Below are 288,358 nucleotides of genomic sequence, written 5' to 3' on the forward strand. Positions count from 1 at the left end.
AATGCTATTTCGAGAATGATGAGCGAGACTCGAAAGACAAATGCAACGAACACAGCGAGCGAGAGCGGCAGTTAGTTTTGTTCATCTCAAGTATAAACGTTTTCATCGCACTTGCAACATCATCAGATACATACAGTTTCTAATATATTAACCTCAGTTAGAAGTAGAGCAGATATATTAATCAATATTAAAGATGAATGCTAAAATTAGGTTAAAAGTAAAAATTAAAACATTAAAAAACATTTTGAGATATTACGAGCCTTCACTTATTTATACAATAAGCATTTTTTGTTGTGTATTTATGATTAATCAAGCAAAGTTGTTGTGTAAATTGTTAATTTGTGTGTGAGTGAAAACTCGTTTACATTTTTATTTACATGATAAAATTGTTTATATTCTATATAAGCTACTTTGTTCAAAAAGGCATATGACTCTGCTAAGAGGGTAGTATTTTATGATATTATTATTGAATATGGTATTCCCAAGAAACTAGTTCGATTAATTAAAATGTGTCTCAGTGAAACATACAGCAGAGTCCGTATAGGTCAGTTTCTATCTGATCCTTTTCCAATTCACTGCGGGCTAAAGCAGGGAGATGCACTATCACCTTTACTTTTTAACTTCGCTCTAGAATATGCCATTAGGAAAGTTCAGGGTAACACAGAGGGTTTGGAATTGAACGGGTTACATCAGCTTCTTGTCTATGCAGATGACGTGAATATGGTAGGAGAAAATACACAAACGATTAAGGAAAACACGGAAATTTTACTTGAAGCAAGGTAAAGCGACGGTTTGGAAGTAAATCCCGAAAAGACAAAGTATATGATTATGTCTCGTGACCAGAATATTGTACGAAATGGAAATATAAAAATTGGAGATTTATCCTTCGAAGAGGTGGAAAAATTCAAATATCTTGGAGCAACAGTAACAAATATAAATGACACTCGGGAGGAAATTAAACGCAGAAAAAATACGGGAAATGCGTGTTATTATTCGGTTGAGAAGCTCTTATCATCCAGTCTGCTGTCCAAAAATCTGAAAGTTAGAATTTATAAAACAGTTATATTACCGGGTCTTCTGTATGGTTGTGAAACTTGGACTCTCACTCTGAGAGAGGAACATAGGTTAAGGGTGTTTGAGAATAAGGTGCTTAGGAAAATATTTGGGGCTAAGCGGGATGAAGTTACAGGAGAATGGAGAAAGTTACACAACACAGAACTGCACGCATTGTATTCTTCACCTGACATAATTAGGAACTTAAAATCCAGACGTTTGAGATGGGCAGGGCATGTAGCACGTATGGGCGAATTCAGAAATGCATATAGAGTGTTAGTTGGGAGACCGGAGGGAAAAAGACCTTTAGGGAGGCCGAGACGTTGATGGGAGGATAATATTAAAATGGATTTGAGAGAGGTGGGGTATGATGATAGAGACTGGATTAATCTTGCACAGGATAGGGACCGATGGCGGGCTTATGTGAGGGCGGCAATGAACCTTCGGGTTCCTTAAAAGCCAGTAAGTAAGTAAGTATAAGCTACTTTGTGCATCATGCAAGCGGACACGTTTAATCATGTTCTAGAATACATGTTGCACATTTTGCCGTGAGATGGCAATATTCGCTTGCGATTCCGAAATTCTGTGCGGATGAATAGAGTAGGCTGAGTCCAGTGTTCTTTAGCACTTGGAAAATAGAAGAAAACAATAAACAAAGAAATAAAAGACAACAATTGCATGCGATTCTCCACAGGATTGCTTGACTTTTTGAACACCCTGTGCTTGCATTGTATTATATTGTATTTATTTACATTTCATGGTATTCATACATCGCTGCACCGCTGAAATATGGAACATGTCAAACGAAAAAAAAAAACTCTTAATAGTACTATTGTATTGTATTGTATTGTATTTATTAACATTCCATGGTATTCATACATTGCTTTACAGCTAGAATATGGAACAAGTCAAAAAACTTAATGCTGTTATAAAGTCTTAATTTATAGTCACACAGTCTTACTAATAAACCGTGTATATTTTTTATACGAGACTTATGCAGAGTTGAGACAGAAAACTTTACTAATAATCCGTGAATAGGCTATGGACGTATAAACAGGCTGTAACTATACAAAGGGAATTGCTTTGCAGTAGTTATATACACGAAACTCCTTGTTTAAGCGTTGTATATAGAGAAAAAATGGCCGCCCCTTTAACAGCTGTTCGTATCGACTGTCATTTTATGATGATGTTTACCTTGTAACCACAGAAGAACAAACCAAAGATCATAGAATTATTAGAATAATATTGCTGTATTTGACCAAAATGTAGTGTGGTAATCGATTAGAGTCAGTTGTACTATCGATATTTAACACGCCACACTAGAGCGCTCTACCGGATCCAGTAGAGAACCTCAGATATTCTATTACCTTTCGTAACGAAGTAATGACGAAACTATGACGTAGCTGTGTAACAGTTAAACTGTTATACACGACGTATGTAGTGATTATTAGTAAGGAATTTACACACGACTTATAAACGAGCTACTCATTGTATAAGTATAAGACAGTTAAACGTCTGTATATAGAGTTTTTATTAGTAAGACCGACAGTCTATATGAAATATATACAGATGAGATTTACAATATAGTCTGCTAGTACATCACAAAGTTTTAGTATCAATTTCATGAAGTGTTATTGAATGTCGTGAATTCACCTACAGAATAGAAGGCGTGAGAAATTAGGTACTTCTTTATTCATATTTTATATCGATAGGGAGGCTATTAAAAATTTTTACTGCCATATAACGCACTCCTTTTTGATAGCACGATAGACTTGCCGATGGAGTATGAAAGTCATTTTTGACGTGTATTTATGCTATGAACTGTTGAATTAGTTACAAAGTTTTCACGATTACATACGAGGAAGATTATTGATATATTGACAAGCCATGGGCATTATTTGTAGTTTTTTTAATAGTCCTACACGATTCCCTAGATTTGGCACCTACTATTATTCTAATTACTCTTTTTTTGTTATAGAAATATACTGTTACTATCTGTGGAATTTCCCCAGAATATTATTCCAAAACTCATTACCGAGTGGAAGTATGCAAAGTATATTGTTTTTAAGGTATTGATATTTACTATCTTTTGCATAGATCTAATAGCAAAATAAGCTGAATTTAGTTTGGGGGTAATTTCTTTAATATGATTTTTCCAATTTAACACACTATCGATTTTTAAGCCAAGAAATTTGGTTGTTGTTTCTAATAGGGATCTATTGTTAATTATTGCGCTAGAAATTTACGAGGTTGAATTTGCACAGGATTTAAATTGAATTATGTTTTTTTTATTTTATTGGGTTATTTTATGACGCTGTATCAACATCTAGGTTATTTAGAAGGTGATAATGCCAGTGAAATGAGTCCAGGGTCCAGCACCGAAAGTTACCCCGGAAAAAACCTCAACCAGGTAACTTGCCCCGACCGGGATTCGAACCCGGGTTGAATTATGTTAGTTTTGTTACAGTTTAATACCAATTTTTTGAAGAGAATTTCCTCTGTTGAAGATTGGAATGTGTTGGAGTTATTGGCTGTAATTACTATACTTGTGTCATCTGCAAATAATATGGGATGACCTACATCTTTTATTAGGGGGGCAAGATCATTTATAAACACTAGAAAAAGTACTATAAAATCTTAATTATAGTCACAGTCTAGTTGAAATATATACATCAGAATTTTACAATATGGTCTACTAGTACAACACAATTCGCTCAATTCATTTGCCCACTTTTATGATTTTTTTAGACCTCTATCATCATATTTTAAGCCTGTTTTCTTGCAAAACAACTCCAATTCTTGTCTAGAAGTTCGTGTTATTGTGTATGTCACTTGAAAACTCGGCCAGTCCGTAGACCGATGGATAAAAAGAAACTAGCCCAGTCCTTTCATAAAAAATATACTGAACACGTTTTGGTATCACACTCTTCAATTGTAATGAAATAAATTAAATTCTGGAGGAATCACTCCATCAATAAAACGTCTGCAATAATATCGAACTTCAAGCGAAACAATTCGCTTGGGCCTGATAATATTAATATTAAATTTATTAATACTTACAGCAGGTCCGGAGATCATCAAAGGATACGTAATTTAATTATAAATCTATTTAAAAAATGAAACGATATCCAATAACTGGAATAGGCCTATGGCTTTGATGTGTCCTATATTTAAAACAGCAGAGCAGTGTATATTAGAGAGTACCACATTCTCAACGGCGGCGGCCATATTTACTCCTTCCTCTGCACAGAAGCCTAAGCAGTAATGCTAGAACGATGGTGATTAAAGGCGATATCATACATGTTGTGCATCTACCTAGCATAAGATATTTGAAGTTCCCTTTATTAAGACAACTTTCTTGAAAATCAAGAACTGTTTTTATTACCCGTATTATACCAGTTTGGAATTGTTTCCAACGTCCGCTTTTGCCCACATTGATATTTTCAATTATAAATATTATATCATTATACTTACTTAAGGCTTTTAAGGAACCCGGAGGTTCATTGTCGCCCTCACATAAGCTCGCCATCGGTCCCTATCTTGAGCAAGATTAATCCAGTCTCTACCATCATATCCCACCTATCTCAAATCCATTTTAATATTATCCTCCCATCTACGTCTCGGCCTTCTCAAAAGGTCTTTTCCCTCCGGCTTCCCAACAACACTCTATATGCATTTCTGGATTCGCCCATACGTACTACATGCCCTGCCCATCTCAAACGTCTGGATTTAATGTTCCTAATTATGTCAAGTGAAGGATACAATGCGTGCAGTTCTGCGTTGTGTAACTTTATCCATTCTCCTGTAACTTCATCCCTCTTAGCCCCAAATATTTTCCTAATTATCTTATTCTCAAACACTCTTAACCTCTGTTCCTCTCTCAAAGTAAGAGTCCAAGTTTCACAACCATACAGAACAACCGGTAATATAACTTTTATAAATTCTAATTTTCAGATTTTTTTATAAACCAGATGACAAAATCTTCTCAACCGAATAATAACAGGCATTTCCCATATTTATTCTGCGTTTAATTTCCTCCCGAGTGTCATTTATATATGTTACTGTTCCTCCAAATATATTAATTAGGCTACTGTTCCTCCAAATATATTAATTTTTCTCTCTCTTTGAAGGATAAATTTCTAATTTTTATATTTCCATTTCATATAGTATTCTGGTCATGAGACATAATCAAATACTTGGTCTTTTCGGGATTTACTTCCAAACCTATCGCTTTACTTGCTTCAAGTAAAGTTCCCGTGTTTTCTCTAATAGTTTTTGTATTTTCTCCTAATATATGCATGTCACCCGCATAGACAATAAGCTGTAACCCGTTCAATTCCAAACCCTCTCTGTTATCCTGAACTTTCCTAATGGGATATTCTAGAGCAAAGTTAATAAGTAAAGGTAATAGTGCATCTCCTTGCTTTAGCCCGCAGTGAAAATATTGTCGTTGAGAAAATTAATCATTGAAGTATATTCCTCCTCTTGTTTGTGAGTTAATGCTAATTTTGTACAACGGCAATTGATTACACATTAACTGCACAACAACACGGCATTCTTCAAGATAACAGTGGAATATCACACTAGAAACCTGTGTTCCTATGCAAGTCTGAGTCTCCGCAGGAGTAAATATGGCCGCCGCGTCGGCATTTATCGGATCAAAAGAATGCGGTACTCTTCAATATACACTGCTCTGTAAAACAGGTAATAAAACTTATTGTAAAAATTAGCCAATAGAAGAATTTCAACACTGAATATATGAGGGGTTCACAACCAGAGTGGTCCAAGTTCGCTTGGAATAGTTTTGAGAAATCGAGTCTTAAAGTTCTTGGCTTATAATTAATTTCTGAAAAGTTAAATTAATTTTAAAGTAGACTTAATAATTAGGGTATTCCCTAACTTAAATTGTGGTATACTGTACATATAAAATGACTAGTTATTAACCCTGGTTCGTTCACTCTGGTTGTGAGTTTCTTTTAGTTGGTCAAACAAAAATTACAGTTTAAGGGGAGAGGATGGTATTTTTTGGTGAAAAAAAATCTTAAAAATACTGTGTGATATGTGTGGAATGCATAGCATAACATTTTGTGGGTATTTGTGCCCTTATCGGATGTTGAGTCGCCATTTTTAAACTTCCTACGTTATGGATTTTTAAATCACTCGCCCACTTTTATTGTTGTTTCCGGTAAATTAAATGTTCGAAAAATATTTTTTCTTTAAAATACCCTTTGATATGTGTGGAATGCATTGCATAAAATGTTTTGGGTATTTGTGTCCTTATCGGATGTTGAGACGTCATTTTTAAACTTCCCGCGCTATGGATTTTTAAATCACACGCCCGCTTTTATCGGTTTCCAGTAACTTCATTTTTTTTGCCACATTGCCAGACAAAAATGGATATAATTTCTGAACTATTATAGATACATGCATGAAATTTAGAACACACATTCTTTAGACTACTAGGAAACTTTTCTCTGTAACAGAATTTTGTTAATTGATTTCATTTTAAAAATACTTCCGTTTGTTTGCAAGAAAGGAAATCAGAAAATTGTTTATTTTACAAACGTAGGGACTAATATCAAAATTCTGTTACAGACAGTTTGTAGAACATGCTTTTGCAAATACACTGCAAAAACTGTTTGAATCTGTCTTTAAAAACGGTTTAGATATGTCGATTTTAGTACAATCCTGCATTGGGTATATTTTTTTTTCAAATTTGGGCCTCCAAATATTTTTTTTCTTCAAAATATTTATATTTGGTTGAGTTTCTACAGCTATGAGCTCTCTACATACAAAAAATTAATATTTTACACCAAATAGGAAAAAAATTTGAAAAAAATACCATCCTCTCCCCTTAACCAGTGTGTATTGAAATGTTCACTTTATTTTTGTAGTAGAGATCACAGTGAGACCATTATTTGTACCTAGAACATTATTTCATACAAATATACATATTTATATTATTTTACATTTTGCTCTATAACCATATCAGCATTATTGAACTCAATGTATATATCTTCTTCGTTGTTTACAATATCAGCTGACCTAATCTCAACTGAGAGATTCTTAAAGCTTTTTGGACGTCCTATATTTTGTAGCAAGGAGGCCATGACATACTGTAGTTTCTTCTTCAGCCATCGTTTCTAACTAACTCAGAAATTCAGTAGAATCATTTTCCATGTATATGTTACGCGTATATGTGATCAGATTACCATGTACTTTGAATTTTTAAATATTCTGTCATAAATTCTGAAGTTGATTAACCTGTGTTTATGTTGGCTGGCTTGTACTCATGTTAGAACGCCATTGGTGAATTATACACAAATAACATCAGAATGCGTAATATCGACTTTATATATCGTTATTAGCATACTTACCGATATTCATAGTCGTTTCCGTTCTCGGTTTATTGTGGATAAAAAATCTTCATGTTCATATCCTCCGCTTCCCGTTCTCATTCTGGTTCTCGTTCCCGGTTTATTGTGGACCAGCTTTAACTCTTTAAGTGGCTACAGGCTACTGACGGAACAGAATGGGGATAATCTGTGTCTGATTCAGGATATTTGGTCAATATCAGAGCGAAGTTGTAAAAGACGTTTGTTGTATTTGGAGATAAACTATGTGCTCGTTGTAGCAAGTTCCGATATCACAGGAAACGCCAGGAACGACATCAACCCATACAAAATTATCATGAGTAAAAGCCTCCTCAACTCCACTTCAGTATGCCCCGTGTCTTCGAGGCTGTTTAATATTCCAGCAACAACTGAACAGCGCTTGAACCGCGGACCGGAAATGGGCAAACGCGGCTTGCAGTGAGTATCCTGAATTTCCGTGGTGATAACATGATACAGCGTTATGTGAGATTATTATTGTTATTATTATTATTATTATTATTATTATTATTATTATTATTAAAGGTAAAGGTAAAGGTATCCCCGTAACATGCCATGAAGGCACTATTATTATTATTTCCAGTAACCGTTCCTTACCTCTTTATTTGCTTGTTCGCTTACTTCATTTTTGTTATAATTCTTGTTTAGTTCCTTGACACATTTTTACTATTTCCTTTGAATAGACCCATATTTATTTATTTATTCTTTTATCTATTTATTCATTCATTAATTTATTTATTCTTGTATCCCTGTATTAATTTATTTGCTTGTTTATTTATTCATTCATTATTCATTTATTTATTCATTTCATTCAATCATCTATCTATCTATCTATCTATCTATCTATCTATCTATCTATCTATCTATCTATCTATCTATCTGTCTGTCTGTCTGTCTGTCTGTCTGTCTGTCTGTCGGTCCGTCCGTCCGTCCACCTATCTATCTATCTATCTATCTATCTATCTATCTATCTATCTATCTATCTATCTATCTATCTGTCTGTCTGTCTGTCTGTCTGTCTGTCTGTCTGTCTGTCTGTCGGTCCGTCCGTCCGTCCACCTATCTATCTATCTATCTATCTATCTATCTATCTATCTATCTATCTATCTATCTATCTATCTATCTATCTATCTATCTATCTATCTATCTATCTATCTATCTGTCTGTCTGTCTGTCTGTCTGTCGGTCCGTCCGTCCGTCCGTCTACCTGCCTGCCTGCCTGTCTATCTATCTATCTATCTATCTATCTATCTATCTATCTATCTATCTATCTATCTATCTATCTATCTATCTATCTATCTATCTATTATTTATTTTATTGGGTTATTTTACGACGCTGTATCAACATCTAGGTTATTTAGCGTCTGAATGAAATGAATGAATATTTTATTGTATTAATGATCTGTGAAGGATTTGCAATCCTAAGTAACAATTTCTTCTGAATAAAAATTTAATTTTATTGTTCTGTTTTGAAGTAATACTACGCATGAAAATGATATATAGGCTGTGTTCGTAATTTCTATTACAAATTTCTAGGGGTTGTACAGGGGATTAAATGAATCCGGGGTCCAGCACCGAAAGTTACCCAGCATTTGCTCGTATTGGGTTGAGGGAAAACACCAGAAAAAACCTCAACCAGGTAACTTGCCCCGACCGGGATTCGAACCCGCCCACCTGGTTTCGCGGCCAGACGTGCTGACCGTTACTCCACAGGTGTGAACTCTATCTATCTATCTATCTATCTATCTATCTATCTATCTATCTATCTATCTATCTATCTATCTATCTATCTATCTATCTATCTATCTATCTATCTATCTATCTATCTATCTATCTATCTATCTATCTATCTATCTATCTATATATCTATCTATCTATCTATCTATCTATCTATCTATCTATCTATCTATCTATCTATCTATCTATCTATCTATTTCATTTTATTCTATTTTATTTCACGTAATTCTGTGACATGAAAACATCACCGACCTTGTCAGAAATGAGCTCGTGAATTTCGAATGCAATGGCAATTATAGAGCACTGTGGTAAATTCGGGGTTTCAGGTCAAAATTTAAAACGTCAGCCAGAAATTCAAAAGTCTACTTTACCTTCCTGCTCATTGAAGTTTAAAAATTCTGGCAGCAATAAATGAATGTCTAAAGGTGGGTTAAAATGATTATCGATATAATAATATAATGATTATAGAGGAGAGGTCAGATAATAATATCTACATTTATACAGGGATATCATTTTATTTTTACTTCAATTTTTATTGTACCTGAGTTTTTGAATGTACTTCACTCCTACCTCTTCTACTAGCGAACTTTCACCCAAGGTCGCATAATAAAGACTATACACTAGTGTGTATAGTACGTTCCAGAAATATGGTCGTATTTTCCAGTGAATAAAGTGCATTCATTATTGAATCATATCTTCGCAGGTACTGTATCCGTTTGGTTACGTCGCTTCCCTGTTTCCAACATCCGTTTCTACTGGCTCCTCTGTAAAGGCTAGTGGCTGGGCTGTCTTAGCTCTTTTGTTAAAAACATTTGCTGTCAGGAATTGGACGTCTACACAATATTATACAACTGTTTAAAATAATTTCAATAAAAGGACCTCGTTAAGTAATTGTCACGTGATTTCCCCCTTTCTACGACCCTGCGACATAACTACTTGGACGGACAGTAGACAGCATTCTGAGTAAATTTATCTGTGCGAATCGGGCTGAAGTGAAGTGATTACAATACGTAAGTAAGGTACTCTGTTATAGAGTAGGTACAGAATTATTATTTCAAGAGGCACAGGATTATGGTACCCCATGTCGACTGATGTTTTGCATTATTTCTTTTGGGGTTACTGTAAAACAGTCGTGTTTGTTAAACATCCGACAACAATAAAAGAATTAAAGAATTACATTCCAGAAACAATACATTGAATTTCAAAAGATATGCTTAAAAACGTTTCCGATAATATGCACACAAAAGGACTGAAGTCCGTACAGAAATGAACGGCCATCATTTCCAACAATTTGTTTAAATATCCAGATATTGATTATTTTTCAATTTAAATTCACTCTCCATATTGTATGCTAATGTGCTGTAGACAGTATATTATACATTGCATAATGAATAGACTTCTTTGAATTGCCACACGCAGCGTGCAATCAAGTTGCCGATGTATAGTAGTATAGAAGAGGTGAGCGACCGCCCGGTCTCGTAGTATAAGCAGTTCATGTTAAGAGTTGTGACCGGTCCAAATAGATAGAGTAGCTACAGCTAATGTATACCTATGTAAGAACTTGTTTTTGCATTACTGTGGTCGGAATAGTCAAAGCTTAACACTTGTTCAGTGCAGACAAGAATTCAATCAAACATGCTACAATGAGAGTGTTGCTGTTCCAAACAATTGCCCCTGGAATACCCTTACCCCCGCAGCTGGTCTTGATACGTTGAAAAACGTGATTGGATGCTGTTAATTATTATTCAGAATATTACGGTAAAATAATGGAGGTAATTGATGCATTAGATAGCACAGAGAGTTCCGCTGTTGCAGCTGTAAAATCATTGCCTTCTGAACAGCTATTGGAAGATATTCTGTTCATTGATTCTAATTTTAAAATCGTGTCCAAAAGCATCACCCTGTTAGAATCGTCTAAACTACAACTCTCAGAAACCCTTAATATAGTGTATAAAGTATCACAAACCGTTATCCAAAATAACAATTCACTAATTTCAGAAAAAGTGAAATGTAAATTGAGAAACATTATTGCAAAAAAATTCTGCCTATTCACAACTTCGTATTATAAATGATGTACCATCAGGTCACGACAAGATATCTGAAGTTGGTGTACTAAAATGTAGTGACTTTCCGTTCTTCAAATATGTACGTATTACATCGTGTGATGTTGAACGTACATTTTCCCAAAATAAAAACTGTTTAAGTGACCATCGGAGGAGGTTACGTTGCAGTCGCTCAAAATGTACGTAGCTCTTCATTGCAATGCACATATTCAAGGATGATGTGAGTATATTACATTAAATTTTAAGAGTTAATATATCTCACTACAAAATACTTGTGTATTTACATGTTTAGACATTTCCTACTTCAATCATCATTCATTATATTTCTTGAATGCAGGATACAGATTTTACTGTAACCGCAGTATACTGCTGAGTGTTTACATCAGAGGCATATTCTATTCGTTGCACATCCCCTTCTCATACAGTCTATACCGCGTGCGTAGTAAACCTTGCGATTCTCGTGGCAATTCCACGAAGTCTAATAATGAATATGTCCTCTTGGATAGTTCAGTTAGTGAGTAAAAACACTTATTATTAATACTGTACTTATTTTGAGTAAATAAAAACCTAACGAAAATTATCAAACTGAAAATCGTAATAGTTCCTAGTTTACGTAAATGGGTGCACTACTTTTATTCCCTCCTATACCTAGTAAAGTGATTTGTTTGTATTCTACTCTAGTATCGTCAAACTCCGGTTGTGGAAGGGGGTAACATAGTGTTTGTGATTCTCATCCGTTAATCCAAAGGTATAGCCAGGTTAATATTAGAAATGTTAGTAAAAACAAAATGATGACCCGGTATAAAAAAATACATAGCCTATTATATTATGAAAAGTGTATTACATTTGAAATGCAGAACTTGTTTAATAACGTGGCTTATCTGAATTATGCTTTATATTATGATTTACTTATACGTAACTATTGAGACGTAAAATAAGATTTTAATTCATAGCAAATAATACAGTTTCTTATATACATCATTTGCAATTCATAATAAAGAAATAAGTTAAAATCACAGGCGATCCATCCTTGTGTAGGAGCAAACCCGTGGTCCAAAAAACAAAGGCGTTTTCTCAGTGTATACTGGTTCCCTTGTGACATCCAACAATTCTCCATCATCATCATCATCATCATCATCATCATCATCAATCTCGAGTGTAATGGCCAGCGATGTCATCCCGTTCTATTATGTGCTTTGCTTCAATTTCGTTCCAGCAACAGCACGCGTTCGAACCTTACCTCCCTGCTACTCCTTTCTTACCTGCATTGTTATGCTAGGAGAGTACAAATACAATGTATCATTCGACCTCAGGCGAAAGTGTAAAGAGCATTGAAGTCATCCTCACTTACTTCAATTTTACTTTTTATTTTAAATAATAAAATAAAAATTTGTTTCAGAAATAATATCAATGTTGGGCAATACGTATAGTTGTAAACAGTTATTTATTTCATGAAACTTAACACATATAGTCTAAAGAGTCGATTGATAGACAATCATTTATGTTCCGTTTTAAGGATTACAACTGCTAACGTAATATTATCTGATATAGAGGCTATTATACAGGGTGTCCGGGAAAGACCTGACGAAAAATAATTAACTACCGGTATATCTCTGAAACTATTGCATATGTTGTCGTGATGTTTTCACACTTACAAAGAGAAACACGATAAGTTTTAATGTACCTCTATATGAGCACCATTTGTGACCAGGGCTATGTCCAGGCGATACTCAATCTCCTGCCACACATACGAAAGCATCTCCGGTGTGACTAGGCCTATTGCTTCGTAGATTCGACCACGTAACTCACGTCCTTCACAAGCCCCACAGAAAGAAATCCAGTGAGGTCATGTCCGGCGACCGTGATGGCCATGGTGTAGGTCCGTCTCTTCCCATTCAACGATCAGGAAACGTGTCATCGAGAAAAGCGCGCACATGGTTAGCATAGTGTGGGGGACTCTATCCTGTTGAAACGCGGTTTCTGGTGGTAGTTGTGGGACAGCGTAATTTCGCAGCATATCCAGGTATGTGTTACCTGTTACTGTGAGCTCTTGTCCGTTTGGAAACGACGTTGTACATGCTTGACTGACTTAAATTCAGCCAGTTATAAAACGCATTCTGCTTTTTTTTTTACTGTGGTAAACATTGTTCGGCAGCTACTAGGTAACAAAACTTTCTAACTGTAAAAACATTGAGGTAATAACTGTAACAGTTTCAGATATATAATTACTTCTTTTTCGTCAGGTCTTTGCCGGACACTCTGTACTAAAAATAAACGCCAAACATCTGCAGCTAACAAGGAAAGCGTAGTAAAAAGTAACCAACAACTTGCGAAGTTCATTTGGAAAACAAATGAACAAAGTTAATGCTTCTCTATACTCAGGAGCAGGAGATGAAGTGTAAGCCCCATTTATGGCACGTCGGAATTTATTTTCCCAGACATGATCTGAACGGCAGCTAAATCTTAACTGAAGAAATTGTATTTTGGACTGTACGTGTGGATGCTTCCATTTATCTACTCAGGCTTGGACTGTTCAGGCCAACCGGACAGGCTGCCTGAGCGTCTGTAGAGCCCTTGACACCCAAATGATCGCCAGATGAGAATGGCATTCTGTGCTCAACTTAGATAAATAATTGCTGATAACAACTGCATACTGCAGTCATGTCAATTGATGCCCAAAGGAGCAAGCGCGCTCTTTAGAGCTCAGGAGAGCCTGAGCGCTTTACAGCGGAAAGGAAAGAGACAGAAGAAAGAGGTAGTATATCCCGCTTGGTCGAGCTATATTCAGGGATGGCCAGCACTGATTCAATAGATAAAGGGAAGAGAACTTATTAAGACTGTATCCATGTTAATTTTTAGATTTGTCTGAGATGTATGAGTGCATTATAAGAATGTAAGTTTTAATTTTAATGTTCATTTTTCACAAGTTTGATTTTTTTATTCAAAAGAAATATTTTCTCAACTTTTCTTTATATAAAAGTGAAATTTTCAGATATAGGCCTATTTATTTAGTAGCCTTACAGAATGTTTTGGTAAATCTAATATACCGTAAATACGTATTACTGAAGACAGTGTATTGAAAATTTTGAAAATATTCGGATGAAAATTGTTTGTAAGGAAATTAATTAACAAAGCAACTACTGTTACAACATAAGCAAAAGATACATGCCTATGTGTTGTATAGCTTCAGCACATTTCGAGAAAATAATTTAATATTCTGATGATAGGCAGTTGCTCACCAATATCACCTTAAAAGCATAATGCGATGAGAGTTTTGTTATGGAATATCAGTTACACTGAAAACAATACAGCACCTAGGTAACTTTCTTTTGTACTGTAAAATTTTTTGATTAGTTTATTGATTACTTTTATAAGGCTAAAGGTACCATCAATACCAATTGCAACTTATTATGTCATACTCAATCTCTTTTTTTGGGATATCACTTTCTTTATGAATGATGTGTTTGATCCATTTAGTACAGTATAGTTGTACTACTATGGAATTTATGTGAATATTCCTTCTTAACTCTCTATTATGTTATTAACATTTAAAACACAACTGCAATATTAAGAAATTGGTATTAGTACTTTTGTTTTACAGACAATATAGATAATATCAAACAGAAAGCAGCCATATAAAAATAACGACATAAAATTTCACGTTCCGTTTGAAGTTTGTGCACCACTGTTTTCTTAATCCAACAGGCTGCTTATTCATATACACAACCCCTCCTCTTTCCATACTTAGCGCTTGATGCCCGCGCACGAAGTCAAGGTCAGAAAAATGCGCTTTCTTTGACATCACTGGCATACTGTCTAATCTGCGTATGTCGAACGAAACATATTTCCAAGTAACCGGAAATGTCAACAAGCAATACTTCCGGTATTGGTCAGACACCAACCATCAGTTGCTTCATTAAACTGCACTCCGCAGCCCTAAAGTCACAGTGTGATGCTGTGTAGCCAGATTTGCTATTATTGACTCAGACTTTTTCAATGTTTCCCAGGGCCATACCGTTACAATTAACGCAGAACGGTATGATCAACACTTACCTGATACCCGAATTGAGAATAATAAGACATCGTGACACTACATGTTTTCAGGAAGATGGGACCACAGCGCACACTGCAAAAATCAGCGTGAGAAGATTGCGACAGCTGTTCCCGCGTCAACTCATTTCGAGCTTTGGCGACGTCTAGTGGCCCTCCAGATCTCCAGACTTACCAGCTCCAGATTTTGTTCTTTGGATCTACCTGAAAGACAGGGTCTTTTCCACTCGCGATAAGCAATTAGGTAATTGCAGGCTCCCATCCGTGCTGAAATTTTAGCCATTCCTCGGGACATGCTAACACGTGTGATGGATAGTTTTCATAATCGACTACAAAATTATGAAGCGGAGGAAAAGGGGGCATTTGCCGGATGTCATTTTTAAGAAATATGGATCTGTTGGCATTAAAGGTAAATTGCATAATCTACATATTGTTTACAAATAAAACATATTTCTGAGTATGCAAACATTCTTTCATAATTCTTTATTCTTTTTGTACAATACATTTTGCTCCACTTCGTATTTTCATGTACTACAAATCTCATTAATTTTTATCCTGAAATGATAACAAAGGTAATATAATTTCAGTAAAAATAAATAAACACACATAACATAACAGAAATAAAAAAATAATTGACTGTAGAGAAAACAAACGCAAAATATTTAATAAAACAAATGAAATAACATTTTTATAATTTTATTTAATTAATTCCTCTGAACATATTTTTAATTAATTAAAACAATCTGCCATTTTATGAAGGCACTGTAGATTCGTGTCCTCTAAAACTCAACATTTAAATCATGCTTACAATTATATATAGTGTAACCTAAATGAAGATTTCTGTAAACAGTATTTTGAATATGTTATTGTACTTCAGTCATTAGCGAACAAAATTATATCGATTTTACTACCTCCCAAAATTTGTTACGCCGTTCACAGCAGTGGTGTTCCAATCTGTGATTATGTTTCTGTTGTATATATGTTAAATTTTTTTTTTTTTTTCATCATAATCATCGTCTTCTTCTACATCATAGGTCCGAAGGCCTATTCTGGCACAGAGAGAATCTCTTCATCTGGTTCTAGGACGACCAACATCTCTATGACCTTCTAGTTTATAATGAAGAATCTTTTTACTTATTCTATAATGAACCATTCGCAATATGTGATCAGACCAGATATTTTTATTTACAATAATATTTTAATTTAGGTTTAATATATTTAGTCTATTTCTGATTTTATTATCACTTGATCAAGCAAAGTGAGACCAGAAACTCTTCTTAAAAACTTCATTTCACTTGTTTCAATTTTCCTTCTGTCAGATCTATTTAGTGCCCAATTCTCTGAACCATACATTGGGACAGCCATCACTTTATAAAACCTGAGCTGTGTATCGATTCAAGTTTTGTTTCTCAGAGTTCTGTGTATTGTACCACACATATGTTCAAATTTATAAAGCTTATTTGTAAGATCATTCTTCCTGTCATATGATACATCACGCCCAAGATAATTAAAATGAGAAACTTGTTCTATTGGTTCATTATTTAGGTTTATAATTATATTTGATCTGATCGGTTGCTTACCTTCAAAGATCATTATTTCAGTTTTATTATTTTTTGTTAGGTTTATTTATACATCCGTGATCATATCGCATGTTTACGATCTTTGGGCATATCAGTAGTCCGTCTTTATTGTTGTATAATATACAGTTTGTGTAGGAAATCCGTATTCCTTTATTTATTTATTTATTTATTTATTTATTTATTTATTTATTTATTTATTTATTTATTTATTTATTTATTTTATTGCTAGCAAGTTTGAAATGAATACAAATTAATAAATACAATGAAAGATAACCAAGCCCACTCCAGAATAAGTAAGACTCGTGCTCAGGAGGGGATTTCAATACAGACAAAAATTTACTATTTTTGCTTCCTAAAGTTTTCTCGTATGATGCTAATTGTCTCTCCTGTATGAGGACGTTCATGTATCCATACACTCGTGAATATTCTCTCTTCAACATAAAACGAACTTGTGCTTGCCATTTCAACTCACAGAATGACGATCGAGTGAAACAATGCACCAACAACAATTACTAATGTTGTGAATATTAATAATTTATTTATTGGTCTGACCCAATATTTTGGGTTTGCCCTGCGATACAGAATAGCTCAAATCAAATTTAAAATGAAAAATTATATAAACAGGTTTCAAACAAAAGAGATTAAGACGTAAGAAAAAAAATAGAACCTAGTACAATTTAAATTGAGTGTACACCATAAAGATGCTGGCGAAATATCGCTACAGAAAATTTTATTATGGTGGTGACGATGGCATCTTGAAGATCTGTCTTCAGCTTGTATTTTCCTCCCACTTTACAAAGGTTTTCGGAATGGTGCCTCTCGCTCCGAAGAAGAGACCGGTAACTGTGATTTTTTCAATGTTGTATTTCGCTGATAGGTACTGAATCGTGGGCTAGTAGATTTTCTTTTTCTCTGCGTTCACTTAAGATGGTTGAGTGGCTGAGATTTCAAATCTGACAGTAGGATCAATTATTTCGGCTGTCTGTTTATACCTATTTAAATAGCTATGATATCGATCCTACGATTGCTCCCACCATCAGCAATACAATGAACTTCCTCGTGAACGTCTAGATTTCTGGATCGAAGTGCATCTGCGATCATAGAACGTATGGTGTTGTGACGTTTTATTCTGAGTACTTCTATCTGTGGGCAACTCCCAAGCACATGTGGTAAAGTTTCATACTCACTGCAGTGCCTACAGTGGGTTGTGCCTGTAGAGCGACCAGGGAGAGAACGTACTGGTGCCACCATCGCAATCATTTTTAGCATTTCTCTCCACTCAGAACTTGATAATCCTTCATGCTTGATGATCCACGTGTTGGCTGCAGGTACGTCTTCAAACAATACGCTATTATGATACGCTAATAAGAAACTAGTAAGGTATAAGAGTGTACGGACTTCTCGGACATTCTGTAGATGGCTTGTGTTCATGTAAATGATTTTAGATTTTGATTAATGTTTATGCATCTTGATTACACAACTTTTAACACTGTATCACTCCGGAATATGTTGTGTTAAATTCTAACGTACCTTGTTTACATGTTTCGACCTATTTATGGGTCATCCTCAGAACTGGTCGTTGTTGGTCTTGGCACCTCTTGTTTTGTTTCCTGTAAGGGTGTGTTCGTGTGGTATAATGTAGAGTCAAAGAGTGTGTGTTCTGAAATTGAGTTGTGCGTTGAGAATTTCGTTGGGGTGTGTTTTCGTGTGTCTGTATATTTCATATTGTTCTAGTGTGTTTAGTTTCTGGCTTTTTGGTTGGATGTGTAGTATTTCCATGTCTGTGTTGATGTCTCTGTGGGTGTGGTTAGCATTTGTGATGTGTTCTGCATATGTGGAGGTGTTTTGTAATTTTGGTATACACAAACAAATACAACCACACAGGCGTATACAAACTCAAATGTAACACCTGCAACAACTTCTATATAAGACAGACAGGCAGATCATTTCAAACACGTTACAAAGAACATATCACAGCCATAACAAAATTACAAAACACCTCCACATATGCAGAACACATCATAAATGCTAACCACACCCACAGAGACATCAACACAGACATGGAAATACTACACATCCAACCAAAAAGCCAGAAACTAAACACACTAGAACAATATGAAATATACAGACACACGAAAACACACCCCAATGAAATTCTCAGCACACAACTCAATTTCAGAACACACACACTCTTTGACTGTACATTATACCACACGAACACATCCTCACAGGAAACAAAAAAAGAGGCGCCAAGACCAACAACGATCAGTTCTGAGGATGGCCCATAAAAGGTCGAAACATGTAAACAAAGTACGTTAGAATTTAACACAAAAAAGTCTTATCATACATATTCCGTAATGTTTATGATATTGGTGATTGAGACGGTGATGAATCATGGTACGTAAATTTCCTATCCGACATTTGCCTTTGAAACTGAAGGAAACCATGAAAAACCCCAATCAGATTGGTCGGCCACGGAGTTTTGAACCTGGGATCTCCCGAATGCGAGCCTCAAACGTTGTACCGTCTGTGCCAACACGCTCGGTTTAATGGAATATTGCAGTCTATTATATTTACTTTTCTTCTATTTTGTGAAATTTTACCGAACTCTAAATACAATAGACAGTAAAGATGGATAGTTTGAATACCAGATGTGTTTGAATTTAATAATTTCATGAATGTCATATTTTTACTAGTCTACGACATTACAGTTATGAAATCCACTCATTAAAATTCCGTGAATTTTAATAACATGTAATGCTATTTAAAAAGATAATTAAGTAATTAAATTTGCATGGCTCTCGCAATACATACTATCGCTTAATTGAAATTAAATTGCGAGCAGTTTCCATGAAAATTAATCTTCCATATAATGAACAGAGCACATATTTGTTGCGCGCATTTTCCAATGTTTTGTTTTGAAAGCAAAGCCTCCTGAAATGCCTATGTTTACCTGTAAATTAAGATAAATTGAAATGATACAGTAGGATATGTAATAATGTCGGCTCATGCTGGCGTAGCTATTGTACTGTATTGTTATTGTAGCCACTGTACACTGTATCTCATTAGCCAAATGGATAGTGCTTCTACTTCCAAGCCGGGCGACCCACATTGATATCCTAGACGACCTAGACAGATGAAGTAGAATTTGTGGAGAAAAAGTATTATGTTGGGCAGTGATTAATAGATCACCGAACTTTTTGTACTAAAAAAACCTGAAAATATGCATGCAACTATGCAGTAAAAACTGTTGAATATGAGTTAAAAATTGAAATAGTCCTTATATAGTAAAAAATACTGCACATTTTAGAGGTTTAATAATACGATATAAATGGAAATAATTTTGTGCGAGATCGTGCGTATTTGCTTGGTTTCCGCACAAAACCAATCCGCGGAAAGTCTAAAATTCCACATTCAGTATTCCCAACCTAACACACATAACAATTTCCCTCTTCTTACCGCTTAAGTAACATATCGATTTTACTGCTTTAGGCTTTTAACATATTATTTTTAGAGACGTTCAATATAGTAATAATTATAAATTGGAAACTTACCACTGCAATTTCACCTAAATTGCACTGTTAATTATTGTTTTTAAATATTTGCAAAAATTAAGTAAACTCTACAACTCCACTAAAGTTACTGCATTCGTGATGCAAGTAACATTAAGGAAGCCGTGAAGAAATCAACAAGATTCCATAGACTGGGGGAAAAAAAGACAGACTATACCACGGCCTGCTGGAGTATAGTAAACACAGAAAACATTTTAAAGCAACAATGTTGAAGATAGATATTTTTGTTTTCCAAAGTTGCAGTCATTGAACAGAAACCAAGATGGAGATTTCATTGCAACTAATTAAAAATTCCTCTTTCAGGTATGTAATAAACGATCTTCGCACAAAATAATGTACAATACACGAGCAGTATGTTTTCTTTCAATTCTCGGAAATTAAAAAAGCTCAACTACGTTTCGCTTTTTCAAACTTTTCCTCGAACATAAAAACTTCAACATGTCGCTCTTGTAACGCATATTACTATAAAGTAATAAGTGTTAAAAAGCCATATTGCACAGACGATGATTTTGCCATCAGTAGAAAAACATTTGTCATCAGCAGGGACCGGAACTTTGGCAGAATGCCTTTTTAAATGTATTAAATCTATCTTCATTTTGAAAGTAAATCTGTACGAATTATACCTTTGTTATTGAAACGTCACAGTTTTATGTTGCCATGTTCTGCCTTTTTTAATATAAATGCCTAATTTACAAAATAAATGCTTTTTTGCCTTTATTTGATTATTTATCTATTCTTATGTATTAATTTATTATTAAAAATTGCCTCCAGGTATATTTTAATTTATTTCTATAACCGCTACAATGAAAGTGACTTCACCGAATGTATATTATTGTCTTTCAGTCAGTTCATATTCTCTTTGCAACAATGAGTGCTGCCGTGCAAAAATGTATAACAGTAAGCGTTTTAATTATCGCTTGTGTTTATTTGACAAGGCAACAATGGGTGCGGGTCTAACGTTATTTTTAACGGCTAATATTTTTTTTTCCAGTTTTCATTGCGACGTTGTTGTAGCTATAGTCCCGTCGCTCTAATTTCCTGCAGCCAATCGCGTTGCAGGTCGGATACATTTAAACGTGTGCGTCTTGTGATTCGCTTATGAAGACGTTATTCATTTCTTAAGGCTCGATAGATATTTAATATAATCGCCCGCCATTTTGGCTCTTTCGTTGGCGTTCGCAGAAAGAACACGAAGACGTTGTTTACCGCTCAATTATTTGCTGAATTACAGTGCATTTGATTTATTATCGTACGAACTACGACATGATAATATTTAACGGTGTGGCAAATAGATTCCTCGTATGGTAGCTCGGCAACGAAAGAACAAAAATGTGGAACGATACTACCTACCCAGACTTTATAGAGCCTTCACTTCCTAAGACGTAAGCGAAAAGGAGGAGTCACGCCAGGAATAACAGCGTCGCGACTATAGCTAAATATTTCATATCGCAACATATCAGTACAACCAAACACAAAATTGCACTTTCCAAGACTGGGAAGGAGATTTCTTTGCTTCCAACAATAATTGCATCATCGAGTCGAAAATCTCAATTTGCATTCGACTTACGTAAAGCTTTTCTTGCTGCCGGAATCCCTTTGTGGAAAGTGCAAGGTTGTGGGTCTAGTGCAAGGTTTTTGTAATTGCCTTTTATTGCGTATTTTAGCTATTTATAATGCCTTCTTGCCTGCCTATTTTAGCTATTTATGTTGCCTTTTTGCCTGCCTATTTTAATGATTAATAATGCCTAAACTTCCGGTCTCTGGTCATCAGAAACCTATTTCATCAGTAAATATTTTCTTTCGTCATGTCGGCGGTTGAACTTGTAAGCAGATCCATCGTGTACTGGTTCTTCGCTTGATTGTGTAATAAAACTTGTAGAAATGAAAATTTACACTTCACGAGCCTTCATTGTCGCAGGTGTTAAACACATTCAGTTTTGTTTCTATGAAATCAGAACGAACTAACAGCATTGACTACACACCAGTTCCATGGCCTCAACATTAGTTAACTTTATTGTCGCAGGTGTCTAAAATACATTCATTTTTGGTTTTACGAAATTAGAGTAAAAAAGGTGGTAAAAGTCATAGTATGTACAGATACGGAAATAAAATTTGGAGCTCCCTTCTTCAATACGTTTCGCTTACAACACACTGCGCATGTGTAGAGATGGCCGATATTTCACAAACCGATATTTTATCACAGATAAACCTGTGACTGATGACGCGAAATATCTGTGACAAAAAAATATCGCTATCGAAATCTGCTCCGTATTCAGTGCTCTATGACTGATATTTTCTCCTCTACGTCGTAGGTTTGCGCGTGCGCATGATACAGAGTGATTTATATAGAACTGACACATTTCTTTCTTTAATTATTCCGTTGGAAATTCATTCAATGACCCAATTTTAGCACCAAATTAAGCAGAATGTTCTGGAGTTTCGATTCCTTGTCACTAGATGCGCAGATGTTTATGTTTTATTCCTATTGTTGGCAGCTGTTTTCGACATTTTGTGTCAACGTGAAAATGCAGTACACATTAAATCAACGACTCTTCCTTGTGATGCAATACTGGATTACGAATTCAATTACAGCTACTCAAAGGGCATACCAGAGAGAATTTGATGTTCGCAATCCTCCCAAAAGAAACACAATACTGGGACTGGTAAACAAATTGGAAACAACTGGATCTCTGGTGAGTGAAAAGGGCAAGCATCGTTCATCTAGGCTTCCCACGGTTGTTGTTGACGTAAGAGCACGACTGGAACAGTCACCCAAAAAATCATTAAGACGTTTGTCTTTGAGTTTGTTGAGCAACTGGACGATGTAGAGCTGAGTCAAGGATATTTTCAGCAAGATGGCGCTACATGCTATACATCAAATGAATTCATGGAACTAATTGCAAGTTTCTTTGACGACCGAATAATTTCCAGGAACCTGTGGTCACCGAGATCTCCGGATTTGACAACGCCGGACTTATTTCTATGGGGTTACTTAAAAGACAGGGTTTACGCCACACGTCCCCAGACATTGGACGATCTGAAGCACAACATCACACAGGAGATTCAAGCTATTGACAACAGAGTCCTCCAATGAGTGGCCAGTAACATGGAACGACGTGTTGAGTTGTGCCTTATGCAGGATGGAGGACATTTTCAACATTTGCTATAGAGGTAAATAATCTCCCAAAATTCCTCTACATTGTAGGTATAATAAGTTGTCGCTAGCACAATTCGTTTTGAAACAATTAATGAAAGAAATGTGTCAGTCCTATATAAATCACTCTGTACAATAACAGAAATCTGGCGGTAGTTTCTCCATCTTATTATAAATGATGTAGTTATTACACGATTTAAATAATAACACCATTGGTTACCAGTACTTAATCTTGTGTAAAATCCTGTCTGAACAACTGTTTTATTTTGTAATTATTTTCCAATGTTTTTCCGAATACTTATGTTTCATTAATTTTTATTCTATATTGTAATGTTAATGCGCGATTTAAAATAATTTATCCATTATATTATATACAATAAAAAGGATCAATTTTTAAAACGATTAGGATAATCATATAACCTCAATTTCTCCATACCCAACTACATTTAAAAATGATCAACTGGTTCAATATCTATATTATAACCTCTTGGTACATGAGGTTAACTTTTGACATGTTACTGTTCAGTTAGGTAAGTATTTATTTGTTAATGGTACATGTACATAATTTCTTTGTTGGATTTTCCCATATAAATCACCGATGAGTGATTTGTATAGAGAAATCGAATTCATATTTCACTGCTCTTCAATATTTCCTGCTAATTTTTATCGGTGTGACAAAATATCGGTGTAATTCATGCATATTGTGCTTACGTATCGATATAAAATATCGGTGTGACAAAATCACCGATAAAAGTCACAGATATTTAATTGTCACAGTCACAGTTGTCACAGATACTTGAAAATATAGTTTAAGCTCATCTCTACGCATGTGCAGTAAACAAGAGCCCCTGTATTTATCCCACTTGTGGATAGTCGTGCGAAATTGTTGCCTACATACAGGTTGACTCCAATCAAGACTCGCTCCAAATTGTAATTCCGTATCTGTACGCAGAGCAGCAGCTAGCCTCATGTTAAGTGGAAAACGGCCCAAATTATACGCCATTGTCGTCGCAGCAATTTCATATCCACAGCAATAATTAAATAATTAATGGTTTTATTTTTGACATAATTTATATATTTCTTGGAAATTAGGCCTATTCTTATTTTTATTACAGAGAAAGTTTCAAATTAGATAATAAATCGGGCAAAACAGGGTGTTTCCGGGTTGGTGTTACAAACTTTCAGGGACGATGGTGAAGGGCACATGTATCAATTCGAGATAAGGAACCCTGGTCCGGAAATGACTGAGTCGAAAGTTATAAGCAAAAATATTTGTGTGGAAATGGAATTGTAATTTGGCACCACGTGGCCTCCTTCCCTTAACCTTTGGAACAGTCGGCTGTCTCCTACGTGGGTACTTGCCCGATACAATCTGTGAGCTTGTACACTGTTCCCATTGGCTCATCCGTATTCGAAAATCGGGTCTGCTTATTCCGCTCTCGTGTTCCTCCATTTCACTAGGACTGATCGACTGGATACTGCAACTTGTACACTGCTGTCTACAGACGTGCATATCAGGAACCGACCATGTCCGTTACACATTACGCTTTCTGCACTGCTTTAGTGTAGTTTCCTGTCCGCATTCCTCAGACAGCGCACTGAATGGAATACTGTAAGTAGACAACGTAAACAACGTCAGATGAATACAGTATGTGTAAGATGTACAGATAAATACACATAAATAAGGTGTACAGAGGAATAAAATTATTTCATTTCCACACAACTCTTTTTGCTTGTAACTTTCGACTCAGTCATTTCCGGACCATGGTTCCTTATCTCAAATTGATACATGTGCTCTTCCCCATCATCCCTGAACGTTTGTAACACTAGCCGGAAACATCCTGTATATGCATTTAAATATGCTTTTATATATATATATATATATATATGAATTTAAAGGGAAAACCCTCGAAATATGCATTTATGCAAAATGAAGTTGGCTTCATTCGAATGTAAAAACCATGATGGCGAAGATCCACTTTTACTTTTTAAATATGCCAAAATCAATAAAAACTTACAATTGCATGAAGTCCGTGGTCTAGTGATTAATAAGATTTTTTCGAAACTTTCTCCTTTTCTATAGTACTTCAGTTATTCCATATCAAGAGACAACAGTCGAAGATTTTTTTACAATGCCAGAATACTTTCTCTTTGTTCTTCGTACAATGAGGAAGTAAAATCAATATTCTTCTTCGCTGGCTGTCTTCATCATCTCCTTTCATGATCATCATATAATAGATCTACCTTTTCTTCTTTTCTGCATTTCTTTCTTTTTATCCAGAACGTAATAGCTATATGATACGGTTTTCGCGGAAATATAGGCTACGTTATGAACATTCTTGTTAAGATAGATTTCCTCGTAACTTTTTCACTTCATTAGAAAAACGACACAATCACTGGGGTACCTCAGGCGCTTGCCTGCCGATCCAGACTTGCTCTCGGGAGCGGGTTCGATTCCCGCTTGGGCTGATTATCTGATTGGGTTTTCTCCGAGGTTTTCCCCAACCTTAAGGCGAATGCCAGGTAATCTACGGCGAATCCTAGGCCTCATTCCGCCATATACCATCTCACTATCACTTATTCAATCAACGTTAAATAATCTAGTAAGTAGTCGTTAAATAACCAAGTAGAAAAGAGAAATGACGCCACTCTGATCTTTGAAATGTTCGCTGATTTCTCCACCCCAATCATCAAACAGGTTTCCGCCTCTCGACTTCTATGATGACCAAAGGCATGGTATTCTTTGTACAGGGACATCATTTTATTTTTACTTCAATTTTTATTGTACCTGAGTTTTTGAATGTACTTCACTCCCACCCCTTCTACGAATGAAGTTCAACCGTCTTCCACACAGATCCAAGTCATAGTAGCCTTACCGTCACAGTATGTTCCAAAAATATATTCGCGTTTTCCAATGACGAAAGAGCTTTCAATATTGCATCATTTTCGCAAAGGTACTGTCGTCCATTTGCCTACGTCGCATTCCGGTTTTCCCCACCAGCTTCTATTCGCCTCTCGGTAAAGGCTAGTGGCTGGGCTGTCTTAGCTCTTTTCTGAGAACATTAATTTCTGTTAGGAATTGGACATATACGTAATATTATACCCATACAACTGTTTAAAATAACTTAAATAAAAGGGCCTCGTTAAGTAATTAACTGTCACGTGATTTCCCCCCTTTCTACGATCCTGCGACATAATCACTTGGACGGACAGTAGATAGCATGTCTGAGTAATTTTATCTTTTCGGATCATGCAGAAGTGAAGATTGAATTTACAGTACGTAAGGTACTCTTTTATAGAATAGGTACAGAATTATTTCAACATGAGTTAGGCCTACTAGTACGAAGGACGAAACTAGTAATTGGAATTACATACATTAATCGAAATGAACCGCCACCATTTTGAAAAATGTGTTTAAATATCCATATTATGATTATTTTTCAATTTAACTTCATTCTCTATAGTGTACGCTAATGTGCTGTAGACACTCTAATATACACTGCATAATGAATACGTCCGTATGGACAGCTCAGTTCGTGAGTAAAAACACTCATTGTTAATGCTGTGCTGTAATCTGATTAAACAAAAACCTAATGAAAATTATCAAACTCAAAAGCTTGATATTTCATAGTTCACGTAAATGGATGAACTACTTTTCTTCCCTCCTATACCTAGTGAAGTGATTTGTTTGTATATTACCCCATCGAACTCCAGTCATGGAAGGGGTTAGCAACCGTTGATTCAAAGGTATAGGTAGGTTAATATCAGAAATGTTAGTAAAAATAAAATGATGTCCCTGTACTAATATCAAAGTTTGCCGACTGGCAAATTCATCAGTGCGCCTACCATACCGAAGAACTGATTTTTGACATGCCATATCTACAAGAACCACTCCAAAAGTAATGCACAACATTTATTCAAAAATTACATTTTTATCCTACAGCTTTGCTATTTTCACAGAATGTAGATGCATCCTTTAGGCACAAAATGTCACTTTTCCACATAATCCCCGTCCCTTTCAACTGCCTTACAACACCTTGGAATAAAGGCCTGTATATCTGCACTGTAAAAGTCTGGATCAACACGTCTGAGCCACTCTTTAGCAGCGTGTACAAGGGAGTCGTCGTCTTCAAACCTCGTTCCGGGAAGGGATTCCTTCAGTTTATAATATAATAATAATAATAATAATAATAATAATAATAATAATAATAATCATCATCATCATCATCATCACCATCATCAATATCATCATGTCCTTCACGTGTTAGACCCTAGTGGCTCCGTTACGGTCTCATGCCAGCATTTTCGTGGTCTTCCCAAACTTCTCCTTCCTCTTGGTACATAGGCAAGAATTTATCTTGGCCATCCATCCTTTCGACATGTTTCTTTCACTGAATACTTCAAAGAATAGTATTTGAATTACAAATACAAAATACTTTTAAAAAATTAACCAAAATCCTTTTCTATTTCAAATACTAAAAATACGTTTGTATTTCAAATACTCGATACAATATATAAAGAAGTAAGAATATTACTGAAACTCTAAAACATTATATTATATTATTATAAGTACTGTATTTTTATCTCGAAGTTTTATATAAACACTGTAACTGAACATTCTTTCTTTTCCCAGTCAGCAATGAAATTATGCTGCATCTGAATAATTACTGCTCCCTTAAAAAAACAGGTTCTCAAAAAGTTCATCAGATAAGGATCCCCTTTCTGATGAATGAATAAATCCTTCAAAACAGAACAGCCTTTCTACAGGCGCAGAGGAACACAAACTTGTATTATACTGTGACTTTAAAATTCAAAACAATAATGTAGTTTTATTCTTACAACAATAACTCTTCACTTTCTACAATTTAATTCTACTCCCGTCAACAATGGGCTTTCCACTCCACACAGTAACACAGTATTCGTCATTGCACTCCACAGACGACAATGACGATTTACTTGGATTATTGAGAACAACAATGAACTGTTAATTTTAATTAATGTTCACAAAGCACTATTTACAAATCAGAACTGTCAGTTCTCAGTTCACAGTTCGTTTGCCTTGACTAGTTCTTCTAGCTCAGTCACTCAAGTTCACAGTATCTCGAACCACAGACCTTCAGAGACAGTCCACTGAACCTCGAACTCAGGTCCCCCAACTGCGGTCCACTGCACTCAAACTCAAGTCTTCCAACTGCGTTGCTTCCGCCTAGACCCTCGGACAGTTGCGGACACACACTCGAGTCGAACTCCGGTCTGGCTTCACTGCTACACAAGACTGGCTGGTTTCCTGACCAAAAACTGAAAACTCCTCTCGAAGGCTGGTTTCCTTTTATTTACTAGGCAACACTTCGCGAGCCTTCGATTTCTGGTCGTTTCCGTCACTAGACGATTCGGTTTCGAGAATAATCTGTCACGCTGCTGCTCCCCCCTTCACCGCGCGCAGCAGTTTGCTTCCTTCCCCTCTCGGCAAGCACCAGATGCGCGCGCAACCTCCCCCCGCCGCGTCGCCCGTCTCCCGCACGATCGACACCCAGCTGTCACGATACTTTATAAAAGCTTGAATAATTTCGAGAGAAAAATTGTTCCGGGACCGGGTATCGAACCCGGGACCTTTGGTTAAACGTACCAACGCTCTCCCAACTGAGCTACCCGGGAACTCTACCCGACACCGATCCAATTTTCCTCTATATCCACAGACCTCAAATTGGGCTGACAACCGTCAAGCAACCAACATTGAGTGCACACTAACTCTGTGTAACTTAAATTGTGGTTTTCTGTTACGTACAGTGACGTGTATTACGCAAATCAAGCTTGTTTCACTGTTGGGTAATTCTCTAGAGAGCACAGGGTTGTCCCTTTGCCATTGAAGAATTGTGTGAACTCTACTCCGTTGTAGATAAGTTCTTTTCTTTTTGCTTTTCAAAGTCTGTTGTACTCGAGTTGAAAACATAAAAATTGTTTTCATCATTTTCATCGTCTGAACTGACCAAAGGTGTAGCAGAGAACTGCTCAGCTGATTTCACACACATATTCTGTATCCTCTTCTTATCATTTGGTGAGGCAGTGTCACGTAGCCATCTCATCTTACATGATGGATGGAAGCAAGCTGCCAAAATAGCTCAATTTGTTTCAGGGATCAGATCAAACATCTTTAAATTTTGATAAAAACGAACTTATTAGGATTGAAGTTACTTGGAATAGATGGCGTAGATTACTAGATAACAAAATATGTAATCTGTTTTTAAGGGAAATTAATGTGGACAAAAGTTGGCTGTAATAGCACGTCATCTCATTTCGCATTAAATCAAGGGCTACGACAATAGGTTTCAGAACTGCACAACTTTCTTCAAGGTACTGAAACTTAACATCTTTGAAGGTTGGCAATCCCTGTTTTTCACATATACTGTTTAATATATCATGTTTGAATTGCAATATTTGAGAGATTGAGTCATAAAGAGAATTCCATCGAGTTGGGCAAGGAAACTTTAATGAATATTTCAACATGTCTGATATAATTTCTGAGGCAGTGGCGGTTTCTCGGGGGAGGGAAGGGAGGAACGTCCTCCTCACATTTTTCTTCTTTTGAAATTAATGCCAAATGAAATATATACCTTGAAATTCGAGGAAGATTCGATAATTTTTAAGTTCACAGCTATAAGAAAACCTCGGTTGATCGAGTTTAAACGACGCGCAATCAAGTGCTGCTAGAAAACTGTGAGTAAGATGCGAGATTGTTTGTGTAGAGGAAAGCCAATCCATTCCTCCTTTACTGCAGTTAACACACATAGACAACAGCGCACTAGCGGTGAGAGACAGAAGCAGAGTTTTAAAGCAAGTAAATGAACGGTGAGGGAGGAGATCCTCCTCTGAATCAGCGCATGGGCGGGAAATAGAAACCGACTGGTCGTCCAGCAAGCTCGCTACTGCTGCCACCTAACGATGCTGCATTCAACCAGACTATAACACATCTAGGAGGAGGCACAATAAAAACAGTTTTAACACAAAGCTATGAAAGACACCATATAAACTTTTTTTTAATTACAAAACAAAATATAATATTATTCATTGCACTTTATATAAGGTACTATTCATGGTTTGAAACTTTCGAGGATATCTGAAAGTTGAAATTAGATTTATATAAAACAAAGAGGAAGTAGTTCTAAGTTAGTATTGCAGATCTTTTTGGCTCCTGAAATTCACTTCCATTCATTGTGTACTAGACAGGAAAACAGCCAAGTTGTCAGTTTTGTACAAATATATTTGAAATTGAAAGTACTCCAAACTACATTATTTTTAACATAAAAAAATTAATCGAGCACCTGCAGCTTTGAACAATAATGATAGTATGACTTTACAAGAACTGACATTCTTCAAAAGCATGTGATACTGAACTTGTAAAATGTACATGTGGCAATACAGACCACGTGGGTGGGTGCAGTGTTCTCGCTTTCCCTAACAGATTATTTCATATTCCCACTTCCGTAAAACGGTTCTGGTTATGTGTTAGTAGCTAGTCTCTACCAACACGTGTAATGCTGTAGTGTGCGCTAAAAATGCTGCGAGTTTGTGAATTTCCTTGTAATTGTTAATTTGCGCAATTATCCAATGAATGGAAGTGAAAACATATTTTGGACAATTTAGGAAACTCAGTTTACAAGAACAGATTATTGCTATACAAAAGGGAAGGCCAACCCTAACACTACCTGGTCTTACATGTATGCATGTAGGCTAATTTGTAGCATGTTTCTCTCAAGAATGTGTCATTTTTCGCTGTTAACTTCTTTCCTCCTCTTAAAAAATATGCAGGAGCCGCCACTGTTCTGAGGATTTGAGTCTCCTAGACGCATTTCATAATGCTGGACATTTCGCAAGTGTTGGGTGATGGATCCTTGATGCCGTTGGAGATTTCTTTACGGCATTAAGGAAATCAGTTGTGGCAAGAAAACTAAGTGTATGGCTAGCACATCTGAAATGGGTAGACAAATAAGACAGAAGTTCATTCTTCAAATCCAAATCCAAAACTTTAAGGACAAGAAGAAGAAGAAGAAGAAGAAGAAGAAGATGAAGAAGAAGAAGAAGAAGAAGAAGAAAGTATTTCGAGTATTTATTCATAATTGATTTGTCTTAGCCAGAAGTTTGTGTCCTGAATATTATTTAAATGATTCGTTTCTTTTGTCAGATTGTATAAGCCTACGTATTAAACATTCGCGAAGAACGTCGTGCGAAAATTGTTGAAGTTGAGTGTCATATATTTTTCATTTAAAATAAAATAATTATATTTCACATGCATCATTGCCGGAGAATAACTGACTTTTAGGGATTGAATAAGAAATAAGTCCGTCTGCTTGAGAGATGTTACTGCACACATCTGATAAACAGTGCTATGTTTTGAATAGACGTACGTAACAAGAATCTTCCCGCTGCAGATTATAAATTTGTTTTACAGCAGTTTCCGACAATTTGCAACCGTCATGAGCATGCGCACATCGACATTACTATGTGTAAACTTGAAGTGCGCATGCTCGTGACGGTTTCAAACCGTTAGAAACTGCTGCAGAAACAAAACCTAATAAAACATTGATAAGAAGCAGTGGCTTCCTCCACTGTACACGTACTGTTTACTTTTATAAGAACGCATGATAACCAATTAAAATCCTAAAATTACTGAAACATTTTAACAATAAATTTAACAAATTAACTACATATTTCTGACATACATAATTATACGCATAATTAATAGTATAAACTCTTTAAGTAAACAGTTAAAAATTAATAAACGGTTGAATAATTAAAAAGTCACATAATTGGAATGCGAAATACTAATTATTTAATAATATTATTAATTATATACATCGTGATTCAAAATGAAAGAGCAGATTTCAATTTTCTATTACAGACAAACTATCAAAAATAAAAACACATTGCGCATATCACTGGATAAAGGAAGGTTCAAAGTTTGGACACAGCTGCGCTCTTGTTTGTTTATAGCAACATGGCTGCTACACCACAGGAAAAATCATTTTGTGTGTTGAAATTCGCGAGATGTCTCAGGTAAAGTTAATCGTCATAATGTTCGAATTTGGGAGACAGAAAACCCTGGCATAGTCGTCTAACATGAAAGAGACTCACCGAAAATGAATGTGTTTTGTGCCATTTCTGTTAACAAAGTTTATGGACTTTTCTTTTTTGCGGACCAAACTGTGACAGAAATGTCATACCCTGACATGCTGCAAACCTGGTTGTTTCCTCAACTTCATAACGGTTACAGTGACTCCATTTTCATGCAAAATGGCGCCCCGCCTTACTTTCGCCTTGAGGTGCGACGTTATTTGAACAACACCATTCCACAACGTTGGATTGGATGAGGTGGACAACAAGATCTTGTTAATTGTTTTTGGCCTCCCAGGTCACCAGACCTTACTCCCTGTGATTTTTATCTGTGGGGGTGCATAAAAGACACAGTGTTTGTCCCACCTTTGGCAGCTACTCTTCAAGATCTGAGAAAAAGAGTTGTTGAAGTTGTCAATTCTTTAAACAGGGACCAGTTGATGCGTGTGTGGAATGAACTGGACTACCGTCTCGATGTTTCTCGCGCAACACATGATGCTCATGTTGAGTGTACAGTGCCTGTAGGATAAAACTTTGAACCTTCCTCTATCCAGTGACATACGCAATGTGTTTCTATCTTTGATAGTTTGTAATACAAAATTGAAATCTGCTCTTTCATTTTGAATCACGGTATATAATAATTATTATTAAAATAATAAATGATGAATTTAATCTAAATAGTTTACGAATACATTAAAATGTTTAATAATATATTGAGTAAATATTTATAACGAAGCAAAAGACTTAATTAATCTATAATATTGTAACTATAAACAAAAGAAACTGGTCTTAATATTTCTGAGATTTATAAACATGTAAGTAATGACGTAAGACGTCAGCCGCTGTTACAATAGCTCTTAATAATTAATGTATTTATAGGCACTGCTGTCCGATCATCAACGTTTAATATCGGTCAAGTACTAACGCAAAACACTTTGAAAAGACTCTACACGATAAGTACTCTCTATGTACTGTATCAATTATACAGTTTGAATGTGGGTCTACCCGTTTGTTGTGCATGCTAAGCAGTCTAATTCATATGCAGACTCCGGCATTATCTCCTAACCTTGATTTTCTGGTATAAGGACGAATAATTATTCAAGAGAGTTAAGTTGAAGTTCCTGTTATATTTTAACGAAACCACATTCAGGAAACGCAAACCAGTCATGTAACCTCACGCCACAACGTCAGACAATCAAGTCTGTGAAGATATCATTTTGTTGCAAAACCATTTGTATAGCTCTCTTACATTCACAAGATTTATAACAGACGCCAACATTTTTAAAATATTTTATTATACTACTAGAACCATGAAAATGCCTAGTACGAAAGAACACTAACATTTTATAGTCCATTGTTCCTTTTAATGGTGGTTTTTGTAACAGTAGTTAATACAGAACAGTAATGGCAGAGGTACATATAAAAATACTGCGTCATAAGGCACTTAGTAGGTTTATCCACAGATAGCCAAACAAGGACCTCGTTTAGCCGTTACCTAGCAACGAATATCCCATTCTATTATAGTCGATGATGGAACTCTGCGAGTTTCAGTTGTCAGGGGAGGTGGGGCGGAGAGGAGTGAAAGGGGAAACGAGGGGAGAGGATAGACCGAATCATTACGCCTGCGGCCTGCAGAGAGAGGAGAGAGACAGAAAGAGAAAGAGAGTGCTTTATTCCCAGGAACTCAAAAGTAATTTGAAACAGCGGTGGATAGAGGGGAGGGAATGAAGAGAAGTTATTTGCCAGGCCTCGGGGGGTGGGGTAGAGGGAGAGGGACAGAACAAAAGGCCCAGTCATGGAAACTCATATTTATTATCTGCATTTTAACGTGACTCTGATAATATACAGTTCTAGTAGGTCACAGGGAGAGGGGAGAGTCCTGTTCTCCCACTTCCGCGCATGCACTTCAAAAGATAAATGAGCACCCATGTGTAAACAAGATAATAATATCGTCGTTATTGTAGATAAATACTGCGTTTGTGCGCAATGACAGTTTAACATTAGCCTGACGAATGTGTTGTAAAAAAAAACACTATCGCGATGGCGATGTAGAGCTGTAGTAGGCCATGAAATCGATAGCAACGACATACTACACTACCAGAATGCCGCGGCGACGAAGATCTATAGTTAGAAAATAAATCCTGCGCTTTGCAACAGCTAGCTATAGCGCTGCGCTTTGCCCGGGCTAGGCACACGCTCTATCGACCGGAGTCCGCCTAGAACCCTAGATCAGGCCTGGGGGTAATTTGGCAACGTTCTCTTCTAACTACATTATACAATCGGTGAGATGGGGTTTGTACTTCTAGCTCTTGTCCTGGATATGACAACAATGGCCTAATTTGACTACTGTTAATCCTATTCGTCACATGCACGTATTCATGCATGCATATGTACATATATACGTGCATATACCGTATGTTTAATATGTACGGATATATATACATGAATATACGTAGAATATATTTAAATAAATACTGATACATACATACAATAGTAATATGCGTTACATGAGCGGTATGTTGATGTTTTCATGTTCGAGGAAAAGATTGAAAAAGCGAAACGTAGTTGAACTTTTTTAATTTCCGAGAACATGAAAACAAACATACCGCTCGTGTATCGTACATTATTTTGTGGGAAGATCGTTTATTACATACCTGAAAGAGGAATTTCTAATTAGTTGCAATGAAATCTCCATCTTGGTTTCTGTTCAATGACGGCAACTTTTAAAAGCTAAAATATCTATCTTCAACATTGTTGCTATAAAATGTTTTCTGTGTTTACTATATTCCAGCAGGCCGTGATACACGTCTGTCTTTTTCCCCCCCCCCCCCAGTCTATAAATGCGAACTTAAAACAAACGGTAAGGTTATGTAATGATTTATTTTTCATTTTAATATTTTAACAATATTATTTATATAACATATTGCAGTAATAACATCGGTATCTGGAATCTTGTTGATTTTTTTACGGCTTCCTTAATGTTACTTGCATTACAAATGCAGTAACTTTTGTGGTGTTGTAGAGTTTACTTAATTTTTGCAAATATTTAAAAACAATAATTAACAGTGCAATTTAGGTGAAATTGCAGTGGTAAGTTTCCAATTTATAATTATTACTATGTTAAACGTCTCTAAAAATAATATGTTAAAAGTCTAAAGCAGTAAAATGAATATGGCGCTTAAGCGGTAAGAAGAGGGAAATTTTTATGTGTGCTACGTTGGGAATACTGAATGTGGTATTTCACACTTACCGCGTATTGGTTTTGTGCGGAAAGCAAGCAAATACGCACGATCTCGCACAAACATACACGTACATACATTTAAATAAATGATACATACATACATACATACATACATACATACATACATGCATGCATGCATCTTACACTAAATAATATATATATTGATTATAGGCCATTATGTTGCAATATTCATTACTAGTTTATTACATTGCATTGCCTTATTCTCTACATTACAATAACTTATAGCCTACAACATACATATTTACAGGAAACCGATATTGGTGTGCTAAATATAAGCTTGAACAATTAAAACGGCAGATGAAAACCATTTTCAAACAGTAGAAATTAAATTAATATGGAAAATTATTGTTAGTTTAACGATTTCGGATCGGACACAAAAAAGACAAGCCAGACACACTCATATACATACAATAACAGGGTGTAACGTTAATTAAAATTTTAATTGTGAATAAAAATACTGTCCGTAATAATTAGCAATGTTGGCCGAGTGTCGCACTCAACTTATATTAAAAGAAGAAAGAGTCGTTACGTGTTTAATTAATAATACTGTATATAAAATACGGAAACTATACATTAGACATCTGAAGGGGATAACTTAATATCTTTCCAGCAGGGAATACCAGATTTTCCGGTGGGGACAATCGCTGGCATTCTCCCAGTCAATTTATATATATTATTAATCGGATTAATTGGAATGAATTAATTAAATTAAACAACTCCTAAAATAAATGTAGGCTAATATAACAACTCATATATAGAAAAAATATACATACGTACGTATACGAAACGTTTTAACTTTATTTTAAAAGGATAATAAATGCAAAAATAAAATTCTAATTTACGACGTGAAGAACTTTGTAAAAAAATAAAATTTCTTGTACATCATTGATATACATTATTCATATTCAGCAGTTCATTTAAGCGTGAAATACTGTATATTCTTAAATGTTAACTTAAGTTAGTAAGAAATGATAAGGTTTCCTGTTTTATTTTTTACTTGTAGTCAGATACCTCTCTCTCTGCATCTGTCCGGAAGTTACAAGTGGTAGATAAGCTTTGATTGAAATCAAATTCTGATCCGTTGTTCCTTTGTTCTTATCGTTACCAAACAACATCATTTAGGAAAGTACGCATGTTAAAAGAAGTCGTTACATTACTACCTACATTTTATAGCGAATGGGATTATACTTCGTCGATTCGTTATACAGTACAGTCATGATAAAATATTAATCTCTTTTGTGGTGAAGGATGTAATTCCAGTGAAAGCTTTTAAAAGTAGTACAATTGTGTTTTTTTCTCTCTTCTCCTCTTTCCCCTCTTCCGAAATCCTGTACTACAGGAATAGGGCGCGACGTCAGCAGTTGTTCTTCAGTCCGGCGCGTCCGACTATTGTGAGTCACGCCTGGGCTTGGAAATATACGCAGGGACTAATTCCCGTTCCCGTTTACTCGGCACGAACGGAGAAATGTCAGTTTCGCACGGAGAATAAAAATAACTTCTTGATAGAGTGACGTCATAATAGCTGTTTCAACAGAATTGACAGGTTTTGCTCCCCGGCCCCCACCACTCCGCTTTCAACTCATGATAAGCACTAGACAAACTCCCCTCATCAACCATTTGCCTCCCCTATTCTACCATTTGTATTAATGCCACTTCCAAAGCTTTGGGAGTGGCGGAGGGAATGCGGGGGGAGGAGGAGAGAGAGAGAGCCAACGGAACTGCTATTTGCCAAGCGTCAAGTATTCCTCTCCTCTCCGCCTCACTCCGCCATCACAGGGTTCGTGTTGGCTCGGTTCAGGGCTTGTTTTCGTTCTCTCGGCTTTGATCGTAGTTGAGAACCCTTTAGGTCTATTCCCAAGCTGTTTCATGCGGGAATTTCGACTTTAACGCTTTCCTTTCTCTCTCTGTCTGTGCACGGTTTGTATGTTCCGTCACGCACTAAGTCTACTCCGACCAACGCTAGACTAGTCCATTTCCCTCATAGCGGGTAAGGAAGGTTGCACATCTAAGCTAGTGAAAAGCACTGACCGCTGAAGTTGTGTTACTGAACACGAATTCAATATCTACCTGTAGTCCTTCCAGGCGTCTGCTGTTTTGTTGCTTAGGCGCAGCAGGATAGAGGCGCTGTATTAGACCTTGAACCGTTTGGATTTCGAAATAGTGGAATTTGTATTTCTTTTGTTCTGTGTTTGTGTTTGGCAGAGTTGAGCGATGGTCGTGACATCTATCGGTAAGTGTTAATGTTTATATTTATTAGCGTTTATCACCAATTAATAAAGTTCTAGTTTCAACTAATCAAATCACACTCGATGAAGGTCATTTGGAAAATATATGAGTTACAGCAGTCTCGAAATATGAAATGAATAGATGAGGTGAAGTTAATAGCTTCTGATTATGAACCAACAGCAAGTTGAGTAATGAGAACCCATTTGAGGTCGAGTGAAGGGTACCATTGCATTCGATCTATTCTAGATACCTGTCCCTAGAAGCGTTCGCAACTAGTTATAGCCGTCACGCCATGTTGGTTTAGTTTGATTGACAGGCAAAGAGGGAGATTATTTCAGTTATGAAGTGACTTCAGGCATTTGTTGACATTGGTGCGCATTTCTAGTTAATTGGTTGATTCGAATGTTTACGAATTAAAAAAGTGTCGAGTAGTTTGGTCCATAATAACTAAACGTGTCATTCCATGGAGTTTCTCTTCGTAATGCATGTAGGTAAGAACATTTAATCTGAAAGCAATATATTGTTATAACATTCCGTTTGTGAACTTCATATTTTTACACGGCAAATTGACGCATGGCATTTACGAAGTCTTATTGTGATTGTTGCCAGTTGGCGTGATGTTTTAAATTCTGAAGTAATTTGATTTTAAATGAAAGTCATAAATACTGGTATACGCAAACATTTAAAATTATGATAATGAATAAATAGAATATTTCTTTCCCATTGAAGTCTGCATAAATAGGCCTACTATAATTACTACACCTCGAAAAATGGTTTCTTGTTATTGAAATATTATCAGAAAATACGTAGGTTTTCGAAAATGTAGTGTGTAAAATGTAATTTAATGTTATAAGCGATGATGTTCGTTAATTTTAACAATTACCACTTATATATTATATTTATTTTAGTAACGTTTAAAACATAATTGAATACAAAATCACATAAAATAAATATTAAGGCTTCCCAATATTAATTTAGGCTATCTAGCTTACGCCCACACCTTTCGGTAAGATTTTTTTTTTTTTTGTGAAACTAGCGCTGAGATAGTTCCGATGATTTCGAAAGTGAAAATCGTTTAATTTAAAGGAGATTTTTTTTTTTTTGGAGATGCAGTTGATCTATATGGAAGGCATAACAAAAGCCGAAACTAATCAAACCTAACCTGTCACATTCTTGTATGCAAGGTGTAGAAGCGGAGTACGAAGTGAACTACCTCAGCGCTAGTTTAGCCTTTTTTTTTAAATTTGAATTATGCATACAGTTTAGGGGAAACAGCATACAGTTTCGGATTTTATAACAAAATAGTTTAACTTACATAAGCCACATTTGTGTAGAAATCTGTAGGTCTTTTGAATATATTATTTTATTGTACACGATAAAATGTAATCGGTTTATAATTAAATTAAATAAACAGCCATATGCAAATATTAGGAATATATTATTTTATTGTGGACTATAAAATGTATGCCTAAGTTAATCGGTTTTTAATTACCTTAAATTTCATAGTAGGCCTATTCTTCATTCACCTACATAATCAGCAATGACCAATTAAATTTCATAGTAGCTAAATTATAATATTTCATTCATCTAAGCTATATGTCAGCAGTGACTGTGAACTTTGTATATTGAACGTCACTAGGATCTATTAATACCTTTAAAATTTAAATTTTAAATTATCTAGGCTATACCGATAACATCGAAATCAGATGCAACATAACCTATTTTAACCTAACCTCAAGGTACCTACCTGTCACCAGCCCTTCATCTGTCATACCTATACTTATATAATTTATTGTCGACCATGATAAATGATTAATTATTACGTAAGTCAGAAGGGAGCATGGATGTGCCATTTAAGTTTTAAAAAAACTTTACAATGATACATTCGACTCTAGTCTGTACAGGAAATAAGTTAGCTTTGTGGCGCTTTGATATTTTGTAAAGATTACATTGCATTTTGAGTTCCAAGGCTAATTTTTTGTTTTAGAACATGATTTTGTTGTGCATCCTTTTAGCCGCATAAGCGCATAAAATGCCGGCATTGAAAATGTTAAATTAGGCCTAAATAAAGTAGCACAAAAATAAATATCAAGCTTCGTACGTATTTTGTTATTTAATGAACACAGCATTACAAAGGTTACATAATCTGATCTGATAGTTACAATCGTAGGTGAATCAATGGAGAAGACAAATGCATATTTATTGTCTTAGATATTTTATTTGCAGTTTTCCAGAATGAATTGAAAATGCACTTTGTTGTGGCACAGATACATTCTTAAAACAAGCTTGGTTAGATCAGTGGTTCCCAAACTGTGGTTCGCGACCTCCCAGTGGGAGTCGTGTAAAGAGCTGAGGGGGTCGCGAGATGATTTACAGAATGAAACAAAAATGCTTCGAACAAACCCATTTATGCCCATAACTTTTTCTTGTTGAATGTTTTCATAATTTTCGCACCGCCACATGAAACTGAAATGGAAGTTAATTATTGTGTTGCAGGCTCCTTTGATTCTTCTAGTATACACAGCAATGAAATAAAAGTTAATTTTGTAATTCATTCCTTTGCATTTTTGCAGAAAAATAGTTAATGCAGACTGTTGCGAAAACGCAACACTAGGTAGATCATACACTTTATTTTGTGTTTACAAACATAAGTTAAACAACATTTGACATAAAAATAAAATTTTAGTACTTAGTTGTACTACACTAAAATAAAAAGTAATTTTATTAATAGGGCAAATGTGCTTGTTTTTCAGAAAGTAGTTCTCAAATCTGGACTCTGTATATGACATACACATAGTAATATCACTTTCAAGTTCAATGAGATTTTTTGTCTTTGTTTTTGATTACAGTCATAGATGAGAAGCTTCTTTTGTATAAATAGCCCTATCAGATTGCAAATGTTACAAAACTTTAAGACCTTTTTTTTTTTTTTTTTTTTGCATTCTTTTGATCCAAACTGATTTACACTCTGCGAAAAAACCTAGCTTCAGCATTCCATTGTAGATATGATTATATAAATCAATTTTTCGTTAATTTTTTTTTCAGCCAGTTGAATGCAACCAACTAAAATGGATTTAGTATCCATTGGTGGCTGTAGTATTCTTTTGAATGTCTTCCGGAAAATACAAAAAAAAAAAAAAAAGGCTGTTGTTTAGAATTGAGCAAACTCAATTGCATGTTTGGAGAAAGAAACTCAGTAATTATTTGTCATATCATATGTAGCTGAATTTTCCAGGAATTCTTTAGTACACTAGAATGCATCACAAGTGATGGCGACCAGAAATCAAATTTATTTAAAAATAGCTACTTTGATTTTTTCCTTGGCTGTTCTTGGCCTTGCAAACTATTGTTCAACGTGTTTAAGTGTTTTAAAATATCAGCAAAGTACTAGGATACTAGAAATGATATACATTTGGTGTTATTGTTACACTACATTCTTCTATTTGAGGAACAAACTTTCAAAACCTGACATGTCCTTTTTCAGAAAATAGGCCTTCACTTCAGATGCCAAAAACTTACATGTCTGTAATGAACAAAATATTTCTGTGGTGAAATATTAAAGGCTATTATTATTATTATTATTATTATTATTATTATTATTATTATTATTATTAGGCCTAAGTGTTATTTATTTTTTTTTGTTAAGGAGATTCACATAAAATTTCACCATAGAAAACTCTTAGTTTATTACACAAACACATAGGCTATTTGTAGCATTTTATGAAAATGGACATGTCAGGTTTTGAAAGTTTGCTCCTAATTTTTTAGTCGTTCTTTGGGTGATACCCACTAATTTTGAGTAAAATAATATATAGCCTACATATATATTTTTTGGCTTTAAGCCTGCAGGAATTTATATTTATATGTTTCTCGAATGGTGTTAAGTACTTCATCAGCTTGGTAGTGGGGGTCACATACAGAAGTGTCGCCCAAAAGTGGATTGCGCCTTCAGAATGTTTGGGAACCACTGCTTTAGATCATTGGTGAGTAACTCGTGCTCAAGCACTCTTCGCTGCATAGGAGCAGTATGTGAGAACAGATTACGGTATCCCAATGCTTGCAGTGCCAAAATTGCTCTTTTTTGTTCATGAGCGCACACAGTGCTTTGTAAGAGCAGCTGAGTTGTCACCATTGCTTTAGATGGAATTTATTTACCATAGCTGGCCAATAGAACTTACATTGCCTTTTCTTAATTTTAAACCTTCTTTCAGAACATTTCATAATTCATCCTCCATTTTGCTTTATCAGTAATAAGAATAAATTAAAACACTCATTGTTGTCGACATGACCCCCTTTATGTCTTCTGTGAAAAAAGAGCAATTGAGGACCGTTTTTGCAAAACTTGCTAACTGCAATTGAGATTTTGGTGGATTCGTTAACATAAAGCAGGCCTCTACACGATGTTAAAGTTATCTTAGTAAAATTGAATTATTTCTCTTCATTATAGTGTGTCAAAGTGTGATGGTTGCACCTATAAGCTATTTGTCTTCATACAGTTTTTTGTTTCTCCTGTGAAATTTAGTTTTTTCAGTTAGCAAGTTTTGCAAAATTGGTCCTCAATTTTTCTGCTAGTCTTTAACTCAGCAAAGAATTAATAGTTTTAAATGATTTGTGGACCATTTTGTGGAGTAGTAGTTCCCAATTACTTCAGAGATGTGAATCCCCTTTTTATTTTTAAGGCAAGCTACGGACTGCACATCTTTAAATTTTGGTATCTGCATAGTAATAGTAGTAGTTGTGAGGTCAGTAGCAATATTAACAACAATTAAATTTATTTCATTCATTTATTTATTATCTTCCATAGATATTACATGAGCAATGAAGCTTTAAAATGTGAAACAAGTCAAAATTGTACAATATTACATTTACATTTTTACAATATTTTACAATTTTTATAGTTTTACAATGTAGTAATTTTCTACAATGATGAGGTGAGGTCCGAGGATTCGCCAAAAGATTACTCGGCATTTGCCTTTTGGTTGGGGAAAACCTCGGAAAAACCCAATCAGGTAATCAATATACAGTAAGTGTATTGTTCTCACCAAGCTTAGACGACCTCACTCACACCACTCTGTTGACTCGTGCCTTACCCAAAACATAATAAATCATATGGTGCATGCTTGTTAGTTATGCAGCATTGTCACATTATGATTCTGAATGAGCCCAGCCGCGGGCTGAGGCAAGTATACAATGTTTTTTTTTTTTTTTTAATAGAGAAATTAGTAGTTTTCTCTTGTGGTGAGATAAGCTGACCTTTTTACTCGGGCTGAAGCCGTCTATGTTTGGCAACGCTGTTATAAAGCAATTAAGTTAGTTATCCGACGCAGCCAACTGCATAACATAGACATCGAGAGCATGTTGATGTGACTTCTTTGACTTCTTTCTTTTGAGCTGGAATCGTCTAAGTTTGACGAGTACAATATCTATATCTAGATGTCATGGGAAAAATTACACCTCTTTTTGTTTTGGACAATTCTTTCCACGTCTGGTTCAATATTTGCTACTTTTGGCCTTAAATCAGGTTCAACATCGAGGTAATTTCTATGTTTGTTTTTCAAAAAACACAGTATTGAAAATGTTTGTTGACAAAGATATGTGTTACAAAATGAAACTAAATGTTTCAATGCCTTTTTACCTATTTTCTTATACTCAGAAAATACCTTCACCCCAAACTGATCAAGTGTACATTCTTTGAAAAATATTTCAAACGAGTCCTTATAAGTAACATCAACAAGTTTCATCTTGCTCCTCCTCAGACAAAGTATTTAATTGTACCACACCATACTCGAAAGAATTTCTTATCCATGAGTTTTCAGAATCTGATGGAGGGAAGTAATCTCTGAAGCTAGTCGCCAAATCATTCTGATGCTCAACAATGACATGTTGAACTTCTTGTGGCAATTCGCCACTGGACTTCAGAAATGACTTCTATGTTGGGAAGGTGCTGAGACTACCACTTTCAGCTTGGCTTGCCCACAGCCGTATTTCTATAATCACTGCCTCAATCATGTCTCCAACGTCAAAAATATTCATACCACTACCTTGAAGACTCATATTGAGTGTGTTCAAGGACGAAAAATATCTGCTAAGTAGGCTGTCATAGACAACCAAGAGAAGTTATTCAACTGATCACATGGAAATTTAATAACACTCAGAAATAGTCGTACTTCATCAGTTTTGCATACAGGAGTGCATTATTTTGCAGCAATTCTTTGCAAAATTGAGTGGGTTATAAATTGTGAGATGTATTTTTTATTTTATTGGGTTATTTTACGACGCTGTATCAACATCTAGGTTATTTAGCGTCTGAATGATATGAAGGTGATAATGCCGGTGAAATGACTCCGGGGTCCAGCACCGAAAGTTACCCAGCATTTGCTCTTATTGGGTTGAGGGATAACCCCGGAAAAAACCTCATCAGGCAACTTGCCCCGACCGGGATTCGAACCTGGGCCACCTGGTATCGCGGCCAGACGCGCTGACCATTACTCCACAGGTGTGGACTGTGAGATGTAAATAATGCCATGGACCCCCAGGGGTCTGCAGACCACCAGTTGGGAAACACTCTTGTAGAGGGCAGCACATACTGTGAAGTGGTACATTTTATGAAAAAATGGCAATTTGGTCAAACTTCTTCCATCCAGTTCCTCAAGTATACCTATACCTATCTAATCAACATATAGGCAGTGCTGTAGTTGGGCCAGAACAGACCAGAACTCGTTCCGGTTAAATTTTTAGTTGAACTTTACCCTTCTGATTAGAAATTAATATGACTTCACTGTTCCAGTATAAATAACCTTTTAATTCTAACTAAATATTTATTGGTAAAACAATTGAAGGGTACACGGGAAAAACGAACAATGTCACAATGCTGTTAAGGGTGATGTCATTATCTAATTCACTGTATTACTACAAACTTTGGTGTTATTTTTACCAAAAGTGGTAAAGGAGAATTAAAATCACGGATACAGTCATCATTTCCTTCATTTCAAGTAGACACACCAATAAATTTAGCAGTAATATACCGAAATAGATCAATATCTCAACCTTAATGGAAAGGTGACATTGTTCGTTTTTCCCATGTACCCTTTATGTTTTTCGTCGGATTCAATATTCGAGCAAATTTCAATTTATGGTAGGCTTGCGTTAAATTGAAACACAAAGATAGAGTGAGATGTCAGCAGTCCATCTTTTTTCTCTCTATGCAGTCCAGTGCTGTGCAGACGGACAGAGAATGCACTCTATTGTATAAAGGTGAAGTCAGTCTCAAGAAACTCCACCAAGCTAGTCAATTTCCAGTGTCACCAATTGAAATTTTTTTCTTGCTAAGCAATGAACAAATGAATTTACTTGTAAATGACCTGAATTTGGTTAACACAAAAATCTGGCCTCCTGAGACGACTTATATCACTGATTGATAAAAGTGTGTGCAGACTCTGCAGTATTTTTCGTTTGCTAGAAGAGCGACTATTCATAACTGCTTTCTGTGAATTTATTGACTAAAACTGAAACACATGAACTGAAAATTTTAAAACAATCGACACTTTGCTGATTTCAATATCAGTGTGCAAGAGATCATTCAGCAGAATGGATGAAATAATATCAGAAAAGAGAGATGCTCTTCTAGTCTCACGGGCAAGTGGGTTGATATTTATAAGCAGTGTTGGCCCTCCACTTCAAGCGTTCAATCCACACCCTTATGTACAATCGTGGTTGCGAGATGGCAGATGAAACAGCATGTAGGAAGCGACAGCCATGAAAGAAGTTACTTATGAGGCAATCTGGGGTCTTCTGAAATAGACTGTAAGGTGAGTTCCATTAAAATTTTTTTCACAACTACAGCACTGCATATAGCCCTACAGAAACAAATGATTTCATAGGTAAAGTAGGATGAACGAAACATATATAATAATAATAATAATAATGATTTATTTTAGCTGGCAGAGTTAAGGCCGTAAGGCCTTCTCTTCCACTCAACCAGCAAAAAGTGTATATACATATGCATGAATTTACAAAGAATCCAACAATTTGATTTAGATGAGAGTTACATGTATACAAAAGTTATTTACAAATTAAACAACAAAATACTATGAACTATTAATTAAACACTGAAATAAACTGTGTAGCAGAATTAAACTAAAATACATAGAATGTTAATATATTTCAAATAATATTAGATAATAGAATGGCATTGGTGAGAAAATAACTTGAAAATATTGAGAGTATTTATGATTATTTTATTTTTATAGTAGATTTTAGCTTGTTTTCTCTAGATCCTACACATACTAAGTTAGGTACCCACATGATTTGTAAAAGTTATTGAAGGCATTTCAAGTGATAGGTAACCACATGGTTTGTAAAAATTATTGAAGGCATTTCAAGTGAAAAATTAAGATTGTGTGATAATAGGAAATAGGCAAATAAAAAGTTAAAAGTAGGTCTAGTAAAGTACCGGTACCAATCTGAATTAGGATTTTCAGTAATGAAAGCTGTGCCATTTCTAGGATAAATATTTTGCATTTAGTCTTTCACCTTCTGCTAGATATTCTTAAATGGTAAATTGGTAGGAGATGTGTACAGTCTTGTATGGTGAGTAGCACAATGTGAAGGTGCCTTGTAAGATTACATTGTTGCTGCTAAATTGGGTCAATATAGAGTATCCACCAACCACTGAACAAATATTGCACACTTTTATCATTGCTGATGTGGCACTATAAACCAATTTTCAATACTTTTATCACAACCACAACACACTTCAATTCTCATTGTACTATATGAATGAATGAATGAATGTTAGCCATGATGTCCCAAGTTGGACACATGCCTTCTGTGATGGGGTTAGAACCCCCTCGACAAGGATGGCTCAAGTGTACTCGCTTGGTGAGCCAATCCAAGCGAGCTTGTCGTGTATACTACTTTGTGACATGGTTAATAACCCTGTTAGACTTTAACTAGTTTCAGCACTCTGTTCTTTGTTCATTTTTTTTTTTCACTACCCATATTATACTGACACCGGCACTTTGACAAATACTGATTGCTATTTACACTATTTAACTGACACTTTCTCAACACTGACCTTACTATTTACAAAACTTATCTTACACTTTCACTAATACTGACTTTACTATTTACAATATCTTAACACTGATTGTAATGTATATATACTGACAAAGTGTGGCTGCATTTATCAGGATATGTAAATTCCCAAAACAATCATTTTACTTCAGAAACACCACATTTAACACTCTTCATGGGCACCCATTACAAGAAGTCAAGGAAAATTCCAAATTTTTATTGAACATTTGCATTACAGTATTTCTGAAACTAATAATACTGTGGTTCATTTTAAAGCTCTGTTAGTGGGCTGTGATATATAACAATCTTCCGAAAATGGGGAGGGGAATTTGAATCCTTTTAAAAATTATGTTATTTTTAAATTTTTAAAATGTTATTTAATTATAACTTTTTAAAGGTATTATTAAAGAAACGGTATTTATGAATCGGACCGTAAAATTTCATCATGGGATTCCATTGGGATCATAATTAAACATAATTTTGCACGAGGTAAAAAAACTTCAAAAAGCATAGGAGGCAAATACTGATTATTTCCTCTAAAATATTTTACCTCCTTTTTTTTTATTCTATCATTTACTTACCTTTCCCTACCTTATTTTTATGAACTAAAGAGAATATTTATTTACATTTACGAGCTACCAGCATGGCTCAGGCAGTAACGCATTTGTCTGCTGATCCGGGGTTATGCTCAGGTGTGGGTTCAACTACCACTTGGGGTTTTTTCCGAGGTTTTCCCCAACTGTAAAGCGAATGTCAGGTAATCTGTGGCGAATCCTCGGCCTCATCTCGCCAAATACAATCCTGCTATCATCAATTCCATTGAGGCTAAATAACTTAGTAGTTGATACGATGTTATTAAATAACCAAGTAAAAAATTTGCTTTTACGGGCAGTAACCCTTGACTAGATTCTTACGGACTTCAAAAGTGCAAATTACCCACCACAATAACTTAATAAATTTATCATTAGTACTGGCAGTTTACTATCTTTAGTCTTAAAGATAAAACATATGAAAATCTTTGTGTCACTTTTATTCTGAGTGTAAATAATGTCCTATTGGAAGTGACGGATGAGAGCCAGATAACATTTCCTGAAAATCTGCCAGAACTTTTTTTTTCTGAATATTTATATAGGCATGTCTTTCTTTTACAGAAATGTCTTTTTTCCCCATCGTAATTCTGTTTTTTCATCATTGTTTAATAGATTTTTGCTAATGATGCAGTGTTACTATCAAGTGTTTTTCCAGGTTTAGGGTCAGGGGGTAACAAAATTCCTTCTTGTGCCACCAATGTTTAACTGTTTGTGCCATGTAATTAGTGACGTCAAATTCTTCTTGAATTTTTGTCACAGACCAATTCTTTGAGAGAATGGCTATTTTCTCACTTTCGGAATAAAGATTAAATTTATCTTTCAGTTGATGATGATATATGTATGTATGAATGTATTTATTAGCACTGCAGTTGGGTATACACTGAGTGCCAGGATATATAAAATATAATAATTACGGCAATAAATTACAATAATTGCAGCAATAAAATTACAATAATTACAGCAAAATAAAATTACAGTAATTACAGCAATAAAATAACATAGATAAAATAAATGTAAAATTAATTCTAACTATAAATAAATAAAAGCAATAAAGCTAGACTATACTATAAATAACGCCTATTAAAGGGTGTCCTACAAAAAAACCAGGAAATTTGTTTCAGCTCATTTAATATGACTGTTACACTTTGCTATATTCAATTCAAATGTTCAAAAAGGCTTCCCATGGGCTGTCACACAACGATGTAAATGGTGTAACCAACTTGCAATGGCATTCTGGATAGTTTCAAGCAGAATATTGTTCTAAGCTTCTGTCATTGTCTGTGATTCTTCTCCTCTGTACATGAACTTGGTGTAATAGTAGACCCCAAATGCTAAAATCCATACGTTAAGATCTGGATTTTTTGACAGCCAGTCGTTAGGTTCAATAAAGTCAGGAGACTTCAACAAACAAAATTTGATAATACAATCTCAAGGGGAAAAATGCAACTCTCTGCATCATAATCCACAGTTAATTCCCGATTTACCACGAAAATCGTCTGTAGCTGCATTTAGATTGGCAACAGGCCATGATTGTTTGGCCAAACACCTGCATAGAATTGGAATATATCAGTCCCCTAACTGCCCATTGTGCAACTCAAACCAAGAAATGGATTCGGAACACCTCAAAATCTGTGCTTCAGTGACTGACCATGATAATATCTTTGAAAAATATTGGAGTGCAAGAGGTCAAATGACTTTATTGTCAAACGCCTGGCATTAGAAAGCAACAACAACATAAAGTCAGGAGTATTGGCTATGAGCCATGCCACAATGTCCCTTGCTGTATGTGCCTTTGCTTTGTCCTGTTGCTATGTCCATTCATCTCGATCCATTACTGTTTACGTCATGGAATATTTGGGTGCACATTTCATCTCTATACACAACCTGGTTTACTGTTTTTTTCTTTCTTCTGTATCTTGGTAGATGTTCTTGCCCAGCAGCGTCTTCTTCAATAAACTGCAAGTCTGTTTTGCCATGCCAGGAGACCGCAGCGTAGCACATGAGTGATGGTTGTTGTTCATCAATTTCCACTAGCAGATCATCTCTGAATGTTTGTTTTAAGTTGAATAGCATGTTAAATGCGATCATTTTGCTGGTTCAAATGTGCATGAAGACTGAAACTCGCTTCATCCGAAAACCAAATTTGTTTCCACTTATCATGTCCTTCAGAACTTTGTATCAAAGACTCACATTTCTTTCTCATGCTACCTGATGTGCTTCAGTAAGAACATTGAATTTTGTTCTCCTATAGCACCTCAACCCCGATTCTTTAATAATGCGAAACTCTGAACCCTTTGATAAGTTTAGTTCTAGGCAAATTTCACGCTGACTGAAATATCTTCTTAGTGGTGTAACAGCAAGGTCCAACATAGCCTGTTTGATAGGTGTATGAATTTGTTTGGTCATGCCAAATCCATACTTACGAACTTTTGCAACAGGTGATATTTTATTTTTAAGTACAGCCACAAGATCGGAAAACTGTTTTTTACTTAACTGAACTAAAGAACTCTGGCAAAATGTCTTTACATTTCGTTAATCCCCACATTGGTTGTTCTTTCTTGAAGAGAGCAATCACCTCGTGTTGGAAATTTGTTAACTGACTCATCATGGAATGAAAAACAAGCGTACAAAATATGTTGCATACAAATAATTTCAAATTTCCTGTTTTTTTTTTTTTTTTTTTTTTTTTTGTGGTTATTCTATATAAGCAAAAGTAAACCTAAGTTACAAGTAAACCTACTTATATTAAACCCAACTAATGCTATCTTAAGTAATTAATATAATTAATCTTAATTAATTACATATCAACTTAAATTAATTACATGACACAACTTAAATAATTAACATTGCACTACATTACTATTAAATCTCAGCATAATTTTCTCAAACTTTCCTTAATTAAGTATTGATTTTGAAAGGACTACCCTGAAAGATGGCCGCAGGTAAGCTGTTCCAGTCTACTATTGTGAGGTTAACAAAGGACAATTTTGCCGCTTTTCCTCACATAACCCACATGTTACAAGGAGTGTATCAACATTTTAAGCCCCTAGATAGCAGCACAGTCACTTTTTGCCACCATTTGCAATGCTAAACAGGAAAGCTTTTCAGTATTTTTTGTTAGAAAGTATTTTATATATTTTTTTTTATTTTTGTAGGTTATTTTATGACTCTTTATCAACAGCTTTGGTTATTTAGCGTCTGAATGAGATGAAGGTGATAATGCCGGTGAAATGAGTCCGGGGTCCAACGCTGATAGTTACCCAGCATTTGCTCATATTGGATTGAGGGAAAACCCCGGAAAAAACCTCAACCAGGTAACTTGTCCCGACTGGGAATCGAACCCGGGCCACCTGGTTTCGTGGCTAGACGTGCTAACCGTTACTCCATAGGCGTGGTATTTGATATTAGGAAGAAGAATCAAAATTTGAAAAAACAAAGTTTTTTTGAAACATTTTTACATGCTTAAGGAAAACAGTAATATGTCAGTGAATTCCACCACACCAAACAAACTGACAGGCTGGCTGAGAAAGGTAATTAGCACTTTAAGCAAAAACCAGTATACCGAGTAAATAGGAAGAAGACTTCGAAAATTCAGGAAAGACACTAAAGAAAAATAAAGAAGTAAAAATAACCTACAAAAAATGAGAATATATCAGGGAAAAGTATCGGACACAAAATTTATTCAGGAAAAATAGGCCTATAGGTCTTCTACAAATTAAAAATGTGTCATATTGCTACTCAGAGATGATACTGATCATATTTATTTATCTATAATAGGGCAAAGCTCCAATTACATTAGACAGTACAAATACTTAGTTGCTTGTAACATAAAGAAGAGAGATAATTACATGTATAAATTCAAGACATAGCTGGATCATTCCACCGTCACTCACATTACAATGTAACAACTCTCACCACACATTCTTAATTATACAGTTCCTGATTTTAATTGTATATTTTCATTTGATAAAGTATTTCATTGCCCAGTAGAAAGGGTGAAAATAGGTGTACAGTTACTTGAGAAATCATAATTTATTAAAAATGAAAAAACAATGTTAAATGTAGTGTCACTCACATTACAGGACAAGGACAAGCATACAATATGCATACACAATAATGTCAAACATTGCTCTTCTAAAAACTGTCGCTTGAATGCATCCAATGATTGCTTATACTGCCCGCTCATAAGACTATTCTAACAATGGCTTTCACTGAAATGGTAGGTGACAACACCAAATATACTATATGCATCCGTATGCCAGCTCCAAACTATGAAAAAAAAAAGTTATTCTATGTATTTTGTGCCAGTGTGACATTGACGTGTGTTGCATGGTAGTAGAGATAAAGAAACTGGCAAAATTGGTAGGTTTTTTCTATTGGACATCACAATATAATAGTGATAAGAAGACACCAGAAGTTTAGGCATTATGAATCATTAAAATAGACAGGCAAAAAGGCATCATAAATAGCTAAAATAGGCAGGCAAAAAGGCATTATAAATAGCTAAAATACGCAATAAAAGGCAATTACAAAAACCTTGCACTAGACCCACAATTTTGCACTTTCCACAAAGGGATTTCGGCAGCAAGAAAAGCTTTACATAAGTCGAATGAAAATTGAGATTTTCGACTCGATGTTGCAAATTAGTGTTGGAAGCAAAGAAATCTTCTTCCCAGTAGCCTTGGAAAGTGCATTTTTGTGTTTGGTTGTACTGATATGTTGCGAAATGAAATATTTAGCTAGCTACAACAATGTCGCAATGAAAACTGATAGAAAAATAACCGTTAAAATAAAATTAGACCTGCACTCATTGTTGTCTTGTCAAATAAACACAAGCGATAATTAAAACGCTTACTGTTATACTTTTTTGCATGGCAGCACTCATTGTTGCAAAAAGAATATGAACTGACTGAAAGACAATAATATATCTTCAGTGAAGTCACTTTCATTGTAGTGGTTATAGAAATAAATTAAAATATACCTGTAGGCAATTTTTAATAATAAATTAATAAATAATATATAAATAATCAAATAAAGGCAAAAAAAAAGCATTCATTTTGTAAATTTGACATTTATATTAAAAAAGACAGAAAAGGCCAACATAAAACTGTGACGTTTCTATCACAAAAGTATAATTTGTACAGATTTACTTTCAAAATGAAGATAGATTTAACACATTTAAAAAGGCATTCTGCCAAAGTTCCGGTCTCTGGTGATAAGTAAGTGGGAATAAAATTCACGTAGAATATGTTTAAATTATGAAAAATCTACTGTATTTATGTCACTCACATTACTTGGTCAGAATTTATTTTGTAGAAAAATTATTAATTTTAAGTATAATGTATGCTAAGAAGACATTGAAATATATCATTAACACATTATAAAATGAAATGCAAAGAAAAAAACATACAATTTGTAGTATTTAAATATATATATATATATATATATATATATATATATATATATATATATATATAATGCCCGTCTTAGTATAAAGTTCCAAATTATATTATATAACTCAGAAAAGATTGACCTTAAAATGACCGAAATTCGCATGAAAACAAAACAGCAATTGATGATGATATATTGAAGCTAAGTTTCATAAGGAAAACAGTTTCCCACCAAAATATTCAGTGCAGGCAATAGCTACAATAAAATTTCCACCTTGTCTCATAATTTTTAAATTTTGATGAAATGTCCCACTCATGGAATCATCATCATCATCATCATCATCATCATCATCATGGATTAGATCATTACTGATCTGTTCCGCCTCCAAAGTATAGTTGATCACTCCATCCTTTTGGTTGGTCGTCCTCGACTTCTGAGACCTTGAGGCTTATAATTTAGGATCATCCATCTTAATATATAAAAGTGAATGTGAGCATGTATGTTTGTATGTTCTCTATACAAATCTACACGCTTTGACCGATATGTGTCAAAGTTTGTACATTTAACCTTCATAACCAGAAGAAAAACATAGGATACATTGAAATTGTGCAAATGGACGTTAAATTAATTTAACAAATAAAAACTAAAAATAAATACGATGAAACATTCATGTATAATATTAAAATGCAATTTTCTGCAGTTAATTGTTCTATTGAGATATAGAAGACTTTGGAAGATTTATGTCAATGTTGTTATGAAGACCTGCTGTAAGTTGTGTTATTTACTGCTTTTCATTGTGTTTTGTTGCTGTTATGGCTGCATTTGAAAGTTAAAATTGTTATTTATCAATGATATTAGTGTAATGAAGTGTTTTTTTTTAAATAACGTTTTCTAATTTTATTTCGTATTTTAAATATTATATCATATTAAGTAGATACCTTACATACACTCTATTAATTATAAAGTTTTACATAAATATGTAATTAATTAATCACTGTTCCATAACAGTTACACTGTACTTGTCATTGTACGTTTCCAGGGTGTCAGTCAAGTGCTCGTTGTCTCGTGGCTTCTTGAGCTGCTTCTTGCGCTGGTTCAGTTTCTTACGCTTGTGGAGTGTTTGTGATTGTGGACTAAATTTACATCTTTGTGTATTGCCATTGATTTCTATACAGTTTGTTTATCTGGTAACTAAGCTGCATACTGTTTAGTATATGCTTCTCCGAGTTCAGCATAATTATTTCTTATCTTCCTTGTTAGAATGTCGCTGAATCAATTTGTTTCAGTAATTTATAAATCAAATAGTAGTGAAAAAAGATCGGAGGCGAAATGTCCTCATTGTGGTGGCTTCTTTCAAAGCGAAAGGAGTATCAAAATTCATATCAGTCATTCACACCCTGATATACACCGAACTAAGATAGCAGGGAAGTGTGTACAAGGGTCATATTGAAAGTCATGAGCAACCCATTGTTATAAATCTTAATTTTGATTTATTTAGATAAACGAGGTGAATCATCTTAATCTACAGACTTTTCTGTCACTTTTCAACATAGTCTCCATTTCTTTACACACATTTTTCTCGCCGTTCTGTAAGTTTGAAAATTCCCTTGCTGTAGAAGTCCATTTCATCTTCCCAAAGATACTGACACACTGCTTTCTGGATATCCTTCAGCATCTCGTAGTGTTGGTCTTGCAGCTGCTCCTTTACAGAACCGAAAAGATGGTAGTCGGAGGGTGCCAAGTCGGGACTGTAGGGAGATTGCGGAAGAGTTTCCCACCCAAATGTTCTGATTTTCTCCACGGTGACATGATCAGTGTGAGGCCACGCGTTATCGTGTTGCAGAATGATCTTCTTTCCATAGCGTTTTTTGTGCAATGCATGACGGGGCTTCAAAACTGTGTGAATATAGCAGACAGAATTTATGGTCTGTCTAGGTTCAAGAAATTCAACCAATTCTACTTCCACTCTCGACTCCAACAAAAACCCAGTGTCCTTCCACAAAATCACCTCGATTGTATCTCCTCTTACCAAATTTTGATTCGAAAATTTCGATAATTTTACTAGTTTCTCCAGTTTTGTCGCTGTATAACGCAATGTATTCAACTGTTACTTCTTCAATAAATTGTTTCCAGCCAGTAACCATATGGCTAGACATAAGCCATTATGATTAGCATTAAGCTGTTGTGATTTATTTACAATATTTGTATAGCCTTGCAATAAATCGTAAATTAACAATTTCTAGCATTGTTAATTTGTTTAGCGTGAACCAGAATGTATGCCTTACAGCCACAAACCCTGTTCATTATTTTTTTATGAAACCATCTCCTTTATCACTGCATTTCTTTAAAGTCATTTGAGCATTACATTTTCCGCATATCAATTCAATCTGGATGAGGTAACTATCATGTGCTATCATACAGAAATGCTTTGAATAAATTTTGACATAATTAAATACATTAAAATGTTCTATTTATGATGCCATACTCATCATGCATAGATTTATATTTCATATCGACGGGCATTTTTTCTTTGATCAAATTCTGATATTTTACTGTTACTGTCGTTATTTCCAATTTGAAATACAAGTCAACAATATAAAACTGACTGTTAATTATTTAGCAGAAAATCCACAAACAATTAGGGAAAACACGGAAATTCTACTTGAAGCAAGCAAAGCAATAGGGTTGGAAGTAAATCCCGGAAAGACTAAGTATATGATTATGTCTCGTGACCAGAATATTGTACGAAATAGAACTATAAAAATTGGGGATTTATCCTTCAAAGAGGTGGAAAAATTCAAATATCTTGGAGCAACAGTAACAAATATAAATGACACTCGAGAGGAAATTAAACGCAGAATATATATGGGGAAATGCCTGTTATTATTCGGTTGAGAAGCTTTTGTCATCTAGTCTGCTGTCAAAAAATCTGAAAGTTAGAATTTATAAAACAGTTATATTACCGGTTGTTCTGTATGGTTGTGAAACTTGGACTCTCACTTTGAGAGAGAACAGAGATTATGGGTGTTTGAGAATAAGGTTCTTAGGAAAATATTTGGGGCTAAGAAGGATGAAGTTACAGGAAAATGGAGAAAGTTACACAACGCAGAGCTGCACGCATTGTATTCTTCACCTGAAATAATTAGGAACATTAAATCCAGACATTTGAGATGGGCAGGGGATGTCGCTCGTATGGGCGAATCCAGAAATGCATATAGTGTTAGTTGGGAGGCCGGCGGGAAAAAGACCTTTGGGGAGGCCGAGACATAGATGGGAAGATAATATTAAAATGGATTTGAGGGAGGTGGGATATGATGGTAGAGACTGGATTAATCTTGCTCAGGATAGGGACCAATGGCGGGCTTATGTGAGGGCGGCAATGAACCTCCGGGTTCCTTAAAAGCCAGTAAGTAAGTAATTATTTACAAGTTGACAACATATTTTATATCGATTGTAACAACAATACATATCGATAGTAACATTCATACTTTTCAGCCAAAAAGGAGGTTGGCCCCCTATAATGCATTATTATGTAATATAAACAGAAGTGTTGTAACAAAATAGTTTAATGTTCATTTGTTACATAAATTTAGCATGCTTAATCTAGGCTACTACTCATACACTGATTAACTTCAATGTCTGATGCAGTTTGTTATCTTTTAGGGTGGCCATGAACAATTCCCCTGCAACATCAGCTTCTGGTGAGTTCTGAAACAGTTTCTAAATTGTGTACTTTTGCTTATTGTGCTTTGTTGTGTGTTTGTGACTTGAGATTTGATTTAGGGGATGTATGCATTGCAGCCTAAGAACCTGTAGTATTGTAACTTTTTGTTCTCGACATACGTTTTGTTTCTTGTCCATTTCGAATCTACAACTATTCATTCCAGAAAAATCGTACTGCGACAATTTGTCCCAAACTATTTGTCACAACACTTTTTGGTACCATTACAAGATTTGTACCCCGACAAATCATTCCAAAGTATTTGTCCCAACATGCTTTTGTCCCGCGTTTGTGCCAAATAAGTCATAAGTATTTATTGATGCAATTTTAAGTGAAATAAAACATTGCATAATACTTTTAGAATAGATTTCTTGCTATGACATACCCCAGAGCTTGGATATATTGCTGAATTTTCCCATTCTCTTTGTACTCCCGGTAACGAGAAACAATTCTTTCGATTCGATCATCGACATGTTAATGTGATCTCTTCCTCTTATTCGGGGACCCACCTGTATCAAGACGAAGAATTTGTCTACTAATTTCTGCCTCTTCGTTTTGGAGTTTTTGCAGGAACTCGTTGAATGAAGGATCTGGCTTTCGAACTGTTTATTTAACCGGTGATGCTAGCCTTCAACTGGATTAGTTGTCCTGGGATAAGTGATAAAGATTATTGCTAGACAATTTCTTAATTATTTAACTTTTTTAATTATTAAAATTTCGAAATGGTACAATCTATTGTGGTATGTCGTAGATTCGGGATGAAATATTCTTGGGACAATTTGTCATGGAACGAATTATTATTTTTGGGACAAATTGTCGCAGTTCAAATTATATTCTTGGGACGAATTGTTGCGGTACGTATTTCCTGGTACAATTTGTCGGGCTTCCGTCCATTTCTCCATTCTTTATCTCCATAGCCTTCAAGCTCTTATTTGTACCCATTGCAATATGTTTTCATAATAGCTTACTGCATGTTTTATGTGATTTTTTGTGACTTATTTTGCTTTCACATCATCATTCTGTCTGCAGAAATTGTTCTGCTGTTGGGATTGGGACATTTTGTGCTGGTATATATTACCACTGGATTTAAAAAGCATTCAGTATCATGGATAATACATACTTTTTCTTATACATGTTGCATATTTCTCAAAAATACTGTTCTTTATTAAGTATCAATGATATTCCTACTTATATAGGATGAGAGTGTGGGCAATATAATGCATAAAAATAAATAAAAGAAACCTATTTTGCATTTTGTAATTTAGTGGATTGTTAATTAGAAAATTAGGCTGAAAATCTATGTAGTTTGGAAATAGTGCATCGCTAGTTCATCTATGAAAACACACGTGCACTCAGTCTGAACAGCACAGTCATTGTAGTAAGGTTGCCAGACTTCCTAATGGCAGAAAATAATTGCACACAATAATTTTTTTTTTTAAATTTGGAATAAAACCGTCCATTTTAGCCTATTTATAAAGTGCAAAGGGATGAATCATTCCTTATCAATTTCTGTAATGATAAGAGTAAAGATCAGAATTGTACAGATAGTATTTATCAAATAAAACAATGTTAAATTTAGGGGATAATTATTTTTTACTGTATTCATTTGGGACTAATATGGTATTAGAATTGTTTTTTTGTACTCTATCCAAGTAATAAGCTCTTAAAATCTGCAGTTATGTTACTTCAAGTCTGAATAATTCCATTTACAGTAAAACCTCTATTAAACGACCACTGCTGGTTCCATGAAAAATTGGTCTTTCAGAGGGGTGGTCTTTCAATAGGGGGAATTTTTATATCCAATATACTTTTTATTATTAACACTTAAGTACTTGCAAACTATTTTTGACATTACTACTCTTGTGCGGTCATACTGACCATCAAGCAGAAACACGAAATAAAATATAAAATTCATGGTCCTATGTAAACGTTCTAGCTCATATGGATCATTACTTGTCATAGTGTTCATGAGTAAGAGCCTTCATGTATAGCCTATACACGACAAAAATAACAGTAATACTTGTACACTGATTTGTGACATTAGTAGTCATGGGGGTCAACAGAACCCCCAGCCTGGAAAATTAGAAGTAATATGACAAATGATAACGATAGACTGGAAGTCATCATATGGTCATATCGCTGACACTGTTTTAGGAAGAACTGATAAGTTGAGCAGTATGTAGGCAACTGCGTAAAAATGGTTCAAAACAAGATATAACACTAGGGGTCAACATGACCCTGACACGACTATTTAAATGTTAAATATCCATTTATTTGTAACTCTATTGCAACTATGGATACTTGTGAGGTTTTTAATACATATTTACATATGGATTAAAAATAAAGAAAGAAATAATGATTACAAACTACTATTCATACACTGAAATCGTACAAAATGGCTGATAAAAACAATGGCTACAGTGCTCTCATTTTACGAAGAAACTTCGCATCATTCTGCTGCCAGCCTACCTCCTACTCTTCCAACCACATCATGGGAAGTCAGACTACAAAACATCCCAGTTGCTTCTGAGAATTGTACCAGAACGTGTGTGTGACTGTTGCTTGTGTATTAAATAATTGATTGGAAAATGAAGTATACAATTGCTGTGAAGTTTCCTCATAAAATTAGAGCACTGTATAAGATGACTAGTGATTATGTTTCATATCTATAGTATATGCAAACTGATATTACATAAAATATCAAAAGCTGCGATTAAAATCTATGTGGAAACGAGAGTTATATGAAATAATTATATAGGGTGTATCATAAGTAATGTCATTAATTCGAGAGGATTATTTTTTGAGATATGTCAAAAAAAAAAAAAGATTAAGCAATTTTGCTCGTTTTTGCTTTCTTTTGGAGATAAAAATTGTTTTATATGAAACATTTTATAGCTTGTTTTGGGAAAACCAATGATTTAATTCCTAATATACCCAATGAGTTTAAGAGAACATATATTATGATAATAAATGATTGAGGGAAAGCCAGTGATTTAATTCCTGATATACTCAATGAATTTAAGAGAATACTGTATTATGATAATAAATGATTGCTGGAAAGCCAATGATTTAATTCCTAATATGCTCAATGAATTTAAGAGAACACTGTATTATGATAATAAATGATTGCTGGAAAGCCAATGATTTAATTCTTAATATGCTCAATGAATTTAAGAGAATACTGTATTATGATAATAAATGATTGGTGGAAAGCCAATGATTTAATTCCTAATATGCTCAATGAATTTAAGAGAACACTGTATTATGATAATAAATGATTGCTGGAAAGCCAATGATTTAATTCCTAATATACTCAATGAATTTAAGAGAATACTGTATTATGATAATAAATGATTGCTGGAAAGCCAATGATTTAATTCCTAATATGCTCAATGAATTTAAGAGAACACTGTATTATGATAATAAATGATTGCTGGAAAGCCAATGATTTAATTCCTAATATACTCAATGAATTTAAGAGAATACTGTATTATGATAATAAATGATTGCTGGAAAGCCAATGATTTAATTCCTAATATGCTCAATGAATTTAAGAGAACACTGTCTTATGATAATAAATGATTGCTGGAAAGCCAATGATTTAATTCCTAATATGCTCAATGAATTTAAGAGAACACTGTATTATGATAATAAATTATTGCTGGAAAGCCAATGATTTAATTCCTAATATGCTCAATGAATTTAAGAGGACACTGTATTATGATAATAAATTATTGAAATAATTTTAGTTTTGTTCTTTTAAATTCTCAGAAATTTGATCCGAAAAAATGTAACTTTTAGTTCTGCAAAGGAATTTTACAATGTCACATTTGTTTGGATACAAAAGTTGATGAGATCATGCTGCGAGTGCTATAGTGTTCGAACAGTGATTAAGTTTATGATACTTTCGTGAAAACTTAAATAATTGAGAACAACAACAGTTTCGTAGGAAATATTCTTACATCATCAGTACTAGGGATAAGACCTCGATGCCTGAAGCATGTCTAATGCATTGGGAAAAGTCCTCGATGCCTTTTTGATACTTTTATTGTTGGACCATCAGATCTGTGCACCTTCAGTGCTGTGGTCGTTCTTGGTAAAGTTACCGTCTCTACCCACTCCATTCCACGAGCTTTCTTCCCACCACGTTAAACTGCAGGCCACAAACCTTGCCGAATAGGGGTGTTGCCAAACTTCCGTCAAACAGTCTTATGTCTCTTGAATATTGCTTATTAATAATGTGAGGTAAATTATTATTTATTCATAATTTAATTTAAGTAGGTCTAATGACGCTGATTGACTTCTACGATATTTGGAGATAATTATATGTTTACATTTGATATATTTTGTTGGTTAAATGAGAATTACGTGAATGGAATCTATTTCGTTTTTAAAGGGAAATGTTTTCGTCATAAATACTTTTCCTTCACCTCATTATCTTATTTTGTTAGATTTGTAACGTGATCCTGAAGTCCTAATAAAATGATAACATTGTAGGAATGAATGAACACATAGTCATGTACCCTCTTTCTCTCTCATTCGGGCTAGGGACCGGCTAAATTACTACATGGTACGAAATTATTTATATATTTACATACTATATAACATAACATAGTGATAATGTGCAGGAGTTCTAATTTATGCGTATGAAAAAAAAAATGTTATGTTTTATTTAACGATGCTCGCAACTGCAGAGGTTATATCAGCATCGCCGGATGTGCCGGAATTTTGTCCCGCAGGAGTTCTTTTACATGCCAGTAAATCTACTGACATGAGCCTGTCGCATTTAAGCACACTTAAATGCCATCGACCTGACCCGGGATCGCACCCGCAACCTTGGGCATAGAAGGCCAGCACTGTACCAACTCGCCAACCAGGTCGACGCATATGAAAATATTTACATATTTACAAAAGACCACAGTTCACATATCTTACTGGGGCACAGATTCGATGGTCCGACAATAATTTCTGCATTTCAAATAATATTCAATCCTAAACCCAAGAATTTCAGCACATAATGATCATGTTAAGATCTTCGCCAAAAGGCAAAAATCATTGTACCTGCACGCACAGTTGCCTCTATTAGTGACTAGAAAAAGAGATCTACCTTTTCTCTGTCCAGTATAATGCATGTGTCGCCTCTATCCGTTTCCTATTGTCAGTTGGTTTAATTAGTGAATACTAAATAACAAAAACTGATGATGTGAGAAAAGTACCGACCTTTCAACTTATAACTGTCAAAACAGCTTAAGTTATAAATAACTATATAAGCAATACCGTAAATACAAAAGAAGAATAAACCGTAGATTTGTAGAACTAGTTACAATACTTGTAATTTAAAATAATAGCAGTGATACGAGGGGGTGAAAACGATAGTGTGAGGAGAGAAAAGAGACATACTATCTAGCTGCTTACAATAACAGTTCTTGGGAGAAGAAGATAGGATGCTATTCTTAATGTTTTCAAAATAATTAGAATTCACTACAAAAGACATGCCATATACTTTCCCTAACCCTTCCCTCTCAGTGTCGAGATTTCTTTTACCAGGTTTTAGTGTTACTGTCAATATATGTAGTGTGTAGTTCGTTTGTGTCAACTATTCAACAGCGTGTAGTACATTGTGTATCATCTGGAAAATTTACAAAGATGTTTTTAACAACTAAGTATCAAGTACCGGGTATCGGTGTCAAGATTTTGGTATCGCTATCGCGTATTGAGTATTGACAAAAAGCGGAATCATCTCATCCCTAGTCAATACTGATGTGGCCACAATGTACATAGTTGCAAATGAAATAAAAAGCGGGTCTGTTTTAAACACTATAGCATTAATGGTGATATCCAGTACTACCAGGGAACTTAGGTGAAAGTGAAAATTCCTCTCCCAATCTCATGCTATGTGATTTGTATGTTTGGAATAATTTAAAATTAATAATAATAATAATAATAATAATAATAATTGTAATTGGAAATTCGTATTTCAATCTCATATTCTGTGATTTGTACCCTTAACAAAAATTTGAAGTACAAAGAAAGTTTGTGTGAAGTTGGAAATCTCTCCCCCAATTTCATGCTGTATGATTTGTGCCTTTGGATAAATTTAAAGTACAAACAGAGTTATATGAAATAGTATATCTTCAAAAAAGTTAGGTGAAATTGGAAATCTCTCTCCTAATCTCATGTTATGTGTTCGTACTTCTGGAATGATTTAAGATACCGAGAAAGTTAGGTGAAACTGAAGATCCTTCTCCCAGTCTCATGCTGGAAAAATTGAAATACGTGAGACATTAGGTGAAATTAGAAATCTCTCTCTCTTAGTCCTATTCTGTGTGATATGTATCTTTGGAGAAATTTAAAGTACAAATGAAGTTAGGTGAAATTGAGGACCGTTTTTGCAAAACTTGCTAGCTGCAAAATTTGCAAAATTGAGATTTTGATGGATTCTTTAACATAAGACAGGCCTCTACATGATGTTAAAGGCATCTTAGTAAGATTGGATTATTTCTCTTCATTGTAGTTGTGTCAAAGTGTAATCGTTTTTTCAAAACTTGCTTTCTGCTAAGTGAGAGTTAACAGCAAAATTTGCTTATTACAGTGTTTTGTCTCTCCTGTAAAATTTAGTTTTTTCAGTTAGCAAGTTTTGCAAAAACGGTCCTCAATTGGAGATCTCTCTTCTGTCATAAATACATTGGGAAAAATTTAAAGCACGAAATGTATGCGGGAAGATGTTGTACCCAGGGACAGTTTTTTAAATTTAAATTTTTTTATAAGCTTTTATAACTTAATATTACTAACAGCAGTATTTTTGAAGCGTAAAGTATCTTAGAAAAAAATAAGGTTTCAATCAAATAATTTTTTGTATAGTCCCCCCCCCCCCAAGTGCTACATACTGTCCCTAGGTACATAAAGGTGATGTGCCTTGGGATACAGGGTGATTTGCCTTGGGACATAGAATGACATACCTTGGGACATGGTTCAATATAATAGTAATGAAACTGATATTTTATTAAGTTTATAATTATACAAAATACAGATAATTTACTGTTTTCTAATTATTATTAATAATAGGTTTTGCCTAATGTAATAAAAATAATGATACTGTTGCTAAGTTTAAAGATTTAAAATAATTCTCAGAGTTTTCTTGACAGAAAACTATTAAGCTTTTCAATTAAATGAATTTCTTATTATTCAAGGATGTATCCTTCAAATGACATTTTGAAAACATATTCCTTAGTGCTTCTTAGGCTTGAACCTTTTCTTTGAGAAGCTGCAGAAGTTTGATCACAATATTCTCTGAAGAAAGGTTAAACATTTCTGATTGCTCATCATGTAAAAAAAAATAATAAATTGTCATATTTAGTAAAGTTCTTTAGATACTGAACTTCAAATTCTCTTTCACAAATCTTTTTACAAATTCTACCGACAAAAAATGTATAATTACCGGTACTCTCTGTTTCCTGCCACATGAATGAGAACAAACTTTTCTTCTCTTATTTCTTCTAAATTCGCTCGAGCAATCAATTCAGTGTAATTTATAGTTGAAATGACATCGTCATCATCATCATTAACACTAACACATTCTTCGGCTCATCTGCAGTCTCTTTTGAATTATCTTCTGGAAACAGAACTTATGGCTTCAACTTCTTCCATTTCTAAACGTTAGCCATCATATTTCTCTTCTTACTCAATTTTCTTTTTCTTTCTTCTATCTCTGTTTTCTCTGGCATATCTGTATCTGCCTTTCTCTTCTTAGGATTATGAGTTATTCTTTTCCTGGGAGGAGCATAATTTAGCTTTGTCGGGGTTTGTCTCATGATTATTTATTTGCTGCGTGGCTTTTCCACTGAAGCTGAAACCCCATAAAAGTCAGTAAATACTGTTTTTGATTACTCATCATAAGTGTGACTTATTTACTTGAAGACTTGTCCCCAAGTATACCGTCCCAAGGTACATCAGGAGCCAGTAAAATAAATCTCAGCAAGTTTTGAAAAGTGAAGCTAGGAAAACAAGCCAATAATCACATGGATTCATAGCTAGAATAACAGGGCTTAAAAATATAGACTTGTTTTTAATCGTGTATGTAAAGAATTAATTACAAATATTTCTTTAATTTAAAAATTACTTCCATTTTAGGTTCAAAAACAGATTTTTTTTTAAAATAAAATCTCTCCAGATTCCTTCAACAAAAAGTAAATCATTCACAGAACAGCTGAATGATGAAATCAGAGTGGTCAACTGTGAAAACAAAATTTCCACCACATAGCCTTGAAAATTAAATAAGTGTCCCCAGGTACTACTTATCCCTAGGTACAATAGCCTTGAAAATTAAATAAGTGTCCCCAGGTACTACTTGTTGTCCTTAGGTACAATAGCTTCGCCTAAGTGTAGTTCTCGTACTTAAAGGAGAGCTGAAATACAATATTAGTAGATACATTTTCTCATATCTCCACAGTAATTTTTTAGTGTAAATTCGAACATTTTCAAGGGATGTGGGTTATGCTTAGATGCAGATAGAGAACATTTCCGACACCTGCTAGGAAAAGGGTGAGTACTGTTATTAATGTATTAATAAATATCCAGCTTTTCCCTGCTTTCCTTCCAAGGGTTGTGGTGCATGTTTTGCGGTTGACAGTACATGGTTTACTTGAAAGTATTTGCGTAGTTTAAAAATTACACTGTAATTTACATATCTTATTGCGGAGTATATTATTCATCATTGCACTTGTGCTCTCTTCTTTCATTTATTTATACGAATGAATGCTGAAAAACTGGAAACTAACAAGGTTTGATCGTAAAAACAGTTATATTACTTATAAATCACAGGCAAGGTTGGCAGTACAAGATCTGCTTGAAAGTATTTGCATATAGTTTAAAAATTACGTTGTAATTTATAAAGTAGTGTGCACCTGTTTGAATGTGCAATTATGATATTTTGACTGCCTGAAATGCCATTCAAGAAATCAAGAGTCTGGCAACAATGGCGCTAGTATCATATTGAGTGAACAGCGCAATAATCGGCAGTATTGTCAGCTTTTCTCTGCATCATTCACGTCAAATGTTTCTGTCCACATTGTGCAAGAAGATGTACTCGATAGTAGTATTTAATATTCATTTATTTAACTTGGTAGAGATAAGAAGGAGAGCGAGAATTGTGAAGGCATATGCGAGATTTTTGGGTCATGGTGTGGCTGTTGTGCACAAAGTGTGGGTTCGCTGCTGCCCAGTAGGCCTACCTGTTTGCTTGCGTAGCTGGAAAGATGAAACCTCCCCTTATCACTCAGTATGTACAGTACCAGAAAGGGTCTAAGAGATCCGCACCAATGCTATTCAGAAGCCATGTGCAATTTAATGTACAATTTGTGATTGTCGGGCATCCTGTAATTGATGCACAGTCGTCAGATGATATGGCCTCAAATGTAGACTCTTTAACACATGATGGGATATCCTCTTGCTTACATGTGCCTGCTGCGTCAATTTACGTTTTAAGCAGTAAATGGGTGTTAAACTTCTTTCTTATGTGCCACTGACTACTACTACTACTACTACTACTACTACTACTATTACTACCACCATCACCGTCACCACCACCACCACGACTACTACTGCTACTACTACTACTACTACTGCCACCACCATCACCACTACCAGTACTACTACTACTACGACCACCACCACTTCCAGTACTACTACTACTACCATCACCACCACCACCACCACTACTACTACTACTATTACCACCACCACTACTAGTACTACTACTACGACCACCATCACTTCCACTACTACTACCACCACCACCACTATCACCACCACCACCACTACTACTACTACTACTACTACTACTACTACTACTACTACCACCACTACCAGTACTACTACTACTACTGCCACCACCACTATCAGTACTACTACTACTACTGCCACCACCACCACTACCAGTACTACTACTACTACGACCACCACCACCACTTCCAGTACTACTACTACTACTGCCACCACCACCACTACCAGTACTACTACTACTGCCACCACCACTACCAGTACTACTACTACTACTGCCACCACCATCACCACCAATTCCAGTACTACTACTACTGCCACCACCACCACCACAACTTCCAGTACTACTACTACTACTACTACGACCACCACCACTTCCAGTACTACTACTACTACCACCACCACCACCACCACTACTACTACTACTACTGCCACCACCACCACCACAACTTCCAGTACTACTACTACTACTACGACCACCACCACTTCCAGTACTACTACTACTACCACCACCACCACCACCACTACTACTACTACTACGACCACCACCATCACCACCACTTCCAGTACTACTACTACTGCCACCACCACCACCACTACCAGTACTACTACTACTACTACTGCCACCACCACCACCACCACCACCACTACCAGTACTACTACTACTACTGCCACCACCACCACCACCACTACCAATACTACTACTACTGCCACCACCACCACCACTTCCAGTACTACTACTACTACTGCCACCACCACCACCACTACCAGTACTACTACTACTACTACTACTACTGCCACCACCACTACCAGTACTACTACTACTACGACCACCACCATCACCACCACCACTTCCAGTACTACTACTACTACTACTACTACCACCATCACCACTACCAGTACTACTACTACTACCACCACTACCAGTACTACTACTACTACCACCACCACCACCACCACATCTATATAGTATACGGTACCTCTTTAGTTGTTTAGTCACCTGTCCAAAGACAGGTTTGTCTGAACTCACAAGTGATACCAACAAGGCACCACTTATGAGACAACAAAGCCAGGAGATAATGGTATAGGGTGGCCAGTTTCTTTCCTCCTCTATTGCATACATCACCGACTAGCTACACATTACACTAATCAGTCTTTAAATGTCTACAAACTATTGTTCTTTCTCTGATACGTATCGTCAAGTGAGGTGTACTGCCTGTTAATTAGGGTCCTTATAAAGTAGCTGTATAGGATAGGGCCTTGACTTTCTTCAAACCAAGTAAACATTACCTCCTTCCACTAGCTAAAAATTTATCTGAGCGTTCCCCCCTCCAGCTAAAACATCAGTGAATGGTGAGTACAGCCGATAGGAACTGAATATACGTCGTCACTACTGTTGGCTAGGAACACGTGACAAGTAGTTATTGTAAACAAAACGTACAGACCAAGGATGTCTATCCTGATACAGCTACTTTATCCGAACATATCAGCGAGAACCTCAATCAGAGGTATACTTGAAAGAGTGTAGGCCTTGAAAAATTTAAACTTATTCCTCTCTGTCTTCTATCTTTTTATTCTCTTTCATCTAAGTTCTGATTCATATCCAACTTTTGCTACATCTGTTGATCTGCATACATCTTCCTGGATTTCCACTGAGAATGTTTTTTTGGCACTGTTCTCCTCTCGCACGACATATTCCAGCCACCAGACTTGTGGTTTATTCTAGGTACATGAACAAATACATAAAATTTAGTTTCATTTACTTTTCATTTCCCAGTTCTGTGCCTAAAAATCAGTTTGGCTTTTTCCGTTCACAGATACCAATTAAACAAAATTTTACAGGATGGGGTCTAATGCAGTGATAAGATTGGATTGAAATCACACGACATTGAGTGGTAGAATGCTATACCTTATATATGGTTTATAAAATATGTGACTTTTTCGTTGTGATAAACCTAACTTATATTATTTTATCTGCTGCTTTTTTTTTTTATTAATAATGCTTGATGATCAGAGCTCAGCTTCTGCATGCCATTGCTTTAAATATGTCTGAGACCAAAGCATGTTGTGAATACAATTTAGAAGATGAAAGATTCTCGAAGTTGCTGTAGATCTTAGCATTTCGTATAATGAATGGTAAGTACATTTATTTACATCCTTTTTAATTGGCTATTTAATGATGCTAGCATCTACATGGTTATATAGTGTCGATGGAATTAATGATGGCAAAATGGTATTTGGCAAGGTGAGTCCGAGAATTCACTGTGGAATTACCTGATACTCGCTTTACATTTTGGAAAACCTTACCAAACTCAACTAAATAATCATTAGGTTCAAGCAGAATTCAAACTCTCACCTGGAGCATGATCCCCTCTCATTACCTGTAGAAGACGTCAGTGGCCCAGTTTAGACTTAAATGCGATGATGAAATCAACAGATGTTTTACATGTATGAAGATATTTCATTATTATACAGTTTCCAAATTAATGTGACAGTGGAATTTTGCAATTGGGGTTGGTCGGGGTAAATTGGTTATAGTGAGGTAATTTGGGTTTAAGTTACAATTTATTGATTAAAACTTTAACTAATCTTCGAACACATGCCAATTTAATATATATTGTCTACATCACAATTGCCTATCATCGAGTGTTAAAATTTGTGTTGATCACACTGATACAGCCAGGTAAAAAAAAAAAGAAGCTGTTTCTTGTTTTATCAGTCTGTGAAATGAGTGATCACATTCAAAGCAATATTGTTCGAAAACCAGCTGAGATATAGTAACCAAGTTCATGTATGTGTACATGTTTAGAACGTGTTTTTAATATATTTAGTAATGTTTCATTAATAGTTAGTAAATTACAATTTACAAACTTGGGGTAATTTGGGTATAAGCTACAATTTATTGAATAAAACTTTACCTAATCTTCAAACACATGTCAATTTAATATACAATATATTGTCTATTTCACAATTGCCTATCATGGAGTGTTAAAATTTTTTTCTCTTCCCCCCCACACTGATACTGCCTGGTAAAAAAAACCGTTTTTATTTATATACATATATGTACCAGTCTATGAAATAGCCCATAACATTCACAGCAATATTGTTGGGGAACCAGCTGTGATACAGTAACCAAATTCATCCATGCATACATTACATATATTTAGAATACGTTTTTTTTAATCATCATCATGTCCTTCACGTTTTAGACTCTAGTGAATCCATTTACGGTCTCATGCCAGCATTTTTATCATCTTCCCAAATACACTTTTAATAAATGTGGTAATGTATGATTAATAGTTTGTTAGTAAATTACAATTTACAAATGGGTAATCCCGATATAATTATAGATTAATTGGTAACTAACCTAGTTTTCATTCCATATCATGTCACATACACAAATTACGGATTGGTGAAAGACAAATATCCGAAGTGTTTTCTGTCCCTGATTTTGATGGGATTTTAGTTTTTAAATTTACAAAATAAGCCTTATTAAGAACTGTAGTATTGGGGAACCGGTAAATTGAGTATTAAACTTAGGGTTATTGTTGTAATCAGGAAAGTTAATGGTGTCAATATTCTCTTTAGTTTTGAGAATAGAGATTATACTGAAAGTTCCTATTCCAACTTTCTATACAAAATTGGTATGTTACTATTATGATACATATAATGTGCAGTCCAAGAATTCATTTTGAATCATTCTAAGGATTTCTTCTTTTTATATTATTTAATTTCATGTGTTCCTTCATTGTGTTAGAATTACTGTACCAAGAAAACTTTCGGATTTTCAAGAATGTTGATTTTATCATGTCCTCCAAACCCAAGTTCAGACATGCCACTACATTTTCATATAGCTAGTCAGTTATCAGAGAAATCACATAACGTTTATTTTCTATTCTTTGGTTGTTTTACTATGTATTCAGTCCACACCTGTGGAGTAACGGTCAGCGCGTCTGCCTGCGAAACCAGGTGGCCCGGCTTCGAATCCCGGTCGGGGCAAGTTACCTGGTTGAGGTTTTTTCCGGGGTTTTCCCTCAACCCAATACGAGCAAATGCTGGGTAACTTTAGGTGCTGAACCCCGGACTCATTTCACTGGCATTATCACCTTCATTTCATTCAGACGCTAAATAACCTAGATGTTGATACAGCGTCGTAAAATAACCCAATAAAATAAAATAAAACTATGTATTCATGATGGTATTCATCAGTGTTTAAATATTCATACTACGAAGGGCGGTGTTAAGATCCAACACATATATAATATTTAATATCTTCATTATTCTTATTTATTAGCTCATTAATATGTCTAAAATATTTCATTCTCACTACCCCATTAACCAGGGAGGTAGAAAATAGAGAGCACCAGTATTCCTAATTGTATAATCACACATCCAGTTATCATACATTTTCTTTATTTAATTTGCTATTGTAAGTAATGTTATGTTTCTCTTTTACTTTTTTTCTCGTTAGGTTTACGTCAGGAGTAGGCCAACCTTATTGTTTATTTCCGATTTTTCTTAACCTCTAGAAGCAGAAGTATTTTTCTGTAGTGCCCACATGTGGTAACATACTAGCGAAATATGGTTCTACTACTTGAACAGTTAAACTCACACTGGTATTGTTTCAGCGGCCTACTCATGATTACTGGTAATGCTATGTCACCCACAGCTCATGCTTGTGCACATGTTTTTTGTGAGCATTCGTGCTATCTCATTCTAGCTTCTCAGCAGGTATAGGACTGGTCACGGAAGTGAAGATAATTTTCCACGTTTGAGTAGACTGAATAAGAGCACGCACTTCGAAAGTAAAGACAAAAACTTTACTTTATTTAGTAAAATAATCAGTGTGCTATAGTCATATTACACGTAGCACATTAGAAGTAGTCACCACTGCTTTTCAACATAATTGTTATGTTTTTTTCGTAATGAAAACAGTTTAATTATTTAACAAGCACACTGTTTATGTTCACCTTAGTAGGAGGGGGATTTTTTTTTATTTTACTCTACTTAATTCATGTCAAGATAGTGTTAGGTTGTACTGGTATCTCTCTGTTTTTAGTGTATAATAATTTACTTACTTATTTAAGCTTTTATAAGTGTGTTCTCTTTTATTATCTTACTGCTAAGCAACATTTTCAGTGTCTGTAGCTGCACTAATGCCTTTTATAATGCAGCTTGCAAGATAGTCTCAAAAGAATCCTTTGGACAGTCACTCATTATTACCACTAAATTGTTATTACATTCAAAATAAAAATAGAATTCATTCATTCATTCGTCGACCTGGTTGGCGAGTTGGTGTACTTAAATGCGACAGGCTCATGTCAGTAGATTTACTGGCATGTAAAAGAACTCTTGCGGGACAAAATTCCGGCACATCCGGCGACGCTGATATAACCTCTGCAGTTGTGAGCGTCGTTAAATTTCATTTATTTATTTTTTATTTAGGGCCTATTTATTTATTTATTTATTTAATACTTTACACTTGAGCTACATTAGGCATTGCAGCCCGAAAGAGCAGAAGCTCGTGCTCGGGCGCAGTTCAGATCAGTTATACAAAATATATCACAAAATTAAGAGAGTTCATTGAGCACAATAACATTAATAAATGGTAAAATAATACAGCATGTAATAATAGGGTCTATATACAAATAGAAAATTCTAAAGTACATAAATATTAGAGTATCAATTTTTAACTCAGTTAGCTTAAACAATTAAATAATTAATCTGATTTGTTTCTTAAATCTATGTGTGTTAAGTGTACTTAGCCCAGGGTAAGCTCTAATTAATGCATTATATATTTTGGGTCCAAAATTTCTGCTGAAACATAACATTTATTCATTCATTCATTCATTCAGTGTTCTGCCCAAGGGCAGGTCTTTCACTGCAAACTCAGCATTCTCCAGTCTTTCCTATTTTCTGCCTTCCTCTTAGTCTTCACATATGATCCGAGTATCTTAATGTCGTCTATCATCTGATATCTTCTTCTGCTCCGAACTCTTCTCCCGTTCACCATTTCTTCCAGTGCATCCTTCAGTAGGCAGTTTCAGCATCATTCTTTCTTCACCCACTCTTTCTAACACAGTTTCATTTCTTATTCTGTCTATCCATTTCACACTTTCCACTCTTCTTCATATCAACATTTCAAATGCTTCTATTAGCTTCTCTTCACTTCATCGTCCATGTTTCTGCGTCATACAATGCCACACTCCACACATAGCACTTCACTAGTCTCTTCCTTGGTTGTTTTTCCAGAGGTCCGCAGAATATGCTCCTTTTTCTATTAAAAGCTTCCTTTGCCATTGCTATCCTCCTTTTGACTTGGCAGCAGCTCATGTTACTGCTTATGTTACACCCCAAGTATTTGAAGTTGTCCACTTGCTATACTGCCTCATTTAGAATTCGCAAGTTTATCTTCTTTACTTTTCTTCCTATGACCATGATCTTCGTCTTATTTGCATTGATCTTCATCTGATACTACTCACAGCTGTCATTTAGCTCCAGCAGCTTATACAGACCTAGTACATGATAAGCAACCCTCTGCTGTATAGTAAACCGAGAAACATTCATTCTAATTACCCTATCAATACAAAATAAATTTTTGCTCGTATTACCTGCCAGGTCCAGCAGCAACCTTTCGAACTGTCTGCAATAGAGACTTGGACATGTCTTGTGTTCGTCCTGTGTTATTGTTACCTTAGGTTTCGATCTTTTCACATACACAGCATGAGGCACGTAAAGGAAATTCACACGACAGCTTAGGAGTAACACCATTTAACAGTAAGAAAATATAATAGGTGCACTGAAAAAATAAAGATTTCCTATAGACAAGTAACCGAAAATGGAAATTACTTTTTAATTAATTGTTATGCCTTATTCTTGAAAATACTCGTAAATGATAATCACATTCACTTTGTTAAAGAAGTACAAGTCGTTCAAAATGTCCCTACCACTTAGTTATAAAAGGAAAAATACAAGGACTTTGTTGGTATTTAATGGCTAATGACTATAGCTTGAGACTCACATGTTACTTTACAAGGTCAGACAATTACCCTTAATGCGCACTGGTTATTGCATAAGTCGTAATTCTTTATTTTTCTTCAGTGTCTGTTAAGTGTGGATGTGATTCATGTTGTGCTACTGTCGCATATGTACCTTGTTTTTCTGGTTAGTTCTTCTCATAATATTAACTACTGAGAGAAGCTGAGGAACGAACATTTATTGTATAACATTTGTGGTGTAGGTGTTTGTGTCACACTTTCAGAAAGACATAATTATGGGCCCCTATTTTTCACGAGAACACAATAAATGCAGAGTAATACTGCTCTCACATTCTGTAGCCATTAATTGCTCAGTTTCATAAAAATGAACTTCTTAATGCTTTGTTCTAACAAGATAATACTATAGAGTATACTGCTACTCTTTGATGTTTCTTTTCCGAAAAGTCTTTGGCAATAAAAATATTCCGAGGACTCTCGGGCTACCTCAATCATCAAACTTCACTGCCTGTCAGTAATTTCTTGCCCACATTGAATTTTGATGCTGGATAACATTTTTGCAGTTGAATGTGTTATAAAATCAATGCTACTGTTCCTACTACTACTACTACTACTACTACTACTACTACTACTACTACCTCGTCCACACCTGTGGAGTAACGGTTAGCGCGTCTGGCCACGAAACCAGATGGCCCAGTTTCGATTCCCGGTTGGGGCGAGTTACCTGGTTGAGGTTTTTTTTCGGAGTTTTCCCTTAACCCAATATAAGCAAATGCTGGGTAACTTTCGGTGCTGGACCCTGGACTCATTTCACCGGCATTATCACCTTCATCTCATTCAGACGCTAAATAACCTAAGATGTTGATAAAGCGTCGTAAAATAACCTACTAAAAATCCACTACCACCACTACGACTACCACCATTATTTTTTTTAGCAGGTTATTTTACGACGCTTTATCAACATCTAGGTTATTTAGCGTCTGAATGAGATGAAGGTGATAATGCCGGTGAAATGAATCCGGGGTCCAACACCGAAAGTTACCCAGTATTTGCTCATATTGGGTTGAGGGAAAACCCCGGAAAAAACCTCAACCAGGCAACTTGACCCGAACGGGAATCGAACCCGGGCCACCTGGTTTCGCGGCTAGACGTGCTAACCGTTACTCCACAGGTGTGGACCCACCATTATTTCCACCACTACAAATACAGTCCTAAAACACTGGAAGAACTGAGAGAAGCAATATCTACTTTTACGGTGTCTGCAACATAGTAAATACTAATTATGGTTTTCGAAAACAAGTTTAGATGACATGTCTTCACTGTAGTATTAGTGTCAAACTACTGTAATAAGAAACGATCAAATGCTGAAAAACCCTTTATATGGTTCTTTTAAAATCAAGACCTTGCACAGCAGAAGGACTTTTTGATCATACTACAATTGAAAAGTAAAAGACTGAGTTTGAGTTTCAGTTTGAGCCAAAGTAGAGTGCAGATTTTAAGATTACATAACAGTTCAGAATTTTTAGTAATGTTATAGAAATATATTTGTTAAGGTTCAAGGCTGTCCATGTAATGGAACAATAGGGAAGGTTATGGTCCCCAAGTTACTTATGTCTTGTAAATAAAAATGCACTCATTCATACAGGTGGTGGCTGTGTTTGTGAAAAATTGGTGTGATATAAAGTGTTCTTCTCAAATCAGGAATTATATTGTTTGCTGGGAAATTGTGGGATTTTGCTGTCGGTTGTTGAGGACATTTTAACTGTCAATGTAAAAAAATCTTTGTTAAGGACTAAAGGTGAAGGGGAAAAAAATGTATATATAAACAAATTTAATTGCAGAGTTGTATGTATATAAGTATATATTTTATTCCAGATCATTTTCTTGAACATAGAGCATGGTATACAGGTTGATTACTTGATGTAATATCATACATTTTCCACATGGATCAATATATTGAAATTTTTAAAATCGATATTTAAATACTTGAGGTGGCATGTACTGCTTTTGAATTCTGAAACCTACATTAATAATAATAATAATAATAATAATAATAATAATAATAATAATAATAATAATAAAAATCGGGTGCAATTTTTTTAAATGAAATATAATTTTTCAAGGTAAAATTAAGAATATAAGGAAAGATTATTAATTTCACTATGCTGCCATCTAGTGACAGTAAAAGAAGTCACGTTATAACTCCCATTTGAATTGCGTCATATTTACAAGATAGACTTTTTTCAAGTTAAAATGGAAACAGAATTGTCATCACCCAGAAAAATACTGGCTGGTGTTCCTCAGGGCTCAGTCTTGGACTTCTGTACCGGTACTTTATAATATCTACACGTCTGATATACCTACTCATGGATTATTTCAAATTGCTTAATATGCAGGCGATATACTGGGTGTTCAGTTCAAAATGTGTCTTGGCTCGCTGTATGCCGTCATGTGGCTAGCTGATGAGCCTAGAGAATTCAATCTTCCTACACTTCCGCAGCTCAGGTGTATAATCTAAGAGGCAGAGAAGTTGGCTAGCAAGTACGGCGTTTATTCTGAAGAGTACCGATACGTACGGTAACGCCGGTAGTGGCAGGAATGTGAACTGTTTGGAAATACGTACTGTCGGGATATGGGGAGAGGGTTAAGACGATTACTTACGTATTTGTTGACATTAACTTCGACGGTCAACATGGACACGGAGCATTTGATTTGTGTTGTGGAATGTTACCGCACGCAACCGATGATAACAAATACCCTGCGTACGACTTGCCGGCGCAAAACACAGTTCGAAAGAGGTTATGGTAGCACACAGACTGTACAGACCGCCATCTGTTGCTACGACGTTCAAGTTATACCGTACACGTTCTCAAGTTCAGATTGAAGAACGCCTTAGATAATAGGCAACTTCTCTAACATATAAGTTGAAACTCGCTTCAGATCAGTGACCCAACAACAGTGACGTCATGACACACTTTGAAATGAACACCCAGTAGTAACTTATTTCAGACACTTAAGTATTCTAAATTCAACAGATACAGTCCAAAGTCATTTGGAGAAATTAACTCAATGGTTTATAAAGTGGGGGATTAAAATAAATGAAGAAAAATTAACGAGAGAAGGAAACCTTTAATACCACCTCCATTACAAATGAATAACAAAGATATACCATATGCAACAAACACAAAATATCTCGGAATAAAACTTGATAGAAGATTAACATGGTAGTGTCATATCAGTTATATAAAGCAGAGAATATTACAAAGAATACATCAATTGTATCCCCAACTTTCCTCTCTGGTTCTGAAACTGCAGAAGAAAACTCAGTAGTACAAATGTCTCATTCTTCCAGTAATGCTTTATGTAGCTCCGGCTTGGTGGTCTAAGCAAAGACGTATCTCCAAAGGCTACAAGTCTTTCAAAATGAAGTTGGCAAAATAATTTCTGGAGCAGATTACGACATTTGCATTGTTCGATTATATGAAGGTCTTGGTCTTGAGTATATCACACAAGAGATTCAACAGACAACCAGCACTTTGTACCTTCAAACTAGTAAAAACATCAATCCAATGATCTCAAATTTGGGACACTATGATCCTCGAAATTTCAAGTACAAAATGCATAAAAAGATTTTAATAACTCCGTGAATTAATAAAAGCATATGGTACCATTACCACTTCTTCAGATTACTAAAACTGTTTTTACTTTTGCTGTTGTACGAAGTAGAAAGTAAATGATTGTGATTCTAAAAAGTTTAGATTTTGATGTATTTTCATTTTATTTATTTATTTAATGCAGGGCTGTAGAGTTTATCTTTAGCTGTGATAATGGCAACATGCAATAGTGTGAGACAAGTAAACAAATGTACAAATAAATAAACAAACATTGAGAAGAGTACAAAAATAGTTCATCTCAGCAAGAATAATGGAATATATTTATATTTGGATGGCCATCATCTTCTCTCTTGCTTCCCAGTACTTCTCTACCAGTGTTGTTGAGGACAGATTGGGACAATCCATTAGATGGTCTGAGTCCATTACGATGTTCTGGTTGCAGAGTGGGCAGTTAGGATTCTGGAGTAAACCAATGCGGCATAGATGTTTACCCAAGCAATCATGCCCAGTTGCTAATCATAAAATACACGATTTTAGCGTCTCATGTCAAAAAAATTCGAAGTGCCATCTGTCTTTCCATCCATCAGTTTGTTCATAATTAATTATTATAATTAAATCTTGTGGTGTATTGGACGAATTTGTTCATATTTTGTATCTAAGAGTCCAATTTATCCAGGAATTATGCAAATTAAATATTTTGTACTGGAAAATTTATAAGCACAGGTATTTATTAAAAAAAAAAAACTAAAAAAAAACTGGATTTCCTTGATTTCGAAATAGTATGCTATGAACATTATTGTCAAAAGTGAAACTAGAATTTGAGTATCGTTGGCAATATGATTATAGAACTGAAGAATTCTTGCAAAACTCCTAGAAAGTGTGAGAAAGTATTATCTTCATGGCACCTATGTTCTAAAAACATGAATATGCATTAGTGATAATAAATTTGAAAGTATGTGGTTTGGAGAATTATGGCAAAATGTTAATGCAATCTTCCTCTGTGTTACGCATGTTTATGATGTGTAAACTTGCTTGCTCCTCAAGTGTTTAAATGTCTGTAAGAACATCATTATTTCACATTTAACCATACAGAAAATACATTGTGTCTGGCTTAAACCTAGAACAAAATAACATTTATTTACACGAAAACTAATGGAGATATTTATTTGCAGATTGTTTCTACATGGACAGCAACTCAAAAATTTTTAAACATGTTATTTTTTCTACATGGACAGCAAATGAAAAAAAAAATACACATAATTTTTTTGTACACATGTTATTTTTTCGTACATGGACAGCAAATCAAAATTGTTCTACACATGCTACCCCACCTCGATATGCGCACTGTAAGTGACACGACACATCCAGCCTGTACTCAATTTCCTGCCATATGTTTGACAGCATTACCGGTATTACATTTGCAATAGCTGCACGAATGTGGCAGCGTAAATCAGGAAGGCCATCTACTGGTGTTGATACACTTGAGTTTTCGCAAAACCCCACAGAAAAAAATCAAGTGGAGTAATGTCTGGTGATCTCGGTGGCCAAGCGATGGGTTCAGCTCGTCTCCCAATCCAATGCCTGGGTAATGCTTCATCCAGGATGTCCCGTACCACTAGTACATGATGGCATGTTGCGTCATTTTGCTGAAAAATTACACCATCGGAAAGTTGAGGCAGAGCATACTCCAACAACATGTCGGTATAGATGATATGCCTATGACCTTCTCCTTCATTAGTCCGCACCACACATTAAGGAGGGTTCCTCTTGCACGCAACTGTCTGTTCCATGCCATAATTGATGTGTAGGTTGGAACCTTATCAGTAGGGGGCCGATATTGATGACCTAAAATCTACTTAAAATGATCATTAAAATGCCCTTAAACGAATGGAAAAATTACACGAAATTAAAAGAAAATGACATTTAAATATTATTCACTGTACTCGCACCACAACTTCTTAAAAATTAGTCACCTTGTTTCAATGACTGCCCTGCAAATCTCGGAGAGAGGAGGCTACTTCCTGGAATTTGGCTAAGATAAAGGAAAAGAACATGCAACAAAATGAAGGTTTTAAGGGAAAACTATAGATTTTAATGAGGGTTTGCAATGTGTTTCAGTCAGGGGTGGTCCAGGTCAGTGCCTTCATTCTCCATCTCCTCCTCCTCCCGCGCTTCACTTTTGTTACCAGATCTTCCAGATGAGGAAGTGTGAATGACAAAACAAATTGTGGGCGCAGCATGCATTCTTGCAATCTTTTGTTAAAAATACCGTCCACTACAGTAGACATCCCTTCCGAACCATGTTGAGGACACAACGTCCTGTCCAGGACGTGGTGAAAGTTTCCCGCCTTTCAAACATAAATTCTAAAGACACCCTCGTACTGACAAAAGAACAGTAGCGGCCAAAGTCCTGACTTAAACGAAGCTGCTGTCAAGCATTTTATACCTATTACTTCCGTTGTGTGAAGTGAAGCCTCCAGTGGAATGAGGGATAGACTTTAGAATCTGTTCCAAACTATAAAACTCAAACTCCACTGTTATTCACTTATTCAGTAGGTAATTACTACTGACCTATTTGGTTAGAAAATGATTTAACAAACCTGTCAATAAAGAAGAAAGTAAAATGCATTCCAAATGGTCTAAAAGTTCTTCACCATATTAAAAATGACCAAAAAATTCGGGAAAAAATATAAAAATGACATTTATTTCAAAAACGTAAAAAAAAAATGCAAAAAAAAATACAATATAAGAAATTACTTTTTTACGTTGATATCAACATAGAAAGGATTTCTATATTAATAGGCATCGCCCTAATGTGAAAAATAAGATGACTTTTCATCAACATCCGCCCCCTACTTATCAGTAGGTCGCAGCTGGTATTTCCGTCGAAAACGACGCTGCACCTATGTCACAGACTTCAGTTCTGCAGGAGCAAGCACGCACAACACTTTATGCTGTGGAGTCCACATCTTAACTGACGCTATGGTTGCGCTTTCCAGAAATTACAGCACCTGCGCATTTCTCTTGCGGGTTCAACCACAAAACATAAAACATTTTGCGTCATTGTTGAAGTCCAAATCAACTGCACTGAAATTTCTTCATTCGTTTTCGTGTAATAAATATTTGTTTTATTCTAGGTTTAAGCCAGACACACTGTATGAGTATTAAATGCAATATTCTGTATGACATTATCTCAAGGTAATATGCGTGTATATAAGCCTTTTACATATGAAGGAAAAAAAAATTCAGCATGTTAATATATTCTGTATTTTCAGGTGATTTAACTGTTTGGATACAAATTTGGTGAGAGTGAGTATAGATTTCTTTTTCTGACCTGGGCTTAATGCTTGGAGTATGGGTTATAGTTGTAAGAATTTTTCGTACCACTGCTCTGTGTATTGGTTGGGTATTACTCTTAGCATCTTTTTATTTTTTCCCATCATTAGTGATTCCTAACCTTGAATGGTGCATGGCTCAGATTATGCTGTTATTCATGTTTTGAAAAATGCTTCGTATTACTTTAAAAAAGAAAAGTAACTACTGTTCATGTAGCACGAATAAATAAATAGGTAATGTCATTATTAAGCTGCGGATTTTTAGGCACTAAAAACAGTTGAAATAGGCAGGCAAAATAGGCATTCAAAATTCTAAAATAGGCATTTAAAAAGGCACTAACAATTTCTAATTCTTAATGGCTAACACGACCATAGCGAAGTATTGTACACTAATTTCTATAGTAGTGCCATTATGGCAGTGAATAACTGAATATTCCTCCAAATGTAATGAGAACTGATATCTGTTGTCTGTAAGAATGTTCTTAAATTGGGAGAAACTTCTCTCCACTTTACATGAAGTGATGGGGCAATACTTCAGAGATCCAATCTCACCTGGGGACCAAACCAATGGGAACGCAGTAATGTCAATGTCATTTGCAATCAGCAATAACACTTGCTCCCAACCAGGATTTCTTTTCACAATTTTCAAATACTTATTTCTCTCACATTGCTTGATATTTCTTTAAGAATAGTTTCTACTTTCTTCATAAGTTACACAGCACTGTGGAGTGGAATACTCCTCGTTTCCAGTTTCGTTATGTTAGCAGGCAGCTTTCCAAAGTTTGCTTTGATGAAAGCAAGATCAGATGTTAGCTTTGGGTTTTCCAGGATAATATTTGCTGCTGGATAAAAAAGAAACAAATTACAGATTAAAAAATTCGATAGAATAGTCAATAAATTCAAATATAATATATAATACGGATATTTAGGCAACTTTTAGGCATTTACTAGTGAAATAGGCAGTTATAGGCACTGTAGAATTCGCATATAATACTCACAATGCCTTAAAATGGATATGTAACCTAAAAGCTTGCGTCTTCAGGTTAAGGATTAAAATAGGCATATAGGCATAAATCCGCAGCTTAGTCATCTTTATTGGCACTGAATTTTGGTTCGTATGAAATAGCAATACTGAACATTTTATATCACTTTTTTTAAACACTGGTTTGTGATATGAACTCATTGTGATAATATGAGTGTTGAAATGTTTGAAACACTAGCAAATGAATGGAAATTGAACTCGTGACAAACATAATTACAGTATATTGCATTGAATTTTCACTTTCCACGCGCATAGGCTGACTGTTTTATTTCATTTTGTTCCTCTATTCTGCATGAATACTGCACGGTAGTTATGAAGACTGTTTGATCCACAGTGTTGTTGCCTTTATAAAGTTACGCAATCTCACGAATCAATTTGACTAAATTGGTTGCTCTGTGATTAAGTAACCACATCACTTACATAATGCGCTTAATTAAAAAAAAAACTTACTTCTAAGCTGCACTTTTAACTGTCTGCAACTGCACTATTGGCTCCCATAATGCAATCTGTAAGGTAGTTTCCAAAGAATTTCTTGGACAGTCATTTATCATTACCAATAAGAATTAAAATAGATATTTTATTTAAAAATACGTCCACTGCTGTCGCCCTCGGTAGCGTAGTTGGTATAGCGCTGGCCTTCAATGCTCAAGGTTGCGGGTTCGATCCCGGCCTAGGTCGATGGCATTTAAGTGTGTTAAATGCGACAGGCGGGTACAGTGCATCAGCTATTCATAGATTTCAAAAAGGCATATGACTCGGTTAAGAGAGAAGTTTTATATGATATTCTTATTGAATAGGTATGCAGCTGGATGTCTAGGAACACAACTGTACATTTGCTTTCAAGAACCGAAATGGGAATTTGAACCTAAAGTAAAACAACGTGTAGACAAAGATAAGCCATTTAATGTCATGTTCGATGCAAGTAGTTGCGATAAACTGACAAAAAATGTGAGAAGATGATTAAGAGATGTATTTCTCCTGGATGTTAAGAAATACACATTACTACTTCTGGATGCCTGGAGTAGTCAAATGACACTATATTTACTGATGAAGAAGTAAACAATATTTTACGTGCCTGTGCATAATATGAAGAGAACCAATCGAAGATCGCTGCGGCGTTGTAATACAGATGGCTTGTGCGAGAGAGTTATGTCTCGTTGAGAGAGAGACGGCGATCCTGGAGCCAGAGGGAGGGAGAAATCAGTTTTCCCGCTGTAGTTACTAATGTTTATGATTGATAGCATTTTTTGGAAACTGAGAGAAAATAGTAACGTCGAAGTGATCTGTTCAAAATAGACATTTACACCTTCAAAAGTTGGTAAGCAGCAAACTTTTTTGTTTTTCACGCTAGATGAGGAGTCAAAGTGAGAGAAATGTTGAAAAAAAAATTGAAATTACTTTTAAAAGCTATTGCTGCTCAAAATCTTTACTGGTTTCTGAGTTACGGCGAGTTAAACGACTGTTTTCGCTTCGTCGAAGAACTCAAGACTCAGCCTTTTGTCTGTTAAAAGAGGAAGAACGCTGGAATATTAAAAAACAAAAAAAAAAAAAACTCGTAAACCCTAAATATCAATACTGTGCGTGATCTGCGTAAACACAACCTTTTGTCTCTCTTTTATCACTACCACTTGCTTTACTGAACGACAAGGTGTAACAGAATTATTTTTTCACATGAAGGAGAAATGACTTGCTTTTTATGCAAATATAAATACAGAGGAAGAATGATAAGAGTGTCAGCTTGACCATGCGTGTTGTTTTTCTGTTTTATTTTATCTACGTGTGTTGAGTAATGCAGGCATTCTAGACAATAACGGTATTCGTTAAGATCAAACGTTTTTTTTTTTTTTTTTTTTTTATACAGAAGAGAGTGAAAAACCAGCCTATATAAAATGTTATTACTGTTCAGTGGCTCTTTGCCTCGATATTTCATTTCAATCCACACTATCATATTTAAGGCGAGTCACAAAGTTAATACATATTTTAAATTCAAATTGAATTTGTATTCCAGCAAGATTACCGTCATCATAGACGGAGCCATGGGGGGGGGGACAGTGCCCCCCCCCCAAACTTGTCTGAACTCTTTTTTTTTTTTCTATTAACGTTAGAAAATATTGAATTCAAAATATCTGTTTTGCTTTTGTTTATTATTGTTTATGTGCTTTATGAATTAATGTCTTCAGATCACGTGTCTGGACTATAATATTTATTTTAAATTTCTGAATGTATAAGAATTGCTATACCTCATTTGAGGAATGGAAACACTGTAATTTTTATTTTGTAACAGCCTGTACTCATGTGTTAGAAGTCTGCAGATGTTCAGGCCACCACTTAGAGATGTATAAATAACATATGCACAACAATGCAGGAAAAAGAAAAGTGATCCTGGTATAACGTGTAAACTAAAAGACGAGCCACTGCCTGCTGGATCGCATCCTATAGCTGCGTAAACTGCCTGCTCAATCCAAAATTATTTTGCCACTAAGGACAGGCAGTGCCCACCGCTATTAACATTATCAGTACATACAAAGTCACTATCTGCCACCTAGCGGCTACTCGCGCATAACCGTTGATTGGGCAGGCAGTGTAAGCAGCCAGCCATAGGATGTGATCCAGCAGGCAGTGGCTCGAATACACTAACCTCTAGCGCTTGAAAGTGGAACTAAACGCCGACGGAGCGCATGCGCACAGAAAAACAGAACAGGAAAATTCGCTCAGCGTCCATTCTATAAAATCTGTATTCGCTGGGGATACTTTCTTCAGAATCACTCATTATTTAGAATGAATTAGCCGATTTTTCTTGATTTCAGATAATCTATACCATTCTATTGTTATCGTAAACAAATTAATATCGTTCCATTAGTTTTTTTGTTTCTAGACCAACTTTATTATGAACAAGGTAATAATATCAATTAGGCCTTGGTTTACATTGAATCACAGGATATTACCATGATTATTATTGAATTATGCTGTTATTTATGAATCAAAGATCGTATCATGAACGCAGATAAGATAAGTATGCATTGTTAAATAGACGCGGATAAAATATTGTATGAAAGTAGTGGGATGAGCATAATTACCGCCCTCTGTAATTACAGCACTCAGTTTACACCTCTTGTCGTTCTTGCAAAACGCATTCGAGCGGTAATGATGCTCATATCCCACTAGTTGCATAAATAAGTATTAATATACTGGACATAAAACGAATTGGTCGTTCTACCGATGAACAACACCAATGGATGTGATTTCAAAGATGTTTCTCAGGCTCGAAAGATAAGTGCATGTGGCTCAAGAGAGAGAGTGGTATTAGTAGAGAATCTGTTCGTACAATCACAGTTTAGTATACACAGTTGCGAAGCTCAATACTTACTAAATATGCAAACATAGACAGTTGAAATATGCATCCATAGATAGCTGCTAGCCACCAGGATCGCTACTATCGCCTCATCACAGACTCTTTCCCTAGCAGACGATAAAATGTATTGTACTTTTGATATCGTGTTCTTTTGAAAAATTAACACCTTCCGTCCACTATTGAAATACGAAATACATAAGGTTTATATATTATTTTCATAAAGTAGGCCTATATATTATATTTTATAAACTCACCTTCCTGGATCTTTCGGAAGGATAACTCTGACCTCTTTTTCTTAGAATTTATAGTGCAACAAACGTCTCTTGTCCCATATTATTACTCAAATTATTGTATTTTAGCCATTTACAGTTTTACAACCGATAACGAACATTTCACAGTTTACAAAACTTTTCACAACAAAGCGAAATATGGCATAGTCAATGCTTTTTCAATCTAGACCAGACCGTAATATATGTTCGGGTTTTCTATTTCAGTGTATGGAGCTCAGTGAATTATTATATTATAACTTTATTGCGTATCATAGCTAAGTTTTATTTAGTGTAATGTGTCCATAAGTTCCCTTTACTTCTTCTTGCATAATATGTTGCAGAAATAATTACAAAACTGTGTTATTTTAATGAGAAGAGAATTTTACATGTTAACATAATCTTTTGCATCAACGTTTTAAGTTTAGAATGGAAGCTATTTTGAGGTTTAATAAAAAATAATTTATATTGTGATTTTAATACACCACATCTACCTTCCTTCATAAAAACAGAACATTTATCATACGACTCTTATGAAATTAGTCTACGTACGATTGTTACTTCGTCTCTTAGGTAGTAGATAAATACAGTAATTCAATACTCAATTGTAGTATTAAAATACAGACAAATTGAATGTGCGGAGTATCATACATGACATTATGCTTAATTATAATGTATAATTGCGAATTTATAAATATAAGATATTGTAAACATAACCTATAATATTTCCATATGAATGGCAGGGCACTGGAGACCACTAAAATTAGACAGAAAGGGGCAACTGGTACAGTAAACATAACCTATAATTTCAATATATCTAAATATTCGTGCGGTACAACTGAAAATTATTGAATCGTGCATAAATGAATGTGCAATAATTTCGCAATATTTAATCGAAATAAAGGCAGGTAGGTCTATTACACATACGAACAACGTAATTGTCACACCAAAAATAATATTACACCTTAACTCGCAAGGAATTATGTCTGAAGTGTCTCCTAATCATTGTATTACATTTTATTAATGCAATTACACTACATTTTAGAGAAATATATGTTACTTTTTATGCATTCCAATTAATTTATATGGTTGAAACGCCGCCTTCGTGATCGGGTTAACCGAGTCACATGGTCTGCCTTACGGCCTGTATTAGATCACGATGGCAGTGACACAGTCTATTGTTCCTAGTACACACAGCGCTCCAAGTGACTAGCAGCTATCGCGAGAAATGCAAAAAATCACCCCAAGCTTCGCGACTGTATATACTAGACTGTGGTACAATACTGAAATCAGCTCAGTTCCATCCCTACAAATTAAAGCATGTACACACAATTCAAGATTGTGAGCCATGGAAGAGAATTTATGGTGTTTACGTATTGACCAATTCTTTCTTCGGCATATTTTATTCAGTGACAAATGCCTGTTCTTCCCGGCTCACAAAGTCCATGATATTGGCCCAAAAAAGAATGGATGTGATATGGAACAGAGTGACTTTTTTTCCTGGATGCTTTCAGGGACAACCATTCGAAAATGAATTAACACACATGCATAATCATTGGATAGCTTGAGCACACACTCTCAATACACACTTTCGCACAAGAGAGGGAAGGAGATCTATGATTACACCATGATAGTCTAATCTACGATAACATAGCATCATATTACATAACTCTCTGTACTGCAGATCACAAAATATAATTAATTGTATGTATGATGTATGCGTTACCTTACAAATGGTTTACATGACAAATTGAAGTTATATTTCGCTTTACATTTGTTTATTTGAATATACATTTTCTTGAACCCTATTTTACCCGAAAGTACATTAGGGTTATAGTTATAGCCTGAGTTTGTATTATTATAATGAGAATTTCATTTGACGTGGGTAACCTAGTCTTGCTACTTAAAATTAACACATATCTACTACAATAATTTGAATTATTTACGGGTTCTTAAATTAATTACATATAAAATTACATTGACGTGGGTAACCCAGTCTTGCTACTTAAAATTAACACTTATATATACTACAATAATTTGAATTATTTACAAGTTCTTAAATATATTACATATAGACTTACATTGACGTGGTAACCCAGTCTTGCTATTTACAATTAACAATTATATATACTACAATAATTTGAATTATTTACAAGTTTTGTCATATATTATATTACAAAAATGTAAATGTCCGACCAAAATAAATCTTTTGTTTTCGAACACTGGACAATGAAACAGAAGGTGATCCACAGTTTGCTCTTCCTCACAGATACATAAATAGCCATTGTCCTTATGCAATTTAAATCCCATGACCCGATAAAAATTGTGTTAATATAAAATCCGGTATAATTTGGTTTCTATTTAAGCGGGTGTCGACGCTAAGAAAGAAGATTTCTCTCGTAACTGAACCCTTTGTACTGCACAGCCACTGATTGTTCCACCCATTTATTATGTGCTCATTTATTTTTCTTTTTGCATATGAATAAGGACATAGACTATAGCTCAAATTTAAGTTCGAAACTGCAGCACTCTTTGCCAGTTCATCAGCCCTTTCATTTCCTTCTGTTCCACTGTGTCCTCGCACCCATGAGAAACAAATGTGTTTGCCGCAATGTATTACATTTCTTCTAATTTCCACTGCCAGAGGATTTAAGTTAAACTTATTATCTATTGATTTGAGGGCTGTTTGTGAATCGCTGTAGTTGCAACAATTGTAATTATTGAGTTTAGTCCATATCAGTGCCTCAATAGCTAATAATTCAGCTTGCACAATGGAGCATCTAGGTGAAAGTTTGTTCCTCTGTGTGTACACTTCTTGGCCGTTGCAATATGCAACAAAAGCGCATCCAACCTGATCAGTAGCACCTTCTTTAGATATTTTTGATCCATCTGTAAAGATCTGTACATTGTGGTTGCTCATGCATCTGGTGTATTTGACGAAGTCGTGAAAATAAGCTGGATGTCCGGATGTTAAGAAATGGGCCGGTTTCTCAACCTCAATCTTTAAAAGTGTATCCTCATATGTGTGCTCCTTTCGAAGTAATGTAAGTTCTGCTTTAGCTGGTCCAGTCAAGTATAAGGGCTCAATACCTGCAATCACTAACGCTGCCTCCGTAGATATGATTCTATATGCTCTTATGATGCGCAAAACGAAACCCCGTTGGATTTGTATGAATTTATTCTGGGCCCAACGCATACTGAAGCATTTTCGAAAAGCTGAAGCGCAATATAGCACTAAAGGTTCCACTGCTCCTCTATATACTGGGTGTTCATTTCAAAGTGTGTCATGACGTCACTGTTGTGAGTCAGCGATTTGAAGCGAGTTTAAGTTTTTATGTCAGAGAAGTTGCCTATTAATCAAGGCATTCAATCTGAACTTGAGAACGTGTACAGTATAACTTGAATGTCGTAGCAACAGATGGCGGTCTGTAAAGTCTGTGTGCTACCATAACCTCTTTCGAACTGTGTTTTTCGCGGGCAAGTCGTACGCAGGGTATTTGTTATCATCGATTGCGTACGGCAACATTCCACAACACAAATCAAAATGCTCCGTGTCCATGTTGACCGTCCAAGTTAATGTCAACAAATATGTAAGTAATCGTCTTAACCCTCTCCCCATATCCCGACAGTAAGAAAAAAACTCACTTCAGTTCGTGTTTCCAAACAGTTCACATTCTTACCACTACTGGCGTTACCGTACGTATCGGTAAGTAATCTTCAGAATGAACGCCGTACTTGTTAGGCAACTTCTCTCGCATTTAGGTAATACGCCTCTGCGGAAGTGTAGGAAGATTGAATTCTCTAGGCTCATCGGCTAGCCACATGACGACATACAGCGAGCCATGACACACTTTGAACTGAACACTCAGTATAATTCTTAACACACTTGAGTTTAGTCCCCACGTTGGTCGTGATGCAAAGGCCAGCCTGTTAAGTATCGCTTTACATTAAATGTTACTAAATCTAAACTTTTTTTTTGGAGCAAATGCATTTCATTCAGGAGAACTGAAAGCAGTTTCAAAAGCGCTGTCAGGGCACGCTTGCTGGATCCATGAAGCAGGGTTGTCCCAGAATATATTGTAAGAAATTAGTAAGAAATCAAGGGAATAAAAGTCGTCCAGATAAATTTTAGAAGCAGTTTGTTTTTTATGAAACGTCGACAAAATAGAAATGTATAGGTCATAAAGTTATTGACTCATATGCTGATAACAAGCACGTAGTCAAAAACATTTTCAATTTTAACATAATGCTCGCTCGGGCGGTAGCGAGCTGATCTAGTGATATTTTAAGCTGCGCGCAGGCGCGGGTTCGAATTCCAGTTGAGCTGTTTATCTGGTGTACTTTACCCCCGTATTTTCCACCTTCCGTAAGGTGTATGTCAGGTTATCTGATGTCGAATTCTTGGACATTTGACTAAAATACCATTCTGTTATCACCAGTCCTATAGATGTAGATAACTGTGCAGTTGATAAAGCGTTACTAAATAACATTAAAACGATATATTATTATTAGTACCGTAGGCCTATTAGGGCCTACTATTGTTATTTTGAATTACAAAACATTTTTCGTAGGTAATTCATAAGTGAAAATTTTATGTTTTCACTTTCGGATACGGTATAGTAAATTATTTCATTCATGTTTGTGTCTAGAATAGTTAAAATTAACTACGAATGTACAGGGTGATTCAGGAGGATTTATCACCACTTACGGAGCTTATTTCTGAAGACATTTCAAGCAAAATTACATTACTCTTACATACTTATCACAACAATTGTTACAAATCACGCCACTCTTTGTAAACTCTTTAAAACTGTACTTTAGGATGCAAAATTGAACTGTAAAGAATCAAGTCTGTATAAGTGGTGTGATTTATAACAATGTGATAGTGATAAATGCATAAGAATAATGTAATTTTTTAGTTAAAAAGTGAAAGAAAAATCTGTATAAAGCAACTAAGGAATTCACATAGCTTTTTATGCAACACGTTGCGAAATGATAGCGTTTTAATCACGAAAAGTGAAGACTGTCCACCTCCCCTTGGCGAGTACTTAAAAAACTAGCTTCGCACGTGTTTCATACAAGATTTTTTTTAGACAGTCTCTCGAGAATCCCTAATATATCGATGTCTAGTTCAAAAGTGCGACAACTCAAAAAAACAAGTTTTGAGATATCTTCATTTGAAAGTTTCATATAAATCACTTAGAAAAGGTCAGAATTCTGGTTCATAACCACGACAATTAGAAATGAGTCAGTATTCAGGACGAGTATATCACAATCTTCCAGTTCATTATTAATGCATTTCGAAATGTACTAATAATGAATTAGTAAAGTCCATAGTTATAATTATTTCTAAAGCAGTTTATTTCGTTTTTATTCTTTTTGGTTGTAAATATGACTTATCTCAATACTGAATTGGAAAGAGCTCCGAAAGGGGCTTTCAGTAGTATAAATAACTAAAAAATGGCAAATTTTGAGTTGTCGCACTTTTGAACTGGACGATCGATACGTATATTTTAAAGAATAAAATTGTTGATTCATTCTCTTGCAATGGCGAACTTCTGATGTTAAAGACGAAAGAGTATTACATTCGTATGGAAGGAGATAGATTTCACTGCCTTCGGTTAAGTGGAGTTCTGCTTGTCATGCAATTTTGGAATATAATAATTATTACAACGAAAGTGATAAATATAATAGGAAAATAAGTGATTCGGAAGTGAATAATGTATCAAATCTCCAAATATTGTAATTTAAAATTTAAATAATTGCGTTGTGAATATTTATAATAAATAAATAGTTGGAATTTATGTTTTCAGTATTTCTAATTAGCGTGCTTAAAAGCACTTTTAGGCACGGAAATTTACTTTTAAGCACGCTAATTTATGGATGCGGAAATCAATTACTTTTCGATACTAAAATCAGAATCGAAAAGTCGTCATTATGAAACAACTGTCTGAAAATACATTTTTAACTTCAGAATGCTAGCCAATTAGTACATTATGCAACGAGCCTATAATGATAGTAATTAAGAAGCGAGTATGTATGTTTATGAAACGAGCGCAAGCGAGTTTCATAATTTTCATACGAGCTTCTTAATTATCATTATAGGCGAGTTTCATACGACTTTTTATGCTCGACCATATTTCTGACTTCAAATTATTTAGATGTATACATTTTATTTGTATCTGACAAGATCGGAAGTGACCTTGTTCTAAGTCGTGAATTGTGAGATGTGCGCAGACGCGAAAGTATTGATTTTTTTCCGAGGAACAATAATGTCATTGACCTTGTGTAATCCCGTTAAACTTGGTATAACCTTGATTATTGAATTCGACATTGAAAAACGAGATGACAAATTGAATTTATTTGAATATTATTTACAATTAACGCATAGTAACAGAACATAACCTTCTGCGACAGTATTGGATTTCCAGCCTCCGTGACTTTTCGCTAATTCTCTTTCGATTGCATATCCGAGAATAATCGATACTTGCGGTTTTATAACGGTACAAAGCTGACTTGTTATTGGCTGAACACCTGTAAGCTGAGTTGTCATTGGCTGAAAAAACCTGAACTTTAATGAGTAGGTGTACTTTAATGACATGCATTAAAGGACTGCTACCAGGTGTATAATTACTACATTTCGGCATGGTCGAGCATAAAAGAAATGATACTTCTGAATAGTTAACTCTCTATTTGTAATATACCTTTATCCTTAAATCTAAAGAAAAAGGTTATTTTACAAATAACTTCAAATTAAAAATATTGAGAATAGGACCCATGTTTACATGAATTTTTTTTTTGGCTAAAAATGTCTTCGGAAATAAGCTCCGTAAGTGGCGGTAACTTTTCCTGAATCACCCTGTAAATTTGAACAACATTCGCAACATGATAAAAGAACTGAAATGCTTTGAAACGCGTGAATTATTATCTTGATGAGTCTGTTTAACTATCTTACTGAGATTAGTACGTACTAATACTATTACTACTGATGATGATGATGATGATACGTTTTCACTTTCTCGTTAGTGAAAAGTTTTTGCAAGCTTCTAATTAACAAATATTTTTATTTAGACTATTTCGTTTATATGACGTCATTTCATTTTAGACCAATGAAGTGTAATGAAATTTGAATTTCAACCAATCACAGTCATACATCGCGATAATTTTTGCAGCTCGATTTATCACTATCAATTTATCGCATGGTCGTTCCTTTGTCTAGTCAGTGTCGCCAACTGCTTCCCCGTAAATCGATGAGCATGAATCCATTGTACTAAATAAACTGCGAAATTCTACTTCCACATATTCATTTTCTAATTCATGTACATCGTATCTAAGGAAAATGACACTCTTTCATAACATTGTTCATTTAATTAATGTAGCTATTAATCAAGCTGTTTGTAATTATATTATAAAATGTTTAAATTAAATTATTATTTCAGCAGATAATGAAAATATATTTGTTAGATAAGATAAGATAATAACTGCCTCCCATTGGAGGTAGCCCAGAAGGACTCAGTATACTCTCCTACATGAATTTTACAATATTAAATGTTTACATAAATTTTGTAGAAAGAAAATTAAAATAAACATATATGAATATAAAGTGAATAAAAAAAATTAAACAGTGAATATGATGACTCAGAATTTGTCAAGAGCGTTTCAAAACTGAAGTTATGATGTCAGCAGTAAGTGTCTGTGGTAGTTCAAAAGTCTTCCTGAAGCTTTCAAAGAACTTGGGAATCACACCACGAGCTCCAATAAGAAGACCAATCACCTCAGTGTCTTCAAGCTGGTATTTTGCTTTGAAGTAATCAACTGTTGGCAGATAAATGTTGATCTTTTCTTGATTGACATCCTCCGGCTGGCTACTCCCCGTTTCAATCCTTATGGTAGGATCAATTATATATCCTTTCTTGGTAGTCTGGGAATACGCTATGATGTCAATACGTCTAGAGGAGCCATTAGTAGCAAGGCAAAAAAACTTCCTCTTCTACTATCCAAGACTTTTTTCTTAAAGCAGTTGCAATTAAGGATCGAACATGATGGTGTCTGGCATTTCGGAGGAGTAAACCTCTGTTACACTGACCTTGGACATGGGCAAGGGTTTCAGTCTCCGGGCAGCCATGTCTGCACCGGGATCCGTCCAAAGAGCGACCAGGTACTCCTCTAACTGCTGCTAAATTGGCATTCATTTTGAGGCAGGTTACCCATTCAGATGTAGATAGTCCAGACTTATTAAAAATCCGGGCGTTGGCTTTAGGTACTTGGCTGTACAATTCTACACCTCTGCCTCTTCCAGGCATTACTTTCCATGATTCGAATTCTGCATTTCTTAATTCCTCTCCTAATTTCCTAGGCACAGATTTACGAAGTTCAACTGGACAAGGGAGACTTAGATGTTGACAGGAAGAATTAAGTTCAGACATCAAAGGTCGCATACTATTTACATAAGGATTTTCATTTAATATTAAAGTGATGCAGATGTTGCAGTGTTGCAAAAAGCGCAGTACATTAAACCTACATTTCGCTTTTCTCAATTGGAATTACTGAATAACATCTAATTTCTTTATTACAGTAATCGATATTCATCTATTTCAACTCCACAATGTCTGAATAAGTATTCATAAGTGTACAATTAATAACATTTTATGGGGAATTTGAGAGATATATTAACTTATTTACATTTTTATTTTATTCACGAAATAGTCCTAATAAATGAAAAATCACTATAAACAAATTCTGAAAATTAGCCTCACGGCATGATTAAATGTATATCCACACGCATCCTTGCGTTTTTATGTACGCGTGTGTCTGCTGTCTCCTCCACAATTTCATTCTATTTCCTGCCCTCGCACATGCGTGTCCTCTGTGGTGAGAGGATACAGACTTTGAGGGCTCTAAGCCTAGGATACCTGGTATGTAATCCATGAATGTGATTCGTTAAACCTTAAGAAGATATCAGTCGTTGTTTGGTATCAAATCCTGGCTATAGTGTGTCGCAAAAAGGGAACTGGGAGTGGAACTGATTAAGGTTTCAGGGCTCTTTAATTAACTCCTCCCCTTTGATGTAAAATAGGTGGGCACAATGGACTCTTCGCACTGCAGTACTCGGGACTGATCTAACCCGCTTCTGGTTCTGTTTTGTTCTATTCTGCATGCGTGACCTCAACTCTGCGAGTAATCTAGGATCTCGATCAATAACATTATTTCAATTTCATTAATGGTGTAGCGGACATAAAGCTGTATCGTTAATTTATATTAATGCGTCTATTTACATCTTTTTATTAGTAGGAGTACATTTAATCAGCATAAAGAACTCGATACATTTTTGTCCATACATCGTATCTGGTATAAAAATTGAATACTTAATTGACCTAATAATAATAATAATAATAATAATAATAATAATAATAATCTTTTCTGATACATGCATACGTAGTTTTTTAGTTGGTTATTTAACGACGCTGTATAAACTAGGTTATTTAGCGTTGATGGGATTGGTGATAGCGAGATGGCATTTTGGCGAGATGAGGCTTAGGATTCCCATTCGTCTTACGATTGGGGAAAACTTCCGAAAACCCCAAACAGATTATCAGCCCAAGCGAGAATCGAACCCGCGCCCGCTCGCAATTCCGGATCGGCAGACAAGTGCCTTAGCCGACTGAGCTACAATTATTGTGGCCGCATACGTAGCTGGCATTCCTATGTGATGTAACTACTTAAAAAAAAAAAGATGGATTCTGAAAGATTGCCACCGAATCCAACTGACAAAGTGATATTCGGAATTGTTACTGCATGCAACTGACAAAGTGATATTGGGAATTGTCACTGATGCAACTGACAAAGTGATATTGGGAATTGCCACTGGTGCAACTGACAAAGTGATATTGGGAATTGTCACTGATGCAACTGACATAGTGATACTGGGAATTGTCACTGATGCAACTGACAAAGTGATATTGGGAATTGTCACTGATGCAACTGACAAAGTGATATTGGGAATTGCCACCGGATGCAACTGACAAAGTGATATTGGGAATTGTCACTGATGCAACTGACAAAATGATATTGGGAATTGCCACCGGATGCAACTGACAAAGTGATATTAGGAATTGTCACTGATGCAACAGACAAAGTGATATTGGGAATTGTCACTGATGCAACTGACAAAGTGATATTGGGAATTGTCACTGATGCAACAGACAAAGTGATATTGGGAATTGTCACTGATGCAACTGACAAAGTGATATTGGGAATTGCCACTGGTGCAACTGACAAAGTGATATTGGGAATTGTCACTGATGCAACTGACAAAGTGATATTGGGAATTGTCACTGATGCAACTGACAAAGTGATATTGGGAATTGTCACTGATGCAACTGACAAAGTGATACTGGGAATTGTCACTGATGCAACTGACAAAGTGATATTGGGAATTGTCACTGATGCAACTGACAAAGTGATATTGGGAATTGTCACTGATGCAACTGACAAAGTGATATTCGGAATTGCCACTGCATGCAACTGACAAAGTGATATTGGGAATTGCCACTGATGCAAGTGACAAAGTGATATTCAGAATTGCCAGTACACGCAACTGACAAAGTGATGTTGGGAATTGTCACTGATGCAACAGACAAAGTGATATTGGGAATTGTCACTGATGCAACTGATAAAGTGATATTGGGAATTGTCACTGATGCAACAGACAAAGTGATATTGGGAATTGTCACTGATGCAACTGACAAAGTGATATTGGGAATTGCCACTGGTGCAACTGACAAAGTGATATTGGGAATTGTCACTGATGCAACTGACAAAGTGATATTGGGAATTGTCACTGATGCAACTGACAAAGTGATATTGGGAATTGTCACTGATGCAACTGATAAAGTGATACTGGGAATTGTTACTGATGCAACTGACAAAGTGATATTGGGAATTGTCACTGATGCAACTGACAAAGTGATATTGGGAATTGTCACTGATGCAACTGACAAAGTGATATTGGGAATTGTCACTGATGCAACTGACAAAGTGATATTGGGAATTGCCACCGGATGCAACTGACAAAGTGATATTCAGAATTGCCAGTACACGCAACTGACAAAGTGATGTTGGGAATTGCCACTGCATGCAACTGACAAAGTGATATTCAGAATTGCCACTATACGCAAGTGACAAAGTGATATTGGGAATTGCCACTGATGCAACTGACAAAGTGATATTGGGAATTGCCACCGGATGCAACTGACAAAGTGATATTCAGAATTGCCAGTACACGCAACTGACAAAGTGATGTTGGGAATTGCCACTGCATGCAACTGACAAAGTGATATTCAGAATTGCCACTATACGCAAGTGACAAAGTGATATTAGGAATTGCCACTGATGCAACTGACAAAGTGATATTCGGAATTGCCACTGCATGCAACTGACAAAGTGATATTGGGAGTTGCTACCGGATGCAACTGACAAAGTGATATTGGGAGTTGCTACCGGATGCAACTGACAAAGTGATATTGGGAGTTGCTACCGGATGCAACTGACAAAGTGATATTGGAAATTGCCACTGCATGCAACTGACAAAGTGATATGGGAATTGCCGCAACTGACAAAGTGATACTGGGATACGTAATATTTTAATTACACCCCTACCAATTTGTAAACTTTGCAGAATAAACACAAACACATTTCGGGGTGTAGACGATCCTTCCTTTTTATTGTCAAAGTATTTTGATGCTGCAAAAAATCTATTTCGAATTTTTCGCGAAAGTGCACGTTTTCAGAGTCCGTCCTGCCGCCGAAGAAGTTTTGGGCACATCACCTGTCCGTTCGTGTTCAGCGATTTGTCCTGAACGCTTGGGTGAGTTTTGTTAGACTTCAGTATCTACTAGTCAAATTTACCCGTGAACGATGCACATAAAAATAATATTTTTATTTGAAGCCAAAAACATAAATTGGGCGATGAACTCGAAATCGAAGCCAATCCTTTTTTTCTTTGCAAAAGATGAAGAGATACGGTACATGAAATGATGTTCCCAGTAAGTTCTCGGACCTTAACATTTCGAATTAATTACGTGTAGAATTATTTCTCCATTATGTTTCGAATTTTGTTAGGAGTTCCAATATCATTCCAGGCTTAGCCAGATAGTTACTACCCTCAGTAAAGAACGCCTTACTGTTCCTGGATTAACATCTCTCATCATAAATCAATTTGTCTGGAGTAATTATTGAATCAAAGCAAAGTGTAAACATTCATATCCCTTTTAAATTTCGATTTTCGTAAACAGAAATGATTATTGTATAGTCTAGACTACAGTATGTAGATTTGTAGAAAACTTATTACATGTACCTACGTAAACAGTACTACGGTATTAATAAATTGTCAGATTTCTTGCGTTTAGGATTATACACAGAATAAAAAATCATAGAATATAATTATTGTAACTTATTTTTATTTCTTTTATAAAATGTTCTACATTACAAAAGTTAGCTATCGACGTAGCGTGGGCTGTAAAGCGTTTGTCTGCTAATCCGGAGTTGCGCTCAGGCATGGGTTCGATTTACGCGTGAACTGATTACCTGGTTCTTTTTTTCCCGAGGTTTTTCCCAACCGTAAGGCAAATGCCAGATAATCTATGGCGAATTCTTGTCATCTCGCCAAATACCATCTCGTTATCACCAATACCATCGACACTAAATAATCCAGTAGTTGATACGGCGTCGTTAAATAACCAAGTAAAAAAATTACAAAACTTGGAAAAAAAGTAATTTTATGGCAATATTTCAGGGGTAAAAATATTGAGATAATACAAAATGTAACAAAACATTTCTTTTAATTGACAACCTATACTGATTTCTACATACTGTATTTGAAATATACATTAAAATTTTGTGCGAGATCGTGCGTATTTGCTTGCTTTCCGCACAAAACCAATACGCGGTAAGTGTGAAATACCACATTCAGTATTCCCAACGTAACACACATAACAATTTCCCTCTTCTTACCGCTTAAGAGACATATTCATTTTCCTGCTTTAGGCTTTTAACATATTATTTTTAGAGACGTTTAACATAGTAATAATTATAAATTGGAAACTTACCACTGCAATTTCACCTAAATTGCACTGTTCATTATTGTTTTTAAATATTTGCAAAAATTAAGTAAACTCTACTACTCCACTAAAGTTATTGCATTCGTGATGCAAGTAACATTAAGGAAGCCGTGAAAAAATCAACAAGATTCCAGATGCCGATGTTATTACTGCAATATGTTATATAAATAATTTTCTTAAAGTATTAAAATGAAAAATAAATCATTACATAACCTTACCGTTTGTTTTAAGTTCGCATTTATAGACTGGGGGGAAAAAAAAAGACAGACGTATATCACGGCCTGCTGGAGTGTAGTAAATACAGAAAACATTTTATAGGAACAATGTTGAAGATATATTTGTTGTCCAAAGTTGCCGTCATTGAACAGAAACCAAGATGGAAATTTCATTGCAACTAATTAGAAATTCCTCTTTCAGGTATGTAATAAACGATCTTCGCACAAAATAATGTACGATACACGAGCGGTATGTTTGTTTTCATGTTCTCGGAAATTAAAAAAGCTCAACTACGTTTCGCTTTTTCAGTCTTTTCCTCGAACATGAAAACATCCACATACCGCTCTTGTAACGCATATTACTATTATATATGAGAAACATAATCATTTTATTCTTAGCACTGAATATTCTTTTAAATGTTGATAAAATATTTTAACGTCCTTAAACACTGATAATATGAATAGAAAAATCTGTAAAATAAACCCACAATGAAAAATTTTAATTCCTGAGCTGAAAATAGTTTGTAGTGATTTTCCCACTGAATGAGAAAGAATAAAAAAGACTAATGATTTAGAGGTGCGATTTTATGGTGATTATTTTAACTCGATTTCGATGACTAAAATAGTTAACTTCGTGAATATTTCGTAAAAAGACGAGCAATTTCGAGCTTATTTCGCACCCTAAAGAAATTTAAAAAATAATTAAATAACATTTTATAATTATTATTGAAACAATCTCTTTGAAACTAGCAGAAAATTGTTTGCACCATTAATTAAATTCATAATTCAATTTCATTCAACTGTGGAGGGGAGTGGGGACGGCATTGCCATCTTGATCTCACGAAGGCAGTTGCTGCGAGAAAGAGAAATTTGCGCTGCTTCTTGGAAGTAGGCCCTGAAATTAGGCGTACATCGTTGCCGGATATCACACGCATGCATGTGCATGTATTGCTCAACGATCAGATATGTAGAAATGTTCATGTATATTTATAACGAAGAAAATTTTCATGTTTTATTTGGAAGAGTCGTTTTTCATGCAAATTCTCTATAATTTGTTTATATAAATATCGTGATTATGAAGTAATTTCGTGGATTTCTATCAATTTCGCGCAAACTCGCGGATATATTTAACTTAATTTTGGACTTTCAGTAAGGGATTTGCATTTTCTGTGCATAAAATTAAATTTTTAACTCATTTCGCGTATATCGTTAATACCAAAAAATCACACTCCTGCTACTGATGATTGGTCATGAGAACAAAAGTGGAATCAAGAGATAGGTATGCGGTTTGTTTAATGAAATACACCCGGTTAGAAACATAAATAACACAGGCTTGTGCAAGAATTAAATGAGGATAGTTTTCACAGAAGGAATGAGTTCCGTTAAACTGTTATTGTTAAGATAATATCAAAACTCAGATCTTATGAGTCACATCACGTTTTTAGATGAGACAATTTTCTGCTCAAATGGCAGCATCAATCTTAGTTGTCGATAGTGATGTGCTGGCAACCCTCATTGGATGGCACAGGCGCACAGCATGCTCAGAAAGTCAGTACTGGAGATATAGCGAGAAGCAATAGAATTGGTTAATGTTTCATTTAAGAGAATGAACTCTGATATGCCTAAGTATTTATAGCGTTTGCGTGATTATATTATCCCAAGTTGCTGATGGTGTAATGTCTGATGTCGGCAAGGTGGTAGGGCTATGGTGCTGATTGTCTGGACCGTAGCAACCTCTCTAGGTGGTGCAGGTTTTTCGAAGAAGGCCGCCGACGAAGCACGATCCGGTCGACCAGTGACCGCTGGAACACTACCCAATGTCAGAAGCATTGAGGCGGTAATCACCCACCCTACAGTCCAGACTTCGCACCGTCTTTCACCTCTTCGGACCAATGAAGAAATTCCTACGAGGCCAACGCTTCGGTTCAGATGAAGAAGTGAAATAAATTAGTCTTGTAAATGTGGCTATACGCCCAGGAAACTGAGTTTTATGATCGAGATGTGCTGAATCTGGTGTCACAATGGGAGAAATGTGTCGAGAAACTTGGTTCCTGTGTTAAAAAATAGGTAAAACCTGTAGCTTTCTTGCACATTATTTCGTTCTGCTTACCTATTAAATACGTTTCCACTAAAAATTGTTTTGTTGTTTCGATCCTCCTATGTATTACCACGTAGGGAATGTTCAATGAAGCTGTGCGGAGATCTTTTCCCCCCCTCACTGTATAAATTCGTTTCGACCATCATCCATCTTCCGTCCTTACAACGTGTCTAAGCCGTCTCGTGCCTTTCTACCTACGTCGTTCAATCACAGTGTCTTCTGCATCCATTTATCTTGTAATATCCTCGTTTCTCACTCTTCCCATTGTGCACACTTTTGTAGTTCTTACACAATTCCTAGTAATCTGTCCTTGTTCTATTCCATCTTTAGGCCCGTAACACACTTGCAGAGTTTTCGCCAGCGAGAAATGTGTTGCGAGAAAATTAAAAAATTGATAACATGGATTCAAATGGACGTCCACACACTGGAAGAGATTCTCGTTCGAGGCAAAAACCTCGCGCGAGTCTCGCTGGAATCGGTAGCTCAGCGAATTTTCTTGACACATTTATCAAAGGTGTTTGACATTTATACTCTTTATGACGATTGAATGTAGAAAAAGATGTCACAGGTGGCGATGAATTGTATTGTTTTTATTTGAAAATGAGGAAAGGTGGCTGATAATTGCAGTCAGAAACTTATCGAACTTGTACGATGTCACCCGTAGGCCTATTTATATGATACACGGGTTGAAAACTATAAAAACACGAAACCTAAAGAAGAAATCTGGAGACAAATACCTATCAGATTATCTGAAAATAAGTAGGGCTATATTTTATTTTGATGAGATTTAATAGTATTAATTAAACATTTGAAATGATGTATCTATATGTTAACAGTTTACATAATTTTAATCAGAACATAGCAAAGAATCCTCTATCATATCATGAATGGCAAAAAACCGTGGTCCATTCAACCTGAAATAATGCCTAAACGTATCATGATTCAAATCGAAACCAGTATCCAAAACTCGCCCTGTGATTTTCAGACATTTCTGGCATTAGTTTTTGGCCTACGTTTTCTTTTTATTAACAAAATATGTTCATGTAACTCCATTTCCCTTATCATCTGAATACTCAGATTCAACATAGCATTCGTACGTAATTTGTAAAGTACGACAATATACTTTGTGGCGGTTGGTCGTCGTTGGGGTTGCCCTATCTGCGACGGTCGTCTGTCGTCGTCGTCTCGCCCACGACGTCTTTCCTTGCCCTCGGCTGCCAGCTCCGTCATATATGGAAAGTATCTCGAGGATGGCACGTCGATGTCAATAATTAACTATGTACACTGATTAATTTGGGCGCCAGCCTCCTCGAGATTACTCCGGTAGAGGTATGAGATTCCCAGGTCATCTGCAAAAACGGTCGGGACATGGGGTTTGGGAGACGTGCTCGTAGGTTGAAATGATGTAGGCGCACACCAGAAGTTGTTGGTAAGAACTATGAAAACGATTATTATTATTATTAAGTGTTCGTTTCAGATTAGCAGAAATGCGCGTCCAAGTGTATAATATCTCGCTCTCACTTCCCGCAAGTTGGTAGACTAATTTCTGAGTTCACGTAATTATATATTTTGTACTATAAAACACCAGTAATATAACGGAGAGTTGATAATTTGATGACAATTTATTCCGAATGTAATAAGAATGATGAGAAAAGAATTCAGACTTATAATAATGATGCAACACACGACTTCTTACTAAACCCACTGAAAAATTCTAAGTCCGTAAATTGTTATCCTTCAGAGTTAGGTACGCCGAGAATATGTGGAGTGCAACCTCTTCGTACGCGTACTATATGCCTTCTGTCTATCTGCATTCTGTGTATCTGCCCAATCTATCCTCTACTTTCAACCACCAAACATACAATTTCGCCCTCCTATCTATATATCACGTGTCTCTATCAAGAATCCTGATTGGCCATGATTACACTTACGTCACTTAAGACGCGTTCTTCAAAAATTGTTCGTTAACTAGAACATCCCCTTACTTCCGGCGTCCTGACAATTCTCTGACATATACCAGATCATCTCTTTTGGAACCTGGCTTGGCGTCATCTTACTGACCACCCGCAGGCAAAGTCCATACTTTCCCTCATCAGTCAACTCCACGCCTGGACACATGTTTCCTGTCCGCCTAGCTTGGCTTCGGTCTTCCTGCCCACCTGTTACTTCCGTCTCAGATTCTGGAACTTCTTACACGTCCCACACTTACTATCCATATAAGAATATTAACACGAAATACTAATCTAATGACAACCTCCTTATCCTATACGAGGAACCGTCTCAACTTACAGGTTATATATTTAAGTACGACAATATACGTAAATACATAACCTATAATATTTCCCCCAACGAGTCATTACTATAATCAGAAAAATGCTCTGCATGAAGGCTGTGCATAGATGATCATAGCGAGGTGTGATCTGTGATAGCGATAACTCGCCAAGTGTGTGGAGGAGGCTCTTCGCTTCTTTCTCGCAACACATTTCTCGCTAGCGAAAACTCTTCCAGTGTGTTACGGGCCTTAATATCCATACACCGCATCCATAACGCAGAAGTGATTCTATCATGTTATGTGCTACCAGACAACATTAAGGCAGAGTATTTTTGTCTTATTCTTTGCATTTCGTCGGTGCTCTATGCCTCCTTTTCTACTACACTCCCCAAGTTATAGTCACTTGAGTTGACATCCAAATTAATTACAAATCTGTTTAAAACTTTGTCCATCAGAATCACCTTTCTCCCAATGAAATTGTTCCACAGTTTTGTACATGTTCACACTCATTTTCACAGATGTCCGCGGCAACCTTTGACACAGCTTTCTCAAATAAAGGTTTAAGTTTGGTAGAATTAAACGTTATGTCTAGCAACGTCTTTATTTTCCCTCTTAGTTCAGTTGCATTGAAGTCGCAATGATAAGGTGGTAGTTGTCCACACCTGTGGAGTGACGGCTAGCGCGTCTGGCCGCGAAACCAGGTGGTCCGGGTTCGAATCCCGGTTGGAGCAAGTTACCTGGTTGAGGTTTTTTCCGGAGTTTTTCCTCAACCCAATATGAGCAAATGCTGGGTAACTATCGGTGCTGGACCTTGGACTCATTTCACCGGCATTATCACCTTCACTTCTTTCAGACGCTAAATAACCTGAGATGTGATACAGCGTCGTAAAATAACCTACTAAAAAAGTGTTAGTTGCACTATGTCAGGCCTGCACAAACAGCGCTCAACGAGCGCGCGCGCTCCTACGGAGCGGGAGAGCGGTGTTTACCGCTCGCCGAAACGGAGAGGAAGATACGTCAGAATGACATAGACTTGTTATAGGTAGAGGAGAGGGAAACGATCACTCAGCTATCTAGTGGAGTGCAGTGCGTATTCTCAGTAACTGTTTCACTTACTGCTACAGTACAGTATGGAGGAATCTAAAAGACGGAACATAACATTTAACGATTTATAGCTCGAACTTATTGATCTTCAATGTGACCTAAGGGCTAAAAATCGTTTGAATAATACTACTAGCCTGGTTGAGTTTTACAAGACTAAACATTAGCAATAATATCCACGACTACACAGGCTGGCTGTGAAAATGATTGCTATGTTTGGCTCAACATTTATATTTGTGAGCAACTGTTTTCTATAATCAACTTTAATAAAGGCAGACATCGAACATCTGTAACTGATGTTTCATTACGATCAGTAGGCTACTGTTCCTTTCAGCTGCCAACAGCATAAAACCTCGCTTTGATGTACTGATAAATAAAAATATAACAAAATGATATTGTACATATAAGTTGCTATAGAATTTCTATTATTTCTGTAAAATAAATATTTCTTTATTAATTAATAATAGTCCAAGATAGTTTTGCAAACACTGAACGGGAATTCATTTCATAAGCACTCGTAATAGAACTTCCTTTTGTGTTTATTTTGTACGAGATCCACCCCTTCTTCCAGTCCACCCTTATACAGAGCGCAGCTATAGTCCCGACGCTGTTATTTCCGGCGTGGCTCCGCCTCTTTACTTACGTCTTAGAAAGTGAAGGCTCTATAAAGTGTAGGTAGGTGGTATCGTTCGCCATTTTTGTTCTTACGTTGCCGAGCTACCATACGAGGAATCTATTTGCCACACCGTTAAACATTATCATGTCGTAGCTCCTATGATAATAAATCAAACGCAATATAATTCAGCAAATAATTAAGCGGCAAATAACGTCTTCGTGTGCTTTCTGCGAACGCCAAAGAAAGAGCTAAAATGGCGGGCGATTATATCAAGTATTTATCGAGCCTTAAGAAATGAATCAGCGAATCACAAGACACACACGTTTAAATGTAGCCGACCTGCAACGCGATTGGCTGCCGGAATTTAGAGCGACGGGGCTTTAATATCTGCATTCCGCTCATGAGCTGTGAGATGGCTCGGAGAGCGCAAACCTTGTGCAGGCCTGCACTATATGTAATTTCGCTAATGTGTCTATTTCATAGGTCTTAATATGATAATTATATGTTTTGCCATTTTTAGTAGGTTATTAGATTGTAAACATTGTGAAACAGGCCCCAGGTCCACTGGCACAGTAGTTGCCGCGAATGATCCGCTGGCGTGCCGCGAGAAAATTAAAATAATAACGGTTGTCGTAGTAAATTGGAAAAATCGAAGTGGAAAGAGTAGCAAAACAACTTTCTGTGAACGCGGCACAAGTCAACATTCAGTAAACACATTCCCTCTAAAACCCTCAGAATTTCCCCCATGATTGGGAACCACTGTTTTAGATAACGTGCCGCGGTATTTTATATTATACCTTTAGTTGAAAAAGGTGGGAAAACTCTGCTCATAGACTATCGAGGACGACGAAAGAGGAAGAAATAATGGTGCGATATCCCATAGTCTCCCTTGGTGGTCTAGCGTATGCAACCATGAATACGAGATTCGCGGGTTAAAATCCAGCCAAGACCGACGGATTTTAAAGAGCGATAAAATTCTTACTAGGCTATGGATTTCTGCAGGAGGGAAGTAAAACTGGAAGGTCTGTGTCGTAGATTTGCGGCACTTAAGGAGACACTCCACTAAAAAGACAACTTTTCTTCCTAATAATTTTTTGTTAATCTAAGTTTGAAACCATGTTTACTATGTAAAGGACTAACAAAATCCAAATTTTGAACTCCCAAATGATTTTGGCTTTTGGTTTTTTCTATTCTTTTTTTAGAAATATTTTCAAACCCAAATTTTTAGTAGAAGATCTCAATTTTTAATCTTCTTTTTTTCTTTGGTTACATTCATAACACATAGGGAAACATTTCCATGCATCTATTTTACCAAATATCTGTTTTATTCACTTTCATTTTTTTAATTTAAAAATGTTATTTTTCCTATATACACGAAAAAGAATATTAATGAAATAAGCTAGCAGCATTCCTCACAAAATAAATGCATAGAAACATGCAGCTACCTCTTAAATACTTGCAGTAAAAATTTAATCCAGATTGATTAATATTTGGCATAAAAAAGTTGGTGTTGAATCAAGAAAAATTAACTTACGGAAAAATGGATTTGAAAGTAAAATGAATATTTATGTAAATTAAAATTATCTTCCACTACATTTATCTAGTAACTTCAGGGAACCAACTTTAGAACGAAAAGTTACTAGATTTGTAATCAGAAATTTGTAAAAAGAAATCCTTCGATGAAAAAATAATTGTGCAGCTCATGCTACGTTCCCTTACAGCCCTAATTAAAAAAATTAAACATATTTGTAACCAGAATTGAACTAAGGGCCGATTTCACCAAGCTTATTTAACTTTAATTAGCACTTAAAATCTTTTTAATTCACACTTAAAGGGACAATGCATTTCACCAATACAAATTGGTCTTTAAGCTCTCATTAAACTTCATTTAAATTAATTGGTCAATATTTGGTCATTTTAAATAAGTAATCCTGCATTAACGACAGTGATTGTCGTCATGGCGATGAGAATGATGGACTTCATATTCGGAAATGATGATTTCTTACCAAGACGTCAACAGAAAACCACAATTTAAGTCACACAGAGTTAGTATGCACTCAGTGTTGGTTGCTTGACGGTTGTCAGCCCACTTTGAGGTGTATGGATATAGAGGGAAAAATTGGATCGGTGTCTGGTAAAGTTCCCGGGTAGCTCAATTGGGAGAGCGTTGGTACGTTTAACCAAAGGTCCCGGGTTCGATAGCCGACCCCGGAACAATTTTTCCCTCGAAATTATTCAGATTATTATTTTAATACAAAGGACGAAAAAGATTAGCAAATGCAGTTTAGGCTAAGTAAAACACTGTATATTTTGAATAGTACAGAAGGTGATTTAGAATTTTCAGTGGATAATTAAATACTTCATAATATTATTTAAACAATACATTTATTGAAGAAACGTTTAATCAATCTTCAGTTGCCTAAAATACGGCAACTAAAGTAATATAAGTAACAAATGTATCATGTAAGCCTGATATTACATTTAAAGGCACTGTAATAGCACAAATCCATGAAGTACAGTATTTACATTTTGCTTGTTTAATGATATTTCCGTGTATCTACTTTCATATTATCCTGTATTGTTTTCAGTATTGCTGAAGACATTGGGATGAGATTTTTTTGCATTGAAATCTATTTCTATTTATTTCCAATCTTTCTTCTTTTCTTCTAAATTCTGACCATCCTTTTTTGTTTTCGATAATTTTAATAGGTTTTGAGGTTATCTCTGTTTATGACGACATTTTATTGTATGTATTTATTTACACTGCGAGTGGGCAAGCACCCGGTGGCAATGGTATATACAATATAAACAATACACAAAAAAAAAGATAAGCAATACACAATAAATTTACAATACACAATACAATTTTATACACAATACAATAAGAATACACAATATAATTTAACACAATAATAATAAAACATAAATAAAATACCTAATTTTACATTACAACCTACATAATTATGTATAGGCCCTACATAAGTTTCAATAGTCTTTCACTTTATTCTCATCTCACTCACTGTAGTGGCACTATGACGCATTTCACTGACACTTTAGGACACATTTCACTGACACACTATAACACATTTCACTGACACTATAGAACACATTTCATTGACGCTATAAATTATCACCGATCGGAACTATTCACTGCACTGTAAAACCATAACTTCACTGACTCACCTCGCTTCACTGATACAACAGTTCAAATAAGTCAAATAATTACATCCTTATGCATACTGTACTTATAAACAGAACTACATTTAAACTAAACATTTCTAGTCTAAGGCCCTCTTACACGCTATTTTTAAATAATTTACAATTCAAACCAAGGAAGTAACTCGTCAGGCTAAATACTTAAATACATGTCACCTTAAAAAAATTAAATGTTAAATGTCACCTTAATTTTAATTTGCACTTGATACACAACTTTTTAAATTATTCTTGAAACTCCTTAAGGAAGGACAGCCCTCAAAGACCGCTGCAGGTAGGTCATTCCAATCATTTATAGTTCTATTTAAAAATGAGAATTTAATTACATCCGTTTTCTGTTTCCTACATTTGATTTTAAAATCATGATCGTTCCTACCATAGTACGTTGGCTTTTCTAACCGAGCTGTACAATGATGTTATTCTAGTATTGTAGTATTGTAAGTTAGTATTGTAATATAACAAATGAACTCACTATACAGGTCGCTGCACATGGCCTTCGAAATTACAATTTGACTATAATTCCGAAAGCAGTGATGACTTAATTCGGAATTAAATTAGTGGATTTTATTTTAATTGCGTATTAGTTTGGTGAAATGCAAACGAATTAAATATGATTTAACTTCCGTACCGTATTTAAATTAAATCACAATTAGTTAATTGTGGATTAGTAACATGTTGGCGAAATCGGTCCTTAATCCATTTGGGGTATGAAAATATACATTTTTTGGAAAATTGTCAAGATTTTCAGTGTAGTTTCCCCTTAAAAGAATTATTTTCGTGATAGAGGGTTGTAGACAAAATTTATTGACTTTCCCCCCCAAGTTGAATTTCTAAATAACCTCTGCACTGCTAAATGAAATACCACTGAGACTATAGTCCATCGCATAATTTTTAATCTCTTGAGATAACATGATTTATCATTATTCCACTATATTTTTATGCTAGTAAGGTTAAGAAATATCACAGTGCATGTTTTTATTGTAAACAGTGTAATTATTATCATTTCTGTTACATAACAGTGCTGACGCGAAATAAAGATGCAGTTTACAGCTATAATGTTACTACTACAAACAACACAACAGAAACTATGTGAGACAAGTCGCAGAAGGAAGATACAAACTGACACGAGATTTTAAAGCTAAATTTTATTGAGAAAGTGGCGTTTTCTTTTGCGATAATGGTTACTATGATTTTAGTACTTCATGTAACTTAAATTTGCTTTTATTAAAGGTTATTATTTTTAGTCCTACAGAATATACAGGGACATCATTTTATTTTTACTAACATTTTTAATATTAACCTGGCTATACCTTTCTATTAACGATTGAAACAGGAAACACCGTTTGCTATCCCTGCCACGACTGGAGTTCGATGATACTGGCGTAAAATACAAATCACTTTACTAGGTACAGGAGGGAAGAAAAGTAGTTCATCCATTTATGTAAACTAGGAAATATCGCAATTTTGAGTTTGATAATTTTCATTAGGTTTTTGTTTAATCAAAATACAGTACTGCATTAACACTTAGTGTTTTTACTCACGAATTGAGCTATCCATTCGGACGTATTAATTATGCAATGTATATTGTTCTGTCTACAGCACATTAGCGTACAATATAAAGAATGAAGTTAAATTGAAAAATAATCATAATATGGATATTTAAACACATTTTTGAAAATGGTGGCCGTTCATTTCGATACAGGCTTCAGTTCTTTTGTGCATATTATCACACTATAGACTATTGTACCTAATTCCAATTACCAGTTTCGTCCTTCGTACTAGTAACTCATGTTGAAATAATTCTGTACTTACTCTATAAAAGAGTACCTTACGTACTGTAAATTTAATCTTCTCTTCTGCCCGATCCGAAAAGATAAAATTACTCAGAAATGCTATCTACTGTCCGTTCCAGTGGTTTTGTCGCAGGGTCGTAGAAAAGGGGGGGGGATCACGTGGCAGTTAATTACTTAACGAGGCCCTTTTATTTAAGTTATTTTAAACACTTGTATAATATTACGTAGACGTCCAATTCCTAACAGAAATTAATGTTTTCAGAAAAGAGCTAAGATAGCCCAGCTACTAGACTTTACAAAGGGGCGAACAGAAGCAGGTGGGGGAAACCGGGATGCGACGTAGGCAAACAGACGACAGTACTTGTGCGAAAATATGATTCAATATTGAAAGCTCTTTCGTCACTGGAAAACGCGAACATATTTCTGGAACGTACTATACTCACTAACTCAGTACTGCTTACGCGCCCTCGGCTCTGTGTCGTGAACGGTTGGAAGTTTACTAGTAGAAGGGGTGAGAGTGAAGTACATTCAAAACTCAGGTACAATAAAAATTGAAGTAAAAATAAAATGATGTCCGTGTATATCTGTTATGGTAACAAGTAATATTTGAGGAGAAAAATTCGCTTCGGCGCCGGGGATCGAACCCGGGTCCTTGGTTTTACGTACCAAGCGCTCTCACCATTGAGCTACGCCGAAGTCCAATCCATAGCACCGGATCGAACTCCTCTCCTCCAGTTATTTCCCTTAGTGGCCTGACTCCAAGTTGGGCATATGTGTTGACATTATTAAAGTCAACTGCCATTATACTAGGAGCGTACCCAGTTGAGTGACTTAATGGCCGGGATTCCACAGTAAAGTGCACAGTAATCTGTACAGAAATAATGCACTAGTGCTTTGAAGAATTTACTAAAGGTCCTACAGAATATACAGGGACATCACTTTATTTTTACTTGCATTTTTATTGTACCTGCGTTTCTGAATGTACTTGACTCCCACCACTTTCACTAATGTTCTTGCTCCCGTCAGCCACACAAACTTACGGCCGCTGTTGCATTCGAAGTCTGCTAACAGTGAAGTAAACAGTACAGAGTATAGTGTGTTTCAGATATATGGTTTCTATAGAAGAAAGAGCCTATATTATTGAAGCTTATTTCCAGGGGCAGGTATTTATGGAGATTAATGTTATCATTTGTGTTTTTTAATATTGGTGTCAGCGGAGATTGATTTGTACTCTTGGCGGAGATGAATGGAAATTTTGGAAAATACAATTATTTTGAAATTGGAGTATTAACTCAGTATGAATATTACTTTCCAAATAATTAATATTAAAGGTTCGTTGGATTCTCGTAAAGGTGCTGTATGGCCAATAGACAATATTTGTTGGATTGAGACTGTATTTAACACACATTCATTAAACACGAAAAAAAAACTTGCAGCCTCAAATTAACACTTTCAAATTATTTAAATGTTGAATTCTCCGTCTTTTGAGTTCATTAATGTAATCAGAACACCTAGAATACCATGTAATGTAGCCTACTTGGTTATATAACAGATTCAAAAGAAGAAAAAAATCCTAAAAAAGAACTAAAAACATGAAATTCGGTATAAAACGACGCAATAATAATAATTCGCGAATGTGTTCATATTTCGCTATTAGAACTCTATTTCGCGATTTGTCGCGATTGTTTTATCCGCATATTATTAATCAGAATCACTTAATTCGTAAAGATTAGTAAAAATCTATTGTATATCTATTATGTCGTGATTTTCGCGATTTCCATAAACTCCTGGCCTTGCTTATTTCGCACAAGTAAGGTGTGTAGCATGACTGAATAACTTTATCTGTGTGGACTGTGCAGAAGTGAAGATTAGAGTTACCGAAAGTACGGTAATATGCTGAATAAAGTAGCCATTACATAATGAATACAACCACCTGAAGAGTTGAGTTTGTGAAAAAAAAAAAAAACTGTTACTACTCTACTGTATTGTGATAAAATATCGTAAAAGTAATCAACAAACTGAAAATCGTAATAACGTATTTCCCTGTAACATAAATGGATACACTACTTTTCTCTCCTCCTGTAGCTACTAAAATGATTTGTTTACATATTGCACTAGTAACACCAAACTCCTGTAATGGAAGGGGATAACAGTGTTTCCGAGTATAGACAGGATAACAGTGTTTCCGAGTATAGACAGGTTAATGTTAAAAATGTTGGTAAAAATAAAATGATGTCCCTGTATATATGTTATGGTAACAATTAATATTTGAGGAGAAAATTCGCTCCGGCGCCGGGGATCGAACCCTTAGGTTTTAGGTACCAAGCGCTCTCACCTTCGCGTCAATTGCTAGCTTCCATCAGCTGGCAGCGTGGTAGTCCATATTGGCAACATGACAGTAGTAGTTCCAAGCTCGGCCGTTTAACTGTCATGTCTCATCTTTAAAAAAAATAAATATAGTGTGACTGAAACCTGTCTTCAGACAGTTGACTAAACAACAAATGAAATAATTTCTATTATTCAAATCTGGTAATTTTTAAATGCCAGTCTAACAATGCTCAGACGTAATAGTTTAAAATTCAAATTTAAATAGAGGTTAACAGTCAACAATACGGAAAGAAACATTATAGTTGAAAGTGAGTGGGTTTGCAATTTTGCATACTGATATTTTCTTTAAAAAAATGTCAGCTGCTGGTTCTAAACATGACCCTATATGGATATGTTTTGAAGAAAAAACTAGTGTAAGAGCAAAATGCAAAACGTGTAAACTGGAGATTCGAGAGCTGAAAGTACACAACGGTAAATGTTCCACTGAAGATGAAAATACAACTGAAAATGAGAATGCAGTAGTGACATGCAGTGATAACAATTCATCAACATCTGTAGACAATATAAGTAAGTAAATATATTTTATTTAATAGACAGTAGCCTATTTGACAATAAGCATAGATGTCTATTATAAAATGCAGGGGGCAGGGATTTGAAATTACTCGAGTGTTTTTTTGTCGTAATTCATTGATTCTGGTTCACGTTAACACTTTGTTTAAAAAACTTAAAATTGTTTAACGACACATTAAAAGTGTTAAAATTTTAAAAAAAGGTACCTTAGACGGCCCGTTTCGACGCCGGTTCTGCGTCATCTTCAGTGTCCTACGAACTACTGATGTTCCTGTTGATCTTGCATACTGCTATTTGCATTCGTCAGTTGTAGGGGTGGGGGTATGTTGTTCCTGTGGTGGGGGTTGGTTGTTTGTGTGCTATGTATTTTTTTAATTGGGTTATTTTACGACGCTGTATCAACATCTAGGTTATTTAGCGTCTGAATGAAATGAAGGTGATAATGCCTGTGAAATGAGTCCGGGGTCCAGCACCGAAAGTTACCAGCATTTGCTCATATTGGGTTGAGGGAAAACCCCGGAAAAAACCTCAAACAGGTAACTTGCCTCGACCGGGATTCGAACCCGGGCCACCTGGTTTCGCGGCCAGACGCGCTGACCGTTACTCCACAGGTGTGGACTGTGCTATCATGATGTCGAATAATGGGGTCTATATGACTATAGGATATCGGTAGTGTGTTTATGAGAATATATGTTGGCTAGATTGGAGAATGGGGTGATGTCATGTGGTCGACGTATGTGAGAAGGTTAGTGGGTGAGTTGAGGTGATATCTCAGGTCGACGTATGTGAAAAGGTTAGTGGATTAGTTGAGGTGATATCTCAGTGAGTTTTATTTACTCGTCGTGTTGGTTTACGACGGCCATGTTGTGACGTCAGTTCGTTTGTCAAACTTGACGAAAATTAAGCGATATCCTATAATAAAAGAAATATACAATACAATAATATAGAAACAGATATGGAAATTCTACACATCACACCAAGAAGTCCACGGTTAAACATCTTAGAACAATACGAAATATACAAACATACAATAACACACCCGCAACACATACTTAATACACAATTACAGTTCAATACCCACACATTATTCGACATCATGATATGTAGCACACAAACACCAACCCCCACCACAGGAACAACACACCCCCACCCCTACAACTGACGAATGCAAATAGCAGTATGCAAGATCAACAGGAACATCAGTAGTTCGTAGGACACTGAAGATGACGTAGAACCGGCGTCGAAACGGGCCGTTTGTCTAAGGTCATAACCTTTTTTAAAAATTTTAACACCTTTAACGTGTCGTTAAACAATTCTAAGTTTTTTGTATGGGCCTATTTTGTTAAAGATATGTTCAGAATTAGTTCAGTGTTCCATTAAAAAGCTTTAACAATGGATAAGTCCGTTACAAAAACTTCTAAAAGAAAAAAAGAAGAACTGCATGAACAAATTGATAGATTTATATTTGCAGTTATCTCCCCTTTTAGCGTAGTAGAACATAAAGAATTAAAAAAAAACTGTGCGCACCTCACGATACTGCTATTAAATGGTTGGAAATTGTTTACAATAAAGAGCCAGAATTGAGTGCTATGCAATTAGAAGATGAGTTTGTATATGACAACTGATAGCTGGTCTGATATTGGAAATAGACAAATTATTTCTGTGGGTGGGAAGAAAAAGGTCTTAAGTCAATTTTTTTGTGAAAGCGAGATTTTTGTATATTCTGAAAGCAGAAATAATTCTCTATAATCTGGTAAAACGGCTAAAGTCAAATAAGACTCCTGACTGGATTTATAGAGTGTTACCAAATGTCCTAAGTACATTTTGAGTCGAGCAGACACAGAATAAAGGACTTAAGAATACTTTACTTTATTACTGACAAACATCGCATGTTTACTTTCCATGCTTCCCTGTTAAAAAGGTCTAACTTGTATTTTAGCTATTTTATCACCAGACATCGGATTCTAGGGCAAATGCCTATTTTGTTTCTTTAGGAGAAAAGTAAAAATAATTATTAATATTTGTGTTTCATGGAAATTGAAAGGTATTCAAAGAGTTTTATAGTGCCCTAAAATGGTTATTAGAGCCTAATTTGTTAATATTCGCCTAAAAATGCCTAACTCACTGTAAAGTTTCGCATTTTACTCCTACTTTTTATAATTTATACATGCATTCACTGCGAAATTTAAGGCATTTAAAAAGTGGAAAGTTTGCTTCACACCGGCCGTGAAACCATTGATAAAGGAAACAAAATGTTTTGAATCTCACGACACTCGCAATAGATTTCACCGAATTTAACATGTTTGGAGGCATAAATGCCGACAAAGAACCAACCTTAGTTTTGAAGCAGGCAACAATCACAACATGTGCTGCTACCGATTCAGAGATATACTATACTATAAAAATGACTGTTTTCGGTCTGAAACCGATTAGCTGTACTGCCCTTCAAAGTGTCATAAAATCACAATTTTTGGAGAAAGAGTGTTTTTGAAATATTTATGAAAAGTCGTAAAACTGCGAATTAGTAGGGTAAACCGTTACAAAATATTCAAAAGAATGGCCCTCCTAGTGTTAACATTACCAGGAAATGCAACAATAAGTGGAACTTTGTATTTTTGTCCCATTGAATCTCAATAACAACGGTTCATTTGAATGCTCGTTAACAGTTGCTCTTTCCCTCACCTTATTTGTGTTGAGAAGTTTTGAGCGGTAGGACGTTTTCCTGTGAAGTTTAACGCGATAATGCCGAAAAATATAAGTGCAAAATCTACATTGATCCGGCAATGGCTAACAGAATATTCAGAATTCACTTATGATGGAGAAATAATATTCTGCAAGATTTGTAGCAAACAGGTATGTAACAATAGTTGAAATATATAAATTCTATTAATTTTAATGAGTAGGCCTATAATATTTATACATTGACTGAGCTATCCTGAGGTATAATTCTTTTTAAGACCACTACACTTTAACCTTTTAAATTCCGATAGTTAAAGTATTTGCAGGTCATTAAAATTTTGATTGTTCGAACCCACTCACTTTGTGATAGAAATACGGCAATACAACAATTAGGATTTTATTTTAATTCAGTTTACTTTACATTTTTAGATTTCGTAAGAAAAGAAGTGCCACCTAAAGCAGCATGTGCAAGGAGCGGCTCATAAGGCTAAAGCTCAGCAGAAAAATCAACTGCAACAAACTTTACTAACACAGCCTACTTCACCCAATCTCAGCAGCAATTTCTATGCTGATTTAACCAGAGCGTTTGTTGCTGCTAACATTCCCTGGAATGCAATTGAAAATCCGGTTTTAAGACAGTTTTTACAAAAATACTGCAAACAAAATATCCCATCTGAGTCGAGCCTAAGAAAAAATTACTTAGACAGAATATACAATGAAACTTTAGCTTCCATTCGGGAGGATATAGGTGATTCTTACATATGGGTCTCTGTGGATGAAACCTCAGATCCTATGAATAGGTATATAGCAAATATGGTAGTAGGAAAACTTAGTCCTGATGGACCTTCGATTCCACACTTCGTATGTGTTAAGGAAATTTCGAAAGTGAATAGCCAAGCCATTGCTTATTTTGTAAATAAAGGCCTACAGTCTTTATACTCAGGTAATATAGACGATTCTAAAGTTCTGTTGTTTTGTACTGATGCTGCCTCATACATGGTTGCTGCAGCTCCACTTCTTAAAACATTTTATCCTAACCTCACGCATGTAACCTGTCTAGCACATGACCTTCACAGGGTTTCTGAAACAATCCGGAATGAATTTCCTCTTGTCAATTCGTTTATTTCTAACACAAAAAAAATGTTTTTGTAAAGCCCCATCCAGGATTTCAATATTCAGAGAGAACTTTCCAGATATCCCACTCTCACCTCAGCCGGTTGTTACACGATGGGGAACCTGGATTCAGTCAGTGGTGTATTATTCTAAGTATTTTAAAGAAGTGGTCACAGTTATTGATAAATTACCTGAAACTGATAGTGCAGCGTGTGTGAAAGCAGTGAAAGATTGTCTGAATGACTCACGAGTGAAAAACGATATTGCCTACATAACATCAAACTTTTCTTTCATACCTGCAAGCATTGAACAATTAGAACGTGAAAAACAATCTCTTTGTAGCCAAATAGCAATAGTAAAGGAAGCTCATGTGAACATACATTCTGCTTTGGGCGAAACTGGGAAAAAAGTTAAAAATAAGTGGGACAATGTATTAAATAAGAATGTTGGATTTTCATTGTTGGAAAAAGTATCAAGAGTGATATCGGGGGAAAGTGTAAATGTTCCAGTAAGTATTGAGGTTTCTATTGTACCTAATTTAAAATTTGCGCCTCTCACATCAGTTTCGGTTGAAAGAAGTTTTTCTGCTTTCAAAATGATTCTCAGTGACAAAAGGCAAAGGTTAACTGTGGAGAATTTAGAAAAAATTCTGGTGGTGTACTGTGCAGATAATTATAATAAAGTCTGAGCATGGAACTGAATTTCAATAACTTAAAATGAGTAATCTTGATATCAATAATCATTATTTCATTAGTTTCAGTATATTAAATTTGGGCAGCTCTGTTTATAAATATAATATAGTATTCTTTTTTAATGTTTAAACAAACTTTTTTGTGCGTATTTTAGTGTATAACTAAAAATTTCAGTGAAAGAAATAAGTATGATACCTTGATGTGCCTAAAATGCCTATTTTCATTAAAATAGAGCCTAATTTTACAAATTTTGAGCTTATTTTAGGCGCCTAAAACTGCAATTTTTAGTGCCTAAAAATCCGATGTCTATTTATCACACACTGATGTCTTTTCCTTTTAAAACTTTAAGCACCAGGTAAACAGTCCTATATTGTTTAAGACCTATTTTGAATTCCTAATAATTTACATTTTCCATTTATTTTGACATGAAAAAGTTCTTATGTTTAAGTAAATAGCCCCTTCTTCTCAGTTTGGGTTCTTGTCTTAAAAGGGCTTAAGTGGTGCTATTTTTGGAAATAATCAAGAAAATTGTTAAATGAACAACATTACCTATTTTAGAAGAAATATAAACAAATAATATCCAGAAAAAAATCTCTTAATTAAAAGAACTCTATTTGACACCAATTTCGGGATTCTTTTAGGCCTATTATAGGATATCGCTTAATTTTCGTCAAGTTTGACAAACGATGACGTCAAAACACTGACGTCACAACATGGCCGACGTAAACCAACACGACGAGTAAATAAAACTCACTGAGATATCACCTCAACTAACCCACTAACCTTCTCACATACGTCGACATCATGTCACTGAGATATCACCTCAACTAACCCACTAACCTTCTCACATACGTCGACCTCATGTCACTGAGATATCACCTCAACTAACCCACTAACCTTCTCACATACGTCTTCATGTCACTGAGATATCACCTCAACTAACCCACTAACCTTCTCACATACGTCGACCTCATGTCACTGAGATATCACCTCAACTAACCCACTAACCTTCTCACATATGTTGACCTCATGTCACTGAGATATCACCTCAACTAACCCACTAACCTCACATACGTCGACCTCATGTCACAGCGATATCACCTCAACTAACCCACTAACCTTCTCACATATGTTGACCTCATGTCACTGAGATATTACCTCAACTAACCCACTAACCTTCTCACATACGTCGACCACATAACATCACCCCATTCTCCAATCTAGCCAACATATATTCTCATAAACACACTACCGATATCCTATAGTCATATAGACCCCTAATTTCAATCTTTCTACTACTACCTTGAAAAGTATAAAAATTTTTACTTAAGACCTTTTTCCTCCCGGCCACAGATTTGTGTTTGTGTGACTAAACAAGATATAATTCTTCTTCATTGTTCTATATACACTTTTAACACTTTTTTTTTATTATTTTTTTTTTATCCAATGCCACCAGGTTGTCTTTTCGACATTTATGGTCTTCTCTCCTGGCCGTGGCTTAGTTGTAACCCACTTCTGAGGTTGGGTAGCCTGGAAGGCGGAGTTACATTACCCCGATGATGTGATAGGATGATTATGATAATGTGGTGCTAGGAGAGGTCTTAAATCTAAACTTAATCTAAATTCCAGACCATGGACGAACACGGGAATAATCCCCTTTAAGGAAAAATTCCTGTACTCTAACAGGGAATCGAACCCGGGACCTCATGGACTATAGCCAGAAGCTCTGACCACTAGACCATGAGGCTAACACTTATATAATCACTGATAAACTTTATTTAGGCCTATATCTTCTTTACTATGTTAATAGAGAAAATTACCTGGCTGACTAGTTTCGAAGTGATATTCTTCATTGTCTAAAGAAGCCTAGTCAGTCAGGTAATTTTCTCTATTAACATAGTAAAGAAGATATAAGTTAAAGTTAATTGGTGGAGATAAAAATTTTTTATGTGGACACTGTTGATGCTTATGGACATCCCTATACATTGTCTATTTTTTAGAACATTAAATGTGGATGCTACAGAGCCATTATTATCAGTGGTGCCAGAAAACAGTGGCCGGCCATGCTCTGCGTGGTTTTTGTGGAGCGTGTAACCATTTCTCCGGCGCTTCTCCTAAACTATAACAATACTAACAATAAATGTTCAATAATTTGAACTTACCATGCTCCCAGTCGTTGCTGAAAATGGCCCCCATTTGCTCCACACACAACTGACATCTGATGAACGAATGAACAACACTCTGAAGTTCCAATTCATTGATAGCTTCGATTTCTTCTCGTATATAGTCTTTCAATTCATCTATAGCATGAGGAATTTTCCTATAGACCCTATCTTTTAGTGTCCCCCATAAATAAAAATCACAGGATGTTAGATCTGGCCTTAGTGGAGTCCAGTTTCAATAATTTTGTTGCATTTCTTGCAGAGGACTAAAATATACCAGTATCCTGTTCTAAACACTTTAGAGATTTTCGAGGAGTATGTTTTAACTTTTTACCAATCTCATCTAATTTTTCTTCTGTAAGAACACTATGTTTTCTGCTTGATTTTCGATTCTTCATTGAGCCTGTTCCTTTAAATCTTTTAACGAGTCGTCTAATTGTTTTGACAGAAGGCACAGGTCTGTTTGGAAACTTTATTCGAAATTTTCGTCTTTTTTCGCAGACGACCCTCTGCCTTCTATGAACGTATTATACATATACACACGTTCACGCAATGAGAATTTGTTGCTGACATTACCTAAATACACAATAATCACCAATCTTTATACACTAACGTTGTACACTTGAAGAATTGAGAGTTTTATAACATCACATCTAAGCGCAGTGAATGTCACATGGCTACTGGAGGTTGATTGCACGAGAGAAACGGTTACATGCATGCCGGAAACCATGCAGGGCACAGTCGGCTGCTGTTTTCTGGGACCTTTGATAATAATGGCTCTGTATAAAAACTACAGAACAAAAATTCAAATTTGAAGTGAGTAGCTTTGTTACAAATAATACAGCTAATATGGATAAGATGAGAAATGAACTTCTTTGGGATGAAAAATATAAACCTGTTTACACACAACTGTTTTGCTCACTTCTTAAAACTGTTGGCAAAAGATTTGTTTCCCCCTAACCAATAAGCAACAGAACACATTGTGCAAGTGGTCATGTACTTTCGGAATCGCCATATATCAAAAGCATGGTATGATGCTGGGGTGGTAGTGCTGTTATTGTGCCTCGTGCGTTAAGGTGAAACACAGTATATGACAGTTTGGACTCTCATTTGAAAAAAAAATTGGTCGAAACTAGCTAAGGTTTGTGAAGATCATAGAGATAAGATTGGTGAAATAATAAATAATAGTCCCTGGCATCACAGCCCTTGAAGGGCTCAGACCAACCAGCTGGCTGCTGGCCTCACATTCACATGCCGAAGCAGAGGTGGATGATCATCCAACCAGATATCATGTGTTTAGCACGATGATCCCCCCAGCCATTATAGCTGGCTTTCGCAACTGGATTTCGCTACCTATAGTAGCTCCCCAAGGACATCACGATGATGGGTGGGCACCAGTCCCATACACTGGCCGAAATTTTATGAGAAAAATTGATAAGATTGATGGAATTATTAATCAAAAGTAATAAACGTGTCTTTGAAGAGTAATGCAGATTTATTCCAGATTTTGAAACCTATAGCTTGAAGATATTCAAAGTAACAGTTGCACAATTGCCAAATGTATGCTAATTTGAAAAACAGTAAATAGCTAGCAAAGAATATAGCAAATTATGTCTAACTGGAAGAAAAAAAAAAATAACTTGAATTAATACAAGATAATTTTGGCTTTCAAATGTTCAGGATGCTTTTAAAATTTCAAGTTAATCTGCCACCTTTTAAGGGACCACTATGTAATCCTAAGTTTGTGAGCAGCATAAAATGATTATGATTGGTTGAAGTCAATGGCAGTGAAATAGAACAGTCTGAAAAAAATATAATTTTTCAATGTATGATAGCTTATGCATCATCAGCAGGCGTAGAAAGAATTTTTCTACTTTTCGTGTAGTGCATTCACAACTTAGAAATAAATCTTTCAGATCGGTATTCCTGATGAAATAATTAAACACATAATATTATAGATGTAATGTAATCCACAGCACCGGATCGAATTCTCCTCCTTCGATGTCAGAGCGCTTGGTACGTAGAATCAAGGACCCGGGTTCGATCCCCAGCGCCGGAGCGAATTTTTCTCCTAAAATATTAAGTGTAAACACATAATGGTATATGTAATCCTGATATTAATTCGCACGAGTATTAATAAATCTAAATAGGCTATTTTAATCCTTTTCCATAGTATATCAATTTAATTTTGATCAGCAATATTATGTTTATGTTTAGGCACACATATATATATATATATATATATATATATATATATATATATATATATATATATAGTCTAATAACTTTATATTGTACTAAAATCATCAATATAAACTAAATTATTGATGTTGTCACTTCTCATGTATTTTCAGTTTTTCATACACACACATAATGAGGTTTTTAAGCAAAATTGTCAGTTTATTTGTAAGACAAATTGAGAAAAAATACTAGACTGAAGATTCCACTGCACAGACTGAATTTATTACCAATGAAAAGAAAATTAGGTAAAAAAAACTTTACTTAAATAAAAAATAGTCTGATTTATTTTATTTAAAAAAAATCGCTTTAATTTACCAACCTTGGTCTCAAGTAGTGAGGTACCTTACCCCTAGAAGTTGATTTTGAGAAAAAATAAAGAACAGTACGTATTAGAGAATCGTTCCTTGACTCATTGAAATAAAACAAAAGGAAGCGTAGAGCCTGGCTGAAGTCACCTTGAAGCAATTAGAAGTGGATGAAAAGAACATAAGATATAGTTGGTCTCAGTGCTACAATAATGCTTGCGTGGTGGTAGGACAAGTAGTGGTGTAGTCGAAGAGTTAAGGGAAAACAACTTGGCAATGTTTGTAAATTGTGACAGTCACTTGTTCAAACTCGAAGGCTGTACATTCAGCAAAACAGAACCCATTGATGGTGACGTTTTTTGGAACAATCAAAGCCCTGTACATTTTTCTTCACTGATTTAGCACAGTAGTGGGGAAAAACTGAAAATTGCTGTTTCTGTGGTTTTAACCCTTAGGAGCCGTGCATCCATTATAGTCATGAAGTGATATAATATGTTATATATAAAATACGTTCATATTCCTTAATTTTATATAACATTAAGGACACTGCACTTGATGAAAACAATAAAAAAACTTGTTTTTTGCAATGTTTCCCCCCCTAAAAAAAAAGGAACGAAATCATTTCAACTGCAGTTAACTGAAACCCTGTCAGCTTCCATGCGTACCAATACACCGATTGTTTTACATGAGCCCTCCCCATCCTTTACCACAGGCTCAACAGGCAGGATGCAAACCTGCGAACTTAGGCATGATATGCTGGCTGGACATATCTTTTGTGCCTTAAACTGCTCGGCTAACGAACCCAACACGAATTTACCCGATTATGCAGGTATACGAACCCTTGATTAAGAGTTAGATATTTGCATGCAATAGTGGTATAAGTCTTCCAGCTTCTAAGGGTTAAAGTCGAAGTCAAAACTTGGTGGAGTGCAAGGATAGAAGCTGTGGAGTCTTGTCAGCAAGTGCATTGAAAGGATATTTCCAGTTCCTTCAGGCCATGATAGATGATCTGAACAAGAACAATAAAACAAAAAGTGGCGCAGAATACTTATACTTAAGCTTGTTGAATTACAGTTTCCTAGCAGATTTCTAATTTCAATTGATAGGACACTAAAATGGATTTCCACAATGCCACTCTGGTCTCAGAGATCATTTTTACGCTAAGAGAAGCTTGGGTCAGGCAGATAAGGGATTCACTCTCTGCAAAAAAAAAAAAAAAATGGAATGTTGAGGTTGAGAGGTGTCAAGGACGAAAGAAGATGATGCCTGGTAAGAGCTCGAGAGATACCGGATTAAATCCTAGACTAGAAATGGAGAAAGTCATGAAGGAATCACTGAACCATCTTCATGGAAATTTACGTTAGAGGTTGACTCGGTTGCAAGATGGAATTCAAAGTTCAGGTTCCTTCTAGATCCAACACGGTGTTGTGGTGTTGACAGTAGTGTCTTAAAAAACAATTGCAGAAGTTAGGGCAAAAGCTACAGCTGTGATATTGATGGCAGTAGCTTTATGAAGACATTTTGAATTACAGAATATTCTTTTCAACTTGCACTACGAACATTTTAAGGCTTGAAGGACTTCTTACTGTTATCATGATATTTTTCCCAGTGTGTGCATTGCAACACAAATAATGTTAACAATTTCACTTTCCATTGCCAGCTGTGGTAGATAATTCAGCAAGTTAAAACTGATTCTTTTCTACTTAAGGGGACATTATACTGCAATTTCCAAGTTCCATATTTTTAAGGATTGACTAGTGAAATCAATAACTACCATACTTAGGAAGTTAGATTCACCAAATTTTGATCACTGGTATATCTGGTTAATAATGACAAATGTATAAAATTTTATCCCCCTATGATAAGTGGTTTGCATTTTATTAATATATTGAATTGCTTTATATAAAAAGTCCCTTGTGCCATAATTTACATTATTCTTAACTTATATGGATCCTTTATAGAAGGGATCAAAACTTATTGTAGAGTTTTGCTGTGAAATTAATAGTAAATTACTAGAATTTTTTATTATAAAAGAATAAAAAGTAAAAATATGAATGATAATCAAAAATTCCTAGTAATTTATCGATTCACTGTACAGAAAAACCCAATAGTAATGGTTGTTCCAATGTATATAAAGAATCATATAAATGAATATCGATTAAAAATAATATAAATTGTGGTGCAAGGAACTTCTTAAATAAAGCGATACAATATTTGATTAAGATGTTAATAAAATGCAAACATCTTATCATAGAGGGATGAAATTTTGTACATATGTTGTTATTAATCAGATAAACCAATGATAAAAGTTTTGTGAATTTAGCTTTAAAAACATGGAAGTTAGTAATTTCAATCTAGTGTCCCCTTAAGAGTATCTATGGGACAAGACAGACTGTGTGATCTTGTCCTATTAAATGTGGAGAGACGCGTGAAAAAAGCCAACATTCAGGACATAGACAAGTTTGCTGCAATGATGGCAAGAAAAACAATATTGTAATTTGTTTGTAAGCAGTAGAAAAAAATAAAATGTTTTGAATATGAAGTTCCTTTTTGTTTTTCTCCAGAGTCGAAATCGTGTTTAACAAAGAAGTAGAGAAAAAAATATGGAATTGGAATGATAGAGGAAAGAGAACTGGCACAACTGCTCTTGCCTTAGGCACTATTTACACTAGATATGCCTGTACGAGACAGGAAATTTTATACGAATGCAGGATATGTTAAATTCTGTGCAAATGAGAGAATTTTTACAGAACATTTTATTCAATCTACGAATTTTGTACAAAACCAGTATCATTGCTGTAGTTATGTTGTGAATGTGCGTTTGTAAGTTGTATGTTACGAAATTCTACATCATACAAGACTTGTTGAATTTTTAGCTTTGCCAATGCCTTCTTCTGAGGGCTGAACCTTCGCAGAGAAGCTGCCACACTTAAGCAGAATAATTCATCCTCGTCTTGACTGAATCTGCGCAATGACGAAGTATCAGAATGAAGATTTAGGTGTGGGGTATCTTCACTGGAGTCGTCCTGCCAACAATAAATTGTTTACTTTAGTTAAATATTAATTAATTATTTAAATTTTTTTCTCTAATCCTCACACTACATCATATCTTCAAATCAAACGTGTAATTCTATCAGTTTCATTTATAATCAAGGACTGTCATACTATACATCTTAGAAAAAAATATACAATTGGATTTCATTTCTCCTGTAAAATCGTTCTGCTGTTATGAGCTAATAACACACACACTCACTTGTTACAGAATATTCTGAAACAATTAAATATAAAACTGATTATTCATAATAGATTAATCAGGTTATCAGTTTCCCCCCCCCCCTCGTAGTTAAGGTAGACGCTCACTTACCGGAAAAAATTCGTTTGTTGCATTCGGATTTTTATTATAGTATTGCTCACTTGTTCTCATTGCCGAATGAATCATCAAATAGTGTTTTAATTTACTGTACTGCTAGAACGCATTATTTCATTGTAGTGTTCTGAACTGAATCAGGAAATAAAATGAATAGCTTGTACCTTAAATAAGCTATGAAGGACATACCAGGTTAATTTAGTATCCCTTATGTTCTTTCTCCTTATTACAGTGCTTAAATGCGACAGGCTCATGTCAGTAGATTTACTGGCATGTAAAAGAACTCCTGCGGGACAAAATTCCGGCACATCCGGCGACGCTGATATAACCTCTGCAGTTGCGAGCATCGTTAAATAAAACATAACATTTCTCCTTATTACATTTCTATAATCCTAATTTCATAAATTATAAAGCTCTTCATACTGTTGAACTTAATAAACTAAGCATCACGTCATCCATTTCATTATATCTTCAATATTACCGCGATTGGAGGCCTTGCAATCGATATATTTGCCATGACATTCTGTATTTCGATCTTGGACCGTATGGAAATCCATTTAGAATTCTCTGGCAAGAATTCTGATCAGACTCCAGTCATGCGAACAGAGGCGATATGGCCAAGTGAGCGATGCTCCATTTAAAATAATGCAAAGATTAAAAATCCGAATGCACCATATGGATCAATTCTGGTAAGTGGGCGCCTACCTTTATTTCTCAGAGTCTAACATTACATCTTTACTTCACTGTGTTGATTTTTTTATTGGTTATTTTACGACATTTTATCAACTGCTATGGTTATGTAGCTTCTGAATGAGATGAAGGTGATAATGCCAGCAAAATGAGTCCAGGGTCTAGTGCTGAAAGTTATCCAGCCTTCGCTCTTAATGGGGTTTTGTTACTCCACAGTGGTGGACTGTTGATTGTTTGTACCCATCCAGATCTAAGTCTTCCCCCCATAAGATTTTCATAGTTAACTTCAGATGATACTGTTCCCCAACATTCTTCCATCAGAAAAGTTCGAAAAAAAAAAAACAACATAAAAGCGAAGCTAAGCAAAATATAAGTGCAGAGAAAAACTTTTTCTCAAGCGAGTTTGGAGCTACGCTCGGACATTGGTCTTTCCAAGGTTTTCCCCAGCTGTAAGACAAATATCATGTACTTACATGGCGAGAACTAGGCATTATCAAGCTTGTGTGGGAGATATAACAAGTAAGAAATTAGGGTAAATACCTGGCAGCTTCCAGTTCATAATGGGTGTGCTTATACCAGCCTTGTGACTGGAGTAATAGCATTTCATTCATTTAGTGTTCTGCCCAAGGGCACTGCAAACTCAGCTTTCTCCAGTCTTTCCTATTTTCTGCCTTCCTTTTTGTTTCCTCATATGATCCATATATCTTAATGTCGTCTATTAATAGCAGTTATTAGTGTTAATTTTCAATATTTTTTTTTCTGTGTAGATAATACAATTACAGCGTTATTCTTTCACATAGCTTAAATAACTAGAGAAGTTTTGAGACAAGGAATGATGAATACTTGTAGCAATGTTTAACAATCCCATTCTTTTAGAAGTACTCTTTTCATAGATTGATAAATTCTCCTGAACCAGTTTTTGAAACACTCACGCTAGTCATTTTCTGACACTGAATTTAACTCATCAAAGGCCCAAAACTGATTTTTCAACATTGGAAATCAGTGATTTCAAGGTCGATTCTTTACAACAGGAACCAAATGGATATCACATACCGGTAGTTTAAGTTCAGGGCTATAGGCCGGATTTGTCTGTTTTACTGGTGTACCCTCAATAAATATTATTATTGCAGTTACAGTTTGAGCAGAAGTATTGTCAATATGCAACAAAATACCTTTTATGTAGTCCTTGGTTATGTGTTGAACACTCCAGAAAGGCAGACTTCAGTATACCACTTTTCAGTGACAGTATTTTCATTTTCAACCATAATAATGCCAATGTGATCACTTTTTGAGAAGAAAGTGGCCACTACATTTTCTCTAGCACATTTCTCTGACTCATAGTAGCTGTAAGTTTCGTCATCAGGCAAGACTCAGATCGATGATTGATGCTTACTTTCGTTGTGAAACTAGTAGATCCAAGTCTTATCACCTGTCACATTGTCAGGAACATGGCAGGACCACCATTATTGAAAAGTTGCACTCTAAAATGTCTGTGTCCTTCATTCAGGCTATGGAGCACGCATCTTAAGTTTTTCTCACTGAGAAATATTGGTGGAGGTTGCTCAAATGCCTGGCAAACTAATCTGTAGGCCCACCTAACTGTTTTTGTATATTATTGCTATTATTATTATTATTATTATTATTATTATTATTATTATTATTATTATTGAATCTTATAATTATTTCCGTCCTTGCAATGCTTTCCCCCACCATCACTAAAGGTTCTTGCTCTCTTTAAAATACACTAAACCAATGAAAATCTGCAACAAAGGAAAAAGAATATCACTTCTCCAAAAATCCATTGCAAATGCTCAAGCAAATACAATTTGTTTAATAGAGGGTGAACAGATTATGAGTTTCACACTTACGTGTAATCAGTCAGCCCATCCATGACAGGAAGTACGGGAATGCATCAGTCTGAGCTAAATAGCTGTTGAAACCGTACATGTACAGTGGTGTGCTAAGAAAGGTATGGCTAATATATAGGCCAAAGTATTCTATTCCAAATTGAGTGTTTATTTACGATTCATAATGTGCATACAGAATCGGCTCATGCTACTATCGGGAGATTATTGCAAGAAAATTTCCCTGATGATCGTATTCCAACTCATAAATTAGTTAACAAATTTCGGAAAATGCGGAGTGTCCGAGATAAGCAAATAAGACTATGCACAGAGGTCATTGAAGAAGTTCTCAATGGCATCGGGTATTGCCTAGAAAATTCCCCTAGATAATTTCATTAGTAGGTGCCAGAAATGTTTGCAATATAAAGCAAGTCAGTTCCAATATCTCCTTGGGTGAAACGGGTGAGGACACTTCTTTTCAAATGATTGTTATTTGTAATATTATTAGCCTGTGCCTCCAGTATTGAAGTTTTAATTCATGTTGCCATATGATGTATGACCATGAGTACCGGCTGCGCGGTCCAAGCTATAGGATACGCATTTGAAGGAGTTGTAGTAATCAATCAATCTTGTTAATGTATCCAGCTGTTTTCTGACAACATAAAGTCCACTATAGTCCACTGTAGTCTATTCAGTTCTTGTTTTTCACGAGAAATGAGGGGTATTTTGATCGGTGTTCATTATAGATGCCTGTTGCTAGTAGCCAGAGGTGGGGTGTAGTCAATATATACTGCAGGGCTGTGTCTTCTGCAACTGGTACTAATGATTTTAATTTACTTCTTTTGTGGTTTATGGATGGATAGTATAGAAGAATGTGTTCCAGATCTTCATCATGATTATTACACCACAGACAAGTAGGATTATCAGAAATGTGAAATCTGTGTAGGTACAATTGAGTGACAATGTGACCTGTTCTGGCTCTTGTTAAAAATGTTTGAACATGTCTGGGCAAGTTTTTGTACATTTCCAGGTCATTTGGTTTCTTTTGTACAGACTGTAAAATTTTTCCTTTGTTAGAAGAGAGCCAATTGTTGACCCATAGGTTTGTAAAATGAGACTTCACTGAAGCAAAAGCAATGGATAGAGATATCACTTGAAGAGGTCTTGGTTGCAAATATGTTGCCTGTTTTGCAATATTATAGACTTTCTCGTTTCCAGGTATACCACAATGACTAGGTATCCATTGAAATGTTATTTGCTTTTGGAGTTCTTTTAGTTTACTTAGTTGTTTCTGAATTGGAAGGAGTTGTAGTAAATACCAATAGCATTCACCTTCCTGTTCCATGGAAGAAAACATTCTTAAAGTTCATTCGATGTCCAAGAAAAATAGGTCAAAGTAAGATGTCTAGGGAAAGGATAACATTTTTCTTGTAGATTTTTCACTCGCATTAGTAGTGTCTCCAGAAAGAGCATTAGCCATTCATTCCCTATTCACCCTCTTGTCGAGACAGGGATGGAGAACTCGAAATCCAATTACTTAAATACATAAAACTCTATACAAGTGACACTAATAATTCTCTTACCTGATGCACAGTCTGATCCAATAAAGTTCTGAGTCTGGAAGTCGGGGGACAGTCCTCAGCATAATCATCATCCCTATCACTTGGATCTCTTTTGATTCGCACAGGTTCAGTGTCTGCAGCATTTCCAGAGGAATCTACCATTTCACTGTTAGCTGTGGAATGGATGGTGTGGGACGGTGATGCTTCCGGCGTTTCAAATGCCACACTCGCCCATTCTGGAGATGGCCGTGGTAGAAGAGGTGGCAAGTTACGTTGAATATACTCGGCTCTTACTTTGGCACTCATTTTTCTTGTGTAAACATCCCTGTAATTAACAAGATATGAAGCTGATGTAGAGAATGTTTATGTGGGAGACAAATTCTGCAGGTTTATATGTAGTCATTTGTGTCGAGAGTGTAGGGTAGGGTCATTTAATTTCAAGTACAGAGTTTCCGAGAATGAATGGTAGAGTTTTACGAGTTCACTGTGAAGCATGTATTATGTGTAATGGATTGAAGGTGCTTGTAATTAGCTCAGTAACTCAAACAGTTTCCAAATAATGTTAGTAAATTTCAATATGGTTACCATTACCAGTACACAGATGCTAAGCAAAATTCAATTTCAACCCACACTCTGACAAGACCACCTAGCGTAATGCTTGTGATTACTTATCTGATTCTTCACTTTAGATGATCAATATTCTCAATTCTTTCACTGTAGACCTCATCCTGTCCGACAGTTCTGTGTTCAGAGTCCTCAGAACTCTGTTCCAAGCTGTAGCCTACAGTTAGGTATTCCTAAATCAACAGTGCACAACGTTATGAGGAAGAGATTGAAATTACATCCCTATAAAATTAAACTCTTGCATGTAATAAAACCACAGGATAAGTTACTTAAGACTGAATTCGCTGCTACAAAGAATTGATGATGAACCAGAATTTCTAGAGAATTTCCTCTTCTCCAGTGAGGCCACGTTCCATGTAAATGATTATGTTAATGGCACAATTGTGTAATTTGGGGCTCGCAAAATCCACATGTGATACATGAACACATTAGAGATTCTCCTAAAGTCAACGTTTGGTGCAGTCTAATGCACAACAAGATTTTTTTTTTTTAAAAAGGTGGTATAGACCGATAAGCAATTAAATTAGGTGAATATAGGTTAATTTACTTGTTTTCAACCTACATAACATATGGAACATAATATTTTCCACATGAAGAGTCAATAGCATATTGTCATTTTGTTTTCACATTTCATTCTGTGCTCAATCTTTAACATTTATGATAAAATGCAATGCCACAGGGTGATATCTTGACATATGTACATGTATTCCTCAATAGCATAATTTTTCAAACAGAGTAATCATTTAGCATCAAGCATGTTCGTAACCTGCTAGTTTAATTTACGTATTATATGGAACACAATACTTCCACATGGACCAGCCCCATGGTCTAGTGGTCAGAGCTTCTGGCTATAGTTCATGAGGTCCCGGATTCGATTCCCGGTTAGAGCACAGGAATTTTTCCTTAAAGGGGATTATTCCTGTGTTCGTCCATGGTCTGGAATTTAGGTTAAGTTTAGATTTAAGACCTCTCCTGGCACCACATCATAATCATCCTATCACATCATCGGGGTAATGTAACTCCGCCTTCCAGGCGCCCCAACCTCAGAAGTGGGTTACAACTAAGCTACGGCCAGGAGAGAAGACCAGAAATGTTGAAAAGACAACCTGGTGGCATTGGATAAAAAAAAAATACTTCCACATGAATATTTAATAATGTATGTAATTATTGCACGTCATAATTCCATTTGTGCCTAATCTTAACATTAGGCCTATGATATTGTTCATGTAAACAGCTGAGTCAGTGCACGTCTAATTATAATGTAACATTTATCTGTTCGAATATTACTTCATTCCACTTAATTTTGTAATTCAGTATTCAGTGTGTATAACATGATACTTATGATGATCTGATGATGGCAAATAATTGCCGAAAACGTTAATCCAGTTCAATAAATGTGAACATAGTTAATAATTAAGACTCTACATTACTTGATAAGCAAGAAGACGGACCTATTTAACCTATAGTCACCTATTCTTTTTTGTTGAAACAAACATCAAGTCCATTGCATGAACATGCTACAGAATTTCCTATTTCCTCAAATATAGCAAATGGAAATGAAAATACAAATCATCTTTCAACAAGATGGAGCACCATCCCTTTTCACAAACCATGTCCAAGAAGAGTTAAATCATCGATTTCCAGACTGATGGATTGGCAGAAATGGACCCATCCCATGGCCTGCTAGAAGTCTGAATCTTGACCTCTACCTTTGGAACTATGTCAAGAACGAGATCTACAGTGAAAGACTTGAGAATCTTGATCACCTAAAATGAAGAATCGGACAAATAATCACAAGCATTATGCCAGATGTTCTTGTCAGAGTGTGGGCTGAAATTGAATTTCACTTAGACGTCTGTCGCACTGGTAATGGTAATCATATTAAAATTTACTAATGTTATTTAGAAACTGTCTGAGTTACTGAAAAAAATTACAAGCAACTTCAATCAATTACACATAATACGTGCTTCACAGTGAACTTGTAAAACCCCACCATTCATTCTCGGAAACCCTGTACTTTCGTTGGTGTGTATATGTGTTCGTATTCATATGCGTATCAGAGGTGGCTGACAAAAATTCTGCATGCAGACCATTTATAATTGAGGATCGTTTTTGCAAACTTTGCTAACTGCAAAATTTGCAAAATTGAGATTTTGATGGATTCGTTAACATAAGGCAGGCCTCTACAAGATGTTCAAAGCATCTTAGTAAAATTGGGTTATTTCTCTTCATTGTAGTGTGTCAAAGTGTGATTATTTTTTCAAAACTTGCTTTCTGCTATAAGTGAGAGATACAGGAAAACTTGCTTACTATAGTGTTTTGTGTCTCCTGTAAAATTTAGTTTTTTTCAGTTAGCAAGTTTTGCAAAAACGGGTCCTGAATTGATCTTTTATTCACACAACCTCCAGAAGGTACGCAGAAATGATCTAGGTAGGTCCATAACAGTCATTAGGTATCACTGACCATTGATGAATACCAGCTTTCGATTTGTAGGACCATCCCTTGGATGCTAGCGAGTATCACCACAAGGTGTTCATTATATTTATCACAGAGAACACTTTGGTATGCCACTAGGTTCCGCCCATTCAAGCAGGTAACCTCAATTCACATCACAAAAGCTTGTACACCTTGTACTGAAACCATATTCTTTGATGACATGATATGCAGAGTTCACTGAAATGGAAAATATGAGTGAAATGAAATTTTAATGGTGATGACAAAGAGAGAACCTCGGGAAAAAGTGTGGAGGTACATAACTGGCTCATTTTATATAAAAATTAAGCCATAAATAGGCTACGAAGTCATTTGTGTATATTATATCTATGGTATTCATAGCTTCAATCAATATTCCTATAAATTCCAAAATCGCAGACATTCAATCATCCATATACATACTGGCAAAACAAAATAAAAACCTGTAGCTCCAATGGATCCCTGTTCATTGTGGTAGTATGTTGTTTGGCAAAGAAAGGAACTAAAATATTGCAAGTACCCTTGAAAATGATATCGTATCAGTGCCAAATTGTTCATACAAACACAATTTCAAATCAAAATTCTAAAGACATATCAAGAAAACAGTAATAATAAAACTCGGTCAGTATTGCTTACTGAAAAAGAACATATACCTGATTCTCCTCAACATGGCACAGTAGCAAAATTCCGAATGCTAACTGGCCATGACTGTTTAGCAGCACACCTGTTTAAAATTGACATTTTTTGTTTACCAAAATGCATCCTGTGTAACTTAGAAGACTATTTGAGGGGTTTGGGGGAAAAACCAGGCAATTCCAATTTTTTTCATTTTTGAGTTATTTATGCACAGAGGACAAAAAAATACGCTCTATCGTTTGGTCGAAGAACCAGGTAGTTCCAAGAATTACATTCACAGTTATAATGCATTTTGGACCTGCTTCTTCTGTACATGCTTATTGTTTGGCAGTAAGTTTTTCTTCATTATCTCGAAAAGTATTGAATTGGAACTGTCTGGTTTTTCCCCCAAACCCCTCATTTAATGAATCGAGAACAATTACGAAAATGTCCAACTTTGGCATCATATCTTCTGGATTCGGATTCTTAAATTGTACTGGGAAGTTAGAAGGCGAATGGAGAATTTCCAAGTGCCTGGGCAATAGATACTACTGCTACTATATCTGCGATGTTAAATCAAAACATTGTAACTCCAAAAAGCCTATTTTGACAAGCATTTTTATTTTCATTTTTTCTATACAAATCATAATTTTCTAGGTTACATACAAATATGAATGAAAATAACATAAGATTAGATGGACATACTATGACTATACAAACGAAATAAAACTTTCATTTAAGAAATAGACAATTTTTGGAGTTATGTTCTGACCAAACACCACAGATATACGAATGGCTATCTTATAAGATTTGTTTCTATAGTAAACCCCTTAAAAAGAGTTTCTAACCATAACACATACTTTCTGTGATTGATGAAGTCCCACAAAAAGGACATGTCATCTAATAAAGGCCATGGATCTCTGGAGTAAGAAGCCTCCCCATCCAGTACTAGGCGCTTCTTTTCTCGTACAAACTTGTCACGTAGACTTCTCCATCTGTTTTTTGCGTCTAGAGCTGAAATGAAGATAGAATATCATATTACAGATTAGGCTATTATTATTTAGTCAACTGTCCGAAGACAGATTGGAACTCGTGACACTAATAAGGCATCACTCATGAGGCAACAAGCCAGGAGATAATGGGGTAGGGTGGCCAGTTCCTTTCCCCTCCATTGCATACATTGCTGACTATACTCAGCGCATTTCGAACTGGTGGGTCAAGGTCACGTACAAATGTATAAACCACGCATGAGTCACTGAACTGAAATGTGAACTGAAGCACTGGTAATCCCGGCTGTCCCAACTGACTTTAGGAGAATGATCCAGGATTGGGGGTAAGCACACGGGTCAAATGGAGTCCATTGCTTGACCTTGATCTGCCAGTTCGAAATACCTGGTAAGGTTTATCTTGTCTCAGTAGCAATAAAACCAAGTCCCTTCAAATGACGGTGGAGATTATAGGAGGGTTGTAAATTTTCAGGATTCCTTTCAAAACCCAGTTATTGTACAGGCTACCGGAACTTATTTTCTTGAAAGACAAGCCAAGACAAGACAAGACGGAACTACACAGTATGAAGAGAGATATTTTGTTATTTTATTTTGAGCTACAGAATGTAGCAACTAGTCCCTTCCGACACTGGATGGATGGGCGGCACCGCTCCACTCCCCCATCACCATAACAACACAGACGAAGTAAGACATATCTACTTTCTCTCTCTTTTCACAGTGAGACAAGATACATCACACAGACTCTAGTAACAATTACACTAATCAGACTTCAGGTATACACAAACAATTCGTTCTTTCACTGACACATATAGTCAAGTGAGATGTACTGCCTGATAATTAAATAGATGTACATATCAGTCAGAACATATCTTTCCTGTTTTACAAGTTACAGCTCTGAATAGCGTTATGCAATGATTAACACTGTTTGGCTTGAGGTTTGTAAAATTTTGAGGGGGAACAGAGAATCGGTAAAATGTTTGCAGCTGCATAATAGAACAGTAGTTAAATAAAAAAGTAATAATAATGAAATCTGTGAAGTCAGTAGACCTGTCAGTAACTCATGTAAATGCTGTAAGCAAGGCGAGATTGGAATACTGCAGTGGCTTATCTAGGATGGGACAAAGAGGACAAAGACCCTATAAATCAGTGGTCGTCAGCACTCGCTGAAATGGGTAGAGTGCATGGAGGGTAAGGAAATATGCTTCGTCGTGGACAAAGGATAGACAGATAGCATACCTGCCAGCAGTCACGAATGCACGCTAGGGCAGTGTCTTGTCCGCGGGTAAGAGACGCAAGCCCGAGAATGCAGTGTTCTGATGACCGCTGCTCTAAATGAGTGATAGCCCAAAACTTTTATGTATTGTATGTTCGTGCGCATTTCTTCTATTATTATTATTATTATCATCATCATCATCATCATCATCATCATTATCTAGGGTGAGGAAAGTGAGGCATTTGCACTGGGCGTTAATGCTAGGGGGCTGCAAAAAAGCTGAAAGAAATATTTTGTTTGTTGAAACACGGCCGACTTGATGCTCGCTTCGCTTATACAAAGAAGCGAAGGAAGCATCAAGTCCGCCGTGGTTGAAAATTAATTTTGAGAAAACTTAAGACAAATGAAAAGCGAAATAATAATGATAATAAAAGAAACTGCATATGTGCTTAGCTATGGTATATAAGTTTTGAGAAAACCGCCTGTAAGTTATAAAATAATGGATTACGTTCTTATCTTTTTAAGGTGAGTTTTTCATATGATTTGCAATATTTTTAAATATTTTAAAGAGACGTTTAATTATATTTGAGATTCCCAGAGTTCCCTAAAGTTCGTGGACATGTGTTGTTTCAAATACCCGAAATGTTTTGAGTAAAAAATTATATGTTTTTATTTTGTATGTAAGTTAATGAGAACTAAAGCTATTTAAGCACAAATATAGTACAAGTGGGAGTCTTGACCTTCCGCCAGCCTGTGGTCCTCCATGGCCTGTTATGGAATGACTTTACCTTTTTATCACAGTCTACTATATACAGTCACGAAGCTTGAGTTTTGAGGGTGCTAGAAACAATAGACTGTGACGGTACTATTTTGCATTGCCTGTAATGAGGCGATATTAGCGATCCTAGTGGTGAGCAACTATCTAATGTTTGCATATTTACTACGTATTGAGCTTCGCGACTGTATATACTAGACTGTGTTTTTACCTTAGTTTTAGAATGTTACTTTCGACTCGAACTGCGAAAATTTCAAGCCTTGAAGGGTTTCTCGATTTCATCGTGCAATATGGAGACGACGGTTTTCCCAATCTGCGCATTGCGACACAAATAATGTTAACAATTTCAGTTTCCATTGCCAGCTGTGAGAGATCATTCAGCAAGTTAAAATGATTCGTTCCTACGTAAGAGATCTGTGAGCCAAGACACTGTGCGATCTTGCCTTATTAAGTAGGAAGAGAAAGTGGGAGAATCCACATTTTAGACATGGCAGACAAATTTTCAGCATGAAGGCAAGAAAATAATATTTTTAATTTGCTTATACATCATGGGAAAAAATGAAATGTTTTGAACAGTGAAGGATTTTCCCCCCCCTCACCACAGTCGTATTCGTATTTTTTTCACGGTCAGACATGCTAACCATTGCTACACAGCGATGGACTAGAATTATATATATGAGAAATGTACGCAATTTTCATAAGTTGGTACGACGGTTGCGATTCCTTTATCTGGCAACCCTGGTTGAGTGGAGGTGTGGGACGCGATATAGTTGTCCGTATAAGTGAAGCAGATTGTTTTTAATTGTTGAGAGATAGAATTAATTGTTTGACCAGAATTTTAATTTTGTAAGAAGAAGATTGTGTTATGAAAGAGTTATTACAAAGTAGTTTTTCAACAAAAATGTTGAATGTAAGATGAAAATCATCCAAACAGGTAATCATTAGCAGTTTTGAGGAATGTGGAGACTGAAACAAACGCAAAATTGATGCATTTCTTGGTGAGTTACTAGCATTTGGCCCTTTGGATGTAAAAGTCGTAGTTGAACCTATTTCAAAGGAACAAACAGTTTGAATAACACAGGGAATTAATAGGTTTGCTCCAGCCAGTGAGCTCTATACAAACAGGAGGCACACCTCAAAGCTTCAAAGGCGTGACGCGAATGCTGAGCGCCTGAGCGCATTGCTATCTCATTCTAACATAGTGTTGTCCTTGTCTCTCTTGCAGTGAGTGCTATCGTACACAATAACAGTATTTTTATTGCTTACTCCGCATGTGCAATATGAACCTCACGAAAGACTCATTGAAACACATTAGTTAGAAAGAGAGGGCAATACCCTCACCAACAGTCACGCTTTCAGACAGGAAAGAGCATTGCAGTGGTGCCTCCAGTTTAGTTCACTGATTCCAGCACGGTTCAGAATCGATTATGAACTGCCTGCTCATGCGCAGTATCTCAGTGTGCGTTCCAGCAAGACTTGAACTGATTCTGAACTCCCAGTTTCCTGTTCCAACATGCTTTGGAACTCGTTCGGAACGAGTGAAATTGGTTCTCAATTAAGAGCAGAAACTGGGAATTCTGAACTGCTGACGCATGCACAGATGGCTTAATCTGAGGTTAAGGTTAAAATACTTCGAGACTGGGCTGGTTAAAATAAAAAAAAATAGTCGATCATGAGTGATTTGAAAAGTGATAATGATGTATTTTATGACGAATTAAGTTTAGAAGATGAATATAATTTTAACACGAGAAGAAACTCTGAAGCCGGTGAAAGAACAATTCAAGAAACGTTCCAACATAGTCAACTAGCGCATGCGTCAAAACATGTTCGGTAGCGGTATTATTAGTTTGTAACGCATTCTGAATTGATTGCTGGAACAAACCTAATTAGCAACTACCAGTTGTTAACCAGCTTCTATGTGACGAAAAGATTCATGAACTCTCATCAAAGGACATCATCTGTAAGATTGCGTTACCGATATTTACTAACACTGAAACAAGGACTCCATTAGTCAGAGTCCAAACATCAACGAGAGAGGGAGGGGGGAGGGGAGATTTAGCGAAACATCAACAAGAGAGAGAGGGGGGGGAGATTTAGAACATACGTACGTCATGTTTTGTTCGATAGACACAGCATGCATTTTGGTGAAACAAGAGCTTCCAGATCCCAAAGAAAACACACATCAAGTGTAATAAATTGTCAAATTGTAGGGCAAATTTCAGTGCCATTGCGTGATCAGTGTGACCACATAACACTTTTGCAATTTCAGATGCAATATTTCATGGCGTTCAAAATTATTTCATTGATTCGGTTTCAGCCACCATTTCATCCATTCATAGTGTTCTGCCCAAGGACAGGTCTTTCACTGCAAACCCAGTTCTCCAATCTTTCCTATTTTTTGCCTTCCTCTTTTGTCTCCACATATGATCCATATACTGTATCTTAATGTAGTCTATCATCTGATACCTTCTTCTGCCCCGAATTCTTCTCCCGTTTACCATTCCTTCCAGTACATCCTTCAAAAGGCAGGTTCTTCTAAGCTCATGTCACCATGTTGAACAAAATAAAAGAGACGCTCGAAGAAGTATTGTTGGTTTTCATAATATTAAATGAGATAAAGATGCATCTAACAGAACCCACGACCATTTGTGTAGATTAGGAAGTTAGCAAGCTGATTGATGTTCCGAGAATGCGCTCGGTCGTGATTCGGGTCTCGCTGGACTGATTGCATGAGGTTTTATCCAACTGTGAGGTGAATCCCTTGGTATAGCTCGCGCAAGGAACGATTACCGAAAAGCAGTGGTGGCGTTGCTGTCTGTTTTTACGTGTGTATGTAGGCACGCCGAGGGGGGGGGGGCGAGAGGTACGGGCCGATGGAAGTACTGTCTCTTCCAAGAAGATGAACAAATGAGGACATCGCTGTGGAAATAAAGAACGTAACAAGAGAAAAATTCGAAGCTAATTAAACGCACAAGATATGTTTACGAATGAAATAATGCCGTGCGATACAAGACACATATTCACATGCAATGGAACAAACTAAAGTCGTAATGTAACTATTAAGGTAAGCGTTCACTACATCGTATCGGACGAATCGCACGGATCGGAAAAAGACAATCTTTGCTGTAATTCTTATGTAACCGCGTTGACTACATCGTATCGCACGCATCGCCTCTCGGCAAATCCGTCCACGTTTCTCGGATGAGCAACTTTTCCGATGCGTGAGATCATGGCCTCCTTTAATAAGTCAATTTTAATTGGTCAACTGTTACTATTACGTTGTGCCATGTTCAGTGTCGCGCCAAAATGGCAGACGGAAAACTTATTTCGCGTGTAGAAAATTGCGAAGAATTATATAATTTGAGGCTTTCCCATTACATTAATCAAGTCATTTCTTACATATTTATTATGTAACCAACATTTCTTTCGTTTCTTCCTCTTCAATTGAGACGCATGAAGCAATTACAAATTCTTATTCGCTAACAGACGTAATTAATAGACCTAACCTCAACTCCTCTGTTTTCAGCAATGTCAATATCGTACGACGTCATGTTTTAACAGCTGATAGGGAATCCGATGAGGCGATGAGGTGGAGCCGTTACAGTGAATGCACTGCACTTAAAATATCCGTTGCGTGCGATTCGTACGAGGAGTGCGATACGATGTAGTGAACGCTTACCTTTAGAACGCAAGACTGATTCTATCGATGTCATTTCTCTTCCGACTGTACTCTTGAATATCTTTCAAGTTATCTCGTGACCTTTCCTGTCGCCCGCTCTTCCTTATCGCATTGTTTGATTCGCATTTCTTCCGTCGGTATTCCCTGCCTGCGAGACCTATAATTCCTCGCACTCATCTCTTGAACAGTGTTGCCAACTGGACGGAAATTCCGTCAAAACTGACGGAGTAGCGAACGGGAAAAGAATGGCTTTGACGGGTGACGGATTTTCTGGCGGAAATTACGATTTACGTCGTCTTTTGACTTTTTTTAGCTGCTGTCGTTTCAATTGTTTGATTTTTGGAGGGTTTTACTTTTTCTTTGGACCGTATCGTGCCATGTTAAAGAATCCCGTTTCAGATTGCCTCATAGTAACTAAGTCAGAGGTTAAGAAATTATTATTTTAATCAAGACTGGTAAGTAAGTTGTGTTAAAATTTGCTTTTTATTTATATACAAATATATTGAGTGGGTATTTTTTTTTTAAATTTTGACGGATTCTGACGTATTTCCAGGCGTTAGACTGATGGGAATACAATTTATGTGTTGGCAACACTGCTCTTGAATTCAATCGTGTTATCACTAGTTCCACGAATGCAAAAATCCGCATAGTTGATGCACCGTAATTGGTTAAATAATCGATAAAGAGAACTCGGATCTTTCTCTTCCCTTCGGTTTGTGGCTTCTGATAACAGTGTAAAGAAGCGAGTTTTATAAGTTCCATAAATCAGTGACGAACCTTCTGCTGGGTGTCTGCAATACAAGTAGGTCAGTGGTGGTTCTCCACTGATGCGTTTGAATTGCCGAGTCACATGTTTTTAATGTTATAACTAAAGGCGAGCGTTTTGTTACCGAGTGAAGAAAACAGGTTAGCTGTGCTATTGGTTATAGCTGATATCACACGTACACGGCATAGTTCGGTATAGTCCGCGCATAACACAATAGAAAAAGATCACCGGTGGTATAACATGGATAGATGTCGATTAGAATACAATCAATCCAAAAGACAATAGAAGATAAACAGCTGTCATGGTTTGGACACGTTAAAAGGGTGGAAGTAGATAGGAAAGTACGCCAGTTCATGGAAGCAAGACCCATAGGAAGAAATCCAGTAGGAAGACCAAGGACAACATGGGAAGAAGAAATAATACGAATAGAATCTAAGAGAAGAAAGACATGGAGCCTGTTAAATAGACTGACAGAAGATAGAGTACACTATAGTAGATGGATCCGAGGAAATCCCCTAAAGGTAAGCGTTCACTACATCGTATCGCACTCCTCGTACGAATCGCACGCAACGGATATTTTAAGTGCAGTGCGTTCACTGTAACGGCTCCACCTCATCGCCTCATCGGATTCCCTATCAGCTGTTAAAACATGACGTCGTACGATATTGACATTACTGAAAGCAGAGGAGTTGAGGTTAGGTCTATTAATTACGTCTGATAGCGAATAAGAATTTGTAATTGCTTCTTGCGTCTTAATTGAAGAGGAAGAAACGAAAGAAATATTGGTTACATAATATATTTCCAAGAAACGACTTGATTACTGTAATGGGAACGCCTCAAATTATATAATTCTTCGCAATTTTCTACACGCGAAATAAGTTTTCCATCTGCCATTTTGGCGCGACACTGAACATGACACAACATAATAGTAACAGTTGACCAATTAAAATTGATTTATTAAAGAAGGCCATGATCGCACGCATCGGAAAAGTTGCCCATCCAAGAAACGTGGACGGATTTGCCGAGAGGCGATGCGTCCGATACGATGTAGTGAACGCGGTTACATAACAATTACAGCAAAGATAGTCTTTTTCCGATTCGTCCGATGCGTGCGATACGATGTAGTGAACGCTTACCTTAACACCACGATATGGTATACGAGGGAAGTTGAAGAAGAAGAAGAAGAAAGGTGTCGATTAGTAGTCTGATTGGAACTGTTCTTTTTGTCGACCTGTATAGGAAACTGAAACATACGACGACTTCATAAACACACAACCCACCCCACCTTACCTGACACAATTATAATTGGTAAAGGTTTGCATGTTTTGGTGGACGAGGGTATTGCCAATACACACAAAGATGTATGCATGAGTAACTTTTTGTGAAGTTGAAAAAATAAGTTTCCTGAAATACGTATAATCATTGCTTATCCGAAAGAGGGAAAACATTTTCCTTCGAGGACTTTAAAATGTATGTATAGGCCTATATTCATTGTGAGCCTAAATTTAAAGAAGGCTGCTGAATATTACAGTCGTAAAATTTATTGTTTTTATGTTTGAAGGAAAGTTATAGTTTTTTATTGTTGTGATATTCTTGCAATGTTTTATTAATTAAAATTACAATTTACTATATATGCCTATTTCTGTTTAAAAGTTATAAACAATTATGTATGTTTTTCTTATAATATAAACAGTTATCATTTTAAAATAGTGTTTTGCATATGAGTACATTAATTTCTTTCGTGAGCTGACAATTCGCATCGTTCGTTGCACAAAACAGTGTAGAGCGTAGGTACGAGGCGCATCCAGAAAGTAAGTGTCCCTATTAAAAAAAAAAGAACCCATACTTTCAGGAAAACATTTATTGGCAACAGGTACAGTAATGTTTCAGCTATTTTTCAACATAGCCACCATCAGAATTGAGACACTTGTCGTATCGTGGGATCAACTTTTGTATCCCTCTGTCGTAGAACTCTGCCGCATGTGAATGGAACCAGCGTGTGACAGACGTCTTCAGCTCTTCGTCGTTGCCAAAGCACTCACCGGAGGACAGGAATTTCTTGAGGTGCAAGAAGAAGAGAGAGAGAGAGAGAAATGTTCGGCCCATAGACCTGACAGAGCCGCCGATGAATTTCAATTGGCGCAATGCTTTGTGCGTTATAGAACTTTATCACCGACCGAACCTCGCAGGCGGCGGGAGAAGGAATAAGAGCTTCCATTTCGGACCACTGCTGCCACGCTACTGGCACCAGGCGGGATCTGCCCAGCTGGCATATGATTGATACGTCATAGATCTGTTACGCATGCGCAATTGACACGGCTAATTACGTTTACTTTCAAGGGGAAAAAATCGGGAAACCGTTCCGTAATGTCTGACGGGGAAAGTAAACATTGCCGGCAGAGTAGGAGAGAAGTATAATTTCTATTCAACCAATGGCAGAGATCTCATTCGACGCTCGTCTTGAAGTTGGTCGGGGGTAGAACACTTCAGACCGCCCAACTTCAAGACGAGCGTGGAATGAGATCTCTTCCGTTGGTTGAATAGCAATTATACTTTTCTCCTCTGCCGATAATGTTTACTTCTCTTGTCAGAAATTATGGGACGAAGTATAGTTACATCTTTTCAAAGTTAATGCATTCATTATATCGTTTATAATATTATAATTTGTAGTTGTGTATTGTCCGCGTCCTTAAAACATTCAAAACCCATCTCCTTGCACTCGCGCTCGGCCGCTTAAGAAACTTAACATCTAAGGCACTCGCACGCTATGATGCGTTTTCAGAGGTGAGACAAAACGCATCCAAGAGCGCTATGTCCATCTAAAGCAAGGATGGGCATTGTGCCTCACTTGAGAATTGGTGCCTCACTAACCTTCACAGAGCTTATAGCTCTGAGTGACATCATCTTCACAATCCCCGTTCCTCCCTCACGTAGCTCCTAGGCGTGGGAAGGTTCTATATCAGTTTCATAAGCAATATCAGTGGTGGCATAATGGCATTATCAGATCAGTGTTTACGCGCTAGAAAACGATTATTTCATGAGAAATGGGAGGAAGAGTTTTTTGCTGTTTAGATGTATATTATGCTCGAAAATCCTATTAAGCATTAATAAATTTAATATACAACGACATTACTCCTTATGTCATAAAGAACATGCTGATTTAGAAGGTAAGACAAATTAAATGTTATTTTTTCGTACTATGCCGAAGAAAAATTATGATATAAACATTTACATAGTAGGCTATACTAAATACGACATTATACCTTAAACACGCTGCATTAAAAAGTACGAGGAATTAAATGTTGTTTGTACGTATTATTTCCAAAATAAATTTATAAAAAAATATATCAAATGTGCGTAGAAAACGAAATATGATTTTCTGAAATTATTTTAGGTCGAGAACGTGCAAATCTATTAAGTAATCTTGATAAACGCCAGAATATTCAAGAAAATAAACGTAGACAACGTGATGGAATATTATTGGCTAGTTACGCAATTTCTCGCCTGTGATTTAAATCAATTCAATGATGGAGAAATAGTAAAGAGGTTTATGATTAAAGCTGCCGAATTAATTTGCCAAATTGAATAAAAGTTTTCGAGTCTCTCACGTTAACCAAGCGCTTTCCTAACAATTCGCCACTGACCGCCTTAGCGATTACGATAAGGTGACGCAGGTCACAGCAGTTTATATTTCCCATCCTACTCTGCAGTCTCCTCTCCTAGTAAACAAACTATTTCAAATCGAGTGCCTCACGTAACCGAAAATTATGCCCATGTATGATCTAGAGGGAGACTGAGGAAGCAAGTTGGTTGCCACGATAACTCAACCATAACTGACTGAAGTATCGGCCATCTCAACAATATAATGCTGGTAGTTCTTCGGCCGCACAGTTCTGTAGTTACTCTCGATGCCGAGATATTACTGAAATAGACCGCGCGGCACGGCTTTTTTTTTTACGAAATTTCGGCGCCCTCATGCCCGTAGCGAGAGGAGGTGGCGTCATTACGCGTGGTCACATTGTGTTACATTGGTTCATAGCCTGTTACTGTTTTGTTACAGTAAACATTTGAAATTCTGTCTGTATTTTGTTTACCACTGATCTTGGAACGGGTGCGGGTAAAGACGTAGCTATTCTACGTCAAAAGAGAAATCGGCTTAGCAGTTGCAAAATTCATTTTTGGTTGCAACATCCCTTTTTGCGGAGAGAAAACCTTTTTTAAACTCTGCTGTAGAAACTGCGTCTTTGTACCAACCCCTGGACAAAATTTTATTTCAGAGTACTTGGCGAAGAATACGAAGTATCTAAACAATTATACGTTGATCCGGATTTGGTTATACTCATTGATTCGTCGAGAAACGAACCCATGATGCGAAGCATGCTGTCACAGTTGTACACAATGCTAGTGCAAACAGTGTGTGTATGAAGGCTTTCGATTTGTCAGGCGACTCAGAGATATGCAATAAAGTATGTGAACTCTTGAACGAAGCGCCCGAAATAGCAGACACAGTATAATACAAAAGTCTACTCTACGTGTCTGATAATGCCAACAATATCATTGAGTAATTCTAATAAATTATGGCATTCCGCCCGTAACTCACATGTTGCAAACCTGTTCGTTAAGGACCTTCCATCAACAAATAAGTTATATAATTTAAAGTAAATTAAGTCCTTAAAGCATTGAAACATCCAGTCGGCAACACCAGCTTTTGTCTAATGGTAGCTCTAGAGCAGCCCTGGGCATAAAGAGGAAGGAAAAAGAAAAGGAGCCATTCGGTGGAGGCTCTGTGATGGTGTGGGGCAGCATCTCCATGGAGGCCCGAATGGAATTGGTGATTGTCGAGAATGATAGTCTCAACGCTCATCGCTACATCAACGAGATTCTCGTCGATCACGTCGTGCCCTTTGCTCTATTTATTGCAGATGATTTCATATTCATGCATGACAATGCTCGTCCACATGCAGCGCTCTGCGTATCACAGCATTTTGATGCATTGCAGATTGTTAGTCTCAACTGGCCAGCTCGGAGTCCCGACCTATACCCTATAGAACATACCTGCACAAACAGCGCTCAACGAACACGCGCGGTCCTTCAGAGCGGGAGAGCCGAGTTTACCGCTCGCCGAAACGGAGAGGAGGATACGTCAGAATGATATAGACTTGCTATAGGTAGAGGAGAGGGAAACGACCACTCAGTTATCTAGTGGAGTGCAGTGTGTAGGCCTATTCTCAGTAACTGTTTCACGTTGCTTACCTACTGCTACAGTACAGTATGGAGGAATCTAAAAGACGGAACATAACATTTAACGATTTACAGCTCGAACTTATTGATCTTCAATGTGACCTAAGGTCTAAAGATCGTTTGAATAATACTACTAGCCTGGTTGAATTTTACAAGACTAAACATTAGCAATAATATCCACGACTACACAGACTGACTGTGAAAATGATTGCTATGTTTGGCTCAACATTTATATTTGTGAGAAACCGTTTTCTGTAATCAACTTTAATAAAGGCAGACATCGAACATACGTAACTGGTGTTTCATTACGATCAGTAGGCTACTGTTTCTTTCAGCTGCCACCAGCATAAAACCTCGTTTTGATGTACTGATAAATAAAAATATAATAAAATGATATTGTACATATAAGTATCTATAGAATTTCTAATATTTCTGTAAAATAAATATTTCTTTATTAATTAATATTAGTCCAAGATAGTTTTGCAAACACTGAACGGGAATTCATTTCATAAATATTCGTAATAGTACTTCCTTTTGTGTATATTTTGTACGAGATCACCCCTTCTTCCAATCCTCCCTTATACAGAGCGCAGCTAATATCTGCATTCCGCTCATGAGCTGTGAGCCGGTTCGGAGAGCGCAAACCTTGTGCAGACCTGGTAAGGTAAGCGTTCACTACATCATATCGCACGGATCGGAAAAAGACTATCTTTGCTGTAATTGTTATGTAACCGCGTTCACTACATCGTCTGTCGGCAAATCCGTCCACGTTTCTCGGGTGGGCAACTTTTCCAATTTTAATTGGTCAACTGTTACTATTATGTTGTGCCATGTTCAGTGTCGCGCCAAAATGGCAGACGGAAAACTTATTTCGCGTGTAGAAAATTGCGAAGAATTATATAATTTGAGGCGTTCCCATTACAGTAATGAAGCCGTTTCTTGGAAATATATTATGTAACCAATATTTCTTTCGTTTCTTCCTCTTCAATTAAGACGCATGAAGCAATTACAAATTCTTATTCGCTATCAGACGTAATTAATAGACCTAACCTCAACTCTGCTTTCAGTAATGTCAATATCGTACGACGTCATGTTTTAACAGCTGATAGGGGAATCCGATGAGGTGAAGCCGTTATAGTGAACGCACTGCACTTAAAATATCCGTTGCGTGCGATTCGTACGAGGAGTGCGATACGATATAGTGAACGCTTACCTCTATAGAACATCTCTAGGATAGGTTGGGTAGACGTATCCGAGATCGTAATCCTGTTCCGGAGACCTTCGGTGATCTGCGGGTGGCACTCCAAGAGGAATGGGACAATATCGACTAGAGAGACATCATAACCTTAATCGAAACCATGCCTGAGAGAATAGCGGCTGTAATTAGGGCCAGAGAGGGACACACCAGATACTGAGTGTTTGTTTCAGTTATTGTTAGTGTGAATTTAAGTTTTGTGCATCAACATCATTTTCAGTGAAGTTTAATGGACAAATATTCAGCTGAATGTTAAGTGAAAGATTTTACAAAATTAAAAAAAAAAAAAGTGCAGATTTATGAACATATGATGGTCATTGACTCAGAATTGGTGTGGAAGGTGTGAATTTACGTGTCACAAGTTCATAAAAGTGTAATCTTTAAATTGAGTATGATTACGGTTATGTTATTTCTGGGATTACTTCATAATTTACATTTAAACTTGACTTTCAAGTGATCGGTTTTTTTTTTTTTTTGCCGGTCAGTGTATATCAGTACCTTAAAAGCAATATACTTTGGATACTTCCACTCGGTAATGAGTTTGGAATAATATTCTGGGGAAATTCCACAGATAGTAACAGTATATTCCTAATACAAAAAAGAGTAATTAGAATAATAGTAGGTGCCAAATCTAGGAAATCATGTAGGACTATTTTCAAAAAACTACAAATAATGCCCATGGCTTGTTAATATATTTTTTCATTAATAATCTTCCTCGTATGTAATCGTGAAAACTTTGTAACTAATTCAACAGTTCATAACATAAATACACGTCAAAAAATGACTTTCATACTCCATCGGCAAGTCTATCGTGCTATCAAAAAGGAGTAAAAATGTTTAATAGCCTCCCTATCGATATAAAAATGAAACTCAAAACATAAGATTATTTAGGGCCAAATTAAAGAAGTACCTATTTCTCACGCCTTCTATTCTGTAGGTGAATTCATGACATTCAACAACGCTTCTACTAAAACTATGTGTTGTACTAGTAGACTATATTGTAAACCTCTGCAGTTGTGAGCGTCGTTAAATAAAACATAGCATTTATATTTCATATAGACTGTGACTATAAATTAAGACTTTATAATAGTATTAAGTTTTTTGACTTGTTCATATTCTAGCTGTGAAGCAATGTATGAATACCATGGAATGTTAATAAATACAATACAATACAATCAACTTCCAAAGAGAGTAAGGAATAAAGCCTATTTTAAGAATTTGATGGATAGTAGCAAAATATTATGGGAAAATACAACTCAATCCAGGATACAGGACACAGCATTAAAATCCAGAACAATCCTGGGAAATCCAGGACGTCTGGCAACCCTGATTTGATACGAGTAAAAAAAAAATGCGAGTAAAAAAGAACTATGAAATTGAATTATGGTAATACGTAAACTGTGTAGATATTAGATAAATTGCCATCACGAGCAGGGTGCGAATTAAGGTTTTTGATTAGGGGAGGGGGATAGAATCCCAGATAGAAGATACCATACATAAAATTATTATTCTCATTTTATACGGCTCAACGCTTGGTCGCACTGAGTTGCTTGTCTTGTATCTTGATCATAATAATAAATAATGATTTCCATGAGCAGGCTTAAGATAAGATGTGTAATTCCTAAGTTATTGATTGTTGTCAGCTTGCCGTGATGGTAATACATCAATATTATTTTCTTTGCTTGCTTTATACCGTACTTTATAAAGTATACTCGTATTAAAACATTTATATTTAGTGAGGGGGATAGAAGTACCCCTGGCAGGGATGTTAATATGAATTTATGAGAGGGGGATAACTTTCCAACAGGGGGGAAAATTTCCCCCCCCCCCATTAATTCGCACTTTGATCACGAGTACTAACTAACGTAAGATAACTTTGCCTAGGAAGGTGAGACAACAGTTTTTCTGTAGTTTTAACATGTCACATCACTGCTAAACATATAATACAATGACAACGAATACTGTCAAGTTGGTTCTGTTCTGTGTTGCTACCAGGCGTGCATTAGTTCGTGACAGCGGAAGAGTAGTTTTAGTGACATAAGGAGCTGATAAGTATAAATGAAGGTAAGCTATTTTCATACTGAGATAAATGGGGAGATGGAGTTAACTAAATTTCATGCTTTTGTACTTCGACGATTTAGGCTTAGTCCCTGTTAGAAGAGATTGGAGTGGATCTCTTCTTTTGCCTGAAACGTAGACGTTTCGAAATATCAGATTTGTCATTGTCTTCTGATGAAAAATAAACCCATTCTTATTAATACGGTGCGGATAAAGTAGCTGCATCAGGATAGGCATCCTTGGTCCGTGCGTTTTGTTTACGAACATTAACTGCTGGGAAGAGCGCCCCCCCACCCCCTAGCTAAAACATCAGTAAATGGACAGTACAACCCTAGTTAATGTTTGTAAACAAAACGCACGGACTAAGGATACCTATCCTTTATCCGAATCGTACTTATTAAATATTGAATATTAAGAAAATCCGTATAGCAGTTTTGGACAAATCGTTATGCACAGACAGATATGATACACCCAAAATCATTTTATTGGTATCAAGAATGCTGGAAAGGAATGTTTGTTTACGCAGAAGTTTCGAAGTAGATTTTTTTGCAGCACCAAAGTACTTTCTCTTTCTGATTAATACAACGAGAAACTGAAATCAGGGGAGAACTTATTTCTGGGGATCGTACTTTAATCATTAATTTTACACAGGAAACTCAAATTATATAATGTAATAAATCACACAATAAAGTTTTAGTGGGTTCAATAAGCAAGTCGTGAATAAGAAATTTATAATAATCATAATCACGGTCACCAGGGGTGAAGTTTTACTTAATATGCTAGTCTTTAGAGCTGTTACAAATGGCTAAATCCACTTTATTGACCGACGTCTAAGCAGAGAAGCGAGAAATTATAAGCAGACAGAATAGGATAGCCCTCTTCCCCTACCTTCGAAACGTCGTGATTTTCTATAATTTATAAGCAGGCAGAGAATAAAATGGTCCGAACTCTGCCTTTTTCACTTGAAGACGAAGGTAGATTCAACCTTCGAAACGTCGCGGTTTCCGTCTTGAATAATATACCATTGCTACTTCCGCAATTTGAAAGTCCCGTATTCTAGACTTGTACTTTGGATTCAAACTCCCCTACCCTCCACCACCATCACCTGCGTTCGGACTTACGTTTTATGCCGAGTGCATTGGAGATCTGCAGCCAGGACCTGTCCATTTCGGCACAGTCCTTATAGCCCCGCTTTCTCGGGTCGTAGAGGGCTGGATGTCTTCGGACCTCGTGCACGAGCTTGGCGTCTGAAGCAATTGCGTTTCCGCACGCCTTCGCGGTGGTATCTTCCCCGAGCGCAGCCATCCTGCGATTTGAAGCTCACCAATCTCTGTCAATAGCGTGCGGACGCAATTGATCGTTTGCGGGACGGATGAACACGTACGTACTGCGTCTGTGTATCCGCAGCGGGGGAGGGGGGAGGCGTTAGGGGCTCGGGAATGTGCTTGCGGCTCGCAGACGGGTCGAAGCTATCAGCGGCGTGTTTTTGAACTCCCCACCCCGTCGCGGCGCCAACGATAACACGTCAGCGTGACGTTGCGCCCCGTTAGTGCTTGGTTTGTTGCAAGAAGGTAGGTACGTCGCCATCTTGATTTTTCGTTTGCCCGGTGCGCGAATACGTCATAATAAACCTATTTCTGTCTGCAAGTTTTAGCTGTCAACTGCAATCGGCCCGCCCTTGTTACGCGCTGCTAGCACGGAAGGCGTGGATTGTTACAGCAGTGGGTCAGTAAATTGTGAAATTTATGCAAATGAAACATATCATTGTGATGAGTTCCCGAGTTCTATGAATTAATGAGAAAACTGAATTTGTTGTGAACAGTTTCCCTGTGACCGCGTCTCGTAGCAGTCGACTGTAGTGTAAATAAACGTGTGTTGATACTGACGAGATTCAACGCTGTTTGTGACGTGAGGGCGGGGAAACCGGGATGCGTCAAGCCACTTGGATAATTTTGAAATTGATTTTCTCCCAGGAATGACAGGGGTGTCCATACTTTTTTATGGTAGTACCACAGTCTACTATATACAGTCGCGAAACTTGAGGTGATTTTTTTGCAAATCTCGTGATAAAGCGCTCCAAGCGGTTAGCAACTAGAAACAATAGACTGTCCACGGTCGACTTTGGACTGAATCGTATTTCCATCGAGTGCTAGCTCGTTGCGTATTTCACATTGATGCTTGTGAAATGTTCGTTATTGGTTGTAATGAAAATGTTAATGGCTAAAATACAATAATTGGAATAATAATATTTTACTAGAGACGTAGAAAAATTAAGTTTGTTTTAATGAAATTTATTGATCACGTTTTATTTTCAATTCTGGTGGGATTATTATTGCTTAGGCCTACTTTTTTTTTTTTCAAAGGATATGTTTTTAATTATAGCTGTTAATTTTGTTGTTATTTTTATTTGTTACTTTATTAGAGACGTAGAAAAAGTCTGTTACAATAAAATTTATTGATCACGTTTTATTTCCAATTCTGGTGTGATTATTATTGCTTAACCTCAACTACGTAAGCCTACACTACAAGTACCGGTACACGTACATACGTTAATCCATTAATTCATATTTCCATTATTATTGTTGTAAAGGGAAATGCAAATTAATATTTATTGGTTTCATAGTTAATTATCGCTATAATCTTGAATGAGTGAAGCGATTATAGTAAATTTCAGTTCGTTTTGCACAAACAAAAATAATATTAACCTATTTCTTGCAGGTATCTTCGAGTTTATGGTGGAATTTAATATACTTCATTAAAATAATAAATTAACTTTATGCAGTTAATATTTCAATGATGGAAGGAAGGTGTTAATTTTTCCAAAAGAACACAACGAAAGTGTAACATATTTTGTCGGCTGCTAGGAGAGAGAGATCTGCGATGATGAGGCGATAAAAGCGATCCTAGTGGTGGGCAACTATCCATGTTTGCATTTTTACTACATATTGAGCTTCGCGACTGTATATAGTAGACTGTGGTAGTACAGAATTTTATTAAAATTGTACCGAGTATGTGTGCACTATTACACACACGTGCCCAATGTTTGTGGCGGACATTTTTATTGTTCATTGCAGCAGAAAGGTTTGTGCAAAAGTTAACAGACCATGTAGTTACCAACTTGTTCTCGGATTTTATTATATATTGTTGTAAGTACAGTTGATGGACGTTATTTAACATTTTGGTGCTTGTATAATTTTTCTGTGTGATTATGTAATTCTTTATATTGAGTTTTACATGAAAATTTACGGATTACAGGATATTTTGTTTTGGTTTAAATTGCCTTACCTATCTTAGATAAAACCAGTTTAGCTGTTGCAGTTCTAGAGTTCGATTACTCCAATATGTGTGTTTATAAATTGGGGAACGTTTATAACAACTTGATAACATATTTTAGAAATACGTCTCTAAGCAAAACATGTAATGTGTGTTCGTATTAAATTTGTGTTCAGAATCGTAGAATGTTACAAATTATGGTGAAACTTGGGTATCTCCCCACACTTTAGTTGATATGTTGTTACGGGACGTAAGTTGTAACTCAACATTTTCTTCCCATTGCCTGTTTAAAGGCTGGTTCACAATAAACCGGGAACGGAAACGAAAACGGGTCCACACTTGTGGAGTAACGGCTAGCGCGTCTGGCCGCGAAACCAGGTGGCCCGGGTTCGATTCCCGGTCGGGGCAAGTTACGTGGTTGAGGTTTTTTCCGAAGTTTTCCCTCAACCCAATATGAGCAAATGCTGGGTAACTTTCGGTGCTGGACTCCGGACTCATTTCACCGACATTATCACCTTCATCTCATTCAGACGATAAATAACCTGAGATGTTGATAAAGCGTCGTAAAATAACCTAAAAAACGATAACGGAAATAATGTTAAAATAAATGTATTTAAATGTGAGCATTCACAATAGAATGGTCACACTTAAATACATTTATTTTAACATTTACGTTCTCGTTCTCGTTGTCGTTTCCGTTCCTGTTCCTGGTTTATTATGAACCAGCCTTTAGTTTAGTGATTTTCTAACTGTATGTTCACTTCACTGCGGCAGCACTTCGTCAAATACACGCATGTTAAAGATATCTCGGTAATAGTAATTTTGTAACTGTAGGGTTGACACAATTTCAGATATTTATCAGGCGAGACAAGCTACTCTAATTTCACCAGTTTTATTCACATGCCATACTGTCTTTATATTTTATATCGCTATTATAATATATTGCGAAATTATAATTATTATTCCTTTATATAGCGAGTTGTGTATGAAGTTGTTATTCTCATCACATCACACAATACAACTTTTTAGTAACATTAATACTTCAAGTTCAAGGTTGCATTGAAGTGCCAGTCATCTTTGAACTTTGGTGAGTTACCATACATTGTTTTGAGTATACACACGAGAGAGAAAACGTACTTATATCATAGAAATCTTTTCACATTTCTCGGCCTCATGTCACTTAGATATCCTCTCATTTAAACTATCTAACCCATAGCGAAACGCAAATCAGACGTCAGTCCCATGTGTAGTGTGGGGAGATATCGAAGATAGGCCTAAATGATTGTTATAAACCGAATACTTACTTACTTACAAATGGCTTTTAAGGAACCCGAAGGTTCATTGCCGCCCTCACATAAGCCCACCAGCGGTCCCTATCCTGTGCAAGATTAATCCAGTCTCTATCATCATACCCCACCTCCCTCAAATCCATTTTAATATTATCCTCCCATCTACGTCTCGGCCTCCCTAAAGGTCTTTTTCCCTCCGGTCTCCCAACTAACACTCTATATGCATTTCTGGATTCGCCCATACGTGCTACATGCCCTGCCCATCTCAAACGTCTGGATTTAATGTTCCTAATTATGTCAGGTGAAGAATACAATGCGTGCAGTTCTGTGTTGTGTAACTTTCTCCATTCTCCTGTAACTTCATCCCACTTAGCCCCAAATATTTTCCTAAGCACCTTATTCTCAAACACCCTGAACCTATGTTCCTCTCTCAGAGTGAGAGTCCAAGTTTCACAACCATACAGAAGAACCGGTAATATAACTGTTTTATAAATTCTAACTTTCAGATTTTTGGACAGCAGACTGGATGATAAGAGCTTCTCAACCGAATAATAACACGCATTTCCCATATTTATTCTGCGTTTAATTTCCTCCCGAGTGTCATTTATATTTGTTACTGTTGCTCCAAGATATTTGAATTTTTCCACCTCTTCGAAGGATAAATCTCCAATTTTTATATTTATATTTATAAACCGAATAGAAAAAAAAAAAAAACAAAACAAAATGCACCAATAAAATTATATACGGTAATATGCCTTTTACGTGTAATGTTCGTAATAGTGAACCATAATTTATGCTTTGAAATTTTAATATTTTAAATTAAAACTTTAATAATTCGCCTATTTGAGAAGCACATGATATCGTTTGAAAAAAAGGGACATTGCAGCTTCAATAAAAATTGAGTGTTGGCTGATTTTGAAGGCCTTTGACGTTCGCTAGTCTCATAGTATTCAATTTTAAATTTTATTTCTGAAATGGGGAGGGGGGGGGGCTATAAGATGAAATCGATTACTAATGATGATAAAATGACGACAAGCAAAGTGGTTTAATTTTTGAATATGTATGCAAAATGTATTATTATCTTGTAGTGTACCTTAAACATGTGCATTGTGTTATACATATGAAAACAAACAAAACATGTCATATGAACTAATTTATTGTATATACAGCTTAGCTACAGATACATGCCAGAGTAAGGTTTCAATTAAAGATGTTCCTACCACATAAATGTTTATTGCCGCAGTTTGTTTTTTCATAGCAGAATTATGTTCAAAATGTCCATTATAATTGCAGCACAGCTTGCATGCCCTTCTGTGCCATAAACTCCGTACATATTGGAAGAAGCAAGGAGAGTTCCGAATCCCAGCACATACCTCCACAAATGATTGTTGTAAATTGTCTTGGGTGGGATGTCTTCCAACATGCACCGGACCATTTAGGTGATCCCATGACCAAATATCACAAGGTGAGATATTGGGTGATCTTGCTGACCACGGAACAGGTCCAATTCTCTCAGCCCATGGTGCTGGAAATTTCATATCTAAACGTTCCCATCTTGCGGTCTTAGTGTCCACTGTTTGATACATAATTACTTACAACTTTCATCTCCAGTGTCATATGATTTGGGACATGGTACAGGTGCCATTTCTGTAGTAACATCAAAATCAGATAAATAGGCTAGTCTCGGTATGCCCTCTGTTTAAGCACGAAGTTTTCTCGAATATGTGATGAAGAGTCAGTGTTAGAGAAGAGTAAAAATAAAATTTTCGAGTATGAACATAATCTTTTATACTGCATTAAGGTTTCTAACAGAAGAGGAAGTGGTTTTATAGGCGAGAGGAAAGTAAGACTTAGGGAGGGGGTTAGCAAATACAGCATTGACATATGGAGAGAAAACGAACAATTCACTGAGATTTGCCTTGCAAAATGTCTGCTAGCGATAAATGAAGACTGGACATAAAAAAAAAGGGGGCTGTAAGTGCCAATATCTTTGAAAATTAGTTTTTCCAAAAAAGAGTCTATGTTCCTTGCTCAATCCACTAAGAAAAGAAGGTAAGTCCCATTGTAATTTTATTTAAAACCTAGCTCCTGCTATAGATATACAAAATGTATGATACTACACTACTAGTTGCACAAGAAAGACCTGTTTTCTAGGATTTTTCTCTATGGTACTTACAGTCTTTTTCATGTCCAGTCTTCATATTGCCATCATGATCTTGTAGACAGTGTTTGTTACTTACCTTGATAAATCATGAGAATTGTATGATGCTGTATGTACCAGCAACCATTTTTCATTATTAGAGTACAGGTTTTTAGGTCGTTAAAATTTAATTTTAGGTGCCTAAAATATGCTTAAAAGTGTAGGAAATAGTCTCTAAAGAATTAGAAATAGGCTCTTACAAAAAATGTTTTCTTTAAAAACATGTTTCAAATCATTAGGAATTCACTTCTAGAATTTAATAATTTTAAATGTTACATACCGTTACCACCACTACTACTACTACTAGAACTACAAGAACAACAAATATCTGTTATACATAAACTAAACTATACAGTGAAATGTAAAAAATATGTTTTAGACATAAATTCAGTATACAAACAAGTCTAATACAATACATTTTTACCAAGCCTTGTCCATTAATGTTCATAATTACTTTCACAATAAATTACCAATACTTTTTCTAAATTATCAATTAAAAACAATGCCGTCTGTCACTCAACACAAATTTGTATGCTTCACATCCACTGAAGTAACAGGAGCGTATTTCAATTTTGACACTAGATGGACAGGAATGTTGAATTGTAAATCCATGTTCTTCCCTGTTAGGATATCTGAAGCAGTATGCTGGTCCTTCAGTCCTATATTTCTCTGCACAACTTGCTCCAGTCTATCCAGTACTTTATTTCCAACAGACCCAGGAACACTTTTGATCCTTTCTTGTATATCATGATATATTTCCATATGTTCTTACAGTGGTTTTCCTGACTGCTTCCAATGATGCAATAACGTGCACTAGGAAAGTGAAGTGTGACTTTAAAAATGCTAGGTCCCTCTGAAAACCAGAATCTTCCATCGCTTCCTTTGCAGAAACAATGCTTGCAGACCCGTCTTCTAGACTTGAAACAACATCTTTCACTTCACTAATGTGATCATTGTAGTATTCTGCAGCTTTTAACCATGTTCCCCGACAGGTAAAGTACGGGTTCTGGTGGCAGAGAAACATTGGGCAATTTCTCAGGGAAAATCTGTACTCTTGTTGGTGACTTGACAAAAACTTTTTTTACAGTATAAATCAATTTACTTACATTTGGATATTGTAACCTGATATGCTCTGTGACACGATTAACGCACACTGAAAAATACATTTTGGAATTTAAAATATAAATTTTTAGAGTAAGAATGGGTATATCTCGATTACACAACTTTTAACACTGTATCACTTCGGAATATATATGGTAAGACTTTTCTGTGTTAAATTTCAACGTACCTCATTAACATGTTTCGATCTATTTATGGGTCATCTTCAGAACTGGTCGTTGTTGGTCTTGGCGCCACTTGTTCTGTTTCCTGTGAGGGTGTATGCCTGTGGTATAGTGTAGAGTCAAAGAGTGTGTGCGTTTTCAAGTTGAGTTGTGTGTTGAGAATTACGTTGGGGTGTGTTTTTGTTATACAGATGCACAAAAACACACCCCAACGAAATTCTCAACACACAACTCAACTTCAAAACACACACACTCTTTGACTTTACACTATATCACAGGAACACACCCTCACAGGAAACAGAACAAGTGGTGCCAAGACCAACAATGACCAGTTCTGAAGATGACCAATAAATAGGTCGAAACATGTTAACGAGGTACATTGAAATTTAACACAGGAAAGTTTTACCATATATATTCCGTAAGAATGGGTGTTTTCACCTATTAGAGATAAACCATATTTAGTAGATCAAAATAGGCATTTTTAGGTGCTATTAAAATATCAATTTTTGGCATAGTTTCATATGAAACATATACTTGCAGGTTTTTATGAATTTATCTTTTAAAGATTAAAATAGGTTTTTACCTAAAATCCGAAGTCTATTCATTATTAAATTTATTGCACAGTTAGTGTTATATATACACCCAACAATCTTCATTATTCTTCGTAATTAAATATTTTGGTGATAACATGAAGACTGTCAAGAAACTTGGAATGTCATGCTAACATTTAGTGACTTTGACTGACAAGAAACAACACACCATTTTCGGTTTAGTCATTTCAAGGGCTAAAACAAGTGTAGAAGATGAGGCAAAAAACTCTCTCTGATACATTAACATTGGACAGAGTACCTTTGCTGCACTCATCAAAATCATATCAGGTGAAAGGAGCATTGGTGGACATCTATTGAACTGAACAATCTAGGATGGATATTATGAGGTAGAGGGGTTCATAAGCATCTTTTTAGTATTGGACCGTGCTTAGAATTGGGGGAGAGGGATGTGCGCATGAGGGCGCACAATTGTTTGTACACCTCATTCATTTGTTTTCTATCGTCGCCTGGCAACCTGGATTGTTGTTATTGTTGATTAGATCTGAAGAGAATAAAGCTTCAAAAACTTATTGAGCATTTCATGTAATAGTTGTGTTTGTGAATTAAATTATTTTAATGGTGTATACCCTTCAAGAGAGAACATAAATCATCCTTATTGATTAAATTTAGGAAATTACACAAAATAAACTGTGTTTTCATCCTACAATCAACTGATAATAACAAAAATACAGGTTGCCGAGATACGATAAAAAACAAAAGATGCGAAAACAAATGAATGAGGTGTATAAACAATTGAATGCTTCATATTTAAATATAAAAATCACTGCCTGCTGGATCACATCCTATGGCTGCTTATACTGCCTGCCCAATCAATGGTTATGCGCGAACAGTCACTAGGTGGCAGGTAATGACATTGCATATACTGATAATGTTAATAGCGGTGGGCACTGCCTGCCACCTAGTGGCAAAATAACTTTGATTGAGCAGGCAGTTTACGCAGCTATAGGATGCGATCCAGCAGGCAGTGATAAAAATATAGGGATGCCATTTGAAATTTCAAAGAGGTGTGGTAAAATCTAAAATGCAATTAGGCCTGATTTCAGACTTCCTCCTCAATATCTAAATTGACGTGTTTTTTTTTTATTTAATTCAATTTAAATAATTAGTTATTTAGACTGGGAAGCTTTAAAATGAAAACCCTGTCTATAGATCTATATATCTTCACCGAAGGAATCATCCATGAGATTTTATGACATTATTTACAGTTCATCCTGTATATTGCGATAATACAGTTTAGAGAACCACCGGATTTTACTAAAAAAATACCTGGAAGTTGTGAAAAAAAAATGTTAAAATGAGGTGTTGATTATCATGTTGATATTTTATGTTGTTCCCCCCTCACTAGTAGACAGTATGTGTGCATATATAAACACACACATTTGTTACTACTACTTACATTTATTGAAGTTAATTTTTGTTGCAGATGATCTGGCAAATGGGCAAATCAACAAAGCCGTGAGTAGCTGGGCTGCAGATAAGGCAGGAACAAACGGAGAAGGAGAGGCAGGACAAGAATCACTGCAGAATCTACAGCATTATAACTTGTATTGCAGAGACTGCGACAAAGTATTCCATTTGTTATTCGAATTCAAGTGTCATCTTCTGAGCCATGTTCAACTTCCAAGTGTTCTTGTTGACCGTCTTAAGCCATCCTATGTTCGACGTCTAACTTCCAGTAAACCATACAGGAACACACATAAAGGACGAAAGCGGAATTTTGCTCGTAAAAGAACCCGTTCCTATATAGTTCCAAAGGTTAAAACGAATAAAGTAGTAGAGCCCTTAAAATTGACATTAAAATTAGCAACAGACGCCACAACAGAGAATCCATCATTTGAAGTTGTTCCACAAAAAATTCTAGTGGGGCCAGGAGACTTGTATCCTGCAAACGGCGGAGTGTTAGACGAGGTTAAGACGGAGGTTATTACTCAGAGTGAAGACGTGGAGTGGAACAATAAAAGTGTGGAAGGGGAAGGGGAGAAAGAAGGGGAGGGGGCGGGAAGGACGTTGGAAGGTGGGTTGGAGTCTTCGGAAGAGAACAGTGGCAGTAACAACGTGCAAAGTGTGGAACAGGACGAGAGTGTGGAGGGGCCCGGTGAGGAGGAAGAGGAGGAGGTGACAGGAGACAAGTTCGAGGAGGAGGAGGGGCCCCAAGACGAGGCAGTTGAAGACTCTTGTCTTGAGAACGACACTGACTTGGATCGTCAGAAAAACCAGCAACAAGCAGCGTGTTCAAGTCCAACTCCAAGTGAACAACTTCGTCCAGAGTTCCTTGCTCCTGAAGAAGATTCCTGTGATAGTCCACCATCTCCAGCAATGGTTGAGATCAGTGGGAACGCATTGGCAGAAGCTAGTTCTCCAGCTTTCCCCTCAACATCACCAGCACCCCCTGCAACATCCGGAGACTCAAACTCACAACATTCAACATCTGGGCAAGATCAGGAGTCAGCACCTTTAGAGAATACAGATGTTCAGTCAGGAGAGCCAGAGGATCAAAATGACGGACAGACAGAAACATCTCTAACCTCTGAAGCTGGAAATTTTAACTGGAATGATGTGGACAATGTAGCTGCGAGTAATGTTGATGATCAGACATCCAATGCAGAGCAAATAGAAGAACGAGATCCATTGATGATACCAGACCAAGCACAAGCAGAGGCAGAACATGAAAATGATAACTCAGAAAACTTGGGTGAAGGAAACTCCTCAGACTCTCTCCTTCGTGGTTTTCTTTGTGATCCTTCTTCGGGTGATAAGGCTATTACTGTCACTACATCTGCATCAAATGTTGGGAATGTTATGGACGGGTTGGGTTCTGAATACATTTCATTAGAACGCCTTGGAGTGACTTCTGCTTTATCTTGTTGTGATGTGTGTGGTGAACAGTCGTCAAACTTGGAAGAGCATCGTGCGAGAGCCGGACATTATAAATGCGGTCACCCAGATTGTGGGAACCAGGTCTTTCCTAACTTAGCAGAGTTGTCATCTCACCAACATGTCACTCATGGCAACAGTGGACAACAGTCATCACAGCCTTCTCAGCCTCCACCCCCATCACAACAGTATCCAATGCCACATCAACAACCACCTCCCGTGCAGCAACTGGCTCAACAAGTCCAGCGTCTCCCTATCCCACCACCGCAGCAGTTGTCGCCACATCAGATGAATCACCATCCAGCACAGCCAATGGTTCAGCAGATGTCTCCACAGATGCATCAGCTGATGCCACCTCAACAACCTTATCCTCAGGCTGCAGTTCGCCGTCCACCACCGTTATACCGTGTGCCAGCAACTGGTAATGTGCCAGGAGCACCACCAGGAATGCAGCATCCATACCCACAACAGCCCCAGCAGCAGCAACAACACATGATGCCTCAGCAGATGTACAACCAGCAGCCTTATCCCCAGGCACAGAACAATTACCCTCCACCTGGTGGAGGCCTGACTCCCCCCAGACCATATGGTAACATGGTTCAGCAAATGAGTCGTCCACGAGCACCATCACAGCACAGCATGCAGAGACCGACGGTGGTTCAACAGCAGCAACAGCAACCTAGAATGGTGATGCAACAGAAAAGACCGGCTGTCGTTGCAAACGCTCCAGGCGGCTCTCCAAACAAGCAGCGGAGGATGGACGTTCTCATACCTGATCGACACGATGATGCTGATTGCCACGTGATAGCAATGCAGAAGAGGACAGATAGTGGGCCAGTGATTGGGAATGTTCAGGGTTCTGCGAATAATAGTGGAAGACCAGAATCGACAATACACTTAACAGACTCTATAACTCTGTCTGTGAGACAGCCTCAAGGGGGGGCAGTTACTGGTCAGCCCTCGACAGGTGGAGGAAAGAACAGTAGTGATGCCAAAGCTGTAGCAAACATCCTAGCTACGAGAGGTATTACAGTCACGCCTGCAGGGGGCACAGGTGGCCGTGGTGGACCACAGCAGAGTTCTCCACAACAACAGCAGAGGCAGTCACGACCATCTGCTGCTCCCCAGTCAGCAGTGCCGACTTCTCAGCCTGTGACAACCCTCAATCTGAACCGTGCCATCTCCATAATAGCCCAGCCAACAGCGTCTTCTTCGAGGCAGCCACAGGTATTATAACTGTACTGATTGTCAAAGTTTTCAGTGTTCTAGCAATTACTGTTTGTCTCTGAACCCAAGTATCTTGACTGAGGATGATATATTTATAGCAGTGGCGTAGCATGAAATTTTGAGCAGGGGAAGCTAACTCAAGTTGTCTTTCATGCAATATGAGAAAACGTATTACAAAAATACAGTCTTAAAATAAATAGTAGTCAATTTCAAGTCAGCAGTCGAAGATTGGTTGGAACATCGTAAGTAACACCAATAAGGCATGACCTCAAATAATACGTAGTAAAATATGATTTCACGGTTTACACATATCTCTTAACAAATAGACACGTATACGTATAACATTAGCTCACTCCCTGTCATACTTAGAGAAATCACAATATTAGTATCATTACGTAAGTATGCGTCTGTCTTTTGGTTGTGTCCATTGACAGCAAGGTAGTCGGTCATTTGTTTTTTTAAATCACACTTTTGTTCATAAGTCAGTTTTGATAATACAATTGTCCTAAAAAAAATTCAAGTAAATTAGTGTCAGGAACTGTTATTTCGCTCATTATTTATTAAAATCAGCCACAGTGCACGCTAACACTTCAACTGAAAACAACTGACGAAAAGGGATAACGCGGAAACTACTTATTTTAAATGTTAAAGCTAGCTTCTTTGCGAGCCTTGCGACTAGGATAGCTTAGTTAGAAAGGGATGGAAAATCTGCGGGGTGGATTACACAGAAGAAACCAGTCTGCTTGGAAGCTGGTGTGTGCAGGCTTTTTGTTTACTGCTGCATCACAATATTTAACGCGTAAATATAAATTCTATTAAAATTAATAAATAATTTTCTCCATAAACTGCAGGTTTATTATGAAATTATTATTAACTGGGGAAGCTAAGCTTTTTAGCTTACATTGACGCTACGCCACTGATTTATAGATAGATAATTTCCAAGTGCAGCTTCCATCAGGTGAGAAAGTAAAACCATTAGCTTCATTGCAGCAGATTTACTACATCGAAATATTTTTTTTTCCAAGGCTCTTGAAAGATCATATCAACTACTTCAGAGATTAGGCCTTTCGACCTGTTCTGTCCTCTCAAAGAAACTATCCATCCATGTCTTCATAGGTCATAGCCCTTCCTCTTTCTCTTCTCCCTTTAGGCTTATATTGTAAGATCTTTTTGGGAATGTGGGAATCTGGCATCCATGACTCCTGATCATAATAATTTTCTTGATATTCTTTTTTTTTATTATTTAAATTAAATATGTTCAATTCTTCTCTTATTGCCTCATTATATTGTTTATCTGACCTTCTATATCCAGCAACCGCCCTAAGAATCTAATTTCTGATACTTCTGTTTTATGTTTTTGACTGTAATAGCCCAGCATTCCAAGCCATAAAGAAGAGTTGAAACTGCTAATTACTGGGGCCTTCTAATTGTCCTGCATATTTGATTAAAACTTTGCACTTTATTTTGTAGGTCTAGTTCTCTTGTGTTTCCGATTTCACAACCCAAATATTTGATATTGAAGACCTCCTAACAATAAGTGGGTTTTCGACCAAATGTGGCATTTTCGGATTTTCAAACTTTCTTACTATTCCCGCCTCATAGAATCAGAGTCTGTCATTGGTTCTCCCATTTGTAGTATTAGAAACTGAAGTTCATGTAATATGCTGTTCCAAAAAAATTAAAGTGAATAGAAACATTGTTTTTGCTCTCCTGAAAAGTTGCCTTTTGGTTCATAACCCACTTATTGTACTGAGATCTTCAATTTGTAACTTGTTCTATTATACTTTTATTGATTAAAATTTTACATCATAATTGAGTTTTACCCTGGAAAGATAAAGCTCTTGAAAGATGAGAATGAATTTGTACTTCTTGGCACATAAATGTGCTGTTATTATTTAACATACTACATTTGTACATGCTGTCCTTGGTGAGATCTGTGTGGCCATGACTATCATGCTAGGGCCTGGAAGTTCATGCCCTAAAAACTATTAAATATGCCTGTAGTGCAAAATATGCCAACTAATATGCACTGCTAAATTAAGAGAAATTACATTTCCTGTAACAGTATGAATACTAATGAGTGTGAACTTCCATTGCCGGCAAAAAGTTTCGGACACTTTTTCTGTTATTAATTCTCACCCACAAATTTACTGTTCTTATTCTTCGCTTAACGGTACTAAGGCATTTTTCTAGTCATGCTTAGTTGCTGTTTCTCTTGCTTGTGTTAACTATGGTCTGGTCCTCTGCTCTGGAAGTTCACTTAGGATCACCACTTCGAATCTGGCCTGGTACATTTTAAACCGACATACAGAATTTAATGTTCATATTTGGGTTACTACCGAGTCTTATTTGACTAAATGATTAAGTCATTTTAAAACTCTTTATTTCGAAGAGAAGAATGAAGATTATATTATTTTACGGAGAAAAATCCTGTACATGCATTGACAAATGGGACCATTTGTGAAAATTTTACTTCTCGAGGATACTAGTAGCCAGGGTTGGCAAAAACCATCTGCCCACTGGGTTTTTTTCGGGTTTCTGAAAAAATTACTGTTATTTACATTTAACCATGTAAAAATGTTAGTAAAACGTGATTTTAGTTTTTAGATAAATATTTTTAAAATATATGTATGAATTTTAATACTTTTAAATTTTATGGGCCTATCCCAACCCAAAGTAGATTTAACTTTAACAAACCATATTTCACACTAAGGAGATTCCACTGAGAACTGAATCTGGGACTTCCTTCATTAAATTTATTCCAGGGGATTTATCTGATTACCTCTGCTGCAGTGCAAGTGCATAGTACTAGAGTTCCCCCCCCCCCCTCTGTTTGGCTGGAGTAACTTAGTTTTTTTTTAATATTAATGGCCATGTGCATTAGTGTTGTAGTTGTTGTTGTTTTCTAATGCCAGGCGTTTGACAATAAAGTCATTTGACTTCTTGCACTCCAATATTTTTCAAAGATATTATCATGACCAGCCAATGAAGCACAGATTTTGAGGTGTTCCGAATCCATTTCTTGATTTGAGTTGCACAATGGGCAGTTAGGGGACTGATATATTCCAATTCTATGCAGGTGTTTAGCCAAACAATCATGGCCTGTTGCCAATCTAAATGCAGCTACAGACGATTTTCGTGGTAAATCGGGAATTAACTGTGGATTTTGATGCAGAGAGTTCCATTTTTTCCCTTGGGATTGTGTTATCAAATTTTGTTTGTTGAAGTCTAAGTATGTAGATTTAATAAATCTCTTCACAGAGTAATACGTAGATTTAGTAACAGGTCTGTAAGTAGCAGTGCTGCCCTTCTTTGCTAAAGCATGCGCATTCTCGTTTCCCAGGATTCCACAATGGGATGGTATCCATTGGAATACAATTCTTTTATTGAGTGATATTAATTGAGAGAGCATTTTAGTTATTTCTGCTGTTTGAGATGAAGGTGTGTATTTAGAGACTATTGATAGAATAGCTGCTTTGGAGTCTGACAATATAACTGCATTCCTAAATTTATTGATGTGGCATAGAAGATTCCTGAGACAATCACTTATTGCAACGATTTCAATAAGTGCATTAGTGTAAGTTAGGGTAACTAGTGATTAAAATTGTTACCTAACCCATGATTAAGCATTTTTATGTATTATCAACCTTGATTAGGACTTAATTTTTAATCGGCCATATTCTAGATGTTAAAGGAGATAACCAGTGGTAAGTAATAAAATAAAATGGCAGAAACCGATAAATAGTAAGATAAAAGGGCAGAAACCAGTGATTAGTAGTAAACTAAAATGGCAAAAACCAGTAATTAGTAATGAAATAAAATGGCAGAAACTAGTGAAATAAAATGGTAGAAACCAGTGATTAGTAGTAAAATAAAATGGCAGAAGCTAGTGATAAATAGTAAAATAAAATGGTAGAAACCAGTGATTAGTAGTAAAATAAAATGGCAGAAACCAGTGAGAGAAAAGAGAGAAAAATCCAAAAAGTATAGTTGCCCTTGGAGAGAAGGGGTACCAAGAAGTAACAGCACCAAAATTAATTGTAGATCAGCAATATTTTGATTTTTTATTGATTTTTTTTTTGGCAGCTATCCTTGACGGAATAATTTATTTTTTATAATATAATAGGCCTACTGTACAAATGGTTATTTACAATTAACAAGGAATGTCTTAGTACATTAATGGCAATGTCTTGAAGTTCCAAAAGGTCAATATGGAAGCCATGAAAGAAATTGTTACAAAATCTGGAGATAGTGCCCCTTGCACCAAAGAGCGAGCCAATTACTTCCCAGCAACAAACGGTTATGTGGTATTTCTCTTCCAGATAAGTAAAACAGGGTTCATAATGTCTTTTCTTTTCCAAATCTACTTCTTGTGGTTGGAATTCAGTTCCCTCAAATCTAATAGTCGGATTGATTATGAAGCCAATCTTTTGATTGTTATCAATTGCTATGATGTTGGCACGTTTGGTGGAGCCAGTGGAGGAAATACAATTGTAGTTATATATATGGTGGTAAGCCTAATTATATTCTGTTGAGTGTAATGTATTTTGTATGCAGTTTCATGCTTTCATGCTCAGTTCGAAATATGAAAATTTCAGGGGAACTTCGCTGTACCTCATGGACGGGGAAGTACAGGTCGGACACAACAGCAGCAGCAAATGGAACGCCCACCACGCCCTCCAACCGTAGATTTGACTGGGGATGGTCCACCCCCACCTCCAATGCTGCATACTGTCTCGAGGGGTAGAGGCAGAGGAGGAAGAGGCAGTCTGATGGGCAGACATACATGCCAAGTGTGTGACAAAGCTTTCTCTACACAAGAAAGTCTCAATCAGCACATGGCCCTCCATCGTAGTCCTGGAAAATTGCCATACAGGTGTGTAGCTTTGGATATATTTATACGATCCTTCACTCAGATAAGAGCAGCTTCTAAGTTTCTGGCGATAAGAATATATCGTTTGCTTCGTTATTTATGTTTCAACAACTGTTGAGGGAACTTTTAACAAGCTTGTATGTTGAAATTTTATCTGAAATAAGAAACTTCTTCTTCTTCGGCACTACGGCCCTTGTAGTCTAGCCTTGGCCTCCCTTAGGATTTTGTTCCACTCGTGCCTAACCACAGCCTTCTGCCTCCATCATCTCACTCCTAAAGTTCTTAGATCATCCTTTACTCCAACCATCTTACCCGTAGTTTCTGTCTGCCAATATTGCGTCTACCTTCAGGTTTTGAATTTAAAATCCTTTTGGGTACTCTGCTATCATCCATCCTGATTACATGTCCGAAATAAGAAACTGCTCTACTGCAAAATAAAGTACCTTTACTTCTTTTATGGCCTTTCAAAGAAATTGGTTAAGAGAAATCATGAATATGTTCCTTATTACAGTTTTTGAAGCATTTGCGATCTACTGGTAGATTACAATGGACATGTTGCCAGTTCCTGTTCTACAATGTGTGATCATTAAACTCCGAGACCTGTCCATAAATGGAAATAAAATTACCGGATTTAAATTTGGCTGTTCCCTTGGGCAACTATACATTGATCCCAACGTGTCTGCCATTTTTGGAATGCCTCCTGCATTCTTGAAGCCTGTCAAGCACCTTCTGCGATTTGTGTTGGATCTCCTCCACCTTGCCAAAATGGCGACCCGTTAGCTTCAGTTTCATCTTCGGAAGCAAAAAGGAAGTCGCAGGAGGCCAAATCTGGCGAATACAGGAGTGAGAAACGACGACCATCTTGTTAAGGGTGCAAAACTGGCATGTTGCGAGAGCTCTGTGAGCTGGCACATTGTCGTCATGGAGCATCCATTTGTTCTGTGTTGTTGTGGTCGTTCATGTTCAAAATGGACGTGAGGATCATCATGCACAATTTGTCGAATTTTTTCGACATTTTCGGCAGTGTTGCACGTATGTGGTCAACCTGGCCTCTCGTCATCCTTCAGCGATGTTCTGCCGTTTCTGAAAGCCGAATGCCATTCACAACACCTTGATCTTGGTGGAAACATCATGTGTCAGGGTATTAAAAAGTATTGGGCTCAAAGGGTCTCCTTGTAACAATCCAATTGTTTGGCCAATCCAGTCCGATTGAGAAATTCCGTCACAGACCTGTATTTGGTTGTCTGTTGGGGTGTCAGGATATTAAAAAGTATTCGGCTCAAAGGTTCTCCTTGTAACAATCCAATTGTTTGGCCAATCCAGTCCGATTGAGAAATCCCATCACAGACCTGTATTTGGTTGTCTGTTAGAATATTAGATATTAACCTCGTCATATCAGCATATCTGATGAGACTTTCCAGTTTTCCAATTAATTTCATTATATTGACAGTGTCAAAAGTTTTAGTGTAATCGATAAAGATTACATATTTCTTCTTGCGAGCTTGTAGCTTCTCTTGTATGTCCTTTAAGAGACATTCTGCAGTCATCAGGGTTGATCTAGCCTTCCGAAAACCGAATTGCTGTTCAGATAGCAGGGGCTCTACCAGCGCACCAAACCTCTGAGTTAGGGGCTTGGTGAGTAGTTTGAACACCACAGATTCAAGGGCTACTCCTATACAATTCGGGTCTACTCACATCACCCTTACCCTTATAGAGTAGCTTAATAATTGACTTGCGTCATATGCTGGGGATATTTCCAGTCTCTGTGCACTTATTACAGAGACTTATTGAAACGTAATTTACAATCTCTTACCACTCATATTTGAGTGGTAGCAGTAATATTGTTAAGTAATGTGAGCTAAAGCAAGGAGATGCACTATCACCTTTACTTTTCAACTTTGCTCTAGAGTATGCCATTAGGAAAGTCCAGGATAACAGAGAGGGTTTGGAATTGAATGGGTTACATCATCTGCTTGTCTATGCGGATGACGTGAATATGTTAGGAGAAAATCCACAAACGATTAGGGAAAACACGGGAATTTTACTGGAAGTAAGTAAAGAGATAGGTTTGGAAGTAAATCCCGACAGAGTATATGATTATGTCTCGGGGCGAGAATATTGTACGAAATGGAAAAATAAAAATTGGAAATTTATCTTTTGACGAGGTGGAGAAGTTCAAATATCTTGGAGCAACAGTAACAAATATAAATGATACTCGAGAGGAAATTAAACACAGAATAAATATGGGAAATGCCTGTTATTATTCGGTTGAGAAGCTTTTATCATCCAGTCTGCTGTCAAAAAATCTGAAAGTTAGAATTTATAAAACAGTTATATTACCGGTTTTCTTTATGGTTGTGAAACTTGGACTCTCACTTTGAGAGAGGAACATAGGTTAAGGGTGTTTGAGAATAAGATGCTTAGGAAAATATTTGGGGCTAAGAGGGATGAAGTTACAGGAGAATGGAGAAAGTTACACAACACAGAACTGCACGCATTGTATTCTTCACCTGACATAATTAGGAACATTAAATCCAAACAGTTGAGATGGGCAAGGCATGTAGCACGTATGGGTGAATCAGAAATGCATATAGAATGTTAGTTGGGAGGCCGGAGGAAAAAAGATCTTTAGGGAGGCCGAGATGTAGAGGGGAAGATAATATTAAAATGGATTTGAGGGAGGTGGAATATGATGATAGAGAATGGATTAATCTTGCTCAGGATAGGGACCAATGGCGGGCTTATGTGAGGGCGGCAATGAACCTCCGGGTTCCTTAAAAGCCAGTAAGTAAGTAAGTAAGTATATTGGTAGGTGTGGCGAACCCTATTGTCATAGTTGCATTCCGTGTTTAACCTGTGGTCAGGATTGCCAGATTCTCTCGTCAGGAATCTAGGACAGGTGATGATACTGCATACCTTAATGTGACTACACATTTGAATTATCAACAGTAGCGAAGTGTGACAAAATTTTTGGGTAACCTGGGCTGAAGACATGGTTCGGAAATAGTGATCTAGACCGTGCTTTACATCGCTAAAAGATAAACGAAACGCAGAAACGCTCCTGTTTTTAATTAACTAAATTCTAAATTGATCTTGTCCCTTCTTCGAAAATGTTTGGGAAAGCTCAGCTGCCTATCCCGACGCTTCACCACTGATTATCAGCATGTAAGACAACTGATTTTATTCGTTTTATGTATTTCAATTAATTATGGTGCCTAAGCTTTTAGTTTTGTTACATTTTTGCTAGATCATGAACTTTCCTTTGAATTATTGATAGAGTCTGGAAAAATAATGTCATGTTACAGTCCGATCTATACAGAAAAAATGCTTGGTACAATGTTCAAATCCTATCAATAATAAATCAACTTCCAAAGAGAGTAAAGAATAAAATATTGCTAAAAGTCTTCCTTCCTTCTACGAGGTTCACCAAGAAGTCCACTGCCTTGCAAAAGATGGAAGTTCTCGGCGAGTTGACATCATTGCCATTGATAGAAGAAATGACAGAGCAATCCCACTGTGTGCTTTGAAACTGCAGTTGAACATCCTGTAGCAGTACATGAAGAAAAGAAGACCATCTATGACCCTAAATTCAATACTTTAGAGATTATTATCATATACAAGGACAGATTGAAGTATTTGGCCTATTGTTCGGAGCAAGGGGAACAATTCCAAAATTCTCAGTTGAATATTTTAAGTCTTTTGGAATTCCTTTAAATATTTTGAAAATTATTGCTATGGATGTAATGAAATATTCTGTTCAGATTTTACTTAATCACCTGTACACCTAAATTTCCTTATATTCTATTTGATTATTAATAATTATTGAATAAAAGTACTTTCCCAAGGGTAGCTTCCATTTGAAAATAAAAATCGTAAATAGTGATAACGCAATTGTTTATTTTTATTTTATTTGTTTAGTATGCTGTGTCTTTTGGCAACCCTTACTGAAGGGCAGCTACCCTTGTGGGATTTATATAATACCGAATACATATTATAATATTATCGTTTTTATTTCATTACGACCCGCAGCTGCATTGTCGACAACATTGAACATAGGTTGGACGGATCTTGAAAAAATGAATAAGGCATTTTAAAAATAATTTTACAGAAATGAACAAAGAATTGTATTTTTCCAAACTTTTTGACATTCCGGGACAAATATAATTCAATCCAGGACACAGGACACACTATTAAAATCCAGAACAATTCTGGGAAATCCAGGACATCTGGCAACCCTGGCTGTGGTGTCAGTCCTGATAAATTGGCTTGTACATTTAATAAATTCTAAATAATTGATTAAATCGCGATCTACTCGTGTTAATTACATAAGCATGTGCGGCTTAGCAAAACTATTTCACACACAACAACAAATGCTTTACCCAAACAGAAGGATTGCCAATGGGATCACCCATATCTAGCATACTAGCAGAGATATTTTTACACAACATAGAACAAACATACATACTCAACAATGAACACAACAAATACGCAGACAACATAATATACTGGCACAGATACGTAGACGACATACTTATACTATACAAAGGAAACAAACGACAAACTACACCAATACATAAACAAAATACACCCAAAACTCCAGTACACACTGGAACTTGAAAACAATAACTCCATAAATTTCCTACACATCACCATAACAAAAGTTGACAACAAACACACCTTCAAAATATACAGAACCACCACCACACACATACACAACACATCTAATCACCCCACACAACACAAACATGCTGCATTCAGGACAATGGTTCACAGATTACTCAACATACCCATGAGCCAACAACACTACAATGAAGAAGTGAACACAATCAAATACATAGCACAAGAAAATGGTTACAACCCAAACATAATAGACAACATCATAAGGAAGACAAAACAAAAACTCAACTAACACAAAAACATACAAAACACAACACAAACACAAGAATACAAGAAATACATCACACTAACATACGAAAACAAAAACACACACAAGATCGCATCCTCATTCAGAAAACAGAAATACAACATAGTGTACAGAACAGAAAACACACTACAAAGATATCTCAACACACAAACAACACAAACAAATAAATACAACCACACAGGCGATACAAACTCACATGCAATAGTTGCGACAGTTTCTACATTGGACAGACATGCAGAGCATTCCAAACTCTATACAAAGAACACATTAAAGCAATAACCAGAGGACACAATACATCTACATGTGCCGAAAAACATAACTAATGCTAACCACACATACAATAACATAAATATAGACATGGAAATCTTACACATACAACCCAGAAACCAAAAACGCAACACACTAGAACAATATGAAATATACAGACACACTAAAACACACCCTGATCAAATTCTCAACACACAGATCAATTTCAGAACACACACACTATTTGACACAACTCTTCATCACACAAACGCACCCACACAACAGGCAGCGATGTTGAGATAACGCCGAGATCTAGTAGGCTCTGAGGATGGTGTTAAGTAGCACCGAAACAGCTGTAAGCCGCACGTAATTAACACGAGTAAGATCGCGATTTAATAAATTATTTATATTCAAGTGTTAAAAGTAGTGTACGAAAGTTTCAACATGGATAATAAATTCTTTTCAACCAGGACCTGTATCGGATATTGTTGCTTTAAATGAATGTCAGTGCAGTCCTCCATACTTCTATTGAGTAATGATGTGTTTGCTTTTGTTTCAGATGCAGTCTCTGCTCTGCACAGTACCCAACACAACAAGGGTTACTCCAGCACAGGCAGGCATACCATAAAGAACCACCTGTACAGCCTGGTGCTGAGCTGGCCATACCTGTTGTAGATCTGAAGTCACCAGGCGTCCTGAACAGACTAGCAAGCCTGGGGGTGCACCACTACATCCCTCTGTCACAGCTTGGTAGCCAGGCTGGTGGCTACTTCGGGTTACCGGTAGTCTCTGTGGAGGGGGCACGAAACCCAGCTGTGTGCAACCTGGGTGCCCTTGGTGCTGCTTCGGTGTTAAGTCTAGGGCCCATTAAACAACTGGGCAGATAGATTTGTTCTTTCCATTGGCTGAGAATGGATGTTTCACGGATTAAGAGGAAGATGGTTTTTTATCTTTTCTGTTTGTGTAAATAGTAAATATTGAAATTATTTCTTCCCTTGTTCACTTAGAATATTTAATTTATGTGATGAAAAAGCAATTAGGAGTTCGAAATCCTGTCAGAGCAAAGTTTGTATCTTTAGATACCAGCCTATAATTTGACGTGCAATTTTAAAGTTGAAGTGCAATATATAGTCATAATTTTTTGTGATCCTGATTGATTTCGCACAGCTACTCATTTAAGTGTTGGAACAAATCAGCATCATTAAAGTGCACATTGCATATCGAGAATTACATCAACAAGATTGGGAGTTTGTCGTCATTATATACAATATATAGTCCACAATAAATGTGTGGAAGGAATTTGTCTTGAAGCACGTGCAAAACATTTCAGTATGATTGCACTTTCCTACTGTATGTTCTGAATTTATAAATTCCATACAGGTACTAATGTTTCTTGGTAACCTTACAGAATAAAACAAGTATACTTGGCTCGGAAACATGACGGCCTCTCTTCTTGGAATTGGTAATCTCTCATAAACCCCCATCCTCTACTCAACCCCTAGCCGCGTGGCAGAAATACAATAGATCCCAGCATTGCCAAATCTAGTAGTCATTGCCTCTACCTGTTGGGTTTCACCCATTCTCAGTGTCTTTGTCGACATGTTGTTTTATACCGTTGTGCGCTTCAATATGTCTAATTTATTCCGGCCATGATTAATGAGTGTTGGAGCAGATGATCCGCAGCCAGGCCTCCTGATACACCTGAAGATCCAGGACCATCACGACAAGAACAACAAATAACACCATCGAAGAAAACAGAATATCTTATTTGCAGAGGAGCGTAGCTAAGAAAACAAAGTGTTAAAATTGTGTCTAACGTTAGAAATTCTATCCATCAAGTAATCGAAAGTTCAGGCAGTTTAATAAGTATAAATCTTAATCACTTAACATCGGACGCAACCGGCGGAGTTGGATATATGGGCATAGAAATTAAGAATTACGGTTCACCAACTAAAGAGAAAATAAACAAATTAAAACAGAATTCGGTAAGATAGACGATTTTATACGTGATTTACTTCGCCGAACAGTATGTGAACAGTACGCGAAAGAGAGATCGCCAACAGCAACACCGTCCTTAGCAACCTAAATAATATTATTCACAGCAGTGCTTAAAAGTTTTCTAACTTACAGCAGTGAATTAAATGTTTTTAAATCACTCTCTACATGACAACCAACATATTAGCAATAGTAAAATGAATGTATATGAACTTCTTCGCCAACAACACATTACAAAGAAAAGCCCTACAATTTAAAATTAAATTTACATATCAATAATGAATAAAATATTGTATAGCACACTAGAGTAAACAGATTTTATGCGTTCGTGGAAATTATCACCCAAGGCGAAGCTGATAAAATCTAACTTTACTCTTTTGTACTAGACATTCTGTAACTATTCAATGATCACAGTTTCAGAAAATTTTACCAGCGCAACATTCTTAATTAAGTATAAAATTCTGGAACTTCAATAACATGAGAATTTAACACTTATTATAGAAGTCTGCATTTTTTTGTTTATTTAGGCAAAACGTGTTAGTGAAAATATAAATATAAAGTGTTTTTAAAATAAGTTTGTTCATTTTTATACCAATTTTGTTTTAGTAATTATGAATTAAGGTATATTTACAAAGATAATATAGTCTTTCTGAAAATCGCGGTTTCACGGAACACAGTTTGAAAAACGTTCGCAAATCACAATGACTTCAAGAATTGGCAACTCGGCTAAGGGTTTATCCCTTGCGCGTGCCGGCAGTTAACTGGTGAAGGGTATGAGGGAAGGTCGTCATGTTTTCGTGCGAAGTATAAGGGGATAGCCTGTTAAAATGACAAGTAAATTAACATTATTTGCCAATAATGATTACTGATTAAATATGATTTAAGACTTTCACTATGTTTGAAGTAGTGGGACATTGTTGGGGTTTTGTACTGTCTTACAGATGCAGAAAAATTCGTTGTTTTAGAGCATGTACCAGCTCCATTCTTGGGGAAAGCAAGAAAAGGGTAACCTTAATCTATCTTTTGGATCTGTTGCCAAGAGCTGTTGTCTGGGTTTGATAACAGATTAAACAGATTATAGATGCAACCATGACATGGTACACAAATAAGAAAATCTTACATAGTGATTATTGTTGTTTCACTGGTGAACTTGGTTAAAATTTTGTCGTTGTAAATGATATACACTTATATTATGCTGTCCCTTTGTTGTTCACGCAAAGGAAATGTGTAGTATATTTTTTGGAGTTTCTTGGCTTTTCTATGAATAGTCTTTCCACATTTCTGGCATTTTACAACTATCATTAAAAAATTATACATTGGCAAGTTCATGTCCTACTAGAAACTAATCAGTTCTGTTTGACATTTTTAACAACCATATACAGTGAAACCTCTCATTTACGGACATCGAAGGGACGTAACAATCTGTCCGCATCTGGGTGGTGTCCTTTATTGGGAGGGAGGCTCCCCAATCTAACAGTAAATTTATAATATGCATTATGTATCCCTTCACGCTTTAAATGAAATGTATTACTGTAGTTTAATTCTAAATACAGTATACTGTACTAAAGTAAATCCTTTGCAACTTTGAACTACAGTAGCTAATACCGAAAAAGGAAAATACAGTACTATGCCATGCAATTTTATTCTAGGTCTACAGTTATGCAGTACTGTAATTTACAGTTTTCAACTTAACCTTTACGTTCAGGTGCCATGTCTCTCGAAACAGAACAACTGATTGAAGTGAAGAGAATAATCCTACTAACCCTATCATATGTCAAATACAATTTCACGATCGCGGAAACCTTGGACCATCAGACAGGTTAAATTTTATGACTTTGTTTATCTGCCCGCTTCCAGCTAACGAGGGGTAGCCGGCTGGGCTAGTGGTATAGAGTACGAGACTCTTACTGTCTTTTTTCATGTTAAGGAATTTCTGTACAGTTCTCAAAATTAAATTTTCTATTTTTGTAACAAGTTTCGTCATCAGTCAGGAGGTAAAGCAAGCTTTAGGACTGTGAAACAGCTGTCCGTGTCCGTGTCTCAGAGTGTCCGTAAACGAGAGTTAAATTTATCATTATTTCTATATTATTTTAGTTGGGACATAAAAATCTGTCCGTATATGAGGAGTATCCATATCTTGGAGGTGTCTGTAAGGAGAGGTTTCACTGTAAACATATACCAGAATTTAGAATCTATCTGAGTAAACTCAAAGTCATCACTATCAATCCTGGCAGTGGAATATTTGTTACTGCGTCTCACGAAAGTGGCTAATCCCCAAAAGGACTTTCTCATGGGCTACAATCAGCAATATTGGTAAAAAAATTAACTTACGTTCTTCCAAAGTGTACTGTGAAGTTTGTTGGCTTCAGACTCTACAATTTAAAAAGAATTTTGAAAGTTACAGAAGAGATTTACGTTATTCTCGGAAATGTTTTATAGTACGTTCTTTTATTATGTTTCCATAATAATTATCCTCTTCTCTTAAGGCGATTAAATTTTTATCATTATTGATAAGGCTGAAATTATAGATCCTGTTTTTGTCTTAGACATTCTCAGTGGCACATCACTTGTAGACGAAGCTACACATCACGAAAGAAGAAAAAGTTGATGATAATGGTACTTGGTGCATCCGGCAAAGTAATATGTTTCGTTATATTATAATCATCGATGATGAATAATGTCTCTGTACTTGAATTTGTAAAGGAAGTTTTATATCATTGTCATGACAACTGATGGGCCTGAAAAATAATTTGTCAGCTATCTTATTTATTCTGTTATTTTACAGAGCTAAGATAAATCAAGGAAGCAGCATATTACATAACAGAAAATAGTAAACATAATGTGATATCATTGGTATAGTACATTTATTTCAGCATTGCTGCTAAAAGTTCAGAATATTGATCCAACCCGATTGAAGATTTATTTAATCATACAAAACTTAAATGAAGATATAGTATGAAAGCTTGTCAGTTCAAATATTGACACATATAAACATGTTTATTTTTACATTTTACGTTTGTTTTTTTATTGTTGTTTTAGTTCCTACCCGTGTATTTAATATTTATTCTCATGTTCGTCTTCCTGTTGAATGTTTATTCATTGTATTTTCTTGAAAACATTTTAGTCTTCCCGTGCTCCATACTTATATCTTCTCTCCCCCTTCCCACCTTCTTCCATTCCAGAATATGTGGAATGACAATCAAGAGTAAATTTTGTGAGATAATAGGCAAAGAGTGTTGTTATTAATTTGCTCTAAATACAAAGTGAAACATCCATTCTGAGTTTAACTTGGTGATGAAGTTACTTGTAGTTAGACCAACGGGAAGATTTGAAGCAAACCTTACGTGTACAAAAAGACTTTTCATATGAAACAGCCATGCTGTTCCATTGATATTTTGACCATATGATATATATATATATATTATCTACTACCATATTTTTGTTGGCATCAGAAGAAACAGTTGACGACTGGCTGTAAACGTAGTTTTAGAGCCTCCTGTGATATTTTTAGCAGCAGTTACATTTCAACACCAGCAGCGGTCTCAAAAAGTTTATATATAATGTTATACTTTTCACCTGAGAGAGCCTATGTTATCTGCCATGAGAGTGTTAATTGAAAAGTGCACTTCGTCTAAGTGGCATTGGAAATGTCTGATTGTCCCTCCTTAATGGGACTGTGACTGTTTCTGATGGTGATATAATAAGTACTGACTTTGAGGCGTGACTTTACAGAAACTGTTGTTATAGTATTTATATAAAATACAGATTTTGTACTTTTTTATTAATGCATAGTTCCTTTATATCGTAATCATTAATATTTCATATCACAACATTGAGAGTATTGTTCTGATTCTTTGATGCTAGGATAGTGGCAAATCAAGTACATTTCAATTGGGAGTTACGATGCCTACTTACGAGGATTGTGGATATCCTTGCCTATGCTAAATATCCATAAGACTGCTGCATTTCAGTTTGCTTCATTCCATACTTGATATATTTATCAACAAATTTATTGTTTTAAGACTTTAGTATTAACGTAATTCAGATATGAATATTCAAAGAGAAATTATTCTACATTGTATGTGTGTGTATGCTTGATTGTTTGCAATTATTCTTAGTTTTGTACATTTGTTACCAAGTCATGGCACAGTTTAAATTTATTCACAGAGATTGTTAAGTTTGAGTACAAACTGTTTTCCTTTGCTGGTTTCTGACATAAAAATATGTTGCTAACATTTCAGGATATAGTAAACAGTTCGATTGAAGGAAGAGAATTACAAAATAACCAGCTTGGTACAGAGAGCCTGTGATAGTAGAACTCCCTGAAATATTGAAAAATTATTTGTGCCAATAGTATTGTTCCAATCTGTTATCCCTTAGCTTCCAGCCACACAGTGCAGGGGTTCAGTCACCTTGAAAATCACAAATCTCTAATGAGACAGTTGTTCCAAAAGGCACAGGTTAATGCCTTGCAGCTATAAATTGAAATGGTCAGATATGTAGATTGTTGACCAATTTTAAGTTCTAAAGTCCAGTATTGTATTTGGCTTTAATCTCTCTCTCTCTCTTTTTTTTTTTTTCCTTCTCTCTACATTAAAACGTGTAGATGTGGTGTCATGTGACAGATTTGTAACTAAAATGTTGTTAAACTTAACTGTTTTATACAAAATGTAAGACAAGTGACCAAAATCCATAGCCATTGTGCAGTTCTGTAAATACAAACACTTTCTTTCTTTTTTTATATATTTTTGTGATTTTGCATTATTTTCAGCAAACAGTAAGTTCTTTACTCACGCCGTTGGATACCTGCCCTCATGGTTAAAAGAATAGCGTGTGTAACTTCTGTTTCAAGTTCATTTAGGTAATTGAGATTATTCTTGTACACTTTCTTTGCCTTTAAGCTTTACTATAGCTAAATTCTAACAGGATTTAAAAATGGGGGACATTGGATTATCAATACAGAATTTTTGTCATTGAATAGAGAGCAATTGAAATGTTATGCCACCAGCTTGTACGAGTTTTAAATTCCATGTCAGTATTAAAAAAAAAAGTTGTTTGCATTACACATTTTGTAAGGAGTACATGCTGAGACTTGTTTCTTACCTCCTAATAAAATGAGTGTCGTGAGATGACTTATTTTCTCTTATATAGTTCAATTCTTTTTAACCCTTTGATGGTAACAGGGGTTGTACACAACCTCAGCGAGATATTCTTCTACTTATTACATTGGTATTTCTGTTCCTTATTTTATGCCCATCTGTGTAATCTCACTTGATTATTCAAAGATTCTGAATATTCGTTACCCTAGCAAGTCCCATTATTTCCAGTTCTAAGTGGATTTAATTGTTCCTCGGGGTTATTCACCACCCCTTGTTACCTTTCACGGTGGAAAATATTTCTTATTCTTTTTATTTGAATTGTGCCATTTTACATAGAAGTAATTTACAGTAGAATCTCTCTTAACCAGCACCAGGCTAGTTCTGGATATGAGGTTTTGCCGGATAATTGAATAAGTACCATATATACAAAAAAAAAGTTCGTATTTCATGGTGTCAAATGTTGAAACTGGGCCATGTGAAGATTATTTCTCTATCACTTGCTTATAACTGAATATACTTAAAAACTGTGTGGATTTTCCTTATTAAAACACATCACACAACACAATTCTAGTTAGAATATTCATTGAAAATTAAAGTTCGTGTCAAACTTCCTAATGTGGCAACACTGACGGCCTGAACATAACTAAATAAACATAAAAACTGTGTCACTGTTCTTTATTAAAACACATCACACAACACATACACTAATTTTAGGTTAGAATATTCATTGAAATTGAAAGTTCGTGTCGAACTTCCTAACGTGGCAACACTGAAGGCCTGAACATAACTAAATAAACATAAAAACTGTGTTAATGTTCTTTATTAAAACACATCACACAACACATACACTAATTTTAGGTTAGAATATTCACTGAAATTGATAGTTTGTGCAGTCTTTCTTATGAAGCAACACTGATGGCCCGAACGTAACTAAAACTAAAAATTGTGTTGATTTTCTTTATTAAAAACACATCCCACAACAAAAATAATACATTAATTTTAGATTCGAACATTCACTGAAAATGAAAGTTCGTGGGAACTTTCTAATGTGGCAAAACTAACTGCCCAAACTGTGGCAGATTTAAACTTTGTTTTTGGCCTTGCCAAAAGTGTCGTTGTTTTGGTATTGCTAGTTATTTGGATCCCGGTTACAAGGGATTTTACTGTAATTTTACAATAATACGAAAGGAGGGGTTGATGTGTTCGACATAATGACAGGCAACATGGCATGGCTACACAGTTTCAAAATACATGCATCATTGGTCAACACTGTATGTTGTTCGGAATTCTAAATCTAAATGCATTGGTCCTATATGCGCCAACATGTATCTCCTCACATGAAATGACATGTCAACATGAATTTATCCATAAGCTCTTTGTGAACTCATCTTCATTCTAGGGATGAAACGAAGCAGGGATCTCGAAGAGATCGAACTCAGATCCATCAAGCAAACAAATATTCTAGATGTTATTTTTGCTTTCGAGAAAAGGACAAAAAAGTGAAGACAAATAGTTCAAAGCGTGGCTAACCAGTTTGTAGTGAGCGAAGGAAGGATATTTCTATAGACTTTTTTGGCACTTTAAAACTATACTGTTATTTACTTTTATTATATATACGTTACTTTTTGTGCGTAGAAAAGTCATAATTTAATAGTAAAAATGGTTTCTTAAATAAATATATCTACATGTTAAATGTCTGGGGTGGTACGCAACCCCTGTTACCAATGAATGTTACCAGCAGACAGTTAATATTGTGATTGATATTTCCTTTACAGTTAATTTTTTTAACAGTTGTTAAAAAAAATACCTAAATTATGCAGAAATTGTATAATTTATAGTCCCAAAATTGAAACATTGATTTCATTTATAAATTGTATGGTGTAAGTGGAAAGAGATCATTTATTTTTTACGAATATAAGTTATATGTATATTGCAATTTTCTTAAATACACTCAGGGACAAAAAAAACCGGACACTTTAATATTTGCTGGTATTTTGCAAAACATTATCTTCTCATACAATATTATGGTAGCCATCTGTTGTTATGGAGACGTGTATATATTGTTGACTGTTTTTTGTTTTATAAACAAGCCATTACAACCAAATATTCCAATTTTGCTTTCGGAGTCTCAGCTATAACAATTTTGTCTCAACCATTTCGTGCTTCATTATCGTTATCATTCGTTATTTCTTTATTTTTACATTTTCTGAGTTTAAGTGGGGTTGTAACACTTGTCTTAAAACAAGATGCGACCTGAAGATGTGGCTCGAGCTGTAGCCCTTTACGATGATGAACGCAGTGTACGTTACATTGCAAATGTTATGAATGTGGCTAGAAGCACAACCCATGATGCCATAAAACGGTATAGAGAGACCCTAGAATATACCAGAAGACCAGGTTCGGGTCGTCCAAGAGCTACAAATCCAAATGAAGACAGGTATATGGTGTTAAGAGTTCTTAGGGGGCGCAACCTGCCAGCTACTAGTGTAGCCCAGCAATTTGTTAACATGCATGGACGCCCAATTTCGGCCAAAACAGTTAGAAGGATGTTGAAGGCAAGTGGACTGATATCAAGTAGACCTGCAACTGGTCCCAGACTTCTTAGTATGCATAGAGTTGAACGACTGTGTTTTGCAAATGATGACAGGGATTGGAGAAATGAACAGTGGAGCTGTGTTCTGTTCACCGATGAGTCCCGTTTCATTCTGTGCTCACCTGATGGACGTGAAAGAGTTTGGAGAAGGAGGGGAGAACGATTTTCACAGTGTTGCATACCCGAAAATGTGCCGTATGGAGGTGGTGGAGTGATGGTTTGGGCAGGAGTGTGTACAGATGCTCGTACAGAGTTGGTTTTTGTTGAAAATGGAAGACTAACAGCTGATAGGTATATAAATGAATGTTTGGCTGTTTATATTGTGCCATTTGGCCAATTTGTAGGCGATAATTTTGTTTTAATGCATGACAATGCACGGCCGCATATTGCCCATGCGGTCGGAGATTATCTCCAAGAAGTGGGAATCCATGTTCTTCCATGGCCAGCAAGGAGTCCAGACATGAACCCAATTGAACACGTGTGGGACATGCTGAGACAGCGTGTTAAGAATAGATGACCGAAACCAGAATCGTTACAAGAGTTGAGGCAAGCACTTGGCGAAGAATGGGAACTTATTCCTCAAGAAGACATTGCTAACCAAATTGAGAGCATGCCAAGACGTATGGAAGCAGTTATTCAAGCCAGAGGGGGTAATACCCGTTACTAAAAAGAGTTTTCAATGTTTAAGGCACCATAAAATGAAAAAAAAAAAAAAAAAAAACAGTTAGACCAAACGATGCCATAGTTATACGCCCTTTGTAATTTTTTGTAAATTTTCTCATCAGAGATTTTTATTTTTTCAAATGTTGTCATATGAGGTGCTAAATGAATTATTATTTTGTTTAAATGAGTTTTGTTTCATTTTGAAATAATTGGCAACAAAATACAAGCAAATATAGAAGTGTCCGGTTTTTTTTGTCCTTGAGTGTATTTTTCTATTCACGAAAATTTACATTCAAATGTATGCCTATACAAGACATTTCATTTCATACTTTTCTACCAAAAGGCAGGTCCATCATTGCAAATTGAGCATTCTCAAATTTTTTCTATTTTCTGCCTTCCTCTTATTCTCTGCATACGAATCATGTATGTTAATGTTTATCATCTGATATCTTTGTTTGCCATCCCATTCACCATTCCTTCTAGTGCATCCTTCAGTACGCAGTTTCTTCTCAGCCAGTGACCCAGTCAATTCCTTTCATCTCTAAAAAAATATCAAGGTATTGTTGATAACTATTATGGATGAATTGTGAATGCTATCTAAATCAATTCATTCTTGCTTCATCATGCTCGTTATTGGAGCAGGTTCGCTGGTTCAAACCTAGCCGAGGATGTTCTTAGTATGGCCTCCTTTTAAAGGGAAGTAAAATTGAGAGACCCATGTCATAGATTTACGACTCTAACCCTGAATGGGAGGCTTCTAGCAAAAATTTACAATTAATTTCTCCACATGTCAACGCGTGGACCTGTATTGATAACTTAAGTGTGTGTGGGTTTGTTCTACACCCTAATGGCCAAGTTGCATATTCTTATAATAGTTATAGTGTGTAATGTGAATTCTCGTGATTTTATTTTAAGGGTTTTATGGGTATACATACTGAACTTTCAAATTCTTCCATTTGTTCTGAAGACTAGCCTCTAATCAATCACAAATTAATATTGCCCATTTTCTTTGTAGTTGAGACTCACCATTCTCTATTCGGATTTCTATCTGACACACACCTAGTATGAAATTTCAGTTTGTTATTTCGTAATTAACTGGAGAACCAAAAATTTTATGTAATGTTCAGGGTTTTGCCACTCTGTAGAGTGGAATTCTGGTAGAGAGAAATAGGGTACAAAAAGGGAAACATTTTTTAAAGTCCTGTGGCGTTTGTAAAGAACTTTCATGTTTAATTCCATCCCTTCGGCACATCCTGGATTATATAATGCCAAATTTATATATAGAGTTCAACCATAAGTAATGTCATTAATTTCCAATCAGATTTCTGTACATTTAAAGGACAAAACTAAAATTGTTTCAATCATTTATTGTCATAATACACTGCTCTCTCAAATTGAGTGAGCTTATTGGGAATTCAATCAATGGCTTTCCCAAAACACGCTATGAAATGTTTCATATAAAATATTTTTTTTCTCGAAAAGGTAGCAAAAACGAGCAACATTGTATTAAAGTTTTTTGTTTGAAATATTTCAAAGAATAACCCTTTGAAATTAATGACATTATCTACGATTCACTCTATATATCGTCGGCTTAGAGTGGAAACCTGCTAACTAACAAAAAGGTAATTTTACAGGAGAAACAAAAAACTGATTAAAAACTTTAGGACCAAATCCAAAGTACAGGTGGTACATATTTTGATTCTGTTCATTAATAGATAAAAAAAAAAGAAATGTTACAATATAATGTAAGATTATTTTTATTTATATTCATTTTTGTAATTTAGCAGGTTTTTGCAGCTAGGAATTTTTTTTAAGTATGGAGTTAACAGGCTTTTCAAAAAAATTAACCAAATTAATAAAAACTGTTGTTTTATTTACCACAGTATTTCTATTATTTCAAACGAATGATTTAACATATAATCAGCTGTAAAAATAAATAATTTACATACCGTAAAGCGGGGTTACTTTGAATGCCGAGGTGACTTTGAACAGTAATTTAGCGCCTTTCTAAATTAAATGCTGTACCCAATTGCGATAAAACTGTTTAAGTTGTCAATAAAGTAGTTCAGTTTTTTCGCAATAGGGTACAGCATTTAATTTAGAAAGGCGCTAAATTACTGTTCAAAGTCACCCCACTTTACGGTACATCTAACTTATCTTTGACATTCTTTCAGTCTTTCTTAAAAAAAAAAAATCTTTTATTCCAGACATACTTAAAATTAAAAGGAAAATAAAACGATAAATAAATATTCTCTTTTATTGCTATGAAACACTTATTCTTAAAAATTAACTGAAAATTTTCTTCTTTCTTATTCTGATTCTCAAAATATTCACAATGAAAAATATTAATTACAAAAAAGTAAGAAAATCAAACTAAAAAAAACATTTTCTACTGAATAATAGATAAGTTATCTAATTCTAAATTATTTTCAGTCTCCATTTAGTTCAGTCATGAGGTAATTGATCATAATACTGGGGTAATCTTCTGGTAAAATATTCTTTAAATATTTCAAGTCTTCGAACTTTCTTCTAGTGATATTCTTTGTGTTTTGGTGCAGATTTTGTAAGTCTTAAAGAGCAAGGGAACCACTGATGTCCATTTTCTTTGCAGCATTATTTTTCAATCATCTGAGAAACTCAATTTGAATAATACTGGTATGTCACCATTTGGAGTGTAACGAAGAGCTCTTATATCAGTAACCTTAGCATCGCCTCTATCACGACCAGGGAGAATGCTCTTATAAAACTTAACCTCATCGAATTTTTTTAAGAACTCATGATTTAAGTATGTCATGTCATATGGATGGGACTTTTTTCTGGCTGAATTGCAGATTTCCATGTAATCTGCTGTTACACTGATGTTTTTGTTTTTAAGAGCCCTTTCAACTGTGGAATGGATGCAGTCTGCTTTCATTTGGATGTGTTCAACCTAAAAGAACTTTTGTTCTATAACGACGTTGCCTTGCCAAAGATAGTTACAACTGTTTGAAGACGTCTAGAACAATAGAAACTCCATTTTCGAGTCACAGAAAACTTAAATCAAATAAACCAAAAAATAAAGTAGAAGGGTGTCTGTATGATTGCCAAAAATAGGGGAAAAGTTGTGGAATTTTAAGTTTGACAACTTGCAATGTGATATCTCTTTCAATACAATTGAAGGCATTTCTGAAATCTAACTTAAGAACGATTTTATCAGAGTGAGAATTGGCAGAAATGAATGAGTGAATAATACTTTCACAGCCCTGAGGTGAATCGAAGCCAAATTGATTCGGTCTAAAATATGCACTAATTTCTTCTTTGACACTAACACAAGCTATTTTGGATACCAATCTTCGGAAAGTGTTGCCAATAGCAATACGTCTGATGCCACCATCCTTCTTATTGATCGCAATAAGGAAAGCTCCGTAAAATACAGGACAAATCCCAGGATCTAAGTCGCCATGTAACAGAAAATTGCAAAGGTGGGTTAACGAAGAAAGAAGCCGTTTACCAGAATCACGTGCACTAATAAAATTAATAAAGAAATATGTAGCGACAAACATCATGCAAAATACTTGCTAAGTACTGAAATGCATCGACTTAAAAAAAAAACTACTAATCTCAGTACCTAGAACATTAAAAAATTGAAATCGAAAATTAACTGAATTTCCAATTACTTTGACACTAAAGAGCAATTGAGCAATCATAATTATGCACACCTCTGCAATATTTCATCATTAAAAGCTTGAATATCAGCAATAAACACACAAAACTTGTTTAACTACAGGAGAATACGTGCAAAGATCAAAGACACTATCCACATTGACAGTCATTATGGAATTAGCAGCGAGCTTTGAACGAAGTGGATTTGGCTGTTTTACTCATCACACGTTTATGTACGCTTACGAGTTTAATTTTGCATAGCTATTTTTGCTACGCGTTTCCTCGTCCCGTTCCCTTTCCCTGGTAATAAAATGTCTTTTAGACAAAAAATGGATTTAGCAGGTTTATACTCTAAGCCGACAATATGTTGTTTAATATTCCTTTCCTATTCAGAGTTGAAAGAAGCATTATTGCAATAAGAGGGAAATGGTAGCATATAATAACAAGAGAAATCAGAATAGTAGAGAACAACTGCAAGTCATTATGTCTAGTATGAATATGAGAGGTACACCTGAGAAATGAACACCTATTGCCTTTGGTTATTAATGAAGTATACATACTTTCAAATTACTATAACTTCTTTTAAACATTTAACTTAACGCAGCTTTAATTTGAAAGCATTTTGGTTTGTTTCCTTTCATATTTACTAGTTTACGTTACTGTGACTATTACTCTTTTACTATGTCATACTACTTTGACCAATAAAACAGTACAAAAGGACGTCTTTCAACCAATCGTGGCTGCTTATTGCACAATTTTATCACTTCCCTAGGGTTTGTTTATTTTTATCGCTTCCCTAGCATTTGTTTTTATCACTTCCTTAGCATTTGCTTCTTTATTTGCCAACATTTCAAACTGCAAATTCTTTACGGTATTATAAATTCATAGAGGAATTTATAAAATAAAGTCATGTTTCGTACATTCTTCAGAAACTTTGACCTACGTGTTTTTGGTGTAGGCCTATCTATGCTCGTGATTTTTCTGTTGCACATGGTAGAAGAGATGACTACCAGAAACACGTAAATAGTAAAATAGATTTTGTGAATCTGAGAGCATGTAACAACAATTTAACATTTTTTTTAATAATCCTGAAGACAAATGCTGTGACAAATGCATAGTTAATTAAATATTTGGTAAATTTGTTACATAAATTAGAAATCTGAAGATGGCCGACATCAAGCTGAAACTAGTCATCTTACAAATAGCTTCAAGAGACAAAATATTTTGTAGCTTTGCCAGAAGTCTTTGGGGAGAAAACTGACAAAATATTGAAATATTTCTCTACTAGATAGTTATTTCTGTTACAATGCATAGAGAGAGAGTCTTAGAGCAGTGACACCCTCTGAAAATGCTTTTCTGTGAAACAGATCATGGCAAAACAAGCTTACAAGTTCAGAAAATTAAAAAAACCCACTTACCAAACTTTATCTTTTTTTTTATCTCTCAGCTCTGTTCTTCCAGTTTTCAACTTTCATCAACTTTATTGTAAGTTAAATAGCTTTCTGTTTTCTTCTTCTTTTTTTTTTAACTGACATTGATTTGAAGCATCCTTAGTTCCAGAATAAAGAAAGAAAGAAGAAGAAATTGTTTGGTGTGAAATTTGCTAGAAGGGACTTCCAGAAAGTGATAGTAATCTGGTTGATTATTAGAGCAAACAACAGAGCCTATATGAAGGAAGTTTCTCTGAATGAAAATGGATTGAAAAAGTTCCCCCCCCCCCAGATGTCCGATTGTTTTACACACAAAATGTGAATACATTATAAAAAAAGTAAGAAATTAAAATAGTTTTTATAGTATGCTGAGGTGGTTGTGTTCCAGTGAAGAACCAAAACTTTTCTTCTGTTAAATGTTTGGTTGATTACTGTAGTTTCCTAAGATGCTGATAACAGAAGAAATTGAATCCTTAGAAACAGTTTAGTTGTTTTAATTTTGATACTTTTTCTTTTGACAAGAATGAAAGGACTGAAATTGTTTAAAATTTCAAAGATGACATGTTTCTGGAACAAGAAAGTTTGTTTTGCTAAGCGAGCTGATTATGGGAGTTCTTGTTCCACAGCGCAATTCTCCAATGCAAAGAGTTTTTAGTTTAGTGAAAATAAATAAAAGAATTTCGTGCAAATATGAAGACAGAACTGCTAAATTCTCTATTAGTCCAAAAAAATGCGTATGATTTCGAAGAGAAAACCTTGCCATCAAAATAATGTTTTGTTTATTTGTTTGTTGCATTTTAAAATAATTCTTGATCAAGTTTGAACAAATTTAATTCAAAAGTTGTGTGTGTGCTGTACCTTTTGTCTACTGAAAATGAAAATTTATGTAGTTATATCAAGGCTAATTATATTAGATAAAATAGTACTCCTTAAAATATTTTATTCAAACTACAAATAATATTAAAGAGGAAGGAACAAAAATGTCGAATCTTATAAATTTTGATAAGGGCCATTCCACAGTAAGTGATCACTACATGCTAAAAAGAAAAAAAAATGAATCAAATTATACATGTTATATATCAGTTTAAAGCCCAATTAATGTAGTTTTCAGATCTATCCTTTTTATGTTGATAGAGTTATTCTTTTTCTTGTTACTGTATTTTAACTTCTATGGACCTGTTTGTCTTTTTCGGTGTTAGGGAGGGGACATCGATTTTACTATGTCTCTGCTACAATAGGCATTGAAATCATTAATAGTTGATGTTGGCACAACTCATTTAGGGTAATTGAAGGGTTCAGACCACAGTGGGCCAAGCGCCATTTACTAAAACCGTAGGAAACAAGGGTTAAAATGAAGTTATTAGTATAATTCAATGGAAACATATAGCAAGTAATATAAAGTATACACATTAAAACTAAATGATATAACAATCTTCATTAAACTATGATATTCATTTAAATTTAACTCTTGCTTTCTTCATTTATAATAAATGGCACTTGGCCCACTATGGCTCTGAACCCTTCAATTATGCTAGTGTCCAAATAATTTTGAAGTAGGATGGTAATTATTGATTTTACATATTTTCCAACTAAAAAATGTCCCTTCGATAACAAAAGAAAACTTCAATTTTATTTACTACTAGCCGTACCCATGCGCTCCGCTGCACCTGTTAGAAATAAATATAAAGTAATTACGTAATTAAAATAGGACGTTTGATCCGGGGAACATTCGTGTTTGTTAGAAGGATAAATCTTTTAATATGTTACTTAATTGAAATTGTATTTAAATAATTAAATTGCGATCATTTTGGTCCAGAGACCATTCATTTGGTGCAATGACAATTCCTTTAACATGTTTCTTATTTGTTATTACTCGCAACTATAGTTTAATGAAGATTGACATATCATTTAGTTTTAATGTGTAAACTTTATATTACTTGCTATATGTTTCCATTGAATTATGGTAATAACTTAATTTTAACCCTTGTTTTCTACGTCTTCAGTAAATGGCGCTTGGCCCATTATGGTTCTGAAACCTTCAAATAACTTAAATAGTGATACAGCATAAACAGTGATATGTAATTATATTTCTTTCTTTCGAAAATGTAAGAATTCACGATCTCCTATGTACCATTGCCATGGAATGAATAAATGTGGTTTTTCTTCCTACTCAAAAATTTTGTATTTTGCACATGGGAATTACTGCAGGAACAACAACGCTACAATCTGAGGCGGCGGTGAAAACGTATTGTATTATTATTTTAAAAGTCTATCAGACCTACCAAATTTTGCATAGAATAAAACTTATCGGAAATCATTTTTAAAGAAACTTTTGTTATGTAACATTTTTCACAAAAAAACAATAATAAGCGAGATATTTCGATTTAATTCAGGCCCCGTTAAATGAAGTATTTTGGGCGAAAACGTAATACGGCGAACGCCAGTAGGGAAAGTTATCCCCACCCACATGAAATGTGCATTCGACACAACACTAGCCTATCACATAGAGTGTGTGGTGAGCTAGTAGGGGAAAAGTGGAAAGGGGTCGTGGGCGGAGCTTAGCATTTGCCGTATTACGTTTTTCCCGTATTTTGAATGCCATATAGCCTAAAATCTAAATTACAACGAACTTAACTTATATTTCAATTTTCATCGAAATCCGTTCAGCCATTATCGCGTGAAAAGGTAACAAACAGACAGACAGACATACAAACAAAAATTAAAAAAAAGCGATTTTCGGTCTCAGGATGAATAATTATACATGTGAACACCAATTATTTTTGGATAAGGGAAAATTACCAGAAAATTTTCGGCTACATATTTATTATTATATTATATTATATTATATAAAAAGTGCGTTGATAACGGATGTACTCTGATAAGAAAGTTTTTAATTTGTTGTGGGGGCTCTTGAATCTCAGAAGCAACAACCTTTACAACAGCGCAACATAATCTGCTTGGCTCATTACCCAATTTTTTTTTTGCATTGCATTTATTGCATATATAGTCTATTTTATGTATTTTAACACGATTCAATTGAGCATAGTTAAAATTTGAATTATAAAATAATGGATTGCTAAGCTAACGTACTATTACTGCATACTAAATCAATACACTCTCGTTGTTCATTAATTCTCTGAGATTAAAATGAGTGTGTACGGTACATAAAATAAATATTATTTTAAGAAATACAGAAAACGAATGTACAAAAAAGCCTATCAAATTTTCTGTGCATAGGAATAGTTTAATAGCCTTCGATTGTTGCTGTCCAAGGCCCCTTTTTCGATTGTTGTTGCCCAAGGCTCCTTATAGACGAAGTCATTTGTTATTTCATTGCACCGTCTTAGATGGCATTATTTTAATTTTAAAACTCATTTATCTCATTAAATATCAGTCCTATCAAAATTTTGTAAAGAATAAAACTTACCGGAAATCATTTTTAAAGAAACTTTTGTTATGTAACATTTTTCACAAAAATCAATAATAAGCGAGATATTTCGATTTATTTAATTCAGGCCCCCTTATAACCCCCCTTTTAAATAAAGTATTTTGAATGCCATATAGCCTAAAATCTAAGTTACAACGAACTTAATTTATATTCCAATTTTCATATAAATCGGTTCAGCCATTATCGCGTGAAAAGGTAACAAACATACAGACAGACATACAAACAAAAATTTCAAAAATGCTATTTTCGGTTTCAGGGTGGTTAATTATATATGTTAGGACCAATTATTTTTGGAAAATCGAAGATTACCAGAAAAATTTTGGCTACAGATTTATTATTAGTATAGATGTCACAAGATCATTGTAAGAGGTTATACCTGGTACCCCTGATACTTTCCATTGATAGCTGCCTGAAAGTGAAAATAATTTGAGATAAGTGCATCTAAAGAGACAAATAATTATTTCTTAGACTTCATAAAGGCAATTGTTAGGGAATGGACAAGTGTTAGGGAAGGGTCAATTGTTAAGAAGAAATTATAACAGTGAAATACGTGTGATTTATCATAGCTATGGCCACATCCTCTAGAACATCCCATTTTTACTATATAACCCAGTCAGTACAGACTATACTATATGTAAATAATTAAATATATATTATATGTAAATACATTTTATAAAAAAAATAGGTAATAATTATTGTGGTAACACCATATTGTTTTCTAATAGGTTCAATACTGGTTACCTATTATCCTAGATCATATATATATGATCTAGGCTATTAGATAGGCATTATACATTTTCAAAGTGAGAATTCGTTACTTTAATTAAATTTACAAGTCATGAGTGACGATAGAAAACACCTCAAGGAAACGAGCTGCAGATTTGACAAAAGAGGAATGAGGATCGGGGAGAACAGATACACCAGTGCCTATGGACAGTACCGTAAGTTTCTCACAAAAAAGACGTCCCAGAGTATTCTGAGAGGTCATAAATCTTTTATAGTATTTTCAATATTGTATTCATGCATAATAATTTTCTCGTTTATGATTTCCATCAAAACAAAAGAGAGGAATCTCGAAATTGATCATGATATCAATATGTGTAGGTATCGAATAGAACCCAGAGTTGAGGAGCTACTTTCTGAAAAACAGGCACATTGACGGCATTAACTATTTTTTTTTTTACTTTATAACTATTGAAACATGTTTTATTTTTATGTCCAACGTTGTTTATGTTTCTAAAGACAACATAAGTGTATGTTAATATAACACTTTATTTTATTATTTTTTTTAATTTTAAGTGTATGTTAATATGGCAGTTTTTTTATTTTGTAAATCATCTCTTTAAACGACTCCCTAGGGGGTCGCGACCCACATTTTGGGAACTACTACTCTATAATAATATCTTTGTAATGTTTTAGAAGTGACAAAACTTAATATTCGCTAACTTTTCCGCTAGATAATTAATAAAAGCTCCAGAAAAATCGTTAGACGCATTTTCGCAATGCTTTTTCATATTTTATGTCGTCTTTGTCGCTGAATTTGGCAACACTGTTTGACCGTTTCATTGAAATCGATTAACATATTTATATCGTTCTTGTATCGTTATTCAATTCGATATACGATGTAGAAAGTCGATTGGCGGTTGCTGACAAAAGGAAATGTTTTTGGCACTATTTGGAAACGGTTAGGTAAGATCATTATTGTTTTATTTTGTGTAGAACATCAAGAAAGACAACTTGGCAGAGTGCCTTTAAGCATTATTTACGGAATAAAGGTGAACAAGGCTACTCTATCACACAAAAAATAATTTTAGTTCCATATTAATTTTGTACTGTCAATACACAACATGTCAAGTGTGTCGTTCCTTTTTGAGCTGCTGTACGTGGTTTTTTTTTTTTTTTTTTTTTTTTAGTATTTTTAAAGTAATTATTTACGGTAATTCGTTAGAAAACGTTGGTTAATATGCAAGACAAACCAAGGTGAAACGAGCGTTGAATGAAGTCGAGGACTGTTACAAGGTTCAGAGTTAGAAGGTTGAATACCTAAGCGACAGGAAGCTAAGGAGTGTGACGGTGAAACGAGCGTTGAGCGGATTCCGCCGATTTTGGAATAGACACCGACGCGGTTAGGTTAGTGCGTTAATAATATAAAAATTAGCTCCTGTGATGGTTCTGCACACAACTCTTTGGATGGCATCGAGTTTCTTGATGTGATGGGAATAGGTTTGAGTTGAGCGTAGGATATGTATGATCGTGTAAGTGCTAGACAAACTCATGAATGCATTACAGTGTCCTTCTATACAAGGAACATCAAAATAAATATCAATCTCAGTCGCCTACTCAAGAATACATACCTTATACTAATTAGATAAAATGAAAAATACTATTTTCCTTCCAGTTTTAGTAGTTTCTGCGTATTCGCCAACTCAAATCAAGGAGTTCTGAACAAATTTTGTCCAGAAGACTGGCTGTCAGTGAAAGTAAATAGCCTAATTGCCGTGTTGCTTTGAACCTGCGCCCGAGTGCAACTTCAGACTGGCAGGCAAGCGCCTTAACCGACTGAGCCATGTCGGCGGGTTCTTTGTCAACTACGTGATATTGTCAAAAAACCATACTAATAATCTCTCATGGAATGGGTTAGGTTGTAAATTAACTTTCGAGTTGCATTATTAAAGGTGGCAATTTTTTCTAGCATGCAGGCATCTAGCAGCATAAAACTAGCCCTGGACTAGTATTAAACTAATTTAAGTGAAAATAGTTTTCCCTTACAAGGTTCAGTAGCACAATAAAGGGTTGGGGGAGAAGAGTGAAAGTTATTTACTGCACTTTTTGGGGTGAGTGGTGACAGTATGGTTTTGTGCCCAAGGACAAGGTCGCCAGATACTGTTAGGTCTCCAGAAGTATGAACTATAGTATAGGGAAATTTATGCTGTACCATGCGAGAATACTGTGTGTAATTTGTTTTAGAGTTTTAGTATCAAATTTTATTTTATTTTTTTATTAAACAATATCCAATTTAAGAGGGTCCAACTTGAGAGGTTTTACTGTATTACTTGAAAAATATTAATATAAAAGTGTTTATTTGTAGGACTGTAATAATAATAATAATAATAATAATAATAATAATGTTTTATTTTCGCTGGCAGAGTTAAGGCCATAAGGCCTTCTCTTCCACTCAACCAGCCTTAATACAATACATAAATTTAAATTACAAATATTTACACTACACTTAAAAGATTCTGCAGCAATATTCTTCACTACACATTTATTTAAATTTAGATAAATCTATAAGGTAAAGTAGTAACTTAATTTATGAGCTAATTTAATTCAATGAATTATAATTAATTTAGGTAATTTCCTAGAAGACGGGCAAAATCCAACATGGCTGACGAAAACTACCAAAAACGTTCTGCCAACTATGAAGTCAAATGTCACCAAACATCGCAAAATCAAAGATGAAAAATCAAATATATATATTCATATTTTTAAAGAAGAACAAGCCCTCCAAAAAAAATTAAAATATATTTAATTTTTCGCCTTTGATTTTTTTGGCGTTTGGTGGCATTCGAACTTCATAGTTGGTAGTACTTTTCTAGCAATTTTCGTCCGCACTTTACCCCCAAAAATCACTAAAACATAAAACAAAACATAATAATTTATCATCTTATCAAATAAAATTCAATTCTCATCGACAACCACTTCACTTCCAGTACAAATGACACAGGCTTTAAGGCAATCTAAACTTAAACCATGCAGGGAGCAAAGAACTAAACCAACACTTTGTCGTACAGTCAACTGTGCATAAATAAACCACGTGTTTACACTAAATGAAATTCTCTTCGAACACTTATTACACCTTAACATCTACAGAAAATTCAGTAAATAATTCCTTTAAACCACAGAAAAACAGTTTTCTTCTCAACATTGAACACAATCCTTCTTCACCAGCGAAAGAACTAAACCAAAATCGACACAAAATTTAATAGATAAATTTCAGAACACGGTTTCCTTCCTTTCCCTCTTACTTCAAAATTCCAACCTTGTACACACAAAATAAATTATTGGCACTGAAAAGTGGCTTTTCGTAAGCATGGTGATGCGCATTCGACAAATGCAGACAAATCTACAATGTAACACCACTCACGTCAAACAACCAAGAACAACAGGACGTCATTATCCACGAAAAATTAATGAAAATTCTAGAATAAACGATAACTATAACCAATCAAATCGAAAGAAAATCACAAAAATCATAAAATGAGAAACTTTCAACTTTAGTCATCAGACACAACATAACACCACTCACGTCAAACAACCAAGAACAACTGATAACGTCATCATCCATTCAAAATTAACGAAAATTCTAGAACAAATGACAACTATAACCAATAAAATTAAAAGAAAATCACGGCGACACCTAGTACAAAAACCTAGAACTAACATGTAAAAGTCACTAAAAGATCACTAACATTTAACTCTGAAATAAAGAAGTTGGTAATACTATATTCAACCAAGTGCCCGTCTTCTATGAAATTACCTTAATTTAATATTTGAGATAGCTAGTAAAATGATGAAAATTAATTTAATATAAGCTTACTAGGACTATGTTACAGGGAGAATATATATATTTCTATTTCTATAATGACTGTAGGATGATCCTCACATCCAAGATGAGGAAATCGCCCCTGAGACACTTGCCTTGAGATCAACACTGACTTAGATCTTCATCAAAATCAGCAGCAAGGGCTCACGTCTGTGTGTTATAGTCCAGCTCCAAGTAAGCAACTTCAATCAGTCCTTGATTATGGAGACGATTTCTGTAATAGTCTTCTCCCATCTTCAGAAATGATTGAAATTAATGAGATCACATCGGCAGAAACCAGTTATCCAGGTTTCCTCACACCATCATCAGGATTTGGACAAGATCAGCAATCACCATCTCCACAGAATCCAGGTGTTGTATCAAAAGAACCAAATGATCAAAATGCTGGACAGAGAGAAACATTTCGAACCTCTAATGCGGAGAATTTTAACTGCAAGGATATGGACACTGTAGTTGCAGATAATGTTAAGTATCGAATATCCCTTGTGAAGCCAATAGAAGAACAGGATTCCATAATGTTATCAGACCAAGTACAGGCAGAGTTAGAAGATGAAAATGACAGCTCAGAAAGCTCCACAGACTCCCTACTTCTTGGTTTTCTCTGTGATCCTTTGACAGGTAATAATCCTATTGCTGTCACTACATCTCCATCAAATGTTACGAATATCACTGATGAATTTGGTTCCGATTGCGTTTCACTAGACAGCCTTTTTGTAACTTCTGCTTTATCTTGTTGTGATGTATGTGGTGAACAGTCATCAGACTTGGAAGAACATCGAGCAAGAGCTGGACATTATAAATGTAGTCACTCTGAATGCAGTCACTCCAAATGTGGGAATCAGATCTTTTCTAATGTAAGAGAGTTGTTGTCTCACCAACAAGTTGCCCATAGCAGCAGTAGACAGCAGTCATCAAAGCCTCCGCCCCCATCACAACAGTATTCCATACCACATCGACAATCACCTCCTGTGCAACAAGTCCAGCGTCTCCCTATCCCACCACCACGGCATTTGTCGCCACATCAGATGAGCCACAACGTAGCACAGACAGTGGCTCAGCAGCAACCTTCCCCTCAGGTGCAGAACAACTACCGTCAACGTGGCAGACCAAAAAAAAATATGGATCAGCAGAAGAATCGTTCACTGACACGATCACAACACGACATAAGGAGACCTACTGTTGTTAAACATGGAATGGCTTTGCGGCAGAGAAGACCAGATGTTGTTGCCAGTCCTCCACACATATCTCTGAAAAAGCAACGAAGTAAGGATGTTCTTATACCTGACCGAAACGATAATGCTGATTGCCACGTGATAGCAATGCAGAAGAGGACAGATAGTGGGCCAGTGATTGGGAATGTTCAGAGTTCTGCAAATAATAGTGGAAGATCAGAATCGATAATACACTTAACAGACTCTATAACTCTGTCTGTGATAGAGCCTCAAGGGGGAGCAGTCTCTGGTCAGCCCTCAACAGGTGGAGGAAAGAACATTAGTGATGCCAAAGCTGCAGTCAACATCCTAGCTAGTAGAGGCATTACAGTCACGCTTGCTGGGGGCACAGGCTGCTGCATTGGAGCACAGCAGGGTTCTCCACAACAACCATCTGCTGCTCCACAGTCAGCAGTGCCAACTTCACAGCCTGTGACAGTCCTCAGTTTGGACCATGCCATCTCCATCATAACCCAGCAAACATCATCTTCGAGGAAGCAGCAGGTAGTATTACTTAAGTAGCTATAAATATTTTCAGTGTTCTAGCAAGTACTATGTTCATCTCTGAAAATCCAAGTACAGTGAAACTTCCCTTAATGGACACTTCCCAATAAGCGGACATTTTAAAATTCCCCTGCAAAATAACATTGGCCCTTACGATAAAATTCTTCCAAATAGCGGACATTCTCAATAACAGACGCGGACACTGATATGTATCTTCCAACAACAATTAAAACTTCCAAATAACGGACAGCGTGAAAAAAATAAAAAGAGGGTTGTAAATTAAACGGAATTCTAACAGTTTTTTGCAACAATCATTATTGTGCATTTGAACATTCTTGTACTTTATTGAAGGTAAGCAGCATAGTTGTAAGTATATGATTATGTCTCGTGACCAGAATATTGTACGAAATGGAAATATAAAAATTGGAAATTTATCTTTTGAAGAGGTGGAGAAGTTCAAATATCTGGGAGCAACAGTAACAAATATAAATGATACTCGGGAGGAAATTAAACACAGAATAAATATGGGAAATGCCTGTTATTATTCAGTTGAGAAACTTTTATCATCCAGTCTGCTGTCGAAAAATCTGAAAGTTAGAATTTATAAAACAGTTATATTACCGGTTGTTCTGTATAGTTGTGAAACTTGGACTCTCACTTTGAGAGGGGAACAGAGATTACAGGTGTTTGAGAATAAGGTTCTTAGGAAAATATGTTGTTGTTGTTTTCTAATGCTAGGCATTTGACAATAAATGATGAAAGAGTGATGGAACGGAGAAAAATTCTCTCCGGCGCCGGGATTTGAACCTGGGTTTTCAGCTCTACGTGCTGATGCTTTATCCACTAAGCCATGCCGGATACAATCCCGACGCCGTTTAGAATCATCTCAGATTAAGCTCCATCTCTTGGGTTCCCTCTAGTGGCCGCCCTCTGCACTACGTCATTGATGTCTATGAACGCAGGACCGAAGTCCATACATGTGTTGAGGTGCACTCAGATGAGTGACTGATTGGCCGGGATCCGACGGTATGGGCGCCGTCTTAAATCACAAAGTGATTTATTACACATATCATATATATTTTGATGTACCGAAGTACATATGATATTTCCATGCAGATATTTTGCGTCATCACATGATGAAAGAGTGATGGAACGGAGCTGAAAACCCGGGTTCAAATCCCGGCGCCGGAGAGAATTTTTCTCCGTTCCATCACTCTTTCATCATGTGATGACGCAGAATATCTGCATGGAAATATCATATGTACTTCGGTACATAAAAAAAAAAATATATATATATATATATTTGACAATAAAGTCATTTGACCTCTTGCACTCCAATATTTTTCAAAGATATTATCATGACCAGCCAATGAAGCACAGATTTTGAGGTGTTCCGAATCCATTTCTTGGTTTGAGTTGCATTATGGGCAGTTAAGGGACTGATATATTCCAATTCTATGCAGGTGTTTAGCCAAACAATCATGGCCTGTTGCCAATCTAAATGCAGCTACAGACGATTTTCGTGGTAAATCGGGAATTAACTGTGAATTTTGATGCAGAGAGTTCCATTTTTTCCCTTGGGATTGTGTTATCAAATTTTGTTTGTTGACGTCTATTTAACCGCTCTTAGGAAAATATTTGGGGCTAAGAGGGATGAAGTTACAGGAGAATGGAGGAAGTTCCACAACACAGAACTGCACGCATTGTATTCTTCACCTGACATAATTAGGAACATTAAATTCAGACGTTTGAGATGGGCAGGGCATGTAGCACGTATGGGCGAATCCAGAAATGCATATAGAGTGTTAGTTGGGAGGCCGGAGGGAAAAAGACCTTTAGTTAGACCGAGACGTAGATGGGACGATAATATTAAAATGGATTTGAGGGAGGTGGGATATGATGATAGAGAATGAATTAATTTTGCTCAGGATAGGGACCAATGGCGGGCTTATGTGAGGGCGGCAATGAACCTTCGGGTTCCTTAAAAGCCAGTAAGTAAGTAAGCAGGATAGTTGTTACTTGTGATACTGCACGTGAGCAGTCTGTACTTTCTTAGTTTGTCAAGTTGAGTGTCCGGAAGTACAGTCACATTAAAAATGTCACAAAAACGTAAACGTTTGTCACTGAAAGATAAAGTGGATATTGTAAAGCATAGTGAGAAGGAGAAATTAAGTGTTCATGAGCTGGCCACAAAGTTTAATGTGGGAAAAACTCAGGTTAATGATGTTTTGAAAAACAAGGATGTTATTTTAAAATCATACACTGAGAATGCAAATGAGAACACAAAAAGAGCTTTTCCTAAAACTGAGGGGATTGCCATTGACAATTTAACATATGAATGATTCTGCCGAGCTAGAGCAAATAAGATGCCTTTATCTGGGATTTCTCTCTGGATGAATACTGTAAACAATCTCACACTCTCACTGTCTACTGTACTGTACCGTAAAATATAGTGTTGAATATGTATGAGGAATTTTAATGTACTGTATACAGTACATACTAACGATTTTCTAAATAGCAGACACTTCTCAATAACGGACATTTAATTTTTCCCCGGCGGTGTCCGTTATTGGGAAGTTTCACTGTATAATGATTTAAGCTAGATTGAGAGTGATATATTTTTAGGTGTATAAAATTCCTCCTTTTCCGGAAATTTCAGTTCCATTCAAACTATTTTAGTTTCATACTTACTGCACTTACAAATGGTTTGTAGAGAACCCGGAGGTTCATTGCGTCCTCACACAAGCCCGCCATTGGTCCCTATCCTGACCAAGAATAATCCAGCCCCTACCATCACATCCCACCTCCCTCAAATCCATTTTAATATTATCTTCCCATCTATGTTTCGGCCTCCCCAAAGGTCTCCCAATTAACACTTTTTACGTATTTCTAGATTCACCCGTTCATACTACATGCCCTGCACATCTGGATTTAATGTTCCTAATTATGTAAGGTGAAGCATACAATGGGTGCAGTTCTGCGTTGTGTAACTTTCTCTATTCTCTTGTAACTTCATCCCTCTTAGCCCCATATATTTTCCTAAACATCTTATTCTAAAAGCACCCTTCCTCTCTCAAAGTGAGAGTCTAAGTTTCACAGCCATACAGAACAACCAGTAATATAACTGTTTTATAAATTCTAACTTTCAGTTTTTTTTAAAGCAGACTAGATGACAAAAGCTTCTCAACAGAATAATAATTTTCTCCCGAGTGTCATTTGAAATATTTTAATTTTTCCACCTCTTCAAAGAATAAATTTCCAATTTCTATATTTCCATTTCATATTACGTTCTGGTCACGAGACATAATCTTATACTTTGTCTTTTCAAGATTTACTTCCAAACCTATCTCTTTACTTGCTTGAAGTAAAATTTCCATGTTTTCCTTAATAGTTTGTGGATTTTCTCCTAACATATTCACCACATAAACAAGCAGCTGATTAAATCGGTTCCGGTCCCCCCCATCCCCGTCTGTTATCCTGGACTTTCCTAATGTCATATTGTAGAGCAGAGTTAAAAAGTAAAGGTGATAATACATGTCCTTGCTTTAGCCCGCAGTGAATTGGAAAAGCATCTGACAGAAAGTGGTCTACCGTATATGGATTCTGCTGTATGTTTCACTGAGACACATTTTAATTAATCGAACTAGCTTCTTGGGAATACCAAATTCAATGATTTTTGGATATTCTGTTTCTCCTTAACAAATCGGGCAACTTTTGTTCGAAACATTTTTTCTAAACTGTGGTCTTATAAAGAAGTTACAGCATGTTTGAAATGAGGTGAGGTATGTAAAGATGCTAAATTAATAATAGCAATTAAATGAGCTGTTAGGTTGCATCAGTTTATTAAGTGCTCAAGGTAACCTCCGTTAACATCGAAGCAATTGTTTATTTTCTTATTGGTTATTTTACGGTTTATCAGCTGTTATGGTTATCTAGATTTGAGTGCGGAGATAGTGCCAGCGAAATGAGTTACCCAGCATTTGCTCCTAATGGGTTGCAGGAAAACCCCGGAAAAATCCCCAATAAGGCAACTTGTTCCAATCAGGATGGGAACCCGAGCACACTTGTTTCACAGTCAGGCATGCTGTTACTCCACAGCTTTGTAGTCTAAGCATTTATTAATTCATTTGCAACCACTGGCATAGCTCAGGCGGTAGTGCATTTGCCTACTGGTCCAGAGTTATGCTTGGGCATGGGTTCGATTCCCGCCTGGGCTGATTACCTGGTTGGGTTTTTTCCGAGGTTTTATCCAACCGTAAGGCGAGAGTCAGGTAATCTATGCTGAATTCTCGGCTTCATCTCGCCAAATATCTCACTATTCCTTCGACACTAAATAACACAATAGTTGATACAGCGTAGTTAAATAACCAAGTAAAAAAATTCTTTTGCAAAGGCTTCTTCTTCTAACATTCGCCGATATACAGAGAGTAGTGCCATATACTTCATATATTTGTTTCTTCATATTCCTTTTCATGGTAGAAGATGTAGGCATGACTTCTTTTTTACATATCTTTCTCTGATTCACAAAGAGTATTAACACTGTATTAAACTCTTGTGGTGGCTGCATGATCTAGAGCAGTGGCATTAGCACTCGCTGAAATGGGTAAAGTGTAACGAGTGCAACGTAATAAGCTCCGTCATGCAGAAAGGAGAGATAGGAAGCATACCTGTGCATGGATGCACGCTAGTGCAATGTCTTTTGCGTGGATAATAGACGCTAGCCCGAGGGTGCTCTGTGCTGATGACTGCCGATCTAGAGCATCAGACTGTCATGCAGGTGATCCAGGTTTGCAGGTGATGTGGTGGAAGTTGAGTTTTTCTCGGAATTTGTAGTATTTTCAAGCACGTCATTGTCAACAATGTGTTGCCAGTAATTATGGTCATTTTTTAGCATTAGTAACTTCAGGGCAATGAGCACAAGATGGAATTAACAGCTGTCCTCTTCATCTCTTAAAATATCTATATATATAATTTGAACTGGTAATGGAAATTACGGGAAAACGGCTGAACGGATTTTAATAAATGACCCCTCATTTTGAAGCTTGGAACCCAAAGTTTTTCAGAAAAATAGTAGTTTTCAATGAAATGTTAATTTTCCTATATCATTTTCCTATTTTCCAAAATCCATCTGTCGTCAGTTTTGAGAATTCAGAATAAAACAAAACACACACTACAATAAACAATATTACAGGAAGGCCATGACCAGCAGGATTGCTGACATATTTAGAGCTCAAATTCAAATGGTTATTAAAAACTTTAAGGCTTCACTAAAAATAATTTACACGTCTGATTCTGTAGCGTGTAATTTCTGAGTACAGCTGTGTATTGGATATTAAAAACTACAAAACTTGAGGTAGTTTGATGACATTATTACCATTAGAAATGAAATATTATTATGCCATGATGAGACTATTTTTCATTAATTATATTACATATTATTAATGTTATATAGATGATATGAAAGTGAAACGTTTTCGGGTTATATAAGCAGATGTAGAGAATATCTTAAGTTAGATCATCATTTCTATAATTTACTGAATGGCGGCTATATAGTATATAATAATATTATTAAATATAAAATATTTTTATAGTTATTAATTAATCAAGTGGGGTTGGGTCTTTTTCATATATTTAATGGCTGTGTGGTGTAGATATTTATATGCGTGATTCTCTTCAGTATTGACTCGAGAGAGCGCAAAAATAAAAGTTCCTAAGGTTAAATAAGAGGCCTACAAAGTATTGTAGTCTCCTGATCATTTCAGCAAGATTTCTTAGTAGGATAAAATGATTTTACCCTCTACATTTCAAAGTAGTTCACGAAACATGCAGCAGCTATACCAAGATGCTATGTCTATTGTTCGAAAGCATGGCAAACCTGACATTTTTTTAACTTTCACTACAATACACAATGACCTGAAATAGCTATTGCTTTACTCCCACATGATTAACTCACTGATCGTCCTGACATTGGTACTTGCGTTTTCGCGTTCAAACTCAAAAACTGAACATGTATAGGTTCAAGAAAATGTATTTGGGATAAAAAAACCATTCAGAGGGATTATGTTTCATTATTATGGAAGCAAATAACTTTCACAACATCTGGTATTTTTCATTGAAAATAAATCTGAAAAATGTTTATTTGAATGTCTAATGAACTTAGTTTGCAGCAGTTGCTGCACAAGCCATTAGTATGGTAATAAAATGGTTTATAGATTTTACTTGGTATACTGATTTTATTCTGAAAATTTCAGAACAACTTTGCTGTACCTCATGGACGGGGAAATACACGTCAGAGACAACAAGCACAGCAAGTTGAACGCCCCCTGTGCCTTCCCACTGTGGACTTGACAGCTGGTGATCCACCTCTGGCCCCATTTCATACTCCCTTGAGAGGAAGAGGAAGAGGCAGAGGAGGAAGAGGCAGTCTGATGGGCAGGCATATGTGCCAAGTGTGTGACAAAGCCTTCTCTACACAAGAGATTCTCAATCGGCACATGGCCCTCCATCTTAGCTCTGAAAAATTGTCATACAGGTAGCTTTGGATATATTTGTAAAACTAGCTTACTTGTGTAAGAGCACTTGTATTACAGGTATGATACTCTCTGTTTGAGGGTAAGATTATCTCATTTGCGTCATTTTGTGACAGACCAGTGGCGGTGCGTCAATAAAAGCACAAGAGCACGTGAACACCTTGTTTCCATTAATGCACGACTAGTTTTATTATTTAATACCGTATTGGCGTAGTGGGGATGTATAATATCAGGATCGAGTATTTTAAACTTCCCGCATCTTGCATAAACTTCTTATGTAAACTTGGCAACATCCGTTCACGTACAAGCCGTGCTCTTTTCAAGAAGGTTACAGAAATTTCACGCATGCGCGGGAGAAAATTGTCTTTCGCTGGCCGCTTATGACTCGTCAAGAGCACAAAGCATAAAGTGAACAGTGAATCTATCCTACAGATGGCAGGTGCATCGATGCCTATCGTTTACGTGCTATATATCGAGGAGAAAAGTCTGTATTTTAGCCTGCAGGTGTCAGCATCTCACTGTCGGAACGTTTACTTTATGTCGATGTGTGTACAGTGCTGCTACGAGAGTGTAGTTTGTGAATTACTATACTTCAGTTTCGGCATATAGCATAGTTTGGCTTTCAAACACGTGCTGGCTGAATGTGATGGTGGTATGAATTTAAATATCTGTATGGTGGTGTATATTATTTAAGAATAATATTTACTGGCATGTATTTATAGTAATCAATCTATGCGAATGAGATTACAGTACTGGTATAGGCTATAGTGTATCAGTGTGTTGTGAATCAAAATAGAGTATATTACTGAACACACGCTTTTGTAAATTGTTTTATGTATTAATTTTTAACAGACGTAAACAATGAACTCTGTTCAAGTAATTTTGAAGAGTAAATAACTGGGTAAACTGGCTTTCCAGGAAAAATTGAAAATAAAAAGACTAGGTTTCGTTATTATTATTATTATTATTATTATTATTATTATTATTATTATTATTATTATTATTATTATATGTTGTTTTGAATTTATATACGGTTTTTTTCGACAGTGAAACATTTGAATCATGGCATTTCATATTAGGCTAAAAACGTAAGATTTCAAATTCTCTTCGATTTTGGAACACAAAATTGTGAACACACATAATATTTTATCACGAGCCACCACCATGACAGACATGTTTCGGCAACTGTTTATGAAAGTTTTAGAAATAGTTTCTTTCTTTCACAATGGTCTTCACAAGTGGAGTACAGAAAACCTTATAACTGTGAATATAGAAAAAACAAACTTTGAATTGTTCTCACTGAAACATTAGCATAAATTATAATAAGCACCCACTCAAAATGGTAGATGACGCTACATATGAGGGCTATTCAGAAATCAACTTCCGATTGGCCAAAAACATAGTCATCCTGTCTGACTCCAAAGCTGCAATCCAGTCCATCAGCTCAACTACAACCCCTAAAATGGAAAAAGTGAAAAAAAAATTCATTGCATGGTAAAATAAATTCAAATGCTAAATAAAAAAGTGGTCTTCCAATGGATCCTGGCCCACTGCGGACTGAATGGTAACAAGAAAGCAGATATGTTAGCAAAGAAAGGAACTTATATCAACTTAAAAACAAATTTCAAGTTCCCATATGAATCAATAAAGTGAGTCATAAAAAGAATAAGTTACAGTGAACAGGCAAAACATCAAAATTCAAAATGGAAAGAATCATTCAAAGATCCAAAACTAATTCCTGATTTACCTCGAAAATCTGCCGTGACCATGTTTAGATTGATTACTGGTCATGATTGCCTCAGTAAACACCTCCATCGTATTGGAGTACTGAATTCACCAAAAATGCTTACTGTGCACCAGAAAAGAGGACATGGAGATGGAGCACCTGGCTAATTGTGAAACTCTTAGGACATTTGTGGACCTTCCATCAAAATATTGGGAAGCAAGAAGGATGATGACTTCATTGTTAAATCCAGAGCATTAGATACACATACACACACACACACACTTCCGATTGGCTACGAAAAAAAAAAAAAAACAATGTTACAAACTATTTATTGCCTGGAAAACGTTCCTGGATAGTGACACTATTTTTCAACATAGTCCCCATCTAAATTCAAGCACTTGTCATAGCAAAGGACTACCTTGTGTATTTCTTCTTCATAAAAGGACACTGCCTTTGTACTCAGCCAGGTTTTCACTCCATCCATGAGCTCCTCATTGTCATTGAAGCGTTGAGTGACTAACCAGTTCTTCATCTTGGGAAAGAGGTGGTATTCACTCGGTGCCAAGTCTGGACTGTAGGGGGGATATTCGAAAATTTTCCATGTGTACTTGTCCAATAAAGCCTTTGTGCGAGCACCAGTATGGGGCCTTGCATTGTCATGGAGAAGAATGACATCCTTGGAGAGCAATCCGCTGCATTTGTTTTGGATTGTTCTCTGAAGCTTCTTTAGCGTTTCACAATACACATCTGCTGTTATTGTTGTCCCGGGCACCACAAACTCTGTCAACAATACTCCTTTTTGATCCCAAAAAACTTTAGTCATCATCTTTTGGTTTGAGAATGTTGTTGTTGTTTTCTAATGCCAGGTGTTTGACAATAAAGTCATTTGACCTCTTGCACTCCAATATTTTTCAAAGATATTATCATGCTCAGCCACTGAAGCACAGATTTTGAGGTGTTCCAAATCCATTTCTTGGTTTGAGTTGCATAATGGGCAGTTAGGGGACTGATATATTCCAATTCTATGCAGGTGTTTGGCCAAACAATCATGGCCTATTGCCAATCTAAATGCAGCTACAGACGATTTTCGTGGTAAATCGGGAATTAACTGTGGATTTTGATGCAGAGAGTTCCATTTTTTCCCTTGGGATTGTGTTATCAAATTTTGTTTGTTGAAGTCTAAGTATGTAGATTTAATAAATCTTTCCACAGAGTAATATGTAGATTTAGTAACAGGTCTGTAAGTAGCAGTGCTGCCCTTCTTTGCTAAAGCATCTGCATTCTCGTTTCCCAGGATTCCACAATGGGATGGTATCCATTGGAATACAATTATTTTATTGAGTGATATTAATTGAGAGAGCATTTTATTTATTTCTGCTGTTTGAGATGAAGGTGTGTGTTTAGAGACTATTGATAGAATAGCTGCTTTGGAGTCTGACAATATAACTACATTCTTAAATTTATTGATGTGGCATAGAAGATTCCTGAGACTTTCACTTATTGCAATGATTTCACCATCAAAACTTGTTGTTCCATATCCAAGAGATCTATAAAGTGAGAAGAGACAGCACGTAACACCTGCACCGGCACCTTGTTCTCTGGCGATCAAGGATCCGTCGGTGTATAAATGAAGCCAGTTTTGTGGAGGGTACCTAATATTAATTGTCTCTAAAGACAGTTGTTTCAGTATTTCAGTGTTTACTTCTGATTTCACTATTTCTTCTGTTAAATTTAGATTATATTCTATATTTAATAGAGTTAAAGGGTTTGGTTTAATTTGTAAGTTTTCTTTTAAATTCGGGATATTGATTTTCTGTTTTAATTCTTGAACAAGGGATATGAAACTTTTTTGAGTTTTCAATCTACAGAGAGGACTGTATGAATGCCAATTGTTTCCTGGTAATCTGGCAAGTTTTTCATATTGAATCAGTGCTTTTTCTTCTATTGTCATTTTGATGCTGTTAATATTGAGAATGTATGTTTGAATATTTTTGGTTTGTTCGGAGATTGAGTGTGCATCCATTGGTTTGACTGTTCTTTGATCTCAGCATTCACGAACTGCACCCATGTCTCATCTCCTGTCACAGTCTGTCCAGAAATTGATCACCATCATTGTGGTAATGCTGAAGGAACATCAAGGCCAAGGTCATTCTCTGAGCTTTATGCTAGTCAGTGAGATGACATCTACGTCAAGAGGGAAAACTCCTGCCAATATAACTGTAAAGGGCAACAATCAGCTTGGGATATATCAACAGTGTATTCCACAGCTGTGTAAAGTCAATTTTTGTGAATACTAGCGTCATCTCAGTTATTACGGTATGGAATCCATTTTGGTCCACATTTTTAATAATATTTCCGAGTGGGAAGAGAGAATTATTTTCAATATATATTTATCTTAGTGCAATTAAGGGAAAGATAAAATAACAGATGATAGGAGTTAAAGATTTCAATAATATTTAAAAACACGTAGTAGTAAGCTCCAGAATAGACTCCATTTGTAATGCGAGGGTTAAGCATTGTGACTTTTTCTTTTATTTACAACCAACAACACCCGACAACAGTGGTTATTACTCTCAACACAGGAACAATGCCAATTCACGACGTGCAAAATTAAGTAGCACAACAATGTAATTCTAATTATAATTAATGTCCACAATGCACTATGTGCAGAACGAATCTGTCAGTTCTCAGTTCACACTTCACTTGTCTAGGCTAGTTCTTCTAGCTTACCATTCAAGTTCACTGAGTGTCAAACTCAGGTCTCCCGACTGTGATTCACTGCACGTCGAACCCAGGTCTCCAGACTGCGGTTCACTGCACGTCGAATCCAGATCTCCCAACTGCGGTTCACTGCACGTCGAACCAGGTCTCCCAGCTGCGGTTCACTGTACATCGAACCTAGGTCTCTCAGCTGCGTCGCTCGCTTGCTTCCGAAGACTGACTTGCCCTGTCAGCAACTCACAGTTTTATTTATACCTCACACACATACTAGAAATTTCACTGCCACGCTGGTTCTAGAATATTCATGGGCGACCCGCATCTAGATGTTTCATTTGTCCCTGCTGTCACCGTAGCCTTCCCCCTCGCTCTGTATCTTGCGACCTTCTGGAGTTCCCATTTTGCCCTGCACTTTTCTCTTGCTAGATGCGTATGCACACTCCCCGACACAATCCAGAACGCGCCATTCTTCACAGTATTAAAATAATTTTAAACTCTTAACAGCAAGTGGAAGGTCTCAGATTCAATCCTATGTTGTAGCAGAATTTTTCTTTGTTGCCAGACTTCCAGAATGGCCCCAGAGTTCACTCAATCTCTGTCCTCAGAGGTAAAAAGACAGTTGGAGTGTGGTTCCGGCCATAATCTCATTCTAGTGCTGAGGTCATAAAAGCATGGAGTTCTTCCTCTGTGTCCTCCTGCTAAGTGCCTTCATGGCATCTGAAGAGGATACTTTTACCTTTACCTTAAAAGTTTGTTTTCAAATCTCAAATTCTCTCAGATGTTATGTGATAGTCCTTTTAATTTCTCATGATGAATTAATGCTTGTTCTTGCAATTCTTCTAGAACAAGCATTAATTACACTTAATTACAAAGCAAAGTTTCATATGGATTGTTCGAGGGCATGGAAGCTTATTCCAAAATTTGCGCTCAGTGCTGGACTTAGGCCTATATTACATTATCAAATTTCTTTGTCACAGAATATGATAACATTTTTGGTCAAATGTAAGATTTTGACTACATTACATTACACTATGTCAAAACTTTGATCATATCTTTCATCACAGTTATAATAATGGATCCACAATAGTTCTATGTTTGTTGTAACTCTAAAATATACACTAATGGTTATTGCATTAATACTAAAGAAGAAAGAAAGAAAGAAAAAATATATTTTGTCGGCTTACAGTGTAAACCTGCTAACCAACAAAAAGGGAATTTTACAGGGGAAACGAAAAACTGAGTATAAATTAACTCTGAAACTTTAGGACCAAATCCAAAGTACAGATGGTGAAGTTTCAAAGTTAATGTATACTCAGTTTTTGTTTCTCCTGTAAAATTTCCTTTTTGTTAGTTAGCAGGTTTACACTGTAAGCCGACAATTTGGGTTAGAAATTGGGGTAGGGAGGAAAGATATAAAAGAAATCCATGAACTCTACTGAGAGAACTTAAGTATCAAGATGCGAAATCCTATATATACTAAGTATTTAATAATGGATGATGAAACATTTCTTGTGGCTCATAATGTGATATTAAAAGTTTTGTGGTTTTCACAGACCATGTGTACTTAATGTCCGCCATTTTCTTTCTTCTCAGTCACAGATTTTATCAAAGGTATGATGATGACCATAACTTTTATCACAGAACTATGTCACAGCTAGAAGTGGTCATATATGCTGCGAGGCATGTTCTTAAAGTAAGTTCCAAAAGGGTGTAGTAAGTAAACGGGAAGATATTTACAAACCACTTTTGTTGCATTGTATTCCCCACACTTCAATTACTTCTCAACGTAATCTCCATCATTACTGAGGCATTTATCGAGTCGTGGCACAAGTCTTTCTATCCCCTCATTGTAGAATTCGCCCGCCTGCGATGCGAACCACTCCCGCACTGCTGTTTTCACTTCATCGTCGCCATCAAAACGTAGACCACCGAGGAACTTCTTGAGGTGCAGGAAGAGATAAAAGTCACTCGGAGCCAAATCTGGGCTGTAGGGGGGATGGTCAATTTGTTCCCAGCCAAATTTCGAGATGAGATTTTGGGTGTCACGAGCTGTGTGTGGCCGAGCGTTGTCATGAAGCAACACAACTCCGTCGGTCAGCATCCCACATCTCTTGTTCTGAATTGCGCGACTGAGCTTCTTCAAGGTCTGACAATAGGTTTCTCTATTAATGGTTTCACCCCAAGGCAAGAATTCGATGAGTAGGACTCCTCTTCTATCCCAAAAAACAATGCACATGATCTTGCATGTTGACATGGTTTGTTTGAATTTCTTTTCCCTTGGCGATGCAGTGTGCCTCCATTCCATGGACTCCTGCTTCAATTCAGGTGTCATGTGAGATACCCAAGTCTCGTCACCTGTCACGATATGGTCAAGAAACTCATTGCCTTGCTCACTGTAACGTGTGAGAAAGTTCAATGCACTGGAAGCTCGTTTGGTCTGTGTTCCTCAGTGAGCATCTTGGGTACCCAATTTTCGATATCGTAATCGATCTGTCACAATTTTGTGGAAAATTCAAGGAAAGTGAAGAAATTGTGAACCTCCTGTCCTCATGAATTTTTTCATCGACAGCACACACCAAATCGTCATTGATCAAAGATGGCTGACCAGTATGCTGCTTGTCATGCACAGAGACGTGGCCCTCGTTGAACTTCCTAACCCATCTTTTGACCATTCCATCTCTAATGGCATCATCACCATACACCTCACAAAGTTGACGATGAATGTCAGCTGGTTTGATGTTTCTCGCATTCAAGAAACGGATAACAGACTGCATCTCACAGTCAGTGGGGTGCTCGATCACTTTAAACATTTCAACTGATCACAACTAACCACACACACGGACTGAAGCTCTGAAACTGCATGCACAGCTTGCCTGAGACTGAAGAAGAAAACACGCATGCGCAAAATAATGATTGCAGCAATGCGACGGCTATAATTGAAAATGGAACTTACTTTAAGAACACGCCTCGTATATTACACTGTAAAAGATTTTATCATATATATTTTATCAAACTTCTGTGGCACAGAAATTTGGTAGTGTAATATAGGCCTTATTGGTACGATAAATCAGGTGATTCGCTTTCTTGTTCTTCTTGTTTTTTGTTGTTCTTCCACTATTATACTGCAAGGACGACCTTATCTTGACATGTTTTCTGAATCAACAAAACGCCTATCGTTTAGTATGCTTCCCATTCGGGAATTGTTGAGACGTTGCTGCTTCAAATGGACCTTAAAGGTAAGCGTTCACTACATCGTATCACACTCCTTGTACGAATCGCACGCAACGGATATTTTAAGTGCAGTGCGTTCACTGTAACGGCTTCACCTCATCGCCTCATCAGATTCCCCTATCAACTGTTTAAAACATGACGTCGTACGATATTGACATTACTGAAAGCAGAGGAGTTGAGGTTAGGTCTATTAATTACGTCTGTTAGCGAATAAGAATTTGTAATTGCTTCATGCATCTTAATTAAAGAGGAAGAAACGAAAGAAATATTGGTTACATAATATATTTGCAAGAAACGACTTGATTACTATAATGGGAACGCCTCAAATTATATAATTCTTTGCAATTTTCTACACGCGAAATAAGTTTTCCGTCTGCCATTTTGGCGCGACACTGAACATGGCACAACATAATAGTAACAGTTGACCAACTAAAATTGATTTATTAAAGAAGGCCATGATTGCACGCATAGGAAAAGTTGCCCATCCGAGAAATGTGGACAGATTTGCCGACAGGCGATGCGTCCGATACGATGTAGTGAACGCGGTTACATAACAATTACAGCAAAGATAGTCTTTTTCTGATCTGTGCGATTCGTCCGATGTGTGCGATACGATGTAGTGAACACTTACCTTTATGTCATCCTCCATGTTGGTTTACCTTCTATTGAGTAATGATGTATTTGCTTTTGTTTCAGATGCGATCTCTGCTCTGCTGAGTACCCAAATAAACAAGGCTTGTCTCGACACAAGCAGATGTTCCACAGAGAAACAGCCTTGCTGCCTGACTCTGAGCAGGTCATACCAGTTGTAGATCTGAATTCATCACTCGCCGTGGACAAACTAATAAATCTGGGGGTGTGTCACTACATTTCTCTCTCAGAGCTTAAAAGACTACCTGGAGGCTGCTTTGGGTTATCAGTAATTCCTGTGCTGGGATTACAAAACTCTGCAGTGTACAACATGGGAAGTACTCCGGTGTTCAGTTTAGGTCCTGTCAAACCACTAGACAGATAGGATTGTTGTTACCGTTTTTGACTAAGGATGGATGTTTCACAGATTAAGAGGAGGAAGGTTATTTATTTTTCCTGGTCGTAAGTGATTTTTATTGTTGTGTTATCCTTTTCAATTACTTTCTTTTTATTTATTTATTTTTTTCACTTGTTTAATTTGGGTTTTCAATTTTTATGATTGGAAATGCAGTTAGGATTTTTAAATCCTGTTAGAGAAAAATCTTGTCTTAGACACCAGTCTATAGGGTGACGTACAATTTATTTTAAGTTATAGTGCAATATATAGACATAATTTATATAGTGCTGATTGACTTCGCACAACTACTCAGTCAATTGTCAACGAATTATTATCATTAAAGTTCACATTGCATATCGTGAATTATGTCAACAAGGTTTGGAGTTAAACTTCATTAGAGACGGGATGTCAGTGCATTATCAAATTCCCAAACTTACACAATGAATGAAGTAGAACATAAAAATATGTACTATTATAAATTTTTTTCTCATTCTGCATACTTTGCTTCATTTTCTATTGGCACACTGCAACAGCTACGTGTGATCCAACTCTCCTGATGTTTGGGGCGTGTTTACTTATACGGCAATAGCCAGTAGCTACAGTGCTGCGTTGTCCTGTACAGACATTCATTGACGTCACTTGTGAAAATAATACATGCACTCTGACAGTTCTTCGTGATAGGGTCTCTATACTTGTTTTTTTGAAAGATGGGACATCACAAGAGCGTTGCGATCGGAAAAACAACTGAATGTCATATAGCATGGTAGGCCTGTTGCTATGGTAACAACGGTTGAGTTGCCAAACTTACGGTTCTCACGTGGCGAGTGCTTAATAGCTCTCTTGGCGACATTTATTGTGCACACAATGTTAGCATTGGTACGTTTCGTCTTTGATTCTCCGTAGGTTTTTGTATTGTTTTCTTACTTTCGCGTCAATTGTCAATGAATGTTTTAACGTCAGCCATCTTAACGTCAATTGATACCTTCCATCAGCTGGTAGCGTGGCAGTCCATATTGGCAACATAGCACTGTAGTTCCAAGTTCGGCCGCTTAACTGTCATGCCCCATCTTTCAAAAAAACAAGTATACATGTAATTAGGTTGAATGACATTATTTTTCTGAATATGTAGAAACAAGAATCTCATTTCTATTTCAAGCGGTTCGAATTTTATGCATCTTAATCCCGTCCCAGCAGATTCTTGAATTTTATGATCTTCCAGGACTAATGTTTACACAGATATATGCCGATAAGAAAACCTTTTGAAGCACCAAGACATCCAAGACTATTAAAGGCTGATTCACAATAAACCGGGAACGAAAACGAGAACGGAAATATTGTTAAAATGTATTTAGATGTGAGTATTCACAATTAACTATTTTGAATCTTCTCATTTAAATACATTTATTTTAACATTTCCGTTCTCGTTCTCGTTGTCGTTTCCGTTCCCAGTTTATTGTGAATCAGCCATAACTGTAAACAGTATACTTCAGCAACATAAACATCTGATAAAAAGTAATTATGAAACGAGAGCCGAGAATGCTAGTTCGATTTCTGTTTGCATTGTGTGTAGGTATTTGATGTGCTTTGTGTCTTTCAGTGAAATCAATAATTCGTTTGTAATAACCATTATCAGTTTATTACTTTATTTGCTTATTAGGAGTATAAAATTCAATTATGTCATTCAGAAAGTTCAGTACTACTGAAAGTATTAGATCCAGTGGATATAGTTGCAAAGGTCGGAAAATTATATTTAATGTTTACAGTTTCTTCAGAAAATATTCGTCCGAAGAAAACCATAAAAATCTTAACATTTCTGAGTGTTAAGAACTAGCTGCTGAGGCGTGTTCAATAAGTGTATCAGTGTTACGTGTATGCAGAGAAATGCAAAAAGCGGAAACACATATACCTAAAAGAGTGACGAATTTAGATTTAAATGACTTCAAAAACATACCATTCGCTTTTCCTCTGGAATTGCAAACATCACTAATTTAAAGAAATGATTTTTATAGTATTATTGATTGTTGTATGAATATATTATTTATTTTTGTATTAAACTGTTTTCTTATTGAGAACGGAATCTGTTTTCAATATTGGCCGCCCATCCCTCCCGCCATACGAGTTCGGTGTACGTTTGACAACATCGTGCTTGCATGTTATTGGCTCTCGTGAAACGTCATGAGATTTGGATTCCACTGTAGTAACATCTCTAAATGTTCTTCTGTCAGATTTGTGCGTTTGTCTGTTAAAATGTTTTTATACACAGAAAATAGTCTTTTCATTTCATAGGACTTTATTGGCACAAACTTTAATGAAGATAACAAATTCCACAATTTGGGACATCTGGCCGAAATCTACGGCTGACCACTAGGATCCAGAATACAAAGCAGAGGTTAAATGAAAAATACAATATGATTGCGGAGAGAATACGGAACAATGATAAATTAAAAAATAAAGCACAATTTGATTTCGGAGAAACATGAGATGAAAATACATTGAAGAGTAATGAGATGAAGTGAAAAAAAAAATTACATACTATTATACAAGTGATTGTGTAAAATGGATAATGAATCTCTCAACACCATTAGACAAATTTTGTTAATGCCCTCATTAGAAAATTTAAGAGAAAGGAGAATGGTTTTGGTTAACTTAAATGAAGTTCCCCTAGCGCCAAAAAGAAGTCCTTTCACTTCCCGTGTATTAATATTCATTTTGTAACTCTCACTGAAGTGAGGAATACATGGGTTGTAAATAGACTTCTTTTCATTGTTAACATTGTTGGCTTGTTGATCATCCTTCTCGAAACGGATAGTGGGGTCAAGAATGAGGCTTCTTTGATTCCGGCGATCGATGGCTATAATGTCTGCTCTTCTCGTTGACCCATTCTCAGCCAAGCAGTGCACTTCTTCGTAAACCTCCCACTTTGCCTTCCGAAGAGTGGTTGCGATGGAGCTTCTCACTTTATGGTGGTGATTGTTCCTCAGTAGTTCTCCTTTAGGGCAATAACCCAAAACATGCCCAAGGGTTTCTACTTCGCTGCATCCTGGATGACGACACTTTGTGTCAGGTCAAGCTCAGGATTTTTAGTATTTTCGCCACACACAATCTTCTTTACTAATAGAAAGGACTTCATAGTCTTGATTTGTATTAATCACATCTTTTTATGGCTTTTCTTTGGGCTGCCATGGTGATCTAGTGCGTAGAGCGCTGGATTTATAATCTGTGAGCCCACATTCGATCCCTGGTATATCCCTGATTGATAACTTGCGTTGGGCAAGCCTGTGATCCAGGTAACACAGGGGTTTTTTCCGGGATGTCCGGTTCCTCTGTGGCATCCCAACAAATGTCCATCTTTATCTTGTTTCATTGTGGGTGTAGTGTAGACCAGCCTCCTATGGCGCACCCTGGGCAGTGACCATGTCTGTAATTTGGTCTACACAATCGATCATCAAAGAATGCAAATCTAGTCTTTCAGGTGAAGCTCCCTGTAAAGCAGATTTGAATAATTTCAAGGGAAAAAATTGTTCCGGGGCCGGATATCGATCCTGGGACCTCTGGTTGAACGTACCAGCGCTCTACCACTGAGCTACCCGGGAACTCCACCCGACACCGTCTCAACTTTTCCCTTTATATCCACACAACTCGCGTGGGCTGACGAAACGCCAGAGACCCACAACGAGTGCACACAATCTCTGTGTGACTTGGAATTGTGGTTTTCTGTTAACGTACACAGTAACGTATATACTTCATTTCTCACACTAGTTTATTAAAAAAGGTCGGACTGTAAAGAAAATAACTATCGCAATTTTCATATTTTAAGATTCCCTGCAGATTATACAATTTCATTTATACCACTTAGGATGTATTCATTAAGGATATGCTAATTTTATATATGTTACTGTGTACGTTAACAGAAAACCACAATTCCAAGTCACACAGAGATTGTGTGCACTCGTTGTGGGTCTCTGGCGTTTCGTCAGCCCACGCGAGTTGTGTGGATATAAAGGGAAAAGTTGAGACGGTGTCGGGTGGAGTTCCCAGGTAGCTCAGTGGTAGAGCGCTGGTACGTTCAACCAGAGGTCCCGGGATCGATACCCGGCCCCGGAACAATTTTTCCCTTGAAATCGATCATCAAAGAAGTTCATAATTGTGGAGTTACGGTTTTCTGCAAAACTTTACAGGAAACCAAATGAGGCGACTTGGTTCATCCTCACTTTACTTGCCAAGTAATCAGATTTGCAACATGCTGATCCATGTAATCTGTGGTTCCGTCAATAAAAGTTCATATGTTTGAATTTCTCAAGTCCTCGCGAATTTCATTAAATTCGTGTTAGGAAATTAAGAGATTTTCTGTTCTTCACTCATGTGAAATTATTTATTTTTACATCATGAAAAGAATGCAATGTTTGTTTATTTTCAAATAGAAAAATAAATTCAGTAAAATTAGAATAATTGTTGTTTTAGTACAGTAAATGTGTTGTATTCTTTACTGTATTATCTCAGAAGATAATTTTTTCGCAATGTTGAGAGATGTGAGATATACAGTGAAGTTTTGTGATTTTCTAAAAGTTCGTCTGAAGCTGGATTTTGCAGTTTTTCCAGTAGTATGTTTACTCCTACCCAAGCATCACATAAATCCATGGAAGACATAACTCGGTGAAAAAATTTAACTTGATGTACCTGATTTCTTTTTATGTATTTCAGTGATGCGTGACATAGAAGTAATATGCTGGTAAACTTGAAACTTTGTAGAACATTTACAGTACCTGGCCACATTATTATAATCACTCATATTTTTACTATACTTTACATATTACTTCCTCATTTGAACTCTGGTTTCCTTTCTTAAGCAGAATTCACATTACATATTTAATTTTTAAACAATATTAAGTAAAATTACCATTATAACAATGTTAATTCAGAAATATTGATGAATAACCAACCACACCTCAATTTTTACAGAAATTTCTGTATTTCATACGACCTCCTTTGGCTTTAATTACAGCTTCAATTCTCTTTGGCATGCTTACAATACACTTCTGTATTATTTCCTGCATCCTCTCATTGTGATTCCAAACATGTATCAGCCTTTCAATAAATCGAACTCTGGTAGTAATAAATTCTTTTGCCATCTCTCTTTTTACCAAGGCCGAGACGTTCTCAAAGGGATTCAAGTCCGGTGAGTTTCCTGGCCATGACAAAAGTGGAATGTTTTTGGAAGCCAGAAACGTTTTGACTCTCCTAGCAGTGTGGCAAGGTGCACCATCATGCATAAAAATATATTTCTCCCCATTTGGGAACCATTCGTTCAGCTGAGGGCTAAGCCTGTTTTCCAATACTGTACCTGGATATATTGATCTTGTTTCATTGTTCCCTGAACAATGCAGAGTCGTCCTGAACCTTTGCCTGATATCACAGACCATATCATGACTGATATTGGGTGTTTAACTGTGTTAACCAGGCATCCAGGAGCAAAATTTTCTCCCTCAAATGAGGAAGTAATATGTAAAGTATAGTAAAAATGTGAGTGATTATAATAATGCGGCCAGGTACTGTAATCTGAGGAATGGGATTATTATGATGATTTAGATAATAAGTTCTCTAGTAAATGAAGTTCCTAATCTAAAAATAGAATTTAGTTGATTGATATTCATAAAAGTAAAGTTATGTTTTGCATATACAGTAGAACTTGGTTATAACGTCATCCAAGGGACCTTGAAAATTATGTTTTTTTAAACAAGTTGTAGTAACCGACATTCATATTATCAGTCTAGTGAGGTGGAAAATGAAATAGTAATATGCGTTACAAGAGCGGTATGTTGAAGTTTTCATGTTCAGGAAAAGTTTGAAAAAGCGAAACGTAGTTGAGCTTTTTTAATTTCCGAGAATTGAAAGAAAACATACCGCTCGTGTATCGTACATTATTTTGTGCGAAGATCGTTTATTACATACCTGAAAGAGGAATTTCTAATTAGTTGCAATGAAATCTCCATCTTGGTTTCTGTTCAATGACGGCAATTTTTGAAAACAAAAATATCTATGTTCAACATTGTTGCTTTAAAATGTTTTCTGTGTTTACTGTACTCCAGCAGGCCGTGATATATGTCTGTCTTTTTTTTCCCCCAGTCTATAAATGCGAACTTAAAACAAACGGCTTCCTTAATGTTACATGCATCACTAAATGCAGTAACTTTAGTGGAGTTGTAGAGTTTACTTAATTTTTGCAAATATTTAAAAATAATAATTAACAGTGCAATTTAGGTGAAATTGCAGTGGTAAGTTTCCAATTTATAATTATTACTATATTGAACATCTCTAAAAATAATATGTTAAAAGCCTAAAGCAGTAAAATGAATATGTCACTTAAGCGGTAAGAAGAGGGAAATTGTTGTGTGTTCAGTTGGGAATACTGAATGTGGAATTTTAGACTTACCGCAGGTTGGTTTTGTGCGGAAACCAAGCAAATACGCACGATCTCGCACAAAATAATAAACATAATTAGGCTTATTTTAGATTTATGTATTCACTTTTAAGCATACCTTGAACACAATAAAATACACGTTCAATTATAAATACAGTATTCTGTATTAAAACAGTTTGTTCATTACTCACCATACTTCTTTACTTAGGAGTGAAGTAATCAGTCATTTTACTCTGTTGGTCCCTACTTGCCCAATATACACTTTCTAAATTACATTTTATGTTCATTATTTCAGTTGCAATTTCACTGCTCCCTCCTCTAGCTTCATAGAAATGTTCACAATTGAAGACCGTTTTTGCAAAACTTGCTAACTGCAAAATTTTCAAAATTGAGATTTTGGTGGATTAGTTAACGTAAGGCAGGCCTCTACATGATGTTAAAGGCTTCTTAGGAAAATCTTATTATTGCCTTCACAGTAGTGTGTTAAAGTGTGATTGTTTTTTCAAAACTTGCTTTCTGCTATCTGAGAGTTGTAGCAAAACTTGCAGTTATTTCAGTTTTCTGTCTCTCCTATAAAATTTAGTTTTTACAGTTAGCAAGTTTTGCAAAAACGGTCCTCAATTATTCTAATGGCTTCTAAAGTGTCACTCACTTCTTTTAGTGGCCATACTGCGTTAAAATGCCTGCATGCACTTAGTGAAAACTTCCTGTCGAAACTGACCACACGCAGGTATACCATTAATACCGCGTGAATTCGGGCAGGTTACAATGGGATGGGGAATCTGGCTGCATTCCAGAGGTCTATGATAGAAGGGAACAGTAAAGGATTTGCAGATTTCAGCAAAATGTTTCTTAAAATACTTTGGTTCTTAGAAAATTGTATTCCAAACTGAGGTTGAAAATGACGTTATATGCGAGGTAGATGTTTGTCGTATTAAGCAAGGTAGAAAAGCATATGAGCCATTCATAACAAAAGTGGTGTAAGTCAAAATTGGATAATGAGGTTTAAAGTAAAAATTCTGTAAAATACAGAGCAAAGTGGCAATTAATATGTCGTTCTTGCTATCCACTGACTACTAATAGTTTAAATAAAGTGAATATTAATTGCTAGTTTGTGCTGTATTTTCAGAATATTTACTTCAACCCTCATTACCCATTCTTGACTTACACCACTTCTGCTCTGAATGGCTCATATATCTTATGAGGAATTAATTATTTGACGTTATAGGCGAGGTGTAGTACAAAATGAGGTCACTATAACCAGCTTATACTGTATATTTTTCAGACCAAGCCAAAAAGTACAGGATATTCAGAATATTCTGTCCAAACAAATAATATGATGCAGCAAGAATGTTTTATTGCAGCAATCAGAGAAGACTAATTTCCCATCTGTTCTAATATATTCCTTCTCTTTAATCCATTGTGCTGTAAGTTCACTTCTTGCATCCTCGAACTGAAGTTATAGTAACACTTCGTATAATCACAATCAATATCGTACACTAAGGTTACCAGACACTTCTGTTTTCCGGGGAAAGACCCCAAATTTTGCTGTTTATCTCCAGATAAAATTCGTCCCCAGAATCTCTCCAGATTTAATAATTTGTTCCCAGATATCCCTGGATTTTCAGTGTTAATTTATTATTACTGTGGTTTAATTCGGTAATGATTTCTGTTTATTATGATTCCATCATTCTCCACTTCTCTCAATGCAGCTGCATTTTAATCATTAGTGACCCAGCTGAATATATAGATCTGTTTTTGTCTTAGACGTTGCCAGTGGCACGTCATATGGAGTTGAAGCATATAGCATAAAAGATAAAAAAGAAGATGATGGTAATGATAACGATGACCCCAATGCTTGGTTAATGATTCGTCTAACAAAGTAAAATGTTTAGTTATATTACTGGGTATAATTTCAAAGCAGTGTTTCTTCAGATTATGATGCGAAATTTCACAGGTTCAGATACTTAAAAAATATTGAGTAAGATATGTTGATATAATAATTTTTATATATGAAAGTAGCATATTATAAAAAAAAAAAAAAAAAAAGAGAGAGAGAGAGAGAGAGAGAGAGGGAAAGAAAACGAAAGAATGAACATAATCTCGTGTCACTAATTATTTCGATTCGTACAATGCATGTTTTTCTGTGATATAAATATTGACAGTATTGCAGTTTTTACAACCTTATTGATGATTTATTAATTACATTAATCATACGAAACTTAAGCCACATTAAAAAGCTTGTTGCTTAAAAATTGATTAATGTATAAACTTACATGTCTATTTTCCATACATTTACTGTTTTCTTTTACTATCTGTGTATTTAATATTTATCCTATCTTCCATCGTTTTCCTGTTGAATGTTTATTCATTGTAATTTTTTTTTTAATGTTTAGTAAGCTATTGTTACTGATACATTCTGAAGTACAAAGTGAAACATCCACTCTGAGTCATGTTTTAACCTGTATGTGATAGTGATAAGGTTACATGCAGTTAGAACAACGAGAGTACTTGAAGTACATGTACAAAAGAGTTTTATCAAACTCTCTTGCTATTCCATTGATATATATGATATAAGTATTATATATTGCCATATTTTTGTTGATATAAAAAGAAGCAGTTTATGATTGGCTACAAGCATATTTTTATATCTTCCTGTGATATTTTTACTAGCAGTTAAATTTAAACATCAGCAGAGGTCTCAAAACATTTATATATATAATGTCACACTTTACACTTGAGAGAGCCTGTGTTATGTGCCATGAGTACACTGCTCCGTCTATATAGAAGGAAGTCAGTGTTCATCTAATTAGATATAAAACACGGAGCAAGTCCCCTACAATCGCCAAGCATCATGATTAGGTATAGTCTGGTTTTGGTAGACAATGAAAATCGAGGAATGTTATGGACAGGAAAACATCGATCATACAATAATGAGTATTTAAGAGTTGTTCATTCCTTATAATAAGTGAATCTGATATAACATTAATACAAATTAATTTTATTTTCTAGAATATATCTACCTATAAAATATAATAATAAATAAATACATGAATAAATGAGCAAATAAATAAATACATAAGTAAATAAATAAATAAATAAGCAAGTAAGTCAAGCAAACAAATAAATAAATAAATAAGCCAAGCAAACATATAAATATATATGTAAGTAAATGAATAAGTTAAATGAATGAATAAATAAAACATACATAAGTAAATAAGCAAGCAAGCCATGCAAACAAATAAATAAATCAATTACTTACTACTTACTGGCTTTTAAGGAACCCGGAGGTTCATTGCTGCCCTCACATCCCACCATTTGTCCCTATCCTAACCAACATTAATCCAGTCTCTACCATCATACCCCACCTCCCTCAAATCCATTTTAATATCTTCCCATCTACGTCTCGGCCTCCCTAAAGGTCTTTTTCCCTCCAGCCTCCCAACTAACATTCTACATGCATTTCTGGATTCGCCCATAAGTGCTACATGCCCTGTCCATCTCAAACGTCTGGATTTAATGTTCCTAATTATGTCAGGTGAAGAATACAGTGCGTGCAGTTCTGTATTGTGTAACTTTCTCCATTCTCCTGTAACTTCATCCCTCTTAGCCCCAAATATTTTCCTAAGAACCTTATTCTCAAACACCCTTAATCTCTGTTCCTCTCAATAAATAATCAATATACATAAATTAAATGAATGAATAAATCATTGATTAAATAAATTAGTAAATAAATAAGCAAGCCAAGCAAATAAATAAATACATAAATAAATAAGCAAGCCAAGCAAACATATAAATATATACATAAGTAAATGAATAACTAAGTTAAATGAATGAATAAATAAAACATACAGAAGTAAATAAGCAAGCAAGCCATGCAAACAAATAAATCAATACATAAAGTAAATGAATGAATAAATCATTGATTAAATAAATTAGTAAATAAATGAATGAATAAATAAATAAGCAAGCAAGCTAGCCGAGAAAACAAATAAATAAATAAATACATAAGTAAATAAATAAGTAAATGAATAACTAAATGAATATTACCTTAAAGTCTCCAGCAACATCCTTAATATTTGCGCCATCTTCTAGGCATTGAATAATATTTACTTTGTCAGAAATACTAAGACGTAAACATTTTGTGCCATGATGCCTTACCAGTATGCAGGGTCTTGGATTCTCGTCACAGCAACAGACCACGTTGTACTGTTTCTTGCTTTCTTTATATTCAGACGCATTCTACTAAATCGACGGAGCAGTGTACGTTAAAAAGTGCGCCTTCTCAAAGTGGCATTGGAAATGTCTAATCATCCCTGCTTAGTGAGACTGTGAGTGTTTCTCTTAGTAATATAATAAGTGATTTACAGGAACTATTGTAATAGTATTTATATAGAACATAAGTTTTGTACTTTTTTATTAAGATATAGTTATTTTATTTTCATATCACCATATTGAGAATATTGTTCTGATTCTTTGATGTTCAATTAATGGTTATCTGTGTTGCAATAAGAAAAATTAAAATAAATACTTTTCTGGAAACAAGAAGGAATTTTGTTAATGTTATTTTTAATTGGTTTATTTTATTCTTCTTCTTCTTTGGCACTACGGCCCTTGTAGTCTAGCCTTGGCCTCCCTTAGGATCTTGGTCCATTCCTGTCCAACTAGAGCCTTCTGCCTCCATCTTCTCATGCCTAGAGTCCTTAAATCGTCCTCCACTCCATCCAACCATCTTAGTTTCTGTCTGCCAATATTGCGCCCGCCTTCTGGTTTTGTGTTTAGAATCTTTTTTGATATTCTCTGATCATTCATCCTGATTACATGTCCTAACCATTCCAACCTACGGGCTTTGATTTCAGCAACAATATCTGGAGATTTATATTGAGTTTTCAGTTCTGTATTATATCTAATTCTCCAGTGCCCATTCTCATATTTAGGACCATAGATTTTCCTTAGAATTTTTCTTTCCCTTGTCATCAGTTGTTGTTCCATTTTCTTCGACAGAGTCCAAGTTTCACTGCCATAAAGCACAATTGGTCTTACGACTGTTTTATATAATGTAAGTTTTGCTTTTTTACTTATGCATCTTGCTCTCAAAGTTTTGTTAAGGACTCTATCCGCATCTGCAGTGTTTTCTTGGGTTATTCTCATATATTTAGTTTTCTCTTTATTAATTTTTAACCCCATTTGCTCTGCTTCTATTTGAATTTAGGTTATTATTTCATTTAGCACTCCAAGAGATTTACTCATGACCACAATATCATCTGCATAGGCCATGCACTGTCTGGTCCTATTAAATATGGTACCATTAAAATTTATATCGATGTTCCTAATGACTTTTTCAAGGCCGATGTTAAACAGAATTGTAGATAAGGAGTCTCCTTGCCTCACCCCATTTACTGTTAAGAATTTATCAGATAGTTTTGTTTGTATCTTTACCTTATTATATGTTTTGGAGAGGGTTATTTTTGTTAAATTTACCAATTTGGTAGGGATACCAAATTCTCTCATAGACTCCAGCATTTTAAATCGATTCATGTTACCAAATGCTGTTTAAAGTCTATAAAAAGCATATGTATGGGGATATTATATTCACTTGTCTTCTCTAAACACTGATTGTGAATATGTGATCAGTTGTACTTCGTCCTTGCCTAGGTTTATTTTATTACACAGTATCAACTGCTTTCGTTATCTAGCATCTGAATGAAATGAAGATGATAATGCCAGCAAAATAAGTCCAGGGTCCAGCGCCAGAAGTTACCTAGCATTTGCTGTTAGTGAGTTGAGGGAAAACCCTGGAAAAAACCTCAACCAGGTAACTTGTCCCAACCAGGATTTGAACCTGTGCCTGCTTGTTTCATGGTCAGGCATACTAACCCTTACTCCACAGTGGTGGACTAGTGAATGTTGATGACTAGTTCACTTACAATAATTGTACCGCATTTCTTAATTTGCAAGTGTCTGAGATGAAAATGCGAATCCAAGAAGTATGCAGAAATATGTTAGAGTGAAACAACAAAGTCGAGTAAAATTAAATTCACAGAGCAGTAACATATTCACAAACATTATGGGGGTGGATTAATATCACTCAATAAAAGAATTGTATTCCAATGGATACCATCCCATTGTGGAATCCTGGGAAACAAGAATGCGGATGCTTTAGCAAAGAAGGGCAGCACTGCTACTTACAGACCTGTTACTAAATCTACGTATTACTCTGTGAAAAGATTTATTAAATCTACATACTTAGACTTCAACAAACAAAATTTGATAACACAATCTCAAGGGAAAAAATGGAACTCTCTGCATCAAAATCCACAGTTAATTCCCGATTTACCACGAAAATCGTCTGTAGCTGCATTTTGATTGGCAACAGGCCATGATTGTTTGGCCAAACACCTGCATAGAATTGGAATATATCAGTCCCCTAACTGCCCATTGTGCAACTCAAACCAAGAAATGGATTCGGAACACCTCAAAATCTGTGCTTCAGTGGCTGGCCATGATAATATCTTTGAAAAATATTGGAGTGCAAGAGGTCAAATGACTTTATTGTCAAACGCCTGGCATTAGAAAACAACAACATTATGGGGGTGGGATGAGTCAGGGGCGGCCCATCCTTATGTGCTACAGTGCTACAGCACAATGATAATTTTTGCTCAAATAATGTATTTGCAATACCATAGTACTTGATCTGCCATTTCACAATTTCCCATGGTTATGTTCACTATGCGTTATAGAGTGTTTAGTCTTCGCTCTTCGCTCTTTGGTGCCTCAGGCGGTACGTTGTGCTACTCAGAACTCTACATGAGAATGTAGACAACTAATGCACATGTGCGAAGCTGAAATCACTGCTCTGATTGGCTATTTTTACGCGGGGAAGTGCTGTAGTCAGCTTCAGCACAACACAGCTTGGCGATTACAAAAGTAAAGCATAACGAAAGAATGCTTGTTTGTGGAAGAGCTCGGAACTATGTACAATGTGTTTGGTAATTCAAGTGTCCGACCGCTGCTGCCATCTACCTGGTTTTTGAGGTACCTCAAGAATCAGTCAGTCCAGAAAATTGAAGCTAAGGAATTATGTGACAGTATAATTCAGGAAACTACTTATCGTTTCAGTCTTTAACCTACCTAGACGCAACAAAATTGTTAAACAGCAAATTTTTTGACAATTTTTCGCATAATTTTCCAGAACGCGTACTTGAAGTTGCTGTCAACAGCTATACTGTACTGAACAAAAGAGTGTTAAAGACACAACTTGGAGTTCTATATGGAAGACCCGACTTCCGAAATATAGATGTCGGTTCATTGTTACAATACATAGCCTCCGACAATTCACAGGATCCATTCTGTGAAGTAACGAAGTTGTTAAATATTTTGGTTACAACACCAATGATCACTGCTGAGCCAGAAAGATGTTTTTCTTTCTTTAAACGCATAAAAACGTTTTTAAGGAACACTATGTCCCAGGATCGCCTCACTGCTCTTGCAATACTGTCAATAGAAAATAGTATGATGTCCAAGTTGAAGGGTTTAACACCAGGGTAATTGACAAGTTCTGCAGAAGGAAGGAATGTCGTATGGACTTCATATTTCCTCACTAGGCGAGTCTCAAATTAAGATAAATATAAGTGTATACAGTAGGCCGATATAGAGATTGTAGCACACTCATTATTTTGACCACCAGCCGCTACTGGGTGAGTGGTAAGCATTATTGTCGGTATTTGTAAGAAACAGGCTTGACTAGGCTTCCTGAGAGCCAGACTTAGAACAGATTAGTCTTTCATAGTGTGCCCTAGACATGCGATGATTATCAAGTCTGACAGACGGGCCATCCTGCCTCAGCTTTGGCACAAGAAGTACGTAAAGATTAATTTTTGGTCCTACAGAATGTGTCTGTTACGGTAACAATGATTATTAGAGGAGAAAAATTTGCTCCTGCACCAGGGATCGAACCCGGATCCTTGGTTTACGTACCAAGTGCTCTAACCACTGAGCTACGCCGAAGTTCCACAGCACCGGATCGAATCTCTCTCTCCTCTAGTGTTCTTCCCTTTGTCGCCTGACTCCAAATTCGACATATAATATGTTGACATATATATTAAGTCAACTGCCACAAGGAGCGCACTCAACTGAGTGACTTGGTGGCCGGGATTCCACAGTAATATGCACTGTTGGGCGAAGAAGATATTGTGAATCGTTATTTTGGTTTGTTCAGATTAGTTTTCTTTTCAGCTTAATTTTAGTTTCTTGGGTTAGTTCTTTTAGATTAATTTTGGTTTATTTAGTTTAGTCTTGGTTCATTTTGTCATCCAGTCTGCTTAAAAAAACTGAAAGTTAAAATTTATAAAACAGTTATATTACCGGTTATTCTTTATGGTTATGAAACTTGGACTCTCACTTTGAGAGAGGAACATAGGTTAAGGGTGTTTGAGAATAAAGTGCTTAGGAAAATATTTGTGGCTAAGAGGAAAGAAGTTACAGGAGAATGGAGAAAGTTACACAACACAGAACTGCACGCATTGTATTCTTCACCTGACATAATTAGGAACATTAAATCCAGACGTTTGAGATGGGCAGGGCATGTAGCACTATGGGCGAATCCAGAAATGCATATAGAGTTAGTTGGAAGGCCGGAGGGAATAAGACCTTTGGGGAGGCCGAGAAGTAGATGGGAGGATAATATTAAAATGGATTTGAAGGAGGTGGGATATGATGGTAGGGACTGGATTAATCTTGCTCAGGATAGGAACCTATGGCGGGCTTATGTGAGGGCGGCAATGAACCTCCGGGTTCCTTAAAAGCCGTAAGTAATAATAATAACAAGGAGCATCCTAAATTAAATGAAGCACCATCACTTAAAATAACATTTAAAGTAAATCTAATTTGTATCTTAACCCTAAGTTTGAACTAAAACCCACGAGTATGACATTTATACCTGCACAAGTCGATGGCTCAGAATGAGACTGTTACAACTCAAAAAATTCACTTTTTGAGTTATTACCATCATTTAAACACTTGAATTGAAAACTATGCTATGTGAAATTGTTATAACTCTAAAAATTTCCTAGTGGGACATAAATGCACATATAACAGTGAGAATCAGTCTTTTTTTCAATTGGAAAGTGTTATATTTTGCGTTGTAACAGTTTTCCATTCTCAACTGCAAACATTGTTGCTAAAAGCAATGTACCATTTTGACTTGTAACACTTTCGCATTGAAAATATCCATGCTTCGAGTTTAGATTTGGCACATCTCATGATAAGTTCATACAATAATGATAGCATAATACTGGCTGCATTGTTTAAAAGCAATGTTATTATTAATTTTATCTTCACCATCGACGTAGTATTGAAACATTAATCATCGTGAATGTTCTTATACATCAGTATTTAATTCACTTAATATTTCATTTTATATCTCTAAGAAAGGTTAATGTTGTGTATATAGTGCATGTAAGAGTAATACAGAAACAGAGAAATTAACTGCAAGAAAATTATAATAGACATATAAAATAAGAAGCAACATTAAGGGCTACAAAGACTAAAGATAATGAATCAGAAAACAGGATCCAAGCAAAGTTGTGTGCTGCTTTGATCGTCAGGCAGTTCTTCCTTCACCTTGTGATGAGTGTTGCTCTTGATATTATAAAAGGAAACTATCCTGTTATAATCTCACAATATATGATATCGCAAACAGCCAGGGCCATTGTTATTTTTGGCATGGGGGCTTGGCCAAAAGAGGTACAAAAGAGATTGGCACATGCCTCTATAATTTCTTATTTCTTTGCCCATCACAGTAACAAACCAGGTAATTATGTTTTTAGACAATTGTGTTGAGCAAAACAAGAACCAATTCATTGCCTCATTATTTCTGTACTGCGTAACTAACCTGTGTTAATGTCATAACACAGAAATTTTTACTCACGAGTCATACAGTACCTAAAATGAGAATGACTATGCATTCTACTGTTAAAGGCAGGGGCGTATTTTGCGGGCTACCGGCGGTAGCCCAAGGAAATTACAAAAGAAAAAGTTTATAATATAACATAATGTAATAATTTTGTATTATTAGTTTTACCATAGTAATTAAAATTAAAGTAATTGTTAGATATATTTTGTGTAATAATAGGGTCAGCGGTAGCCCAAACCCTTTAACCAGTATACGCCACTGGTTAAAGGAGAGTTATTAAAGAAGGACTTATATTACTCCCAACCAGGGGCGGCTTTTATTAAGGGGCACATGGGCGCTTGCCCTCCCAGTGTTTTTTTATTATCGTATTATGACTATATTATAATACAATTTAATTGCATTATGAAATAATAACTTAAAGAGTTCCACATTTTCATTGCTACTAATGTTTTCAGAATCTGTATAGTCTACGAAACCAAAGTTTTCTGAACAGGTAATAAAATGGGCTCTCTTCTCGTGCCCAGCGATGGACGAGGAAGGGATGGGGGTGTGAGTTGTAGAAAGGCGGAGCTCTTTGCCTCAGACCAGCGAATAGGGATTATAAAGAATGGACACTTCGCGTCGATACCTTTGATGTAGCCGGACTGATTTCAATGACCTTCAAGCCAGCTAGAGCGTCAGATTCTGCTTTCTCCCTAGAGTTGGCGCTGACATCACACCAGCTAGCAGTCGACACAGCGGAAATATAACACATACAATTAATACATCTAGGTACATTATGTACTCAAATAAAATAAGTTGGATCCATAAAATAATAAATCCTTCATTAACTGCAATGTCTAGACTCTATAGAGTTCCTTTATAATGAGAGTTGAGACGTTGACCCCAACAACAATTAAAATATATAATGATTTGATAGCGCTGAAAATGGAAAAACAAAACTCTTACGAGAAGTAAAACCATATAATAATCCGTGGCGCTACAGCCCATTAAGGGCCTAGACCGACCAACCGGCTGCTGGCCTCACGCCCACATGCCGAAGCAGAGGTGGACGATCATCCAACCAGAATGGAGGTATCGTGTGGTTAGCACGATGATCCTCCCAGCCGTTATTGCTGGTATTCGCAACCGGATTTCGCTACCTATCGTAGCTCCCCAAGTGCATCACGATGCTGGGTGGGCACCGGTCCCATACACTGGCCGAAATTTCATGAGAAAATTTCTTCCCCCATGAGGACTCGAACCAGCGCGCATTCCGTAACGCGAGTCTTAGGCGGGATGCCTTAGACCGCGACGCCACGGCGCGGGACAAAACCATATACCTATATTATATTATTATACAAATATTAAACGAATTCGATACTTAATTTTATAATATATTATATTATCTTATAATATAATGTATTATATCTGAAATATAAAATATTATTATTACAACTAGTTTGTCACTGATAAATAAGGAAAAGCTGTTAACTTTAATTTATTTGAAGCAAAGCGTTACTGGATTATGCAATAAGGTAGGCGATGTTTGGATCCTGTGTCTTAACTCTATTCTCAATTAATTATCTTAGCTTATGCTCGATTACACTACCTCTAGCGCTTGAAAGTGGAACTAGCCGCTGGCGCACAGAGAAACAAAACACAGGAAAATTCGCTCAGTGGTCCATTCTTTATACTCCCTATTCGCTGCTCAGACCGTGTGCTTTGGGCACTGTATTTGCCAAAGACGTTGTAGTTATATATCTAGACACACAATTGGCGCTGATGTCGTGTACAAATTTGAAACCTCTCGCGCAGGTTCGCGCGACGCCATGTCTTGGGAGTAGAAGCACTTTATCAAGCATCAACACATGGAGATTCACGTGTTCATTTGTGTTGTTTACTTTCAATAGTGTGTTGATTTGTGTTGTCTACTTTTAGTAGTGAATTAAAGTTAAAGTTAACAGCAAGTTTAGTTTTTAGCCATTGATGGAGTGTATTAATAGTCATTTCTAATAATAAAATTAGTGTATTTTAAAAATGCGTAATATCTTCGAAGTGTGAATGTGTTCCTACAACTTAGAGATGCACGTTCCTAACGTGTAGATGTTATTAATTGAATTTAATTGGGTGACTAGTGCCATTCTTTATGGTGAATTCGTGTACAACGTTTAATTATACGTATACGTACAAGGAAGGATCTGGAAGCACTTTGTCAACACATGGAGATTCACGTGTTTATTTGTGTTTACTTTTAATAGTGTGTTAATTTGTGTTATTTTTTTTATAGTGCATTAAAGTTAAAGTTAATAGGAAGTTCAGTTTTTTAGTCAGTGATGGAGTACATTAATAGTCGTTTCTAACAATTAGTGTATTTTAAAAATGCGTAATATCTTCGAAGTGTGAATGTGTTCCTACAAGTTAGAGGTACACGTTGCTAACGTGTAGGCCTAGGTTTGTTATTGTTTAATAAGTTCTACGCCTAAGTAGTAAATTTGAGTGTGCCGTTCACTATGGTGAATTCGTGTGCAGCGTTTAATTGTACATACACGTAAAAGAAAGGATCTAGAATTTCTCTGCACAAGTAAGTACAGTAATATAATTACCGTACAATTTATTTCTTGCTTGCTTGGCCTAGTTGGACATGTACAGAGATAATAGCTACAGACGAAGACGAATATCTAACACAAAAAGCGTTGTTCTGAATATTAGGTTTTCAAAATACCACTAATAAACTTGTTTAAACTTATAACTTAGTGCTACTAATTACTAATTCAAAATTTGTTTCACAGAGTAATTAATGCCTGTAAAGTATATTTTATAGTCCTACTACTGCTATGATAATAAGCTAATGAATGGTACTTACGCCAATATTTTCAAAATAAAACAATAGGCTTACATATATTTTTTACACGTATGGAAGCAGAGATATTAATATTTTTAGACGTGTTAAATTGACCATAATGACCATATATACATAAAGATCAGATGTCACCATACACCTAAAAGTTCTAACATGAATTTACATAAATTTGTAAGAAATTTAAGGAAGTCCATCTTATTAATTAAGAATCAATAGGTAAGCTCTTATTCTGTACACTAGGCCTAAAATTCATATAGCCTATAAGTGTTCAAGTACCTATATTTGACGGAGTAATTCCTGCATGTGAAGTTTATTTTATATTACTATGATAATAAGCTAATGAATAGTATTTATATCTTAAAACTAGAACATTAGTGTACATGTTTTTATTTTACAGATGTATTATACTATACAATATGAAAGCAGATCAAATTGTTCGTTTCTCCTCTACATCAAAGGAAACATATATACATAGTAGGATATATATTGTTTTATGTAATGTACAATAGCCTATATAGCTGGCAGTGTTTTACGAATAACAGGTAATAGACTACTAATACAAGTAATACATAACTTTATTTTCACCTGAACTGGCTTACAATATGCATTTGTATTTTTATTCGCTCTAAAATGATGTCAAATAACTACAACGTCTTTGATAATTATCAAATTGTTTCCGTCATCTTTCGTTTCACGTCATACTAACGGTAACTTGAATTATGTCCGAAACGTAGTCGCTTTAAATCTCAACAGGATTTTGTTTCAATTTAGTTATTCCGATTGGTTTATAAAATATAAAAAACTTATTATTTTAAACCTTAAACATTGCATATGCGGAGGTCTGCTAGCCGGCGCTCTCCCCAAACATGACGGCGGGCGCAAGCTTCAATTTGTCCCGACTCTAAACTTCTGCGCAGCCTGGGCTGTAGGGGCTCGGTATTTGCCGTCCCACCAAGTCTCTTTAATTTAGGAACAGTCCAATTAGCTGCGTGCCATTTTTAGGGGTGTTGATACTTGCTGTATAGCAGACGACATTTTACCGCTAAACTTGACATGAAAAACGTTAAATGTAAGTTTACTAATTTAGAAGCTCGACTCATTGTATAAATCACGTGTGTATGTATATATATATTCATTTGTCGCAGTTATGTTGTTAATGCTCCCTGTAAACTTTTATGCTTCCATCGTATCCAAAAAAAGAAAGTTTACATTACAATACATGAAGTTGGTAGTTCTCAAAAAGCTTTGTCACTGACATCCATATATCTTGGTCACTGACAACAAAGAATCTTGGCGGGCGTTTTGCCGCCTTCAGTGCACACTACAGTTTTCAACTGAGTTTCGCCAAGTCTAGTGCTGCTGTAGTAAGAAGGCAGGCAGTTCCGTGATCTGTGAGTACGAATGAGTGAGAATCTGCACATTTCTGTGAATTACACTTAAAATTCCATTTAACTTTCCTCTGGGCGTAGCAGTGCTCTCAATTGAGAGAAAGATGGTACATTCTATTCCGAACTTCAACAATAGAGTTATAGAGGTTTTTGCTCGCAGAAAGAACCGAAAAATGGAGCTCATCTACAAGAATTAGAAAGGTTAGTGCACATAAATTGGTTTTATATGTTTTTAATTTTCAGGGTTCATCATTAAGGTTGTGCCCCGTTTGACAGAATATGAATAATTTTATCTTGACAAGATAATGTTATTATTTAACTAAATTTTCTCATCAGAAGTAATTGCTAAATTACTATAATTTGGTTTAAGAGACCATTACTTGCTTTCAGTCATCTGATGATTAATTTATTTTTATAATTCAGTTAATAAAACCGTTTGTTGAGATACTTTCAATTACGATTGGTATAAATCTATGGTTTGCCCCCGCCACTGCGTCCCAACGCAATGGGTACCAGTACTGAAATTGCCCAAGAAAAACGATACAAAGTCAATGAACTAGATACACTAGATATTTTAGATTTGAAAGACTTAACACGACAAATGGGAAATAATTTTTCCAGAAATAAAAAATGGTGATAATATAAACTAGTCTACTATCAAAATCGTGGAGGTCAGAAAACAGGATCCTTTCGCCATCTTCTATAAGCACTCCTATGAACAAGATGATTTCGAAAAAATAAGTCGACAAAGGCGGAAGCGCAAGTCTTCTCTAGCAATACGAAAGCCAGTACTTTTTTCGTCTCCAGGGATAGATGTGAGGGGGAAAATTTGCTTGATCTGTGTAAAAGTTTGAAAGTTTCCAATGATGTTGAAGAAAATAATGCTGCATTTGAATAACAACCAAACATGTTTTTTTTTTTCACTACATGTTTATGTTTAGTCGACTGTTCGAAGACAGGTTTGAACCTCATAGGCCTAAGTTACACCAATAAGGCATCACTCTTGAGGCAACTAGGCTACATGACGCAATTTATTTCTTATTATTGTTGTAGTCATCCTGGTTGGTGTAATTTATTTCTTTTATTGTTGTAGTCATCCCGATATCAACCAATATCATTTTGTGTTTCTAAATCTACAATAGACATAGCCTATTTTTCCATTGTATTATCTAAATTTATTACAGAGTGATGTAAGGAAAAACATGTTGCAAGTCATAATATATTATGGAATACTGTTATATCTGAGAAATTTTGTCACAATATTTTCATGCGAAACTGTTACAACTCAAAAAAAAGTCACATACAAGTTACATAAAACAAATACCGACAAAATTAATATTTCAATAAACTTCTATAACAATAATGATTATATATACCAATTTTCATTGTTGTGCCATGATTATCTGATTTACCATCTACAATGGAAAACTTTAAATGGTTCTAGTGAAAAATGTCTATTTTTGAGTTGTAACAGTCTCATTCTGAGCCATCGAAGCACCTTTCAGCACTACACTTATTTCGCTGTCAACTCACTCACTGCAAAAAAGCAAAAATTCGTTTATTTATTTTGCTTTGAAATATTAACTCAATTGCTGGTCTCTTGTTAAAAATCGATTAGCCTTTTTTTGGTATTATTTGTCCTATTTTTTGTAATAGTATGTTATAATACTCCTTACATAAAATGTTTTATAAAAAAAGACAGATTTATTTCAATGGCCAATATTTCGAAACAGGTTTTTGGCGCTTGGTCTCGTATTGCGAAACTCCGTCCAATTTATAGGTTATATAGATATGATCATATCGTCGTATCGTCAGTTTAATACAAGATCTCAGCCAGAGATAACAGGACAGACCTAAGGAAAAAGGCACACTTAGTTCCAGTGGAAGAGAAATAATAATCGAACCTAGATCAGCAGAATTATCCAAAATTGTTTGCAGTTAATCATTACATCGATAAAAATATGATTTTGGGATAGAGTCAGACTTGCGTCAGAATTTAAAACGTCGGAAATTTAATATTTTCTGAACATATCACCAAGACTCTTGCTGCTTCTGCATTGATTAACATGATAATAAAGAGCTTTCATGCTAATCTCTTGTGCTTTATTCTTTTTTAATTATATTCTTGAAAGAAATTTATTAAGTTAGTGTAGACAGTCTATCAGTCAGTTGTTTCGCGTGAAACCTTGTTATATAAACATGACGACATCCATGCTGTAAAAAGAACAGTAAGTCTCCATCTTCAGAAACAGGGTTTATATTGATCTTATGTCACTTTGCAATATTCGTAACGGGCAACATATTCTTTCTTAACAATGCTGTAATATCAAGATCGTTTCTTGACAGACAGGAAATTGTTTTAGAAAATGTACGTTTTTTTCATTGTCGGTTATTTGTCTTCAACTATTTCCTGGAGACTACAAATACCGAAGGTGGTTGTTTTGTAATTCTTTAGAGGAAACCGGGGAAAATAAAACTATTTGAGTCTAAGTAGGAGAAGACAGATTCGTGACATGTAGCCGAGAATTTGAAAGAATCTACAAAAAGTGACGTAAAGAGGATGTCTGTAGTTATTGTCGAGGACATGAAAAGAAACGTTATTGACGTGGAAGACACTGTTACTGAAAGATGCTTGACGTCACTGTCCCAACTAAATGGGATTGACACGGACCAATGAAACACGGGAAGCATTCATGTTCACGTTTTCATTTTAGCACACAAGAAGAATGAAACGGGGGAGAGGCAGATATTATTTTCTATATAGTAATTCTTTCGACCACCACCACCACCACCACCATCACCATCATCATCATTATCAACACAATTGGGTGTGATTTCAAGGGAAAATGAAAGGGTTTTCACTGCAAAGAAGCATCCCTGTCTCTACTCACATAATTATCGCTTATCCCAGAAAAGATTGTAATTCCGCCATAGCATTTCTTACAAATTAATTTGTGAATACAGTATGTATGCTTTCAGATAATTATAGTATTATTTTTACTTAATATCTTATTTTTAAGACTAATTTTTTCATTATTTGCATATCTGATATGCGTTCTTGAACTTGTAACTTAAGAGGTTGGTGCATGAGTGACAAGACATAGGAAAGTGATAAAGTGAAAATAGTATGTATGAGTGACAAAACGTAAGAAAGTGACAAAGTGAAAAGAGTGATAGTGACGAAAAGACGGTAAGCCAAGGGAATAATAGTGAAGAAGGATAAGATACAAGTAATAACCAGAGAGTGATAATAAGTAAGTAGTGATACAAATATAATAACGAAAGTGGGAATGGAAATGTAATGAAACGGTAGAAACTACTTCGTCTGAAAATATACAGATTAGATTAATGGGAATAAGTGGTTAGTGAATGTTAGTGATTCAAGTGAATAAATAAGTTAACAACTATGGAAGAGTTCAACAAATATAAACAACAATTAATATGAGATTGACAGAAGTCATTGTTTCGTTAAATGAGATTAGAAAGAATAAGATAGATAACTAGGAAAGGGAAGGATAAATATAAGAAGATGGGAGAGAAACAGAGGTGAGAAACGTGATAGAAAAGTGATCGAGGTCATTTATATGTAATAGCCGGAGGTTTAGAAAAAAGCGTAAGCAGAACATCATGTATCCAAGGGAGTGATGGCACTGTATACAGAAATGTGAAGGACCATCACGACCGATGTAAGCTAGTGGAATAAGTATATCATATCATATCATATCATATCATATCATATCATATCATATCATAAGGTAAAGGTATCCCCGTCACATGCCATGAAGGCACTTGGGGGGCATGGAGGTAGAGCTCCATGCTTTCCATGACCTCGGCACTAGAATGAGGTGGTGTGGTCGGCACCACGCTCTGACTGCCTTTTACCCCCGGGAAAGACCCGGTACTCATTTTTATAGGAGGCTGAGTGAACCTCGGGGTCGTTCTGAAAGTTTGGCAACGAGAAAAAATCCTGTCACCACCCGGAATCGAACCGCGGACCTTCCAGTCCGTAGTCAGCTGCCATATCATATCATATCATATCATATCATATCATATCATATCATATCATATCATATCATATCATATGCGTTCTTGCATTATACGTAGAGAGTCTTATAGTTGAAGAAAATATCGGAGAAAAAAATTATATCAGGTACTCACATAAAAAGAATTCGAACCCACTCCCTAGAGCAGCGGTCATCAGCACAGTGCACTCTAGAGCTAGCGTCTAAGACACTGCACTAGCGTGCATGCGTGGCTGCTGGAGGGTATACTTCCTCCCTCTCCCTTCTGCACGACGGTGCATATTCAGAGACACTTCTTACCCGTTACACATTTCAGTGAATGCTGACGACCACTGCCCTAGAGGATCCTCGGGACACGACTTTCGTGGTGGCCAAACAATTTTGTAGACGGTGATTTCAACTCATATCATAAGTAGACTATCAATAGTAATATCACAAGCAGAGTGCGAATTAACGGGGGGATGATGGGATTTCCCCTCTGTTGGAAAGTTATCCCCCTCTCATAAATTCATATTAACATCCCTGCCAGGGATAACTTCTATCCCCCCTCACAAAATATAATTGAGGCATTGACATGGGAAAGGTCGTAACTGCCAAAAATTCGAATTTTTAGATTTTTCATTGACAAGGTAGTAAATGGCCATGCCAATGGCACAGAGAAGGTAGTATGTCCGTATGTAATGGAACGAAGTTGGAAACGTAGTCACTAGATGTTGTAAGTTGTATGTGCACAGCTGTTGGCGCGGAGAAGGTAGTAACTAGAGTCGGGCAAACAGCCTCTTACTCCTGCTCGTCTCGTAGGCGAGACTAGCTGGCCGATAACGCCAGTTCCGAGAATCGTATTCTCGAGATTGGCACTCTCGGGAACGAGGAATACCGGGTCCCGGCCTGTTATCGCACGGCCGACTTATCGTTACGAAATGCGTACACTGATTGCCGGCTTAATTGCCGCTCATCACTGCAATTCGTGACTCTTTCTGAAATATTAATGTTCATGAAGTAATTTAAGAAGGCACAGCAGTGTGGTATGCAATAATACAGCACATTATGATTGCCGACATTCTTACAGAAGTCACACTATTTTAATGAACTATTTATTGCCTTTTTGGAGAAGCAAAATAATGCAGCACTTTCTGTCGTTACCTAATCCTAAGCTAGTCTAAAACAATAACAAGTTATGGTTGGAGCTATGATATACTTTCTCGCTATCAGCATTTCGTTGACATTCCATATTTAATCATTCGATAGTGTTTTGTATACGCTATAGTAATGGATATCACACGACTGTATTATTATTATTATTATTATTATTATATTGCGCGTTCACATCTAGATGTTTCGTTGTTATGGAACGGCATATTCATCAGGATGGGTAATTATTGCGCTGTGGAAGGACGAAATAAAATAATACTTATTTATATTATTATAAAGGACCAAAGACTCTGACAAAAGATATTTTTGTTTCCCAACTGATAAAATGCTGAATGTGAAATGGAAACACTTTTGCAAGGAGAAGGACAGAATTACGAAATAGAGTAGATCCTTTCACAAATTGATCATAATTACTTACAAATGCGTTTTAAGGAACCCGGAGGTTCATTGCCGCTCTCACACAAGCCCGCCATCGGTCTCTATCCTGAGCAAGATTAATTGAAGGGGTTAGTGGAATAAGGGGGTATCCCACATTTTGGTAAAAATTGAACTAAGTCCATATTATGAAAGCTGAGTCCATCTACTGTTAGTTTAATGTGCTATTTAAGTAAGGGATAGTCCCATTTTAAAGTAAATATGAACATATGAAAGGGCTTTGTAAGTTGTATCAAAATTCTGAATGGAATAAGGAGGTATCCCACAGTTCCTTGAAACCTTGGTTCTGATTGGCCAGCTGTTTACCTAACTGACCAATGGGAGAATACTGCTTTGATACAATAAGTTTCCAAGCAACATGGCGGATATTGACCGTACTAATGTTTTTGTAAGTGACGAAATGGTGAAAATAAGACAAATAATAGCAAAAAGAGGAAAAGAAATCCATAAAATGGAAAGACCTCAGCAGACAGAAGGCACGAAACAGTGGACAAGAATATAGTACACTCACAGACAAAGTAATGTCTGCTAAAGTGTTCACTAACATACAGGAAAAGAAAAGCCACCAAATATAGAATGTTAAAAAGTATCCACTATTTTAGGAGGTGATAGTATGCATCAAAATAAGAAAATGTCTAATAAACATGGGTCCTACAACACACACTTGTTCATAAGAGGTGCTCAATGTGACGTCCATTCATGGCAATGCATTTCTCTGCCCTACAATACAGCAGACTACCAGAAAATCATACCGTAGTTGACACCCCTGGCATGGAATAATGATACGTCGCAAGGAATACTGAAAACAAAAGTCTGGTTGCGGATATGAGCAGGGTTCAGCAGAGATGGTGTTGTGAATTTTCATAATCAGCATGTGTGGGCTGATGGAAATTCCCATGCAGTTGAAGAAACGAGGCATCAGCACCCATTCTCAATCAACGTATGGGCAGGCATTCTTGGTGAAAGATTAATAGGGCCATATGTGCTACCACAGAGACTTTTAGGACTTTCTTATTAACGTATTGACTGCCTTGCTGGAGAATGTGTCATGTCAGCAGGACTACAGATGTGGTTCATACACGATGGCGCACCAGCACATTTTCACCACAATGTGCGTGAACACCTGATGTTGATATTTCAAGACCACTGCAATGGTCGGGGAAGCCTCACACATTGGCCTGCTCGTTCCCCAAACCTAAATCCCCTAGACTTTTGGTTATGGGGACACAGATGTGGTTCATACACGATGACACACACCACTGCAATGGTCGGGGAAGCCCCACACCTTGGCCTGCTCGTTCCCCAAACCTAAATCTCCTAGACTTTTGTTATGGGAACACATAAAGAAATCAGTTCAATTTCAAAGAGTGCGTGATTCCTTACTCCAAAGGGCAGAGAAATGCATTGCGATGAGTGGACATTAGATTAGTCACCTCCTATGAAGAAGTGTTCAGAAAGTATGTGTTGTAGGACCTATGTTTATTAGATATTATTTTCTTGTTTTGATGCATACTTGCACCTCCTAAAATATTGGATATTTTTAACACCCTGTATAGCAAGCACAGTTATGAAACCAAAGCACCCCGATGGAATGCTCATCAAAGCTGCTTAGCGTCCTGACATACTGTCCATATTAAAGTTCATACCTCCAATTCATCACAACTGTTATTTAAATTTGAAATCAGATAATGGATGTGAAGTAGAAAACAATGATCATAACCCATTACCTCCTGGTCTCGTTGCCTCATAAGTGGTGCCTTGTTGGTATCACTTATGAGGTTCAGACCTGTCTTCGGACAGTTGACTCAACAGACAAACAAATGAATCTTATTTAAGTGTCTTTTGATTAATACCTTTCAAAGTTTGTTTCTTTCTTTCTTGTAAAATATAATATATCATAAGTGAAATTTTCCTACAATAACAATAATAATCAAGATATTATGCTCTACATTTGCAGAAAGTTAGTTCAATACCTACCTAACACATTACCCAAAAGACTTTGTGATTCTTATTATTTTCCTTGAGTTACAGAGAATCTAACAAAATGCTAAATATCTCAAAAACATACTATTGAGGGATACCCCCTTCTTCCACTAAGCCCTTCAATTCAGTCTCTACCATCATATCCATTTTTATATTATCTTCCCATCTACGTCTCTGCCTCTCCAAACGTCCTTTCCCTCCGGCCATCCAACTAACACTCTATATGCATTTCTGGATTCGCCCATACATGCTAGATGTTCTGCCCATTTCAAACCTCTGAATTTAATATTCCTAATTATGTCAGGTGATAGTACAATGCGTGCAGTTCTGCGTTGTGCAACTTCCTCCATTCTCCATCCCTCTTAGCCCCAAATATCTTCCTAAGAATCTTATTCTCGAACACCCTTAACCTCTGTTCCCCAAAGTGAGAGTCCAAATTTCACAACCATACAGAACAACCGGTAATATAACTGTTTTACAAATTCTAACTTTCAAGTTTTTTGAGAGCAGGCTGGATGACAAAAGCTTCTCAACCGAATAATAACAGGCATTTCCCCCCATATTTATTCTGCGTTTCCTCCTGAGTGTCATTTATATTTGCTTTATCATAACAACAGAGAATAAAAGAGGGCTATTATTATTATTATTATTATTATTATTATTAAATTAGTTACTTTACGACGCTTTATGAACTGCTATAGCTATCTAGCGTCTGAATGAGATGATAATGCCAGCGAAATGAGTCTAGGGTCCAGCGCCGAAAGTTACCCAGCATTTGCTCTCAATAGGTTGAGGCGAGAAACCTCAGCCAGGTAAAGGCTGGTTCACAATAAACCGGAAACGGAAACGACAACGAGAAATAATCTATACTAATATTAAATCTGTAAGCGAAATTTTTCTGGTAATTTTCGCTTTTCCAAAAATAATTGGTGTTAACATATATAATTAATCATCCTGAAACCGAAAATCGCTTTTTTGAAATTTTTGTTTGTATGTCTGTCTGTCTGTCTGTCTAGATGTTTGTTACCTTTTCACGCGATAATGGCTGAACGGATTTCGATGAAAATTGGAACATAAATTAAGTTCTTTGTAACTTAGATTTTAGGCTATATGGCATTCAAAATACGTTATTTAAAAGGGGGGGGGTTATAAAGGGGCCTGAATTAAATAAACCGAAATATCTCCTTATTATTGATTTTTGTGAAAAATGTTACATAACAAAAATTTCTTTAAAAATGATTTCCGATAAGTTTTATTCCAGGCAAAATTTTGATAGGACTGATATTTAAGTCTGTCTGTCTGTCTGTCTGTCTGGATGTTTGTTACCTTTTTACGCGATAATGGCTGAACGGATTTCGGTGAAAATTGGAATATAAATTAAGTTCGTTATAACTTAGATTTTAGGCTATGTAGCATTCAAAATACTTTATTTAAAAGGGCGGTTGTAAGGGGGCCTGAATTAAATAAACCGAAATATCTCGCTTATTATTGATTTTTGTGAAAAATGTTACATAACAGAAGTTTCTTCAAAAATGATTTTCGGTAAGTTTTATTCCAGGCAAAATTTTGATAACTGATATTTAAGGATATAAAAGAGTTTTAAAATAACAATACAATACATTTCCACCGCCGCCTCAGATTATAGTGTAACTGCTATATGCAAAATGTTAAATTTTTTAGTAGGAAGAAAAACAAATTTATTCGTTCTATGGTAGTAGTGCATAGGAGATCGTGAATTCTTACATTTTACACAATCAACTCTATTAATTTGGAGTGATTTATTAAAGGATGCATTCAAGACTAATTTAGAAAAATGTTAAACGAGTTATATTTGCACCAAATGAGTGGTCTCTGGACCAAAATGATAATATTTTAATTATTTAAACACAATTTAAATTAAGTAACATATTAACGATTTATTCTTCTATCAAACACGAATGTTCCCTGGACCCAATGTTCTATTTTAATTATGTAATTACTTTAAATTTATTTCTAATAAGTGTAGCGGAGCGCACGGGTACAGCTAGTGTTAAAATAAATGTATTTAAATGTGAACATTCACAATTAACGAGAAGATTGCCGGAGCCCGGAAACGGGAACGTGAAAGTTAATTGTGAATGCTCACATTTGAATGTATTTATTTTAACAATATTTCCGTTATCGTCGTTTCCGTTCTCGGTTTACTGTGAACCAGTCTTAACTTGTCCCAACCAAGATTCGAACCGGAAGCCGATCGTTTCACAGTCAGGTGTGCTAACCGTTACTCTACAGCGATTATTATTATTATTATCATCATCATTATATCATTATTATTATTATTAGTATTACTGTTATCATCATCATTATCGTAATCATTAGGATGATTAAGATTATGATTATCAGGATTATTATGATGGTTATTATTTATTACTGTCTTGTAAGTTATCATTAGGTACAAGTATTAGAAATCTGATTAATTCTTAATTTGTCATTCTCGTTCCTATAACATAGGATAATTATTGTAAATCATATAGGCCTATATAATTTTATAGAGAGAGAGAGAGAGAGAGAGAAAAACTCATCCGGCCTTAATTAAGGATGACCACGAGGATCCGGAAATGAATAGCAAACAAATACAATTAATTAAATATGAATAGTGTTATAAAAATAAAGTGTAATGGCTAGAATACAATAATGATTGTTCTGTAACAATAATTTATAACGTGCACACCAATAGAATAGTTTTCTATAGTATAGGCTGGTTCACAATAAACCGGGAACGGAAACGAGAACGGAAATAATGTTAAAATAAATGTACAGTATTTAAATGTGAGCATTCAGAATAGTTAATTGTGAATGCTTACCTTTAAATACATTTATTTTAAAAATATTTCCGTTCTAGTTCTCGTTGCCGTTTCCGTTCTCGGTTTATTGTGAACCAGCTTTTAATATTTTCGTGTTTCATATCATTGTGTTACAAACATTTTTTTTATTTAGTTGCTATAAAAGATAGCCTAATTACTATAAAGTGTAAACCATCTTGAACTATATAGCCTCATTTTCAACTACCTTTATTAAAATACCAATTAATACTATCCGTACAATAACGAGTTTTCATGCGTTGAAGGGTTCCGTACAAATTTTACGGAACAAACGTTTGAGTCATGAGTCCTGCGCTAACAGGTTAACTCGCCGTTATTCGAGAACCAGTTAAGATTTTGAGTGGCCATCACTTTTAAAAGTAATTTCCATCCTTTCTCAACATTTCTCTCGCTTTGACCCCCCATCTAACGTGAAAAACAAAAAAGTTTGCCGCTTACCAGAGGTGAAGTCTGAACAGATCAATCTCCATCGAAGTTAATATTTTTTTTTTTTTCACTTTCCAAAAAAGATTTTCAGTTCGATTTGTTTTTCTATGCTTTCCTTATACATTGAGCTATCAATCCAAAAAATTACAGCGCGATTGATTAAGTATTATAGGAGCTACGACGTGATATATATTTAAAGAACCGCGAAATGTATAAGCCAATGCTTCCTATAGGAGCACGGCCCGAGCGATATTGCTTGCTTAACAGTACTACAGTCCCGCCTAGACCTCCGAGACTGTCGGGAATGACCTAGTATCGGTAATCTCGGGACCAAAAGAATCTCGTGTTCTCTATCAATGAGTCATTTGGCTACGTTAGGTACTCGCGCACTGCTCGGGACTGCGGTGATTACGCAACCGAGAACGGGCGATAATATGAGGCAGTCTGCCCGACTCTAGTAGTAACTCCTTTTACAACATCAGGGTGTGTCTAGACAAATATGGGCTGATAACTGTGCAGGGCAGAATAAGAATCGGATGATTCTAATGGTCCTGATTTACATTATTGCCAAGGAACATTTTGATTCAGTGGGCTTGAAATTCCTGGTTTCAGAACATTCCTACATGCCATGTGATAGGGAATTTGGCATCATAGAGAAAAGAAAAAAAAAGGTGCAAGACCATGGTTCCAGAAGAGGTAAGGCCTAATAATGTAATAATGATGAAGGATGAGGATTTCTTCGACTTTTCTGCAGAATGTGACAAGGTTTTGAATACATCTCCTATCAAAATCGGCACTCTCAACTGGATTAGACTCTCAAGAGCTGATTTTCCTCTAATAAAAACAAGATAGTCATTTAATGACCTTGAAATGTGGACAGAGCACAGGATTTTTAAGAAAGGACAGTCATTAACGTCAATCACTAACTTGCAGTGCTTGCAACGCCTTGAAAGAAGACCAGTCGTCCCTGATGCCAAAAAGAGAGACATATTATCTATGTTAGACTTTCTCGATGAAAAGTATCATGCATTTTACCGAAAAATTTGTGCATAATGTATAAATAACGTTAATTCTCAGTTTGGCTAAGGAGTGATTTCAATGTTGTATTTTCATAAAATAGGATTTTACAGATAAATATGTGCCAGACTTCAAATTTCATATGTAACACGAACATGAGTGTATGCCTTTCATTTAAAGCAGTTTCTGTAATAATGTAAGTGAGAAAGTGTTCATAAATTTGTTTTTTGCTTCCTCTGAAAAATTTTGTTTTTGGCAGTTACTATCTTTCCCATGTCAGCGCCTCAATCGTTTTAATGCGAGTATATGTGCTTCATAAAGTACAAAGTAAGCAAAGAAAATAATACTGATGTATTATCATCACCGGCAAGCTGACAACAATCAATAACTTAGGAATTACACGTCTTATCTTAAGCTTGCTCATGGAAATAAAATTATTATTATAATCAAGATGCAAGACAAGCAACTCAGTGCGACCAAGCGTTGAGTCGTACTGAATGAGGATAATAATAATTTTATGTATGGTATTCTCTATCTAGGATTCTGTCCCCCCCCCCTTATCAGAAATCTTAATTCGCACCCTGAGCATTACCATAATTATGGTAACGTAAGAATCAATGTATTATGTCCACAACAATGTTAAGGATAAAAAATTTGTTCTTGATGTACACGAATACTGAATCAACAATAAGTAAAACACCACAACAAACATTACAATCAAGTTAATCAAAGTAACAAATAAATTAAGTTATCTTACTTTTTGTTACTCTTCAAAATTGCTGCTGAGAAAGCAACATCTAAATTGTCCATGTTGAATCTTTCGTACACTACTTTTAACACTTGAATATAAATAATTGATTAACAATATGAAATATAGAGACACACTAAAACACACCCCAGTCAAATTCTCAACACACAGATCAATTTCAGAACACACACACTATTTGACACAACTCTTCATCACACGAACGCATCCACACAACGGGCAGCGAAGTTGAGATCTAGTAGGCTCTGAGGATGGTGTCGAATAGCACCGAAACAGCTGTAAGCCGCACATGCTTACATAATTAACACGAGTAAGATCGCCATTTAATCAATTATTTATCTAAATTGTATAGTTGTTTTTGCCCAACTGGTATAATAAATTTGTGATTTCATAATACAATACGGAAGAACCAATACAATAAGAAAGAACCAATACAATAAAGAAGAACCAATGATGAGCAGCTGTTTCGGTACCACGTTTTCGGTAAACAGACAGATATATGGGCACCTGACACTTGGGCCACACTTTTTCGGTCATTGATAACTTTGGGTCACTGCATATTGGTAATGACTTTTTGGGTAATTATGACATATTGGTACTAACTACTTCGGGAAAGGGAATAATAATAATAATAATAATAATAATAATAATAATAATAATAATAATAATAAAGGTAAAGGTATCCCCGTAACATGCCACGAAGACACTTGGGGGGCATGGAGGTAGAGCCCCATGCTTTCCATGACCTCGGCACTAGAATGAGGTGGTGTGGTCGGCACCACGCTCTGACCGCCTTTTACCCCCAGGAAAGACCCGGTACTCAATTTTATAGGAGGCTGAGTGAACCTCGGGGCCGTTCTGAAAGTTTGGCAACGAGAAAAAATCCTGTCACCACCTGGGATCGAACCCCGGACCTTCCAGTCCGTAGCCAGCCGCTCTACCAACTGAGCTACCCGGCCGCCTAATAATAATAATAATAATAATAATAATAATAATAATAATAATAATAATAATAATAATAATAATAATAATAATAATAATAATAATAATAATGATAATGAAATGGAAGAAATAATAATTTTTATTGTAAGCAATTGCACAGGAAATCACTGTCTGAGTAGGTACTATTCCATTTCTTCTCTTCACTACCATATCAGCCATACGCTCACTGGGGTTCACCTTGGTCCTCGGCATGCTGTTTTATAGCACTGTGTAATCGACTTCCACACCTGCAAGATATTGTGTTCGTCAGTATCATCTTTTAAAATCCTTAAATCATAAGATCACTTCCAGTTGTGCATCTCGCTGTACAAGCTTCTCTGTCCTCACATCTCCAGTATCGACGGGTTCTATGGTCGTTGTACTTGTGAAAATGGAAGGAAAATGCATTCAGTACCAGCTTAGGCTTATTTTTACTGGAGTAAATTATTTCACTCGTCATATTATACTTGATTTTACTTCTACTCAGAAATTTTGTTGCAATTTGCAAATAATTTTTCTTTTCCGTTGCTACGAAATGATTTTACTTCTCAGAAATTTTATTGATTTTGAAAATTGGTTTTTCGGCTGCTAGGAAAGGGCAAATCGCAATATAGCGAACGTAGAAGCTCCGCCCACAACTCCTTCCACTTTTCCCCTACTAGCTCAACAGACACTCTACGTGATAGGCGAGTGTTGTGTCGAATGCACATTTCATGTGGGTGGGGATAACTTCCCCTACTGGCGTTCGCTGTATTGCGATTTATCCCTAGGAAATTAGGAAATGTAATTTTAAATTCAATTTATTTCATAAGCAATTACCAAGCAACATGAATGAAACAAATCAGTGACAAAAACATGAAGTGACCCAAGCGTCCGAAATATTGTACAAAAAAATTCGTGGTACGGAAATGTCTTATTTACCTAAATGGCCTTACTTACTTACTGGCTTTTAAGGAATCCGGAGGTTCATTGCCGCCCTCACATAAGCCCGCCATCGGCCCCTATCCTGAGCACGATTAATCCAGTCTCTATCATCATATCCCACCTCCCTCAAATCCATTTTAATATCTTCCTATCTACGTCTCGGCTTCCCTAAAGGTCTTCTTTCCTCCGGCCTCTCAACTAACACTCTATATGAATTTCTGGATTCGCCCATACGTGCTACATGCCCTGCCCATCTCAAACGTCTGGATTTAACGTTCCTAATTATGTCAGGTGAAGAATACAATGCGTGCAGTTCTGTGTTGTGTAACTTTCTCCATTCTCCTGTAACTTCATCCCTCTTAGCCCCAAATATTTTCCTAAGCACCTTATTCTCAAACACCCTTAATCTCTGTTCCTCTCTCAAAGTGAGAGTCCAAGCTTCACAACCATACAGAACAACCGGTAATATAACTGTTTTATTAATTCTAACTTTCAGATTTTTTGACAGCAGACTGGATGATAAAAGTTTCTCAACCGAATAATAACAGGCATTTTCCATATTTATTCTGTGTTTAATTTCCTCCCGAATATCATTTATATTTGTTACTGTTGCTCCCAGATATTTGAACTTCTCCACCTCTTCGAAAGATAAATTTCCAATTTTTATATTTCCATTTCGTATAATATTTTCGTCGCGAGACATAACCATATACTTTGTCTTTTCGGGATTTACTTCCAAACTAAACCTAAATAGCCTAGTACCAAAAATAAAAAGTGACCCAAAAAGATGAACCGAAACAGCCTGAAACGGAACCAATAAAATGAGGAAGAACCAATCACGTACCTAGCTTTTTATTCCCAGAGAAAAATTCAAATTTTAGTAATTAAGGACGGGTGTGAAGCAAGTTATATTGCTTTTTGAAGTGCGTTACCGTATTATGGTAGCGCTAGGTTAAAACGGGTGTAAATACAGCGGTAGGACGTCGTACTTTGTTACGTCAGAATCGTCGAACTTTGTCATTTGTGAGGTTCCATCAAAGGCAGTCCATGGGAGCGGTGGACACGGTTGCTTGCAATAATGAAAGAGCGAGGGTTACGCTCTGGAAATGTCGGCCGACGTCGCTTCGTGACATTTCGTCATAAAGTTCAACCAGGGAAGATGCGTGCCTGCTGATTTATCGGAGGTCGTGGACCATTTGAGGCGCGAAGCGCTGTCTTGAACTCCGCTCTAATTTACTCTGCATAGCGATGCCGACGGTCTTGTACACGTACGCGGAGAGGGGATGTTCGGCTTCTTCTGGGAGTTACAACAGCAAGGGATGGAGGAATAACTTCTGTCTTCCTCCGACGAGTTTAGCGCTGGGACCTAGATATTCTTGCCATCGGTGCGGGGGGGGGGGGTTGCAGGTAGATTCTTTTGTTGCTACAGCCAAGTCGAGCCGAGCGGAGTGGGAAGTATTAAGGTCTAGTCACACATCTCCGGGACGTGACGGTGCTTTCCGTGTCCGTATCCGTCCTTTCCGACATGATTTTTTCACGTCTGTTCTTACATTTCCGTTCCGTGCAGTTGTAACTCGGTAGGATTTTTCAAAGGATCCCCAGTCGGTCTCTTTTGTTGCTAGAAGAACACAGTGGTACTGAGGAAGTCGTAATACTTCGTGTCCATACGAGGCTGCGAGCAACTCCACTGCATGTTTCTTACTAATATTGACTGATTTGATTTCCTGCAACATAACTCCCTTGATGGATGGATAAGGGGTTGGGCATGGTAATATTATTGTGCCTCATAAAGTTAATTATATCTTGAACATTGCTGTTCATCTATCATTGCTATCTTGGAATTGTAAAAAAAAAAAAAAAAAAAAACTAAGGAATTTACAAGACTTTCAAACAGCAAACAAAACACTTGTTTGAACATGTTAAGAAAGACTGCAATTAATGTTAGCATTCAGGGGAGAATTGGTAACATTTATGTTTGCCTCAGAAAGCGGAAAAAGAGATTACCCCATCCCCCGAGTGGACAGAAAAGGTTGGGGGGACCGTCTTACTTCAAAAGGCAACCGCTCAGCTCAGAGAAAGCAGGTACGCGGGAAGAGAGTATCACGTCCGTGAAAACAAAAAAAATATCGGTGACGAGCTAAACGTTTTGCCGGCACGGATCACGGAGAAGCACTGAACGTGTCGGCGAATGCCGTTGCCGGAGATGTAGGAACGCACCGCTTTGTCTGCAAGGCGACGATATTTTATTTTCTCGGAAGATGCCGCCACTTCACGGAGAGCATCGTCACGTCCCGGAGATGTGTGAATAGATCTTTAATCGTCCAAAAATATGCAGTCTTCAGTTTGTAGTAGTGTGTGAATATTTCATATACATATTGTTTACCTAGGCCTATATGGTTTTGTCATTAATATATTAAATATATTGTTGTAATTTTTGCTCAAACATCTCCCTGATGTTAGCTATGTTAATATTATATGAATTACTCATATTAAATTTTTCACCGTTACAAGTCATTTTTAAGGAAACATGCTGTAGAAAAGTTCTTGGTTTTATTCTACTGGAATTTTAGAATATGTGTGATTGGTATCATGAAAAACAGATTCCTATAATGTCATGCGAAAATCATTTGTTGGTGATATCTTAAAATGCAAATCAAGTAGTTTTACTTCTCAAGTGAGTTCAGCAGTACAGTGTATTAAAATTGATTACTTTACAAATTTAATTCAATTCTACTAATCACTAAATTTTATAGTATGATTCTTCTTATTTATTTTATTGTATTTGTATTACTGGTGGTGTGATGGCCTTAACTTCACCAGAATAAATAAATAATACATTAAATAAATAAATAAATAAATAAATAAATAAATAAATAAATAAATACATAAAATTTTCTACAATACTTTCCTTCTCTGAACACGTAAGTAGGCTACGAATGGTTGTATCTCTATCTCGCCAAAAATACGTTAGAAACTCTCGTAAATTCGGCGAATGTTTTGAGTATGTTTGTACTTCCTTCCAGACTGCCGCTGTCACTGTTCCCTCCCACTCCAGTACCGCACTAGACTAGTCGGAACCGCATTCCTCTCAGCACTAAACTCCTCAGAGGATGACAGTAGGAGCATTTGATTGGCTGTATTCAGGATAGTTTTATTGTTAGAGAATTATACGTAAAGCAGTATTATTTTTTTATTAAAGTTTGAACATTGAAGAAATTATTATTATTTTTTTTACAAATGAACAAATTAGACTATGTCACTACTAATGCTCCATTACACAATATGCAGTGTTACCTTTAAGAAAAAATTAGATTAAAAAATAATATTTTTTAGAAATAGGATTTTCACAAAAAAATAAGTTTGATTTTTTAAAAAATGTTTATAAGAATAGGTTGAAATTTACAATTTGTGATTATGATATTGTTATGAATATTCAGTAAAAATGTCAACTTTATAGCTAAAAAATGTTCGATTTTAGAAATTTCAGTAGCGCATCGCCTTAAATAAAGTATTTTGAATGCCATGTAGCGTAAAATCTAAGTGGGGACTAACTTATTTTACATACCAAGTTTCATAGAAATCAGTTAAGCCATTATCGAATGAAAAGTTAACAACCATACAGACAGACATAAAAAATGTGAAAAATGTGATTTTTGGTCTCAGGAAGTTAACAACAATTATTTTTGCAAAAATGAAAATTACCACGAAAATTTATTTTACGATTCTTATTGAAAACAACAGATAAGCTCTGTAACTATACAGGGTTTTAAAACAGTATCCAATATTTTAGGAGGTGCATTGAGCACCTCCTATGAACAAGTGTTCAGATCTCAGAAAGTATGTGTTGTAGGACCCATGTTTATTTGACATCATTTTCTTGTTTTAATGCATGCTATCACCTCCTAAAATATTGGATACTTTTTTCGTAACATTCTGTATACATAATTTATTTTCCATTTTAAACATCTATTTATTGCAAATGATAATGTAACAACATGAATGTATGTTAATTAACGTTTTCACCTATTTAACATGATAATAATAATAATAATAATAATAATAATAATAATAAATTCAGGAAAATTTAGATTAGAGTTTTATTATTAGTATAGATATCTCAACCCCTGCAATATTGAACTAGGCGATCCGCCACTGAGTATATAATATTATGGAAGAACGAGAAGATATTGTTCTTTCGAATGTATTTCTCATATTGATTGAACTAGACGATCCGCCACTGAGTATATGCCGTTCATAATATTATGGAAGAACGAGAAGATATTGTTCTTTCGAATATATTTCTCATATTGATTGAACTAGGCGATCCGCCACTGAGTACATGTCGTTCATAATATTATGGAAGAACGAGAAGATATTGGTCTTTCGAATGTATTTCTTATATTGATTGAACAAAGCGATCCGCCACTGAATATATGTCGTTCATTATATTATGGAAGAACGAGAAGATATTGTTCTTTCGAATGTATTTCTCATATTGATTGAACTAGACGATCCGCCACTGAATATATGCCGTTCATAATATTATGGAAGAACGAGAAGATATTGTTCTTTCGAATGAATTTCTTATATTGATTGAATTTAGGCGATCCGCCAATGAATGTATGTCGTTCATAATATTATGGAATAACGAGAAGATATTGTTCTTTCGAATGTATTTCTCATATTGATTGGCCTAGGCGTTCCGCCACTGAGTATATGTCGTTCATAATATTATGGAAGAAGGAGAAGATATTGTTCTTTCGAATGTATTTCTCACATTGATTGAACTAGGCGATCCGCCACTGAGTATATGTCGTTTATAATATTATGGAAGAACGAGAAGATATTGTTCTTTCGAATGTATTTCTCACATTGATTGAACTAGACGATCCGCCACTGAGTATATGTCGTTCATAATATTATGGCAGAAGGAGAAGATACTGTTCTTTCGAATGTATTTCTCACATTGATTGAACTAGACGATCCGCCAATGAGTATATGTCGTTCATTATATTATGGAAGAACGAGAAGATATTGTTCTTTCGAATGTATTTCTCATATTGATTGAACTAGACGATCCGCCACTGAGTATATGTCGTTCATAATATTATGGAAGAACGAGAAGATATTGTTCTTTCGAATGTATTTCTCATATTGATTGAACAAAGCGGTCCGCCACTGAATATATGTCGTTCATAATATTATGGAAGAACGAGAAGATATTGTTCTTTCGAATGTATTTCTCACATTGATTGAACTAGGCGATCCGCCACTGAATATATGTCGTTCATAATATTATGGAAGAACGAGAAGATATTGTTCTTTCGAATGTATTTCTCATATTGATTGAACGAGGCGATCCGCCACTGAATACATGTCGTTCATAATATTATGGAATAAAGAGAAGATATTATTCTTTCGAATGTATTTACCATATTGATTGAACTAGGCGATCCGCCATTGAGTATATGTCGTTCATAATATTATGGAAGAAGGAGAAGATATTGTTCTTTGGAATGTATTTCTCACATTGATTGAACTAGGCGATCCGCCACTGAATATATGTCGTTCATAATAATATTATGGAAGAACAAGAAGATATTGTTCTTTCGAATTTATTTCTCATATTTTCATTGCATTCATTTTACTGCTAATTTATAACTCATACTCAATTCCCCTCCCTATAGGTTATGTTTCCCTCTCCTCTCCCAACGCAGCGCGGCACTACATGAGTGTTGCCGATATCTTTACGAGTTCTTTATTACATGACCCTTTCGGACAGCTTTACCGCCATGTATCCCAAATTAAATTGGACTTGTAATTGTTAGACTCTGGAAATGCCCCAGATGATAGTGAGTGCTCGTCTGTATTGTATTTCCGCTCTATTATCTTAATGGTGTTTCGAGCTTAGGAGCGACGCCACTAGAGGCGCTGAATCTACAACACGCGGCCACAGCGGCGCGTGCAAATATGAATTATTTCGTCTCATTTCCCGCACGTGCCCTTGCACGTAATTAACATGTAAGCTCGCCTTTTCCACAGCCGGGGGCGGCGTACGTAGGTGCAATTGCGAGCAACTCGCTGGTGTCGGACCACACAACGCCAAGACACGGCTAACTGCAGCGTTTAGCCGACTTCTTCCTGTTCTTCATCTTTGCTTTCCCTTCCTTGCACTTCTCGTGTTCATCCTTCATCTTCCATTACTCACTTATCTCGTTCAAATAATCAGTGTTGCCAACACATAAATTGTATTCCCGTCACTCTAACATCTGGAAATACGTCAGAATCCGTCAAAATTAAAAAAAATAATAATAAGACCCACTCAATATATATACAAATAAAATCAATTATTAACGCAACTTTCTTACCAGTCTTGATTAAAATATTAATAATAATAATAATAATAATAACAATAATAATAAATAATAATAATAACATGGGCTAACAACCTTTCACAGTAAAAAACAGCATGTTACGAATCCTTCGAATAAGCCTCGGAATGGGACTGATTCTCTGGCACGACCACAGCAAAGGAATAATGTTTTGAGAAAGAAAGTTACACAACACAGAACTGCACGCATTGTATTCTTCACCTGGCATAATTAGGAACATTAAATCCAGACGTTTGAGATGGGCAGGGCATGTAGCACGTATGGGCGAATCCAGAAATGCATATAGTGTTCGTTGGGAGGCCGGAGGAAAAAAGACCTTTAGGGAGGCCGAGACGTAGATGGGTAGATAATATTAAAATGGATTTGAGGGAGGTGGGATATGATGATAGAGAATGGATTAATTTTGCTCAGGACAGGGACCAATGGCGGGTTCCTTAAAAGCCAGTAAGTAAGTAAGTAAGTAAGTAAGTAAGTAATAATAATAATAATAATAATAATAATAATAATAATAATAATAATAATAATAATAATAATTCCACATCATCTGCCTCTAGTTCTGCAATGCTTTGTGGGTCTACGCTCCCCCAAAAATTGAACAATTAAAAATGACAGCAGCTAAAAAAGTCAAATACGATGAAAATCGTAATTTCCGCCAGAAAATCAGTCACCCGTCAAAGCCATTCTTTTCCCGTCAGCTACATTGGAATTGTGACGGAATTTCTGTCCAGTTGGCAACACTGTGTTCAATCCCTTCTCATCTTTATTTCTGATCTTTCTCATATTCTCCTCTCTGCTCAACTCTTTCTCAACCTCACAGTTCTGCTCCTCCCAATCGTCCTCCCCTTCCCACTGTTTTTTTATTCTTATCTTTCTCACTCTCTTCTCTCACCATCTCTTTCCTGTATTCCTCTTTGTACACTTTTGGTAGTAGTAGCACAGTCTAGTAGCAGTCACGAAGCTTGAGTTGTAAGGGTACTAGGAACAATAGACTGTGCCGGTACTATTTCGCATTGTTTGTAATGAGGAGATATTAGCGATCCTAGTGGTTAGCAACTACCTATGGATGTATATTTACTACGTATTGAACTTCGTGACTATATATACTAGACTGTGGTAGTAGTATTTATTTAACCTGGTAGAGATAAGGTCATGAGGCCTTTTCTTCCCCTCTACCAGGGGATTACAACCACAATATGAAGAATACAATTAAAATTATACAATACAATTAATATTAAATTTACAATCACAATAAAAATCAAAGTACGAAATGATTACCTTATTAATAAAGGCTAAACAATTTATTGTAGAAGTTAAGAACAAAGAAATGCATACAGAGCGGACCAAAAAAAGGCACAAAATTATAAATACTCTATTTTCGGAAATACATAACATTAATTTATAATGAATACACTGTTCGAAAGAGTAGACCAAATGGACACTGAGCGAATTTTCCTGTGTTTTGTTTCTTTGTGCGCCGGCGTTTAGTTCCACTTTCAAGCGCTAGAGCTTAGTGTAATCGAGCACACGCTAAGATAAATCATTGAGAATAGAGTTCAGACACAGGACCCAAACATCGCCTACCTTATTGCATAATCCAGTAACGATTTGCTTCAAATAAATTCAAGTTAACAGTTTTTCCTTATTTCTCAATCACAAACTACTTGTAATAATAATTGTTTATGTTTTATATATAATAAATTACATTATAAAATAATATAATACATTATAAAATTATGTATCAAATTCGTTTAATATTTGTATACAATATAATATAGGTATATGGTTTTACTTCTCATAGGAGTTTTGTTTTTCCATTTTCAGCGTTATCAAATCATTACATATTTTAATTGTTGTTGGGGCAACGTCTCAACTCTCATTATAAAGGAACTCTAGAGCCTAGACGTTACAGTTAATGACGAATTTATTATTTCATCGGTCCAATTTATTTTACTTCAGTAGATAATGTATACCTAGATGTATTACAGTAATTGTATGTGTTATATTTTCGCTGTGTCAACTGCTAGCTGATGTGATGTCAGTGCCAACTCCTGGGAGAAAGCAGAATCTCACGCTCAAACTGGTTTGAAGGTCATTGAAATCAGTCCTGCTACATCAAAGGTACCGACGCGGAGTGTCCATACTGTATAATATCTATACGCTGAGTAGACTTTAAAGATGAGCAGGACTTTTTATTATGTTTTTCTGAGGCTCAATTAAATTATGGAGGTCAGTACACAATGATGCGAAAAATGTGGCGTTTGAAGATAATTTATCACTTCAAAATGCAGAAACTGAATGTTGGTAAAATTAATAATAATTAATGATCTTTCAAATAATCAAAATTAAAAATGATGCTCTATGTGACCGCCATTTGCCCGCACAACCATTTGTAGGCGTCTTCTCTATTGTCCAATAGCACTGGATATCTGTCTTTGATCAAGCTGGTCCCAACATTCAAGAAGGCGTTTTCTTAAATGTTCAATATTACGAATTATTGTTTTGTAGTAAACTGCTTTTTGTAGTTGACTCCACACAAAATAATCCATAGGATTAAGATCTCGTTTGAAACTCCAGCGGACACCATCAGAGAATCTGAGAAATGCGATCTTTCACGCAATAATCTCTCAGGAGGGATATCATGTCCGTATCTTGCTAATCAATCGTTGTACACTTGAAACAGACCATTCTCGCTGAGCGTAGTTCCTTACAATTTGAAGGGCAAATAAATTATCATATTGGTGCAAATGTTTAATGAAAATCTTGTCTTCGTTCGTTAAGCGACCCATTATACACAAAATGAGAACTCAAAACGGAAGAAAACAAATGATTATAGCACAACAAACGGCTTGGCCTGCTGAACTCGTAAGATCATATGGCTTATTTCGGCATAAACGATCGATTTTGCGCTGCCTTACAAAATATAAAAAATAATGTTTAATAAATGGCATAAAATTAAATATTACAGTACTTTCCCGGTCTACAAGGACTGTGAAATTTGCCTGTGAAATAAACTTTCGAGTGAAATCATTAGCAACTGGAATATAACCATTTAAATTTTGTGCCGTTTTTTTGGCCCACTATATATTACTGAAGTCCAAATTAAACCTAGAATAATAAAATTATATAGTGGTGAAATCACCGGCAATTGAAATATTTATACTTACTTCTTCAGTAATCCGTGTAATGAGGTTAGTAGGAGGTTATTTCACGACTCTTCACAGTGTGTAAAAACACTAACCTAGCTGGGCAAAATTATAACTTCTCTCCTGTCTAACAGATTTTTATGAACATTTTACAGGAGTTACGGTTAGCATATATTTCTCGCTTGTAAATTTTCTTATGATTGTGTAAGAGTAACTACTCCTTTATAGAGGGTGGTTTTACACAGAATTAATAACTCCTCTCTTGTCTAACAGAAACTATGTACAGGAGTTACAGGTATACTTGGCTCGAAAACATGACGGCCACTCTTCTTGGAATTGGTAATCCCTCATAAACCCCCATCCACTACTCAACCCCTAGCCGCGTGGCAGAAATACAATAGATCCCAGCATTGCCAAATATAGCAGTCATTGCCTCTTAGCTTTCACTGGTTAGTGTCTTTTCAGACATTTGTCGACGTGTTGTTTTATACCGTTGTGCGCTTCAATATGTCTACTTTATTCCGGCCATGATTAATGAGTGTTGGAGCAGATGATCCGCAGTCAGGCCTCCTGATTCACCTGAAGATCCAGGACCATCACGACAAGAACAAATAACACCGTCGAAGAAAACAGAATATCTTATTTGCAGAGGAGCGTAGCTAAGAAAACGAAGTGTTAAAATTGTGTTTAATGTTAGGAATTTTATCCATAGAGTAATCGAAAGGTGCGATAGTTTGATAAGTAAAAATCTTAATCACTTAACATCGGACGCAACCGGCGGCGTGGTATTACTACAGTAAAAAATATATTGGCCATAGAAATTAAGAATTACAGTTCACCAACTAAAGAGAAAATAAACAAACTAAAATAGAATTCGGTAAGATGGACGATTTTATGCGTGATTTACTTCGTCGAACAGTATGTGAACAGTACGCGAAAGCGATATCGCCGACAGCAAATAAACTTGCGGAAATATTCTGGCCTGATTTGTACATTATGTTTAAGAATGCAGAAAAAATGTCATTCGATTCTATCCAGCACTTTCGGAATTACCAGGAAAAGGGTTTTTAAGGAATATAGTTTGCGAAGAAGAAAAAAAAAAGCTCATGCCGTTTTCCACTTAACAGCTATTATAACCAATGCCGCACTTTACAATAAAAATCATAACTTCAGAAATAATAAAGAGCCACTGGCGTAGCTCAGTTGGCTGAACGTTCGCAGATCACAATGACTTCAAGAATTGGCAACTCGGCTAAGGGTTTATCCCTTGCGCGTGCCTGCAGTTAACTGGTGAAGGGGATGAGGGAAGGTCGTCATGTTTTCGTGCGAAGTATAGCTTATTTCTTTTGTGTCCAAACCCTGATTACCTTTGTGTAAGAGGAACTGCCCCATTATAAAGGGTAGTTTTAAAGAAATTTAATAACATTTCTCCTATGTAACAGATTTATATCAAAGTATAAGATGCAAGAGGTACAAGTAGCATATATTATTTGTGTAAAGTTCTTTTAAAGTGGTTAACTGGTAAGGCTTTTTACACTGTTGACGAGTTCTTTAATGTGGAGGTGAACTATCTTGTCTTTTAATTTATAATTAATTTTTAATTTGTAATGTTTCCTTTTAACGAAGCCTATTGTAATTTTAATTACTTAATGGCCAATAAATATTATTATTATTATTATTATTATTATTATTATTATTATTATTATTATTATTACCACATTGAAGATGTGGTGTAAAAACACATTAGCCTTAAAATGCGAACTACGAAATATATACTGTAGATGTTAATAAATGCTAAAATTCTAAATTCTAAAACTGATGATTTATAAAAGAAGTAGGTCTATAAGTAAATTATTACATAGTAGATTTTAAGACAATATACCCTCCATGATTATTTTGTCACTTCCATTGTGATATATTAGGCCTACGTATAATTTGTTGGGATAAACTCAAAACATTGTAGAATATCCGTTTCCTGTTTATGTAAAAAAATAGTCTAAAATACAATGCGTAGGCTTATATTTATTTTGTATTTCCTAGAAACAAGTAAATATGTGTAGTCAGCGAAACAGACTGTAGGAGCGCTCTCGCTTCAGACGTAATTATTGACAGGGAAGCTGAGACAGCTTCGCCGGAAGTACATCAGCCTCCTACACGTGCCGCTCATCTCCGACTGTCACCTGTTTCTTTGAAGTGTCAGGTGTCGACAAGGCTGTGATGACGAGTTTCCGGTTTCCATCATTACTTAGCAGCAATTCCATTTTAAAAAATCTCTTGACTTAGAATTGAAACACTCCCTTTCTACAACGAAACTAATAATAGAGGCCTATTTTCTGTAGGCCTACTGGAAAATAGGGTTTAAATCATTACGAGTAAAACTAAAATTTGTGGTGAATAGAAACGGAATTGTGGTAGATTTTCGAGATACGGTCCCGTTTTCCGTACCATTAGCTATTATGTACTAGGTGGCTAAAAAGTATGGAACACTGCATATACAGGGACATCAAAAACTTTTTCCTTACATTTTTATTGATCTTGTTTTTTTGACTATACTATGCAGTCTTTGCTTAATCATAAGTTTTAGTTACCACGGTAATATTTCACACTGCATAGGCAAAAATGCAAGGAAAAAGTTTTTGATGTCACTTTAGTTTTCCTGTTTTGAATTTTTGCAGAAAGTCTATAAACAAAAGTTAAAAAGGGTGAAAACGAAACATTTTGAACATGTCTTCAAAAATCGTGTTTTTCATTTGTAAGGAGTGTACCAAGGACTCTTTTTTAATGACACCATTACTTATTTTTCAATTTTTGGATTCTTCAGGACTCAAAATGTACCAAATTATTTTCTTTTACCTTTTATGAACTATTATTTTGTAGTCGCCTCAAATTTCTGATTTCAATGATGTACACTGGGCTGAAAAAGAAATGTCGATACGAAATTATATCGTTTTCCGAGGACTTTAGCAAATATGGCGAGGTGGAAAGCTATTTTCCTGAGATGAGTTTTTTAAAAACATGTAAATACGACATTTATAAATGCTCACGTTATTATTTAATAATAATTGATTGTAAATTATTCATATATTTTTATTTTACAACATTAATAGGAATACTACACGAAAATAATGAAATTGTAGTTTATCTGGTATTCCACAGCCTACCTTATTATCCATGGATGCTGTCATTGTTACAATCGATATATACAGCCAGTAACGTTTCATATTGTATTAACAAAAAAGTATAAATATTATTCATTCATTCATTCATTCATTTATTTTATTCCATAGATCTTACATGAGCAATGAAGCTTTAAGATGTGGAACATGTCAACATTTTACAATATTACAATTACAATTTTTACAAATTTTTATAGTTTTACAATTCAGTAATTTTCTACAATTTTTACAATTTTGTACAATTTTTTTACATTTTTTTTACATTTTGCCGAGATGTAGTGAGATGAGATGAGGTCCGAGGATTCGCCAAAATATTACCCGGCATTTGCCTTTTCGGTGGGGGAAACCTCGGAAAAACCCAACCAGGTAATCAAATCAAAGGGGGTAATCAAATCAAAGGGGTTGATGCCAAGGACTCGCCATAGACCATCCGGCTTCGGTCCCACGGCTGGGGAAAACCTCCGAAGAAACCAAAGTCCAAAGGGGGATCCAACCCAAGCCCGGACGCAGCTCCGGATCAGCAGCCCAGCGAGTCTGTCGACTGAGCTACATCGATGGCTCTACTAACAATACATAGCCAATCAGATTATTAAATTTACAAACGCAAACGGTCATTCATAAGTTGAGCTATATTATAATACAAAACAATTTAATTAAATTTAAGGCATAAACAATTCAACCAGTTGTGATATACAGAAATTGATAATACATATCATGCAAACTACTTCAAATTACAAACACAAACAATTTATCAGTAGAGCTATATAGATTACTATTCAATTTAAAGCATATACAATTCATCGGCCAAAACTATAAATATAAATGTGAAATTATTATAAAACAGATACAGAACAGAAAATTGAATCTAATTGAAACATTTAACCCACAACCCAACGATACGTCCGCAGAAGATGCTCCTTTTTGTATTAAAAGCTTCCTTGGCCATTGCTATCCTCCATTAGATTTCCTGGCAGCAGCTCATGTTACTGCTTATAGTACACTCCAAGTACTTGAAGCTGTCCACTTGCTCTACTGCTTCATTTAGAATTCGCAAGTTTACCTTCTTTACTTCTCCTCCTATGACCATGCTCTTTGTCTTATTTACATTTATCTTCATCCCATACTGCTCACAGCTGTCATTTAGCTCCAGTAGCATATCGCTAGTATCATATCCTCTTCTGTTAACAACGCCATATCATCAGCAAATTTTATACACTTTATTCTTCTTCCTCCTACTATCACCCCTTCCGTGTCCTGAAAACAGTTCTTCACTAAATCTTCCAAGTAGACGTTAAACAGTATAGGTGATAGCTATAGGGCATCCTTGACGTACTCCTCTCCCTATTTCACTTCCTTCTGACATCTCTTCTCCTATCCTGACTTTGACTCGTTTCATAGTATACTCGTAAAGATTACTAAACAGCCTCCTCTCTTTCCAGTCCACACCAATTTTCTTCAGGATCCCCGTTAGTTTATTCTAATCCACTCTGTCAAAAGCCTTTTCTGGATCCACAAATACCATATACACATCTTTATTCTTCTCTAGATATTTTTCACCGATTGTTCGTAGCAATCCAATTGCATCTCTCGTACCTTTTCCCTTCCTGAAGCCAAATTTCTCTTCAAGAAAATTAAGTTTCTCAGTGGAATAGTTTTTGCACTGAGTGTACTGGAAGTTTGAAAATGCCGATAGCAGAAAACTTAGAAACAGACTATTTGTTTATTTGTTCATTTGTTTGTTCGATTGTTCTTTTGTTCTTTGATCGTTTGTTCGTTTGTTCGATTGTTCGTTTGTTCGTTTATTCGATTGTTCGATTATTCGTTTGTTCGTTTGTTGGATTGTTCGTTTGTTCGATTGTTCGTTTGTTCGATTGTTTGATTGTTCGTTTGTTCGATTGTTTGATAGTCCGTTTGTTCGATTGTTTGATTGTTCGTTTGTTCGATTGTTCGTTTGTTCGATTGTTCGTTTGTTCGATTGTTCGTTTGTTCGATTGTTCGTTTGTTCGATTGTTCGTTTGTTCGATTGTTCGTTTGTTTGTTTGTTCGTTTGATCGTTTGTTCGCTCGTTGGTTCATTTCTTTCTTTCTTTCTTTCTTTCTCTCTCTCTTTCTTTCTTTCTTTCTCTCTCTCTTTCTTTCTTTCTTTCTTTCTTTCTTTCTTTCCTTCCTTCCTTTCTTTCTTTCCTTCTTTCTTCCTTACTTTCTTTCTTTCCTTCCTTCCTTCCTTTCTTTCTTCCTTACTTTCCTCTTTCCTTTCCTTCCTTTCTTTCTTCCTTACTTTCTTTCTTTCCTTCCTTCCTTTCTTTCTTCCTTACTTTCCTTCTTTCCTTCCTTCCTTTCTTTCTTTCTTTCTTCCTTACTTACTTTCTTCCTTCCTTTCCTTCTTTCTTTCTTTCTTTCCTTCTTTCTTCCCTTCTTTCTTTCCTTCCTTCCTTTCTTTCTTTCTTTCTTTCTTTCCTTTCTTTCTTTCTTTCTTTCTTTCTTTCTTTCCTTCCTTTCCTTCCTTCCCTTCCTTTCCTTCTTTCTTTCCTTTCTTTTCTTTCTTTCCTTTCTTTCTTTCTTTCTTCCTTCCTTTCTTTCTTCCTTTCTTTCTTTCTTTCTTCCTTTCTTTCTTTCTTTCTTTATTTCTTTCTTTCTTTCTTTCTTTCTTTCTTTCTTTCTTTCTTTCTTTCTTTCTTTCTTTCTTTCTTTCTTTCTTTCTTTCTTTCTTTCATTTGGGACTCCAATTACATGTTTCATTATTATGTATTAACTATCTTAAGTGAATAGCATTCAGGAAGTAAATCGGTTTCCATAAATATGCTTTCATTAGAATAAGATTTTCATACCCTCTTCATACTGTACTCTATACGATTATGTAACAAAATATCCTTGCTTCCCCTGGGTACATCGTTTTCATTTCGAAATTCATTCTGGATACAGAATACTATTTTTATTCATCTCTGCTTCTCTCCCCGGGTATTTAATGACAAAAGACAAGCGCTGCAGGCATATTGGAAAACAATAACTAAATAAACGTATACTACCCTGAACAAGTGCTAAATTAATTTTCAAAACTAATTAAACCACAGAGTTCAGAGCACTATGAAATATGATTGAGATATACAAACACGAGTATCTGTTTTATTAATCAATTCTATTGTTTCATTATTTGCAGGACGAGATAAAAGTATCAAGAAAATGACACATTATCTCCATTATGCGATTTGTGTATTTCAGAATTTAGTTCTTTTATCATGTTGTGAATGATTAGCCTACTGTTTAAAGTTTATTTTCTTGAACTGTTATTAAAAACATCACATAAATGTGATTATTTACTATGTACAAATACAGGGTGATTCACGAGGATTTAGCTAACTAAGGAAACAATTTTAGTAGTAAAACAGCTGACAAATTCCCAATAAATGAACATAGAGAAAACTATAGAAATGAGATTTTATAGTGCAAAATCTGACAAATTCCCAATAAATGAACATAGGGAAAACTATGAAAATGAGATTTAATAGTAAAAAGAGCTAACAAATTCCCAATATATCAACATAGAGGAAACTAAGGAAACAGTTTTAGTGGCAAAACAGCTGACAATTTCCCAGTAAATGAACATAGAGTAAACTAAGGAAATCCACAGTTGTTTTTGCACTGGAGAGTCGGCAGTAGTACTTCGTGAGCAAGAGCCGCTCTCCGCTGCTCCACGGAGCGCTCAGTTGCCCGGCTCTGTCCTATGTAATCAACGCAGAGAACATCTCTCCTCATATTCCGCGATGTATTTGCCGTAACGCTGGCTTCACTTTGCTCCTTAACCAATCTGTTAATAATACTCACTATTCCGACTATGATGATCTTCCAAAAAGTCACAGTAAATTAGCACTTTAATATCACAGATGTTTGAATTTTTCTCAACAGGTGGCGATTGATGTCTCCATTCCATGCTCTGCTGCCTCTTGAATTCGTGCTTGAAACGATGTTTCCACGTTTCACCACATGTCATACTGTAATTATTTCCTGAAACTCATTTCCTTCAGCCAAAATAACAATTGTTTTTTACAACTCCATATCCTCTTTTTTTTTGTTTTCACGTGTACGCTTCTTCTGGAACGATCTTGAGCAAGTTCATACCGCTGTGGATATTTAAATGCGCAATTCTGACGCCGTATCTTGAATTGTTATCCTCAGATCATTTTCACATTCTTTACGAAACTTCGACCGGTCTGCCTGGACGTTCTTCAACGACATTATTAGTTCTATCATTTTTAAACATATCAACCCACTTACTAAAATTTGCATGCTTAATTGAAGGGTTCAGAACCATAGTCGGCCAAATGCCATTTACTGTAACCGGAGAAAACAAGGGTTAAAATGAAGTTATCAACAGTAATCTCACTAGACGTTTTGATTTATCTAGAGAAAATCAAAACTCGAGTGGGATTTAATTGACTATTACACGATTAGAAGAAAGTATATAAAGATTAGAAGTAACGAAGTACTCCAATACAATAAAATATTAATTGACTTACGAAAATACAACTGTCTCCAAATGTATTATTGTACCATCTCAACATTATAAATATTACACTAGATGCATGCTAGATGGCACTAGTGTCTTTATACAGACACTGTAATGATTACTATTCAATAAATCTTAATATTAAACAATCTCTGATATGTGACTATCCATAATATCATATAGCAGAAGTTCTTTTTATCCTCTCAGAGCAGAAGCTATAACATAACCTAATATACACAAGTGTTAGAAAAGTTTTAATTAAGGACGATGACATAAAAAATAAACATGAATAATTTTAAAAGGAATAATCATTGAATGTACAATTTTCAAATTTGAATGTGGTTGGTGGTTCAATTGATGTTATATTGGACGTGTGCATAATAGAAGTGGAACAAGTTGATTTAGGCCTACATGGTGTATTCAACTTATTTAGGATTTCCGAATGGTGCTCTTCATTTATTTGTAAATCGGATTTCAGAAGATGCATAGGTATGATCAGTGATTTTTATTAATTCTTGTTCTTGAATGCCAATGCGAGTCATATTTGAAACTGCTGTGCATAGACTGGAGTGGTTTGTAATTTTATATATATATATATATATATATATATATATATATATATATATATATATATATATATATATATATATATATATAATTTTTTTTGACGTCCAGACCAGCGCAGTTTCAAATGTTGGCAAACAAAGAAACAAATACTAGGGACGCGATAAAATTAAACAAATGCTAGGGACGCGATAAAATTAAACAAATGCTAGGGACGCGATAAAATTGTGCGATAAGCAGCCATGATTGGTTGAAATACGTCCTTTCGTACCGTTTTATTGGACAAAAGTAGTATGACGTAGTAAGAGTGTAATAGTCACCTTAATTCAATGGAAACATAATATAGCAAGTAATATAAAGTATACAAATTCAAACTAAATGATATGCCAATCTTCATTAAACTATGTTATTCACTTAACTTTAACCCTTGCTTTCTCCGTTTTTAATAAATGGCGCTTGGCCCACTATGGCTCTGAACCCTTCAATTGATACCAATTGTTAATAAGATTTCGTCAGTTTTATGCCGTGTGCTACAAGGAAATGAAAGCCTACACTCATTTGACAAAGATCAGTGACAATGTTTCATTTTAAGGCAGCTACATTAACTTTAACTTGATATAATTTACATAGTGTAGTTCAGGGGCGATTTCTCAGGGCATGCTATGCTTGCTGCGCAAGCCCAATATTTTCGTAGAATGTGTATTTCTCAAAATGGGATTACGTACATTAAAATTTATTTTGATTTTAGAAATATTGTATAGGCGTAATACCATCCCCAGGTTGCATACCGCAAGTATCGCAAAGCTTGCTCGTTTCTCGGAGCTACAGGAAAGACGTAGAAATAGCGAGAATATGATGCGCGCGCAAGTGCCTTCCTCTTTAGTCCGTCCTAGGCGCACATGCTTCTGTTATGTGTTGTTTGAAGCTCTGGTCCGAGAGCTACACCAACGACTATTTAATTAATTGATGAACTAGTGGACTTACTCGTGTTAAATATGAAATATTTGTCCGGCTTACAACTGTTTCAGTGCTTCACGCATCATCATCAGAGCCTACTCTCTGATGATGGTGCGTGAAGCACTGAAACAGCTGTAAGCCGGACAAATATTTCATATTTAACACGAATAAGTCCACTAGTTCTTCAATTAATTATATTAAAGTGTTAAAAGTGGTGTACGCAAGATTCAAAATGGACTATTTAACGTTACACAGAGCAGTATTGACAGCGGGAATGTGCTGTGATTTGTGAGTGCAATGTAATTGGATGAGCGGAATGCATGTGTTAGCTGCTGTATGTATTATTAATTCTTAAACATTAATTTGAAGTATTGCAATGAGTTCGGAATTGTGTGGTATTGAAACCTTATTATTAAATCCATTTTCCCGAACGACTATTCAAGAGAAGACAGACATTATAGAGAATATCTGCGCTCGTTCAGTGCAGCTCAATACAACAATATGCATTGGTTGGCAGGGTCGAAAAAACTAAATAAACTGTTTTGTTGGCCATGTTTGTTATATTATATCGAACTTCTACATCTGATAAGCGAATATGATCCAAGACTCATAATGATTTCATAATTATAAAATAAATTATTTATGTGGATCTGATTATTTTTATTAATTACGAATTATTACATCCTCCCATCTTCCCTACGAATAAAAGAGCAAGCCTAACTTTCGTGAATAGCATTCACCCCTGGTGTAGTTTATTTTAGTTTATTAAAAAAAAACATTAAATAATATAAAATTACAATTGCAGCTGTACTGTGCAAAAGCTTTTGCTAAAAACATATCTTTTAATTTGGCTTTAAACCTCTACTATTATCATTATTTCTAATATTAAATGGAGTTTTATTAAATAATTTCACATCCACAACAAAATGGCTATTACAAACCTTGGCTAATCTATATTTAGAAACAGTTTTGTTATGGTTATTTCTAGTCTCCTGAAAATGTACGCTTTACCAGAATCATATTAATGTAAATGTTCATATATTAATATAATATTAATAAAAACATGTATTGAAGAGAGAATTAGAATTCCAAATTCATTGAATAAGGGCCCATAACCCTTGAGAATATGCACAACTCTTTTTTCTGAAGAAGAAGAAAAACATCTTTTGCAGTACCGTAGTAATATTTCCCCACAATAAAATTCCATAATTAAAATGTGATTTAAAAAACATGATAGGAATTTAATAAGGCACTAGCAGAAACCAGTTGGCTATTATTTATCTGGTAGATGCTGTGCTATAGAAGTCAAGGTTGTCGACGTCCATAAAATTAAGTTCTTAGCCAAATACATTCCTTCTTTCATTTCTTAATTAGTTCATTATTTCACTTTTTATTAATTGTTTAATTTACTTATTTATTCATACATTTCTTCGTTCATTCCCCCATTCACTTATCTCTTCGTTCAGTTTCCATTAATTCATCATGTCATTTTTGAATTCAGTATTTAATTTACGTATTAATTCCTTCTTCTTTCATTAATTAATTGATTCGTTCATTGTTTATTTTTCCATTAATAACTGCATTCGTTAATTTTTTTTATTCATTCACTATATATACTCTTTTCACCGAGACTCTATGCTCCACGTAAGGAGTGAAAGGATATACTACTACTACTACTGCTACTACTACTGCTGCTACTACTACTGCTGCTGCTCCTACTACTACTACTACTATTATACTACTATGCTACTGCTGCTGCTGCTGCTGCTGCTACTGCTGCTGCTACTGCTGCTGCTGCTGCTACTGCTACTATTTAATACAAAATTTCATTCATTCATTATTTTGCTTTTTCATTCATTGCAATTTATTCATACATTCTCTCCTTTTATTTTTCATTCTTTTATTCAGTATTTAATTCGTTCGCTTTATTATTAATTATTTCTCCATTACTGAATATTTAATTTACTTATTCACTCCTTTCATTGAATATTTCATTTACTTATCCATTCTATCATTCATTCGTTCATTATTTATTAATTCATTATTGCAGTCTTTCATTCAATATTTCATTTATTTATTCATTTTTTAGTTTCTTTGTTCATCCCTTCATTCATTTCTTCATTCGATCAATATTTATTCATTCATTATTTCCGTCTTTTATTCAATATTTCATTTACTTATTCATTTTTTCGTTTCTTTGTTCATTTATTCATTCGTTCAATATTTATTAATTCATTATTTCTGTCTTTTATTCAATATTTCATTTACTTATTCGTTTCTTTGTTCATTTATTCATTCGTTCATTATTTATTAATTCATTATTGCAGTCTTTCATTCAATATTTTCTTTTGCTTATTCATTTTTTCGCTTCATTGTTCATTTCTTCATTCGTTCATTATTTATTAATTCATTATTGCAGTCTTTCATTCAATATTTTCTTTTGCTTATTCATTTTTCGCTTCATTGTTCATTTCTTCATTCGTTCATTATTTAGTAATTCATTATTGCAGTCTTTCATTCAATATTTTCTTTTGCTTATTAATTTATTCGCTTTATTGTTCATTTCTTCATTCGTTCATTATTTATTAATTCATTATTGCAGTCTTTCATTCAATATTTTCTTTTGCTTATTCATTTTTTCGCTTCATTGTTCATTTCTTCATTCGTTCATTATTTATTAATTCATTATTGCAGTCTTTCATTCAATATTTTCTTTTGCTTATTAATTTATTCGCTTCATTGTTCATTTCTTCATTCGTTCATTATTTATTAATTCATTATTGCAGTCTTTCATTCAATATTTTCTTTTGCTTATTAATTTATTCGCTTCATTGTTCATTTCTTCATTCGTTCATTATTTATTAATTCATTATTGCAGTCTTTCATTCAATATTTTCTTTTGCTTATTAATTTATTCGCTTCATTGTTCATTTCTTCATTCGTTCATTATTTATTAATTCATTATTGCAGTCTTTCATTCAATATTTTCTTTTGCTTATTAATTTATTCGCTTCATTGTTCATTTCTTCATTCGTTCATTATTTATTAATTCATTATTGCAGTCTTTCATTCAATATTTTCTTTTGCTTATTCATTTTTCGCTTCATTGTTCATTTCTTCATTCGTTCATTATTTATTAATTCATTATTGCAGTCTTTCATTCAATATTTTCTTTTGCTTATTCATTTTTCGCTTCATTGTTCATTTCTTCATTCGTTCATTATTTATTAATTCATTATTGCAGTCTTTCATTCAATATTTTCTTTTGCTTATTAATTTATTCGCTTTATTGTTCATTTCTTCATTCGTTCATTATTTATTAATTCATTATTGCAGTCTTTCATTCAATATTTTCTTTTGCTTATTCATTTTTTCGCTTCATTGTTCATTTCTTCATTCGTTCATTATTTATTAATTCATTATTGCAGTCTTTCATTCAATATTTTCTTTTGCTTATTAATTTATTCGCTTCATTGTTCATTTCTTCATTCGTTCATTATTTATTAATTCATTATTGCAGTCTTTCACTCAATATTTCATTTATTTATTCATTTCTTCGTTTTTTTGTTCATCCCTTCATTCATTTCTTCATTCGATCAATATTTATTAATTCATTATTTCTGTCTTTTATTCAGTATTTCATTTACTTATTCATTTCTTCGTTTCTTTGTTCATTTATTCATTCGTTCATTATTTATTAATTCATTATTGCAGTCTTTCATTCAATATTTTCTTTTGCTTATTAATTTATTCGCTTCATTGTTCATTCATTCATTCGTTCATTATTTATTAATTCATTATTGCAGTCTTTCATTCAATATTTTCTTTTGCTTATTAATTTATTCGCTTCATTGTTCATTTCTTCATTCGTTCATTATTTATTAATTAATTATTGCAGTCTTTCATTCAATATTTCATTTATTTATTCATTTCTTCGTTTCTTTGTTCATTCCTTCATTCATTTCTTCATTATTTCATTATCAGTCTGTCATTCAATATTTAATTTACTTATTCATTTCTTCGTTCTTTTTCATTCTCTAATTCATTATTTTATTCGTTCATTTTTCATTCATTCATTATTTCACTCTCTTACTGAATATTTCGTTTATATTTATTCATTGTTTCAATTCCTTGTTCGTCCATTTTTCATTTATTTATTCATTCATTCATTATTTGACTCTTTCATTTTATACTTAATTTAATTATTCATTTCTGAATTTCTTCCTTCATTTCATTCGTTCATTTTTCATTCATTTAGTATTTCATTAACCAATTAATTTTTTATTTATTATTTTGATTTGTTCATTAATTATTTCATCCATTTATTAATATTCCATTTACCAAATCTTTTTTTTAATCTTATACCTCATATCTTTATTCGACGTTCATTATCTACTTGTTCATTCAAAATTTCATTTACTCATTCTTTGCTTAATTTTTTCATTCATTTCCTCGTTCATTACATCATTCATTTATAATTTCAGTCGTTCAATATTTAATGTATTCAATCTTTTCATAATATTTATTCGTTTTTCATTGTTTCAGTCGTCCATTATTTCATTCGTACTTAGGTCACACATCCTTCTCTTTCTTCATTCGTTACAATGTTCACTTCCTCGTCTGGTATAGCCTGCACTTGTCACGTGAGTGCACTTCTTCACCTGTTGTTCTCAGAGACTGCTACACCTCTCGCTTTCTCACGTCCTGGTATTCGAGTACGGTGTAATTGATCATCTCACTCTCTGTTGCTCTTGCAGGCATGATTAGCTTCTAATTTCAATTCCAGATGTTGTAGCAAACGTTACAATACGTGGAGCTCATATTTACAATCAGGCTGCACTTGTAACGGATGGACCCGTTCAACCTGGTTCTTCATGTTCTCCCGCTTTAAATTTACTACTTGTCTTCAGAGGAAGAGCGATCTAAGTCTCTAAGACTAAGTCAAGGCAGGAAAATCGCTTCTCGACAGTATTTCCGGCTGAAAATCCTGCAGACCCTTGCTCAACTTCCAATACAGAAATGGAAATCTATCTCTGACCGACGACGTGGGCTACACTATTTTAATTTGGGCCATTAAGCTTTCTCGTTTGATGATCTAGACCATATTGTACTTCACTTTGAGCTCATAGGCGGAGAGAGAACCGTTTCCTTGGGGAGGGGGGCAAAGCAAAACCAGAGAATCCCCATATAATGGGGTTATGGGGGACATCATTTACTTCCTCCCCCCCCCGTTATAGCTTGACCGTGGTACAGTATATCAGAATACATACATACATACATACATACATACATACATACATACATACATACATACATACATACATACATACATACATACAGGGACATCATTTTATTTTTACTAAAATTTTTAATATTAACCTCTCTATATCTTTGGATTAAAGGTCTAGAACCGGAAACACCGCTTGCTCCCCCTTCCACGAATGGAGTTCGATGATACTGACGTAAAATACAAATCACTTTACTAGGTATAGGAGGGAAGAAAAGTAGTTCATCCATTTATGTAAACTAGGAAATATCGCAATTTTCATTAGGTTTTTGTGTAATCAAAATACAGTACTGTATTAACACTTAGTGTTTTTACTCACGAATTGAGCTATCCATTCGGACTTATTAATTATGCAGTGTATATTGTACTGTTACAGCACATTAGCGTACAATATAGAGAATGAAGTTAAATTGAAAAATGATCATAATATGGATATTTAAACACATTTTTTAAAATGGTGGCTGTTCATTTCGATACTGGCTTGAGTTCTTTTGTGCATATTATCGTAGTATAGACTATTGTACCTAATTCCAATTACCAGTTTCGTCCTTCGTACGAGTAACTCATGTAGAAATAATTCTATACCTACTCTATAAAAGAGTACCTTACGTACTGTAAATTTAATCTTCACTTCTGGCCGATCCGAAAAGATAAAATTACTCAGAAATGCTATCTACTGTCCGTTCAAGTGGTTTTGTCGCAGGGTCGTAGAAAGGGGGGGGGGAAATTACGTGACAGTTAATTACATAACGAGGCCCTTTTATTTAAGTTATTTTAAACAGTTGTATAATATTACGTAGACGTCCAATTCCTAACAGAAATTAATGTTCTCAAAAAAGAGCTAAGACAGCCCAGCTACTAGACTTTACAGAGGGGCGAACAGAAGCAGGTGGGGGAAACCGGGATGGGACGTAGGCAAACGGACGACAGTACCTGTGCGAAAATATGATTCAATATTGAAAGTTTTTTCGTCACTGGAAAACGCGAACATATTTCTGCAACGTACTATACTCACTAACTCAGTACTGCATACGCGGCCTTGGTTCTGTGTGGAGAACGGTTGGAAGTTTAGTAGTAGAGGGGGTGGGAGTGAAGTACATTAAAAAACTCAAGTACAATAAAAATTGAAGTAAAAATAAATTGATATCCCTGTACAAACATACATGTTCTGCCCATAGTAAGATCTTTCACTGCAAACCCAGCATTCTCCAATCTTTCCTATTTCCTGCCTTCCTCTTAGCCTTCGCATATGATCCACACATCTTAATATCGTCTATCATCTCATATCTTCCTCTGTCCCTAATTCTTCTCCCGTTAACCATTGCTTCCAATGCATCCTTCAGTAGGCAATAATTATTAATGGTTATTATTGGTTATTAATGGTTATTCTGTAGGACAAAAAAAAATAGCTTTACATAGCTTTACTAGGCAGTTTCTTCTCAGCCAGTGACCCAACCAATTCCTTTTCTTCTTTCTGATCAGATATGAACATTTAATAAAAGTATTTTCGGGAGGGCATGTTTCTTAAGTGTTACATCCATATCTGTGATGTTTCGGACCGAGTTGTATAGGGCTTGAACTGTAGGTCTACAACAAATATAGGTCTAATAGGGCATAACTTAAAACAATCTCCCTCTTTTTCTCTCCCATACAGAAACATATGCATGCATCAATAAAACTACGTAACAGTGCTAACAGAAACTTTCTTATATGAAGCTTACTTTCCTGAAGATATCATATGATATGTAAACTCTAAATTATTTTATTTAATCTCGTCTTTAAATTTAAACATTATACAGAGATCAATTTTTCTTTTTTTCTGCATTGTCGTGCAGTATGCTATTCATCGTCTCGAAGTGGCGGCCTGAAAACCTGGAGACTTCTAACACATGAGTACAGGCTGTTACAAAAGAAACATTACAGTGCTGCCATTCCTCAAATGAGGTATAGCAATTCTTATACAGGGACATCATTTTATTTTTACTTGCATTTTTATTGTACCTGCATTTCTGAATGTACTTCACACCCACCCCTTCACTAATGTCCTTGCTCCCGTCAGACACACAAATTTACGGCCGCTGTTGCATTCGAAGTCTTCAAGCACTGAAGTAAACACTGCAGTGTATAGTGTGTTTCAGAAATATGGTTGCGTTTTCTATGAAAGAAAGAACCTATATTAATAATATCGTACTAAAAATTATATTCAAGAAACGATAAATTCAATTTCAGAGAATATGCTTCAAAATGTTTTTAATAATATGCGTAAAGAATGAACGGCAACCATTTTTAGCAACTTGTTTAAAAATTCAGATTAGCTTATTTTGAATTGAGGTGGCTAGAAGCAAAGGAATGCTAGTGACATTTGTAATAACCAAAGCTCGGAACTTGGGGACTTGTGTCGTGTGCATGAGTAAGGTTACAGGTACAACGTACACAAAGCTCACGCTGCAAGTGCTCAGGGACAGTCGTGTGTACTAAGAAAGTGGCCACAACTAATGACAGGAAGACGGACGAAGAAACTGTTATGTCGAAGCCAATGACATTCAGAGAATTAAAGGTAAACGGTCTGTTTGAGGAAATAGAAATACGTGTTATTTCGAATGGGTATTATAGAAGTTTGAAAATATATTTTGTTTTAAATTTAAGATACAGAATTTCATGGAGAATTCGGAGGAGATACATTATTATTTTTTTTCGAATGGAGAGTTTATATTTTGTAAGTTGTGTCACACACAAACTAGAGGCTGGATACGAAATTCATTGAAAGGCATTGCAGTCCCTCAAATTGTAGAAAAGTCTGTCCATAGCCATGGATCGAAACGTAGAGGGGCTTGTCCTACTAGTGACACACTAATTGAAAACTATTTTCGAGAAAAATGTAGGATATACTTATCTTTCTCAGATACGAGATCAGCTAGCAACTGCTGAAAATCGAACAGAAAACAGTAACAGTGAAAACATTCAGTATTTTAAGTCTGCTACCAAAAAATCTTCGAATGTAGATAGTCATACACTGTAATAAAATGTACACAGCAGACCAGTAAATTTGATATATTTCTCATGTTTATTTTTATTATATATGTGCTATGAAATTACGTGTTTCAACCTACCATAATATTATCAATATGTTGTCGCAGCCAGAAACCACTTTTGTAACAGACCTGACAGTACCTCCGTGCTGGAAGCGGGAGTTTGTTGACATTGAAGTCCGGTCGCTTAGTCACGTGCAAAGACACAAGTCCCCAAGTTCCGAGCTTTGGTAATAACATGAGTTAAGTGCATCCAGTGTAAGCGAAAGTATCTTTAGTGGCAAAGGGATATTTTAATCGCATCACACATTAAAATTTAAATAAAAATTTCACCGATTTTACGAAAGCTTAAATATTTAAACCCCATTTTCTCAAAAGTAACTTAAGTGCACTTACAGCCCTTTACTTATGACCCCCCTCAATTTAAATGCACTCTCTATATTGTATGTTAACACCAATAATTAATATGCTAAATAAAGTAGACATTACATAACGAGCATAGCCGCCTGAAAAGTTGAGTTTTTGAAAAAAAATGTGACTACTCTACTGTATTTTGATAAATTCCGTAAAAGTGATAATCAAACTGAAAATCTTAATATCGTATTTCCCTACAACATAAATGGATACACTACTTTTCTCTCCTCCTATACCTAGTAAAATGATTTGTTTACATATTGCACTAGTAACATCAAACTCGTGTAATGGAAGGGGGCAACAGTGTTTCCGAGTATAGCCAGGTTAATGTTAAAAATGTTGGTAAAAATAAAGTGATGTCCCTGTACATTAAGAAATTTAAGATAAATATTATAGAGCAGACACATGATCTGAAGACATAATTCGTCAATTTAAGCACAGAAACTTAATCATAAACAAAAGCAAACAAGATCTTTTGAATTCAATATTTTCTAACTTTAATAGAAAAAAAAAAAAAGACCTCAGACAAGTTTGGGGGGGGGGCAGTGTCCCCCTCCCATGTCCCCCATAACGCTGCCTATGCTTGAGCTGGACAGCTAATGCGCAAAATAATCGAAAACTATAGTCAAAATTTGTTTCGGAACCGCAAAAACAATTGAGGACCGTTTTTGCAAAACTTGCTTGCTGGAAAAACTAAATTTTACAGGAGAGACAAAAAACTGAATGAAGACACATAGCTTATAGGTGCAACCATCACATTTTGACACACTATAATGAAGAGAAATAATTCAATTTTACTAAGATAACTTTAACATCGTGTAGAGGCCTGATTTATGTTAACGAATCCACCAAAATCTCAATTTTGCAAATTTTGCAGTTAGCAAGTTTTACAAAAAACGGTCCTCAATTCCGCTCACAAGCAAACGTTCTGATGGGGGCAGATAAAAAATTTAATTTTTTTTCTTCCACCATGTTAATAATGTCAAAGAAGTGCTTATACAAATTTTGGCTACTCGACCGCAATTACGAGGCCATCCATAAAGTGATTTTCCTTGGGGCCGTTTATAGAAAAAAAAACACAATTGCATAGAAATATTTATTGAAACAGATACAGCAATTGTTGCGCTATTTGTCAACATATCCCCCACTGGAATTAAGACATTTGTCATACAATGGGATCATTTTTGTGTCTTAGAAGTCAGCCGCCTCAGATCGGAACCAGCGTTTGACTGCGTCTGCACCTCTCTCTGTCGATCTCATTGTATGAGAAATGTCTCAATTCCAATGGAAAATATATTGAAAAATAGCTCAACAATTTCTGTGTCCGTTCCAATAAATTTGTCCAATGAAACTGTGTTTTTTTCCTGTTAACGTCCCCTGGCTAACTTATTTTTTTACGGCCCTCGTAATTGCAATCGAGTGGCCAAAATTTGTATAAGCATTTCTTTTGACATTATAAACATGGTGGAAGAAAAAAAATAACTTTTTTATCTGCCCCCATCAGAACGTTTGCTTGTCAGTTCATCTGATAACGTAATAACAAATTTATTTTAACCCATCTGTACTGGTGAAGATGGCGCTGATGAATGTGTGTTCATGTTCGGTGTAGATGACGTGGGTTCGATGTTTACTGCATCTGATCGGTTCGATGTCTCCATAACCACAGTTGAAAGAAAGTGTTGCTGTAAGAAGGGTTACTGTTGGAAGAAAGTGCTGGCTGTGATAGGAAGTGAATTTAAAGTGAAATGTCATTTAAAAGGACGATCAAAAATTGTGGCGTGGAATGTATTGTTAAGGATAATTTCAAATATAGAAAACAGCGAAAAATGAGTACGGGAAATATTTCGTCGAGATGCACGGAAAAGAAATGTACCGCAATTTTACAGACTAATGTAGAAGTTAGTGAAATAGTGTATATAAGAGACTTGCATGATCATGAAAATAAAAGCGCTAGGGCTATTGAATCACATGTTTTGCGGGTAAATTGTAAAAGAAAATCGTGTGAAGAAATTACTTTACAACCAAGTAAAATAATACGAACAGAATTATCGACTTCAGACACTTTTAATATTCAGAGAATGGAGACAGTTGAACTTCGATTAGAATTGTACAGAGCCCGGAGGAAACAGATGCCCACTCACCCTCGCAATGTAAATGAGGCGTTAGAAATGTTAAACAGTTTAAATATTATATGCTCGACCATGCCGAAATGTAGTAATTATACACCTGGTAGCAGTCCTTTAATGCATGTCATTAAAGTACACCTACTCATTAAAGTACAGGTCTTCAGCCAATGATAACTCAGCTTACATGTGTTCAGCCAATGACAAGTCAGCTTTGTACCGTTATAAAACCGCAAGTATCGATTATTCTCGGATATGCAATCGAAAGAGAATTAGCGAAAAGTCACGGAGGCTGGAAATCCAATACTGTCGCAGAAGGTTATGTTCTGTTACTATAATAATTAGTGTTAATTGTAAATAATGTTCAAATAAATTCAATTTGTCATCTCGTTTTTCAATGTCGAATTCAATAATGAAGGTTATAATATTATATTATCAAGTTTAACGGGACTACGTCAAGGTCAATGACATTATTGTTCCTCGGAAAAAATCAATACTTTCGCGTCTGCGCACATCTCACAATTCACGACCTAGAACAAGGTCACTTCCGATCTTGTCAGATACAAATAAAATGTATACATCTGAATACCGGTAATTTCAAGTTAGAAATATGGTCGAGCATAAAAAGTCGTATGAAACTCGCCTATAATGGTAATTAAGAAGCTCGTATGAAAATTATGAAACTCGCTTGCGCTCGTTTCATAAATATCCATACTCGATTCTTAATTACTATCATTATAGGCTCGTTGCATAATGTACTATTAACAAATCGAGGCGAAAGGTTCTGTTTTGCAGACATCGAAAATAAGGCAGTAATCTTTATTTGTGAACGAAATTTGCAGTTTCTGTGTAGTAATGCGCGTAATATATTAGCGGATGGAACATTATACGTTTCACCAAAACACTTTCATCAGGTTTATACTATACTGCAGCCGTGGCGAAAATGTAACTCACGAGCACATTGTGGCTCGCAATGATAGCTGTGCATGTTTCTTGCTCCCCCAACCCCCACCCTCTCACTTACTGGAGTCAAACTCCGTTCCATTTGTATTTGTCTCTGACTGCGAGTGGAGTATCGTCACAATGTGTCTCTCGAAACCATGTACCTCTACAAAAACGAAAGTTTCAAGTAGGATGGGAGGACGCATTTTTTTGCTGCCAATATTAAATGTATATCTTGTTCACAAGTATTACGAGGAAAACGATTGTATAACATAAAACAGCATTATAGGCCTACTACATGTTACTCATGAAAGATTAAAAGGTGAAGTGTTATTATTATTATTATTATTATTATTATTATTATTATTATTATTACTTCGATCCTTTTTCAGCAGATGTACGAATAATGTGGTTAAATCTTCAATTTAAACTCACAAATTTACAATGTAATGTTGCAATGAAAGCTAGATGTAAGGACTTGACAAATGTTGAACTTTTCAAATCTTTGCCAAAAAATAAATGTCCGAAGCTTCGTTCTTTCGCTTGCTCTGTTGAAGCCATGTTCGCTACAACTTACGTTTGTAGAAAATTATTTTCAACAATGAAAAAACCTAATTTAGATTACGACTGATAGACAAATACCTTCGTGATCAACTACGACTGGCAGTAAATGACAAAATTCCTGATTTTGAAACTCTGTCGCAGAGACGTTCTGAAGGCAGTTAGCTTTAGATTGTGATAATGTGTTCTATGTTTTTTTGTTCATTTCACTACGTAAATCCTCAATGTTTATATATTGGAAAACAAATGCACACGCAAAGCCCTTCCCTCAAAGTACATGCGCGCTGTCTGTTGGTGCTAGTTCAGGATATCGGTATCGTCGCTTAGCATTTAAGAAAATAAAATGGGCACACTCACTCTACTTCGCGCAGCGAGAAGGAATCCTAATAATGATCGCTTGCTGATGTGAACACTGAGTAAAGGATACGTTTCGGCAGGTTACGTGTTTATAAGAAACAACTAGCTCACCCCAAGGTTATAATTAGGGCTAGGATTTTGATGAAATTGCATCTTTATTTCTAGTAAGCCAGAAACATTGCTGCTTTAGTATTTATATGTTATGTGATAAACTGGTTGTTTTAAGACATATTTGTTATGGCATCTTTTTGCATTTTTTGCCTGATTCAACTCATAAGAGCATCTTTTGTTTTATTTGGTCATTTTTTTAGGGATTTTCATTTCATTTTGGCCATAAATTCCCATTATTAATTTAAAATAATGTTTATTTCCTTTGGTATTTACTTTACATATTTTTTCCATTAATACCCATTATTTTGTATAATATTTCAATCGTTTTTCTACACAAATATTGCCATTTTAACGTAGTAATGGATCAGTCCAACCACCTCTTCAATATAGACTCCTCTATTCCTGCTAATTCCGGATAAGAGTGGCCTTGCGGTAGACTGCATGGAAACTACATCAAGTGAAATAATTAATTAAAGTCTACTACTTAGAAAAAACTATGTAAAATTTAATTTAACTGCTAGTCTAAATATTAAGTAGTACAAAACCTCTTTTCCTACCAAGCCAATTATATAAGATCAATTTTTAGAGCATTTTTAAGGGCATTTTTGAAAGATTTTTAGGTCATAAATGCATTGTTTTTAGGACATTTTTTCATGATTTATAGGTCATCAAAATCCGGTCCCTAGTTATAATACTTCCAGTTCTGAAATAACATGTAAAATATTATGTCCAGAGAGAGGACTGATGACGCAGGGGATATAAGTCTGTCTGCCAGTGAAGGAGATTCGTCAGTGAGAGTGCATGAGACAAACCAGCCGCGCAGGTTGTCGGTGACGTAACAAGTGAAAACGAGTCGCGGACCTCGACGGTTCTTCTTCTATCACTTGCGTTTGGGGAAAGGAATGACTCCTTTCTGTGATTGGTTGCTCCATTGAGGGCGTGTCTACCAATACTACGAACGTTAGATACTTCTAAGTTCAGGGAAGATACATCTTGATTACACAACTTTTAACACTATATCACTTCCGAATATGTATTATATGCCTTTCTTGTGTTAAATTCTATGGTACCTGGTTAACATGTTTCGGTCTGTTATTGGCCTTCTTCAGAACTGGTTGTTGCTGGTCTTGGCGCTTTTTGTTTTGTTTCCTGTGGGGGTGTGTTTGTGTAGTGCAATGTGGAGTCAAAGAGTGTGTGTATTCTGAAATTGAGTTGTTTGTTGAGAATTTCATTTGGATATGTTTTTGTGTCTCTGTATATTTCGTATTGTTCTAGTGTGTTTAGTTTCTGGCTTTTTATATATTATTTTAATGTACTGAAGTACATATGATATTTCCATGCAGATATTCTGCGTCATCATACGATGTAAGAGTAATGGATCGGAGAAAAATTCTCTTCGGCGCCGGGATTTGAACCCGGGGTTTCAGCTCTACGTGCTGATGCTTTATCCACTAAGCCACACCGGATACCCACCCCGGCGTCGGACAGAATCGTCTCAGATTAAGTTCCATCTCTTGGGTTCCCTCTAGTGGCAGCCCTCTGCACTTACGTCATAGATGTCTATGAACGTAGGACTGAAGACGATATAGTGAATCTGGTATGTGGCACAAAATATTATTGTTTTCAAGAAAATGTTTCGTTTCTATTGTAATGACAGCTAGGAAGTTTGTATCGTAATTCCGATATTCAACTTGGACTGTCACGCAACCGATTGCGTAGCAACACGAGAAGTCGGGGAAGGGGGGGGGGATAAACGTGTTATAGGTCCACCAACTTCTAATTACCGATTGGAGATGGGGTGGCTGCTATCGCTACAATTGTGTTGACATCTACGAGCTCAGTAGTTCGGTCTCCTGCCGTCGGTAATCGGAAATTGGCTGGCCTATACACTCTTATGTTTGCATAATTATTTAATATTCCTTGATATAGTTAAAATAATGTGAATTACATAATATGGATGCATTTAGATTTACATGAGGCATGTCCAGTGGCGGCTCGTGATAAAATATTTTGTGTTCACAATTTTGTGTTCCAAAATCGAAGAGAATTTGAAATCGTATACGTTTTTAGCCTAATTGAAATGTCATGATTCCAATGTTTCACTGTCGAAAAAAACCGTATATAAATTCAAAACAACCTATAATAATAATAATAATAATAATAATAATAATAATAATAATAATAATAATAATAATAGTAGTAATAATTAATTTAATTTAATTTAATTTATTTAGATTTAAATATACAGAATAAAGAATGTAATTACAAACAAACAAACAAGAGAAATAGAAATAAAATAATACAAACAATATAAAAAAAGGAGATGCAGTAGTATTAACAAAATTTGAGACCGAATGAGCAGCGCTCGTGTTCGGTCGCAGTTCAGATATAATATTAATAGGTCTATAAGAGAATATAAAATAAAATAAAATAGGAAATAGAATTAAAATTACAGTTACAGAAATTATATAATACAATATTAATATAAGAGAAATATAGGAAATAAAATAATAATAATAATAATAATAAAAATAAATAAGTAAAATAAAATAGGAACTAAAATTTAAATTACAGCGGCAATGGAATTATATAGTATAATATTAACACTAGAGAAGAATAATATTGCACGTGAAAAGTATGACTATATATTTCAAAATTATAGAATACAAATATAATATAGGTTGATTAATTCATACACATAGGCTATAAATTTATTTAATCAAATTGAAGATATTAACACGTTTCTAATTTTCTTGTTATATGTTAGTGGGTTACATGTTAGAAGTTCTGGGTGTAATTTAGTTAAAGCATTGTACAACCGAGAGCCTAAATTGATGCTATGCTTTAGACCAGCAGATGTGAGACATTTAGGTTCTACTAATGTTGAATTAATATTTCGTCTTGTCATAATTATGTATCTGTAATACAAACTTATTACGATTTTTATGATAAAATTTTTACAGCTATACTTATAAATTTGTTCAATATTAAATACATTAAATTGAGAATAAATTAATTTAGTTGGATAATCGAAACGTTTCTTCAAACAAATTTTAATTATTCGTTTTTGTAGTAAATTTAACGGACTAAGATTAATTTTTGTACTTCCACCCCAAACAATTATACCATATTGAATGATAGACTGAATAATAGCCAAATAAACATTTCGTAGAACTCTAATGGGTAAGCAGCATCGAAGATTAACGAATTTATAAATTATTTTACGAAGCCTCTTACAAAGATAAGTAATGTGATGAGGCCATTTTAAATTGTGATCAATAATGATACCCAGATATTTCACATACGTGGCTTCTTTCAATGGTGGACAAATAATAATATATATTATATATAATAATAATATAATAATAATAATAATAATAATAATAATAATAATAATAATAATAGTAATAATGAAACCTAGTCTTTTTATTTCCAATTTTTCCTGGAAACCCAGTTTATCCAGTTCTTTACTCTTCAAAATTACTTGAACACAGTTCTTTGTTTACATTTGTTAAATATTAATACATAAAACAATTTACAAAAGTGTGTGTTCAGTAATATATTTTGATTCACAACACACTGATACACTATAGCCTATACCAGTACTGTAATCCCATTCTCATAGATTGATTACTATAAATACATGCCAGTAAATATTATTCTTAAATAATATACACCACCATACAGATATTTAAATTCATACCACCATCACATTCAGCCAGAACATCTTTGAAAGTCAAACCATGGATGAATATATATTTATCCATGGGCAAACTATGCTATATGCCGACACTGAAGTATAGTAATTCACATACTACACTCTCGTAGCAGCACTGTACACACATCCACATAAACTAAACGTTCCGACAGTGAGATACTGACACCTGCAGGCTAAAATACAGACTAATTAAATTTTCTCCTCGAGATATAGCACGTAAACGACAGGCATCGTTGCACCTGACATCTATAGGATAGATTCACTGGTCACTTAATGCTTTGTGCTCTTGACGAGTCATAAGCTACCAGCGAAAGAAAATTTTCTCCCGCGCATGCGTGAAATTTCTGTAACCTTCTTGAAAAGAGCACGGCTTGTACGTGAACGGATGTTGCCAAGTTTACATAAGAAGTTTATGCAAGATGCGGGAAGTTTGAAATACTCGATCCTGATACTATACATCCCCACTACGCCAATACGGTATTAAATAATAAAACTAATCGTGCATTAATGGAAACAAGGTGTTCACGTGCTCTTGTGCTCTTATTGACGCACCGCCACTGGGTATGTCATTCAGAAGTATTCGGATTAATATTGTGATGTTACAAAATTGTGCCCGATTAAGAAACTATATTTTGATTGTAACGTTAATGAAGTATGGTGCATTGTGGTATATTTACCAAGGTTAGTGCTGTATTTCTAGAAATTAGATATGTGATGTGATATACAAAGGTGCAACTAAATTAGAATGATGTAAAAAAAAAGAGGGGTGTGAGGCTAACTTTGGAGAAGCGAAAAAAGATAATTAAGAAAATGACTCAAGCTTATTTGTTGCGAGACATCGGTTTGCGTAGCGTCGTCCTTTGTTTCAGCACATGCAAAGTGCTGTGCAATATTGCTGCAACCAGTGAGACACTTTCATTTGGAGTTATGGCATCCGACAAGATGCAAAGTCCTGTAACAAAATATTTCGTTGCGAGACAAAATGCTGTATTTTGTGTCCGCTCCGCCTAATGGATAGTATTGTCTTACTTATGGTTGTAAGTAATGAATTTTTATGTGCAATAATTCAAAAGAAAAATGTAATTTTCTTTTGTTACATAATGTATTACTTTATTAACATAAACTTTAGTTGTATGACAAATCGAGCATTACATTATAATGAATACGAGTTGTGAAAACTCTTGAGAAAATTAATAAACATTAATTGAACATCCAGACACTTAATATTTTTATAAATGTTTTAAAAAAAGGTCTAAAACATAAAAAATCAATCTCTTTTCTTTCTTCACTCAGCCTCCTCCCCTTCTTCAATCAGCTTCCTCCATTTCTCATTCCGCCTCTTCTTTTTAAACAGCCTCCGGGCCGGGATATTATTTCTCGTACAGGCGGCGGGTTGAGGTGTTGTTGTTGATGAGGCGGGCGGGGATATTATTTTTCGTACAGGCGGCGGGTTGAGGTGTTGTTGTTGATGAGGCGGGCGGGTTAGGTTGTTGATGAGGCGGGCGGGGATATTATTTTTCGTACAGGCGGCGGGTTGAGGTGTTGTTGTTGATGAGGCGGGCGGGTTATTATTTCTCGTATAGGCGGCGGGTTGAGGTGTTGATGAGGCGGGCGGGGATATTATTTCTCGTATAGGCGGCGGGTTGAGGTGTTGTTGTTGATTAGGCGGGCGGGAATATTATTTCTCGTATTGGCGGCGGGTTGAGGTGTTGTTGTTGGTGAGGCGGGCGGGAGTTTTATTTCTCGTATGGGCGGCGGGTTGAGGTGTTGGTGTTGATGAGGCGGGCGGGGGTGTTATATCTTGTGAGGCGGCTGTTTAGATGTCTATTTCAGGTGGCGAGGAAGGGGCGAGATCTCAGTCGTCCGAGTCGTCCGAGGACAATCGGGCAGGCATTGGGGGTGGATCTCGGAGCTGTAAAGGAATTTATAATTCACATTGAAGAATCGGTAGTACTATATTTAGTTTCTTGCCTCCAAGATTACTAATTACAAGGAAACAATGGCGCGGGATGATGAATTATTTCCATCTTATAATCATTCCATGATGATTTGTGGAGGAAAAGAGCACTATGCAAGTGTGGCGCCTAAACTATGACAATTTCTCTCAGTCACGATATTTCAAGCAATACAACACACGAATTTCCTCAAGCACAATGCCCTCTTCAAATCACAGATATTCTGTGAAGTCACAACACCATACACATTTTTGACATCCACTGTCAAATATAACTTTGTACGCCCAATATCAAAAGTTAAAACGCCTACAACCCCAAAAAGACTGTCCAATAATCAACATTAGAATAATTCACACATAACTCGTTGAATGCTTAGACGTTAGCTATGAACTCCTTGACACACATCAGTCGACATAACACAGAAAACATACAAAACTCTACGACTTACGTAAAATTTTTATATGATATTATTAGACCCAACATCGACTTGCCGACGAGAAAATGGCGATTATTCCAATTATCAGAAACCACAGCTCTTTGGTTCTACTTAACCGCAGCGAATTCCTGCAGTGCTTTTCCATTATCTTATTGGCACCCACACATGTGCCCCTGCATGAAATGGTGTAAATTTAATAGTGAAAATATAAAAATTACAAACAGTTTTCTTACGAGAAATATATATATATTTTTTCCCCCGGGCGCCCACAGTAATGCTGTAATTTGACACTGCAGCTTTGTATCAGTTTCTCTAAATACTTTCACCCGTGATCACTAGATGGTACTCGGGGTATTTTTTTAAACAAGGCCACAAAGACTACTTCTTTAAATACAATAAATAATGTTTTAGTTTTTCAATCTTATGCCTTATTATTATTAACATTTGCTAGTACATGTTAATTAATAAAATAATATAGGAACGCTTTCTCCAATTTAAGGTATCATCAGATACAATTTGCTTTTATGATATCTAAATTACATAGTGGAATCTTTGTTTACTCTTAAAGTAAACCATGAAATTGGTGTTATAATAAGTAATAATGACTCACGAGTTTTATTTATATGTATTTGGGTGGAAAAAGTTTTATGTTATAAATAAGTCTACATTTGGATAAGTAATTATTAGGGTTCGTATTCCAGCTACCTATAAACTGGAGTGAGGTTACCTGATTCGAAGTATATGTGACATCACAGCGCAGGTACAGGTACGTTCGTATACAAAATAGTTACGTATACTCTGCCCTCTTCCTCTAGAAAGTCAAAACCGAGACGCAGTCATAGTGAGTAGTCTTATCGATCACTGCTCTTACTAGTCGTATTATTTTAATAACTACATCTTTGTGGCTGATTGAAGGTTCATTGCAGAGGTAAAATGCCTTGGATAAGACGCTCAAGCAGGGCATAGTTGAGGATACTTTAACTAATATTTTCACTGTCAATGTAGACAACATTACATATAAGTTGTGTAAAATAAACGTAAAAGTGACAAAAACAGTGCACTGAAAGACACTGCAATACCAAAGGCACAGAAAGTGTGTTGAACGTAATCCAAAAGTAAAAATCTGAAAATTATGAAGTTATGAACTTTCGGTCTTACTAATAAGCCGTGTATACTTTTTATACTAGACTTATGCAGAGTTGAGACAGAAAACTTTACTAACAAACCATGCAGAAGCGATGGACGTATAAACAGCCTGTAACTATACAATGGGAATTGCTTTGCAGTAGATATATATACGAAACCCCTTGTTTAAGCGTTGTATATAGAGAAAAAATGGCCGCCCTTCTTACAGCTGTTCGTATCGACTGTCATTTTATGATGATGGTTGCCTAGTAACCAAAGAAGAACAAACCAAAGAGCACAGAATAATTAGAATAATACTGCTGTAGCTTGTACTCTTTGACCAAAATATAGTGTGGTAATCGATTAGAGCCAGTTGTACTATCGATACTTAACACGCCACACTAGAGCGCTCTACCGGATGGAATAAGGAACCTCAGATATTCTATTATCTTTCGTAACGAAGTAATGACGAAACTATGAAGTAGCTGTGTAACAGTTATACTGTTATACACGACGTATGTAGTAGTGATGGGCGAAGTTGTTCTTTTCCCGGAACAGTTCCGACGGTTCCAGTTCCGAAAAAATACTATGTTCCAAATAACAGTTCCGAAATAACAGTCACCAGTGGTGATGAGTCGGAGTCGTTGAGTCGTTCAAACGAACGGTACAGTACCCTCCCTCTTCACCATAGACAAATAACACCATGCAGCTCACACTGGAGCACTCATAGGCATGACATAGTACACATTCTTATCTATAGATGGCACTGCAATGCACATTCGAATCGATTTTGGAAAATTGCTGTGCATGCGGACAGAACTCAAAAGCTTAATGTTAGTAATTACACAGCTGTTGACTACAAGGACAGAATACAACACTTTGTTTTCGTACATAAAGTTATAAAGACATGGTAGCCAAATAAAAAAAAATAACATAACATTTAAAACATATGGTATGTAATTTCTGTTCTCTATTACATAATAAAAAAAAACATCATTAATTTTTATTTTTACTTTTCTTAATGCACAGTTATAATAATAATAATAATAAATATTACAATTTCATAAATAAAAAAGATATATATTGGCAGTACTGAAACCTGGAAACCCCGCAGTGGGTTAGTAAAATGTTGGAATCGCATCTTTACCAAAGTGTAATTTAAACTTCGCATTAAACCTCGCTCTCCAAATCAGTACTTATATGGGTAGTTTCCAACAAATAATGCTACAACATTTTTGTCGTTCTTTGATAACAGAGAAGATAGCACAAAAACTTGTGCTTGTCAGACTTAACCTCAACAAACGACATACAGACATTGTAACTAAACCACTCATTACCATTTACGACTTTAACCTTTGTATAGAATCAGCTGATCAATGAATTAATAATAGTATGCGTACTTTATGACTTTGTAGAATGTTTATAAAACAGAATTAGTCAACTAATGGTGAAATAAACCATAAAGCGGGAATCAATATTACAGATTATTGAATACTTACTATAACATTACAGATGATTGGCCAGTCTTACAAATGTTGATATTAAAGTTCGCGCCACCGCAAGGATTTCAATGTCCATGCGCCCCCCTCCGCAACAGTTCCGAGACCGGAACAGTTCCAAAATAACTGTTGTGTTATTTTTTACCCATCTCTAGTATGTAGTGATTATTAGTAAGGAATTTACACACTACGTATAAACGAGCTACTCATTGTATAAGTATAAGACAGTTAAACGTCTGCATATAGAGTTTTTATTAGTAAGACTGTCTATGTTTAGCATGGATTTGTTTAGTCTACCCTGATGATCGTCGTCAGCATCTCAATTAAGAAATTTAATTATCTATATTTTATGGAATTTCTAGAAGAGTTCATAAAAATTAGTGAGTCCTCAGTGATGAGTTATATATACAATATCTTATGAAACACGGACAAAAATCAGATACTACATCATGCACAAATAACGTCAGGTGCTATTGAAAGAATTTCTCGCACTATAAAATCATTTCGAGTGGCATCCGCTTATGTTAAAGTTCCGTGACTTGCGAATGCACGTTATTATTCACTGTAAAATTCACGATGAAAATGAACATCACAGTTCACGCATGTGTTTACAGCTTCAGAATGTCTAGAGTTGACTGTACTCCATGAAAACGCAGCGTTAACATGTTTGTTTATATCT

General features: G+C 35.8%; 3 protein-coding genes across 5 annotated transcripts; 2 read left to right on the plus strand and 1 right to left on the minus strand.

Annotated features, from left to right (window-relative positions):
* The first annotated feature begins 37,780 nt into the window (after positions 1-37,780).
* On the plus strand, positions 37,781-178,579 carry LOC138695911 (uncharacterized). Of its 3 annotated transcripts, none has more exons than XM_069820271.1 (5): positions 37,781-38,201; positions 56,917-56,954; positions 159,119-161,796; positions 166,395-166,672; positions 172,399-178,579. In XM_069820271.1, exons 2-5 carry the CDS (start codon positions 56,924-56,926, stop codon positions 172,724-172,726), a joined length of 3,315 nt encoding a protein of 1,104 aa, XP_069676372.1. In that variant the 5' UTR covers positions 37,781-38,201; positions 56,917-56,923; the 3' UTR covers positions 172,727-178,579. The 3 variants fall into 3 exon arrangements, with proteins under 3 accessions (XP_069676372.1, XP_069676373.1, XP_069676371.1); XM_069820272.1 differs by lacking the exon at positions 37,781-38,201 and adding an exon at positions 38,457-38,688; XM_069820270.1 differs by lacking the exon at positions 37,781-38,201 and adding an exon at positions 38,457-38,684.
* LOC138695913 (transcription factor Adf-1-like) lies at positions 124,598-150,467 on the minus strand. Its single transcript, XM_069820273.1, has 4 exons — positions 150,161-150,467; positions 133,906-134,059; positions 129,356-129,659; positions 124,598-124,897 (listed from the first exon to the last, which is right to left on the minus strand). Exons 1-4 carry the CDS (start codon positions 150,342-150,344, stop codon positions 124,637-124,639), a joined length of 903 nt encoding a protein of 300 aa, XP_069676374.1. The 5' UTR covers positions 150,345-150,467; the 3' UTR covers positions 124,598-124,636.
* A 16,786-nt stretch (positions 178,580-195,365) lies between the features above and the next one.
* Positions 195,366-215,703, plus strand: LOC138695914 (transcriptional regulator ovo-like). Its single transcript, XM_069820274.1, has 3 exons — positions 195,366-197,027; positions 203,279-203,559; positions 211,929-215,703. Exons 1-3 carry the CDS (start codon positions 195,555-195,557, stop codon positions 212,245-212,247), a joined length of 2,073 nt encoding a protein of 690 aa, XP_069676375.1. The 5' UTR covers positions 195,366-195,554; the 3' UTR covers positions 212,248-215,703.
* The last annotated feature ends 72,655 nt before the right edge of the window (positions 215,704-288,358 follow it).

This window comes from Periplaneta americana, chromosome 3 (genome assembly GCF_040183065.1).
Source record: "Periplaneta americana isolate PAMFEO1 chromosome 3, P.americana_PAMFEO1_priV1, whole genome shotgun sequence".
Taxonomy (NCBI): Eukaryota; Metazoa; Arthropoda; class Insecta; order Blattodea; family Blattidae; genus Periplaneta; species Periplaneta americana.

Excerpts from the sequence above, each read along its gene's own strand:
- LOC138695914 (XM_069820274.1), top strand. The coding sequence starts at position 195,555 with ATGATTGAAATTAATGAGATCACATCGGCAGAAACCAGTTATCCAGGT. Across the intron at positions 197,028-203,278 it reads CATCTTCGAGGAAGCAGCAG|AACAACTTTGCTGTACCTCA; the intron begins GTAGTATTACTT and ends TGAAAATTTCAG. Across the intron at positions 203,560-211,928 it reads TCTGAAAAATTGTCATACAG|ATGCGATCTCTGCTCTGCTG; the intron begins GTAGCTTTGGAT and ends CTTTTGTTTCAG.
- LOC138695911 (XM_069820270.1), top strand. Across the intron at positions 56,955-159,118 it reads CCCTGCAACATCAGCTTCTG|ATGATCTGGCAAATGGGCAA; the intron begins GTGAGTTCTGAA and ends TTTTTGTTGCAG. Across the intron at positions 166,673-172,398 it reads CCTGGAAAATTGCCATACAG|ATGCAGTCTCTGCTCTGCAC; the intron begins GTGTGTAGCTTT and ends CTTTTGTTTCAG.
- LOC138695913 (XM_069820273.1), bottom strand. The coding sequence starts at position 150,344 with ATGGCTGCGCTCGGGGAAGATACCACCGCGAAGGCGTGCGGAAACGCA. Across the intron at positions 134,060-150,160 it reads CAATGCACTCGGCATAAAAC|CTCTAGACGCAAAAAACAGA; the intron begins GTAAGTCCGAAC and ends TCTTCATTTCAG. Across the intron at positions 124,898-129,355 it reads TGGATCAGACTGTGCATCAG|GACGACTCCAGTGAAGATAC; the intron begins GTAAGAGAATTA and ends TATTGTTGGCAG.